A 288,358-nucleotide genomic window follows, 5' to 3' on the forward strand; every position below is an offset into this window, starting at 1 on the left:
GACAGCAACGCCTCAGGCAGGCATTAACACCGTCATCATCATCATCACCCTGCTGCTGACTACGTTGCAAGGGGGGATAAAGGCAAAGATTTAAATTAAAAAAATAAAATAAAAATAGCAACAACTGCAACTAAAAATTACTGTCAGAGCATTTAAAATTGCTTACATTTCATTTCATTTGTTTGAATAGAAGCAATCCAACCAACCAACCAACGACGATGACGACGGCGACAAATGGACAGACATTTAGACAGCCAAAAAGCACACCCTAAAAGACTGGTTTGTTTCTGTTGCTTTTTTGTACTTCGATTTACAATTTGCTTTGGGGAAACACCAGTATTTGTTGAATACCAAGTAACCACCAAAAACAAAAAACAAAAAAGTTAACAATAATTTCTTGTAAAACAGCAAATCACCAGCACCGATCTACCAACCGCCACCATCAGCATCAACATCACCAGCATTGCAATTTTTTTCTTAGTTCCTAGCCACGACATTTTTTTTTGTTGGTGTTGTTATTGCTGTTGAATCTTTTGGCACAACAAACAAAAACAGTTTGACATTTTATAAATCTTCTTTGGACAAGTTAAGCGTGCATGGTGTCGTTAAGAAGAAGCAACGAATATTTCATTCAGGTTTCAATTCTTTGCTGTTCTATGGAAGTTTCGTTTATTCCAGAGACTAATTGGTAATTCTTTGAGATGTTAAGAATATTAATGGAATGAAACGTTGTTCTTAGAAAAAAATAAAAATTAAGAAACAATAAAAAATATAAAATTGTGGGATGTTTTATACACATGTTTTGAAAGAGGAAGAATGCGATTAAATTCCGAGGTAATTAGACAACTAAATCACATAGCAAACATCCAATTTGATATCAAAATATAGGTATGTGATTCTTATTTTAAACAGAATATTTTTAATCAGATTTTTAAATTTCCTAAACAAAAAACTTAAGACACATACATTACATTGAGTTTACGACTCCAACCTTTACTATAGGAATACATTTAAATTGTTAGTCATTGTGTCATTGACCTTTTTGCCATTTTTCTCAGATTCATTTAAAATAGATTACTAAATAGTGCAAACAACACAACTCGATTTTTATAACTAATTGAAATTCAAAAGCCCTTTTCGTTAAATCTTTGATAATTCATTCCAGTTGTTTCCTTACAAAATATGTAAATATTTATTTTGCCTTTGCATAAAATCTTAAAGCAAATATCTTCTAGAATACCGGCTTCAATGCTTGCTGAATACATGTTTTGAAATACCGCAATTCTTTTAGAACTTGTTTAAATTTCTTTAAATTGATCTTGATTTTAGTTGTCACGTTATATCATAATTTAACCTTTTCTTTAATGGGTTGTGTGTTGGAATTCTCAGAAATAGTGTGAGCCGTGCGTCTTTTCCATTTATGTGAATCCATTTATAGTGTAATGAACGCTTGCTGAAATTGTTTACAAGATTCAGTTTGAATAATCTTTATAAATAAAAACCAAATATCGTTCGTTGGTAATGGCATCAGTTGAGAACGGCTGGACCGATTTGGATAATTCTTTTTTTGAAATGTTCGCCAAAACCCAACTTAGGTTTTTGTGCAAAGAAAATTTTACTAATCTTTTCTACAAAAACTACTGAACTGATTTTCCTGAAATTTTCATGAAATATACAGGGATGGACCCCGATGAAAATAGGCTAAAAATTTAGTTTCGGAGGGGCTGGGTTCTTCCCCTATAACATTTTTTTTAGAAATGCTTTATTTAAAATAATTACGAATGTATCGGTGTGGGAATTAATTTGCGAGACAATTGTGGTTGACCACGCCCATTTTTTGAAATATGTTACATCTTCAAAACTACTGAACCGACTTTCCGGAAATATTCAGGAAATGACAGGGACGGCCCCCGGTGAAAATAGGATGCATATTTCCTTGAATTTCGAAGAGGGCGAGATACTTCCCTTTGCCTTATTTAAAAATGACGCCATATCTTTATGAATAAAAATCAAATGCGTCATAACCCAACTTAGGTTTTTATGGAAAGAAAATTTTACCGTGCATACTTTTTTCAATTTTCATTTCAATTTAAAGTCTTTCTGCAAAAACTACTGAACCGATTTTACTAAAATTGTCAGGGAATGTACAGGCATGACCCCCGACAAAATGTGTACAAATGTTATTGTATTCCAGAGGGTGCGGTGTACCTCCCCTATGCGATATTAAAAAACGCTATATTTGCAAAAAATACGCATGTATAGGTTTAAAAATTTACGGATTCATATTACTTCTTAGGGGCCTAAAGACCCGACCACGCCTGGTTCTTTAAATACTGCTGAACAGATTTCCATCAATTTTACTTTTAAACGCTATTTGTATAAGCCAAACTTATGATTATATCGGTTTCGGCATACATTTTGGGATGCAATGGGGTTGTGCGTACCCTAGGTGCATAATTGGAGTCAAACAAGTAAAAAAGTATCAGTCGGCTTTGCCGACAGAGATATACCCTCAGCCTATTTCAATTGGAACTTTCATCTACGGACAGATCGAATGTATTTAGGGTCTTTTCAGAATTTTGTGGCACTTTTTGGGCATTTGAACTTGCCGACAAAAACGTGGATTAGGATTAAAGGGAATGAACCGACATAGTGCATTACGGAAGCGGATCTTATTTTGAGAGCCATATCTTTCCGATAGATTTCAGTAGTCATTTCAGTGGGTTATCGTACACCTGTTGGAGCAGTATGCCAGGAAGCATGGACTTGTCCACGGAAAACATAATATCTGTGGTTTTCCTACATAACGACATAAGTCGATTTATGTAAATTTTGAGTTATTAGCACCACGTAGTTGTACTTTCTGAGAGCTTTCCATATCACTACTCCGTATTTGAAAAAAATGTACCGTTTCTGATATATTTTTTGGCAAAACTACGTATGTGGGCCTTTTTACAAAATAATTGCCATAATAAACGTATTATATCGACATTTGCTGCAGTATATCGCAAACATATTCATAAAAAAGAACACAAGGTGACTTAGGTCGTTTTGTATGTAATAATAATTAAAATATTTGTAGATTCTCTTTCAAGAGAAAACCATGTAAAACTGAATGTGCTCTTTTGCATGCTCTTTGATCTTATTTTTCCGTTTTTTTATGTCGTTTACTCTCAAACATAAGTCCCGTTACGTAGATTTAATGAAAATCGAGATGCAAGCCTCACAGCAAGAAAGGCTGTTCATTCATTTACCTGTTAAAGTAAAAATCACATATAACACCGTTATGAATTACAACCCAGAGTAGAAAAATCATGAAGAAATTTCTATTTCGCCTGAAAAAAGGAAAGATTTGATGAATTTACTGCCACTTATCCTCCATGTATTCCATGATTTCTATAAAAGTCTTAAAGTATCACCAAACGCTAAAAGCGTGCTATATGTTGATAATTAATAACTTATAATAACGTTCCATTTCTAAAATATAAGGAATTTTTTGGTTTTATTTTAGCTTTTTTCCTGTCGCTTTGAAATAAAATTTTTTAATTAAAATTTTTATCAAATGTGTTATATTTGTAATGGGTAATAATTTGTAAAAAAATGTTCACAGAAAAACAACACAATTGTACATGTGTTATCAATTTTCCTCCGCTCTTTTTCATAGAATACAACATAAGTATAAATATGTCATTCTGTGAAAAAATGAGATGCACACGCAAAGATATGTTTTTAAAAAAAATTAATAAAAAGTACATTTATAAAAAAAAAATTAATTTTTTTTTATTCATAACGATTGTTTTTGGCATGCTCTATCCGTATGTAAGAAAAAACCAAAACAAAATCATCGGCATGTAGAAAATATTACAAAAAATTTTTGTTTTCGCTCTCCTGAAAATTTTGATTTTTAGACTTATGTCGTTATGTAGGAAAACCACAGATATGGCTGTACATCATCGGTATAAATTTCCAAAGGATCTCCGAACAGACCCTAAACTGCACTTGGACACTAATGTTGAACTTTTGTGGGGGAGGTATCCTAAGGAGAAGACCGATATGGGCCATTTTAGAAGTTAAACTAAGTTTGGACCAGGGCTTCGGAGTCGAGCCATTTTTGGTCAGACTCCGACTCCAGTCCAATTTTTTTCTCGACTCCGACTCCAACTCCAACTCCGGAGTCGACTCCGAAAATAGATAAAATAAAATTCACAACCTTAATTACAGTCATCTCAGTTTGAATTTTCAAGATATGTATATTACATTGGGAGGATACCAAAACATAGACCTATATTGTTCGTTTTTTCTCGCTGACAATATGGAATACAATGTAACAAGTACTTCAGCATACTTCACACTTCAGAACATGTAGCAAAACCCTTCAAAGCATCTGCAAACTGACGGTATCGTTACAAGGTGTCTCTACATAAACACCGACATACGAGTATATTTACAATTTTCCGAATTTGACTTATGTACCCAATGAGACTCGAAATACCAAATTACAATAATTACTGACCGGTAACACTCTTTGTAATTTGTTGATTAACGATATTTTAACACCGCAACGTGATAGAAAACCAAAATAGCGTATTGCCCCTTAACATACACTTTCGTGGTTAGGGTTACTTGAAACCTTTATGTCAAAAGGGATCATTTTCTTCAAACCGTTAAGAATTTTGATTTACACTTGTAGGCCTTTGCCTACATAACTCTTCATCTTCAAGGACAATATCTTGGATTCTTGTCCGTCCATAGTTATTTTTTACGTATTGCACCACGTAATGTAACAAAAGAAAACCTTCGAAATACATAAAATCGGGCCGTGCCGTTATACTAAAATCGGAAATAAATCGTAAACCTATACCGGCAATTTTACATCTTTATAGTTTATAAAGTTCCCGACGAATATTTCGGTGTGTTTCAAACGGAATGACCAGTTAGTATCTTATGGGAAAGTGTCTTTTGTCTACCACCTCAAAAAGAATACAAGTAAAACTAACGTTTAATACGGCTAAGCCCGACTGACCATCGGAAATGATTAAATAGTTCTAGAAATTTATATATCCACCATCCTATAGAGGTAATGCTCATAATTTAACATCAATTTGTTAAATATTTTTCATTCCTCAGCATATATATATTGACAAATTTATCCCAGATGCATGACTTAATCGAAAAATCATTTGATCCCTTCTCATCGAAGAACAACAGGATAGCATAGGAATATCCCCTTTAAATAGAGAGAGAAAAGGTTAAGTAGGTTTACTTATGTGTGGTTATCTACACACTATTCTATTATAAAAAAGCAGACTTCTTTATAAAAGACGCATCGTTCTTCAAAAGACCGAATATGTCGTTTGAAAAATAGTAGGAACATCGTCTTTAAGAAGATTCTAACTTTTCTCATACAAATTCAGCAAGAAGTCTAGTAGGCCTTTCGTATGATTTCCCTTAAAGTACTACAAGGTCTTTCATAGTCCAACAGGTTCTTTCACAGCAGACATAAATGACTTCTAATAAAAAACAACAAGAGAAGACCCGTGAGTCTTCTATAAAATGACCTGTAAAACTTTTCTAAAAGATCTTTTCTAAGAATTATTCCAATCAATTGACCCAAAAATGTTTCCGATATGCATTTTGTATTCAAAATAGAGATTGAGTTCTTTTAAATTATGATCATTTAAATAATTTAAATTGATTTGACCAATTTTGATAAATGTGGAACAGATTGTTGTCCGGAGTCGGAGTCGAGCTTTTTTTCACGACTCCGGCTCCGACTCCGACTTCAGCAAAATTTGCTAGACTCCGACTCCAGACTCCAACTCCGACTCCGAAGCCCTGGTTTGGACAAAATATGACGAAGCAGGGTTTCAGAGTCAAGGTATGTATTTTTGGGTCGACTCCGACTCCAGACCAATTTTTTCACGACTCGGATTCCGGGTCGACTCCGAGTGTAAATTCCTGTACTGCTAAAAATGAATAAAATGTGCACAAATTTTAACTTTTTTCGTATATTTGGGCCCATATAGGCTAATCTATTGGTTTTTCCTAACATATTCTTTAGAAAGGACATCCGTTCGAATATAATACTTAACTTCAGAAGATAACTTAAGAAGTAAAATACATATCTATATTATTTCTACTGAATCTTACATTGGAAAACAGCAACAAAATATAAGCACGCGAATATTCTGGGAGGAACTTTTCTTCGTGAGAAAATATCTCATGTGCCAGACATTGAAAATATAACTTGAAAATTTTTTAACTTTTTGGAGAGAGGGGAGATGAAGGTGATCCCTTTCTTCCTGGCACAAGACTATGTGAAAATGAAGGGACAATACAAATCAGAAGGTCTACATGCAGTAAAAATTATAAGCAATTCATGACCAGGTTTTAAAATGGATATTAGCCAACAATTTAGAATTCATCGAGAGCCTAAAGGTAAAAAATAATAATAAATAAAAACACTTTTTCGTGATTTTTCCCTTCATCTGAAAGAGCATAACTAAATCTGCTTTATGAAATTTTTGTGGAAAAATATTAAGAAGTTTTGTGAAAATGGCCGTCTACAAAACCCTGTTTTTATTAAAGCGTTTTGTGGTGCCTACTCTAGCTCGAAAACTAATAACTCGATTGTCATATATTTGCTGTGGGCTTAACAAGGACATCAAAATCTAGTCATTCATCAATCGATTTTGTAAACAATATTAGATTTTACGGAAATGGTGGACAGAAAATGACAACATTTAAATTTTTGATTTTAATAAAATTTCGTTTTTGGTCATAAAAAGGACAAAAAATATTTGAAAGTTAAGGGGTTATGGCAACTTATTGAGCACGAAAAATTACATTTTCTGATAGATCACACGATCAGCTACTTTTGGATTGATTTTTTTTTTTTTTTTGTTGAAAAATATTGCACAGTGTCCTGACAAATGGCCGCCTACGAGACACTGTTTTTAGTAAAGTAGTTTGCGGTACCCACTGTAGACTCATATTTTTTTGTGGGATCATTAAGAACCAATAAAGCGAAACGGAATTAAAAACTATCCACTTTCGAAAAAAATGTGAACTGTCAAAATCAACATATAGATTTTAACTGAAAAATTGATAGTTTTTACGGCTTTTTTAAAAAGTCTCTCGCTTAAGTCCAAACTTTTAATATGTATTATAATCCCACAAAAACATATGAAGATCGGATCATCCACTTTCGAGAAACAGTGGGCTCTACTTTCCAAAATGTAATTTTGAGAAAACCGCGTTTCAAACTTCGATGATACATACAAATCAGAATGAATTGTCTCTTTTTAACGCTCATATCTCAGCTAATTTTTGCCCGATCGACTCGAAATCTTTGAAACATATTCTATTCTACCTGTTCTTTAAAATAATCTAATAAAAATGTTCGATTTTGTAAAATTTGTAAGTGACCATAACCCCTTCAAATCGATCGATTTTGATGTCCTTACCAATATTTTCGGAGGAACATTTCTGTAGATTTTTTCATGAAGAAAATCTGATCTTGTGTTTATTTTTCAGTTCAAGAACAAGAAGGACATGGAAGGAACTAAGCTAAAAGCACAAAATATTCTACAAAGATTATTCAATCCATTTATCTGAAAATATTTCATCTCAAAATGATGAATCAGTATCGCCAAACAAAGATTAAAGCTTCTTACTCAAGCATTATTGGGGGTCAATAACAAATCTTTACGTCATTAGGCGCTTTCATTCCCAACATCAATTTTCTACCCCCAGACGTTGACTTCCATTTTATGTCAGTAAGATTTCCCATGGCGACCACATAGGAGTCCAACAGTCCAACAAAAGACAAGATGAGAAGATCAGTTGATTTTTGTGAGAAGACCAGTAGATCTTCTGATAGAAGACGTGTAGGGCTTATATAAAAGATGTTAAACGTCCAATAATAATTCCGAAATCGAACATTACTTTTGCTTGCAACAAAAATATAGGATCAACTGGATCAAAAATATGCTGGACATGCAATTTGTAATTAAAATAGAGATGAAAAGGCTAGACTTCAAAGGACAGTAAATATCATTATGAATCGTTCTCTAAATTTGTATAATATACCGTTTGCTTACATATATGTTTTTAGCTATCTTTTAAAATAAATAATGATTTAAACAAATTGTGTCACGAATTTAATGTTATATTTTTATATTGTAGAAAAAATTAGCCGGAGTCGGAGTCGAGTTATTTTTTTTTTTTTTTTTTTTTTTTTTTGACTCAGACTCCGACTCCAGCAAAATTGTTCGACTCCGACTCCGAAACCCTGTGACGAAGGCCAAATTTTGGACCAAATCGGTCTATCAGTTCGAGGGTTATTGTACTCTCCAAATACTACTTATGGTGCCATAGGGATTTTTTACAACTTTCGGAATGTTTCTCCAAGAAGTATGGACTTGACACTGAAAAAACTTTTACCGTTGTAATTGAGACAGCGATTGCAAGTTGCTTCAACAGAAATCAAAGTTAGTCAAGAGCAGGTCTTAAAGTGAATTTATCCGAGGAGGAGGTACTTTAAGGAGTGGACAAATATGGCTTATCTTCGAATTTAAACTATGTTTGGACAGAATATTACGAAGGCCAAATTTTGGACCGAATCGACAGATTCGTTCGAGAGTTATCTTGCGCTCCAACCACTACACAATGTGTCATAGGGGCTTTTTGCATCTTTCAGGCTATTTTCTCAGGAAGTATGGACTTGCCCCGGATGAAGCTTGTACCGTCGTATGGGCGGCAGTGAATACAAGTTGTTACAACAAAAATCAAAGCGATTGAACTGATTGAAACTGAACTTTTCCGAAGTTTTGTGTGGGAGGTACCCGAAGGAGTGGACCGATTGAGTTCATATTGAAACCTCATCTAAGTCTGGTAGAAATTTCACGATGTGCAAAGTATGGACCATCAAGAGTTATCGTGCGGACAAATTTTCCGAACATTTTCGACCTTTTGTGGGGTAGGTACCGGAAAGAGTGGATCGATATTAACCATCTTCGAACTTAAACTAAGTTTGGTCAAAATATTACGAAAGCCAAATTTTGGACCTAATCGGTTGATCCGTTCGAGAGTTATCGTGCGCTCCAGCCAGCCAGACAGACAGACGGACATGGCTAAATCAACTCCGAATTGTCTGAAACACATTTCGCCCAAACATACTTGGGGTCTAAAACCATTATTTCGATGAGGCACATTTTGCCCGTACGAAAGTGTATATATCCTCGTTAGCATAAATGCTGAGGGTATAATTACTTCCCAATGCTATTGAGAAATTCGCATGAAATATTCGAAATTCTCCTTTTTTGGAGGTGCCTTTATAAGTGGTATATCCTTAAATCATCGCTGATAAGTTTTTTTTACAATAATTGATAATGTTCCAGCAAAAAAGCATGCTAAAAAGCAAGCTCACTATCTAGGCAGAAGTTAAATATTGATCCCAAGGTGACACCATTGGATCGTATGTATTTACTTGAGACGAATGAGATAATAATGAGGAGGGGTATTAGTATTAGTGTTCAAAACTTGTATTTTTATTGAAACATTATACGAACTGAATCGTGTTAAAAATTCTATCAAGCGTTCATTACACTATAAATGGATTCTTGTAAAGGGGGGAAAAGCACGGCTCACACTATTTCTGAGAATACTTTAAACGAAAGGTTTAAATTATGACATAACGTGACAACTTAAATCCAGATCAATTTAAATAAATTTAAACAAGTTATTAAAGAATTGCGGTATTTCAAAAACAAACAAAAAATATTCTTCATGAATTTAAAGTGGTATTCAAAAAGATATTTGCTATAAAATTTTATGCAAATAAAAAAGAACTATTTTTATTTTTGTAAGGAAACAAGTGGAGAGGATCGGTCAGAAATTTAAAACACAAAACCAACAAAAAACCGAAAGTGCAAATAAACAAGTAAAAAAGTATCAGTCGGCTTTGCCGACAGAGATATACCCTCAGCCTGTGTATATTGGAACAATTTTTTTCCCAAAAAACGTATGTATTTAGGTACCTGAAGGAGTGGACCGATTGAATCCATATTGAAACCTTACCTAAGTCTAGTACACATTTCACGATGGGCAAAGTATGGATCAAATCGGTTACTCCCTTCAAGAGTTATCGTGCGCACAAATTTTCCGAACATTTTCTAACTTTTGTGGGGGTGGTACCGGAAGGAGTGGACCGTTATAGCCCATCTTCGAACTTAAACTAACTTTGGGCAAAATATTACGAAAGCCAAAATTTTAACCGAATCGGTTCATCCGTTCGAGAGTTATCGTGAGCTCCAGCCAGCCAGACAGCCAGACAGACGGACGGACATTGCTCAATCGACTCCAAATTGTCTGAAACACATTTCGTCCAAACATACTTGGGGTCTAATACCATTATTTCGATGAGGCACATTTTGCCCGTATGAAAGTGTATATACCCTCGTTAGCATAAATGCTGAGGGTATAAAAACATAACATTTTTATTTAATTAAAAATGCTAATAAAAGTAAATATATGTATATTTGGATGCTGGCTTCTAACTATACCCTACACCACACAGTGTCTTTGTGCATTTGTATGTAACATACAAAGAGAAACGAAATAGACCCACAGTTCCTTTTGGGGATATACATGTAATCACTTTCTGAGTCAATTTATGCATGTCAGTCCGTCTGTCCATGTATTTTTGTTCGCAACGTACAGGTCGCATTTTTTGTCCGATTCAGCTGAAAATTTCCAATTTCGATGAAATTTGGAATGTGTGACTGAATTCAGTCTAGAAATAAATGTGCCAAACTATATCGAAATCGGTTCAGATTTAGATATAGCAGCCATATATATTTTCGGCCGATTTCGCGTATTTGCTGCTCCAAACACGCTATATAAGTCCGATTTCAATGATATTTGGAATGTGTGACTGAATTCAGTCTGGAAATAAATCTGCCAAATTATATCAAAATCGGTTAAGATCTGGATATAGCTCCGATTTATATTTTACATATTCTCAGTGGTGTAGGGTATCATATAGTCGGCCCCGACCGGCGTTGATCTTTTTCTTACTGATTTTTAATTAAAACTATTTATGACACTAAAAAATATTTTACATGTTAATGTACAACTGTTTCTACTTTTAAACATTTTGTTACAATTTTTATTGATTTTTTATTTACCTCTTATGTTAATAGTAATTTATTAAAAAACTATTTTTCGTCCGCTTTGAACAAAAAACCACGACCAACTACCACGTGTTTTCTGAGTTTTGTCGTTCTTCTGCTTGAATAATACACACTTTTTGTTGTGTGAAAATGAATTTGCTATTGTTTGTGTTTAATTTCAAGCACTTTCTTTTGCAATTACAGTTTTTGCAACACTTTAAGTTTGAAATTAAGCAGTTTGTGTTTAATTTTACGCATATTCTGTTGAAACTAATGTATTTGCAATAATTTGTGTTTGAAATTACGCATTTCCATAAATTGCGCTATAATTTGTCCATTTTTACGCACCTCCTAAAAAATCAACAAAAAATTACAGTGATCATTGCACTTTTCAACAAGTAATTTAGAGTATAGTGGCTGGACAGCACGATAACTTTCGAACTGATCAACCTATTTGGTCCAAAATTTGGCCTTCGTCATATTTTGTCCAAACTTTGTTTCAGTTCGAAAATGGGCAATACCGGTCAACAACTCCCGGTACTTGTAAATAATATTTAAAAAATGCCACTGAAAAGATATGCACGATATCTCTTGAACGGGGCAACCAATAGGGTCCACACTTTGGATCTCTTAATATTTTGTCCAAATTTAGTTTAACTTCTAAAATGACCTATATCGGTCCACTCCTTAGGGTATCTCTCCCACAACAGTTCAACATTTGTGTTTAGGTGCAGTTTAGGGTCAGTTCAAAGATCCTTTGGAAATGTATACCGATGCTATTCGCTATGATCCAGTTTACAGAGATATCATGTTTTCCGTCAACAAGTCCATGCTTGCTGGCATACTGGTCCAAATGTTATACGATGACCCACTGAAATGACTTACTTACTCAGATGGCTTCTGTATTAAACAGAACGTCTTGTTCCATAAGCCGAACTAAGAATAGTTTTCCAAACGCACCGATCTTTTACTTTACTTCTCCAATTTTGGATGCCATGTTCTGTGATATCTTCTTCAACTTGGTCCTTCCATCGGAGTTTTGGCCTTCCCTTGGGGCGTATACCATCGAGTGACTCGTATTCAAATGCCTTTTTTGCGGGGGCATCTTTATCCATCATGCTGACATGGCCAAGCCAACGCAATCGTTGTAGTTTGATACGTTTTACTATATCGATGTCGGTCGGCTGGTATAGCTCGTGGTTCATACGACGTCGGTATTCACCGTCAACGCATATTAATCCATAAATCTTTCGAAGAATTTTTCTCTCAAACACACCAAGTTCTGCCTCATCTGCTTTCGTAGTATCAGTGTCTGGTAGAGTGTAATTTTTGTTTGACGAGAGGTGGTTTTACTTTTAAACTGTTTAGTTTTGTTTATGGCGGTGCCGAGATAAATAAAGTCATTTACTACCTCAAAATTGTAGTTCTGAACATCAACAGTTGGTCCGAGTCTACTGGACGTCTTCCGTGTTGATACCATAAACTTTGTCTTATCGCCGTTGACTGCCAGACCCACTTTGGCAGACTCTTTTTCACTTTTCGCAAAGGTGGCTGTTACGGATCGAGTTGATCGACCTATTATATCAATATCGTCTGCGTAGGCCAGTAACATTATATCCTTATTGTATATAGTGCTATTTTTATCTCTATCGGTATATACATTCGATTCTCGTATGACCTTTTCCAATAGAATGTTAAATAGGTCACACGATAGGCTGTCACCTTGCCTGAAACCTCGTTTCATTTCAAAAGGTTCCGAGAGGTTCTTTCCTACTTTAACAGCTGATCTTGTATTAGCCAATGTCATCCTGCATAACCGTATAAGTTTTGCAGGGATACCAAACTCAGACATGGCTTGAAACACCTTTGATCTAATTGGACTGTCGAAACGGCCTTATAGTCGAGGAACAGGTGGTATGTGTCGATCTGTCTTTCGTGGGTCTTCTCCAGTATTTGGCGCAGTGTGAAGATTTGGTCAATTGCCGATTTACCAGGTCTTAAATCGCATTGGTATGACCCGATTATGTTATTGTTCATGGGTTTTAAACGCTCACACAGTACACTCGACAGCACTTCGTATGCGATTGGGATCAGACGTATGCCTCTGTAGTTTTTACACACCGTCTTGTCTCCTTTCTTGTGAACGGGACATATGAGGCTGAGGTTCCAATCGTTGGGTATGCTCTCTTCGTGCCAAATTTCGGCAATTAACTGATTCATACTCCTTATCAGCATTTTGCCACCGGTCTTGAACAGTCCTGCTGATTTATTGTTGTTCAGCCGAATAATTGTTGTCATGACCTCGCTTTGTTTAGGTGGAAGACATTCAACGTCGTCGTTTGCGATTGGTTCTGGTGTATCTTCATCACCGCTTATTTTCGATGCTAAGAGCTTCATGAAATGCTCCTTCCAGATCCTCAGTACACTATCTGTATCAGTTACCAGATTCCCTTCATGCTCTTTGCAGGAGAATGTGCCTGCACCATACCCTTCAGTCTGGTGTTTTACACTCTGGTAAAATTTGCGCACTTCATTCTGACTCCTGAACATCTCGAGTTTCTCACGCTCACGTTTTTCTTGCTCTTTCTTTTTTCTTCTGAAAATACGCTTCTCTTTCGCTCTTTGTGTTGCTACTGAATGCAGGGTTGCTCTGTATGTCGCGTCCTTTTCTTCAGTAGCCTTACGGCACTCCTAATCGTACCATAGATTTTTAGGTGGTGGTTTTTGCTACCCAAGCACAGATTTTGCGGCAGTTTGAAGTGAGTGGGCTATTCTTTGCCACCGCGCTTCCACATTATCGGGACAAGCAGTTCCGTCTTCCAGCATGTGAGTCAGTTGAGCGGAATAGGCTTGTGCTATCTGTTGTGTTTGCAGTTTCTCGACATCCAGCTTCCGTCCTGTGTTAGATCGCACTTTTGCCGCAACATTAAGGCGAGTGCGTACCTTTGCTGCTACAAGGAAATGGTCCGAATCGATGTTCGCTCCTCGAATCGATCGGACATCTAACACACTGGACGAGTGCCTTCCGTCTATCACAAAATGATCAATCTGGTTTCTTGTTTTCCCATCTGTGGATATCCACGTGGCCTTGTGTATGTCGAGGTGTTGGAATCTGGTACTGCTCAATACCATGTTTTTTGCCGCTGCAAAATCGATCAGCCTCATTCCGTTGTCGGATGTTACCTCATGGAGGCTGAAATTTCCGATCGTGGGACCAAAGATATTTTCTCTCCCAATTTTAGCATTAAAATTTCCTAGAACAATCTTAATGTCATGGCCAGGGCAGCGGTCATATGCTCTCTCTAGGCGCTCGTAGAATATATCATTGGTCTGTTCATCTTTCTCTTCGGTCGGGGCATGGGCGCAGATGAGACTTATGTTAAAAAACGTTGCTTTTATTCGGATTGTGGCAATTCTCTCATCAACAGGAGTGAAGCTGGAGACGAGATTTCTAAGACTCCTATTTACCATAAATCCAACGCCTAGCTCATGTTTCGTTTCATGGCAGCTATAATACAGTGCGTAATCGTTTGTTATTTTTACGTCTGCCCGGTTCCATCGCACTTCCTGTAAGGCGATAATATCAGCATTGTACTTGTCAAGTACATCCGCCAGTGCGCAAATTGCACCTGCTCTGTAGAGAGTCCTGACGTTTGCGGGGTTCGTCAACTTTAGACGGGTTTGTTTTTCTTCTTTTTCTTTGTTTTTTCATAGTAGGCGGTGTTTTGACGGGGTGAGTTACTAGCCCAACGCCCAACCCAAGGTTTTAACGTTCTTATGGGTGAACGCGCGGCACATGTTAGCTCACTACCTTCAACGGATGTTAAAGGCAGCTCCCCAGGTGACACCACGGGGAGGTCAGTGTCCACTTGAAATGAAAGAGGGACCAAAATAAATCCTGGGCTTTGCCATGTTAAAGCCGGTCAAGACCGTTGCTTGGTATCATTCATAACCTACGTCACCCTGAAATGACTAGTGAGCGTAATATCTATCGAAAATATATGATTCCCTAAAATAATATCTACTTCCATAATAGACTATATCGGTTCAAAAGTGTTGTGGAGAAGATACTTGAAGTCGGTAAACTCAAATGTCCAAAAAGGGCCACAATATTCTGAAAAGACCCTAAATACATTCGATCTGTCCGTAGATGGAAGTTTAAATTCACATAGGCTGAGGGTATATGTCTGTCGGCAAAGCCGAGTGATAATTTGTTACTTTTTTATGGATTTTGCTAATAATCGATCATGTAAAACAAAAGACTTAAGACACAAACCTCGTTATGTATTTCTATAATTGTTGCAACAAAAATTTAACTTTGTTATTTACAATTTTAATAAACTTTTACTTTACAATTGTCAATTAAAGTGAATTTGCCTACCAATTAAAACTTCCCATCATATGCATTCCCTTTACCAAACTTCGTTTTTGGGTGCATCACACAAAAATATTCAAATGAAGCATGAAATGCATTTGACTAGCATTTCACTTTAATGGACAATTGTCTAAACGGCATGAATAACAAACAGACTATCAGACAGACAAATTAAGAAATAAACAGTGAACTTAAAACCCAACAAAATAATAAAACTTCGACATTTCGTTAAAAATCGCTGCAACAATAAATGCATTTCAATTTCGCTTGCCTCGAGGAAGCATTTTTGATTTAGACAAATGGAGATAACCAAAGAAATAGTTGCATGTGCGCTACTGTGCGTTGTGGTGGGAGGAAACATTTTTTTCTGCTACATCAAAGTTAATAAAGTAAAACAAACAAATAATTAATTTTAAAATCTCAACACACCACAAATTATAAAATTTCGAAAAAACAACAAATGAAATTATACACCTGAAATAATTTAACAAACAGACACCGTTTGTCCGTTTATTTGTTTGTTTTATTTGCAGTGCGGATTTGTTAATTGTTACCTGGTTAGCCGTTAAATTGGAGCAAAATTTTCATAAATAATCAATATTCAAGACATTAACAGAAAATAAAAAATATTGAAACACACGTTTTAATGGATGGATGGGTAGTTAATAAAACAAAAACAAAACAAAAGAAACTGAAGTCCGACTGCTGAAATTGTTTGCATGTGTGTATGTGTTGTGAATGAGTTTGTAGTTTTTCAGTTAAATTTTTATTTATTGTTTCAATTGAAGCCAGCGACTACTTTAACAGGGTTCATTGCCATTTGGGCTTTTTGTAATCTTCCCTAAAATAAGTACACTGTGTTCAGCAGTAAAAACAAGGTGCCTTCTGAAATTTTGTCCCTGACTTCTGGAATTAAAATCGTTTAAGGGAATAGCACATACATCTTTGAATAGACAAGGGAGACTTTTTTCATATAAATGAGTGCACCCCGCTCAATGATGTGGGTCCTACTTTTTATGGTGTGTCTTAAGGCACTATTTGTAGAGAAGTCCATTTAGAGGTACCTACTTTCTTTAAAGAGAAAAAAAAAACACAGTAAAATCAAATTGAATGGGGAATGTTTATTATCATTTGAAAGAAAATTCGATGACATTTTTTTGTTGCAGATTATGTCTAACAAATATTGGCCGAGGCTACGTCTCAGACGGCCCATCCGTTGAGTCCAATTTTCAATGACTCGTTCAAGCTTTTCGACTGGTAACTGGCGAATGGCACGTCTGATGTTTTCCCCCAAAGACCGGAATAGAAGCGACATACAATCCACATACAATTTTGACTTTACATATTCTCACAGAAAAAAGTCTAAGGGAGTGATATGAGACAATCTTGGTGGCCAATTGACTGGTCCAAAACGTGCTCACCGAGGTGTTCTTTCAATAAATCCATTGACTGATGCGATGTGTGGGAAGTGCCGCCGTTTTGTTGAAACCAAATGTCGCCGAGATTACGAGCTTCAATTTCAGACATCAAATAGTCAGTGATTAACAGTCGCCATTGACGATGAAGTCCTAATCGGCATCATTTTGAGGAAATGAGGTCCGACGATTTCACCGACCCACAAACCGTTATTTTTACACCCTCCACCATAGTATGAAGGGTATATTAAGTTTGCTTTTCTGTTTGTAACACATCGAACTAATCATTTGCGACCATATAAATTTATTTTATTCTTGATCAGGATAAAATTCTAAGACGATCTAGCCATGTCCGTCTGTTGTAATCACTCTAGCGTTCGCAATAATTGAGCTAGAGCGCTAAATTTTTGCACCCGAGTGTCTGTTTTCCATAGGCTGGTCAAGTTCGAAGATGGGCTACATCAGACCACTTTTTGGTATAGCCCCCATATAGCGGTACCTCCCGATGTTCGGTATTTTGAGAAATTTAGCAAAAATTTTAAACCGAACTGCCTGTAATTTGAAAGTTGAGGTTCCTAAGGGTCACAAAACATCTTCACCAAAAACTGTCAAGATAGGTCCAAGTTTTGGTATAGCCCCCATATAACGGTATCTTCCGATTTTCGGTATTTTGTGGATTTTAGCTACATTTTATGACCGAACTACCTGTAATTTCACGTTTGGGATTCCCAGTGGTCACAAAATATCTCCACTAAAAACCGTCAACATAGGCCCATGTTTTGGTATAGCCCCCATATAACGTACCTTCCGATTTTCGGTATTTTGAGGATTTTAGCTACAATTTTTTTTACCGAACTACCTGTAATTTGAGAGTTGAGGTTCCTAGTAATCACAAAACATCTCCACCTAAAATTGTCAACATTGGTCCATGTTTTGGTATAGTCCCCATATAGCGATACCTCCCGATTTTCGGTATTTTGAGGATTTTAGCAAACATTTTACACAGGACAGCCTGTAATTTGAGAGTTGAGGTTCCTAGTGGTACGTGCTTTTGTATAGCCACCCCACTTTTTTAAATTGTTAACGTAGGTCCATGTTTTGGTATAGCCCCCATATAACGGTGCCTCCCCATTTGCGGTATATTTGACCCAACTATCTGTAATTCGAAAAACTGTCCACATAGATACATGTTGGTAGAGCCTCCATATAACGGTATCTCCCGATTTTCGGTTTTTTTTTTTGGATTTAGCTACAATTTTTGATCCAAGTATCTGCAATTCGACATTTGAGCTTCCCAGTAGTCACACAATTTTTCCACCAAAAACATAGGTCCATACTTTGATTTAGCCCCATATAAGGTTCCCGACCGATTGAATGCATTTTTTATGATTTTTTACCTTATTTAGGTATAAGTGGTCACGGAATATCTTCTCCTAAAATTGTGGACAGGAAAGAAAATAATTATTCCGTTTTACTTCAGAATATTTTAGGGTGGAGGGTATCAAAAGTTTGGCCCGGCCGAGGTTAACACGTTTTTCCTCTCATGAATCTCTATAAGTTGCTCTTCCTCCCAAATGTGTTTCTTTACATACCTATAGGGTGACATAGGGGACGGAAGATACCAAGGAACGGTCCTGACTGGCTTTAACATAGCAAAGCCCAGGACTTATCTTGGTCCCTCTTTCATCTCAAGTGGACACTGGCATCCCCGTGGTGTCACCTGGGGAGCTGCCTTTAACACCCGTTAAAGGTAGGGAGCTAACATTTGCCGCGCGTTCACCCATAAGAACGTTAAAAATGTCGGGTTACTAACCCTCCCTTAGCCATGATCTACGAATCTGCACCTGGAATGTTCGCACTCTTTATAGAAAAGGTGCAGTCTTCGCATTGGCACACGTATTTGAAAAGTACAAGGCCGACATTACTGCCATATAGGAAATACGATGGAATGGGAAAGGCGTCACAACAACACCTAAAGGTGACGCACTGTATTATAGCTGCCATGACATAAAGCATGAGTTTGGTTGCGGATTTGTAGTTAGTCGGTGACTAAAACATCTGGTCTCCAACTTCACCCCAGCGAATGAAAGACTCGCTGCAATTCGATTAAAAGCAAAATTCTTCAACATCAGCTTTATTTGCGCTCATGCTCCCACTGAAGACAAGGACGAAAAGACCAAAGATATATTTTAGGAGAACTTAGAAGAAACTTATGAACGTTGCCCTGCCCATGACATTAAAATTATTCTAGGTGATTTTAATGCCAAATTTGGAAAGGAGAATATCTTTAGCCAAACAGTCGGGAAATTCAGTATCCACAATGAAACATCTGACAATGGTATGAGGCTAATAGACTTTGCAGCTGCAAAAAACATGGTAGTTCATAAGGGCACGTGGATGTCTCCAGATCAAAGAAAAAATAATCAAATTGATCATGTTGTGATAGATGGAAGACATTCATCGAGCGTGTTGGATGTACGATCGTTCCGAGGAGCAAACATAGTGTCCGACCACTACCTTGCGTTTGGCGTTGGCTAGGCCATATCATAAGAATGAGCTGTCATGAACCCGCTAAAAAGGCGTATAAATACGTGCCACATGGCGGTGCACGCAGAATTGGCAGGCCTAAGCTTAGATGGAGCAAACAAGTTGATGAAGAGATGAAAAGGCGCGGTATTCCAGAAAGCGAAGCAGTAAACAGAGAGAATTAGAGATCTTTTCTAAGTTCGGCTTATAGAACAAATGTTCTGTAATGGGCCAGCTAAGTAAATAAGTATGTAAGTACATACATATAAAGCAGTGATGGCCAAAAACACGCATTTGCAGACTATAACTTGCGCTAGTGTGAGTGGAATTGTAACCAATGCATTAACCGAACAAATGTGTCTACAGTGTACGTGTGTGTCGTATGCCCGCGAACATAAGAAAGTTGTTGTTGGTAGCCATCACTGCTATAAAGTCAGAAATGTGCCTCATCACTGAACAAAATTAGGCTCGAAACACATTCCACACACACATAGTTGAACCAAAACTACTCTTGTTTGTCTGGTTTGATGCTCTTCGAGGACTGCATTCACATGGTAGGTGTTTATGGCATCTGTGACTGCATCCGTGTGAATGCTATTTAAACCTCTTGGACCTCACTTTCTAAATAATGAAGATCCCATGACTATCTACCATATGATGATAAGGATGGCCCCAAACTAACACCCGATCAAGTGCTGCAAAGGGAGCACGCCATTGTGTTGTCGTACTGGAAGAATCTTTGGCTTCTTATCACATAGTTCATTGATGATGGTGGTTGAGGAGCCACCCTGTTTCAGTTCTCATGGCGGCGTTCTGACAGGTTTGAATATGGTTCCATCCCATTGCACTTATGATCGCGGACAACATTGGAGGTACTGGAGCCGCATAGCTTACCACAGCTTACCGATCTATTACGTTATATGTGGTCAATAAGTTTTCTTTCTCTACATCAAAAGTGCTGTCGCCTAGGGACTTGAGGACTTTGTTCCTAGATCTCAGCTTATCGTAGATAGCTGTGACAAACTGTCGAATGTTACCCCTACAATCTTGAAGTAATTGCTGGACCGAATTCTACTACCATCGACCATGACATTTATTTAAGTGCTCACCTCTACTGTCCATGTGGTGAACAGAGTGGCCGTCGGTTTAGTGACAGAAATTTGCATATTTCTCGCGTGGAAAAAGGTGGTAAGATCATTCAAATAGGAGTCCAGCCTTCACAAATGACATCAGGATCTAACGCCAATATCGTGCAATCATACGCATACGTTACAATCTCAATGACAATGAAAAGGGGTGGAATACAGAAGAGATAGAGGTTAAACAGTTCATCCGATCTTGAAGAACTCCCTTCTCCACTCTTGGGCTTGGAGTTCTTGTTCCTGAATTTCACGTACGACTGGCGTCCATACATACAGAGGGTAGTCAGCTCAACGTGCTCAAACAGCGTGGAGTGCTGGACAGCATCAAAGGCTTTTGATAAGTCGAGCGGCACTGTCACTGTCTTAGCGCACGGCCTGCTGTTGGCGTGCAAAGCAGTATTCATTTGCGACGCTGGGGAGGAGTTATGCCTCAGGAATCTTTGCTACGGGCGACAAAAGCCAAAATGGTATGTACGATTCACCTCTGCTGCCATTCTTATCTGGCTTCAGTAGCGGGGACCACTCTGCCCATTTTCCAGACTTCGGGAATGATGTGGGTGGCTAGCGGCAAGTTGAATACTTTGGTGAGATACTCGACTCCCGGCACATCCAGCTGTTTCAACATTACCATGGAGATTCCATCAGAAACCAACGCTTTGGATGATTTAGCGTTCCTGATGACATTCGCAACATCATTCATTGTAAATTGTGGTGGTACCTCCTCGTCAGGAAGAGACCTAATGCCACGTAGTCTCTCTGCCCCCTGACTCCTGGAGTGCACGACAAATTGTTCGATAGTGACTTCACCCTTGCCCATAATTCACTTATTTCGGCTCCAATGTTGCAACTCTTCAGATGACACGGCAAAGCTAATCTCGTCGCCTTTACTGGGTCTCACTTCGGGTATATCGAACAGCAGATATGGGGCTAGGGGCTGCAGCAGAGATGATGTTTCAGAACATCATGCCGCAGCTATGTACGTCAAGCTGAGATGTAGGAACAAAGTCCCTAGGCGACAGCACTTTTGATGTAGAGAATGAAACCTTGGTGTCCACATATAACGTGATAGGTCGGTAAGCTGTGGTAAGCTATGCGGCGCCAGTACCTCCAATGATGTCCGCGATCGTATGTGCAACGGGATGGAACCATATAAAAACTTGTCAGAACGCCGCCCTGAGAACTGGAACAGGGTGGTTCCTCATCACCACCTACATCTGTGGACTATGTGATAAGAAGTCAAAGATCGGGTGTTAGTGAGGAGCCATCCTAATCATCATATGGTAGATAGTCATGGGATCTTAATTATTTAGAAAGTGAGGCCCAAGAGGTTTTAATAACATTCACACGGATGCAGTCGCAGATGCCATAAACAACTACCATGTGAATGCAGTCCTCGAAGAGCATCAAACCAAACAAACCAGAGAAGTTTTGGCTCAACTACGTCCGGAATGGTGCCGCCGTCTAGATTCCTATCGGGCAAGGATTGATAGAACCGTTCAAAACTTCTGTCCAGCAGTACAGATCCGCAGGACACTCTCCACCTTTCTTTGGAAACTTCTCTGGGCTCAATTAAAAACTACCTGCGTATGTCCCTGACATATACACTATTTACACGTCGCCTCCGATCTTGAACTCCTCAGCTGTCAAACCAACTGCTCATGGGACCTTAATATTCTACAGCGATAAGTAAGTAAGGAATGTGTTTCGAGCCTAATTTTGTTCAGTGATGAGGAACATTTCCGACTTTATAAGTATGTACTTACTTACTTAGCTGGCCCATTACAGAACATTTGTTCTATAAGCCGAACTTAGAAAAGATCTCTAATTCTCTCTGTTTACTGCTTCGCTTTCTGGAACGTCATTTCTGCTACCCGACCATTAGAAAGGTTGAGCAGATCTCTGTGGTCTCGGTGATTAATGGACTTTCGGAAACTTGATCCATGATTGATGATAAAGCACCGTTCAGTGGCTATGAAGGCCTGGCGGTCTGCTGATGGAGACAATTATAGGGAGAAAAGCAAAACGACGGGTAGCCAAGTGACGTCATTTGTCAGACCTGGTGACACGAGGGTTATGTCTGTCGAACTATGGTACTCTCCGTGCAAAACGCAGAGCTATCAATGTGGAGGGAAGAAGGTGGCCGATAAAGTCAACCTTCGAACTCTTTTCAATTTCGCAGGAAAATTTAGAAAAATCAGTGAATTGCGTCACCTACGGGGGCTTGGCGAGTAAACAAAAAATGTCGTTTTAATTAGGACCACCGCCATACATATGTATGTACATACGCTTCACCATTTACCGGTGGCACCGACCAACTGCACTTATGCGAAAACTTTGGAATTTTGTGGGAGAGTTTTCCAACGAAGCTGTCTGAAAACCTTCTTGGAATCGGATGTACGTATGGAACAAACTTTACAGTTTTGAAAGCTTCGGTCAAATACGGATACTCAATTCATAACTCAGAAGGTATGGACATGTACAAGATAAAAATATCTTTGTATCAGGGCCACAAAGATTACCTTCGGTAAAAGTTGCAAGCGATTGTCGAATAGCTATTAAACTTGAACATTTGTAGTGGAAGTGGACCGATAAAGTACATCTCTAAACTTGATCTATAAAATATAAACCCAATCGGTTGCTCTCTTGAGACTTATCGGGTTAGGAGACGGATGGGTTATGCAGACGGATGGACGAACATGGTTAGATCAACTTCAAATTGTTTATAAACGGGTTTGGTCCTGTGGAACAATTACAAAATCAATTAAAAATTATATTTTGATCCATTTCAGACGCTATTGTCATCGTCACCAACAAGCTTATTCTCTAGCCGAAAATCGAAAATTATACAATACGCTCAATAGCATTTTGATGACATTGGAAGGTCATCCTGATCGAAATGGTTGGAGAGGATTTATGCATACATATAACTTATGACTTTTTGGATAGGCATGTCTTTCCACTTTTTTTTAACTAACACTCCTCTTTGTTGGTTAAAACAGAAGACGAAAGACAACCCCTCCCATGGCGCTCCATTGTCAATGCAAATATTAAACAATAAAAAAACTACAATAAATTAATAATAATTTTTGGAATTTAATATTCTAGAAAAGTGATAATCAAATTCAGGCATTAATTAAGTTTGGTATTTCTTTTTTAAGGTGGTGCAGTGACGTGCGATAGTGTATAGGTGTGTGTGTGTCGCTCTGTTAAACAAATTCACTAACCTTGAACTAGAAATTATCATTGACATATAAAAAAATCAAGATATTCAGATTGGAGTTTGCACAACATTCGACAATTTATAGGCGGCAGCTCACAGCCTGTCAGCAGCAGCCAGCAAATAGCAACAACTTTAACACCAAGCGGGCAGATGCAGCAGAGCAGTGACAAAAACAACAGTAACAAAAAAAGTAACACCATTAAATTTGTATTTTAATGACAAAAAAAAAAACATTTGAAACAACGGCAACCTAACATCCATCGATGGATTGGATGGATGGCTCGCTCAACCGCTAATCATAGAAAATAGTGATGCTGCTGAGGAGCATCATTAGTGGTTTTGAGGTTGGCGTTGTTGCGTTTTTTCGGGATGGTTTAACGTCAACAAAACTTTGGCGCATCTCATGGTAACTGCTGGCGGATACATCTTGTTTTGATCTTTTTTTTGGGAACATAAAACCCGTTTAAATGTGAGTTCAACACGAACAACAACATGAAGCTAAAGACAAAAGCATTAAAAATAATGCGATCTTCTAGTTTTGTTTTTAAACATATAAATGCAAAATATCCAGCTAATTAACATGGAACATCCATTTAGATTTTGTGATTGTTGCTGTTTTTGGAATTGGAATTGAAATAGTTGCAAGTGACCGATGAAACAAGTTGAAAACCAAAAAATAGCTAAACTAGATTTAGTTACTTACCTTGCGCCTGAAGTCCCCAAAAGGTTAAACTTGCTAATTTGCATTGCTGGAAGTTTTAAATTCCATTTGGAATTCAAATCACTTTAAGAGCTCAGGACATAAATGTTATTAAAAAAATGTTTTTATGTATGTAGGTGTTAAAAACGTACGTCTTCTTCTAATTGCTTTAATGAAATCAATCGATAATGTCAGCATCGATAAATGTTTTAACACCTACTGTGAATTTAATTTATGGACATCATTAGTAACAATAAAATGGCAAGTAAAAATGGTTTCTATAGATGACTGAGCCCAAGCCTTAGTACCTCATACTGCGAAAAGGAAATGCCAAAATAAGTAAATTATTAATCTATATATATAAAATAGCAGTGAGGTGAGGTATTCACTGACTGACTGACTGACTGATTCATCAGCGCCCAGACGAAACCGCTGAAGCTAGAAAGTTGAAATTTTGGGTGTAGGTTGCTGTTGGTGTGTAGGGGTGAGATAAGGCTGGGTTTTTGGAAATTCGACCTAGAAGTGTACGAAAAGTACTAAAATTTACGAAATTTAGTACCAATTGTATATTTTGAACGGATATAGCTAGAATCATGGAATTGGGTACGGAAATCAAGGTTGGGAAGGGGTGCTGATGTAATTAAATGGTTTTGGAAAATCGTACTAATGTGTACGAAAAGTACTAAATGGTACTAATTTAAGTACAACTTGGATTTGGGTGAACGGATAGAGTTGGAATCCTGAAATTTGGAATGAGGGCCACTGATGAAGAGTAACAATGAAAGGTTTTTGGAAATTCGAACCATAAGGGTACGAAAAGTACTAAATGGTACTAAATTTAGTACAATTAGAATTTGGATGAACGGATTGAGTTGGAATCCTGAAATTTGGAATGAGGGCCACTAATGGAAAGTAACAATGAAAGTAACAATGAAAAATTCGAACTTTTAGTGCACGAAAAATAATAAATGGTACTAAATTTAGTACAAATTGGATTTGGGTGAACAGATAGAGCTGGAATCCCGAAATTTGGAATAAGGGTCACTGATGAAGAGTAACTATGAAAGGTTTTTGGAAATTCGAACTGTAAGTGCACGAAAAGCACTAAATGGTACTAAATTTAGTACAATTTGAAATTTTGAATGAGGGCCACTGATGAAGAGTAACAATGAACGGTTTTTTGAAATTCAAACTATAAGGGTACGAAATGGTAATAAATTTAGTACAATTTGAAATTGGGTGAACGGATTGGGTTGGAATCATGAAATTTGGAAAGAGGGTCACTAATGGAAAGTAACAAAGAACAGTTTTTGGAAATTCGAACTATAAGTGCACGAAAACTAATACATGGTACTAAATTTAGTACAATTTGGATTTGGGTGAACAGATAGAGCTGGAATCCCGAAATTTGGAATGAGGGTTACTGATGAAAAGTAACAATGAAAGGATTCTGGAAATTCGAACTATAAGTGCATGAAAAGTACTAAATGGTGCTAAATTTAGTACAATTTGGATTTGGGTAAACGGATAGAGCTGGAATCCTGAAATTTTGAATGAGGGCCACTGATGAAGAATAACAATGAACGGTTTTTTGAAATTCGAACTATAAGGGTACGAAAAGTACGAAATGGTACTAAATTTAGTACAATTTGAATTTGGGTGAACGGATTGAGTTGGAATCCTGAAATTTGGAAAGAAGGTCACTAATGGAAAGTAACAAAGAAAAGTTTTCGGAAATTCGAACTATAAGTGCACGAAAAATAATAAATGGTACTAAATTTAGTACAATTTGGATTTGGGTGAACAGATAGAGCTGGAATCCCGAAATTTGAAATGAGGGTTGCTGATGAAAAGTAACAATGAAAGGTTTTTGGAAATTCGAACTATAAGGATACGAAAAGTACGAAATGGTACTAAATTTAGTACAATTTGAATTTGGGTAAACGGATTGAGTTGGAATCCTGAAATTTCTAACTATAAGCACACGAAACGTACTAAATTTAGTACACTTTGGATTTGGGTGAACGGATAGAGCTGGAATCCTGAAATTTAGAATTAAGATTACTGTTGGAATCTAGAATTGAGATATGGAGGTAGCTTTGGAAAATCGTATTAATGTGCACGAAGCAGTACTAAATGGTACTAAATTCGATACAATTTGTATTTGCGTGAACAGATTACTGTTGGAGTGTGGGATTGAGGTAGTTTTGGAAATGCGTACTTATAGAAAAGTGCTAAATGGAACTACATTGGCTATAATTTGGAGTTAGGTGAACTGATAGAGCAGATATTTGAAAGTAGTTATAGGAAAGTCGTGTACGAAAAGTGCTAAATGGCACAAAATTTGGTACAATTTGGTATATGCTATAGGGTACAGAGTTTTGTTTAATTTGTGATTTTGTAAAGGGGTAGAACTGGAATTTTGAAATTCGGTATTAGATTAGTAATTGGTGTTTAGAGAGGTGGTAGAAAGGAGGTTTTGAAAATGCTTACTTATTTATACAAAAAGTACTAAATAGTATTATATTTGGTTTCAGAGGAAGAGATAATGCTGGAAAAGTGAATTGCGGTTGGTATTTATGTTGAATATTAGGGAGTAATTTTTGAAACGTTTTCCTACATATGTGAACGAAAAGTTTGGTAACATGTTGGTACCAAAACCATTTTGGTATTGTGTAAACGGTTAAAGTGAGAAATACATACTATAGGGGAACGAAAAGTACTAAATGGTACTAAATTTGGCGTTGGGTGTAGGAACAAAGCTTGGATTACATAATTTGGACAAAAAACTACGAAATGGAAAAATATTTGCTAAGAAGATTATTCTGATATTTCAGATAAAGTTCGGAGTTTGAAAAATTGAAAAATTGAATTGAATATTGTTCTATTGATTTTATGTTAACGCGAAGGCGTTTCTAAATAATGTACTGGAAGTATATTTTCAAACATTTTTTTTTGTTTTTTTTTATGTTAATTTGAAAACGTTTGAAACGGTTTTTACCCCCTGATAATAAGAAGGCCTAAATTGAAATGTATCAAAAATATATACCGTTATATACGGTTAACATACCCGTGCACATTAAGTAAAATTTTTTGTAAAATTGTTTTTTTCTAACCTTTCATGTCACAAATTCCGAATTTCGGTCGGAAAATGTACATAAAATCTTCAAAATACTCTAAGTCTTCAAAATATCTCTTCTTATAAACGTGGGTTGAAGTGGACATTTTTTAAATTAAACTTTTATATCCTCTGAATATTCAAGGTCCAAATATAAAGAAAATTAGACAATATAGATTTGTTCTTCTAAGTCGAGAGGTACCGTTATATGGGGATATACGAAAACGTGGATTTTTATGGCCATTTTGAATGCCGAAAATTAGGTTCGTAGAATTTTCAGCATTCGTAGAATTTTCGGGTTCTTGGCGAAATCGCTGAAGCTAGAACTTTGAATTGTTGTGAAGGGGTGAGATAAAGTTTAGTGTTTGGAAGTTCGTACTGGGAGGGAATGCTGTGTTAGTGAAGGGGTAAAACCAGAAGTCAAGTCTGAAATTAGCAATATGAGTCGCTGTTGGTGTATGTATGTATGTGATATGAGGTCGTTGTTTTGGTAATTCGAAATAAAAAATATGGTAGGGGTAAATCGATTAAATGTTGGTATTAAAAATGGGGTTTAGTACAACAGTATCACCAGTGTTCACCACTTCCATATTAAATATTGTTCATATATATTTTATTCCCTTTCCGCATACGAAGTAGCGGGCATTTGCTAGTAACGTATAAAGAGCCAACTATGGAACCCAAAATCTTAAATTGCGTGCAAAATCGAACATGAAATGACAAAGTGACTTACGATCTAGAAAGATGTCTGAATGCACCTGCCTACTAAAATAGGGGGGTGGACATGATAACAATCCTTCAGGTATCACCTACAAAATGTTAATTTTCTATACACATGCCGACCTGAAGTGCAGTTAAGTCCAGCTTTTTACTGCAGGTTGTATTCGTGGCTATGTCCAAACATGCCAGAAGGGACAATGGAGACTTCTCTCATACCAATGAGTGCATTTCGATTCATATTAGCATAATGATATGGGACCCACTCCCAGCATAAAAATCCCTACTAAATAATGTTTTTATAGTAATTGTTTTGTAGTCATGACTACTTACAAAACCCCCTACTAACCCATTATTTTAAGAAGGAAATGTCGCCAACATTACACTGAGGGTTATTTTGCCACCGTTCAACATTTGATGTTGTTTGACCTGGGAATCAAACGGCGCAGACATTCTGAGTGATGGACATACCATTGTACCACGATGGCGCCACGGGTTTATGTTACAATGACATAAATATCCATACTTTCCGAAAATTCCAAAAACCATGCCCAAGCGATGTAGACTGTGTCGACTGAATCTACCTGTGGGTTACGCCCAATGTTTACGCTACCTACCCCAATTTTTGTATCACTTACGAAAATGCTAGTATTTAGCCGTCGGAAAAATCGAATGATTTTTCTAACATTCTCTCATTTTCAAATCCCTCGGCGGCGGGTTGTTCGATACCGGATTGAATAGGAACCACACAACACCTGTGTTCCGGCCTGGCAGCCACCGGCTGCATGTGCACATTTTTGTATACTTGTATCGGTATTCTGTGTTGGGAGCAGCATATCACGGAATGCCTGCTCCGGATTTTTTGTTGGTCCTTGCCGGGAAGTAGGAAAACCAAGGACATGGATGTGCTCAGTTTGTCACATCCACCACACTCAAACTTTGGTGAGACGCAATAGATGCCGAGAGTTGTCGCATCTCAGGGGTTGTTCTGGTGCTGCATGTTGCATGAACACAGTCAACAGTGAGTCATCGTCGTCATCAGAATACGAGACACCCCCGTAGTCCCCCAACAACAGCAGCACACGCAGCTCCCAGCTGTTATTGTTCCAATTCCTAGAATTGCATTTTTTTTGCAATTTAATTGCAATGGACTCCGAGCTAAGATCGAGGAAATATTGGATTTCACGAGTCTGAAGTGTATTATGTTTGCGGCGGTGAAGAAAACCAAGCTCAACAACAGTTTACAATCCCACGGCAGCGGGTTCTTTCGTACCGGATTGACCCGGAACAACACAAAACCAATGTTCCGGCCAGCGGCTGCCACCTCAGTGTGTACATGTTCGTATTTGTTTCGTTTTTCTGTGTTGGGAGCAGCATATCCCGGAATGCCTGCTCCGAATTCTATTGGTCCGAGCCGGGACGGAAGAAAACCCAGGGCCAATATATCTGTGCTCAGTTTGTCACATTCGCATCTTCACCCACATCCAATCTTCGGTGAGATGCAATAGATGTCAGGAGTGGGTGCATCTAAGGGGTTGCTCTGGACTCGTCCACGTGAGGGACTACGACAGGGACTATGTTGCTGCATGCTGTGTGAACACAGTTCCCAGTGAGTCGTCGTCGGATTACGAGACTCCCTCGTCGTCTGATTACGAAACTCCCCCGCAGTCCCCTCGACAACAACCACACACGCAGCCTTTAACACCAGCCGTTGTTGTCCCAATCCCCGAAAATGCAGCCTTTTTGCAATTGAATTGCAATGGACTCCGAGGTAAGATCGAGGAGATAGTAGATTTTATGAGTCGGAAGAACATCAAGGTCGCGGCGGTGCAGGAAACCAAGCTGAACAACAACCACAGCTTAGAGCATTGCGATGGTTACAATGTTCTGAGGAAAGATCGCACCAGAAGTGGAGGTGGGGGATTGGCTTTCCTATTGCACCAGTCTGTCCAATACAGACCTATCTCGCTTGAGCCTGTCTCTAATGACCCATACATGGAATGTATGGGGGTAGCAGTCAGGTGTGGAGCTGCCGAGATAGAGTTGCTGAATGTATACATCCCGCCGGGAAATAGCTGTATCCATGATTATAGGCCTGACATTAGCCCGCTCTTGCAAGGTCATAATCGTCTGGTCCTGGGGGATTTTAATGCGCATCATGAGATGTGGCATTCGGCCCTCGGGAACGACCAGAGAGGTACAGCGCTGGCTGAGCAGATTGATAGCTCTACGTTTTGCACGGTCAATGAGGACGCCCCTACCAGAATTAGAGGAGAGTGTCACAGTTCGCCTGACATAACCATCGTGTCACCTGGTCTGACAAATGACGTTACCTGGCAACCCGTCATTTCCCTTGGATCAGACCATCTCCCCATAATTGTCTCCATTAGCAGACCACCCGACTTCATCACCTCTGAACGCCGCACGTTCGTCAATCATAAAAAAGCTGATTGGCCGAGTTTCAGAGAGTTCACCAATCACCGCTTCAGAGAATTGCCCAATCCTTCTGATGTTCGGGTAGCGGAAAGGACGTTCCGGGACATCATCACTGCTGCAGCCGCTCGCCATATCCCTGCTGGTCGAATACCCGAAGTAAGACCAAATTTCCCAGCAGAGGCGACGGGATTAGCAAACGAGCGTGATGAGCTTCGTCGTATCAACCCCAATGACCCCAGAGTCAGGGAGCTGACACTGGAAGTTAAGAGGCTGGTCGGCGAGCATAAGCGGAACAAATGGTTAAATCATCTGAAGAGCTGCAACATTGGAGCCGGTATAGGTGAATTGTGGGCAACGGTTAAGTCACTCTCGAACCCTGGAAGAAGGGAAGATAGGACCTCAGTCACGTTTGGCGACGTTACGTTGACTGACCCGAAGAGGTGCGCAAGTAATTTCAATCGACAGTTTGTCGGGCATCCCGAGAGTGACAGGGCGAAGAGAAGAGTATTACGTCGCATCAGATCTCTTCCTGCCGAGGATGAACCACCACAATTTACAATGGATGATGTTGCCAATGCCATCAGGAACGCTAAATCATCCAAAGCGTTGGGCCCTGATGGAATCTCCATGGTAATGTTGAAGCAGCTGGATGAGCCGGGAGTCGAGTACCTCACCAAAGTCTACAACTTGTCGCTAGCCACCCTCGTTGTTCCCGAAGTCTGGAAAATGGGCAGGGTGGTCCCACTACGGAAGCCAGGCAAGGATGCCAGCAAAAGTGAATGGTACAGACCGATTTCGCTTTTGTCGCCCGTAGCAAAGACACTTGAGGCTTTGATCCTCCCCAGTATCAGAAATAGCTATCAAGTTGCCGATCATCAACATGGATTCCGTAAGCAGCACAGCACGACAACAGCGCTGCACGCCATTACCACATATATCTGTAAAGGACTCAACCAGAGACGGCCGTGCGATAGAACAGTGATGGTGGCTCTTGACTTATCAAAAGCCTTTGATACAGTCAGGCACTCCACGCTGTTTGAGGACATTGAGCAGACAACCCTCCGGCCAAGCTTGAAACGTTGGATAGTCAACTATATGTGTGGACGCCAGTCGTACGTGGAATTCAGGAATAAGAAGTCCAAACCCCGTAGAGTGAAACAGGGAGTTCCCCAAGGTGGGGTGATATCTCCGGAACTGTTTAACCTCTACCTCTCCTGTATTCCACCCCCTCCAGACGGCATTGAGATCGTGACGTATGCGGATGATTGCACGATCTTGGCGTCGGGTACCTATCCTGATGACATCTGTGAGAGACTGAACAACTATTTAACTGATCTTACCATCTTTTTCCATTCGAGGAATATGCAGATTTCCCCCACAAAATCTACAGCCACTCTGTTCACCACATGGACAGCGCAGTTTGGACGTGAGTTGAATGTCGTGGTCGACGGTAGCAGAATTCCGACCACAAACTGCCCTAAAATTTTAGGGGTCACATTCGACACTACATTCACGTCGTGCGCACACGCCACAGCTATCTGCGACAAGTTGAAAAGTAGGAACAAGGTCCTCAAGTCCCTGGCCGGCAGCACTTGGGGTGCAGATAAAGAAACCTTGTTGACCACATATAACGCGATAGGTCGGTCTGTGGTAAGCTATGCGGCTCCAGTCTGGTCCCCGAGATTGTGTGATTCGAACTGGAAAAAGATTCAAACTTGCCAAAATGCAGCCCTGAGAACAGCGACAGGGTGCCTCCTCAAATCTTCAGTGGACCATCTACATGAGGAGGCAAAAATTCTTCCTGTAAAGCAACACAATGAGATGCTTTCGTTGCAGTACCTGCTTGGATGTTATCGTGTGAGCCATCCCAATCACCATCTTGTGGGTAGGCCCGGCCCATTCAGGGAGATCAGGAAGGATATCCATGCTCTAGAGGGAGAGGTCCAACGATACAGGAGAGAACCCCTAGATCAACAAGCATATCAAGCAGGATTGAATAGCATTCACACGGACGCAGTTGCCAAGGCCTTAAGCAATTATAGTGTGAATAAAGTACTTGGAGTACATCCTCCATCTATCGCAGCTGAGGAGCGTCAGCTGCCACGACAAACTAGAGTAGTTTTGGCCCAACTACGCTCGGGATATTGCAGTCGCCTAAATTCTTATTGGGCGGTAATCGATCGCACCGTGCAAGACATCTGCCCAGTATGCGGCATGGGCCCGCACGACACACAACACCTTTTTAACTGCCCCGCCAAACCTACCCATCTAACTCCAGTGGATCTATGGCTACATCCCATCGAAGCAGCCACTTTTCTTGAACTGGAGATAGACCCAGAGCCAGATTGAACAGAGGAACGAACAAATAAACATAGCAAAAACACTGTTACAACAACAACAACAGTTTACATCGTCGGGATGGTTATAAACTACGGAGGAAGGATCGCACCATAGCGGAGGGGGGATTAACTTTCCTATTGCATTCATCTGTTCAATACAGACTTATCTCGCTTGAGCCTGGCTCTAATGACCCTAACATGAAATTACGGTGTGGAACTGCCGAGGTAGAGTTTCTCAACTTATACATATATAAATAACTGTACTCCAGGTTATAACCGTGTGGTCTTGGGCGGACTTTAATGTTCATCATGACCAGAGGGGTATGGTATTGATTAATAGCTCTACGTTTTGCACGGTTAATGAGGACGAAGAGTGCCACAATTCGCCAGACATAAACATCGTCTGAGAAATAACAACCCATCGTTTCTCTTGGGTCCAGATTCCACCAGATTTCGTCACCTCTGAACGCCGCACATTCATCAATCAAGAGAAATCTAATTGGCCAAGTTTCAGAGGGATTACTAATCACCGCTTCAGAGATCTGCTCAAACCTTCTGATGTTCGAGTAGCGAAAATTCTGCAGCCGCTCGCCATATATCTGCTAGTCGAATATCCGAAGTGGAGACAAATTTCCCAGCAGAAGCGACGGGATTCGCAAATAATAGTGGTGAGCTTCACCGTGTCAACCCCAGTGACTCCATAGTCAGCGAGCTGACACCGGTGGTTAATAGGTTGGTCGGTGAAGAGTTTCAACATTGGAGCGGGAATAAGTGAATTGTGGCTAAGGATGCCTTCTGTCGCCCTTGAGGTTTTTATCTACCCCTTAAGCAGCACAGCGCTGCACGCCATCTCCACACATATTAGTCAAGAACTCAACAAGAGCAAGCCGTGTGGTAGAACAGTGATGGTGACGCTCGATTTATTAAAAGCCTTACTGTCAAACACTCTACGCTGTTTGAGTACATCGATCAGACAGCCCTTCGATCAAGTTTGAAATGTTGCACAATCAATTATCAGTTTGATTATGAATGTAAACTCCCGGTGAGCTTCAGCTCTCTTGCTTTTCAACTTTAAAGAGAGAGAAATCTAACGTGGAATTGATTTTCATAATCGGACTTTATATGTGTGAAAGCCGGTAGTACCTGGAATCAGGAACAAGAAGCCCAAGCGCCGCAGAGTAAAACAGGTGTTTAACTTCTCCTGTATTTCGCCCCCTCCAGACACCATTGAGATCGTAACTTATGCGGATGATTGTACTATCTTGGCTTCAGATACCTTCCCTGATGTCATTTGTGAAAGGCTGAACTCCTATTTGATTGATCTTACCACTTTTTTCCACTAGAGGAATATTTCAATATCCTCCAGTAAATCTATTGCCACTCCGTTCACGACATGGTCATGTCATGGCCGATGGTAGAAGCATTGTCACGTTGTCCCTACATGTCACAGCTATCTGCGACAAGCTGAGATGTAGGAACAAAGTACTCAAGTTACTAGTCGGTAGCACTTGGGGTGTTGTTGACCACATATAACGCGATAGGTCTGTCTGTGGTAAGCTATGTGCCGCTAATGTGGTACGCAATTATAAGTGCAACGCGATGGAAAAATATACAAACACGTCAGAATGCCGCCCTGAGAACTGCAACAGGGTATATCCTCATGTCTTAAGTGAACCATCTACACGAGGAGACAAAAAATAATCCAGTACAGCAACACAATGGCATGCATTCGTAGCAGCACTTGTTCGGATGTTACCATGAGAGCCATCCTAATTACCATCCTATCCTAAATAGGATCCCCTACCTAAACATGTCAGGAGGGATCTTTATGATCTAGAAAGAAAGGTCCAATGTTACAAGAGAGAACCCCTAGATCGACAAGACTATCAAGCGAATTTAAATAGCATTTATGCAGATGGAGTCGCAAATGCCATAAACAACGATCGTATGAATGCAGTCCTCAGAGAACATCACTCATCTCTCGCAGCTGAGGAGCGTCTATTACCACGACAAACCAGAGTAGCTTTGGCTCAACTACGCTCGGGATGGTGCAGCCGTCTAAATTTCTATAGGACAAGGATTGATTACACCGTGCAAAACATCTACCCAGCAAGCGGCACAGGCCCACAGTGGGAAAAAATGCAGAACTAGCGTGCAGAAAAAAAAGTTGGTGTTTTATTGTATGTTTATCCATAATTATGATAAGAATAGCTTTAGATTGGTAATTTTACGTCATTTATTGATAGAAATTTGCCTATTTATATGTTTTTTTGATCTAACTCCCATAGGGCGGTACCTCCCGATTTATGTAATTTTGAAGATATTAGCCGCCTTATCCAACCGAAATGCCTGGCATTTGGCAATTGGTCTTCGTTGGGGGTATTAAATATTTCTACAGAGAATTGTTGGTACAGGCCCACTTTTTGGTAATTTTGAAGATTTTAGCCACGTTAGCTAAATGAAAGGGCTAAAATTTGGTATTTAGTCTTCGTTGGGGGTATAAAATATTCCAACAGAACAGATCCACTTTTTGATATAGCCTCCATAGAACGGTACCGCCCGATTTTCGGTATTTTTAAAATTTATGAAGTGAAACTTTCACCTACGGGCCTTTTTTGGCCTTTTTGGACATTTGAACTTGCCGACAAAAATTTGGATTAGGAATTAAATGCACTAAGACACAAATGTTGAACCTTTGTGGGGGAGGTACCCTTAGGGAGGACCGATATGGGCCATTTTAGAAGTTAAACTACATTTTGACAAAATATTAGGAGATCCAAAGTTTGGACCAAATTGGTTGCCCAATTCAACTGATATCGTCCTAGCATTTTAGTGAAAAATTTTAAATATTGGGGAGAAGTACCGGAAGTTGTGGACCGGTATTGCCGCCCCATGAAACTATGTTTGGATATAATATGACGAAGACCAAATCGGTAGAACAGTTCGAGAGTTATCGTGCTATTCGACAGCCACATAAACAAATCACCTTTCGGGCTGTTTTCCCAAGAAATATGGACTTACCCCTGAAAAAACTTTTACCGTCGTAATGGAGGTAGCAAATGCAAATCGCTTCAACAAAAATCAAAGTGATTCGAGAGCAGGTCTTAAAGTGAACTCATCCGAAATTTTGTGTGAGAGGTACCAGAGGAGTAGACAAATATAGTCCATATTCGAACGTGATCTATATCTGGTAGATATGTTAGGATGTGCAAAGTATAGATTACATCGGTCACTCCCTTTAAGATTTATCGTGCGCAAACATTTTCCGAACATTTTGAAGTTTTGTGGGGGAGGTACCTGAAGGAGTGGACCGATATAGCGAATCTTCAAATTTAAACTATGTTTTGATAAAATTTTACGAAGACCAAATTTTGGACCGAATCGACAGATCCGTTCGAGAGCTATATTGCTCTCCAACCACTACAAAAGGTGTCATAGGGCCTTTTTGCATCTTTCAGGCTATTTTCTCAGGAAGTATGGGTTTGCCCCTGGTGGAAAGTTTTATACCCCCAACGAAGACTAAGTACCAAATTTCAACCATTTTTGTGTGATAATGAGACTAAAACCTTCAATATACTGAAAATAGGGTGGTACCGTTCTATGGGGGCTATATCAAAACGTGGACCGATATAGGGGCGGTACCTTATGATACCACCATTTTAGAAGTTAAACTAAGTTTTCACCAAATTTGTTCCAGATATATCGAGTATACCCTTTAAGTGGAATTTTTTAAATAATCGGGGGAAGTACAGGAATTTGTGGACCGGTATTGTGACAAAGTCAAATTTTTGGACCAAATCAGTTGATTAGTTCGAGGGTTATCGTGCTCTCCAACCACTACATACAATTCCATAGCGGTTTTTAAAACTTTTACCGTCGTAATTGAAGCAGCGAATGCAGGTTGCTTCAACAAAAATCAAAGTGATTCGAGGGCAGGTCTTAAAGTGAACTTATCTGAAATTTTGTGTGAGACGTACCCGAATAATATTCGAACCTGATCTTTATCTGGTAGATATATTAGGATGGGTAAAGTATGGACCAAATCGGTCACTACCTTCAAGAGTTGTCGTGCGTGCCATTTTTCCGAACATTTTTGAACTTCTGGGGGGGGGGGGGGTGGGGGTAGATATCTGAAGAAGTTTACCGATATGGCTTATCTTCGAACTTAAACTCTGTTCGAGAGTTATCTTGCGCTCCCACCCGTACACAAGGTGTCATAGGGATTTTTTTCACCTTGCAGGCTATTTACTCAGCAGGTATGGACTTGCCCCAGATAGAACTTGTATCGTAGTATGGGTGGCAGTGAATACAGGTTTTTAAAACAAAAATCAAAGCGATTCGAGAGCAGGTCCTAAACTGAACTTTTCCAAACTTTGCGTGGGAGGTAAGCGAAAGAGTGCATCGATTCAGCCCATACTATAACCTCATCTAAGTCTGGTAGAAATTTAACGATGTGCAAAGTATGGACCAAATCGGTTACTCCCTTCAAGTGTTATCGTGCGCACAAATTTTCCGAACATTTTCGAACTTTTGTGGGGGAGTGGACCGTTATATCCCATCTTCGAACTTAAACTATGTTTGGACAAAATATTACGAAACCCAAATTTTGGACAAAATCGGTTCATCCGTTAAAGAGTTATCGTGCGCACCAGCCAGAAAGACAGACAGATGGACGGACATGGCTAAATCGACTCCAAATTGTCTGAAACGGATTTCGTCCAAAAATACTTGGGGTGTAAAACAATTATTTCGATGAGGCATACCCTCGTTAGTATAAATGCTGAGGGTATAAAAACTAAATAAACTTAAAAATAATAATTAAAACAAATTAACTAAAAATAATTCAAGACTAAGAAACTAAATTTTAAATAGTTTTAAATTATAATTTAAACTTAATTAATAATAAAATAATTATATATTTTTTATTATTAATAAAATTTATTTTTTTAATTATAGATATTTAAATAAGACTGTTTATTTTTAATGTTCTTCAATTCTTAACAATTGTTACTTACGTTTTAACACCATTTGAATTAAAACACTTTCAATTTCAATATTACCAAAATATTTATTGTTTGTTTTTTTTTTTTTTTGTCATGCAAAGATTATAAAATGTTTGTTGTTGTTTATTAATAAATGTAATTTTGATTTCGATATGATGATGAACACTATATCAGCAGTACAATTCCTTTTTATATGATTTTTAATATTTGATATGAAAATGTATTGATTTGAAGATATGATTTTATATGTATGTATGATGTATTTAGCTTGTAAGAATATTCTAAAAATACATATTATATTTTCGATTTGCGTAGTTGTTTTATAAAAATGCCAATTTTTTGCATGTTATAAAAATATGTTTTGAACAAATGTATATTTCTTTAAATATTATTTTTTAAACTAAAGTATTTACAAGGCACCTTCTAATAATGTCATTTATTAAATTTTTTTCATATTTTTATGAAGTCTTATTAAATTTTTGATTGTTATTGTTAAGTTGCTTTTTCTGGTTTATTGTTATTTCATGTAAGTAGAATAACATGGCCCTGGATTCTTGTTTTATGAAAATTCAAAATGAAAAATATTTTTTTTATAACATTTCATTTTCAAAGAACAAGAATCATAGAATCGAAAACCTCTGTAATTCGTAAAAAAATCTAGGCATTCAACTTCTTTTTCAATTTAATTTAACTAAAATCAAAAGCGTAGTGCCATTTAAAGGGATATTTACGTATTTAATTTTAATTATTTGAAAGGAATAATTTTGTTTTTATTTTTTTTAAACCATACTTTATTATTTAAATAAATTTTGTTAAGTGAACACATGTCATTATTATTTTCATAAAATTTTAATTATCTTCCGTTTTCTGAAGTATTTTTTTTTATTTCTTCCTTAACATTTTCCTTTTTTTTATAATTCTTATCTTCTTTGAAGTGACAACCCTTGGTTTGTTTGGCAATAAAATGAAGAGTGAACAATAATAACTTTTTCTACTCGTGTTAATAAAATTGTTACAAATTTGTTGTTGGGTTTTTTATAAAACTATTGCTAAGTTTTTGAAAAATATGTATATGATTGGCAGCCAATTGTTTTGTATACTGTGCGATATAATAACAAAATAATTTTTTTAATTCTATAAATGCTTTAAAATATTAAAGCTTTTGTGTTAGTCCTTTTGTTTTGTAATATATTTCGTCTATAATAATTTATTAATTAAACAAATAAAACAAAAACATATAGGAATGTAACTTAATCAACAAATTCGTTATTTTAAACAAATGTTTTTATATGTTTTTTTTTATATTTTTTAATAAATTGTTTAATCGCTTTTAATAAATTGAAATACTTGTATTTTATTAAAATTAATTTATTTCAAACTATTTAAATGGAAAGAGAGAGCGATTGGGTTATCATTTTTACTAGAAATTTATAAATAATGTAAAAAATATATAATAAATACATAATTATAATGCTTCCCACAAACATCCCAGAAGAGACAAGGGAGACTTTCTTATATTAATGAATGGATCCCGATTCATATTAGATCAGTGGTATGGGTCTTACTTGTTATCGCCTAGTCCGAATAGTTTTATGACACCACTTTCACTTTACCAAGTGAAGTTTTACATGGCCGAAACACTCAGGAAAAGTCGTCAATATTACGTTAAGAGATATTTTTGTCACCGTTGAAAATGTGTTGTTGTCTAGGCATACCCTTGTGATAAAAATAATAATAAAACAAGTAAAAAAAGTATCAGTCGGCTTGGCCGACAGAGATATACCCTCAGCCTGTGTATATTGAAACAATTTTTTCCCATAAAACGTAGGTATTTAGAGGGTTTTAAAAATTTTGAACGCATGAACCGACAAATATGTTGATTAGATTAAAGAGCAGAAGTTTTGCGGGGGAATTAATTAAAAGAATGGATCGACATTGACCATTATGGAAGTCGATCTCCAGCCACTACATACGTTGCCATAGGGGGGTTTTACTCCCTTTGGGCTGTCTGCTTAAGAAGTGTGGTTTTGCCCCTGAAAAAACTTTTACCATCATAATTGAGACAGCGAATGCAAGTTGCCGTACGCATAATTTTTCCGAACATTTTTGAAATTTTGTGGGGGAGGTACCTGAAGGAGTGGACCGATATGGCTTATCTTCGAACTTAAACTATGTTTGGACAAAATATTACTAAGGCTAAAATTTGGACCCAATCAGCAGATCCGTTGGAGAGTTATCTTGCGCACCAACCACCCCACACGGTGTCATAGGAGTTTTGTGAAACTTTCGAGCTATTTTCTCAGGAAGTTTGGACTTGCCCCTGCTGAAACTTGTACCGTCGTATGGGGGGCAGTGAATACAAGTCGCTAAAACAAAAACCAAAGCGATTCGAGAGCAGGTCCTAAACTGAACTTATCCGAAATTTTGTGTGGGAGGTACCCGAAGGAGTAGACCTATTGAGTCCATATTGGAACCTCATCTAAGTCTGGTACATATTTGACGATGAGCAAAGTATGAACCAAATCGGTTACCCCCTTAAAGAGTTATCGTGCGCACAAATTTTCCGAACTTTTGTGGGGGAGGTACCGGAAGGAGTGGACCGATATAGCCCATCTTCGAACTTAAACTAAGTTTGGACAAAATATTACGAAAGCCAAATTTTGGACCAAATCGGTTCATTCGTTCGAGAGTTATCGTGCGCACCAGCCAGGTAGACCGACAGACAGACGGACGGACGGACGGACATTGCTCAATCGACTCCAAATTGTCTGAAACACATTTCGTCCAAACATACTTGGAGTCTAAAACCATTATTTCGATGAGGCACATCGATTGGATTTAAGGTCACTTCAGAATTTTGTTGCCCTTTTTGGACATTGAACTTGCCGACAAAAAAGTGGATTAGGAATTAACTGCACTAAGACACAAATGTTGAACTTTTGTGTGGGAGGTACCCTTAGGGAGGACCGATATGGGCCATTTTAGAAGTTAAACTAAATTTTGACAAAATATTAAGAGATCCAAAGTTTGGACCAAATTGGTTGCCCCATTCAAGTGATATCGTCCTACCATATTAGTGACATTTTTTAAATATTGGGGGGAAGTACCGGAAGTTGTGGACCGGTATTGGCCCATGAAACTAAGTTTCGATATAATATGGCGAAGACCAAATCGGTTTAACAGTTCGAGACTTATCGTGCTCTCCGACTGCCACATATGGTGACATAGGGGTTTTTCCACCTTTCCGACTGTTTTCCCAAGAAATATGGACTTGCCCCTGAAAAAACGTTTACCGTCGTAATGGAGGTAGCGAATTTAAACAATGTTTTGATAAAATATTACGAAGGCCAAATTTTGGACCGAATCGACAGATCCGTTCGAGAGTTATCTTGCCCTCCAATCACTACTCAATGTGTCATAGGGGCTTTTTGCACCTTTCCGGCCATTTTCTCAGACGGACGGACATTGTTCAATCGACTCCAAATTGTCTGAAACACATTTCGTCCAAACATACTTGGGGTCTAAGACCATTATTTCGATGAAGCAAATTTTGCCCGTATGAAAGTGTATATACCCTCGTTAGCGTAAATGCTGAGGGTATAACAAGCTAAGCATCCTGCCATAGTCACAAATAAGTTAAAATTGGCAAAATTAACAAAAGAAATAGGACCAGAGGTCCGTGTGTGCCAACTCAATATGGAGGGAATAAGCAAATCAAAGTCTGACTATCTGTCCAGATTATTGACAGATGAAAAAGTTGACGTCGTCCTCATCCAGGAAACTCATACATGTTCACACCAAACATTACACAACAGAGGCAATATACCTGGCTATAAACTTCTAGCAGCTGTTAATCACAGCAAATACGGCATTGCTACGTAAATACACATGATATACCTTCTGCTGAGGTGATCTTACGTTCAGATACAGGAGACATATCAATAATCACAACTCTGATACAAGACCTGCAAATCGTAAACATCTATAAACCTCCCACAGTCTCCTGGCAGCTAAACGTCCTGCCTGTCTACCCCCACCCGGCTGTCTACTACGGCGACTTCAACAGCCACCACAGCCTCTAGAGATATGCCAACGAAGATGAAAACGGCGAGCGGCTCTACCAATGGTCGGCAAATCATGGTTTCCACCTACTGTTTGATGCCAAGGACCCCGGCAGCTTTCGCACTGCCAGGTGGCACCGTGATTACAATCCCGACCTATGCTTTGTTTCTGGTTCCAACGACAACCCCCTCACAGCCTCAAGACGCATACTGCCTCACTTTCCTCAAAGCCAACACCGTACGGCAATTGTAAACATTGGCATAACCGTTTCGATTATAAGATCTACCACCAAACCAAGGTGGAACTTTCGCAAAGCTGACTGGCCCAAATTCACCGCTAAACTCGACGGGGACGTTAGATTTATACCCCAAAGTCCAATAACTTCGAACGTTTCTCTGGACTTGTTATTGCCACAGCCAAAAAGTTCATTCCAACAGGCTTCCGTAAAGACTATATCACATGCTGGCATGAGGACAGTGAAAGACTTCTCGAAGAATTCCGTACAAACCAAAGCCCAGAGGTAGCAGATGAACTCATAAAAAGTCTGGACGATGGGAGAAAATCTGAGTGGGAAAAATCCATGTCCAACATGAGCTTCAAACACTCCAGTCATATAGCGTGACAACTTCTTGGGGCTGCAAGCCCCCCATCATCCACAAGTCCTTAGATGGATCCAAACATCATTGCTGTCAATTTATCCAAGGCAGAGGCTGACAAACCGTTCACACGAAACATTAACTCGGAATTAAAGGTCCTACGTAGTCACACCACCCCAAATGACTCCTTCTCCCACCCTTTCTCCGTGTCGGAAATTGACCAAGCACTGTCAAATATGAAAAATGGAACAGCAGCAGGGGTATATTGAATTTACCAAGAGTTCATAAAATGTAGTAGTCCCCGTACTAGGAAATGGGTTGCCTGATTCTACACCGATATCCTTCACTCAGGCCGTATCCCGGGTCTCTTTAAGAAGTCAAAATTTATTGCCCTTCTCAAACCAGGCAAAAATCCAGCTGAAGCTTCGAGCTACCGACCGATTGCCCTTCTCTTAGTGTGCCTAAAGTTATTTGAAAGGCTTATATTGAGCCGAATTGAGGAAGAAATAGAGAAGTTTAACCAACCTTAACAAGCTGGGTTTAGAAAAGGTAGGAACTGCACCGACCATGTACTAGCACTCACGAATTTCACGGTTTCGACCAGATGCAAAAAAAACGGCGGTGTCATTCATCGATTTGTCGGCTGCCTATGACACAGTATGGAAAAAAGGACTCCTGCTGAAACTAAATAAGTGCAATAGAATTTGCAACATTATATCAGCTCTGCTCAGCGACCGCCTCTTCACTGTTCATCTAAACAACAATTATAGCAGAACGAGAAAACTCAACAACGGCTTGCCACAGGGCTCAGTTCTAACTCCAACACCCTTCAATCTGTACATCCACGACCTTCCTGATACTGTTTCCCGCAAGTGCATCTACGCGGACGATATGACATTCGCAGTTCAAAACTCAAAGTTTCATATTTTAGAAAATTCTTTAGAGGATGATCTATCAATAATCGCATCCTATTGCCGAAGATGAAGACTAAAAGCCAGTCTATGTTGCTTCCACCTCACGCATATTGATGCAGGAAAAAACTTACAGTTCGTCTCAATGGGTCTGTTCTCTCCCATAACTTCAATCCAAAATACCTGGGAATAACCATTGACAGAACCCTTTCTTTTAAACAACACCTAGATAAAACAGCCCAAAAAATCAAATCTAGAAACATCATAATCCAGAAACTCGCAGGAATGAGTTGGGGTGCCTCAGCCAAATGTCTTCGAACATCTGCCTTGTCTCAACAGGTGAATACGGAGTTCCTGTGTGGCTCAACAGTCACCACGTAAAACGAATTGACACCCAACTAAACTCCACCATAAGATTGATAACAGGGACACTAAAATCAACACCGATAGAATGACTCCCAATGCTATCGAACATTCAACCTCCAAAAATAAGAATAAAACCGTCTTTATTACTAGCCAAACAGCTACATAGCGAAAATTTTAATACACAAACTGCTTGGCTATCGCTTTTCAACCCACAAAACAGAACAAATGAATTCGATCTACCATGACTTCTAGTTCCTGAATTCAACGTAAGACTGACGTCCACACATTTACTTGATTATCAAACGTTTAAAACTTGTCCGGAGGGTTAACATGATTGATAACCTCAAACTGTGGGGAGTGCTTGACATAGTCCAAGGCTTTTGATAAATCAAGTGCCACTAACACTGTCCTATCACATGTTTTGTTCTGATTGTGAATATAGTGTGAGCGCTGTGCTGCCTACGACACCGATGATGATGACCGGCAACTGGATAGCCTTTTCTGACGCTGGGGAGGAAAAAAGACTAAAGAGTCATTCTTGCCTGGCTTTAATGGTTGGATCATCCCTGGCTAGCGAAAGGTAGATAACTTTAGTGAAATGCTCAACACCCGGCTCATCCAGCTGTTTCAGTAGTGTTGCCAAGGAAATTCCTTTAGGACGCAAAGCTTTGGATGATGTAGCGCTGCAAATAGATTTTGCAACAGGATCCATTGTAAATTGTGGTGGTTTCTTCTAGACAGGAAAATACCTAATGCGATGTAGTGCGATGTAGTACAACTCTTCTCGACAAACTGTTGATTAAAATAACCTGCGCGCCTCTAAGAATTAATCATCGTAACGTCGCTAAACATGACATATGTCCTCGTGTCCTCCTCCTTCAAAAATTCGAATTTAACTTATCCGTTGCCCACAATTCACTAATTCCGTCTCCAATGCTGCAACTATTTAAGATGATATAGCCAATTATTCCGCTTGTGTTCACCAATCAACCTGTTAACTTCCAGTTTGCTGACTCTGCGGTCACTGCGGTTGGCTTGACGCTCACTCCCTAGACCCGTCGCTGCTGTTGGCAATCTGGTCTCATTTTGGGTATTTGACCAGCAGTTGTAGTGTGATGATGAAGAATTGGGCAGTTCGCTGAAGCGGTGATTGTTAGACTCTCTGAAAATAATTTGCTTTCCCTGATTGATGAAAGCGTGGCGTTCAGAGGTGGTGAAATCGGGATATCTGCTGATGGCAGTTATTGGAAGATGATCTGATCTAAAAAAACGACGGGTTGTTTGGTGACATCATTTGTCAGACCAAGTGACTCTCCGTTAATATTGGTTGGCGCGTCCTCATTGACCTCATTGACTGCTACCCCCATACATTCCATGTACGGGTCATTAGAGCCAGGCTCATGCGAGAGAGGTCTGTATTGAACAGACTGGTGCAATAAAAAGCTAATCCCCCACCTTCACTTCAGGTGCGATCTTTTAAAAGTACGTTATAACCATCACAACTTCTTCTTCTTCTTTATTTACTCATCCGTTATCCGGATATAAGTGATCGTACAATTCATTTTGTTTTTTAATATTTATCGCATTATATTTATGTTATAGTATAGTGGTTGTCAGCTCTCTGTGTCTTGCAGCATTCAGCAGATCAGTTTCGTCGGTATAACCTGTCCAGTCCATGATGTTTTTGAGCCAAGATGTTTCTTTTCTTCCTCTAGCACGCCTTCCATCAATTTTTCCTTTTAAAATTGCTTGTAAAATGTTGTATTTGTTGTTCCTTAATACGTGTCCAAGATATGCTATTTTGCGACTTTTTATTGTTGTTATTAACTGCCGGCTTACATTCATCCTTCTTAGTACTTCGTCATTAGAAATTTTCGCAGTCCATGGTATTTTCAGTACTCGCCGGTAAATCCACATTTCGAAGGCTTCCAATTTTCTTTCATCAGAGGATTTGAGCGTCCAAACTTCTGTTCCATATAGCAGCACCGACCAAATATAGCATTTTATAAAACGTACTTTCGTTGTTACGTTTATGTCATGGCTTTTCATAAGTTTGTTGTATTTACAGAAAGCATCTCGCGCCATCTCTATACGACTTTTAATCTCTTTCGAGGGATCCCATTGGTCGTTTATTAGTATCCCTAGATATTTAAAAGATCGCACTCTTTCAATTTCTGTACCTTGAACTTTTAAGGTCACATCTGCATGGGGATTTTTTCTGCTTATGACCATATATTTCGTCTTCTTCATGTTTATTTTAAGGCCATATTTCTCACTTACACGTGCAAGTTTCTCCACAAGTTTCTGGAGACCGGATATACTTCCAGCCAGTAACGTGGCATCGTCCGCATACCTTATGTTATTAATTATTTTCCCATGAATTTTTATTCCGACGTTTTCTCCTTCTAGCGTTTCTTGGAATATTTTCTCTGAATATACATTAAACAATAAGGGAGATAGAAGACAGCCCTGTCTAACACCCCTTGAGATGCCAATTTCTTTTGTTGGTTCTCCACTTACTTCAATTCTTGCCGACTGATTCCAATAGAGACTTTTTATGCACATAAGTTCATTGTCTTGCATTCCTATATCATGTAGTATTTCCATTAATTTATCGTGTTTGACGGTATCGAAAGCTTTTTCGTAGTCAATAAAACACATGAATACATCCTTCTGGGCATCCCTACATTTTTGTGTTATAATTTGGATGCAGTATAGTGCTTCTCTTGTACCCATTCCTTCTTTAAACCCAAATTGGGTATTTCCCATGTGTGCTTCACATATTTTGTATATTCTACTATGAATAATCTTTAGAAATATCTTCAAGGCATGACTCATTAAGCTAATGAGTCTGAAGTCACTGCATTGTTTTGCATTATTTTTCTTGGGTATTGCGATGAAGGTTGATTTTAGCCATTCTTGTGGATATTTTCCAGTGTTGTATATGTAATTAAAAAGGTTGACTAGTAGGTGTATATTGCTGGAATCAATAAGTTTCAGTAATTCTGATGGGATTTCGTCCGGTCCTGTAGCCTTTCTGTCTTTCAATGATTTTATAGCGCATTCTACTTCGCTCTGCGTTATAGGCGTCCCTCTTCTTGGAATTTCCGAATCATCCTCATAAGATGATCGTTCGCTATCAGTAAAAAGATTGGTAATATATTCCTCCCATATATGCTTCCTTCCCTCCAAGTCAAATACAGCTTCATTGTTTTTGTTAATTAGAACTGGATTGCTTATTTTCTTTCCATATACTCCGGCGGCTTCCTTTAGCTTCTTGTGGAGGTTAAAATCATCGTGTATACTTTGTAGAAATTCAATTTCCTGGCATTTGGCATTCAAATTCGCATTTTTGGCTGTTCGGGTCGCAGATCGTATCTCCTTATTTATCTCCCAGTATTTTTCATAGTTTTTATTTCTGTATTTGCTTCGCTCATTCCATAGTTCTCGAATCTCGTCGGTAATCCATTCTTCTGTTCTTGATGATGTTCGCTTTCCCAGAGTGTTCTTTGCAGTCGTGTTTATAACATCTTTCACCTTGTTCCACAATTCGTGCATATTTTCTTCATTCAACTGTTGTAGTTGTCCATTTATATTGTTTTGCAGCTCATGTTTAGTTGCCGAGTCTTTAAGTTTTTCAATATTCATTTTATTTTGGGGCTGTTTTCTCCGATTTGATGCGAGCTTAATTCGCATATTTGCCACGAGTAAGTTGTGATCCGATGGCACATCTGCTCCTGGGTAGGTCGAACATTTTGTAACACTGGAGAAATATCTTTTATTTATTATTATGTAGTCTATTTGGTTTCTCACAATTTGGTTTTCATTGTCCTGTGGGGATTTCCAGGTGTATAACCGTCTGGGATGTAGGGGAAAACACGTATTGGTCACTTTCATACAATATTCCTGACAAAATTGCACTAGTCTGTCTCCTCTATCATTTCGTTCGCCTAGGCCATTTTTTCCCGTAATATTTTCAACTTCTTGGTTTCCGACCTTGGCATTAAAGTCGCCTTGTATTATTGTTATTTCGTGTTTTTTTGTCATCTTTAGTAACTGCGCAATATCATTATAAAATTCTTCGACTTCATTCAAATCATCACAACGCTGTATGTTATTTTTTCGACTCATGAAGCCTACTATTTCTTTGATCTGACCTCGGATTCCATTGCAAAATGAAGGGGACTGCCGTGGAGTCTCATATACAGTTGACGACAACTCACAGGGAGCTGTGTTCAGGCAGCAGCATAGTTTCTGTCGTAGTCCCTCACATGAGCGAGTCCAGAACAACCCCTGAGATGCACCCATTCCCTGCATCAGTTGCATCCCACCGAAGTTTGAATGTAGAGGATGCGCATGTCGCAAACCGAGCATATTTATATTTGCCCTGTGTTTCCTTACGTCCCGTTATGGACGGAAAGAATCCTGAGCAGGCATTCGGTTACTGAGATGGCAGGGGCGGACTAGAACGATATTGTAAGGTTCCGGGTTGGGACAGATACATACATACATATGTATGTTCCCACAATATCCGAAAGGCGTGTCTTACAACACCACTTGTAGAGAAGTTATTTTTGGCTGAAATACTCAGGAAATCTAAGCCAGTATTGCACTGAGGGGACCTTCTACCGTCGAAAATGTTTATGTTCTGGTCAGGGATTGACCCGAGACCTTCGGAATGCAAGGCGGACGTGCTTACCACTGTAACACGGTGGCGAAGATACTCGAAGGAATTGTCCGATATAGTCCATCTCTGGTTTAAGTTTGAGAGGAATATTACGATGTGCAAAGACTGAGACAATGTCAGTGTGTCCTCCAATCATTTTAGTTGGTCACTGTAGGTTATTTAGATATTTTGAACCATTATATCAGTAAGTATAGATTTGTACACGGAATTATAAAATTATATCATTGTATTCAGGGCCACAAGGACTATTTCGGTAAAAATTGCATAAGGGTTCAGTTCTTAAATTGCTCTTAACATTTTAAACTTTTGTAGGGGAGATACTTGAAGGAGTCTGTCTTCAACTTTAATTAGGTTTGCGAGAAATATTACGATTACACAATGTATGTCTATTCACCTGGGTTGCGGTAGAAAAGAACCCTGGACCTTGTTGTTGTTGTAGCAGCATTTAATCCTACGTAGAAGCGTAAGTTTAATGCTGGGTTGGCAGCCGCTGGCCGAAACACTATGGTTCCGGGTCTATCCGGTACGAAAGAACCCGCTCCCCTGGACCTTGGATCTGTTCCGTTTGCAACAAAGTACTTTTTTAGGGGGTTCATTTATGAACTTTCTTAAGTTTTGGCCGCCTTTAAGATTACTGCCATAGGAGTTGTGCTGCTGCCTGCTGCTCCAGAAAAATCCCAGTGTCTCCAACGTCATCGTCGATCGATTCATTTTCGGAATACAGATAATTACAGCAATCCGCAACAAAGATATCGGGATTAAAGAATTTGTAAGCGGGATAAATATCATGTACCTTGTACAAATTTCGATGGTTACGGATATTGAATGTGAATGGATCGTACAAGAAGCGGAGGAAGGAACTTCTTATACACCTATCGTCCATTGCCTTTCTATTTCGCTTGATCTCGACTCTTGTGAACAATACATGGGATGTAGGGTGAAGCAGTAAATAGTGGAACTGCCGAGGTAGAAGTGGTCACTGACATAGTCAAGAGCGGTCCATAGATCCCTATCGACCGGACACTACCCAATATGAAAATTTGTTTGTTCACTTTTTTATATTATTACACCCTCCACCATATGGAGGGTATAATTAAATTTGTCATTCCGTTTGTAACACATCGAAATATTCGTCGGCATAAAATTCTATGTCGATTTGACCATGTCCGTCTGTCCGTCCGTCCGTCTGTTGAAATCAAGATACAGCTCGCAATTTTAAAGATAGAGAGTCAAAATTTGGAACAGAAGTTTTAATTACTTGCCGGATGGTTGGTATTGAAAATGGGATATATCGGTCCACGTTTTGATATAGCCCCCATAGAACGGTACCTCCCAATTTTCGGTATTTTTAAGGTTTTTGCTTCATTATCCTACCAAATGGCTGAAATTTGGTACGTAGTCTTCTTTAGGGGTATAAAACTTTCCCCCAGAATTTTGTCGGTATCGGTCCACACCTTCATATAGCCCCGGAATGGTACCTCCTGATTTTCGGTATTTTTAAGGTTTTTGCTTCATTATTCTACCAAAATGGCTGAAATTTGGTACGTAGTCTTCTTTAGGGGTATAAAACTTTCCCCCAGAATTTTGTCGGTATCGGTCCACACCTTCATATAGCCCCCATAGAACGGTACCTCCCGATTTTCGGTATTTTTAGGGTTTTTGCTTCATTATCCTACCAAAATGGCTGAAATTTGGTACTTAGTCTACGTTTGTGGTATAAAACTTTTCCACAGAACTTTGTCGGTATCGGTCCATGCCTTCATATAGCCCTCATAGAACGGTACCTCCCGTTTTTCGGTATTTTGAACGTTGTGGCCTCAATATTCCAGCGAAATGGCCGAAATTTGGTATTTAGACTTCGTCGGCGGTACTCAAACTTCCTCTTTAAATTTGTCGGTATAGGTCCACGCCTTCATATAGCCCCCTTGGAAAGGTACCTCCAGATTTTCAGTATTTTTAGGGTTTTTGCTTCATTATCCTACCAAAATGGCTGAAATTTGGTACTTAGTCTACGTTTGTGGTATAAAACTTTTCCACAGAACTTTGTCGGTATCGGTCCATGCCTTCATATAGCCCCCATAGAACGGTACCTCCCGTTTTTCGGTATTTTGAACGTTGTGGCCTCAATATTCCAACAAAATGGCTGAAATTTGGTATTTAGTCTTCATCGTGATATAAAACTGTTCGCCAGAAATATGTTTGTACAGGTCCACGCTTTCATATTGCCCATTTTCCGACTAAAATTCGTCGATATAGGTCCACGTTTCGATTTTCGTAATACTGAAGATTGTGACGTCAATATCCAACCGAAATGGCTGAAATTCGTTATTTCGTCTTCCAAGAGTTATAAAATATTCCAGAAGAGTATTATCAGTATAGGTCCACGTCTTCCTATATCCCCATAGAAGCGTACTTCTTGATTTTCGTACTACATTCTCTTACCGAAATATAGGAAATTTGGTATTTAGTCTTCTTTGAGCCTAAAAACTTTCCGCCAGAAATTTGTAGGTATAGATCGACGTTTTGAAATAGCCCCCATAGAATGGTGCCGCACATTGTTTTACCGAAATTACTGAAATTTAGTATTAAGTCTTCTTCATACACGAAAGGAAACTAATTACTCCATTTTACTTCAATACAACTTGTGGTGGAGGGTATAACAAGTTCGGCCCGGCCGAACTTAACGCCGTTCTTACTTGTTTCAATCTCAAAAGTTTAAATTTTGTCCACTGAAAAAATTGTGTTGCTGCAACCCACTTTTAAAGTAGGTTACAGTTTGAAGAGGGTTACAGTTTCTGAGGAATAGTAGTATAGTATTACCTATGTAATCTAAATACTGAAATTTACTTGCCGATACACGTGTCTTCTATTTTCGCCCCTCTTTCATTATGCGCCTGATTTTTCTTATAATTTTGGAAAAAGTATGTTTGTGGTACAGTTTAATTATTATATCAGCTCCGCAACACACTCTCTTTCCTCTTTTTCTTTATACTTAAAAATCTAAACTTAAATTCGTTGAATGATATAAATGTTGAGTACCATTTTTTGTTTGTTTGTATGTCGTTATTTTGTTTGTTTTATATTATAAATTTAATTACCTTTTAAATTAATTAGCTTAACTAAAAAAAGAAACACCTTCTTAATCATCGGTTCTTTTGGCCCTAAAACGTCGTATAAAACTGTTGAGCAAACGATTACTTAAACGCTGTGAAAACTGTGACGAGAATGATGACGAATATTGTGGAGTTTTACTAGGATTTCGGTGCAGACAATTGATGTTGTAGAATTTTCAAACGGCTGTAAGAAAAAACAAGTTTGGCATTTTTAAAAGAAATATTTAAAAAAATTTAAATAGGGTCGTTAAATTGTTTACTTTTTTTGTGGACAAAATAAAAACATGACAAAGCTTATTTGGGAATTTCAGCCATAGAGAAAAGCAATGATGGTTGATTGGAGGGTATTGAAAACGATTTCAGTCCAGCATAAAGATTCGATGTAAATTGGGAAGTATTTTTCATGATCTTAGTATACTACCAAATGATTAGATGTTTATAAAACTATATAAATAAAATGTTCCTGATGGGGCATAAGGAGACTTTATGGGGTCGATTACGCATTGCCACCACGGTGCGATTACAAAGTTGAAAAATTCGGTAAAATAAAATTTTGTTGCCCCGAAAAGGATTTTTGTGAACTTTTTAAAATATTTCGTTATATAGACTCAGTCATGAAAATACTTTCTTCTTTTTTTCTTTCATTCTTTTTTTGTTTCTTTCTATCTATCTATCTATCTATCTATCTATCTATCTATCTATCTATCTATCTATCTATCTATCTATCTTTCTTATTTTTTATAAAATTCTATGGACATATTTTAAGAATTTCATAAGCAGTGCATTCCACTGTATAATCTATAGACGATTAATTAATTAATATGAAATTAATTCATAAATTTTAATTTTACTGCTGGACTGAAAAATGAAAACTAAAAATGGGGGAACAAAAAAGCCAAATGATACGCCATGATTTAATGGTATTTTTTTTTCTTTTAATAAAATTTTATTTTGTAATATAAAATAAAATTACTTAAGCGTTTCTAAATTAAATCATTTAAAAAAAATTATACACATATTAAAAATAAATCGTTTAAATCTTTATTAAGAAAAATGTCAATAAGATAAAAAACTAAAATAATATTCAAAAACAAAATAAAAACATTGCAAAATGAAAAGTAGAAGAAAAATGACTTTAAAAAACATTACACACATTAAATAAAATAACTCTAAAAGATAAATAAATTAAGGCAAATAAAAATATACAAAGCTAAAGAAATAAAGAATATTAAAAATTAACAACACAAATTTAAAGTTTGTAAAATAGATAATTTAAATCAGAAATGGTTTTTAATTTGTTTTAATATCTAATATTTTGTTGTAAATTTTTTTCATAATACTTAGAATATTAAATTGAAAAATGTTTTTTTTTGTTTTGTAAAAAATAATAATTAGAATATCTATGGTGTAAACTTCACAACATTAAATATTTATACATATTTTTAAGCAATGGAATTATTAGTTGCATAATAGGTAGTGAATGTTTGTTTTTGTAAATGTTTTTGTTTTTAATATTTTTATTTAATTATAAAATAATACTAAATCGAGGGATATGTTTTTAAGTATTTTTTTGTTTAGTTTCAATAGTTTTTAAAAATGCAATTGCTTTAATAAGAAAATATTAACAGGAATTCGAATAACTTGTAGAATTGTTTTGTTTCTCAATATTATTATTGGTTTTTTTTTCAATACTCCTTTTTTAATATTCCTTGCTGTGGCAAAATCATCTGAAGAGTTGCAAAATTGAATCCGAAATAAGCAAATTGTGGGCAATGGTTTAGTCACTCTCTAACCCTGGAAAGAGGCACCACAATTACGTCGGTAAATGGTGCCCACAATAACTCTTGAAGGGAGAACCCGATTTGGTCCAAAGTTTTCACATAGATGAGCTTCGAATACGGAGGTCCACTCCTTTCAAAATTTCAAAACTTTTGAGACATGTGCAGTTTACGAACAGTTATCAGATGAGAGAGAACTATTAAGGTACATGTAAAAGCAATATGTCACAAAAAAGTTTTATAAGCATAAATAATTTTCTTAGAACTACTTCATTCCGAAATTATTATTCAATGTATTGTTCAACAAATTCCACAAATATTTACATTTTCGCATTCATAATTTTGTTTTTTTTTAGTTTTTGTTTTAAAATAAAAACATTTTTGGCGTCTACCTTCATTATGTTGCTTGAAGGACACAGCGGTTTCCATAGGTCGATTACCGGTTACTATCGAAAAAAATCGATAACATTGCTTGAACGTTTTCGATCGAGACTCGTCATGACAAATTCTTGATCGAATCGAATCACGTTATTAGGCCCCTGTTTCACAATGTTGAAACGAATATGTATGCGAAAGAAAAACACTAAAATTGTATTTTTAAGCGAGATACAAGGCATGAAAATAATGTTTCAATTTTCGTAACTTTGTTAAATTTTACAGTTTTTTAATTTACTTTTCAAAGTTAAATATATAAAAATTCATTGTTAATATTTTCTTATTAAACAAATGATTCAAAATTATAAATATTTAACTAAAACAGTAAATTCATTTTAATATATATTTTCAGATAAATAAGACACAATAATAAGTTGCCGAATGTAAAGGGGGAGTGTTAAAGGTAAAAATAAAATAATTATTTCAAATTTAATGGAATTTACAAAACTTAAAGTACATATTTTTTCAAATGGTTTTAATTAGATTTTGGGTTTTATATATTTTTTTTTAACTTAAATTTTTTTTATTCTTTTGTATATTGGCTCTCTTAGAAGAGTTTTGGCAATTGCTTAAAAAATTATTATGCATTTAATGATAGGCAGACATATTGTTTTTTTTTTCTCTTTCATATAAAAAAATATAAAATATAAATTTCTAAATAAAATTACAGTTTTTTTCCTTGCGATATTTAAGTTACACTCTAGTGCCTGGAAATAAATAGGATGGTATTGTGTTGAAAAAGAAAAAATGGGTGTAAATAAAGATAAAACAAAAAATGTTACAAACAAAAACATTTAATTTAAACACTAAATTAAAAATATGATTTTTTTATCATTTGTTAAAATCTTTTAAGTAAAAATTAGGAAGAAATGTTACAAAGCAACGGATATAAAATTTGGATTATTGACAAAAATATGTATGTATGTACATATATAGTCGTATTAATGTGTTCTTTAGTAATACAAAATTAATAAGTTAAGTTCGATATATGCTGTTTAGTGTTTTAAAGTACGTGATTTTAATTTAATAAATTATTTAATTGCTTAAATAATTAGTAAATTTTAGTAAACACATATACATACATAAACAAAATTATGAGAATTGGTGTAAGAGAAATTAAAGCAAAGTTATAATTTTCCCGTGTTTTGGATTATCTATGAAAAGAGTTAATATTTCAATTTTATAAATTCGTAATTTTGAATAATTCATTAGAACTCCATGAACCATGTGAAATGATTCGAGTTCTTCACTTTATTACATTTATTTCGATTATAATGAGTTAGACTGAAGAGGGCTAAATTCAAGCACATAAAGCAACAATATTAAAAGAACATTTATAAAACAAAATCTCAGTTCTGTTAAAAAAACTTATTCTGAAAAAGAGAATTATTAATCTATGATAATTGACGGTCAATGCAGATAAGCAGAATTAATTCCAATGTCTATGTGAGTATGAACAATTAAGGCCTCGTTACATAAGATGATTTCTGGCTGGCTGAAGTCATCGGCTGGCATATTTGGTAAATGAACGAAAGGAAAATGGTAAAATATGGTAACTATGTTATCATTTTCCTCTTGTTCATTTACGAATATGCCAGCCGATGATGCTGACTTAACAAGTCATGCCGCTTATGTGTCGAGGCCTTTAGTGCGAACGAAGCTTCACTTACACGCAGAGAAAAAATATGGTTGATCCAACAATATTCGAAGAGCAAAATATGTATGGTAGATATATTGTTAGATTCCGTATGTAGTATTGTGACTCAAACAATCTTTTTTGTTAATAACAACAATTGTTTTTGTCATATCCAACAATAGTTTTTTTTCAACTGGACAATATTGTTCTCTTTTCTTCGACAATTTTATTCTCTTCTCTCGGTATTCGATGCCGTGGTGAAAAAAAAAATGGTGAGCTTTGTTTATCGTTGTTTTTTTTTGTGTATGTACACCAGAGCCAGGGACGTACGCAGGGGGGGGGGGCACAGGGGGCCCGGGCCCCCCCCCCCGAAATGGTTTGGTCGAACAAAAATTGTTAAGCTGCTGTAACTAGTTATTATATTTTTTCTCATAAAAATGTTTGTATGTTTGCAGATTTCAAATTAAAGCTTATATTTTCTTAAGTTTCTGAACAGAAAATGTACATCATTAACAAGTTTTGTAAGAAAATTTTTAAAAAATTTTTGTTAGTATCCTGTTTTTGAGAGAAACTTCCAATGAAATCTGAATTACTTCTTCATGTCATATCTTTCCACTATCAAATGCAAATCCTTAATGAATGTACTCCAAGTTTATGCCATATTCGAACTATATAGAGGCTTAAAACTCATCCTGTAACAACAAAAATAACGAGTTCAGAGTTGTGGGAATGGAAGTATATGAAAAAATGTCTATAAGATACAATGTATGAATGGTCGGTCCTTCGTGGACTACATCTTGAAAACCAATTAGAAATTTGTTTTACTGCCATCGCCAACATTTTGTTATTCTATTTTAGACAAATTTGCTGCTAAACAGTATGAGAAAATAATGAAGACAAATGATTTTTTGTGCGTCACTTGATTTTTTTCCTTATTATCACCGAAGTATAATTGTAGCCTCAGACTTTAAGGTTACGAGATTATATACACTAGGATACGATACAAATATGTAGGTCTCATCAAAATAATGATTTTAGACTCCACATAAATATGTTTGGACAATATTCGTTTCAGACATGACCGTCATCACCGTCCATCCATCTGTATCTCTGTTTGTCTGGCAGGTTGCAACTCATGATAACTCTCGAACGGATCAACCGATTTGGTCCAAGTTATGGATCTCGTAATGTTTTGTCCAAATTAAATTGAAGTCATATCAGTACCTCCGCCATAAAAGTTCACAATTTTCACTAAAATGGTCGAAGGGACTGACCGATTCGGTCCAAAATCGAATCACTCGCAAAATTACTTCCAAAAGTACATCAAGTTCCAAGAGAATATGTTTGGACAACATCTTCAGGTCACTCATACAAGTCTAACATAACCGAAGTTTAAAGACTGTTTGAGGATCCTTTGGACATTTTGTAGTCTTGTTTACAGCGATATCCTATTTTTCGTGGACAAGTTCATGCTTCCTGACAAAGCTCTAAATGCTACGGTAATCAACTAAAATAGCTTATGGGCGCGGTAACTACCGAGAGGACCGTCTCTCAAAATAAGATCCATTTCTAAAATTATTTAGCTTATTATAACCGAATAATTAAGTGGGGTTCAATAAGGATCGATTGTTATTTGTCAAAACTATATAGAACTAAGTCCATCAAAGTGTTTGTCCAAAGTCCATCAAAGTGTTTGTCAAAGTGTCGAGTCCAAAAACTTCTAATCGTACAATTAAAAAAAAAAATATATAATGCTTCTTCTTTAACATTATAATAAAAGTAAAAAATAATCCTGAATCCGAGTCCATCTCTTTCGGTAAATAACACTGTGCAGCATCTTTAAGGTATTCTTGTGCAAAAAATTTGAAGTGAGGATTTTTGAAAGTACAGACGCAAAGTACAAAAGCCCTAGTTGCGTTTTGTTGAGTCAGATTTAGCTTGGATTTTATGGCCCCCTTTAAACATTGCTAATTATCGACTTTTTAAAGCAACTCGGGGCTATATCTCTGAAACCAATGCAAATCTTCTTCTGACCTCTGAAGCAAATTTGTAGATAAGGGTCAGAATAAAATATTTGGACAAATATTGAACTGGAAAAACTACATTTATTACCTCAAACTTTTTAATATATCTAAAAATTCCATAATTTGTATAGATTTCGCACCAGAACTGTATCTCCAAAACTGTTAAATTTTTCTTAATGTTTTCATTTGGAAACATATCAACGACAACGGCAGCCGATATTCTTAAAAATTAGGCTAAGATCATCGAAATAGTAAAAATCTTGCTATAGCAAAGACAACGGCAATTCTTTGTGGTTGAAAATTCTGCGATAAAATATAACTCGAGCCCGTATGATTAAAAACTTCAATATACTGAAAACGGGGCTTAAATTTTACATGGCGACTTTACCGAACCAGGCCACGTTCGTCTATTTTCAATTCTAAATATCCTACTCTGTAAATTTTAAAATTGTATCCAAAATATTATGAATTATTTCTATTGAATTTATATACTTGTACCAATATTTCATATAAAATTCGAAAAATCGAAATTTTTTTGGCTCATTTTAAAGTACATGTAGAATAGAATATGTGCCAAAATTTTCAGTCCATCGGACAAAAATTTACCGAGATATTAGCTATGTAGCATAGAATCTAAAAACGTCTTTTCCTCGAAATGGCACTTTTGAAAGCGGTGCCCACTGTAGCTCGAAAACGGATGCTCCGGTCTTTATATGTTTTTGTGGGACTATTATACACATAAATCATGTGCTTACCGAGAGAGTCTTTAAAAAACTGCTGACGGAGTCCGAAAAATATAAATTTTTTTCAGTGTGTTTTTTTAAATCGAAATTTTGATTTTAACTGTCCAAAATTTTTAAAATTTGATTTTTTAATTCCGTTTCGATAATGGACAAGATTATTAGGTTCGTAATGATCCCACAAAAATATATGCTGATCGGTTTATTCTTTTTTAAACATAGTGGGTACCGCAAACTGCTTTAGTAAAACAGTGCTTTATAGTCGGGCATTTGTCAGAAAGATTATTCAAAAGAAAAAAAAATAGATTTCTTATAAAAAATGCATAAAAATGGCTTTTCTGATACTTATAAGTGGCCATAACCCCTTAAAATAGGTTTACGTAACGCTACACAACATTTGAATTTTTCATGATTTTTGGTCAAGTTGGGCCCCCCCGAAATGAAATCCTGCGTACGTCCCTGACCAGAGCTGCTCTTTTTGCAAAGACAGTATACTCAGCGATCCCACTGAGTTGTCTTTGCATTTGCTTTTCTCCCTCACGTACACTATGCGTGAACAAAAACAAACAAAAAACATCATTTGGTTGTTGCTTTTTTCACTCATACATTCACACATGCATTCGTTTTGTTTGTATTCCTATGGTCGCCGCTGATGTACACCAACAATGAGACTCTTATTTTAATTTGTTTCTTCTTTGATGGTTGAGTTATACCGGAACAACCTAAGAAGTGTTTTTTTGGAATGAAACCTGCCTGGTCGTAATTTATGTTTTCGTTTCATATTTATGGTTTTTTATTCCTTATATTGGGGTGGGAGCTTGGATGAGTGCAATCATGGCCCAATTACAGGTCCTCCAGCTAGCGAATTCAAAGAAAATTCATAAACAGAGGCGAAAAAAACTTTGAGGCGAATTTATTTTCTGTCAACTCAGGTAGATACATACACACAGAAAAATATATGTTAGAAATATGTTTGGATCCAAACAAATATTTGTTTGGGACTGATTGCAAACAAATATATGTTTGGATCCAAACATAATTTGTTTGTGTCCAAACAAATAAATGTTTGCAAACTTTTGTAACATATCTCACTTTAATATGTTTGGGCACCAACATAGTTTTTATGTTAGAACATATTTTTTATGGGTGGAGAGGATTTTTGTCAAAGACAGTAACAACAGGGCTCTCGCAGCTGCGGAATGCTGGTTTATAATAAAAAGCTGTGTGCATGGTGTAATGCGTAAAACACTTGTGTTTCGTGCTTTGTTTTTGTTAACCAACCTAGCAAGCGAAGAGGAAAAGAAAAAAAAATGGTATTGATTATGTTGGTCTTTTCCATCAGCGTTCTAGAGAACATCGTGGAGTAAAGACAGTAAAGTGAGTGAAGAAATCAGTGTTTTGTCTTTTCTTAAAGAAATTGTGCTTTTTAGTAAATTAAATGCCCAATACATTTTATAATTGGATATTTTATAATTGAATCAAAAAGTTGAATGGAAGTATTTTTTTGGACAAGGAAGAAATCGCATTTTATATTGGTAATTACATCAATACATTTTTCATATACATACATACATATGTACAGTGGCGGCCATATAATTAAGAACGACATCGTATTAAAAAGTATTTGACTTGCTACGTTCCAAATATTTGAATATTTATATGGAACAAAATTTGTAAATAAAGTACACGGTAAGCACTTTCAAATAAAGCCAAAACATGTTATAATTCTCCCTCGTTTATACGAAAGAAACCACGATTTATTAAAATAGTCATAAATCGACCTGGCCACATAATTAAGAACGATATAAGTAAAGGTTACTTTAAGGTAATTTTCATACACAATATGTGAATATATCGTTATGTATTTTAGAAATCGGTTACTTTGATTAATTTTTAGTATCAAATGTCCTTCAATGGTACATATTATTGAGTCTAGGTTTGATAATTAGGGCATACCTAAGGTTTTCCAAAATTTGCACATAATTTGACGAATTTATTTTGTTTATGGGATCTAAAGCCACAGTTTTGGCTTCCTCTCATCCCCGCTACGACGCTCTGAAGGATACCCTGTGATTATCGTTCCATAATCGGTGCTTATTTACCCTTAAATTGGCTTTTATCCCACTTGTTTGAGTCCTTTACGAGGGAATTGCATGGGAAATAGTTTCGTAAGAGCCATTTCCACCTTATAAAGCGGTAGGATTTTTGTCTGCAGGTAATAGACAGGAAATGAAACAATAATATAAGGTATATACACGAATTGGAAGAATTCCACACCGAATATAACATTTATTAACTAATGTTTTGAATGCTCGAATTCCACAACAATTTTGTGTATGTACATCAGACATTAGTTTATACAAAAATTGTATTTTCATCCATAAAAATTATTGATTTGACGGGTTTTGATATTAATATGAGCTTCATTGATTAAAAAGTCTTACATAACTATGCCTACCACACCCACAAAGACATTGTGCAATGAAGGCTTTCAAAATATTAAACCTTTCATTTTTGTTCGGTGTACCGTTAGGCCAATTTTTTGTACAAAACGAAATTATTGTTTTATTTCCTGTCTACTACCTGTAGACAACAATCCTACCGATTTATAAGGTGGAAATGGCTAATACGAAACTATTTCCCAGACAATTCCCTCGTAAAGGACACAAAGAAGTGGGATAAAACCCAATTTAAGGGTAAATAAGCGCCGACTATGGAACGACAATCACAAGGTATCCTTCAAAGCGTCGTAGAGGGGATGTGAGGCCAAAGCCAAAAACTGTGGCTTTAGATCCCAAAAACAAAATAAATTCGTCAAATTATGGGCAAATTTTGGAAAACCTTAGGTATGCCCTAATTATCAAACCTAGACTCAATAATATGTACCATTGAAGGACATTTGATACTAAAAATTAATCAAAGTAACCGATTTCTAAAATACATAACGATATATTCACATATTGTGTAAGAAAATTACCTTAAAGTAACCATTACTTATATCGTTCTTAATTATGTGGCCAGGTCGATTTATGACTATTTTAATAAATCGTGGTTTCTTTCGTATAAACGATGGAGAATTAAAACATGTTTTGGCTTTATTTGAAAGTGCTTACCGTGTACTTTATTCACAAATTTTGTTCCATATAAATATTCAAATATTTGGAACGTAGCAAGTCAAATACTTTTTAATACGATGTCGTTCTTAATTATATGGCCGCCACTGTATGTATATTTGAAATATGGATGTACCTATTTATTACATTATATAATCATTTGATTTCAGATGCCGATTTCCCGCTGATGATTTCAACTTTGAGAAAAATGTGGTTTATTTCATAACTAAGAAGAAGCGTTCAACGATGTTTCTATATAATTTTTCTTTTTAAAAGTGCGACTTTTTATAAGTTATTTTTCATTTAGTTTTTCTTTTATTAAAGTGTGTTATGTATTTCTTTGGAATTTTGTATATACCTATGTGTCTTTGTTGCTTTTGTTCAAGAAAAAACACCCTTCGATTAGCCAGTCAGCGCTTGCTGAGAGCAAGTGAGCATACATTTCAATGTGTTTCACATTGACATTTACGCTCCCTTGCTCTCAGAAGGCGCCCACTGGTGCATGCGTTTTGGGTTTGTATTTGTTTTGCACCGAAACATAATTTGTTTGCACCCAAACATATATTTGTTTGCAGGACTCAAACATATGTTATGTTTGGGACTGCTTGCAAACAAATATATGTTTGCTGCAAAATATGTTTGGGACATATGTTAGAGAGGCCATTTTTTTCTGTGTGTACAAAACATTTTCTGAGAAAAAGTTGTTACCCTAGTTATTTTTGTTTGACGAAACAGAAAATACCAGCTTATCGAAATTGAACTGCTAAAATAAGTTATTGTAAATTAATAAAAGTTGACATTTTACATGTACAACATTAAGTTTATTTGTTTTCTTTTTCGAGATACATCTACCTGTTTCTGTACAGGTTGACATTTCTATACCTCACAGCGAATTCAAATGACAAATATGAATTTTGACAGCTCAAATCGAAATCATCTAATTTTGCTGGGGAAACTGTTATTGGGTCATGAGCGCAATGGAGTAGTTATGTTTCTCCATTCACTTTGTTGCCTTTTTAGTTAAACCTGGCAAAACGTGGACATGTGTTATGTTTGTCAATACTCGTAATATTATACCTGACATTTATATATATGAGAATTATATACCATCAAATCATAAATTTCAGTAACAGGTTTTCTTGACTGACAATAGTTTTTGTAAAAATTCTAGATTATGATATTTTCTACCATCGGTATTGTCAATGATGTTTACAATATTGCGGAATTTCGCAAGTTGTTTTTATTTTTATGTTCGGAGCAAAAGATTATCAGCCCAATCATGAATATTCTTGCGGAATACAACTCTCGCGGAATAGATTTTTCTCGAGAGAGCATTCCTCCTATCATGAATAATGTGAGAAAAATAATCTTTGAATTTGGCAGCACTGAAGGGTCTTTTTCATGCCTTGTGTGCCCTAATTGTTGTGAAAACAACAGGATCCTGATCTGGTATCCTGGTTTAGGGTATAACCAGTATGTGGAGAGGGTATTATAATTTGGCTTTGGCTGAAAAGTGTGTAGCACATCGATATTTAGGTCATAGACCCACCTTTGTATATTCCAAAGCAAGTAACAAAGTGCCAATCGGCTTTGCCGACAGAGATACACCCTCAGCCTGGGTGAATTGATAATTTCAACTGATATCGGCGAATATCGGTGAAGGAAATGTTCACTTACTTACCTTTTACAGCTTTTTTGACATGATATTTTTGGTAAAAACCGCGCTCTTTAAGTATCGAGTATTCTCATGAAATTTACAACTAATTCCGTTGAAAAACGTGACCGAAGCTGGGAGTTATACCAAAACGTGGACATATATGATCAATCATCGAATTTATACTAAGTTTGGAAGTAATGTTGGACGGAATCTGTTGATGCGTTCGAGAGTGGGAAATATTAACTTCTGTAAGAAAAAACATTATCTTGTAGTAGTAAAAACCTATTACGATGCGCAAAGTTTAGACCGAAGCAGATATTCCCTTCGAGAGTTATCATGCACACTAGTCATTTTAGTTGGTGTTCGTAGGTCTTTTACAGCTTTAGTGTAATTATCTTAATTACCTTTCAGACAATTTGGAGTTGATTTATCCATGTCCGTCCGTCTGTCTGTCGGGCTGGAGCGAACGACAACTCTCGAACGGATCAATCGATTCGATTTGGCTTTCGTAATATTTTGTCCAAACTTAGTTCAAGTTTGAAAATAAGCCATACAGGTCCACCTCCCCCACAGAAGTGCAAAAATGTTCGGAACAATTGTGAGCCCGATAACTCTTGAAGGGAGTGACCGATTTGGTCCATACTTTGAATATCATAAAATTTCTACCAGACTTAGATGAGGTTCCAATATGGACTCAATCGGTCCACTCCTTCGGGTACCTCCCACACAAAATTTCGGAGCAGTTCAGTTTAGGACTTGTATTCAGCCCTCAATACGACGGTATAACTTTCATCAGTGGCAAGTCCATACTTCCTGAGAAAATAACCTGAAAGGTGTAAAAAAAACCCTATGGCATCGTGTGTAGTGGTAGGAGCACAAGATAATTCTCGAACGGATCAACCGATTCGTTCCAAAATTTGGCTTATGTAATATTTTGTCCAAACTTAGTTCAAGTTCGAAAATAAGCCATATCGGTCCACCTCCCCCACAGAAGTGCTAAAATGTTCGGAACGATTGTGAGCCCGATAACTCTTGAAGGGAGTGACCGATTTGGTCCATATTTTGCATATCATAATATATCTACCAGATATAGATCGGGTTCGAATATGGACTATATTTGTCCACTACTTCGGGTACCTCCCACACAAAATAAGTTCACTTTAAGGCCTGTTCTCCAGTTCTATTAATGTGGCTGTTTCGACGGGATGTAACCACAGATCTACCGGAGTTGCTTATGGCATCTGCAACTACATACGTGTGAATGCTACTTAAACCTGCTTGATGGTCTTGTTGATCTAGGGGTTCTCTCTTGTAACGTTGGACCTCTCTTTGTAGATCATGAAGATCCCTTCTGACATGTCAGGGTGGGTGGTCCTATCCACCATATGGTGATTAGGATCGCTCTCACGGTAACAACCGAGCAAGTACTGCAACGAAAGCATTTCATTGTGTTGCGGTACGGGAAGAATCTTTGTCCTCTCCTGTAGATGGTCCACTGAAGCCATAAGGAGGTACCCTGTTGCACTTCTCAGGTCGACATTCTGACAGCTTTGAATATTTGTTCATCGCGTTGACCTATAGCGTTATATGTGGCCAACAAGGTTTCTTTATCTGCAGCCAAGTGCTGCCGTCGAGGGACTTGAGGACCTTGTTCCTACATCTCAGTTTGTCACAGATAGCTGTGACATGCGCGGACGACATGAACATGCTGTCGAATGTGACCCGTAGAAATTCGAGGTAGTTTCTGCTACCATCGACCATTACATTCAACTCTGTTACCACCTCTGTTGTCCATATGGTGAACAGAGTGGCCGTAGTTTAAGTGCCTTATATTTGAATATTCCTCGTGTGGAAAAAGTTGGTAAGATCAGTCAAATAGTTTAACCTTTCACAAATGACATCAGGGAAGGTACCTGTGGCCAAGATCGTGCAATCATCCGCATAGGATCTCAATTCCGTCTGGAAGGGGCGGAATACAGGAGAGGTAGAGGTCAAACAGTTCCAAAGATATCACCCAACTTTGGCGAACTCTGTGTTTCACTCTATGGGGCTTGGACTTCTTGTTCTTGATTTCCACGTGCGAATGGCGTCCACTAATATAATTGATTATTCCACGTTTCAAGCTTGAGTGCTTGACAGTATCAAAGGTTTTTGAAATGTTAAGCGCCACCATCACTGATCTATCACATGGTTTGTCTGGTTGAGTCCGCGACTAATACATATGTGTGGAGACGGCGTGTAGCGCTGTTGTCGTGCTGTACTGCTTACGGAACCCGTGCTGATGATCGGCAACTGGATAGCTATCTGACGCTGGGGAGGACTAAAGCCTCAAGTGTCTTTGCTACGGGCAACAAAAGCCAAATCGGTCTGCACGATTCACCTTTGCTGACATCCTTGCTGGCTTCAGTAACGTAATATTTCCCACATCGTAACACTTCTCTTAAGCGGAAATAAAGTCAGAATATGGACCATATCGGACAACTCCTTTTTGTAACTCCCTCCCAAAAGTTCCAAAATGGTCACTTCAGTGCAATTTAAGAGCTATTCGATGATCGTTTTGAAATTGTAGCCGAAGGTAGTCCTTGTGGTACTGATTATATTTGTATAGTGTTTTTCGTGGACACTTCTACATTTCCTACCATAATGGCCCGAAAGCTGTAAAACATCCTACTGTTACCAACTACTAAAATGGCTGGTGGGTTTTGGGCTTAAATCTATTTAAGGAAACTCGCCATTACTTTCCTAGATATGGTCCCCGAAAATTTCGAATATTTAAATTCACTCCCTCATTCGCCTCAGGAACAAAAATGCAGTTAAATTTAGGTTTTTATTATGGGTTCTGGAATTGTTTTCTCCATACTTTCCTACACTCTAACATGTACTCAGGAAACTAACAAAACTTTATTGGTAAGGAAAATGCTGTTCATAAGATATTAAAGTCCATCACTCCTGTAACTGTTCTTTTTTACAATCATAGCCTCGGCAAAACCGACTGATTCTTTTTTACTTGTTAAAATAATAGTAGCCGATAGGAACAAAATTGACTGATATATGGGCGTCAAGAAATGGAAGAATCCGCTGAGTTTTATATGTTAAATAAAGCTTCCTTTTTTTAAATGGAATTTATGAAATTGGTGTCCACTCTAACTCGAAAATCTTGTCTTTAAATAAGGGAATTTTTGTCAAAATTTATTACCGATCTATGTCCAAAGATTGATATTTTTTAAATTCTCTCGATCAAAGACAAGCTTATTATGTACTTAATAAGCCAACAAATATAATGGTCGGCCCATTTGCTTTCGAGTGGACACTGCAAACAGAGAAGTTATTGAAAATATTTAAAGATGCGTTACTTAAAGGTAAAATAATATATTAACAATTTTTAAAGAATATCCTTGAAAGAAAACAAAGCCTTTTCCTTGGTGATAATTTTTATAGCATGTGCACTATGAAGCTTCTAAAGATTGCAAAAATCTTAAAATTTTTTACTTGCTAAATTCCTAAATCTTATCATGATCCTTAAAAGAATGTTTCCAAAAACATTTTTTGCATGGATTTGGATGGGGTCATCGGACGGTATTGATGGGCAGCTGAGTTGGTAGTATAGGAAACACTTCTCCTGTAACTATAACTGTAAAATTTTCATTAGAATACATATTAAATTATCGATCAATATCGAGAGCCAAAGAGAACTAAATATGAATGCAAACAATACAAAAATGATGGCAGCAGACGGGACAGTAGAAAAAGTAAGAACAAAAAGAATTTGAAAAAAATTACCATGTGAAATGGCTTTCGCTCAGGAGAAAAGAATATTGAAATAATATTTAGTAAATGGAAATTTTTTGCAATTTCAAATCAAAGATTGTATTTACATTATGAAACTCCAAATGTCATATTGCCTAATTCAACTAGAGACAAGGGACACAAAAATGAGATTTTTTTCTAATGATATGAAATGCAGTATGGTTTTCTAATAACTACAAAGTTTAACCAGGTAACCATTATGATTTCGTTGAAGAAATGTAGATATATATTCAATAGGTAATGTAACTTACATTGTTGCGTTCCTTCTTTTTCTATGTGAAAAGCCGTACCCACAAAATATGAAGACGAAATTCATATTCTATTCACAGTTTGAATTTTTGTTGTTGAGATATTCGACTTTTGGCTCATGTAATATTCGGCATTTTATTTGATTTATATTCGCAGTGTAATAAAGATCAGTTACCAAATCCAAAAAGGTATGATATTTTTGCCACCGTTGAAAATGTGACGTTGTCTGGTCTGGGAACCGAACCTTGTCATTCATATATCATTGCACCATTGTGGCACCACAAGGAGTACCTTCGGTAATAAACAATCCTAGGACCGTTCTTAAACTGTTACTAGCAGTATGGGAATTTAAATCTTTCAAACTAATATTTTAGGAAGTACGAGGGCTACTATCAGGGTAATCGGGAATGTCAACTCACCGTGAGTTTTGTCTTTCTGCCGTTTCAATTTAAGGGGGAAGGTGAGAAAACTCACGGAGAGTTGATATTCATGATTGGGTTGTATATAAGATTCAGGCCTTGGCAACACTACGTTTTTCCAGGCGCCATTTGATATTTGTATTGGAAATTTTGACATTTTAGCATAAACGTATTCAGTACGGTTTGACGTACGACCAGGTGTTGCGCTGTTACTTGAAAAATTAATTTGCCAAAAATTTAATTTACTTGTGAACATTGTCGTCCGATCATTTTTCACTAGGGGTTCTGTCCTGTATCGTTCATGAAGATCCTTCCTGATGTGCTTGAGTGTGTCGGGCCCGTCCACCAGATACTGATTGGGATGGCACTCACGGTAACACCGAGCAAGTACTGCCACAAAAGCATGTCATTGTGTTGCTGTACTTTGTCTCCTCATGTAGATGGTCCTCTGAAGACATGAGAAGGCACGCTGTTGCTGTTCTCAGGGCGGCATTCTGAAAATTTTGAATATTTGTATACCCTCAGCCTTTAGGCTAGAAAGGGTAAAAATGTGCCTCATCGAAATAATGGTTTTAAACCCCAAGTATGTTTGGACGAAATGTGTTTCAGACAATTTGGAGTCGATTTAGCAATGTCCGTGCGTCAGTCTGTCTGTCTGACTGGTGCGTACGATAACTCCCAAACTTAGTTTAAGTTCAAAGATGGGCCATATCAGCCTACTCCTTCAGGTACCTCCCCCACAAAAGTTCAAAAATGTTCGGAAAATTTGTGCGCACGATAACTCTTGAAGGGAGTAACCAATTTGGTCCATTCTTTGCACATCGTGAAATGTACACCAGACTTAGATAAGATTTCAATATGGACTCAATCGGTCCACTCCTTCGGGTACCTCCACACTAAATTTCGGAAAAGTTCAATTTAGGGCCTGCTCTCGAATCGCTTTGATTTTTGTTGTAGCAACTTATATTCACTGCCCCCATACGACGGTACCTGTTTCATCAGGGGCAAGTCCATACTTCCTGAGAAAATAGCCTGAAAGGTGCAAAAAAAACCGATATGACACCGTGTGTAGTGGTTGGAGAGTAAGGTAACTCTCGAACGGATCTGCCGTTTCTTTAACGTTCGTTAGTTTAAGTTCGAAGATAAACCATATCGGTCCACTCCTTCAGGTACCTCCCCCACAAAAGTTCAAAAATGTTCGGAAAAATTGTGCGAACGATAACTTTTGATGGGAGTGACAGATTTGGTCCATACTTTACACATCCTAATATATCTACGAGGTATAGGTCAGGTTCGAATATGGACTACATTTGTCCACTCCGTCGGTTACCTCCTACACACATTTTTAGATAAATTCACTTAAAGCAACTTGCATTCGCTGCCTCAATTACGACAGTAAACGTTTTTTCAATGGCAAGTCCATACTTCTTGAGAAAAAAGGTCGAAAGTTGTAAAAACTCCCTATGGCACCATATGTAGTGACTGGAGCCCGAACCGAATACTGCGCTTTTCCACACTTTGGATATCGTAATATTTTTTCGAATATTAGATGAAATTCGAAAGTGGAAGGAATGGACCTTCCGATACCTCCCCCACAAAAGTTCAAAAATATTCGCTAAAATGGTACTCTAAATATTGTCGAAACTCAGTTGAAAAAAGTCCCTATCTATCGATATCCCCACAAATTTTTACGCTTTAATCCTATCCATATTGTTTTGAAAACCCCCCGAAATACGTAAGTTTTTTTTTTTTTTTTGAAAAAAGGTATTTCAATCCACTGAGGGTATATCTCTGTCGGCAATGTCGACTGATACTTTTTTACTTGTTCCATTGTGTTCCAATTACACTCGAGGACCAAACTAGCGACGCTTAGCTTAGAACAGACCGGCATAGCGCGTTATATGTGGTCAACAAGGTTTCTTTATCTGCACCCCAAGTGCTGTCGGCTGTTCATACATTTCAGTTTGTCGCAGATAACTGCCGCTGTCGAATATGACCCCCAGAATTTTAGGATAGTTTGTGATCGGAATTATATTACCATCGACCACAAAATTCAACTCTCTTCTCACCTGCACCGTCCATGTGGTGAGCAGAGTGTCCGTAGATATAGTGGCGGATATCTGCATATTCCTCACGTGGAAAAGGTGGTAAGATTGGTCAAATAGGAGGTCAGTCTTTCACAAATCAGGGAAGGTAGCTGACGCCATCATCCGCATACGTTACGATATCGATACCGAATGGAGGGGTTAGAATTCAAGAGAGGTAGAGGTTAAACAGTTCGGGTGTTGTCGTGCTGTGCTACTTACGGAATCCATGCTGACGATCGGCAACAGGATAACTATTTTTGACTCTGGGAAGGACTAAGGTCTTAAGGAGGACTAATGGCTACGGGCGACAAAAGCGAAATCGGTATGTACGATTCACCTTTGCCATCATCCGCATACGTTACGATATCGATACCGAATGGAGGGGTTAGAATTCAAGAGAGGTAGAGGTTAAACAGTTCGGGTGTTGTCGTGCTGTGCTACTTACGGAATCCATGCTGACGATCGGCAACAGGATAACTATTTTTGACTCTGGGAAGGACTAAGGTCTTAAGGAGGACTAATGGCTACGGGCGACAAAAGCGAAATCGGTATGTACGATTCACCTTTGCCTGGCTTCAGTAGCGAGACCAAACTGCCCTGCACTCAATTAGTCATTTCGGCCACTATGCGATGGTTCGTGGACTAACTGTGATATAAAGGGTTTACTTCCCCGTTTGCGCGGATTTTGATGGTGTCCTACCTAACCCATAATCGAACCAGAAATGAAGAGGATGATTAGTTGATAAACAGATTAACTAGTTTCCCAATACTACAGTGGTTTGCCCTCAGACATGGAGATTGTCCTGACGTTAATTTAAATGGTTCGATAATACCACATTGTTTATCCGTCAAATACTTAGGTATACATTTGGATAGAAAATTGTTATGGAAAGAGCATTTGAAAGCCAAGAAAAATCAGATAAATATGAAATTTAATAAAAAGATGTACTGGCTTCTTGGGTCGAAATCCGAGTTAAGTTTGGAGAATAAAGTTATGCTATATAAATCAATAATTAAGCCTATTTGGACCTACGGGATACACCTTTGGGGTACCTGTAGCAAATCGAATATAAAAATCATTCAAACGGTACAATCAAAAATCTTACGAAGCATTACGGGCGCTGAATGGTATGTTACCAATAAAACTATACACAATGATCTTGCACGGTGCTCTTGAAACAATTTTAAATGGAAGGTGCTTACACCTCGGAAGTTTTTGCGGATTCTGAAACTACAATGTTTATGGATGAGAAAAATCAAAAAACAAAAAAAATCGCCGGAGCGCTTTTTAAATAAATCGCGATTTAATTTGACATTTTTAGGGGTTGTTTAGGTTTTCCCGATTTTACTTAGATACCGCAAGTCCTATCAAAATGGGACTAAAGAAAATGTTGTAGCTATGAAAATTCTCTACAAGATTTACCATTCCAGTGGAAAGTTTTATACTAAGACTAAGTACCATCTTGCAGCCATTTCCGTGTTATAATGAGGCTAAAACTTTCAAAACACCGAAAATTGGGATATACCGTTCTATGGGGGTACCCCCAAAACATACACGTATACCGACAAATTTCTGGGGGAAGTTTTTGTAGCCCGGAAAAAGACTAAATACCAAATTTCAGCCACTTCGGTGACATAATGAGGCTAAAACCTTCAAAATACCGAAAATCGGGCGATGCCGTTCTATGGGAGTTATATGAAGACGTTGACCTATATCGACTAATTTCAGGTGGAAAGTTTTATACCCACAACAAAGACTATGTACCAAATGTTAGCCATTTCGGTGTTATAATGAGATATCGTCCTATGGGCACTATACGGGGGCGTGTGACATATACTGACAAATTTCATATGGAATGTTTTATACCCCAAGTGAAGACTAAATACCAAATTTCAGCCATTTCACTGCAATAATGAGGTTAAACCTTCAAAATACCGAAAATCGGGAGATATCGTCCTATGAGGTCTATATCAAAACCTTTACCTATATAAACATTTTATGGTAGAAATATTTCTTAGCCAGTGGAAACACAAAATACAAACTTACAACCGATTCTGTGGTCAAATGGGACTAATACACATATGGGGCGTTATATGGGGGCTCTACCAAAACGTAGACCTATATAAACAAATTTTGGTAGAAATGTTTTTTAGCCTCTGGAGACACAAAATACAAACAAATTACCACCAATTCGGTGCTCAAATGGGACTAATACAATCAAAATGTCTTAAAATGACGCGTACTATATATGGGGCCTTATATGGGGGCTATACCAAAACGTGGACCTACATACGTACACATTTTATGGTAGATATGTTTCATAGTGTCTTGAAATGCAAAATGCAAAGTTACAACCTATTCTGTGGTCAAATGATACTAATACATTCAAAATATCTTAAAATGACGCGTACTATATATGAGGCCTTAAATGGGGGCTATACCCATTTAGTAGACATACTTTTTAGCCTCTGGAGACACAAAATACCAACCAATTTGATGGTCAAATGGGACAAATATCCTAAAATTTCCTTAAAACGACGACGCGTCACTTTGTATGGGGGCTATACGAAAACATGGACCTACATAGCCCGCTTTCAATACCAAAAGTCCTACATATATATAATAGATTTTACCAAAATTTCATCCATCATCTACTTCTATTCCTTTCGGAAACTAGAGTTATTTCCACAGACGGACGGACATGGCTATATCGAAGTAGAATTGCAAGCTGATCAAGAATATATATAGTTTGTGCGGTCTACAATGATTATTTCGAGTATGGTGGAGGGTATAAAAAAGGTCTGACTCGCAAAGTTAGATCCAAATCCAAAATAGACTATGTCGGCTCTTCTCGGATCAATTTGAAATTTTATTTAATACACATTAAAATTTGTATACACATTTCAACCAAGCATCCGAAGTTCTCAATTTCTTTTGGCTATGCTTAGATTCAGAGAATTAACATTAAAAGGCCTCGGCATCTGGGTATTTCCACTCTTGAACTTCACATTTTCTCCATAACCACTATCGCCTACTGGTTTATTAAATGTAATCACCCTACATGTTTACAACAGTAAACCATTTTAGTACTATCCTTTTCGATTTTTATTTAAATTTTCAGACACCAAGATGAAAACTATGGACCAGAAGTCCTCTGCGTGAAGTAATTTGATCTTACTCATTTTATCACTCGGCGATGACGTGGTTTCATGGAATCTTTTGCATTGGTTCAAACGAAGTCGTGAAAGATCCGACCTTTTCATTAGCATTTGCACCAATGCAAAGGAAGTTGGTCCAATAGAGATGAATTTTGTGTTTTTATTTATACACATTTTTCTAAGTACATATATAAGATTAATTATTTAGAATAGGCTTCATGTTGTCGGAGACTCGAAATCGCAACCAACGTTGTTAAAACTCTCTTCGTAATGATGTCATTACAAAGGGTTGGTGAAAATGACATGTCAAAGCATTGGGTGAAAATCTCATGTCAAAGCATCGGTTTAAATGACATGCTTTGGATCCAATAATGAAAAGCATCTTTTGGGGTCCACGCTCATATAAAATTCATCGATGAAGATGCTAAAAAGACGACATGCCAGATCACATGCACCCATGATTGAATGACATCTTTGCCATCGAACATTTTGCTGGGTATATAAAGAAGTTCAAAAGAAATTGCTGTCAGCAGTTTGTAAAGAGTATGTACATATGTATGGACCTTATTTCTGCAAAGACTTCAAACTTCCGGTTATCAGATGTTATTAAATAGTTCTACCATTGGTAACCACTATTTAATTGTGTACTTTTAAGGTTATCTTCAAATTTCCTGTTCAATTTCAATTTTAGATTTAATTCGTGAACTTTCTCTTTTCATAGATAATTCCAAAAATATAGACATCCAACTGCCTTAAGTGACCAGCAAATTGGTCGGGTTAGTAAAAGCTATAACAAATTTGTACAGGGTACAGAATAAAACTATATGGAATTCATAATAGCTAATTTGATATGTGGTTAGATTAGGTCACAAAATTTTAAATGACAGTCAGTGATTGGCGTCACACATGCTAATGTATAGACGAGCATTAGCTTTAAGGCCAAAATCAACACCCCGTGAGCATGTTCTGCCCATCACTGTTTTAGAAAATCACATCCTCATCCTCAAGTAACTTTCATCAAAACGAAAAAATAGAGGAATTATTAACAAAGCATAAAAACAAGCAGCAAATAAAAATGCATACTTCTTCAAATAAAACAAAAGGACATTCTGTTAAAAATAAAGTGTTTATATTAACTAAAGAAAAAAATAAAATAAAAACAGAAATATTACAAAACAGCAGCGTTAGGTTTTAGTGAGTTTGGGAAAGATCATTTTTTCGTTTGTTTTTTTAATTAAATTATTTAAAAATTAACATTAAAATTAAATAATAAAATAAAAAGAAAAAATTACAGAGAAAAAAATTAAAAAATAAATGAAATTTAAAAAATAAAAATTTAAAAACACACACATACATATATATAATAATTATATTTATATTTAATTAATTAAAAAGAAATCACTGTTTTAATGATGAATTTGCTGGCAGCGTAGCTGATCTTTGTACATTAACTGCATATGGCTTATAATTGGAACGTGTTGATTGGCTGTCGGTTTTTTGGATGGTCGGTCGGATGGATGGATAGATGTTCGTTCGTTCGATCATTTTGGGATCAGCGTAGCGTTTGTAGTAGAGGATGGTGTTTGTTATATGTTTGTATTTTTTAAGGTTATGTTGTATAAATGTCGATGAATGTTTCGGTTTGGTAAGTTTATAATAAGGGCCGCGTTTGAATTTTCAAATTAAATAAAAACGCATGATTCAACAACACACAGTAGTAGTTATGTAGGTAGGGTGGTAGAGTTTGGTTGTGGTAGTAGTAGCGCAGCAACAGAAAAAGAAGAAAATTGATGGAGAAAAAATTATATATATTAAATGACAAGAAATAAATTACCAATTATGATGTTGTATTTTTTTATTTTTAAGAGAAACACAAATTTTCATTAATGTAAAACCCATGAAAATAGACGCAACACACATAAAAGCATCATGAATTGTTTTTGTTTTTTATATATAGAAGAAAAAAATAAGACACACACATTTGATTAATTTGTTTATTTGCAGATAGAGTTTTTGTATGATTTAGAAGCTTAGAGAATTAAACCACTTTGAGAATTAAAAAATTAACATCAACTTTTTAAAGAAATTTTCTTCAACAAAAAGACCACAAGAAACGTGGATTTTTTAAAGAAATTTTCTTCAACCCAAAGATCACAATAAACGTGGATTTTTTAAAGAAATTTTCTTCAACCCAAAGACCACAAGAAACGTTAAAGAAATTTTCTTCATCCCAAAGACCACAATAAACGTGGATTTTTTAAGAAATTTTCTTCAACACAAAGACCACAAGAAACGTGGATTTTTTTAAGAAATTTTCATCAACCCAAAGACCACAATAAACGTGGATTTTTCAAAGAAAATTTCTTCAAACCAAAGACCACAAGAAACGTGGATTTTTTAAAGAAATTTTCTTCAACCCACAGACCACAAGAAACGTGGATTTTTTAAAGAAATTTTCTTCAACCCACAGACCACAAGAAACGTGGATTTTTTAAAGCAAAGTTCTTCAACCCACAGACCACAAGAAACGTGGATTTTTTAAAGAAATTTTCTTCAACCCAAAGACCACAAGAAACGTGGATTTTTTAAAGAAATTTTCTTCAACCCAAAGACCACAATAAAAGGGAATTTCTAAAAGAAATTTTCTTCAACCCAAAGACCACCAGAAACGTGGATTTTTTAAAGAAATTTTCTTCAACCCACAGACCACAAGAAACGTGGATTTTTTAAAGAAATTTTCTTCAACCCAAAGACCACAAGAAACGTGGATTTTTTAAAGAAATTTTCTTCAACCCAAAGACCACAAGAAACGTGGATTTTTTAAAGAATTTTTCTGCAACCAAAAGGTCACAAAAAACGCGGATTTTTTTAAAGAAATTTTCTTCAACCCAAAGACCACAAGAAAAGTGGATTTTTTTAAAGAAATTTTCTTCAACCCAAAGACCACAAGAAACGTGGATTTTTTAAAGAAATTTTCTTCAACTCAAAGACCACAATAAACGTGGATTTTTTAAAGAAATTTTCTTCAACCCAAAGACCACAAGAAACGTGGATTTTTTAAAGAAATTTTCTTCAACCCAAAGACCGCAATAAACGTAGATTTTTTAAAGAAATTTTCTTCAACCCAAAGACCACAAGAAACGTGGATTTTTTTAAAGAAATTTTCTTCAACCCAAAGACCACAAGAAACGTGGATTTTTTTAAAGAAATTTTCTTCAACCCAAAGACCACAAGAAACGTGGATTTTTTAAAGAAATTTTCTTCAACCCAAAGACCACAATAAATGTGGATTTTTTAAAGAAATTTTCTTCAACCCAAAGACCACAATAAACGTGGATTTTTTAAAGAAATTTTCTTCAACCCAAAGACCACAAGAAACGTGGATTTTTTAAAGAAATTTTCTTCAACCCAAAGACCACAAGAAACGTGGATTTTTTAAAGAAATTTTCTTCAACCCAAAGACCACAAGAAACGTGGATTTTTTAAAGAAATTTTCTTCAACCCAAAGACCACAAGAAACGTGGATTTTTTAAAGAAATTTTCTTCAACCCAAAGACCACAAGAAACGTGGATTTTTTAAAGAAATTTTCTTCAACCCAAAGACCACAAGAAACGTGGATTTTTTAAAGAAATTTTCTTCAACCCAAAGACCACAAGAAACGTGGATTTTTTAAAGAAATTTTCTTCAACCCAAAGACCACAAGAAACGTGGATTTTTTAAAGAAATTTTCTTCAACCCAAAGACCACAAGAAACGTGGATTTTTTAAAGAAATTTTCTTCAACCCAAAGACCACAAGAAACGTGGATTTTTTAAAGAAATTTTCTTCAACCCAAAGACCACAAGAAACGTGGATTTTTTAAAGAAATTTTCTTCAACCCAAAGACCACAAGAAACGTGGATTTTTTAAAGAAATTTTCTTCAAACCAAAGACCACAAGAAACGTGGATTTTTTAAAGAAATTTTCTTCAACCCAAAGACCACAAGAAACGTGGATTTTTTAAAGAAATTTTCTTCAACCCAAAGACCACAAGAAACGTGGATTTTTTAAAGAAATTTTCTTCAACCCAAAGACCACAAGAAACGTGGATTTTTTAAAGAAATTTTCTTCAACCCAAAGACCACAAGAAACGTGGATTTTTTAAAGAAATTTTCTTCAACCCAAAGACCACAAGAAACGTGGATTTTTTAAAGAAATTTTCTTCAACCCAAAGACCACAAGAAACGTGGATTTTTTAAAGAAATTTTCTTCAACCCAAAGACCACAAGAAACGTGGATTTTTTAAAGAAATTTTCTTCAACCCAAAGACCACAAGAAACGTGGATTTTTTAAAGAAATTTTCTTCAACCCAAAGACCACAAGAAACGTGGATTTTTTAAAGAAATTTTCTTCAACCCAAAGACCACAAGAAACGTGGATTTTTTAAAGAAATTTTCTTCAACCCAAAGACCACAAGAAACGTGGATTTTTTAAAGAAATTTTCTTCAACCCAAAGACCACAAGAAACGTGGATTTTTTAAAGAAATTTTCTTCAACCCAAAGACCACAAGAAACGTGGATTTTTTAAAGAAATTTTCTTCAACCCAAAGACCACAAGAAACGTGGATTTTTTAAAGAAATTTTCTTCAACCCAAAGACCACAAGAAACGTGGATTTTTTAAAGAAATTTTCTTCAACCCAAAGACCACAAGAAACGTGGATTTTTTAAAGAAATTTTCTTCAACCCAAAGACCACAAGAAACGTGGATTTTTTAAAGAAATTTTCTTCAACCCAAAGACCACAAGAAACGTGGATTTTTTAAAGAAATTTTCTTCAACCCAAAGACCACAAGAAACGTGGATTTTTTAAAGAAATTTTCTTCAACCCAAAGACCACAAGAAACGTGGATTTTTTAAAGAAATTTTCTTCAACCCAAAGACCACAAGAAACGTGGATTTTTTAAAGAAATTTTCTTCAACCCAAAGACCACAAGAAACGTGGATTTTTTAAAGAAATTTTCTTCAACCCAAAGACCACAAGAAACGTGGATTTTTTAAAGAAATTTTCTTCAACCCAAAGACCACAAGAAACGTGGATTTTTTAAAGAAATTTTCTTCAACCCAAAGACCACAAGAAACGTGGATTTTTTAAAGAAATTTTCTTCAACCCAAAGACCACAAGAAACGTGGATTTTTTAAAGAAATTTTCTTCAACCCAAAGACCACAAGAAACGTGGATTTTTTAAAGAAATTTTCTTCAACCCAAAGACCACAAGAAACGTGGATTTTTTAAAGAAATTTTCTTCAACCCAAAGACCACAAGAAACGTGGATTTTTTAAAGAAATTTTCTTCAACCCAAAGACCACAAGAAACGTGGATTTTTTAAAGAAATTTTCTTCAACCCAAAGACCACAAGAAACGTGGATTTTTTAAAGAAATTTTCTTCAACCCAAAGACCACAAGAAACGTGGATTTTTTAAAGAAATTTTCTTCAACCCAAAGACCACAAGAAACGTGGATTTTTTAAAGAAATTTTTTTCAACCCAAAGACCACAAGAAACGTGGATTTTTTAAAGAAATTTTCTTCAACCCAAAGACCACAAGAAACGTGGATTTTTTAAAGAAATTTTCTTCAACCCAAAGACCACAAGAAACGTGGATTTTTTAAAGAAATTTTCTTCAACCCAAAGACCACAAGAAACGTGGATTTTTTAAAGAAATTTTCTTCAACCCAAAGACCACAAGAAACGTGGATTTTTTAAAGAAATTTTCTTCAACCCAAAGACCACAAGAAACGTGGATTTTTTAAAGAAATTTTCTTCAACCCAAAGACCACAAGAAACGTGGATTTTTTAAAGAAATTTTCTTCAACCCAAAGACCACAAGAAACGTGGATTTTTTAAAGAAATTTTCTTCAACCCAAAGACCACAAGAAACGTGGATTTTTTAAAGAAATTTTCTTCAACCCAAAGACCACAAGAAACGTGGATTTTTTAAAGAAATTTTCTTCAACCCAAAGACCACAAGAAACGTGGATTTTTTAAAGAAATTTTCTTCAACCCAAAGACCACAATAAACTTGGATTTTTTAAAGAAATTTTCTTCAACCCAAAGACCACAATAAACTTGGATTTTTTAAAGAAATTTTCTTCAACCCAAAGACCACAATAAACTTGGATTTTTTAAAGAAATTTTCTTCAACCCAAAGACCACAATAAACTTGGATTTTTTAAAGAAATTTTCTTCAACCCAAAGACCACAATAAACGTGGATTTTTTAAAGAAATTTTCTTCAACCCAAAGACCACAAGAAACGTGGATTTTTTAAAGAAATTTTCTTCAACCCAAAGACCACAAGAAACGTGGATTTTTTAAAGTAATTTTCTTCAACCCAAAGACCTCAAGAAACGTGGATTTTTTAAAGAAATTTTCTTCAACCCAAAGACCACAAGAAACGTGGATTTTTTAAAGAAATTTTCTTCAACCCAAAGACCTCAAGAAACGTGGATTTTGTAAAGAAATTTTCTTCAGCCCAAAGACCACAAGAAACGTGGATTTTTTAAAGAAATTTTCTTCAACCCAAAGACCACAAGAAACTTGGATTTTTTAAAGAAATTTTCTTCAACCCAAAGACCACAAGAAACGTGAATTTTTTAAAGAAATTTTCTTCAACCCAAAGACCACAAGAAACTTGGATTTTTTAAAGAAATTTTCTTCAACCCAAAGACCACAAGAAACGTGAATTTTTTAAAGAAATTTTCTTCAACCCAAAGACCACAAGAAACGTGGATTTTTTAAAGAAATTTTCTTCAACCCAAAGACCACAATAAACTTGGATTTTTTAAAGAAATTTTCTTCAACCCAAAGACCACAATAAACTTGGATTTTTTAAAGAAATGCTCTTCAACCCAAAGACCACAATAAACTTGGATTTTTTAAAGAAATTTTCTTCAACCCAAAGACCACAATAAACTTGGATTTTTTAAAGAAATTTTCTTCAACCCAAAGACCACAATAAACTTGGATTTTTTAAAGAAATTTTCTTCAACCCAAAGACCACAATAAACGTGGATTTTTTAAAGAAATTTTCTTCAACCCAAAGACCACAAGAAACGTGGATTTTTTAAAGAAATTTTCTTCAACCCAAAGACCACAAGAAACGTGGATTTTTTAAAGTAATTTTCTTCAGCCCAAAGACCACAACGTGGATTTTTTAAAGAAATTTTCTTCAACCCACAGACCCCAATAAATGTGGATTTTGAAAGAAATTTTCTTCAACCCACAGACCCCAATAAATGTGGATTTTGAAAGAAATTTTCTTCAACCCACAGACCCCAATAAATGTGGATTTTGAAAGAAATTTTCTTCAACCCACAGACCCCAATAAATGTGGATTTTGAAAGAAATTTTCTTCAACACAAAGAGGTTAAGTTAGAAGTTTTATCTAAAATTGTTTTTTACAAAAAAGTGGTTTAATTCTCTGTTGCATAGAAACAAAAACAAATAAAAAAGCAAAAGTAGAAATTCCCATGTAATTATTTACAAAACATTGACAAATACAAAAACAATGTTAACCCGCATTAATGAAATCCCAAAAAAAATATTTTTAATTTACAAATCTTTCCAAATAAAAGCTAAAAAAACAGCTGAGGCTCAACTTACCTTGGTGATATTTTACTACCATCTGAATTATTGCTATTATTATTTGATGAGGAATTTGCCTTATATCCACATTTTTGGATACGTTTAGAGAGACGTGATACCCATAGATTTTGTTCATCGGGTGTTGATGCCAACAAAAGCATTTCTCTGGCACTGTGAGGATCATGATGTAGCTTGCATGGTGCCAGGGGATCGTTGTTATCGACATGTTCCTTGTGGATTTTATTGCGGCATCTAAAACAAAGAGGATAAAAAATTAAATATTTTTACAACAAATAAAACAAAAAATACTTACCTTTTGCATTCGTACGCCGCCGGCGGCTTAAACATATGCCACAAGGGTTTAGGACATACTTCACAAGCTGTTGGCATATGATATGTTATATGCACAAACTCATGTCCTTTAGATTAAAAAAAGGATAGTTAATAGTGATTTTATATGTGCGATTTACTGACTGTTTCGTAATGCCGACAAGACAATTTAAACGAAAGATATTCTTCTTTGTTTCCATTTTCCACTCGACATTGTAAAACCGTCTGTTATAAGTTGTTTGAATATTACTAACCTTTATGTATTATGGATCCTGGTCTTTCATCACCTGCACCACCCCTTATCATACTCATATCCAATTGCTGCTGTTCATCGGGTCTTCGGGCCTCACCCTCGCCGGCGTATAATAATTGGAATATGCGCGGTATCTCTTTGGCATCGGCTCTAATAACATCACCCTGAGTTACTGAACGTACGTGAAATACTTTGCTGCAAATTTTTGAAAACAACAAAATGGAATTAGTCAAAAATTATAGTTGTTGTTTGTTTTAATTTGTCCTTAAAAAATGATTCTTTAAAAATCTTGATTCTATGTCATGTGACCAATATTGCATTTGAAAGAGGAAAAAAGTGAGATGAAAGCGAAACCGCCCCACAATCGATGTGTCTGAGGAGCCTTCCTAAACCTTTTTCAAAAGAGAAATTAATTAAAAAACTGTCCTTATAGGGACGAAGGTGCCTTCTAGATCGATCCTGGATTAATGAGGTCAGAAGATTTTCGGTGACTTACGCTGCTCATTTCATGGCGTTTGAATCATAGTGACCTCCATTTCGTCTTCATGTGAGGATGCTTAGTCCTTATTGGTGGTGTGAAAACGGCCCTGAATGAGTGGCAGAGCCACTGGCCTACGTCAGTCCAATATTATCATCATTTTGAATTGCCGAGTTGTCATTAATTAAATGAGTATTTTGCGTTATCCATGCTTTATTGGGCATAACCCTCCTTTGCCATGGCAAGAACTCGTTGAGACGCCCAAGTATAACACCCCGTCATTAGTGGATCACTCACTGATGCGTAGAATAACCTTTTGTTCGGTCACAGTTTCTATTCTATGGATTTCGGAATGTCGGATAAAGGAAATTATGGACTTAAGCCCCACTGCATCATAGCAAGATTTATATCCCTTATTTCAGAAAGTATAGACTTGCCCACGAAAACGATTATAGCGCTGTGAACAGCACCACAAGGAGTACTTTCTGTTGAGAACTTTGGTGAGATACTCCACTGCCAGGTCGACCAGCTGCTTCAGCATCACCATAGATACCGAAAGCGTCCTTCACTTTGAATGATTTAACGTTCCTGATGACATACGCCACATCATCAATTGTAAATTGTGGGGGTTCCTCCTCGACAGCAAGCGATCTATTGTATCGAGGTACTCTTGTCTTTGACCTCTCACTTCCGAGGTGCTCGACAAACTGCCCATTAAAATAACTTGAGCACCCCTTAGGATCAGGCTGTAAAACGTCGCCAAACGTGACTGGTCCTGTTTTCCTTCTTTCTAGGGTTCTAGAGTGACTTAACCGTTGTCTACAATTCCCTTTTTTCGGCTCCTATGGTGCAACTCTTTAGATGATCTAGCCCCCTGTAAAATAACTTGCACACCCCTTAGGACCAATCTGCAAAACGTCGCCAAACGTGACTGTGGTCCTGTCTTCCATTTTTCTAGGGTTCGAGAGTGACTTAACCGTTGTCTACAATTCCCTTTTTTCGGTTCCAATGGTGCAACTCTTCAGATGAACTAGCCACCTGTTGCTCTTGTGTTCACCGACAACCTGTTAACTTTGAGCGTCATCTCCTTGAATTTGGGTCACTGGGGTTGGCTTGACGAAGCTAATACGCTAATTTGCTAATCCCGTCGCCTCTGCTGGGAAGTTTGGCCGGATTTCGGTTATTCGACCAGCAGATGTATAGTAAGCAGCTGCAATTGTGATTATGTCCCGGAATATCATTCCTTCTTTCAGAAGGGTTGGGCAGTTCTCTGAGCGGTGATTGGAGAACTCTCTGAAACTAGATCAATTAGTTTTCCAAATATTGATGAAAGTGTGGTGGTTAAGTCAGGCTGACTGCTAATATAGAAGATTATAGGGGGGATGGTCTGACCCAAGAGAAAGGACGGGTTGCCAGGTGACGTCATTTACCAGAGCAGATGAAAAAAGGGTTATGTCTGACGAACTATGACAGTCTCAGCTAATTCTGGTAGGGATGCCCTCGTTGACCGTGCAAACCATAGGGCTATCAATATTGTTACGGAATTAGATTTAACTAATGTCCGTGTAGACGTTGTTTTATTCCCCGATACGATTTGTACCAAATAAAACAGGGTTCGTTTTAAATTACGTTTTTACAATGCTTTATTTACTTTATTACACTTATTCAGAACCGACTTTAATTACAAAGCACACAGCAAGTCTCTAGTTAGCACGCAGCTCTTATTTAACCGATCTGTTCAGTTCAACGCTTAAAACACAACTCACTCCGTCATTGCCATTTCCCCGGTATTTATACCCCAAAGTCTCCCTGTTCTAGAGTCCTCCAGAACACACATGGCAACATCTCGAATCTGTGCAGCGAACACACAGACGCACATTCGCACTAAGCGAACAACCATACATACATGGGGGAATACAATTGGACGACAAGCACAGTAATGACGTAACAACAACAAACACGTGCAAAGAAGTAACTAACTAAAGAATAATAACATGATTATGGCAAAACAAAATAAAAGCACATTAATGAAAGGTAAAGTAACATCTAGAATAATGAAGAGAGTTCTACATGGTAGTTGTTGTTGCTTAAATAAAGTAACTGCGTAATAAAAACTTTACGTTACAATTCAAATTTTTAAATTAACGGAAATTAAACTAAACTAACTTAAACCTATCAGTTACATTCGTAACAATATGCTCAGCCAGTACTAGGCCCCTCTGGTCGTTTCCGAGGACCGTAAGACACAACACATAATGACCACCAGACGGTTATGACCTTCCAAAAGCAGTCTACTGTTGGGCCTATAACCGGGTACAGCTTAAAACGGCAGGATGTATACATTAAGCAACTCTACCTCGGCAGTTCAACACATGACTGCTACGCCTCTACATTCCATGTACGGATCGTTAGAGCCAGGCTACAGCGAGATGAGTCGGTATTAAACAGACTGGTGCAACAGGAAAGCCCGCCAGTCGGTTATGACCTTTCAAAAGAGGGCTTAGGCTAGGCATATTATTGTTATTGTTAAGCCGGACAATATGTTGCTGGATATACATGGTCATTTGAAGTTGTCCGATATTGGTTAATGTATGCGTATGGGCCCAAATTATTTGGTGGTGTCCAGCAATGCTGTCGGCACAACGGATTATATTAGTCCGGAAGTGTTGCAAAGCCAGGGTGTGAATAATGAATATGGCCGAGAATGTGATTGGTGGTCTGTGGGTATTTTCCTCTACGAAATGTTGGTGGGTGATACACCGTTTTATGCTGACTCCTTGGTGGGAACCTATGGCAAAATTATGGATCACAAGAATTCCTTGAATTTTCCTGCCGAAGTGGAGATCAGTGAAAATGCCAAGAGCCTCATTAGGACGTTTCTCACCGATCGTACCCAGAGATTGGGCAGGCGGGGTATAGATGAAATTAAGGCCCATCCATTCTTTCAAAATGATACCTGGAGTTTTGATAACATACGCGAAAATGTGCCCCCGGTAATACCTGAGCTGTCTTCCGATGATGATACAAGTAACTTTGAAGATATTGAAAGGGATGAGACACCGGAGGAAGTGTTTCCGGTGCCCAAGAATTTTGATGGCAATCATTTGCCTTTTATTGGCTTTACCTATACCGGAGATTATCAATTGCTGTCGAACAATGACACCGTGGATGCCTAGGAGAATGACATGAATTCTGTTAATCACAATCATCGCCATGGACCCTCCAATTCCAATAGAATAAAACGTTTAGAGGCTTTACTGGAGAGGACCACGTGGAGACCTTGGAGAAACAAGACAAATCCCTTCGCCAACAATTGGAGCTGATTAGTCAAAGGGAATCGGAACTGCAGACTGCAGGCTTCGGAATATGAAAAGAATTTGGCCATAACCCAGCACAACTATAAAATGGCACTGCAAAAGTTTGTGCAGAAAATTGATTTGCGCAAGAAAACCGAAATCCTGTTGGCTGAGACACACAAAAATCTGGACAATGAACAATCACAATGAAAAAATACTCACGCTGGAGAAATAGCTCTAGGAGATGGAAGAGAATTTCAAAAATGAAACGGAGAATTCTCATAAACTCAAGAATTAGGTAGCCGAGTCGAGTTTGGCCAAACAGGAGTTGGAGGCCAAGATTTCCCAGTTACAGCTGATGATTACCAGTTTGCAGTGTAAAAAGCAAATGCTGCAGCAAGATGCGGTTGAGCTGCAGGCCCAATTGGCCCAGGAAAAGAAGACCGTGAGGTCCCAGCGGAAACAACAGGCCTATGAATGGGCTCATGCTGGGCTGGATTTCAAGCTCAAGGCAGCCCAGGGTCGTTATTAGCAGGAGGTAAAAGCCCACTAGGAGACGGAAAAATCATGTATGCTTATCCGTGAGGAGGCCAATTTGCAAGAAGTCAAGGCCATACAAACCAAACTGAATGAAGAAAAAATCGAATCAAAATTCCCAGGAAAAAGAAAGACACCTCTCTCCATGCTCTAAGTCGACTATCACTACGGAAGCCCGGCAAGGATGCCAGCAAAAGTGAATCGTACAGGCCGATTTCGCTTTTGTCGCCCGTAGCAAAGACCCTTGAGGCCTTAGTCCTCCCCAGTATCAGAAATAGCTATCAAGTTGCCGATCATCAGCATGGATTCCGTAAGCAGCACAGCACGACAACTGCGCTGCACGTCATTACCACACATATTTGTCAAGGACTCAACCAGACTTATCAAAAGCCATTATAATACAGTCAGACACTCCACTCTGTTTGAGGACATTGAGCAGACAACCCTCCGGCCAATCTTGCAACGTTTGATAGTCAATTATATGTGTGGACGCCAGTCGTACGTGGAAATCAGGAACAAGAAATCCAAACCACGTAGACTGAAACAGGGAGTTCCCAAAGGTGGGGTGATATCTCCGGAACTGTTTAACCTCTACCTCTCCTGTATTCAGCAAGGTCCTCAAGTCACTAGCCGGCAGCACTTGGTGTGAAGATAAAGAAACCTTGTTGACCACATATAACGCGATAGGTCGGTCTGTGGTCGAGATTATGTGATACGAATTGGAAAAAGATTCAAACTTGCCAGAATACCGCCCTGAGAACAGCAACATGGTGCCTCCTCAAATCTTCAGTGGACCATCTACATGAGGAGGCAAAGATTCTTCTAGTAAAGCAACACAATGAGATGCTTTCGTTGCAGTACCTGCTTGGATCTTGTGGGTAGGCCCGACACATTCAGGCAGATCAGGAAGGATATCCATGCTCTAGAGGGAGAGGTCCAACGATACAGGAGAGAACCCCTAGATCAACAAGCATATCAAGCAAGCAGGTTTAAATAGTATTCACACGGATGCAGTTGCCAAGGCCTTAAGCAATTATAGTGTGAATAAAGTCATATATTGCAGCTGAGGAGCGTCAGCTGCCACGACAAACCAGAGTAGTTTTGGCTCAACTACGTGCGGGATATTGCAGTCGCCCAAATTCTTGAAATCGACCGCGCCGTGCAAGACATCTGCCCAGTATGTGCATGGGCCCGCAAGACACAAAACACCTTTTCAACTGCCCAGCCAAACTTACTCATCTAACTCCAGTGGGTCTGTGGTTACATCCCATCGAAGCAGCCACTTTTCTGGAACTGGAGATAGACCCAGAGCCAGATTGAACAGAAGAACGAACATAGAAACATAATAATAAAACACTGTTATAACAACAACAACTATCACGAAATCCAACAACGTCTGCAAAAACTAGAGGGTGAATGCGATAAGAAGCCGTCCTATAATCCCAACTGGATCAGGAGTATAGCAAGAAAAAGAACCTACTATCTGATTTAGAGTTTAAAATCTTCCGAGGTGGCCCATCTTAAGTTGAGGGAAAATCAACTACAAAAAGAACTGAGCGTCTTGAAGGAAAACAAGTAAAAAAGTATCAGTCGGCTTTGCCGACAGAGATATACCCTCAGCTTGTATATATTGAAATAATTTTTTCCCAAATAACGTATGTATTTAGGGGTTTTTATAAATTTTGGGAATTTGAACCGACAAAAATGTTCATTGGAATTAGGGATCAAGAGTTTTGCGGAGGAGATACTAACATGAATGGATCTATATACATTGACCATTATGGAAGTGGATCTTTAGCCACTACATATGGTGCCATAGGGGGTTTTTACACTCTTCGGGCTGTTTGCTCAAGAAGTATGGACTTGCCCCTAAAAAACGTTTGCCGTCGTAATTGAGGCAGCGAATGTAAGTTGCTTCAATAAAAATCAAAGTGATTCGATATCAGGTCTTACAGTAAACTTATCCGAAATTTTGTGTGGGAGGTACCGGATAGAGTGGACAAATATAGTCCATATTTGAACCTGATCTATATCTGGTAGATATATCAGGATGTTTAAAGTATGGACCAATTCGGCCACTCACTTCAAGAGTTACTGTACAAACAATTTTTCCGAACATTTTTGAACTTTTGTGGGGGAGGTACCTGAAAGAGTGGATCGATATGGCTTATCTTCGAACTTAAACTATGTTTGGACAAAATATTACTAAGGCAAAATATTGGACCGAATCGGCAGATCCGTTCTAGAGTTATCTTGCGCTCCAACCACCTCACGCGGTGTCATAGGGGTTTTTTGAAACTTTCATGCTATTTGCTCAGGAAGTATGGACTTGCCCCTAATGAAACTTGTACCGTCGTATAGGGGGTAGTGAATACAACTTGCGTAAACAAAAATCAAAGCGATTCGAGACCAGGTCCTAAACTGAACTTTTACGAAATTTTGTGTGGGAGGTACTCGAAGGAGTTTACCGATTGAGTCCATATTGAAACCTCATCTAAGTCTGGTACACATATCACGATGGGCAAAGTATGGACCAAATCGGTTACTTCCTTCAAGAGTTATCGTGCGCACAAATTTTCCGAACATTTTCGAACTTTTGTGGGGGAGGTACCGGAAGAAGTGGACCGATATAGCCCATCTTCGAGCTTAAACTAAGTTTGGACAAAATATTACGATAGCCAAATTTTGGAACAAATCGGCTCATCCGTTTGAATGTTATCGTGCGCACCTGCCAGCCAGACAGACAGACGGACGGACATTGCTAAATCGACTCCAAATTGTCTGAAACACATTTCGTCCAAACATACTTGGGGTCTAAAACCATTATTTCGATGAGGCACATTTTGCCCGTATGAAAGTGTATATACCCTTTCTAGCCTAGAGGCTGAGGGTATAAAAAGAACTGAGCGTCTTGAAGGAAAACAAACGCAATTTGTTGCAAAGCCATTGAGTGGATAATAAATATCGACGTGAATATGAGTGGTGGTTTGTGGATATTTTCCTCTACGTCTATCTCTATAATTTTATGCCGACTGTTTGCTGGGAACCTATGGCAAGAGCCATAGAAAATCTGTGTGTTCTATTGTAAAATACATTGTCGCTAAGGCCAAGTTTTCAATGTTATTTTTTTATTGTGATGCTGATTGTGGTTGATTTCCCATGTCCTGATCTTCTGTTCAATGTATTTTGTATCTCAGCCAAGAAGATTTCTGTTTGCTACCACAACTCAATTTCCTGTTCGAACTTCTGCAGTGCCCTGTTATAGTTGTGCTGGGTGATGTCCAAATTCTTTTCATATTTCGAAGCCTTTCTCTGCCGTACGATTCCCTTTGGCTAATCAGCTCCAATTGTTGGCGAAGAGATTTGTCTTGTTTCTCCAAGGTCTCCACGTGGTGACGTTCCCTCTCCAGTAAAGCCTCTAAAAGTTTGATTTTATTGGGATTGGAGGGTCAATGGCAATGATTGTGGTTAAGAGGATTCATATTATTCTCCTTGGCACAGCGTCATTATTTTAAAACAATTGATAACACTGTGCGACAACAAAAAAAATGACAAGGAAAATCGAGTAGATTATGAAAGAAGAGCTAAAATATGAGACACGTGTATCGGCGTTTTTAAAGTTTACGTCGGAAGGTAACCAAAATAGGCGGGGCAAGTTCCGCCCATTTTAAAATTTTTCGAAATATTCGAGTTTAGATATCTTGGAATCCTGGCATTTCAGGTATATAGTGTCTTTGGCAACTTTACTAAGGAAGGTGTGGGAAATATTTGTGTTAAAAACTTTAACCCTCATGCGGTTCAACAAAGGGGTCTTTTTGTCCTTTTTTCGAAAATCTTTCAAAAACTCAAATACAAAATTGTTCGCCATAAAATTTCACTGTAGGTCTCAGAATACCCCAAATCTGTAACTCTTGTCTAATAGCCAGGAATCTCTAAAAATGAAAAACACGTTTTAGGGTTAAAGTCGGACTTCATCTGAATTTATTCAAAATTGTCCCACAAAACATAATTTTAGAGAGATGATGTCAGAGACAAAAGTATTCTTCGTCAAATTTCACCATAGGTCACCAAAGAAATGAAATGTCTATTTACATTCTATAGCATGAAAATATCAGTATCAATTTTGCTGAAAAAACATGAAAATATTTCCCAATTTTTTTGATGAAAATTTTTTCCTTCTTTTTTCTAGTTGATACATGGAAGTAATATAAAACTTGGTTATAGGTAAAAAGTGACAAAGGATGAAAAATTCTACACAAAATTTCACTATGAGTTTCAAAATAAATCATAAATCTATGTACACTATTTCCTGAAAAAATTTGATTACAAATATATACATATTAGGATGAAATTATATGTTTTAATTTTGGACTGTTAATTTTACATAATTCCATACTGGATCAAAATCTACCAAAATCCTTTACTTTTTGGAAATATTGTTAAAGAAAGAAATATTCCAAATGAAATTCCATTATGAGTCTCTGAATAAAAGAAATCTGTAACCATAACATATAACATTCTTAGCAGCACTTGTTTTTGATATTATATAGGTTTTAGGGCCATATTTTCCAATTCTCATACAGATTTTCGTTTTGATTGAAAAATATAAATATCTTATTAATGGTTTTTCGTTATAAATTCATACAGAAGATGTTGTACGTTCAATTTAAACAGCTTTAAAAACATTTGTGGTAAATATATATTTGAAAAATATAAAAAACCCAGATCGGAACTGCCAAAATTGCGTATTTTTAATACTTTCAACTTAAATTCCGTAGTTAGGATAAGCCATTGGTTACTTATATTGCATGCGAAAATACATTAGAGGTCTACGGCTATGGTCCAGTGAAAATATAGGTGTCATATGGGCTCTCACATGCACAATTTGGTGTGGTCCAAAAAGCTACAATGATGGGACTCACTCCTACTTTGGTGGCATTTACGGAATTAACCCTATATTTCGAAAAATTTAAAAATGGGCGGAGCTTGCCCCGCCTATTTTGGTTACTTTCCGACGTAAACTTTAAAAACGCCGATATACGTGTCTCATATTTTTAGCTGTATTTTCATCATGTACTCGGTTTTTTCCATCATTTTGAAAAAATTGAATTTTGTTGCACAGTGTAATTTGCGGTCTTCTATTGTAAATATAATGTCTGAACAATGTCCAATTCCGTAATAGTTGGTCTCAATGACCTCCTGTTATAGAGGACATGATCTCACTGACATTCTGATCTAGAATATATGTAGCCCAATCAGGAATATCAACTCCCCGTGAGTTTTCTCCCTTTCTCCTTTATGTTGAAAGACAGAACTCACGGGGAGTTCACATCCATAATCACCCCGATGGTTTCAATAACTTCCTATTCTAGAATAGAGTGTCCAAAATATATCCAATGTTTCAATGTCCTTCCATTCTAGAATATAATGTCCCAATAACCTACTAATCTAGAATATTATGGAGTCATGGGGTCAATAAGAGAAAAGTTTCCTTTTGTTTCAACAAAATAGATGTTATGTCAATATCTAAATGACGTTCATTTCCTAAGGAAGTCTTTCTTAATTAATGATGACATAAATTATTGAACTTACCTTAAATCTAATATTAGCACAGGATCAATGGTATTCTGTTTGTCGATTTCCGAATTATAGAATATAATTTTGCGCGATGATACCACAACAAATTGACGCTTCCAACCATGGCGTCTGATATTCTGTTTATTGGGCACACTCAGCCAGCCCTCAAATACCGAATCCTGTGTAAGTGAAAGCAGAGATGAATTCTAAGCGGCGAACAAAAACAAAGGTAAATGGTTTCATTGGCAGATGGATGATTGATTGAATGAGGAGGTAGGTGGAGAATTAAAATTTGAGAGATAGGCAGGCCAAATTTGTAATGATGCATGTTTGTTTGATGAAGCAGTTGTGAGTGTGTTTGTGTGGAAAAAGAGAAGAAGAAAAAGAAAAGTTGGGTTAATTTCAAATGTGATGTTGTTGTGAAAACAAAGTTTGTTAGTTCCAAAGGCATAAAGAATCGTAGCACTTACTTGATTATCTTCGGGATCATTGTCGGCTGATGACAATGAGGCGGTTTCATTAAGTTTCGATTGGAGTTTTTCAATTTCGGTTGCTTTGCAATCGATTTCCATTTGGAGTTTTTGTTTTATCTGCAAAGAGAGGGAGAGAGATTGAGGTTAGAAATTCTGAAAGTGGAATCTGGGTGTTTGGTTACTTACATGACTGTCTTCAATGGCTTGACTTTGCAAATCTTGATATTTAAGTAACAATTGATTGTATTTATCACGTTCTTGTTGCATTTCCTGTTGCAGGCGACGCATTTCCTTTTCTTTTTTACGCAATTCAGCCGATGAACGGGCTTTGCCTTTTTGTTCTGTGAGGAGAGAAGGAAGAAAAAGGATAAGACAATTAATGAGATGACAAACAAAAGTTAGGTTATGTAAAACTTTCATAACATCTCAGCAAAATGATTAAAATGACTAATGAGACAAACAAAAGTTAGATTATGTATGGTTATGGTGTTCTTATTTTCCCACTTACGTTTCAAATCGGTATCGCGGCGATTCATGACCTCGGCCAGCTTGTTAACGGCCACTTGTTTCAGCAGCATTTCCGTCTTCCATTTCTCCTTGAGTTTGGCAATCTCCTCCTCTTTCGTTGTCTTGACTTGGGCCACCTCTTCTTGGAGTTTCTTATTCTGCTGTTGCAGTTCATCATATTCGGAATTCTTTTGATTCAGCTTCTTAACATAATCACTTTCGGTCTCCTTGGCGGCGGAGAGTAAAGCATCCTTGGCGGCAATTTCATTGCGATGTTTGGTCATGAAATCTTTTAGCTCCAACTCCTTGATGGTCTTTTCTTTTTCCAAATCGGCCACTGTTTCCTCGGCGATAGAGCGGGCCAAGGCTTCCGAATCAGCTCGGGCCACAGCAACTTGTACCTGATGCTTCAACGAAACACGTTCCTCCTTGAGGTCTTGTATTTCACGACAACGCTCTTCAATTTCCTCACGATGTTCATTGGCTTGGGCTTTGTAGAGGCGGGAGAAAATCTGTTCAGCATCCAGTTGGTCCTGGAGCTCTTTCTTTTGTAAGATCTCTTTGTTGAGGGAGATTTTCAACTGGGCCATATCCTCTTCGTATTTGCGTTTGTTTTCCCTCAAGGCGCTCAGTTCCTTTTGCAGCTGATTTTCCCTCGACTTGAGATGGGCCACCTCGGAAGATTTCAGACTCAAATCAGAGAGTAGGGAATTTTTCTTGCTATACTCCTGATCCAGTTGGGATTGTAAGACGGATACCTTTTCGGCTTCTTGCCGACACTCACCCTCAAGTTTTTGCAGACGTTGTTGGATTTGCCGATAGTCGACAGAGAGCATGGAGAGTTGTCTTTCTTTTTCTTGGGAATTTTGATCGGATTTGATGCGTGCCGATTTCTCCTCGTTGAGCTTGGTTTGTAGGGCCTTGACCTCTTGCAGATTGGCCTCTTCACGGCTAAGCATGCGTGACTTTTCCGTTTCCTGGTGGGCCTTTACCTCTTGCTGATAACGACCCTGGGCTGCCTTGAGTTCAAAATCCAAACCAGCATGGGCTTTTTCCAAATCGGATATTTTCTCATTGAGTATGCGATTATCTTCGTACGCCTGTTGTTCCCGCGAAATGGCCCTTTCTAAGTCATTGACAATGGATTGCAGTTTATTTTCCGTTTCTTTTTGCAACTCCTTTAGTTGAGACCTTGAATTCTTCTCCTGGGCTAATTGGGCCTGCAGCTCAGCCACCTCTTGTTGCAGTGTTTCCTTTTGACCCTGCAGGCTGGTAATCATCAGCTGTAACTGGGCAATTTTGGCTTCCAACTCCTGTTTGGCCAAACTCCACTCCGCCACCTGCTTCTTGAGTTTCTGAGAATTTTCCGTTTCATTTTTGAAATTCTCTTCCATCTCCTTGAGCTGTTTCTCCAGCGCGAGTATTTTTTCATTGTGATGCTGATTGTTGTTCATTTCCCGTGTCCGGATCTTCTGTTCATTGTCGAGATTTTTTTGTGTCTCTGCCAAGAGGATTTCGGTTTTCTTGCGCAACTCAATTTCCTGCTCAAACTTTTGCAGGGCCATTTTATAGTTATGCTGGGTTATGGCCAAATTCTTTTCATATTCCGAAGCCATAGTCTGCAGTTCCGATTCCCTTTGGCTAATCAGCTCCAATTGTTGGCGTAGGGATTTGTCTTGTTTCTCCAAGGTCTCGACGTGGTTACGTTCCCTCTCCAGTAAAGCCTCTAAACGTTTGATTTCATTGGAATTGGAGGGCCGATGGCGATGATTGTGATTAACGGAATTCATGTTATTCTCCTTGGCATCCACGGTGTCATTGTTCGACAGCAATTGATAATCTCCGGTATAGGTGAAGCCAATAAAAGGCAAATGATTGCCATCAAAATTCTTGGGCACCGGAAACACTTCCTCCGGTGTCTCATCCCTTTCAATATCTTCAAAGTTACGTGTATCATCATCGGAAGACAGCTCAGGTATTACCGGGGGCACACTTTCTCGTATGTTATCAAAACTCCAGGTGTCATTTTGAAAGAATGGATGGGCCTTGATTTCATCTATACCCCGCCTGCCCAATCTCTGGGTACGATCCGTGAGGAATGCCCTTATAAGGCTCTTGGCATTTTCACTGATCTCCACTTCGGCAGGAAAATTCAAGGAATTCTTGTGATCCATAATTTTGCCATAGGTTCCCACCAAGGAGTCGGCATAGAAAGGTGTATCGCCCACCAACATTTCATAGAGGAAAATACCCACAGACCACCAATCACATTCACGGCCATATTCATTATCCACACCCTGGCTTTGCAACACTTCCGGACTAATATAATCCGGTGTGCCAACAGCATTGCTGGACACCACCAAACCATTTGGTCCCATACGCATACATGTACCAAAATCCGCCAACTTCAAATGGCCATGTCTATCCAGCAGCATATTATCGGGCTTTACATCACGATGCACAAAACCCATATTGTGTATGGTATCCAGAGCCAATACCACCTCCATTGTATAGAAAATGGCCCACTTTTCGGGTATCTCATACATTGACATTAGCGAGACGATGTCACCGCCCGGCATATAATCCATAACCATATATAAATATTTAGCATCTTGAAAGGCAAAATGCAGCTGTACAATCCACTCTGAATTGGCATGGGCCATTATATGTCGTTCCTCCCAAAAGAAGGCCGAGTCGGGACGTTTCATCATTTCAAATTTGGACAGGCGTTTCATGGCATACACTTGGCGGGAAGATTTATGTCGTACCAATTGCACTTCGCCAAAGGCACCGGCGCCAATAATTTTGATAAAATCAAAATCATCGACATTCATGCGCAATTGGCAGATCTGTTGTGCTAGGGGTTTGTCTGGAAAGAGAAGGGAACACAAAAAGAGGTTGATTTAATAAACATATATACAGGAAAATAAGAAGGTTTATTCTTCGGAAAAGAAAGAGATTTCTGAGTGGACATCTAATGTCCTTTACACTCTTTCCGAGATCTTTTGTGGTGTTCTTAACCTTTATAGAAACCTCCTACGGAGGTCTTCTATTCTATAGAAACCTCCTACGGAGGTCTTCTATTCTATAGAAACCTTCTACGGAGGTCTTCTATTCTATAGAAACCTCCTACGGAGGTCTTCTATTCTATAGAAACCTCCTACGGAGTTGTTTAATTACTAGACCGATATATTTAGAGATTCCGTACAGTGATCTGCTTTGAAATCCATGCTGATGCCTCTGTGGTATTTTACCTATGCAGGAGACCTCTATGGTTTGTTTTTCAAATAACAAAGTGTTGTAGGATCTCTTTACCTACGTAGAAGACCTGTGAGACTGTTTCAGGTATACAACAGTCCTTTAGGGTTTTCTTCGCCTATATAGAAGATCGCTGATATGATACAATCCTACACCGTGGCGGGTTTTCCGACGCAGTGTTGCGGCCACCTCAGTGTACATATGTTTGTATTTCGATCTTTTTCAGTGTTGGGAGCAATCTTAAAAACAACTGAAGCTTACAGCATTGTGCAAGGGTCGCACCAGAATTGGAGGTGGGGGACTAACTTTCCTTTTGCACCAGCCCGTTCAATACAGATCCATCTCCTGCATTTTTATGGTCTGGACTGGCGGGCTTTTATCTTGCACCAGTCTGTTCAATAGAGGCCTATATGGCTTGAACGAGGCTCTTATGACCCGTACAGTTAGGTGTGGTTCTACCGGGGTAGTATTGCTTAACGCATATGTCTCACTGATAAATAGCCGTACTTCAGTATATAAACCCAATATTAGGCCGCTTTTGGAAGGTCATAAGTGACTGGTCTCAGGGACTTAAAGGCAGGCACATGAGTTGTGGCATTTTATCCTAAGTACTGACCAGAGGGGTGCTGGCTGAGCAGATTGATAGCTCAACATTTTGCACGACCAATGAGGTCGCACCTACCCGAATTAGCAGAGAGTGTCATAGTTTGCCAGAGATAATAGTCATGTAACTGGTCTGACAAATGACGTCACCCGGCAACCCGTGGTTTTTCTTGAATCAGACCATCTCTCTATAACCGTCTACATCAATCTATGGAAACTCTGTTTACCTTCTGGACCTCTAGTAACAGAATTCCGATCACTAACTCCCCCCCCCCCCCACGATTCTAAGGATCAAATTTGATGGTATGTTCACGTCGACCGTGCATATGCTACAGCCATCTGCAATCCCACGGCGGCCGGTTCTATTCACCGGATTGACTCGGAGGATTCTTCGACCAGGATCCTCACTTAAATAATTATGTGTTTGTGTTCGCGTATTTTTTCATAATGGAAGCGGCAATTTATCTTTTGCTCCGTATCGGAATAGAGATGAAACCCGTGCCAGTATGTATCTGTTCCGTTTGCTAGATCCGCACCCACCACCTGTCTGTATCATAACCTCTAAAGGCCGTACTTTCTTGAACCACGGGAAAGCTGATGGGCAAACCAAACACCGCTTTTGAAAGCTGCCTATTCTCTCAGACCCTCGGGTAGCTGAGAGACCTTTCCGGGACATCATCACTGCAACATCACTACATACCTGCCGAAATAAGACCGAATTTCCCAGCATATGCGACTGGACTAGCAAATGAGCGTGATGAACTTAGTCAAACGAACCCTGGGGACCCAAGAAGCCCTGAAGACTGAAGCAAAAGTTAGAGAGCTTACTCTCGAAGTCAACAGACTAGTAGGTGATCACCTGAAGCAATGCAACATTAGTACATGATTAAGTAAATTGTGGGCAACGGGTTAATCACTCTCGAATCCGGGAAAGAAGCATGACAGAACGGCTGTTACTTTCAACGGCGTGACAGTAACTGAACCAAAGAGGTGCGAGTGTTATTTTAACCTGCAGTTCATGGAGCACCACGAGAGTGATAGAGCGAAGAGAAGTGTGGTGCGCCGTATAAGAAGAGCCCTCCAAGCCGAGGAGGTATCACCATCCGAAACGCGAAATCACCTAAAGCGTTGGGCCACACCGAATATCGATGGTAATGCTTAAGCAACTGGAGGAACCCGGAGTTGAGTATTTAACAAGTGTCCTCAACCTATCGTTAGCCACCCTTATTGTACCGGAAGCCTGAAAGTTGGCAGGGTGGTCCCGCGACTGAAGCCTGGCAAGGTGAATCGTACAGGCCGATTTAACTCCTGTCACCAGTAGCAAAGTTCTTAGAGGCACTACTCCTCCCACGATGAGAAACTGTTTTCCAGTTACCCAACATCAACACGAATTTCGGAAAATGCATATTACTACTACAGCATTGGACGCCATATCCACACATATCAGTAGAGGACTAAACCAGATCAGGCCGTGAAAGCGAACTGTCATGGTGGCTCTTGACCTATCGAAGGTCTTCCATACCGTCAACCATGCCAAGCTTTTCGAGAATATAGAGAATACTACTCTCCAGCCGTGTTGGAAGCGTTGGGTAATTAACTATCAAAGAGGGGTGATATCTCCGGAACTGTTTAACGTCTACCTTTTAGAAATTCCACACTCTCCAGACGGCATAGAGATCGTAATGTATGGGTTTCTATCAGGCAGGCTTGGATAGCATTCACACTGAGAGGGTTGAGCAGGCAGTACATATATACAGTGTGAATGCCGTACTTGGGAACCACCCACCATCCATCGCAGCAGAAAAAAGCCAGTTGCCAAGGCAAACACGAGTGGTTTTAGCCCAATTAAGATCCGAACGATGCAGCCTCCCAATTCGTATTGGGTCCGATTTAATGCCACGATACCCAACACATACCCGGCATGTAGATTGGGACCGCACGACACACTGCATTTGTTTAGCTGTCCAGCTAACCCCACTCACCTGTCTCCTGATTTTTTAAGGACGCAACCAGTCTAGGTTGCAGAATTTTTAAGTCTTCATACAGAGGAACCAGAACCTTATAATGAAATAGTACACGAACATATATGCGTTGCAACAACAGCTATCTGCTGAGACAAGCTGAGATGTAGGTACAAGGTCCAAAAGCCCCATAGCCGTCAATATTTGGGGTGAAGCCAAAGAAAATTTATTGACCTCTTCTAAGGCAATAGGACGGGCGGTCTGTGGAAATCAATGGGGCGCCAGTTTGATACGGGAACATCCGCGATGGTTTAAATACACCTGTCAGAATGCCTGTCATTTCATTTCACGAGGAGACGAAGATTCTTCATGTACGGCAACACAGTGGTACTTATCCTAATCACATTGCACCACTTAACCTAACCACCCCGAGCGTATTTGTCAGTTCTTCTACCGGGCGCGTCTCCACCGACGGATAACGTGAGGTGGATGGTCGTGCTACTCTATCTTACACGAGGGAAATCACTTGTGACATGACCTGTCTAAGGTGGAGTGGCACAACCACCTACCTTTGGAAACCTCTAAGTTTCCCGCGGACAAAAAACTGACTGAACACCCCCGTTGTTCCCCTAAAACAAAAAACAAATATGGAGCACAAAGAAGAGATAAAAGTTACGGTGCAGGGCCTAAATAACCCAGTACCGGCGGGGAACAGTGATCTGCCTGCGAGCCACACCTCGTCGTCATCAAGCGATCGTGAGCAAACAGCTCCCACAGATGTGGGTGCCTTGGCAACTGTGGTCGACGGTACTGTTACAAGCACGCAACCGGAAGGTAAAATGGAAGAGGAGAAGGGGAAGCGAAGGGAGAATTTAATCTTGACCCAACCATCCGAGACTGGGAGCTACCCTGACTCCGAATCCGATAGCAGCAGCAAAAACAACACCACCATTGTGGAGACGCCCTTTAATGAGGAGGTCCACAAGATGGTAGAGGAGGTAAGCGAAAGCATATCTAAACTCACGACAGAGAAAAAAGCGCGATGGACTGGAGCTCAGAGACGAAATTTCAAGAAGATCCAGTTGCGGCTAAATAAAGAACAGCGGGCCACACCAAAAGAGATCAACACTCTTTCCACTTCCTCGGAAGCAGCGAAGAGGATCTGATCTCTAGAGGAACAAAATACAACCAAGCCAAGTAAGAAGAAAAGTTTCCCATCCTCAAATGCCCCAAGCAAGCCTACTCAAAACCCACGCGAAGGAGACTGCCCAAAGAACCCCTCGACGGAGGGCGAGAAGGAATGCCCGGACACTAAGAATCTTCTCGAAGGACTCAGAAAAGAAGCCCAGGACCTTCCAGAAGAGAAAGTTGGCACCAGAGACTGGTACGGAGCCGGCATATACTTACGCCAAGGTAACTTGGAAAAACTACAGGGACAAGAGGTGCTATGCGGTGATCGATACCAGTAGAGGGTCCGGCAAAATACCCAAGGAACACCAGCAGGCCACCGAAAAAAGGTCAGGTGGACCAATAAAAATTTACAGCAGCGAGCTTATGGTTGATGAAACGGGTATAAAGATGGAAACAACCGAGGAAACTCTAAGCCTTCTGATGAGAACGCACTTCCCGTCGAGTACAACGGCACACACAGTGTCACCGATGGAAATAGCTTATACATCAGAAGAAGCACCAAAAATCGACAACTTGATGATTAAAGAAGCAATAATGACCTTCTCACCATACAAAGCAGCAGAACCAGACAAGATCTTCCCAGCCTTACTTCAAAGGGAAGTGGACTACATTTCGTCCAGACTTTCAACGCTTACTTAAAGTTTGCGTATACTCCAATAGCCTGCCAAGAGGCAATACCAAAAGCTTATCGCCCGATAAGTTTAACTTCAGTCTTACTCAAGACAATGGAACGGACGGTCAACACAATGATAAAGAGTAACATTTCCTACGATAAGCTCAAATTCAAACAACACGCATATGTAAAAGGTAGATCAGTAGAAACCGCATTACATGAGGTAGTACACCATATAGGGAGAACTTTCGAGAAGATGTTGTATACACTCGCAGTATGCATCGACATCGAAGGCGCTTTCAACAACGTCAGCACCGAAACACTAATCCACTCCTTAGACGAGTTTCAGGTAGACCGGGCCTTGAGGCACTGGATAAACCATATGCTAAGGAATAGATGCATAAGTTGCGCGCTACAAGACGTAACAAAAAGAAACAAAGTTGGCCAGGGGACGCCACAGGGGGGGATACTATCACCTCTCCTATGGGGTCACCACCATAAATAGTCTATTAAGGACCTTAACCGACGAGGGATTTGAACCCGTCTGCTATGCACGACGACGTTATAATACTTCTTAGGGGAAAGAATCCATATATGCTCTGTAGAAGGGCGGAAACGGCTCTAAAAATAGCTTACAACTGGGCTAGACCGAGAGGCTTAAATGTTAACCCGGAAAAAGAGAACTATGTCTTTTCACTAGGAAAACGAAAATAGAAGCTTACGAAGAACCCACTTTCCTAGATAAGAATATAAAAATTTCTCCAACAGTCAAGTACCTGGGAATAATTCTGGACAAGAAACTTAAATGGAAAGACCACATTCAGGAAGCCCATAGATGTTGGTCAAACTGTAGGAGGGCCATAGTCCCAAAATGGGGTTTCAATCCTAGGATGACACACTGGTTGTATAGAAGCGTAATTAGACCGATTCTAACTTATGCTTCTATGGTTTGGTAGACAGCTATGGACAAGAAATGCAACGTGAAAGTAATGCAAAAACTGCAACGAACGTGCTGCTTAAGTTAAGGTGTTGGGTCTCTATATTGAAGACCAAGAAACGAGGAAATCCCTTCGACTGCCGGATCATAATACGATCCTCCAGTCCGAAATCCGAGCGATTACAGAGTGTCTGAACTGGTTTAAAGCTAACACAAAGCCAATCACTGCCAACATCCTAACGGCCAGTAAAGCAACAATTAAAGCAAGACGGTGAAATCAAAAACTGTCTTGCAGTGTAAAAAGTCAATCAACGACTACACCCACCATGGTTCGGTTAACATTATGTATATGTGTACCAGGACATGCGGGGATTAGAGATAGCTAACTCCTTGGCAAGGCACGCCAAAGTATGATAAGCCTAGATACGGCTAAGCCTTTAAAAGCGGCACGTATAGAGTTAAAGGTATGGGCAAAAAATGCCCATATATCCCTCTGCTATACTGAATAGGAAGGAAAAAACACAAAAATCCTATAGGGGACGACGAGGCTAAAACAAAGTAACTACTTTTAATGAGTAAAACAGACATTAGTAGACAGACAGGCATCCTTACGGGACACCTAGGGCTACTACAAGCGCACCTGCACAAAATTGGTTGTGCAGTGAATACAGAGCATGCGGAGAGGACGACGAAACGTTGGAACACTGCCTCTGTCATTGCCCAGCCTTCGCGAAGCTAAGATATCAATTTCTGGAAAATAACACAATACAAGAACTCAGCCAAATTAGGGCAAGCGATTTCAAAAACTTAAGAGATTACGTCAATGGTACAGAATTTATAAACTGACAAATTTATTTTTAATAAATTAACCAAAAAAAAATCCTCCTTTAGACTTCCGAAATAGGAGCGCACAACAGGCTTACTCTGGCTTAAGTATATCACCCTGTTTTTCAACCTAAACTATCCTAACAACCATATGGTGGATTATCTTGAGAGAGGTCCAACGTTACAAGAGAGAAACCGTAGATCAGCAAGACTATCACATTCGAAAATATGCCGTCGCTAATTCCTTAAACAACTTTCGTGTTAATGCGAACTTGGAAATACACCCTCCATCTGTCGCAGCTGAAGAACGTTAGCTACGGCGACAAATCAGATCTAAGTTCGGGAATGGATATTCTTTAAGAAATTATTTTCTTTTTAATTAAAAAAAAACTTGTTACATTGTGTTACCTACTTTTAAAAGCTTATCTCACTACCGCCGACCAGGGGGGTAGTATAAACAATTTCTAGTTGACAGATAATTGTTTTCCGTTTTTTTGCCATTCTCAATTAAACTGATAAGACGAATTCCAAACGTCTGCCGTTTACTTACATTTTGCTGCATACTGTTCTATATTTTTCAGGCGTTTCAATGACTCATGATCGCAATCGTTCACCAAAGCCGTCACAGTGTCTAGCAGGCAGTCGACATTGCAAATACTATAGGGGTTACGCATCTCCTGTTCCAAGACATTGGTCCTAGAAAAATAAGAAGCAAGAGAAAAATATATATTAATAAAAATTGAAATAATTAAATAAAAATAAATAAGAATAAAATTAAACGTAAACAGGAATTTTGATATTAATTCCTGTTGCTCTAAGACGATTCGAAACCAAATTCGATCGAATTAGTTAACAAACTCCCGTTAATGTGAAAATTTTTGTTTGATTAAAAAATTAATTTTTCAAAAAACAGAAGTTTGGTTTCAAAAACTGACCTAAGGCCATGTTTATATTATAGCATTTTGCAGGGTTAACCTTCTTTATGAGGATTTATTTGAAATATATGCAATGGAATTGGCATTTGAAACCCAGTGGGTTTGTTAAATCCGGTTATATATAAACGTACTATAAGTCTCTCATTGATGTATTTCATCCTGAAATTATTATCCTCTAAAAGCATTCTAACTACTCTTATTATTAATTATCTTTTTAATTAATAAAAATTCACATCACATTTTCTTATCACACATGTTGTTGTAATGAGAGATAAGTTGTATGCCTGGGCTGGGGTAGACATTGGGATGCATAACCACCCATATACCACACACATTCTGCTCTCACCGCTACAACATGAACAATCCATGGAATTTTATCATTTTTATTGTACCAGCAAAACAAAAACAACAAGAACAACAATAATTGACAAAATAAAAATTACAAATACAACAACTTTATATAGAGAACCTCACGAAAAAAATCAAAATAAACAACATTGTTGTTGTTGCAATAATAATGAAAACCATAAAAAATTAAATTTATTTCAAATCGATTAAAAAAAATTAAAAAACTTCATTTCGATTATAAATTCATTGGTGGTACATCAATGAGGACAGACAGACAAACCAACAATGTTATTACGTTTGTAAAACTAACACTCAAAAACGTGCGAAAATCAACCAAAAATACAAATTAAAAAACAATCGTTAAACGTTTCATCATATTTATTCAACAAAAAATATTGAAATGACGTAATGGAATTTTTATTACACATCAAAAGGAAGGTAATAAAAAACTGTATAATTTTTTTTTTTAATTTCGAAGGAAATATTTGTAAAACTGAAGTCGTTTCAAAGGCATTTTTCAAAACAGCAATCGCGGACCGAAAAAGGTGGATTTTTTTAAGAATATTTTCATGGGGCATCATAGCAATATACGTGGATTTTTAAAGAATATTTTTTTAAATATACGTGTATTTTTTAAAGAATATTTTTTTAAATAAACGCAAATTTTGTTAAATTTTTTTTAATAAACCTGAATTTAAAATATATTTTTTCCAATAAACATGGACCTTTTAAAAATATTTTCTCAAATAAACGTGGATCACTTAAAAATATTTGTAAATAAATAAAAAAAATTAAATTAAAATTAAAAAAAATATATGTAGATGTAAAAGTAATAGTTATTTCAACAAACGTGGATTTTTAAAAAATTCGAAAATATGAATTAAAAAAATATTTTTTCATTAACGTGTATTTAAAAAATATTTATTTTGTTCAATAAACTTGGATTTAAAGAAATATTTTTTCCAATAAACATGGATCTTTTAAGCATATTTTCTCCAATAAACGTGGACCATTTTAAAATATTTTTTTAAATAAATAAAAAAATTTTTAAAAAATATTTAAAATATAGATTAAAAATAGTTATTTCAATAAACTTGGTTTTTAAAAAAAAAACCTTGGAAAATACGAATTGAAAGATTCAATAACGTTTATTTAAAACATATTTTGTTCAACAAATTTAAACAAATATTTTTTCTAAAATACGTGAAATTAAAATTTTTTTTCAATATTTTTATATTTTAATTTTTAAAATATAATTTTTTATTCTTTGAGTTTTGGTTTGAGGTCGTGCAAAACATAAAAACAACAATTTGTAGTTGGTTTTAGTGTATCACTTTATTTTACCGATATTTCGATCGTCCTCGAGAAAAAACAATAACATATTGTTACATAAAAAATTTTTAAATAACAAAAATATAAAAACATAATTTTTTTCAATAAGTTTGGATTAAAAAAATTCCAATAAGCTTCGATTAAAAAATTTTTCCAATAAACTTTGACTTTGGTTTATTTAAAAATATTCTTTAATAAACATGGATTTAAAAAAAAGATTTTTTAAGAAAAAAATTTTTCTTTAAAATAGTTTAAAAAAATCTATATTTTTCAATAAACGTTGATTTTAAAAAAATATTTTTTTGTCAATAAACATGGATTTTCAATAAACGGCAATTTTAATCTATTTTTTTAATAAGAGTGGATTTTTTTAAAAATGTTTCAAAAATATTTTTTTCATTAATGTGCATTTTATGAAAATCTTTTTTACCATTTTCGCGGATTTTTTAATTATTATAAAATTTTCTGAAAATATTTTTTTCATTAACGCGGATTTTTTAAAAATATTTCTTTTTCAATAATTTTTTAATATATTTTTTTATTAACGTAGATTTTTAAAAAATACGTGGATTTATTAATTTTTTATTAACGTGGGTTTCTTAAAAATATTTTTTCTTAGCGTGGACTTTGTAAAGAAATTTGTTTTCAATAACGTGGATTTTTTAAAAATAGTATTTTATTATTTATATTTTATTTTATTAACATGGATTTTTAAGAAATAATTTTTTTGTTCATTAACATGGATTTTTCAAAAACATTTTTTTCATTAACGTAGATTGCTTCAAAATATTACTTTCATTAACGTGGATTTTTAAAAAATATTTGTTTTCATAACCTGGATTTTTTAAAAATATTTATTTCATTAACGTGGATTTCTTAAAAATATTATTTTCATTTTTAGAAATATTTTTTTCATTAACGTGGATTTTTTTAAAAATATGTTTTTTTAATTAACGTGGATTTTTTCAAAAATATGTGTTTTTTATTAACGTGGTTATTTTAAAGATTTTTTTCAATAACGTGGATTTTTTTAAAATATGTTTTTTTAATTAACGTGGATTTTTTTAAAAATATGTTTTTTAAATAACGTGAATATTTTTAAAAATATGTTTTATTAATTAACGTGGATTTTTTTAAAGGGTGACGTAGGGGATGGAATATACCCAGCAACGGTCCTGACCGGCTTTAACATGGCAAAGTCCAGGATTTATCTTGGTCCCTCTTTCATCCCAAGTGGACACTGACCTCCTCGTGGTGTCACCTGGGGTAGTTGCCTTTAACACCCGTTAAAGGTAGTGAGCTAAAATGTGCCGCGCGTTCACCCATAAGAACGTTAAAAGTTTGGGTTTGGGCGCAGGGTTAGTAACTCTCCCCTAGAAAAAGCTGCCTACTATGAAAAAACCAATGAAAAGAAAAACAAATCCCTCAAAAGTTGACGACCCCCGCAAACGTTTTAAGGACCATGATCTGCGAATCTGCACCTGGAATGTTCGCAATCTTTATAGAGAAGGTGCAGTTCACGCATTGGCAGATGTACCTGAAAAGTACAAGGCCGATATTACTGCCATACAGGAAATACGTTGGATTGGGAAAGGTGTCACAACAATACCTAAAGGTGACGAACTGTATTATAGCTGCCACGACGTAAAGCATGGGTTTGGTTGCGGATTTGTAGTTAGTCGGAGACTAAAACACCTGGTATCCAGTTTCACCCCAGTGAATGAAAGACTTGCTGCAATTCGAATAAAAGCAAAATTCTTCAACATCAGCTTTATTTGCCCTCATGCTCCCACTGAAGAAAAGGACGAACAGACCAAAGATATATTTTACGAGCGCTTAGAAGAAACATATGACCGTTGCCCTGCCCATGACATTAAAATCATTCTAGGCGATTTTAATGCCAAAATTGGAAAGGAGAATATCTTTGGCCCAACAGTCGGGAAATTCAGTCTCCACAGTGAAACATCTGACAATGGTATGAGACTGATAGACTTTGCAGCTGCAAGAAACATGGTAGTTAGCAGTACCAGATTTAAGCATATCGATATTCATAAGGTCACCTGGCTGTCTCCAGATCAAAGAACAAGTAATCAAATTGATCATGTTGTGATAGATGGAAGACATTCATCGAGCGTGTTGGATGTACGATCGTTCCGAGGCGCAAACATTGATTCGGACCACTACCTTGTTGCAGCAAAGGTACGTAGCCGTCTAAACGTTGCAAATAAATCACGAACAGATAGAACGCGGAAGTTGGACATCGATAGGCTGCAAACACAACAGATAGCCACAGCATATTCCACTCAACTAGCCCAATTGCTTAATCAAAGCACTCCTCATCCCGATAACATATCAGCACAATGGTAAAATATTGCCCACTTCATGCAAACAGCCGCAAAATCCATACTTGGATACCAGAGACCTCCACAAAGGAATTCATGGTATGACCAGGAGTGTCGTGCTGCTACCGAAGAGAAAAATGTGGCATATAGAGCTACTTTACAATCAGTAGCAACGTGTAGGGCACGAGATATATCGGGAGAAAATGAGAGAAGAGAAACGTCTTTTCCTCAAGAAAAAGAGAGAAATGGAAAAGCGGGAGTGTGAAAAAATCGAGATGTATAGGAGCCAGAATGAAGTCCGAAAATTCTACCAAAGAGTGAAACACCAAACAGATGGCTTTGGTACAGGCACATCCTCCTGTAGAGACCAGCAAGGTAATCTGGTAACAGATACAGATAGCGTGCTCAGGATGTGGAAGTAACATTTCTCCAATCTGCTGGTATCCAATAGTAGCGAAGACGATGATACCACAGATCTAATCCCAGAAGATGGTATAGAATGTATACCGCCCGGCCAAGATGAGGTAAAAACAGCAATCAACCAGCTGAAGAATAATAAAGCAGCAGGAGCCGATGACTTACCAGCCGAGCTGTTTAAAACCGGAGGCGACGCGCTGATAAGGTGTATGCATCAGCTAGTTAGCACCATCTGGCAGGAAGAACGCGTACCCGACGATAGGAACCTGAGCATCCTGAGTCCCGTCCACAAGAAAGGGGATAATACTGTATGTTCCAACTATAGGGGCATAAGTCTTCTCCCTATTGCCTACAAGATCGTGTCAGGGATATTGTGCGAACGACTAAAGCCTATGGTCAACGAGATAATCGGACCATACCAATGTGGCTTTAGACCTGGCAAGTCCACCATTGACCAGATATTTACCCTGCGGAAAATCCTGGAGAAGACCCAAGAGATGCAGATCGACACATATCACCTTTTTGTCGATTATAAAGCAGCATTCGACAGTCCCCTCCGATCAAAGGTATTCCATGCAATGTCTGAATTTGGTATCCCCGCAAAGCTCATCCGGCTTCGTAAGATGACTTTAACTGATACTAGGTCCTCAGTTAAAATTGGAAAGAACCTCTCCGAAGAATTTTGTACCAAAAGAGGTTTCAGACAAGGAGACAGCCTTTCGTGTGATCTCTTTAACATCCTGCTGGAAAAGGTTATACGAGAGGCAAACGTCAAAAGAAGTGGCACTATCTACACCAATAGTCACATGTTACTTGCTTATGCTGATTATATAGACATCATGGGACGATCAGTAAAAAAAGTTACCGATACCTTTATGAAGGTCGAAGGAGAATCTGCTAAAGTGGGTCTGACGGTAAACGGTGAGAAGACCAAGTTGATGGTGTCGATGCCCAATGCGTCCATTGAGCTCGGACCACCTGTGGAAGTTGGTTCCTATAATATTGAGGTAGTAAAAGACTTCGTCTACCTCGGCACCTCCGTAAACACAACAAACGACATCAGTTGTGAAATAAAAAGAAGAATTGTATTGGCCAACAGATGCTACTTTGGTTTAAGTAAGCAGTTTAAAAACAAAGCCACATCTCGTCAAACAAAAATAACGCTCTACAAAACACTGATACCACCCGTGCTGATGTATGGTTCCGAAGCCTGGGTACTTGCACAAGCAGACAAGGCAGTGCTTGTTGTGTTTGTGAGAAAAATTCTTCGAAAGATCTACGGACCAATCTGCGTTGACGGTGAATATCGACGTCGCATGAACCACGAGCTGTATCTGCTATACAACGACATCAGTATAGATAAACGTATCGAGGTGCAGCGATTGCGTTGGCTAGGTCATATCATAAGAATGGGCGAAGATGCACCCGCTAAAAAGGCGTATAAATACGAACCGCTTGGCGGTGCACGCAGAATTGGCTGGCCAAGGAATAGATGGCACAAACAAGTGGATGAAGAGATGAAAAGGCGAGGTATTCCAGAGTGTGAAGCAACAAATAGAGAGAAGTGGAGATCTTTTCTTAGTTCGGCCTATAGAACAAATGTTCTGTAATGGGCCAGCTAAGTAAGTAAGATTTTTAAAAAAGATTGTTTCTTAACGTGTATTTTTAACAAGTAAAAAAGTATCAGTCGGCTTTGCCGACAGAGATATACCCTCAGCCTGTGTATATTGAAACAATTTTTTACCAAAATACGTATGTATTTAGGTAGTTTTAAAACTATTGTGCGTTTGAACCGACAAAAATGTTTATTAGGATTTAATATCAAAAGTTTTGCGGAGGAGATACTAAAAAGAATGGATCTCCAGCCACTACATATAGTACCATAGGGGTTTTTTAGAACTTCAGGGATGTTTGCTCAAGAAGTATGAACTTGCCCCTGAAACAACTTTTACCATCGCAATTGAGGCAGCAATGCAAGTTGCTTCAACAAAAATCAAAGTGATTCGAAAGCAGGTCTTAAAGTGAACATGTATCCGAAATTTTGAGTGGGAGGTACCGGATGGAGTGGACAAATTTAGTCCATATTTGAACTTGATCTATATCTGGTAGATATATTAGGATGTGTAAAGTATGGACCAATTCGGCCACTCTCTTCAAGAGTTATCGTACGCACAATTTTTCCGAACATTTTTGAACTTTTGTGGGGGAGGTACCTGATGGCGTGGACCGATATGGCTTATCTTCGAACTTAAACTATGTTTGGACAAAATATTACTAAGGCCAAACTTTGGACCGAATCGGCAGACCTGTTCGAGAGTTATTTTGCCCTCCAACCTCCTCACACGGTGTCATAGGGGTTTTTTGCAACTTTCAGGCTATTTTCTCAGGAAGTATGGACTTGCCCCTGATGAAACTTATACCGTCGTATGGAGGGCAGTGAATACAAGTTGCTAAATCAAAAATCAAAGCGATTCGAAAGATGTTCCTAAACTGAACTTTTCCAAAATTTTGTGTGGGAGGTACCCGACGGAGTGGACCGATTGAGTCCATATTAAAACCTGATCTAAGTCTGGTACACGCTCCACGATGGGCAAAGTATGGACCAAATCGGTTACACCCTTCAAGAGTTATCGTGCGTACAAATTTTCCGAACATTTTCGAACTTTTGTGGGGGAGGTACCGGAAGGAGTGGACCGATATAGCTCATCTTCGAACTTAAACTAAGTTTGGACAAAATATTACGAAAGCCAAAATTTGAACCGAATCGGTTCATCCCTTCGAGAGTTATCGTGCGCTCCAGCCAGCCAGACAGACAGACGGACGGACATTGCTCAATCGACTCCAAATTGTCTGAAACACATTTCGTCCAAATATACTTGGGGTCTAAAACCATTATTTCGATGAGGCACATTTTGCCCGTATGAAAGTGTATATACCCTTCATAGCCTAAAGGCTGAGGGTATAAAAAAGATTTTTTTCATTAACGTGGATTTTTAAAAAAGATTTTTTCATTAACGTGGATTTTTCAAAAATAATTTTTTCATTAACGTTGATTTTTAAAAAAAGATTTTTTCATTAACGTGAATTTTTCAAAAATATTTTTGTAATTAACGCGGATTTTTCAAAAATATTTTTTTTAATTAACGTGGTTTTTTAAAAATAGATTTTTTCATTAACTTGGATTTTTCAAAAATATTTTTTAATTAACCCGGATTTTTCAAAAAGATTTTTTTTAATTAACGTGGATTTTTCAAAAATATTTTTTTATTTAACGTGGATTTTTCAAAAATATTTTTGCTTTAACGTAGATTTTTCAAAAATATTTTTGCTTTTCATTAACGTAGATTTTTCAAAAATATTTTTTAATTAACTCGGATTTTTCAAAAAGAATTTTTTTAAAAAATATTTTTTTTTCGTTAACGTGGATTTTTAAAAAATATTTTTTTCATTAACGTGGATTTTTAAGAAATATTTTTTCATTAACGCCATTAACCTGGATTTTTTAAAAAATATTTGTTTCGTTAACGTGGATTTTTTAAAAATATTTTTTTCGTTAACGCCGATTTTTTAAAAATATTTTTTCGTTAACGTGGATTTTTTTAAAAATTGTTTTGTCATTAACGTGGATTTTTTAAAAAAAAAAATTTTGTCATTAACGTGGATTTTGCAAGAATACATTTTTTTCATAACGTGTATTTTTTAAAAATATTTGTTTCATTAACGTGAATTTTTGAAAAATATTCTTTTAATTAACGCGGATTTTTCAAAAATATTTTTTAATTAACGTGGATCATTTACATGGATTTTTTTTTTTAAATATTTGGTTCGTTAACGTGGATTTTTAAAAAAAATTTTTGTCATTAACGTGGATTTTTCAAAAATATTTTTTTCATAATCTGTATTTTTTAAAAATATTTTTTTTATAAACTGTATTTTTTAAAAATATTTGTTTCATTAACGTGGATATTTAAAAAATATTTTTCTAATTAACGTGGATTTAAAAAAAAAATCATTAACGTGAATTAAAAAAAAAAGATTTTTTAAAATAAATGTTTTAAAAATATTTTTAAATAAATGTTTTAAAAATATTTTTTAAATAATTGTTTTAAAAATATTTTTTAAATAAAACTAAATTTTTAAAAAAAGATTTTTTTAAATATATTCTATAAAAGTATTTGTTTAAATATATGTTCTAAAAGGATTTTTTAATGTTTTAAAAATATTTTTTTAATAAAACTAAATGTTTTAAAAATATTTTGTAATAAAACTAAATGTTTTAAAAATATTTTTTTAATAAAACTAAATGTTTTAAAAATATTTTTAAAATAAAACTAAATGTTTAAAAAATATTTTTTAAATAAAACTAATTGTTTTAAAAATATTTTTTAAATAAAACCAAATGTTTCAAAATACTTTTTTAAATAAAACTAAATGTTTTAAAAATATTTTTTAAATAAAACAGAAAGTTTCAAATTATTTTTTTTAAATAAAACTAAATTTTTTTTCAAATATTTTAATATTTAATATATTTTAAACGCTGATTAAAAACGGATTTTTTTAAATATTTGTTTAAATAAATGAGCCCAAGTTAAATTTTTATGGAAACAAGTATATCTCGGTTGACCCGAGTATATCTCGTGAACCAATCGTCATAAAATTTCATATATAAGGTTCTTCAGTATATACTTGATGGCGTCTAAAATGATTATTTATTTCAAGGAGTCAAACTTATTATACCCTGCATTATATGGTGGAGGGTATAGAGAAATGTATTTTTTAAAGAATTTTTTGGGTGACTAAGAGCATTTTTTGTCAATTAAGCCATTTTTTAGATAGCACTGTAAACCCTCCTCTAGCCAGAAGCATATTGTGTGACAAACTTCTACCTCATCTCCACTTTCCGGCAAATCAACAAACAGTTGGTTTATTTGATTAGCATTAGAATCGCGTTGGTGATTCATAGCCATGAACAATAAAAAAAAGAATTGCAATAAAAAACGGACCTCTTGCCCGAGTGATTAAAACAATATTTGTTTAAGTTTTTTTGCACTCCCTGAATTGTTTTGTTTATATTTGCATTTAGTGTTCTATTAACAATAACAGAATTTATCCAACTCACTGCCTGTCTGATGTTTGTTTTGGTTTAATTAACATATTCGAGAATAGTTGATCATGAACCGACCAACCGGACCATCAAAGATCACAAAGAACAATCAAAACAATTAAATTATTATAAAAAATCAACCACTGAATATTGTTTACAATTTGCAAAATAATTTGTTTATAAACAAAAAAAAGATTTCTGGTTTTCTTTTCTGGTGAAAAACAAGGAAATTCCATTTTTTGGGGAATTTAAAAAAATGTATATACACGTGTATATGTTTATATGTGTATATATAATGCTGAGCAAAAACCTTGAAATTCATGTCAATGCCAATGGAAATTTTGCAAAATCAAGGCCAAAAGGCAAATGAAATAAATTGGCGAAGGCACGTACAAACATTTATTATTCTCTTCTTTAGGGAATCCTCGTATTCATCTCGCGGATTTGTTAGGATTTTTTAGGAGCTCGTTATGATTTCGAATTCCTAAAAAAATCCACGAGACTGACTAAACAGAACTTTGTTATTGTTATAATTTAATTATAAATAAATTATGAATTTACATCCCATATCCTCCACCCCACCCTCATATACATAAGTGTGCCATTAAAAAAATAACTTATTAAATTGTGTAGTCGTGGAGTCTTTTCAATTTTATTACACTTTGAGTGTTGAAGATCGAAAACTGATATTCTCATATCAGTCAGTCAGCCAGCCAATAAGCTGGCCAACCAACCAGCCTGTCATTCATTCAACCGAACCACATCCCTTCCTCTTTTTGTTTTTTACTTCTTTAGATAATTCGCAGTTATTTTAATTTGCGGTTTTGTATCGGTTATAGTTGCAGTAATTATTATTTGCTTTTTTTTTGCTTTAAATAATATTCATGCTTTTGTCCGGCAGATCACCCTCACAAAACCCCATTGAACGCTGGCAACGACATTGGATATCAACAAAATGAAACATCTGTCAGGAGGGTATGAATGACAGACAGACATGCAGCTGATTTCAATGACTTGGTAAACAATGTCCTTTTTTCATACACTACCCAATCGATCAAACAAATGATCACAAAATTATTACTCGGAGCGAACAAATGCCAGGTATGGGGAAAAGGTGAACAGAGGTAATCCTTATTGAAAAAAATTATGTTTACGTCTTTTTATTCTTATTTCCTTTTTGAAAACAAAAAAATAATTTGGCGGTTGGTAGGTGAGAAGAAGCAGAGTGTGAAAAATATCACTTCCGCTAGCCAACGTCACAATGACAGCAATATGTCTCTTGGTCTTTATTTTAATGGAGAATTTTCTGGCAAATTCATGAAAAATATTCTTTAAAATATCCACGTTTAATGGTCTCATGGGCGATGGAAAAATATTCTTTAAAAAATCCACGTTTAATGGTCTGATGTTCTATGGAAAAAATATTCTTTAAAAATCAACGTTTATTGGTCTGATGTTCTACGGAAAAATATTCTTTAAAAAATCCACGTTTGGTGGTCGGATGGTCCATGAAAAAATATTCTTTAAAAAATCCACGTTTGGTGGTCGGATGGTCCATGAAAAAATATTCTTTAAAAAATCCACGTTTGGTGGTCGGATGGTCCATGAAAAAATATTCTTTAAAAAATCCACGTTTGGTGGTCGGATGGTCCATGAAAAAATATTCTTTAAAAAATCCAAGTTTGGTGGTCGGATGGTCCATGAAAAAATATTCTTTAAAAAATCCACGTTTGGTGGTCGGATGGTCCATGAAAAAATATTCTTTAAAAAATCCACGTTTGGTGGTCGGATGGTCCATGAAAAAATATTCTTTAAAAAATCCACGTTTGGTGGTCGGATGGTCCATGAAAAAATATTCTTTAAAAAATCCACGTTTGGTGGTCGGATGGTCCATGAAAAAATATTCTTTAAAAAATCCACGTTTGGTGGTCGGATGGTCTATGAAAAAATATTCTTTAAAAAATCCACGTTTGGTGGTCGGATGGTCCATGAAAAAATATTCTTTAAAAAATCCACGTTTGGTGGTCGGATGGTCCATGAAAAAATATTCTTTAAAAAATCCACGTTATTAATCATTAAAAATATATTAAAACCATCAGCTGGTCATTATTATGTAACACCAGAAAAAATTATTGTATAATAATCAGTGATCACACATTCATTACATTTAACCGCAATACTATTGTAAGAGTTTGAGCAAAAAAATACAGCAATAAAAAATATTGCCTGGTCGGTCATGTGGCTTGAAATTGAACCGGCATTTTTTACCGCAATGCCGCCGACCGCTCTTCTTATCAGCGGAATATCGCTGAAATGAAACGTGACTTGGATCAATAAAATAGGCCTAGGCTATGAGTGTAATTGTGTTTGCGAGGGAGGCGTGTGCGATTTAGGCCACTACTTGCCAATATTATTTTGTTTTGTTTGTCAAGCTAATTCTTAATTCTAAGAATTTGTTTAAAATATGTCATAGAACTATTTAAAAAATATTTTTTTAATATTTATGGCATGTTGACGTGTTAGAATTGTAGTTGGAAAAAAAATAATAAAATATTTCCCTAAACATTCTCGGGGGTTGGAGAGACGAAAAACACGATAAATGGTTATTATTTTTGCAATGTAGAAAAATATTTTTTAAAAGTGTTATACGTGACTGTTACTAAAAGTTATGGTCTGGAAATTTTGCAACATCGACACTGTTGATGGCAAGGTGTGAAATAAAGTTGGAACTTTCGGGAACTCTCTCTTTAGAAGAAAGGTTAAACTACACATAGATCATTTGTATTGTGCTATGTGGTATAGCGCCATCTATACCTCATCTTTATGATTGATACTGCTAGAATACGTGGCATACGTTTAGGCGGAATATATACATAGAAAAATATTGCGTAATAGACCGTTGCATTCTAATAATTGCATGCTCTGTTTATTTTAGGAAATTATCTTGACACATTTTGTTTCTAATTATTTCAAATATTTCAGGAATGCGGGAAAATGTCAACAGAAAACACCTGACTTAATTGCAATGCAAATTAATCATAGCCATGTCGTTATATTTATATGTATATTCAATTGTTTAATTTAAAATACACATTATAGGTGTGATGAACTGATGAATAGTTCAATCTAAGATCTGGAATACAGCAAACCTAATATAAGATCTACATATCAGAAGGCAGGAAAACAAGTGGATAAAGGAAATTACCACAACTCGGCAGATATCGCCCCCATGACACCCCTCTGATAAACGACTTGTCCTAACAACCCGTATTTTTCTTTATAGACCCGTTCTGAAAGAAATGGTGTTCCTATAGACTCTTGCTGAAAGAAAGGGTGTTTCTATAGACCCTTTCTGAAGGAAAGGGTGCTTCTATAGACCCATTCTGAAAGAAAGGGTGCTTCTTTAGACCCCTTCTGAAAGAAAGGGTGCTTCTTTAGATCCATTCTGAAAGAAAGGGTGCTTCTATAGACCCATTCTGAAAGAAAGGGTGCTTCTATAGACCCATTCTGAAAGAAAGGGTGCTTCTATAGACCCATTCTGAAAGAAAGGGTGCTTCTTTAGACCCCTTCTGAAAGAAAGGGTGCTTCTTTAGACCCCTTCTGAAAGAAAGGGTGCTTCTATAGACCCATTCTGAAAGAAAGGGTGCTTCTATAGACCCATTCTGAAAGAAAGGGTGCTTCTTTAGACCCCTTCTGAAAGAAAGGGTGCTTCTAAAGACCCATTCTGAAAGAAAGGGTGCTTCTAGAGACCCATTCTCAAAGAAAGGGTGTTTCGATAGACCCCTTCTGAAAGAAAGGGTGTTTCTATAGACCCATTCTGAAAGAAAGGGTGCTTCTTTAGACCCCTTCTGAAAGAAACGGTGCTTCTAAAGACCCATTCTGAAAGAAACGGTGCTTCTAAAGACCCATTCTGAAAGAAAGGGTGCATCTTAAGACCCCTTCTGAAAAAAAGGTGCTTCTTAAGACCCCTTCTGAAAGAAAGGGTGCTTCTTAAGACCCCTTCTGAAAGAAAGGGTACTTCTAAAGACCAATTCTGAAAGAAAGGGTACTTCTAAAGACCAATTCTGAAAGAAAGGGTGTTTCTAAAGACCCATTCTGAAGGAAAGGGTGCTTCTAAAGACCCATTCTGAAAGAAAGGGTGCTTCTAAAGACCCATTCTGAAAGAAAGGGTGCTTCTATAGACCCATTCTGAAAGAAAGGGTGCTTCTATAGACCCATTCTGAAAGAAAGGGTGCTTCTATAGACCCATTCTGAAAGAAAGGGTGCTTCTTTAGACCCCTTCTGAAAGAAAGGGTGCTTCTTTAGATCCATTCTGAAAGAAAGGGTGCTTCTTTAGACCCCTTCTGAAAGAAAGGGTGCTTCTATAGACCCATTCTGAAAGAAAGAGTGCTTCTATAGACCCATTCTGAAAGAAAGGGTGCTTCTATAGACCCATTCTGAAAGAAAGGGTGCTTCTAAAGACCCATTCTGAAAGAAAGGGTGCTTCTAGAGACCCATTCTGAAAGAAAGGGTGCTTCTAAAGACCCATTCTGAAAGAAAGGGTGCTTCTAAAGACCCCTTCTGAAAGAAAGGGTGCTTCTAAAGACCCATTCTGAAAGAAAGGGTGCTTCTAAAGACCCATTCTGAAAGAAAGGGTGCTTCTAAAGACCCATTCTGAAAGAAAGGGTGCTTCTAAAGACCCATTCTGAAAGAAAGGGTGCTTCTAAAGACCCATTCTGAAAGAAAGGGTGCTTCTAAAGACCCATTCTTAAAGAAAGGGTGCTTCTAAAGACCCATTCTTAAAGAAAGGGTGCTTCTAAAGACCCATTCTGAAAGAAAGGGTGCTTCTAAAGACCCATTCTGAAAGAAAGGGTGCTTCTAAAGACCCATTCTGAAAGAAAGGGTGCTTCTAAAGACCCATTCTGAAAGAAAGGGTGCTTCTAAAGACCCATTCTGAAAGAAAGGGTGCTTCTAAAGACCCATTCTGAAAGAAAGGGTGCTTCTAAAGACCCATTCTGAAAGAAAGGGTGCTTCTAAAGACCCATTCTGAAAGAAAGGATGCTTCTAAAGACCCTTTCTAAAAGAAAGGGTGCTTCTATAGACCCTTTCTAAAAGAAAGGGTGCTTCTATAGACCCTTTCTAAAAGAAAGGGTGCTTCTATAGACCCTTTCTAAAAGAAAGGGTGCTTCTATAGACTCTTTCGCTAGGCAAGGGTGCTTCTATAGACCGTTTCTGAAAGAAAGGGTGCTTCTATAGACCCATTTTGAAAGAAAGGATGCTTCTATAGACCCATTCTGAAAGAAAGGGTGCTTCTGTAGACCCATTCTGAAAGAAAGGGTGCTTCTATAGACCCATTTTGAAAGAAAGGGTGCTTCTATAGACCCATTCTGAAAGAAAGGGTGCTTCTATAGACCCATTCTGAAAGAAAGGGTGATTCTGAAAACCCATTCTGAAAGAAAGGGTGCTTCTATAGACCCATTCTGAAAGAAAGGGTGCTTCTATAGACCCATTCTGAAAGAAAGGGTGCTTCTATAGACCCATTCTGAAAGAAAGGGTGCTTCTGTAGACCCATTCTGAAAGAAAGGGTACTTCTATAGACCCATTCTGAAAGAAAGGGTGCTTCTATAGACCCATTCTGAAAGAAAGGGTGCTTCTATAGACCCATTCTGAAAGAAAGGGTGCTTCTATAGACCCATTCTGAAAGAAAGGGTGCTTCTATAGACCCATTCTGAAAGAAAGGGTGCTTCTATAGACTCTTTCGCTAGGCAAGGGTGCTTCTATAGACCGTTTCTGAAAGAAAGGGTGCTTCTATAGACCCATTTTGAAAGAAAGGGTGCTTCTATAGACTCATTCTGAAAGAAAGGGTGCTTCTATAGACTCATTCTGAAAGAAAGGGTGCTTCTATAGACCCATTCTGAAAGAAAGGGTGCTTCTATAGACCGTTTCTGAAAGAAAGGGTGCTTCTATAGACCCTTTATGAAAGAAAGGGTGCTTCTATAGACCCTTTCTGAAGGAAAGTGTGCTTCTATAGACCCTTTCTAAAAGAAAGGGTCTTTCTGTAGATCTGGAATACACTTAGCACACCTAATATAAGATATACATATCAAGACGTTGGAATAACAAGTGGATAAAGGAAATTACTACAACTCGGCCCTCTGATAAATGACTTGTCCTATCAACCCGTAATTTTCTTTATAGAAAGGGTGCTTCTATAGACCCTTTCTAAAAGAAAGGGTGCTTCTATAGACCCTTTCTAAAAGAAAGGGTGCTTCTATAGACCCTTTCTAAAAGAAAGGGTGCTGCTATAGACCCTTTCTAAAAGAAAGGGTGCTTCTATAGACCCTTTCTAAAAGAAAGGGTGCTTCTATAGACCCTTTCTAAAAGAAAGGGTGCTTCTATAGACCCTTTCTAAAAGAAAGGGTGCTTCTATAGACCCTTTCTAAAAGAAAGGGTGCTTCTATAGACCCTTTCTAAAAGAAAGGGTGCTTCTATAGACCCTTTCTAAAAGAAAGGGTGCTTCTATAGACCCTTTCTAAAAGAAAGGGCGCTTCTATAGACCCTTTCTAAAAGAAAGGGTGCTTCTATAGACCCTTTCTAAAAGAAAGGGTGCTTCTATAGACCCTTTCTAAAAGAAAGGGTGCTTCTATAGACCCTTTCTAAAAGAAAGGGTGCTTCTATAGACCCTTTCTAAAAGAAAGGGTGCTTCTATAGACCCTTTCTAAAAGAAAGGGTGCTTCTATAGACCCTTTCTAAAAGAAAGGGTGCTTCTATAGACCCTTTCTAAAAGAAAGGGTGCTTCTATAGACCCTTTCTAAAAGAAAGGGTGCTTCTATAGACCCTTTCTAAAAGAAAGGGTGCTTCTATAGACCCTTTCTAAAAGAAAGGGTGCTTCTATAGACCCTTTCTAAAAGAAAGGGTGCTTCTATAGACCCTTTCTAAATGAATGGGTGCTTCTATAGACCCTTTCTTAAAGAAAAGGTGCTTCTATAGACCCTTTCTAAAAGAAAGGGTGCTTCTATAGACCCTTTCTAAAAGAAAGGGTGCTTCTATAGACCCTTTCTAAAAGAAAGGGTGCTTCTATAGACCCTTTCTAAAAGAAAGGGTGCTTCTATAGACCCTTTCTAAAAGAAAGGGTGCTTCTATAGACTCTTTCTAAAAGAAAGGGTGCTTCTATAGACCCTTTCTAAAAGAAAGGGTGCTTCTATAGACCCTTTCTAAAAGAAAGGGTGCTTCTATAGACCCTTTCTAAAAGAAAGGGTGCTTCTATAGACCCTTTCTAAAAGAAAGGGTGCTTCTATAGACCCTTTCTAAAAGAAAGGGTGCTTCTATAGACCCTTTCTAAAAGAAAGGGTGCTTCTATAGACTCTTTCTAAAAGAAAGGGTGCTTCTATAGACCCTTTCTAAAAGAAAGGGTGCTTCTATAGACCCTTTCTAAAAGAAAGGGTGCTTCTATAGACCCTTTCTAAAAGAAAGGGTGCTTCTATAGACCCTTTCTAAAAGAAAGGGTGCTTCTATAGACCCTTTCTAAAAGAAAGGGTGCTTCTATAGACCCTTTCTAAAAGAAAGGGTGCTTCTATAGACCCTTTCTAAAAGAAAGGGTGCTTCTATAGACCCTTTCTAAATGAATGGGTGCTTCTATAGACCCTTTCTTAAAGAAAAGGTGCTTCTATAGACCCTTTCTAAAAGAAAGGGTGCTTCTATAGACCCTTTCTAAAAGAAAGGGTGCTTCTATAGACCCTTTCTAAAAGAAAGGGTGCTTCTATAGACCCTTTCTAAAAGAAAGGGTGCTTCTATAGACCCTTTCTAAAAGAAAGGGTGCTTCTATAGACCCTTTCTAAAAGAAAGGGTGCTTCTATAGACCCTTTCTAAAAGAAAGGGTGCTTCTATAGACCCTTTCTAAAAGAAAGGGTGCTTCTATAGACTCTTTCGCTAGGCAAGGGTGCTTCTATAGACCGTTTCTGAAAGAAAGGGTGCTTCTATAGACCCATTTTGAAAGAAAGGATGCTTCTATAGACCCATTCTGAAAGAAAGGGTGCTTCTGTAGACCCATTCTGAAAGAAAGGGTGCTTCTATAGACCCATTTTGAAAGAAAGGGTGCTTCTATAGACCCATTCTGAAAGAAAGGGTGCTTCTATAGACCCATTCTGAAAGAAAGGGTGATTCTGAAAACCCATTCTGAAAGAAAGGGTGCTTCTATAGACCCATTCTGAAAGAAAGGGTGCTTCTATAGACCCATTCTGAAAGAAAGGGTGCTTCTATAGACCCATTCTGAAAGAAAGGGTGCTTCTGTAGACCCATTCTGAAAGAAAGGGTACTTCTATAGACCCATTCTGAAAGAAAGGGTGCTTCTATAGACCCTTTCTAAAAGAAAGGGTGCTTCTATAGACCCTTTCTAAAAGAAAGGGTGCTTCTATAGACCCTTTCTAAAAGAAAGGGTGCTTCTATAGACCCTTTCTAAAAGAAAGGGTGCTTCTATAGACCCTTTCTAAAAGAAAGGGTGCTTCTATAGACCCTTTCTAAAAGAAAGGGTGCTTCTATAGACCCTTTCTAAAAGAAAGGGTGCTTCTATAGACCCTTTCTAAAAGAAAGGGTGCTTCTATAGACCCTTTCTAAAAGAAAGGGTGCTTCTATAGACCCTTTCTAAAAGAAAGGGTGCTTCTATAGACCCTTTCTAAAAGAAAGGGTGCTTCTATAGACCCTTTCTAAAAGAAAGGGTGCTTCTATAGACCCTTTCTAAATGAATGGGTGCTTCTATAGACCCTTTCTTAAAGAAAAGGTGCTTCTATAGACCCTTTCTAAAAGAAAGGGTGCTTCTATAGACCCTTTCTAAAAGAAAGGGTGCTTCTATAGACCCTTTCTAAAAGAAAGGGTGCTTCTATAGACCCTTTCTAAAAGAAAGGGTGCTTCTATAGACCCTTTCTAAAAGAAAGGGTGCTTCTATAGACTCTTTCTAAAAGAAAGGGTGCTTCTATAGACCCTTTCTAAAAGAAAGGGTGCTTCTATAGACCCTTTCTAAAAGAAAGGGTGCTTCTATAGACCCTTTCTAAAAGAAAGGGTGCTTCTATAGACCCTTTCTAAAAGAAAGGGTGCTTCTATAGACCCTTTCTAAAAGAAAGGGTGCTTCTATAGACCCTTTCTAAAAGAAAGGGTGCTTCTATAGACTCTTTCTAAAAGAAAGGGTGCTTCTATAGACCCTTTCTAAAAGAAAGGGTGCTTCTATAGACCCTTTCTAAAAGAAAGGGTGCTTCTATAGACCCTTTCTAAAAGAAAGGGTGCTTCTATAGACCCTTTCTAAAAGAAAGGGTGCTTCTATAGACCCTTTCTAAAAGAAAGGGTGCTTCTATAGACCCTTTCTAAAAGAAAGGGTGCTTCTATAGACCCTTTCTAAAAGAAAGGGTGCTTCTATAGACCCTTTCTAAATGAATGGGTGCTTCTATAGACCCTTTCTTAAAGAAAAGGTGCTTCTATAGACCCTTTCTAAAAGAAAGGGTGCTTCTATAGACCCTTTCTAAAAGAAAGGGTGCTTCTATAGACCCTTTCTAAAAGAAAGGGTGCTTCTATAGACCCTTTCTAAAAGAAAGGGTGCTTCTATAGACCCTTTCTAAAAGAAAGGGTGCTTCTATAGACCCTTTCTAAAAGAAAGGGTGCTTCTATAGACCCTTTCTAAAAGAAAGGGTGCTTCTATAGACCCTTTCTAAAAGAAAGGGTGCTTCTATAGACTCTTTCGCTAGGCAAGGGTGCTTCTATAGACCGTTTCTGAAAGAAAGGGTGCTTCTATAGACCCATTTTGAAAGAAAGGATGCTTCTATAGACCCATTCTGAAAGAAAGGGTGCTTCTGTAGACCCATTCTGAAAGAAAGGGTGCTTCTATAGACCCATTTTGAAAGAAAGGGTGCTTCTATAGACCCATTCTGAAAGAAAGGGTGCTTCTATAGACCCATTCTGAAAGAAAGGGTGATTCTGAAAACCCATTCTGAAAGAAAGGGTGCTTCTATAGACCCATTCTGAAAGAAAGGGTGCTTCTATAGACCCATTCTGAAAGAAAGGGTGCTTCTATAGACCCATTCTGAAAGAAAGGGTGCTTCTGTAGACCCATTCTGAAAGAAAGGGTACTTCTATAGACCCATTCTGAAAGAAAGGGTGCTTCTATAGACCCATTCTGAAAGAAAGGGTGCTTCTATAGACCCATTCTGAAAGAAAGGGTGCTTCTATAGACTCTTTCGCTAGGCAAGGGTGCTTCTATAGACCGTTTCTGAAAGAAAGGGTGCTTCTATAGACCCATTTTGAAAGAAAGGGTGCTTCTATAGACTCATTCTGAAAGAAAGGGTGCTTCTATAGACTCATTCTGAAAGAAAGGGTGCTTCTATAGACCCATTCTGAAAGAAAGGGTGCTTCTATAGACCGTTTCTGAAAGAAAGGGTGCTTCTATAGACCCTTTATGAAAGAAAGGGTGCTTCTATAGACCCTTTCTGAAGGAAAGTGTGCTTCTATAGACCCTTTCTAAAAGAAAGGGTCTTTCTGTAGATCTGGAATACACTTAGCACACCTAATATAAGATATACATATCAAGACGTTGGAATAACAAGTGGATAAAGGAAATTACTACAACTCGGCCCTCTGATAAATGACTTGTCCTATCAACCCGTAATTTTCTTTATAGAAAGGGTGCTTCTATAGACCCTTTCTAAAAGAAAGGGTGCTTCTATAGACCCTTTCTAAAAGAAAGGGTGCTTCTATAGACCCTTTCTAAAAGAAAGGGTGCTGCTATAGACCCTTTCTAAAAGAAAGGGTGCTTCTATAGACCCTTTCTAAAAGAAAGGGTGCCTCTATAGACCCTTTCTAAAAGAAAGGGTGCTTCTATAGACCCTTTCTAAAAGAAAGGGTGCTTCTATAGACCCTTTCTAAAAGAAAGGGTGCTTCTATAGACCCTTTCTAAAAGAAAGGGTGCTTCTATAGACCCTTTCTAAAAGAAAGGGTGCTTCTATAGACCCTTTCTAAAAGAAAGGGCGCTTCTATAGACCCTTTCTAAAAGAAAGGGTGCTTCTATAGACCCTTTCTAAAAGAAAGGGTGCTTCTATAGACCCTTTCTAAAAGAAAGGGTGCTTCTATAGACCCTTTCTAAAAGAAAGGGTGCTTCTATAGACCCTTTCTAAAAGAAAGGGTGCTTCTATAGACCCTTTCTAAAAGAAAGGGTGCTTCTATAGACCCTTTCTAAAAGAAAGGGTGCTTCTATAGACCCTTTCTAAAAGAAAGGGTGCTTCTATAGACCCTTTCTAAAAGAAAGGGTGCTTCTATAGACCCTTTCTAAAAGAAAGGGTGCTTCTATAGACCCTTTCTAAAAGAAAGGGTGCTTCTATAGACCCTTTCTAAAAGAAAGGGTGCTTCTATAGACCCTTTCTAAAAGAAAGGGTGCTTCTATAGACCCTTTCTAAAAGAAAGGGTGCTTCTATAGACCCTTTCTAAAAGAAAGGGTGCTTCTATAGACCCTTTCTAAAAGAAAGGGTGCTTCTATAGACCCTTTCTAAAAGAAAGGGTGCTTCTATAGACCCTTTCTAAAAGAAAGGGTGCTTCTATAGACCCTTTCTAAATGAATGGGTGCTTCTATAGACCCTTTCTTAAAGAAAAGGTGCTTCTATAGACCCTTTCTAAAAGAAAGGGTGCTTCTATAGACCCTTTCTAAAAGAAAGGGTGCTTCTATAGACCCTTTCTAAAAGAAAGGGTGCTTCTATAGACCCTTTCTAAAAGAAAGGGTGCTTCTATAGACCCTTTCTAAAAGAAAGGGTGCTTCTATAGACCCTTTCTAAAAGAAAGGGTGCTTCTATAGACCCTTTCTAAAAGAAAGGGTGCTTCTATAGACCCTTTCTAAAAGAAAGGGTGCTTCTATAGACCCTTTCTAAAAGAAAGGGTGCTTCTATAGACCCTTCCTAAAAGAAAGAGTGCTTATATAATCCCATTCTGAAAGAAGGGGTGCTTCTATAGACCCTTTCTGAAAAAATGTGTGTTTCTATAGACCCTTTTTGAAAGAAAGGGTGCTTCTATAGGCCCTTTCTGAAAGAAAGCGTACTTCTATAGACCCTTTCTGGAAGAAAGGGTGCATCTGTAGATCTATCTGAGAGAAAGGGTGCATCTATAGAACCTTTCTGAAAGAAGGGGTGCCTATAGACCCTTGAGACCCCTGAGAACATCCCTAACTTTTTATATAAGGACACTGAACAGCATTAAGAGCCAAAATTTCCCGCAGTTTAATGACTATTATTATTGAATTTTCCCAAAATCAAATCATTTTTCAAATAAAAGTGTCCAACACACTGCTGCTTCAAAGCGTCGACAATAACTTTCAATTGAAAATGTGACAATTTTTGGTTAATTAACATTTTTTCAATTGTACACATCGAAATGTCAGAATCATCGAGTGACAGACAGCAGGCTGTTTTAGCACCACGACCACCATCCCACCACACCAAACATATCCCAGTTTTATGGCATGCCATAAAAGTGGACATCTAAATGGTCTGCCGCTGACATCGCTCCATTCCCTCCCTCACCCACCATCAAACATTACAATTATCGTTCAACTTGAAACGATTGATCGATCCATCAATCCATCCGAACTATTCAATTGTTTACAAAACTGAGCGTGCGTGCTTGCGAACAACCCAGCATAACAAATGACAACGATGAGCAAGCAAGCACTTTCATGACAGGCAACAACAGCGAATAGACAGTTAGACGACACGGGGCAGCAATGGCGTACATTTTCCAATTTTCAAAAAAATTAACAATTAAGTAATTTCGTGATCTCAAGAATATAAAATAGTTGAACGTATGAAGAATAGTAGTAGGATTCAAAAACTACAAATACTAATGAGCCGCCACCGCTGCTGCCGTCCGTCATCATTGCGGCTAATGGAGAAAAATCAAAACGATTTGAAAACGGAAAATTCTTAAAATGCCAACGAGTACGACACAGAACGCATTTTAATTAAATCCAACGAAAATTGAAATGTTTTCATTTAGTCCGGTGCTGCTGCTGGCTTGCCGCACAATTCGATAACCCCACAAAACCATGTTGGTCGTGGTGTTTTTGTTGTTGTCGTTTGTTATTGTCATTGTAACGAAAAACGAGTGCCATTTTTATGGTGTTCGGATGGTGTTTAACGAGAATCAAATAAATTTCGATTTTTGAAATTTTTAATTAAAAAGTGTGACTAAAAACAGTCATCAAATCATTTTAATTATTATTTGTTGTTGTTTCTGTTATTTTTGTTGTTTGCTTCGTTTTGGGAGCGAGCTTCTATGTTCAGAAAAGTATGGCGCCTGCAAAAGCATTAGGATTTTTTTATGTGATTAAGTAAAATTCCAGATTTTGAAAGATATAATTTAGGAACAGCCTACGACTGTAAGAATTACAAAAAAAAAAAATGATGGACATAAAGGTCCTACGAAGAATACATTTAAGGCGACCAGTGATGAATCTAAGTTCATCGGTCTGAAGACCCAAGAACAAATATTCTATTTAAAAAATCCACGTTTATTGGTCTTATGGCCCATGAAACAATATTCTCTAAAAATCCACTTTTTTTGGTCCGATGGCCTATGAATAAAAAATTCTTTAAAAAAATGAAAACATTTTCTTTAAAAAATCCACGTTCATTGGTCTGATGGCCCATGAAAACATTTTCTTTAAAAAATCCACGTTCATTGGTCTGATGGCCCATGAAAACATTTTCTTTAAAAAATCCACGTTCATTGGTCTGATGGCCCATGAAAAAATATTCTCTAAAAAATCCATGTTCAGTGGTCTGATGGCCTATAAAAAAAAAATTCTCTAAAAAATCTACTTTTTTGGTCTGATGGCTCATGAAAAAATATTCTTTAAAAAATCCACTTTTAATGGTCTAATGGGCCATGAAAAAATATTCTTTAAAAAATCCACGTTTAATGGTCCAATGGGCCATGAAAAAATATTCTTTAAAAAATCCACGTTTAATGGTCTAATGGGCCATGAAAAAATATTCTTTAAAAAATCCACGTCTAATGGGCCATGAAAAAATATTCTTTAAAAAATCCACGTTTAATGTTCTAATGGGCCATAAAAAATATACTTTAAAAAATCCACGTTTAATGGTCTAATGGGCCATAAAAAATATTCTTTAAAAAATCCACGTTTAATGGTCTAATGGGCCATAAAAAATATACTTTAAAAAATCCACGTTTAATGGTCTAATGGGCCATGAAAAAATATACTTTAAAAAATCCACGTTTAATGGTCTAATGGGCCATAAAAAATATTCTTTAAAAAATCCACGTTTAATGTTCTAATGGGCCATAAAAAATATACTTTAAAAAATCCACGTTTAATGGTCTAATGGGCCATAAAAAATATTCTTTAAAAAATCCACGTTTAATGGTCTAATGGGCCATAAAAAATATACTTTAAAAAATCCACGTTTAATGGTCTAATGGGCCATGAAAAAATATACTTTAAAAAATCCACGTTTAATGGTCTAATGGGCCATAAAAAATATTCTTTAAAAAATCCACGTTTAATGGTCTAATGATCTATGGAAAAATATTCTTTAAACAATCCACGTTTAATTGTCTAATGGGCCATGAAAAAAAAATATTCTAAAAAATATACGTTTAATGGTCTAATGGGCAATGAAAAACACGGTGCTCTTGAATCAAATTTAAATGGAAGGTACTTACACCTGGGAAGTTTTTGCGGATTCTGAAACTACAATTTTCATAGATGAAAAAAATCAAAAAACAAAAAAAACGCCGGAGCGCTTTTTAAATAATTCGCGATTCATGTTGACATTTTTAGGGGTTGTTTAGGTTTTTGGGATTTTGCTTGGAAACTGTAAGTCCTATCAAAATGGGAATAAAGAAAATACTGTTGCTATCAAAATTCTCTACAAGATTGACCTTAATGATATTTTCGTAGGTTTTACAAGTTTCGAGATACAGAAGTTGAAATTGGGACAATTCAAATTCAATTCAATTCTGTATCGTCTCCTTATAAAACAATGTCATGACTGCAATTTCCCAACTTAAACTTATTTATCTAAAAAAATGGTACAACCTAGGAAAAATTACATAAGCTAATCTTGTAGAGAATTTTCACAGCTATAAGATTTTCTCAGGTCCCATGCCGATAAGACTTCCCGTATTCAAGCAAAATCGCGAAACCCCAACAAAAAAATTTAAAAATGTAAACTGAGCTTCTTTATCTCAAAAATGGTACAGCCTGAGAACATATCATAAACGTCACTCCTGTAGAGAATTTTCACAGCTACAACATTTTCTTTAGCTCCATTTCGATTGGACTTGCGGTTTCCAAGCAAAATCGTGAAAACCTAAAAAACGCCTAAAAATGTGAATTTTGACGGCGATTTATTTAAAAATCCCTACAGCGATTTTTTCTTGTTTTTGGATTTTTCTCATCTATGAACATTGCTGTTTCAGAATTCACAAAAACTTCGATTTTTTAGTTTTCTTTTGAAACTGTAAAACCGCCAAAACTGTACAACAGTCAAGCCAACAATCTATGGCCAAACTCGAAAATCGATCACAAGATAATCGATTATATGATTTTTCCTCCAGACAAAAGTCGACTACGATTTTTAGACTTTTGAATGCAAAAACTCGATTAATCGAAAGTCGACTTACCTTTCCCTAGATTGCACTATGCTCACACGGGTCTGGCATAAGGGCATTTATGTCCTTGTCAATGTGCCTTGAATGTCGCTTTTGCCGAGGAGGTGATTTCGCAACCATCGTCTTCTTGGGCGTGAGGTATGGGGACCTTCTGAAAATAAAACTTGTTTCACAATTTTATGCTGTGAAGCTTTGGTTTTGCATTTGGCCCAACCTTGAATTCTCTTCCGTCTATGGTGGTTCCTATACCCAATTTTTCCTTCCGTTCATTCTTCCGTTTCGAGTTTGAGTCGGTCTTAGGGGTATGCTCTACTGCCTTCTTCATTCCCTTCCGTGTTGGGTTCGGCTTTGGAGTATAGATTGTCTCCACCTTTTTGCCTGGGGCAGTAGGTTTCATCAAATCCACTTTAGCAATTATAAGAGCTGGAAGGAGTATCTCGTCCAGTCTCTCGAATTTCCTTATGTACCTCAGCTTGCTTCTGATGAAGAAGAAGAAGGACGATCTTGTCCATCTGTAGTTTGCGTCGGGGCAAGCGATGGTAAGTTCTCTCGAATTTCCACATGTACATACCTCCTTCTCAGTGTGCTATTGTGCATCTCGTCCCACGTAGATACATCACAGCACGTTTATTGTGTTTTGTATTTTTGACTCTCTCTGGAAGATCTGACTGTGGGATCAATGAATCGACTGTTGTTGGAGCATCCTTAAAGAGTATTGCCAGCATGACCTTGGCTTGCTGCCAGTTGAGCATCTGAGTCCAATTTCCCTTCCTCCATCTAAATCTTATCTTCCCTAGTAGAGCGGGCGGGCGTCTACAGCGATATCCTCAACTTACAGATCTCGTACACGCTAAACGAAAATTGTAGCGTCTTCCGAAATCTTTGGGGTCACGAAAGCAGCAGAGTTGATAAAAAAACATGGAAGGGGACATATCTGGGCCGGTGACTATCTATGTGGATAGTCAAGCGGCCCTAAAATCACTTAGATCCCACTCAATCAAGTCTGCTTTGGTCTTGCACTGCAGGCATTGTGCTGGATCACGGGGCACTGCGACATCGAGGGAAATGAAAAAGCGGATGAACTGGGGATCTGAGTCAAACGACATCGAAATCGATAACTCATTCAAGCCACCCTTGTGTTATTTCATGCGGCTCTTAGAACAAGTATACAGGCTGGTCAGATTTGGAACAACGAACGTGGCTATAAGGTATCAAAGGCAATCTGGCCCAACCTCTCCAAGCGGAAGACCACTTCTCTACTCTCTATGAGAAAACCCGACCAGAAACTAATGGTTGGAATAATCACGGGACATTGCAGAATAAGATCAATAACCTGCAAATGAGATATAGATGACTCCACGGACTACTGCAGATTATGCAAAGATGAAGAAGAAACAGAGACGATTGAGCACTTATTATGCCGTTGATAACGTTCTGTCAAGCCGAGCCGACAACACTGCTTCTTCTCGCCAAGTGTCTGAACCGTAATCAAATTAATTGGCATGTTGTCCTTGCTTGTTCTTTTCTGGAACAAGAATTTGCAATTGTCGAGGTGCTCCCTACTGTGTCTCTCTAAACTAGAATCCCATGTAAGTCGCCCCCGCCCAAAACTTCGGTCCGTCAGCCGTAGACGGGTTGTACCAATCCTTATCGGCTTTGTCGCTGTCCTTAGAGATCGCCGGTTCGTCATCTTTCTTAACATTAATGTTTTGTGCACATGTAGAAAGTATAGCTGTGGGTGCCAAGGCATTCGCACCTAAAACAGCCGGATCACAATCGCTTGATCTCGACGACAGACACATGGCTTATGGTCTCACAAACGTTTGCCGCCCGTACTAGATTATTTAGGCGCTGCACCGTAACTGACATACATAGGATAACCGTGGTATAGATCTCATTTTCAGACAGGACATGTCTTCCCATATGCTCACGGTGGAACATTGGAGGCTCGGACCGAGGGTTGCAATCTCCTTCAGGAAATCGAACAATCCCCTGGACTGAGTCAGGATTGTCGGAAAAAAATTCAGTCTGTCTTTACAATGAGTGCTACAATGTGAATGATGACAGGAACTTGAAAACTAAGGGCTCGATTATGCATTGCCACTAAACTTGAGTTGCGTTGTCAATCGTCAGCACAACTGAGATGAAATATTGTATTATTGATGTCAACCCAACTGGGTTGTCAATAAACGTGTTATCGATCAGTGTTTTTTCAAACTTGTGAACTCTATATTAATCCAAATGGCACAATTCGCCAAAACAACTAGTTTAAAATGATAAGTTCAGTGGAATTATTTTTTGATGATGAATAAAATGTACAGGACATGACATCTATTAAAAGAAATTTGAGGGACAAGTCGAATCCATTGGAATTGACATCTGCACTGTAAGTTGAAGCTCATGTTGGAAAGATCTGTATAATCAGTAAATTATTTTAGGTTTACGGCGTATTTTCGATTGAAAAGGATCACTTCAAAGAAAGTTACAGATCAACAGCAATACCCCCACTTTTAAAAGTATGAGATGCGTTGAGATTTTTTGCAGAGGGAAGTTTCCAAAAGCCCCATGACAATGATTACAACAATTGCATGGCTCAATCTATGTATATTGTCGAACGTATTGAAGGAAGTTGTCCACATGATAGAGGACAAATTGTGCCAAAATTGGATCGTTTCGAAACTGTCGAAGGAGGATAAAAGACAAAACAAAAATCATTTTTATTCAAAAACGAAATACCCTGATGTTGTCGGCCGTATAGATGGAACCCATATGCACATTGGATTTGCACTCAATTTATCAATTAATATTTCAATTGTTATTTTCACCATATTTTTGATACACAAAATTAAGTACTCATGCAAATAAACAACAATTGCTATGAAAATATTTTTTCCTTTCAATTTTACTTCTTGTTTCTTTGAAAATATTCACTGCAACTGAAAATAACTGGTTGCTGAAAAATAGCCGGGTCGTCAACTGAGATTCTAAACTTCAGTTGAAGGTTGGCATACATAAAGTAATTTTGACAACTGAAAACTCCACTCAACGATAATTGCTATCGATAATCGACCCCTTAGTTATTCATCAACTGATAGCAGTTGTACTCATTATTAGTCGACCTATTGTTCAAAAAATAATATTGAGGCATAAAACCGAAAATAGGATCTGCAACAAGTCGAAAAACAGCGAAAAAAGATTTTCACTGAAAGAGGCGAAAATTGTTTGCTTCGACAGGTGGTCGATAACCCGAAACTTAGTGCACCTAAACTCAGAAACCATTAGGAGAATTTTTCGTAAGCTTGGTTTTCATGGCAGAGTTGCACTGAAAAACCGCAAAATTCGATTGGAGTTCCTACAGGAACACGAAAAAAGGATTTTGAGTTTTGAAGAGTGTAATTTTTTTCGATGAAAGGAAATGTAACCATGTTTGCCAAGCTGTTGGTTTTCCCGCTACTTGTCGTGATTTTTTACTTACAAAAACCACTTTTTCGACGTTGTAGCGATTTTTTATTGTAAATCGCTACGGTAGCGATTTTGGCTGTTTAAGGTAGCGTTTTTAGCAGTTTTTATGCACCATTGTAGGTGTGTACGATAACTTTCCCAGCAATAATTACTCAGTCAGTTCCAGCAACCTCTCTCAGTGAATTTTACTCTCTCAAGCAAAAAAAAATTGCAGAAAGTTATCGAACAGCATTTTGCAAAAACTTGCAAGAAAGTCAGCTGTTTCCGAAAATGTAAGAAATTTGTTTTTGTTTCTTTTCATATTTTAAACCAAACGGGACAAAAACATAAATTTTAAAATTGCAGTTGCTTTAATCCTATCCACAACGCTTTAGAATCTAAAAAAATGTGCAATTGTGAATTTTCTTGGTCAAAAATGTTAAAATTTTGAGTTGTTTACATTGAACAGGTGATTAAAAGTCAGCTGATCAGACTTGCACATTTTTGCTGGACAAATTTTCCCAGAAGATCCGCCAAATTATTCGTAGGAATTTGTTTATTTGTATTTGCAGTTTCAGAATTTTTGAGTTTGACGTCAACCATATTTCGCTGCCATACAATAATGTTGTTTTGACGCAGACATTGAAAATACGTAACTTGATTTGGATGGATATTTGTGGAGATCTCCATATTTTAGGCAATCGTCCAAAGGCCGTTCTAGCTTTGTCCAGTTTAAAATTTACATCGTCCTCAACTCCTCCTTGGGCTGACATAATAAATCCTAGATAACAGAATTGTTCAACGTAGTCAATTTCTACATTATCTATATTAAATTTTGGGGTGATGTTGCCGTTTATCATGCATCACTTTAGTCTTGCGGATGTTGACTTCAAGGCCGATGCGTTTGCAGAGGACTGTTAAGTCATTGATTTTGCTTTGCATATAGCTATGTTTATGGGCAGGGTTTAAAAAGCTAACGCCATATTAGCAAAAGTATCGAATATCTGCAGCTTTGCCTGCTAAAATTTCTTCGAAATATGTTTAGCAACAATGAACAACGGCAACATGTAGCAACAAATTTCACAAAAATATTGCTAGCGATGCTGATGCTATTTGATATTGTTGGTTTAATAAAAAAGCATCGGAAACGCATACTCATATTTTGCAGCACACATGATCAACACATATCAGAAAAGAGCATAAGCAACAAAGTTTCAACGGCTTAGCAATGTTTTCAGCAAACAATTGTTTTTGAGATCAGGGTTACCAGTGTAATGCATTAAAAATCAAAGGACATGTGAATTTTTGGTGAAGCCTTTCAAAATATATTTTTTTCATTTTTAAACAATAATAATTAGTATTCTTTAGGTTCTACCATATAAGGGGAGCATTTTGACATTAAATGACATCTTTTTTATTACTGCGTTGGCAACTCTAATGACAAAAAACACCCTCTCTGGCTAATTCGCTGCAGGGTTTGCAGGGTTTAAAATGCTAACGCCATATTAGCAAAAGCACCGAATATTTACAGCTTTGCCTGCTAAAATTTCTTCGAAATATGTTTAGCAGCAATGAACAACGGCAACATGTAGCAACAAATTTCGATATTGTTGCTGTAATAAAAAAGCATCGGAGACGCATACTCATATTTTGCAGCACACATGATCAACACACATCAGAAAAGAGAACAAGCAACAAAGTTTCAACGGCTTAGCCATGTTTTCAGCAAACAATTGTTTTTGAGATCAGGGTTACCAGTGTAATGCATTCAAAATCACTATATAATTAATTCCACTTTTTCGTTCAAAGGACATGTGAATTTTTTGTGAAGCCGTTCAAAATACATTTTTTTTTATTTTTAAACAATAATAATTAGTATTCTTTAGGTTCTACCATATGATGGGAGTATTATGACATTAAATGACATCTTTTTTATTACTGCGTTGGCAACTCTAATCACAAAAAACACACTCTGTGGCTAATTCGCTGCGACGAATGGTCAGCCGACTGCTAAATGAAGCGTTCAGAGCACACTTCGACTAACTCCATAAAATAAAAAGTTGAGAAAAGCAATGATGAAATGTATATTGTTTTTTAAAATTCCCCTGATAATATGGATTCAAATATATAATGTAGAATGCATAATAGCAGGTATAGCTTTCATCTAACGGTATATAAAATAAAATAAAAACAATAGTCAACAAACAATCGTTAGTAATGTTGTGGTAATGGTGGAGTTAATCGAAGTGTGCACTGAAAAAAGTAATAAAGTTAGGTTTTGAATTTTTTTATTAACGAAAAACTTAGTTTTATACACATATATTACAGGTTTCACATAAAAATTAATGTTGGTAGTTCGGTTATAAAACAATAATTGTAATTAATTCATGTTAGCTTTATGTTAGCGTCATTCTTCATGGCTAGGTTTACGACGTTTTCGACGTATGTAATATACGTCAAAAATGTATGTTATATACGTCATAATTTTCTAAAGGCCATCTATGGTTTCAACAAAAGCCGAAAGAGTATTGCATGTGCACGTTGCGAGCAGAGCTACATTTGAATGTGGAGTTAATCGAAGTGTGCACTGAAAAAAAATTGCATATTATTCAGTGGTCAATAAAAACTTGTTATTTAAAGGTGCTCATATTTATAATTCAGGAAAGATATTATAATCATAAATAGATATGGCGATATCAAAGGCTTTGACACTAAAATCTCACATTTTTCAAAAAGTGGAGTTAGTCGAAGTGTGCACTGAGCGGCTCAAATATGTAGCGTGGTTGTCGATTATGCCTAACGAAAAAAAGATTAGTCGTAAAAAACGAAATAAGCAAAAATGTACAAAAATAAATATGCGTTCGGTTGCTTATTTAGCCGTGTGTGTGAATATTGTGTAGCAGTTGAAGTGTACAACTAATGCTAATGTTTTTAGATGCTGGCTTTTAAACCCTGAAAATATGCAGTTACATACATTACAAAAAAATCGTAAGGATAAAGCCTTTCATGGCCTTAAATCCCCATACAGTGTCAAACACTAGCGCAAACAATAGTGGGGATAGAGGGCAACCTTGTTTCACTCCGATGTTTGTGGTGAATGTATCGCTGTATATGTTGTTGTGTCGAACTTTGAGTGATACATTCTCATACATTGCTTTTATTATGTGGATTATTTTTTGTGGGACTCCATTATTTCGCAATGCATTCCATTTTGCGCTGCGTTTTATCGAATCGAATGTTTTCGTGAAGTCCATGAACACTAGGTATAATGACGAATGCCATTCAATGGATTGTTCGATAAGTATTCGGAGAGTATTCGATTGGTCGATACAATTACGATGGGGTCTGAATCCAGATTGTTCGTCGCGTAATGAGCGCTTGATCACCTGTAGCTTTTTGTTAATGATTATGGCTAATACTTTGTAAATCGTGTTAGGGAGGGTTATTGCATTGTTGCAGTCTGTTAAGTCGCCTCTTTTGGGGAGTTTTATGATTACATCTTTCTAGCTGCCAGACTTCCGTCCGTTTTTTGGTCTTAGTCTGTAGATATTTGTGGTGGTTTTTAACACAACTTTTTCTGTTGGCATCCCTGAATTTAACCTGTTTGGGTAGGATAGACCAAGTAAGGTATGGCGTAGGGTAAATACGACCTTGAACCCTAAACACACAATTCCGTAACCGTAAAGCACGATAAGGTATGTAGTTGTATGTGTTCTTCCAGTGTAGGAAGTGTAAAATCTTATCTTTATCGAAGGAATTATGGATAAGATGTGTTATTTAAATATTCTGAGGGATGATTTGAAATGGGGGACAACATTTCAATTTAATCAAAATCACACAAACAACACACATCGACAATGGATGCTATGTAACTGTCCAAAAGTGATTGAAACACCTTCCCAATCCTCGGAATTGAGTCCTATAGACGATTTAAGGAATATTTTGGAGACAAATATAAGAAGTCATAACATCTCAAGTATAGGAAATATGCCTTGCAAGAAGAATGGGGAAAAATTTAGATTTTGCGCACCGAAAATTTAGTTAAATCTATGCCAATACGGCTAAAAGCTGTAACGGATAACAAAGGATATCATACCAAGTACTAAGCATAAGATATCTGTTTTGTTAAATGAAACTTTTAGTGTGGATACTTTTCACTGTGAGGTAGAAATCGATGTTGTTTAACAATTTTTATTTTTTATCTAAATTTACCTGAATTTTGCTAATTTTATTTTATTAATTTTAAGTTAAGATACTAATGTATAAGTATAAAAAAGAATAAAATGATTTTTATTAATTTACTCTTAGCAATTGCATTTTTAATGAAAGAAACTGAAGTGGATACTTTTGATTGTGACTTACTGTATGTGGGGTCGGTCTAAACCCGTAATTTCATATAACCTCTTTAGCCATAGGGCAGAGAGTGTAAACACTTTAACGCTATCAACAAATATTATTTGATTTTCAAAATTACCTTAATATGTGATCCCACATGGGTGGAGGATCACTTGCTTTCCGTTGCCTTTGATAAGAAATATCACAAAAAAATTAACCACTTATTAAAAAAAAATATTTCAGAATGCGAGTAAATCATCTTCATTACCGCAAAATATGATCATTAATAGACAACATTTTTGTCATAGATAATTTTCATTTGCTTTCATTGATGCAAGAACAAGCAAGCACACTACGCGTTTCATTCATTCATTGATTTGCTTCTTTTTGTTATTATTTTGTTGTATTTCTTATTCACCACTCATTATTCTGTTATGATTTCACTCACAAAGAAGTTCTACAACGCGACGCCTTTTTCTACAAAGAACAAAAAGCCAAATGCTGCTGCATATAATTTCAACCTCAAGAGACCCGACGCTTGAGTTATACACGAGGGGAATGGGGAGGTGGTACGTACACCTTGATCTTGTGGTGTGAGATTGTAGAAAACAAAAAAAAAGAAGAAAAAACACAAGCATGAGCCGCCGCCGTCACAAGAGAAATGAGTACAAAATCGTGTCTCACCGACCGACCGATCGTGGAAGGAAGTTACAATGACCGCAAAAAAAGTAACGAAACGCGCAACGCACAATTTCATTCAAATTTGCATAAATATTTTTTTTTGTTTAGATATTTTTGTGTTTTATGTTTTTTATTTCACTTCATTTCTTATTCACACAAATCACGCAGAAAGAATAAAGAAACAAAAAGCAATTTACGTTTTTATTTTCTCATTTAAACAAAAACAAGCAAACGAAAACAAACAAACGAAACCGATGTTGGAAAGAACCCAAACGCTGTAGCTGTCATTGTACGTCTGAGGTATGAATCGGTGAGTGAGTCACAGTCAAGAGTCCAGTAGTTCTACTCTGCGCTTGAATCGGAGGTTTGTTTTTGCTGAACTTAGAATTTTTATTGCTGTTGTTGTTTCTGACACCAGACAACAAACACAAAGAACTAACGTCAGCATTTTGTTTTCATTTTGGCTTTAACGGCGTCTATGGTAATTATAACAGCGGCTGCGTTGACAATAGCGTCATAGCGTTGCGTCGTTCATTAGTGTTGAAGTGTCTAATGTTTACTGTTGTTTCTATTTGATACGATTTGATTGGAGGTTTCTATTACAAAGACAACAATTGTCAACTCAATTGGCATGAGAATTTTGGAAACTCATGATGCGAAAATGCTATGGGCCGGCAGTGATGTCAATATAATAAAAGTCTTAAAAAGGTTCTGGCGTTGAATGAGAAAATATTATTTTGTCGACTCTTCCGTTGATGCTTCAAACCGCTGCTATGCAGAAAGTTGACCAGTTGAAAAGCCCTTGAAGCTTGCAGAGTACCGAATGAACATTAACTCGGTAAACATTTTTTTTTTATTGGAAAACTGCGGAAATTAACATCGATAACAAATATTCAATGTGAACCGACCGACGGCTACAGAAAAATGGAATAAAACCAGGCACATACCTATTTATAAAATGCGCAAAATACACTCTGAGTCTTCTGACTAAAGGAAGACAAATATGGATGACGGAGGAAACATGGAACACCATTCAAAATCGAATGAAGCCACCCTGGGGAAAATATGAGTCCGCCAACATTAGACCAGTACGAGTTAGAATATCGATCCCTCCGTAAAGTAGTGCAGCTCTCAGTCAGAAGAGACAAACGCAACCATATTGACAAATTGGCAAATTAAGCTAAAAAGGCAACAAACATTGGTGACTCCCGTACAGTATTTAGGATCACCAAAGAAATGGTAAACCGCAACATCTTCAACATGAAGCAGGAAATCTTCTTAACACCGACGAAGAGGAAGTTTCTCGCTAGAGGCTACACTTTTTAAACCTTTTGAATGTGGAAATTAATTCTGAATATCTTATCGATTTTGATGCCACCATATATGATGTAAATACAAGGATACAAAAAACAATGTCTTCGCTGCCATCAAACAACAACCTAATGGAAAAGCCGCCGGTATTGATGTATACCCGCTGAATTATACAAACCTTTATAAATTTAGTTCTGAAATCCTCTTCCCTTTGATGTTTGATATCTGGGAGCAAGAGTCCTTTTCGAGAGAATGGAAAGATGGCATAAATGTAAAAATTGCCAAAAAAATGAGAAATTTGCGTTGTATTTGTATGCTACCGACAAAAGCAAAAATAATAGCCAAAATTATCCTCAACCGTATCAAAGATAACCTGGAGGATTTCATAAACTCATCTCAAGCCGGATTCCGAATCATATAAGTTGTTGTGCTGTTACTCCTCTTGGTAGCATAGGGCATCCACAGAGCATCACCATCTTACAAGGTTACTTGCCGTTGTTTTTGCATCTTCTCATATAAGGTTGTTTTGTCTTAGTTATTGGGTTAGTGTTCGCCGCCAGGTGTTTCTTGGTCGACCTCTATTTCGTGATCCTTCAAGCGATATCCTGGTTATGTTATGTTTCTTCCTCTACTGTTTTTGTCAGATCTTTTAGGAGCTTTCTTATGTTTCCTCTTGCAGCTCAGCTTCACTTGTTTTTGCTAGTTGTTGATACTGATCTCTTGTGATATTGTTGTTATACAGCTGCATCTTAAGTTCACCTCTTTCAAAAATTAAATTCCAAGTATCGTTACTTACTTACTTAGCTGGCCCATTACAGAACATTTGTTCCATACACCGAACTAAGAAAAGATCTCCAACTCTCTCTGTTTAGTGCTTTGCTTTCTGGAATACCACACCTTGTCATCTCTTCATCCACTTGTTTGAGGCATCTATTCTTTGGCCTGCCAATTATGCGTGCACCGCCAAGCGGTCCGTATTTATACGCCTTTTTAGCGGATTCATCATTGCTCATTCTTATTATATGGCCTAGCCAACGCAATCGCTGCATCTCGATACGTTTATCTATACTGATGTCGTTGTATAGCTGATACAGCTCGTGGTTCATGCGACGTCGATATTCACCGTTAACGCAGATTGGTCCGTAGATCTTTCGAAGAATTTTTCTCTCAAACACAACAAGCGCTGCCTCATCTGCTAGCGCAAGTACCCAGGCTTCAGAACCATACATCAGCACGGGTAGTATCAGTGTTTTGTAAAGCGTTTTTTTTTTTTGACGAGATGTGGCTTTGTTTTTAAACTGCTTACTTAAACCAAAGTAGCATCTCTTAGCCAATACAATTCTTCTTTTTATTTTACAACTGATGTCGGTAGTTGTGTTTACGGCGGTGCCGAGGTAGACGAATTCTTTTACTACCTCAATATTATAGGAACCAACATCCACAGTCGGTCCGAGCTCAATGGACGCATTGCGCGTCGACACCATCAGCTTGGTCTTCTCGCCGTTTACCGCCAGACCCACGTTAGCAGATTCTCCTTCGACCTTCATAAAGGTATCAGTTACTTATTTTACTGATCGGCCCATGATGTCTATATCATCAGCATAAGCAAGTAACATGTGACTATTGGTGTAGATTGTGCCACTTCTTTTGACGTTTGCCTCTCGTATAACCTTTTCTAGCAGGATGTTGAAAATATCACACGAAAGGCTGTCTCCTTGCCTGAAACCTCTTTTGGTACAAAACTCTTCGGAGAGGTTCTTTTCTATTTTAACTGAAGATCTTGTATCAGTTAGAGGCATTTTACAAAGCCGAATGAGCTTTGCGGAGATACCAAATTCAGACATTGCTTGGAATACCTTTGAACGTAGCGGGCTGTCGAAGGCTGCTTTATAATCGACAAAAAAGTGGTAGGTGTCGATCTGCATCTCTTGGGTCTCCTCCAGGATTTGCAGCAGGGTAAAAATCTGATCGATAATGGACTTGCTGACCATGGGCATTAGTCGTTCGCACAATATCCCTGACACTATCTTGTAGGCGATAGGGAGAAGACTTATGCCCCTATAGTTGGAGCATAAAGTTTTATCACCTTTCTTATGGACGGGACACAGGATGCTTAGGTTCCAATCGTCGGGTACGCCTTCTTCTTGCCAGATGGAGCTAATAAGCTAGTTAGCTCCATCTGGGCATGCGAGCATACACCTTATCGACGTGTCGCCTCCGGATTTAAACAGTTCGGCTGGTAGGCCATCAGCTCCTGCTGCCTTATTATTCTTCAGCCGGTTTATTGCTGCCATTACCTCATCTTGGTCGGGTGGTATACATTCAATACCATCTTCTGGGATTGGTTCTGTGGTATCTTCGTCGACTTCGCTACTATTGGATACCAACAGTTTGGAAAAATGTTCTTTCCATATCCTGAGCACACTATCTGTATCAGTTACCAGATTACCTTGCTGATCTCTACAGGAGGATGTGCCAGTTCCAAAGCCATCAGTTTGATGTTTCACTCTTTGGTAGAATTTTCGGAATTCATTCTGTCTCCAGTATATCTCGATTTGTTCACACTACCGCTTTTCCATCTCTCTCTTTTTCCTCCGATACCTCTCTCGTGCGCCACGCGTTTGCTACGGATTGTAAAGTAGCCCTATATGCCGCATTTTTCTCTTCGGTAGCAGCACGACACTCCTGTCCATACCATGGATTCCTTGGTGGAGATCTCTGGTATCCAAGTATGGATTTTGCGGCTGTTTGCATGGAGTGGGCAATGTTTTGCCATTGTCCTGATGTGTTATCGGGACGAGAAGTGCTTTGATTAAGCAATTGGGCTAGTTGAGTGGAATATGCTGTGGCTATCTGTTGTGATTGCAGCTTACCGATGTCTAACTTTCGTGTTGTGTCTGTTCGTACTTTCTTTGCTACGTTTAACCGGGTGCGTACCTTTGCTGCAACAAGGTAGTGGTCCTAGTCTATGTTTGCACCTCGGAACGATCGTACATCCAACACGCTTGATGCATGTCTTCCATCCATCACAACGTGATCAATTTGATTTCTTGTTTTCTGATTTGGAGACAGCCAGGTGCCCTTATGGATGTCGAGATGTTTAAATCTGGTGCTGCTAACTACCAGGTTTTTTGCTGCTGCGAAGTCTATCAGCCTCAAGAGAATCTTTCATTTACGGTACCGTAAAGACATGAGCACCAATGACGTATTCTGTTTGGACGTGCTTACTCATCATTTGTACTTTTTCGCTTTCGTGGGTCTCTCCAACGACTTTGCTCAGTGCAATTGTTTCTCTGTTTTTTTCGCAGCTGTTGGTATATTGCCACAGCCTGCATGCGATTATCTCAGAGGGATTTGTGAATGTTTTTCGCAGCGCTTACTATAGAGTTCATCGCGCTCCATTTTGGTCGCCCTTCTTGTTTCTTTTTAAAAAGAGGCTCGTTGTGGCGTTTACAACCCTGGGCGAGATGCGTTTTGTCAATTAAATATAAATATAAAGCTATGTGTCCAGTATGCCATAATTATGATCTTCCTGGTTTCGATCTTAATGCCCACAAGGGCATCTGTTCAATCCCTGTGACTAGTGAGTCTAGGACAGAGATGACCAAGAAGAGAACGACAAAAACATGGATCTACCTTAGAAAACGCAAGTAATAGCAAATTGGTAGGTAAAGCAAGCTCTTTATTACTCTCTTTCTTGACAATCGCGTCGTATGTGTGTAAATTGCCGAAAAAACTTCAGCACCACCGTGGTAAGATTGATCGCATATGGTCTAGAACATCGGCGCATATCATAACGAAGTTGACAGCCATTGCAACGAACCTGAGTTTAATGTGCCACAAGGAACAGATCGTGACCTCATTACAGCTGGCTTGATTTGCTCAACTGGTGGAATAATGGGATTGATACAGCTGTTGCTGAGTTGACGATCACTGGCCGAGAATTGCTCGAGTAGCTCCGGATTCACGTTTATCGGTTAACAGACAATACAAAATATTCTTTAAAATATGTATGCTTATTTTTTGTTGTATGAGAAATGAAATTTTAAATCATTTCATTTACTCCACGTTTATTGATCTAATGTTGAATTAAAAAAAAAAATATTTGTATATTTCAAGTTAGCATCACTGACGGAGAGTAGCCAAATACGCGTGGAGAGTATTCGTAATATTTATTTGCACACAACGCCACAATTTCTCATGTGTTTTTTTTCCAAGAGCTCTCTGACTTAAAAATGTAACTGATCATCAAAGCGTTTGAAGAGTGGAGCGCGCAAGCGCATAACCCATTAGTGTGTGATTATGGCCCAGCATGAAATTGAAATGACGATGAATGAATGAATAGCAATCACATTCGGTTACTTAGCAAGTAGCGTTAATTTTTGCCAATCTATGAAGAGATTCCACTTCAACACCCGCACCACCAGCATGGCGTCGTATAAGTGTTGCTACATCAAAGATTTTGACAGTCAAATACATACAAATATAAATGTTGAATGGGCAACCAAGTCAGTTCAATCGTTTCTCATTAATTATTAAAAATACAATGATGTAATATCATTATTGCTAACAATGCAGATATTCATCACATTCGTTCGTTCATGTGTCCAAGTTTAACTTTTGGGAGATTTATGGTGACAAAATTGATGAGTGTTTCGAATGAAAAGTGTTGAAGAGCATAGTGTAAAGGCACCATACTGTGACGCTGACAAGCGGTTTCTTTTTGTTATTAGAGAATCTTTTTCTAAGCTAATTAATCAAAAGATAAAGTGGAGAATAATAATTAATCTTCTTTGATTTGATAGGATATAGGATACTGTTCTTCTGTTCATCCGATTATTTGTAAGCACAATTGTATTTCCCCCCCTACAAAGCACAAACTGTCTTTTCAGATATCCAGGTACGCAAGCTGCGATATATCCCCTCACACTGGAATCGTCATGGCAGCATCGATTGGTTTGATGAAATCTCAGCAACAAAAAAACTCGCAATCCGGCTCGAAGGACCAAAATGAAAACGCCAATAGGCGGTTGAAGGACGTTTGGGTTCTTGCCGTGAGCCTCGAAAATATTTCAGTAGTGGAAATATTTTCCTCAACATTCATCCACCAAGGAATATAGAAATGGAAAAAAAGGAAAGAAAATGCAATGTATTAGGGTTTGGAGTAAGATTCAAGATTCATCCACCAAGTAATATAGAAATGAAAAAAAGGAAAAGAAAATGCAATGTTTAGAATCTTGAAATAAGAACAATAATAGTTCTTCTTTATTGAATGTGTGAAACAGGAACGACCGCTTACCAAGGACAACAGTACTGGTTGATGCTTAGGTAACAAGGGTTTTATTGAAAGAAAATAGAAAGGAAAGTATGTAAGTACAGAGAGCGAATGAGAGCATACAAGCCACAATTCTGAGGAGCAGTAGAGATGTCGAACCCAAGTATTTTAGAATATAGTATGATCTAAATTAGGGTTGCCGATTGGGGAAATTCGGCGTGAACAGATACAAAAAAATTAGAGAATTTGAAACGAATATTTATGCTTAGCTGAATCATATAAGACCTTATCTCCTCCAATAGCACTATGACTGAAGCCCTGACCGAGAATGTCTCAGTCTTAGGGATTTTTGGTCAAAAGTTCCTTGAACATATTCCTTAAAAAAATCAGTTTTATTGTCAATGGAAAAATATTCTTAAAACAAATCAATCATTCGACCTCTACAACCGCTGCAGCTAGACGTTAAGGACTGGTTGATGCTTAGGTAACAAGGGTTTTATTGAAAGAAAATAGAAAGGAAAGTATGTAAGTACAGAGAGCGAATGAGAGCATACAAGCCACAATTCTGAGGAGCAGTAGAGATGTCGAACCCAAGTATTTTAGAATATAGTATGATCTAAATTAGGGTTGCCGATTGGGGAAATTCGGCGTGAACAGATACAAAAAAATTAGAGAATTTGAAACGAATATTTATGCTTAGCTGAATCATATAAGACCTTATCTCCTCCAATAGCACTATGACTGAAGCCCTGACCGAGAATGTCTCAGTCTTAGGGATTTTTGGTCAAAAGTTCCTTGAACATATTCCTTAAAAAAATCAGTTTTATTGTCAATGGAAAAATATTCTTAAAACAAATCAATCATTCGACCTCTACAACCGCTGCAGCTAGACGTTAAGGACCCAATTTGTTTTATACTTGTTTACAGCTTTCTGGTCTGTCTGGGTATGAACAAGCTTCAGTGACCTTGACATTGGCAATCGAATCGTTCATTGTCCAATGGTATGACATCCAGATGTGCCGAGAGGATAGATCCTGAACCATTAAAAGGTGGTTGGAATGAGTGGACAGAGGGCATGCCAGCCAAAACTGTCGAGTGAGCAACACATTATTTTCAGAGCAATCAGGAATACTTGCCTCGGAATTTTCCGCACAAAAAAAATAATTTTAAAAAGTTAAATTCTTTTAAAATTAATATTTTTAAACGTTTGAAAAATACTAGAATCACCTAAATAAGGAATACTCTCGCTAAATTGACAAAAAGTTGTCACTTTTGGACAAAAACGTGGAAATGTGCAATTGGGGAGAGTGAACAAATTCCGCACAGAATTTTTATTCATAATTGCCCTGTTTATGTTGCCTACAACCCTCACCATTTCTTGTCACTAATGATGGAAGTCCATACCGGTACAACGTAATTAAGAACAGACCTACTTACTTACTTAGCTGGCCTTTTACAGAACATTTGTTCCATAAGCCGAACTAAGAAAAAATCTCCAATCCTCTCTGTCTGCTGCTGGTCTTCCAGATTTGCGAGAACCTCCATGCGGCCCGTATTTATACGCCTTTTTAGCGGGTTCATCATCATTCATTCTTATAACATAGCCTAGCCATCGCAATCGTTGTATCTCGATTCGTTCAACTACATTGATGTCATTGTATAGTTGATACAGCTCGTTGTTCATACGACGCCGATATTCGCCGTCAACACAGATTGGCCCGTAGATCTTTCGAAGAATTTTTCTCTCGAACACACCAAGCACTGCCTTATCTGCTTGAGCAAGTACCCATGCTTCGGAACCATACATTAGCACGGGTAGTATCAGTGTTTTGTAAAGTGTTACTTTTGTTTGACGAGAGGTGGCTTTATTCCTAAACTGCTTACTCAGCCCTAAGTAGCATCTGTTAGCCAACACTATTCTTCTTCGTATTTCACAACTGATGTTATTTGTTGTGTTTATGGCGGTGCCGAGGTAGACGAAGTCCTTTACTACCTCAAAATTGTAGGTACCAACATTCACAGATGGTGCGGGGTTTGTGGACATATTACGCGTCGATACCATCAACTTGGTTTCTTCGCCGTTTACTGCCAGACCAAATTTAGCAGATTCACTTTCGACTTTTGCAAAGGTGTCAGTTACTTCCTTTACCGATCGACCCATGATATCAATGTCGTCGGCATAAGCCAGTAACATATGGCTGTTCGTGTATATCGTTCCATTTTTTTTTACCTTCGCGTCTCGTATGACCTTTTCCAGCAGGTTGTTGAATAGATCACACGACACGCCGTCTCCTTGTCTGAAACATATTTTGGTAATAAACTCTTCGGAGAGGGTTTTTCCTATTTTAACTGAGGATCCCGTCTCAGTTAATGTCATTCTACAAAGCCGAATGAGCTTTGCAGGAATACCAAAATCAGACATGGCTTGGAACACCTTTGAGCGTATAGGGCAGTCGAATGCTGCTTTATAATCGACGAAAAGATGGAAGGTGTCGATCTGCATTTCTTGGGTATTTTCCAGGATTTGTCTCAAGGTAAATATCTGGTAAATGGTGGATTTGCCAGGTCTAAAGCCGCACTGATAGGGTCCAATAATTTCATTGACCATAGGCTTTAGACTCTCACACAATATGCCAGATACTATCTTATATGCAATAGGGAGCAGACTTAGGCCCTTATAGTTAGAGCATACAGTCTTATTCCCTTTCTTGTGGACTGGACATAGGATACTCACGTTCCAATCGTCGGGTACGCGTTCTTCCTGCCAGATGGTGCTAACTAGATGATGCATACACCTTATCAGCGTGTCGCCTCCGGTTTTGAACAGCTCGGCTGGTAGGCCATCTGCTCCTGCCGCCTTATTATTCTTCAGCCGGTTTATTGCTGTCCTTACCTCATCTTGGCTGGGCGGTATACATTCAATACCATCTTCTGGGATTAGGACTGTGGTATCTTCGCCGTCTTCACTGCTATCGGATACCAACAGTTTGGAAAAATGTTCTTTCCATATCCTGAGCAGACTATCTCTATCAGTTACCAAATTACCTTGTTGGTCTTTACAGGAGGATGTGTCTGTACCAAATCCATCAGTTTGATGCTTGCTCTTCGGTAGAATTTTCGGACTTCATTCTGGCTCCTATAAAACTCGATTTTTTCGAAGACATCACCCAAGCTTGAAGACAGACTATATCGGTCCAGGCGTCCAAGCAGGCATACGAAAAGTAAAGAACTGGGATTAGATCTGTGGTATCTTCGCAGTCTTCGCCACTATCGGATACCAACGTCGCCTTCGCTGGATACCAACTGGTCTGAAAAATGCTCTTTCCATATCCTGATCACACTATCTGTATCAGTTACCAAATTTCCTTGTTGGTCTCTACAGGAGGATATGCCTGTACCAAAGCCATCAGTTTGATGCTTCACTCGTTGGTAGAATTTTCGGACTTCGTTCTGTCTCCTGTACATCTCTATTTGATCACACTCCCTCTTATCCATCTCTCTCTCTCTTTCCTGCGGAAAAGACGTTTCTCCTCTCTCCTTTTCTCCCGATACCTCTCACGTGCGCTACGCGTTGCTACAGATTGTAAAGTAGCCCTATATGCCGCATTTTTTTCTTCGGTATCAGCACTGCACTCCTGGTCATACCATGGATTCTTTGCTGGAGGTCTCTGGTATCCAAGTACTGATATTGCGGTTGTTTGCATGGAGTGGGCAATATTTTGCCATTGTGCTAATATGTTATAGGGAAGAGAAGCGCTTTCATTAAGCAATTGGGTCAGTTGAGTGGAATATGCTGTGGCTATCTGTTGTGTTTGCAGCTTAGCGATGCCCAACTTTCGTGTTGTGTCTGTCGGTGCTTTATTTGCAACGTTTAGGCGGGTATGTACATTTGCTGCAACGAGGTAATGGTCCGAATCTATGTTTGCTCCTCGGAACGATCGTACATCCAACACGCTCGATGAATGTCTTCCATCTATCACAACGTGATCAATTTGATTTATTGTTCTTTGGTCTGGAGACAGCCAAGTGCCCTTATGAATATCGAGATGCTTAAATCTGGTACTGCTAACTACCACGTTTTTTGCCGCTGCGAAGTCTATCAGCCTCATTCCATTGTCTGATGTTTCACTATGTAGACTGAATTTCCCGACTGTTTGTCCAAAGATATTCTCCTTTCCAATTTTGGCATTAAAATCGCCTAGAACAATTTTAATGTCATGGGCAGGACAACGGTCATATGTTTCTTCTAGGCTCTCGTAGAATATATCTTTGGTCTGTTCGTCCTTGTCTTCGGTTGGAGCATGAGCGCAGATAAAGCTGATGTTGAAGAATTTTGCTTTTAATCGAATTGTAGCAAGTCTTTCATTCGCTGGGGTGAAGCTGGAGACCAGATGTTTTAACCTCTGAACAACTACAAAACCGCAACCAATCTCATGCTTTGTGTCATGGCAGCTATAATACAGTGCGTCGCCTTTAGGTGTTGTTGTGACATCTTTCCAAGTCCATCGTATTTCCTGTATGGCAGTAATATCGGCCTTGTACTTTTCAAGTACAACTGCCAGCGCGTAAACTGCACCTTCTCTATAAAGAGTGCGAACATTCTAGGTGCAGATTCGCAGATCATGGTCCTTAAATCGCCTTCCTCTATAACATTTAGTGCGAGCATATGATCTATTTCTTTGTAAACTAAATACTGTATGAAGGGCGATAAAGGATAGTGTTTGTCCTTAACATGATTTGCCAATTTAACCAATTTTATGCTATGTTTTTTCAAATGTGTGCCTCCCAACCCATTACTTTTTCAATTTTACGAATTTATTTTTTACTTTGTTCAGGTCACTGCAATCCCAAGTTTGTTTTTGTAGATGTAGATCCGATCGTCGTGGGAGAGAACGTTTATTGAAAAAATATTCTCTAAACAATTGCCCCTTATTGTCTGGACTGATGAGCCGCGTTTACTGGTCTGATCAACCACGAAAACTTTTCTTAAAAAAAATAAAGTTAAAAATTTTGGACTTTACAAAATATTTCTAAAGAATACAAAATCCACGGGGGAGAAGCACGACAACTAACAACATTTTAATGTTCCCCCTGTGAAAACATATGTTTTCTCACATTCGAGAAGCCCAGGGAGACTAATTGTGGCAAAAATTTGTTTTCAACTTGTGGCTGGCTGGCTGTTTCAGCTAAGTAGATAAAGCCAAAGACCGTTTAAACCACACATTCAAACACATTTGTTCGACTAGCAAAAAAAAATTGCAAACATATTTTCTAAACTGAAAACAACAATAAATAAAATTTAATTTCAAAAATTAATAGTTCTCTAAAAAAACAGCAACGCACACAACACACTCAGGGAGAGAATTAAAACAAAATCATCATCATCTACAACATTTTAATGAAAAAAATGGCAAATATTTAACAACGAAACGACGAGGCAAAGTCAGTGTCATTTATTTATTTCGGTTATTTTTTTTTTTGGTTTGAAATTCGTTTTGCCGCACCACCACATAGTAGACACCCAAAATGAAAACTAAGCGACAAAATTAATGGATAAAAATTGACAGACGTGGCATAACGAGAAATAAATGTTTGAATGCTTGGTTAGATGGACGGACGGCCAAAAAAAAAAAAAAAACATAAGAACAACTTTGTAGAAGCGTCAATACATTAGAAAGAAAATAAGGAGACGAGGCACAGACGGACAAACATATTGTCAAAATCACCAAATGACAGAAAAACACACAAACACAATAATTACACTTTATTTTGAGAATATGAAAGAAAAAAAAAACGATTTTATCGATGACCAAAGATAAAACAATTTTGCACTCAAAGAAAATTTTCAATTTTTTAATGAACCTTGATGAAGGAGTTATCCGAAGGAATGGAATGAGAAAAATACATAAATTCGAACTTTCGGACCAGGAAGTAAGGACTTGCCCACGAAAAGTATGACATCATTGTAAACGGGACCACAAAGACTACCATCTTCGGTAAAACAAAATCAAAAGAATCTTCGAATAAGCAGTAATTTCCACTAAAACAACAGTTTGTTAACTCTACCTTTTAGGGGAAGCTTTTTATGCCCTCGGCTGTTACATAATAAATCAAATACGGTGGCACAGAAAAGTATACATGCACCTTACAAAAATGCAGTTTAGGCTAAATCGTTGGGGTTTTTATAGAGACAGAAAATCGCTTTCATATGGGCTAGGGCGGGGAAATATGATTCCCCGCCAAGTGCAATTATTGTTATTTTGTCACCAAGGAGCCACATAGTAGACACGGCCCACACATAGTGGGCGCCACATAGTGGACTCCTTGGTAACAAAATAACAATAATTGCACTTGGCGGGGAATCATATTTCCCCGCCCAAGCCCATATGAAAGCGATTTTCTATGTTTCAAGGCTACTGACTATAGATCTTCAAGGAAGGTCATCTCAGTTATTTTCGTCATATATTATGCGGCTGGGGTGATACGAGTAAATCGTGTTAATTTATAGTTTGTAGACAAATTTTCTTCAAAAAATATCACTGTATACTAAAATACCTCACCTTGCTGCTAAGTCCATCCATTTCCGATGACCAGGTAAACAATAAATGCCTTCGGAATGTGGGAATTACATTGTCGGACCATTCTGCTCTTGAAATAAAACAAATATCCCACACTATATTACCCCCACAGGGTGACGTAGGGGATGAAAGATACCATGGAACGGTCCTGACCGGCTTTAACATGGCAAAGTCCAGGATTTAGGAGGGATCTTGGTCCCTCTTTCATCTCATGTGGACACTGATCTCCCCGTGGTGTTACCTGGGGTAGCTGCCTTTAACACCCGTTAAAGATAGTGAGCTAAAAGGTGCCGCGCGTTCACCCATAAGAACGTTAAAAACTTGGGTTTGGGCGCAGGGTTAGTAACCCTCCCCTAAAAAAAGCAGCCTTCTATGAAAAAAAAAAAACAAAAGAAAAGAAAAGAAATCCCTTTAAAGTTGAAGACCCCTGCAAACTTTTTAAGGACCATGATCTGCAAAACTGCACATGGAATGTTCGCACTCTTTATAGAGAAGGTGCAGTTTACGCATTGGCAGATGTACTGGAAAAGTACAAGGCCGACATTACTGCCATACAGGAAATACGATGGAATGGGAAAGGCGTCACAACAACACCTAAAGGTGACGCACTGTATTATAGATGCCATGACATAAAGCATGAGTTTGGTTGCGGATTTGTAGTTGGTCGGAGGTTAAAACACCTGATCTCCGGCTTCACACTAGTGAATGAAAGACTTGCTACAATTCGAATAAAAGCAAAATTCTTCAACATCAGCTTTTTTTGGGCTCATGCACACGTTGAGGACAAGGACGAAGTGACCAAAGATATATTTTATGAGCGCTTAGAAGAAACATATGACCGTTGTCCTGCCCATGACATTAAAATTATTCTAGGCGATTTTAATGACAAAATTGGAAAGGAAAATATCTTTGGCCCAACAGTCGGAAAATTCAGTCTCCACAGTGAAACATCTGACAATGGTATGAGTCTGATTGACTTCGCAGCGGCAAAAAACTTGGTAGTTAGCAGCACCCGATTTCAAAATCTCGACATCCATAAGGACACCTGGCTGTCTCCAGATCAGAAAACAAGAAATCAAATTGATCACGTTGTGATAGATGGAAGACATTCATCGAGCGTGTTGGATGTACGATCGTTCCGAGGAGCAAACATAGATTCGGACCATTACCTCGTTACAGCAAAGGTACGTACCCGTCTTAACGTTGCAAATAAAGCACGGACAGACACAACACGAAAGTTGGACATCGCTAAGCTGCAAACACAACAGATAGCCAGAGCATATTCGACTCAACTGACCCAATTGCTTAATGAAAGCGCTTCTCGTCCCGATAACATATCAGCACAATGGCAAAATATTGCCCACTCCATGCAAACTGCCGCAAAATCGGTACTTGGATACCAGAGACCTCCATGGTATGACCAGGAGTGCCGTGCTGCTACCGAAGAAAAAAATGCGGCATATAGGGCTACTTTACAATCAGTAGCAACGCGTAGCGCACGAGAGAGGTCCAGCCAGGATGAGATAAGGACAGCAACAAACCGGCTAAAGAATAATAAGGCGACAGGAGCAGATGGCCTACCAGCCGAGCTGTTCAAAACCGGAGGTGATAAGGTGTATGCATCAGCTAGTTAGCACCACCTGTCAGGAAGAACGCGTACCCGACGATTGGAACGTGAGCATCCTATGTCCAGTCCACAAGAAGGGTGATAAGACTGTGTGCTCCAATTACAGGGGCATAAGTCTGCTCCCTATTGCATATAAGATAGTATCTGGCATATTGTGTGAGAGCTAAAGCCTATGTTCAATGAAATTATTGGACCCTATCAGTGCGGCTTTAGACCTGGCAAATCCACCATTGACCAGATATCTACCTTGAGACAAATCCTGGAAAAGACCCAAGAAATGCAGATCGACACCTTCCATCTTTTCGTCGATTATAAAGCAGCATTCGACAGCCCTATACGTTCAAAGGTGTTCCAAGCCATGTCTGATTTTGGTATTCCTGCAAAGCTCATTCGGCTTTGTAGAATGACATTAACTGACAGGAGGTCCTCAGTTAAAATAGGAAATAACCTCTCCGAAGAGTTTTGTACCAAAAGTGGTTTCAGACAAGGAGACAGCCTTTCGGGTGATCTCTTCAACATCCTGCTGGAAAAGGTTATACGAGAGGCAAACGTCAAAAGAAGTGGCACAATTTACACCGATAGCCACATGTTACTTGCGTATGCTGATGATATAGACATCATGGGACAATCAGTAAAAGACGTAACTGATACCTTTATGAAGGTCGAAGGAGAATCGGCTAAAGTTGGTCTGGCGGTAAACGGTAAGAAGACCAAGTTAATGGTGTCGACGCGCAATGCGTCCATTGAGCTCGGACCGATGGTGGAAGTTGGTTCCTTTAATATTGAGGTAGTAAAAGACTTCGTCTACCTCGGCACCTCCGTAAACACAACAAACCACATCAGTTGTGAAATAAAAAGAAGAATTGTATTGGCCAACAGATGCTACTTTGGTTTAAGTAAGCAGTTTAAAAACAAAGCCACATCTCGCCAAACAAAAATAACGCTCTACAAAACACTGATACTACCCGTGCTGATGTATGGCTCCGAAGCCTGGGTACTTGCGCAAGCAGACATGGCAGTGTTTTGTGTGTTTGAGAGAAAAATTCTTCGAAAGATCTACGGACCAATCTGCGTTGACGGTGAATATCGACGTCGCATGAACCACGAGCTGTATCTGCTATACAACGACATCAATATATGTAGTTAAACGTATCGAGATGCAGCGATTGCGTTGGCTAGGCCATATCATAAGAATGAGCGAAGATGAACCCGCTAAAAAGGCGTATAAATACGGACCGCTTGGTGGTGCACGCAGAATTGGCAGGCCAAGGAATAGATGGCGCAAACAAGTGGTTGAAGAGATGAAAAGGCGCGGTATTCCAGAGTGCGAAGCAACAAATAGAGGGAAATGGAGATCTTTTCGTAGTTCGGCTTATGAAACAAATGTTCTGTAATGGGCCAGCTAAGTAAGTAAAGGACATGAACGACGAACTGATTATAGCTATATCATTGTAACTGGCACAGCCGTGATTTACGTGGGAAATGGGAACGTAAGCCCACCATCGTGGCTTATATCTCGATCCTTTCGAGCAATGCTATAGTTACCATGACTTGTTGAAGAGGGATTTGCCAGTAGATAGCCATTCTTGAGGTACAATTTGGAGATGTACTTCGTCTCTCTGATCCGATCACTAGCATCGTTGATTGTCGATAACACTGCCCAACAAAATTGAAAAAGTTGAATGTTGGCGATTTTTAGGTTATGGCCGAATCATGGGGCTGTGAACTTTATATTATACATTTGAATACTGGATTATATAGTAGACACCCTAAGCATATCCGGAGTACCATATGAAGATCCTATGACTTCTCCCGATGACGTAATCACAGCTTAAAGTACTCAAAATATGCAATTTTTACAAGGTTTGTCGTATATTTTCTATATTTTTGTCGATATATACTCACCATAGCTATTTGAAAAACGATTTGTATCGAGCGTACAACATCTCCTTAAAATATTAATGTCGAAAATAACGAAAGTCTGGGTTAAACTCGTAAAAACCGATTTTGAGCTATATCTCAAAAACAAGAGCTGATGGAGAAAAACAGGCACCGGATTTGAAAATAACTCGCCGATTTCATCTAGAAACAACTGCAACTTCGGTTGAAACAAAAGTCCTGTTGACCAGTGTAATCAATACACTTGTGCCAACCTCCATGGTCGTCTAGGTCAGTACGATCGGTAAACTATAGCGGCTATGTTATTGTTGTAGGATCGAACAATCTTGTACCAGAAGTTTATCCCCATCTTGGCCGAGTTGTCAAACATTTTCCTTTGTTGTCCTTGCCCCGAAATAAACAGAATTTTATAGGAGTCATCCGACATTTGCCAGCATAAGGTGTCACGAGTAGGACACCTTGTCCCTTTGGTCATATGAGAGGTGTGAGGCTTTTATAGTCTGGATTCATTCCTTTTCAATAATTCTTGCCCAACTTCATCCCTTTTCAATAATTTGAAGTCATCAATTAATTCCATCAGTTCGCCCAACGTTGTGAAATCATGATGCCTTACAGGTCGCAGGTCATCGTAAATGTGATTGAAGTTGTTCCTCTTTCGTAATTGAGGTTATCATCGATAACTTGCCAACATATAGTCTTTTGCTCTTACTTTATTGTGCTACCGCCGATTGTTAAAAGAATCCACTATTTGACTCATGTTTCGTTTGGACAGGAATAATTGCCCGTAGCTCAAGCCATGAATTGACTTAATTCCTTTTCAACAGATACCACCTCAATTTTTGAATTCACAAAGTAGAATCCGATTCAAATAATTTATTTCTTGTAATTGACGTTGTCGTCAGAAAAGCTGTCAACATTGCAAAAATTTAGTCGCTCACGTCACCGATTGTGAAACAAATGTTTCAAATGTTGTTTGGGCTATAAAAAATCACTCAGCCTCACCTCGTAACTCAGGCCATATTATGATGTCGTTTCTTTTAACCCGAGACAATTTTATTTCGCTAATTCTTCGAATCTCTTAATAAATTCGACGAGATTGATGTCTCCTTAATTTTTCACCGACCATCTGTGGATTATATTACTACCGCCTAAGTCTGACATACCCGTCTGCTGGTCTGGAATGATATGATGGTACTTCATTGATATTCTGGTACTTCATTGATATTCTGGTGCTAATTCTTGTCTACCGATGGTTCAGTTTCTGCAGGTACTCCGTTTATCCCTCTGTCCCACATTATCGCACTATTCCACCAACTAAGTCCTCAGTGAGTCGACCATACGTGAATCAACAAACATTTCATTCGAAGGTCCCGATAATTATTTCTGGGTGACGTTAGGTTAGGTTGAAAAGAGAGGCGTAAGCCAGAATAGGCCTGTAGTGCGCTCTAGACTAATTGAAGAAAGGGTCGTATTTGGTCTCATTATTATTTTAGGAATTCTGTGCCCTTAACTAAATCGCTTAACATCATTTACCGTTATCTGATTAAGTCCCGGTATAGTGTCGGTCCCTAAAGACTGAGACCTGATATTTGCGAAAGCTGGGCATTGGCAAAGAAAGAAAGTGTTCCAACGTTTCGTCGTCCTCTCCGCATGCCCTGCATAAGCTGTTATCTGCGCATTTAATTTTATGCAGATGAGCTTGTAGGCCCAAGTGACCAGTAAGGATACCTGTTAGCCTACTACTGTCTGCCTTACCTAATAATAGTAAGTTTTTAGTTTTATCCTCGTTTGGGTGGTTTTCCCAATCTCCTCTCTATTCTATAGGGATGTATGGGCCTGTTTTGCCAAATTTTTTAACTCTAGACGTGAAGCATTTAGAGGCTTTGCGCTGTCTAAGTTTACTGTTGCTAATTCCCTGCCATTTTTTGCCAGAGAATTTGCTCTTTCATTACCTTTAATCCCCGCATGGCCTGGTAACCCATATGATACGCACTATTCCTTGCGTATTTATGCAGCCCAGTACAGTTTTCGATGTTTCTGTCTTGGATGTTATTGCATTGATTGCCATTTTACTGTCCGTAAGGACGTTCAGGGTAGTTGGTCTCGAGTTAGCATTATACCAGTTGAGACACTCTGTGATCGCCCTGATCTCCGCTTGAAGGACCGTGTTGTGATCCGGCAACCGAAGAGAGATTTCGGTCTCTGGTTCTTCCGCTTGAAGGACCGTGTTGTGATCCGGCAACCGAAGAGAGATTTCGGTCTCTGGTTCTTCAATAAAAAGTCCCAGTCCCGTCCTCCCCCCCTAACATCGAGCCGTCTGTATAACAGCAGTTTCCAGGAGGCTTTTCAGCTAGGGTCCCACGAGTCTCTGTCAGGTATTAATGTTTCACACGAGACAACTACAATTGTTTTGCAGGTATACGGTCCGAATTAACGTTATCCATTGACTCTCTCGTTGTTACCTGTAAAATTTTTTGATGGTATGTTACGTTGTCCTTTTCGATCCACTCGTATGTCGCCTTCAGCCTTATGGCAGCGACGGAAGCTTCATACCTTATCTGAATTTCTATTGGGTGTATGTATAAAATAGTTTCTAGTGCCCTCGTTTGTGTTGTCCTCATAGCACCACTTACGCCTAAGCAGCACATTCTTTGGACTTTTTGTAAAATTTTTATATTAAATTTTTATCCATCCCAGTCTACCAGACTACTGATGCGTATGTTAGGATGGGTCTAACTACGCTTTTATATAGCCAGTGTGTCATCTTTGGATTGAGACCCCATTTAGAGCCTATGGCCCTTCTACAGGTTGACCAATATTTGTATGCTTTGTTGGCTCGTTCTTGGATATGATCCTTCCATTTAAGTTTCCTATCCAGGATTACTCCCAGATATTTGACCTTATTGGAAATCTTAATAGTCTTGTTAAGGAAAACAGGTTCCTCGATGTGACCCAGTTTTGTTTTCCTAGTGAAAAGACATATTTCTGTTTTTTTCCGGATTTATGTTTAGTCCTCTTGGTCTAGCCCAGTTATACGCAAGTTTTAGGGCCGATTCGGCCCTTCTGCATAACAAATTTGGGTTTGTTTCCCCTCAGAAGTATTATAACGTCGTCTGCATAACAGACTGGTTCAAATCCCTCTTTGGTTAAAGTCCTCAGTAGGCTATTTATGGTAGTAACCCACAGGAGTGGCGACAAAATCCCCCCTTGTGGCGTTCCCTGACCAACTTTATCCCGTTTCGTTACGTCGTATAGCCCGCAACTTATCCACCTATTCCTTAGGGTGACGTTGTTCGCTGCTTTATCATGCGCTACTCGGGCGCCTGGACGGATATTGTCTCACATTAGGGTTGAGGATATAAAATATGGGGTGCAATAATAATAGTACATTTAAAATGGATATACCAAAGGAATGACAAAATATCCCATATGTTCTAGTGGATGCGACAATTCTAAATATTTCCATGAATCTGTGGAGCATGTTATGAAAATCATCCAGCTGAAAATAATTTGTAGTAAAATTTAATTCCCATATGGTCTAGTGAATAGAATACAGTGGCACTCAAATATGGTAAGCATTAGCCTCACTGAGAGTGTCTTTCCTTTTCTAAACAACGCCAGATAAGAATGGATTGTTGTTGTTGTACATCCGATAACGTATATGGACGAGCATAACTGCTAGGATATCTAAATATCCAAGAACAAACTTACGAACTGACAACATTTTCATAGATTATTAAATATTTACTGTTACCCATATGATCAGTGTCTGCAAAATGTATATGTTTTACGTTCTTGATCATTTTCAATAGGAATTGTACACATACACCGTTAATTGGGTCTGGCCTGATGGGCGTGAAGATAAAATCGATTTTAACTAGCGGAGACAAAAACCACATTGGTGGTGGTATAACAGTATAACAGTTGTAAAAACGATTTTGAAAAACGATTTTCATTGATATATGTATGTTTTAGAAGATTACTCAGAATACAAAAAAAAAAAAAAAAATAAGCACATGCATAGCACTAAGTATTTTATTGTGGATATTTCGAGAAAATTAGAAATTTTTGGAGAAGATTAAACAAAATGGACCGATGATTAAATGCCTTCATGTATGGGATGGACCTATTGAGGGGCCCTCTAGGAAAAATTTATGAACCCTGCGGATATATGGAGGGCACCGTTAAATAGGGTATTGAGAGCACTATAAGACTATATTTATTTCAATACATGATGATTGTAGAAATTTTGAAATATTGACCGTTTATGAAAACACTCTATATTTGGGGGTGGACCTATTGAGGGGCCCTCTAGGAAAAATTTATGAACCCTGCGGATATATGGAGGGCACCGTTAAATAGGGTATTGAGAGCACTATAAGACTATATTTATTTCAATACATGATGATTGTAGAAATTTTGAAATATTGACCGTTTATGAAAACAATATTTCAAAATTTCTACAATCATCATGTATTGAAATAAATATATTCTTAAAGTGCTCTCAATACCCTATTTAACGGTGCCCTCCATATATCCGCAGGGTTCATAAATTTTTCCTAGAGGGCCCCTCAATAGGTCCACCCCCAAATATAGAGTGTTTTCATAAACGGTCAATATTTCAAAATTTCTACAATCATCATGTATTGAAATAAATATAGTCTTATAGTGCTTTCAATACCCTATTTAACGGTGCCCTCCATATATCCGCAGGGTTCATAAATTTTTCCTAGAGGGCCCCTCAATAGGTGAACCCCCAAATATAGAGTGTTTTCATAAACGGTCAATATTTCAAAATTTCTACAATCATCATGTATTGAAATAAATATAGTCTTATAGTGCTCTCAATACCCTATTTAACGGTGCCCTCCATATATCCGCAGGGTTCATAAATTTTTCCTAGAGGGCTCCTCAATAGGTGAACCCCCATATAGAGTGTTTTCATAAACGGTCAATATTTCAAAATTTCTACAATCATCATGTATTGAAATAAATATAGTCTTATAGTGCTCTCAATACCCTATTTAACGGTGGCCTCCATATATCCGCAGGGTTCATAAATTTTTCCTAGAGGGCCCCTCAATAGGTGAACCCCCAAATATAGAGTGTTTTCATAAACGGTCAATATTTCAAAATTTCTACAATCATCATGTATTGAAATAAATATAGTCTTATAGTGCTCTCAATACCCTATTTAACGGTGCCCTCCATATATCCGCAGGGTTCATAAATTTTTCCTAGAGGGCCCCTCAATAGGTGAACCCCCAAATATAGAGTGTTTTCATAAACGGTCAATATTTCAAAATTTCTACAATCATCATGTATTGAAATAAATATAGTCTTAAAGTGCTCTTAATACCCTATTTAACGGTGCCCTCCATATATCCGCAGGGTTCATAAATTTTTCCTAGAGGGCCCCTCAATAGGTCCACCCCCAAATATAGAGTGTTTTCATAAACGGTCAATATTTCAAAATTTCTACAATCATCATGTATTGAAATAAATATAGTCTTATAGTGCTCTCAATACCCTATTTAACGGTGCCCTCCATATATCCGCAGGGTTCATAAATTTTTCCTAGAGGGCCCCTCAATAGGTCCATCCCATACATGAAGGCATTTAATCATCGGTCCATTTTGTTTAATCTTCTCAAAATATTTACAATTTTCTCAAAATATCCACAATAAAATACTTAGTGCTATGCATGTGCTTATTTTTTTTATTCTGAGTAATCTTCTAAAACATACATATATCCATGAAATTCGTTTTTCAAAATCGTTTTTACAACTGTTATACGAATCTGTTATACAACTGTTATATTGTTATACCACCACCATTGTGGTTTTTGTCTCCGCTAGTTAAAATCGTTTTTATCTTCACACCCATTCTGGCCTGTTTAGGAATTTCACAATATACATATATCCCATGTATTTTTATGTCTATGACAATTCTAAAAATAAATCTGGAGTATGTTAAGTTCGGCCGGGCCGAACTTGTTTTACCCTCCACTACAAGTTGTATTGAAGTAAAATGGAATAATTTGTTTCTTTTCGTGTATGAAGAAGACTTAATACTACATTTCAGCAATTTCGGTAAAACAATGTGAGGCACCATTCTATGGGGGCTATTTCAAAACGTCGATCTATACCGACAAATTTCTTACGGAAAGTTTTTAGGCTCAAAGAAGACTAAATACCAAATTTCCTATATTTCGGTAAGAGAATGTGGCTAAAACTTAAAAAATACAGAAAAGTAAGAAGTACGATTCTATGGGGATATAGGAAGACGTGGACCTATACTGATAACACTCTTCTGGAATATTTTATACCTCTTGGAAGACGAAATAACGAATTTCAGCTATTTCGGTTGGATATTGACGTCGCAATCTTCAGTATTACGAAAATCGGGGGGTACCGTTCTATGGGGACTATATCGAAACATGGACCTATACCGACGAATTTTAGTCAGAAATGGGGCAATATGAAAGCGTGGACCTGTACAGACATATTTCTGGCGAACAGTTTTATATCACATTGAAGACTAAATACTAAATTTCAGGCATTTTGGTGAAATATTGAAGACACAACCTTCAAAATACGAAAAATCGGGAGGTACCTTTCCATGGGGGCTATATGAAGGCGAGAACCTATACCGACAAATTTAGAGGGGAAGTTTGAGTACCCCCAACGAAGTCTAAATACCAAATTTCACCCATTTCGGTGGAATATTATAGCCACAACGTTCAAAATACCGAAAATCGGGAGGTACCGTTCTATGGGGGCTATATGAAGGCATGGACCGATACCGACAAAGTTCTGGGGGAAAGTTTTATACCACCAACGTAGACTAAGTACCAAATTTCAGCCATTTCGATGTGATATTGAAGCGAAAACCTTCAAAATACCGAAAATCGGGAGGTACAGTTCTATGGGGGCTATATGAAGGTGTGGACCGATACCGACAAAATTCTGGGGGAAAGTTTTATACCACTAAGGAAGGCTACGTACCAAATTTCACCCATTTTGGTAGTATGATGAAGCTAAAACCTTATAAATATCGAAAATCGGGAGGTACCGTTCTATGGGGGTTTTATGAAGTTGTGGACCGATACCGACAAAATCCTGGGGGAAAGTTTTATACCCCTAAGGAAGACTACGTACCAAATTTCAGCCATTTTGGTAGGATGATGAAGCTAAAACCTTAGAAATATCGAAAATCGGGAGGTACCGTTCTATGGGGGCTATATGAAGGTGTGGACCGATACCGACAAAATTCTGGGGGAAAGTTTTATACCACTAAGGAAGGCTACGTACCAAATTTCAGCCATTTTGGTGAAGCTAAAACCTTAAAAATATCGAAAATCGGAAGGTGTGGACCGATACCGACAAAATTCTGGGGGAAAGTTTTATACCCCTAAAGAAGACTACGTACCAAATTTCAGCCATTTTGGTAGGATAATGAAGCTAAAACCTTCAAAATACGGAAAATCGGGAGGTACCGTTCTATGGGGGCTATATGAAGGTGTAGACCGATACCGACAAAATTCTGGGGGAAAGTTTTATACCCCTAAAGAAGATTACGTACCAAATTTCAGCCATTTTGGTAGGATAATGAAGCTAAAACCTTAAAAATATCGAAAATCGGGAGGTACCGTTCTATGGGGGCTATATCAAAACGTGGACCGATATATCCCATTTTCAATACCAACCATCCTGCAAGTAATAAAAACTTCTGTACCAAATTTTGACTCTCTATCTTTAAAATTGCGAGCTGTATCTTGATTTCAACAGACGGACTGACGGACGGACGGACATTGTCAAATCGACATAGACTTTTATGCTGATCAATAATATATATACTTTATAGGGTCTCCGACGAATATTTCGATGTGTTACAAACGGAATGACAAATTTAATTATACCCTCCATATGGTGGAGGGTATAATTATTTGGGGGTATTCTGAATAAGTACTCTCCTTGAGCTTTGTCTATACGCAGTTTCTTTTCCATTTAAATGTCTCCATAATTTTCCGATATTTCCCATATGGTCTAGTAGCAAGGATATGCGAATATCCTACGTTGAACATATTGACGTTACAGTGGATTATTTACTCCTATATATTGACATTTTCAATAGGAATAGTACACACATATCCCGTTCATTGGCTCAGATAGATTTAAGAGTTGTTTGTAGCTAGGACAATTCCAAAAATATTTCCAAAAATACTCTTGAAAATGTAGCAACTGAAAAGAACTTTTTAATACAACTTAGTTCAAATAGGGTTTTGTGGCTAGGTCATCTGAAAATCGAAGAAGACGAAACACTAAAATTTAAAACATTTTCCAATCATCATTTTCATTTTCACCGTGTAAATGTCTCCATAAATCTAATCGGTTTCAAATGTTTAAAACTGGAAAAATGCCGTTCCCTCGCCTGTCAAATCTGAAATCAATTCAACACTTAAAATTTATGGATACTTTTTAGAGAGGCATTACTTTTGTGTGCTGCAGTCGCATTAATAGAAAAACCAAATAAAAAAATTGGCAAGACCAACGATTTTCAGTTGATAAAATTGTTGCGGTGAAAAATCAAATGTTTTCATTCTATTTAAGTGAGTGAGTATGATCGTCATCTATATATAATGCTATATACAACAACAGCAGAGCATAGATCATAATATTTATTTAGATATGAACGTATGTTGTGATCGCAGATATTGCTATAATAAATTTGTTAACACAAACACCTTTTAACAAATTTAGTTGTGATGCTACTACTTTTTTGTGTTCTTGTTGTTTTGTCACCTTAACAACAACCAAATGGCGAGGCAGTCATGAGGTGCAAGCGGAAGGAAGAGATATGATTTCTATGTTGAATATAATGGAAACTTGTGGCATGGTTGGTTGGTATCCCATTCAAAAAGGAATGAAAATCAATCATTATTTGTTTGATATATTCGTTAGGCTTGTAATTAATTGCAGTTACGCTCAAAGTTTGTTTTGGCTTTTTTGTTTGTTTGATTTTTTTTTCATTTTCTAATTTTGCTATTTGGCCAATAACAACAATGCTATTGTTGCATTGTCTTGTTTATGATGGTAGCATATTTGCTTTTAATTGGCATTCTAACACCCATATGTTCAACACCTTGTATAGAGCGAGCAAGCCAGCATTAAGTGAATGGTCTGGTCTGGAAAATGATGACGTTCAAATGAACAAATCAAAACCAACCAAAAAATTGTGAATGCAACAAGTGCTACATCAACAATATGTAATATTTGTTGTATTTTGACACGAAATATTAAATGATTTCAATGAATTGTTGTTGTTGCCTGTCGCCTTTCTTGGCCCAAAGAATGAAGGGGAGGCTGGCTTTACTCTTTTTGGCAATAAACAAAAAATACATAACCAAAAAAAATATGTTAGCTCTTTCTTAGGACCACTGCTTGATGGCTGACGACTGGCTGGAACACAACAAGTTTATTATTGTTAAACTTTTGGTGACAAACGGTTGTTGTGATTTTTAAAACGCAAGAATTTCATTTTTGGTCGAAACTTAGAAAAATGACATGCTGTCATAATGTTGGGAATATATTTTTTGAAACTAAAATCAAAAAGAAAATGTGTTTATCTCCGGATCTCAAGAGAAAATGGAGTAAGTCGCATAATTGTCATATTTCCCCAAAATCTCAGAAAACTGTATTTTATGTATTTATAGACCATCAATGGGGGTGCCTTCTACTGGTTTTTCTATGGAGAAATGTAAGTAACAGATAATGTGGAAATTATGCAAATAATTTTAAATTTAAAATAATGGTGTCTTTCGCCTAAAAATATACCTTTCACCTTCTAATAGACTCATTTCAATCAAAAGACATTTCTTTTTAAATATCCTCGTTCACATTTAACAGTCAATGCGACAGAAAATGGAAAGATTGATGTGAAAATAATTTCAAAAGTTATATTGAAAATTTTTACCCAAGACACAATTTAGCGAGCGAAGGATCCTATAGTTAAGAGATATTTTTTTAAATTATCGAAAACCATTCAAGGGACCTGCATTGGACGATTTCAGATATCTATATTGTATATATCTCTAACCTGTAACCTAAAATCTTGAATCTTTATTTCTGCACTTATTCCTTCTATGTCGTCTTAATAATAACAAATTTCAGATTCACATTATTCTGGTAAATGTTGTAGGACTCGCTTACGTAGCCCGCAATTGTAATATGTTTAAATTCAGCATTAAAGTATGTATTATATCAGTTATTTGAGGTATACTCCAATCAGAGCATATTCTTGTTGCAATTAGCCAAGTTGGTCCGTTTTCAATGCAGTACGTTTTATAGACGGCAGAAAGGAAAGAATGTTATTGAGTAGTATCCACACACTAAGATCTCTCCCAATGTATAGAGTACTTACAGTGAGTGTCAAAAAATTCGGTTTTCAATTTTACCAAAAATAACCCCTCAGTATTTTAGAAACCCTTACCCAATAATCAAAATACCAAATACTTAAAAAAATTTGATCCTGTGGCAATTAAAAAATGTATATAACATGGATCCATGGCAACCCTATAAGCGAGAATAACAAAGAAAAGTTCGTTAACCCTGTTTTCTCTGCCTTAAAAATATTCGGTTTTTGTAACGAAGATCATTTTTAGAATTATTTATAATTAATTTCTCGTTGGAATCGAGATTGGTGATCAATAGACAGCGGAATTTTATGCAACCCCTATTTTTGGTCCGATTCATGTCAAATTTTGGGACTGGGCATATTTTTGGCTTCTGATTACATTGCAATCGAAACATATGAAATATGCAAAATGCATAAATTTTTGCATATGCAAAATTTATGCATTTTACTTATTTTCTTATGCAACAATTTTTTCAATAATAGGTTCAAAAATGTTTGTGTGTTCAATTTTTCTGTTTAAAATCCTCTTCAGACAAGTCAATAAATAAAATAGAGAAATGTATAACCACAGCCACAACCTCCAAAATACCGAAAATCGGAAGGTATCGTTCTTTGGGGGCTATATGAAGACCTGGACCTATAACGACAAATTTCAGATGGAAAGTTTTATACCCACAACGAAGACCAAATGCCAAATTTCAGTGATTTCGGTGGGATATTGAGGCCACAACCTTCAAAATACCGAAAATCGGGAGGTACCATTCTATGGGGGTTATATGAAGACTTGGACCTATGCCGACAAATTTCAGGTGGAATGTTTTATACCACCAAGTAAGACTAAATACCAATTTTCAGTCATTTCGGTGGGATATTGAGGCTACAACTTTCAAAATACTGAATATCGGGAGGTACCATTCTATGGAGACTATATGAAGACCTGGACCTATACCGATAAATTTCAGGTGGAAAGTTTTATACCCCCAACGAAGACTTAATACCAAAATTCAGCCTTTTCGGAGGGATATTGAGGGCACAACCTTCAAAATACCAGAAATCCGGAGGTACCGTTCTATGGGGGCTATATGAAGACGTGGACCTATAACAACAAATTTCAGGTGGGAAGTTTTATACCCACAACGATGACAAAATGCCAAATTTCAGTCATTTCGGTGGGATATTGAGGCCACAACCTTCAAAATACCGAAAATCGGGAGGTACCATTCTATGGGGACTTGGACCTATACCGACAAATTTCAGGTGGAATGTTTTATACCACCAAGTAAGACTAAATACCAATTTTCAGTAATTTCGGTGGGATATTGAGCCCACAACCTTCAAAATACCGAAAATCGGGAGGTACCATTCTATGGGGGCTTTATGAAGACTTGGACCTATGCAGACAAATTTCAGGTGGAATATTTTATACCCCCAACGAAGACTAAGTACCAATTTTCAGTCATTTCGTCATTTAGTAGAGGCTCCTCAGACATATCGGATGTGGGACGGTAACTTTTTAAGTATTTAGTGGTGAATTAAAATCCAGAGAATATTAGGCCCTGCTAAGGTTTTATTAGGGAATAAATAAAGATTACCAAAATAACCCAAAATGTAAAGCGTCAAAATAAAGTTGACACTTTTGCTAATCGTGAGATTTTTTTATTTATTTAACATAATGAAGGGGTTTTGGCTTTTGAACTTGTTATACCCTCAGCCTTTAGGCTAAAGAGGGTATTTACACTTTGATACGACCAAAAATGTACCTCATCGAAATAGTGGTTTTAGACCCCAAGCATGTTTGCACGATATCCGTTTCAGACAATTTTGAGTAGATCTAGCAATGTCCGTCCGTCTGTCTGTCTGTCTGGCAGGCTGGTGCGCACGATAACTCTCGAACGGATCAATCGATTATTTTGTCCAGATTCGATTTAAGTTCGAAGATGGGCCATATAGGTCCACTCCTTCAGGTACCTCCCCCACAAATCTTCAAAAATTGTCGCAAAACTTGTGAGCACGATAACTCTTGTAGGGAATAACCGATTTGGTCCACACTTTGCACATCGTGTAATTTCTACCAAACTTAGATGAGGTTCCAATATGGACTCAATCGGTCCACTGTCACTGTCCTCTATACGACGCTGTAAGTTTCATTAGGGGCAAGTCCATACTTTCTGAGATAATAGCCTGAAAGTTACAAAAACCCTATGACACCGTGTGTAGTGGTTGGAGTGCACGATAACTCTCGAACGGGTTAACCGATTCGGTCTAAAATTTGCCTTTCCTAATATTATGTCCAAACTTAGTTCAAGTTCAAAGATGGATTATATCGGTCCACTCCTTTCGGTACTTCCCCCACAAAAGTTCGAAAATGTTCGGAAAATTTGTGCGTACGATAACTCTTGAAGGGAGTAACCGATTTGGTCCATACTTTGCACATTATGAAATTTCTATCAGACTTAGATGAGGTTCCAATATGGACTCAATCAGTACCTCCCACACAAAATTTCGGAAAAGTTCAGTTTAGGACCTGGTCTCGAATCGCTTTGATTTTTGTTTACGCAAGTTGTATTCACTGTCCCCTATACGAAGGTACAAGTTTTCTCAGGGGCAAGTCCATACTTCCTGAAAAAATAGCCTGAAAGTTGAAAAACAAACCCTATGACACCATGTTTATGGCTGGAGGCGCAAGATAATTCTCCAACGGAAATGCCGATTCTGGCCAAAATTTGGCCTTCGTAATATTGTTTCCAAACTTACTTTAAGTTCGTAGATAAGCCATATCGGTCCACTCCTTCAGGTACCTACCCCACAAAAGTTCAAAAATATTCGGAAAAATTGTGCGCACGAAAACTCTTGATGGGAGTGACCCATTTGGTCCATACTTTACACATTCACATAATATCTACCAGATAGAGATCAGGTTCGAATATGGACTATATTTGTCCACTCCATCCCGTACCTCCCACACAAAATTTTGGATAAGTTCACTTTAAGACCTGCTATTGAATCACTTTGATTTTTGTTGAAGCAACTCACATTCGCTGCCTCAATTACGACAGTAAAAGTTTTTTTCAAGTCCATACTTCTTGAGAAAAAAGACCGAAAGTTGTAAAAACCCCCTATGCACCATATGTAGTGACTGGATATCTCGAACCGAATACTGCGTTCGTCCACACTTTGGATATCTTAATATTTCTCGGAATATTAGATGAAATTCGAAGGTGGAAGGAGTGGACCGTCCGATATTTCCCCCACAAAAGTTCGAAAATATTCGCTAAAATGGTACTCTAAATATTGTCGAAACTCAGTTTAGAAAAACGATAGATATATCCCCGCAAATTTCTGAGCTATAATCCTATCTATAATGTTTTGAAAATACGTAAGTTTTTTTGGAAAAAAGTATTTCATTCTATACAGGCTGAGGAATCTCTGTCGGCGATGTCGACTGATACTTGTTTTTGTACAGTTATATTATTTTTATTTTTTATTTGGCATTTATTTGCGACCCAATGTGTAAAAATGGCCGGGACTATTGAAAAACCTATTTTCCTACGCTATATATGCTAAAGAACTACAATGTCGAAAAATATCTACGAAGCTTTCAATGATGGAAAAGTGGTAAATATACTCAAAAATTATGAAGTCTGCCATATGTTCGGGGGTGTTTGGCAGTAACGGGGTTGGACTAAATCGCTTTTATGGATTCAGGGATATGAGAACAATATCTTCCACACGATATTAAAGAACCTAGTCTAGCGGAATTGGTCTAATACCAAAGTTTTACGTAACATATGGACAGGGATCTGAAGCATTCGCCCATATTTATGAATAACATGTTGCTTTATTTGACTCCTATGTATATCAAACCACTCATTGAAGTCTTTAGACTCCAAATCCATTGAGTACATACCGAAAATTTCGACAAAAAGTTAAATAGAGGCCTATTTTATGCCAAAATTACACGAAAAAGGTGTCAGGGGTCCAATGGGGGCAAATATCACTGGATTCTAGCAAAACACTCGTTGATTTATTGTTTGGAGGATCGAATCTAATAAAAATAAATTCGGAAGCCAAAATATCCCTTCATTTTATTAAAGAAATAAAAAATCTTGCGTTTGGCAAAAGTGTAAACTTTATTTTGACGAGTCAAATTTTGGGTTATTTTGGTAATCTTCATGCATTCCTTAATGAAACGTGGGAAGGTTTTAATATTTTCTGGATTTTAATTCACCACTAAATACTTAAAAAAGTTACATTTATATGTTATACGTATAATATCTCTATGTCGGTGTATTTTTATACCCTCGACCATATGGAGGGTATAATTAAATTTGTCATTCCATTTGTAACACATCGAAATATTCGTCGGAGACCCTATAAAGTATATATATTATTGATCAGCATAAAATTCTATGTTGATTTAACCTTGTCCGTCCCGATTTTCGGTATTTTGAAATCAAGATACAGCTCGCAATTTTAAAGATAGAGAGTAAATATTTGGTACAGAAGTTTTTGTTACTTGCAGGATGGTTGATATTGAAAATGGGATATATCGGTCCACGTTTTGATATAGCCCCCATAGAACGGTACCTCCCGATTTTCGGTATTTTTAAGTTTTTATCTTCATTACCCTACCCAAATGGCTGAAATTTGGTACGTAGTCTTCTTTAGGGGTATAAAACTTTCCCCCAGAATTTTGTCGGTATCGGTCCATGCCTTCATATAGCCCCCATAGAATGGTACCTCCCGATTTTCGGTATTTTGATGGTCTTAGCTTCATTATCACACCGAAATGGCTAATATTTGGTACTTAGTCTACGTTGGTGGTATAAAACTTTTCCCCAGAACGTTGTCGGTATAGGTTCATGCCTTCATATAGCCTCCATGAAAAGGTACCTCCCGATTTTCCGTATTTTTAAGGTTGTGGCTTCAATATTCCACTAAAATGGCTCAAAGTTGGTATTAGTCTTCAATGTGATACATAATTGTTCTCCAGAAATTTGTCAGTACAGGTCCACGTTTTCATATTGCCCCATTTCCGAATAAAATTCGTCGGTATAGGTCCACGTTTCAATATAGCCCCCTTAGAACGGTACCTCCCGATTTTCGTAATACTGAAGATTGTGACGTCAATATGCCACCGAAATGGCTGAAATTCGTTATTAAGTCTTCCAAGAGGTATAAAATATTCCAGAAGAGTGTTATCAGTATAGGTCCACGTCTTCCTATATCCCCATAGAAGCGTACTTCTTGATTTTCGGTATTTTTTAAGTTTTAGCCACATTCTCTTACCGAGATATAGAAAATATGGTACTTATCTTCTTTGAGTCTACAAACTTTCCGTCAGAAATTTGTCGGTATAGATCGACGTTTTGAAATAGCCCCCATAGAACGGTGCCTCACATTGTTTTACCGAAATTGCTGAAGTTTAGTATTAATATTAAGTCTTCTTCATACACGAAAGGAAACTAATTATTCCATTTTACTTCAATACAACTTGTGGTGGAGGGTATAACAAGTTCGGTCCGGCCGAACTTAACGCCGTTCCTACGTTATTTTATTATTTTGACGCTCACTGTATAATAATATTATTGTTCATATCCCATATGTTCTAGTGGCGAGGACATCCGATTTGTTCTTCATATGCCCACATGGTTGGTGGTTCGATATTTCCTGGTTTCATATTGTATTTATAATTATTTTATCATTGACCTAAATAAAATAAATATTTGTTGTACTCAAATGATCTAGAGATAAGGACATTTGATGCGTTCTTATACGATCTTGGTAAATAGTATGTAATGTATAGTATTATTTCAAATATCCCATATGATCTAGTGGCAAGGACATCTGATTGCGGTTTACGGTATGCTGGTATAGTTGATTTTTGATAGTTACAATTATTTAACGATTGTGTTTATATAAACCCATTATTTGTCATATCCCATATGATCTAGTGGCAAGGACATCTTAATCCCTTGTGGTTAATAGTAGAAAAATTCGATGTTAACAAATTGATTTTACATGGTTGTTGCAGTTATTCAATCAAAGACGCCTATGAGATAGAGTGTATATAATCATATTAATATAATAAGGGTATATGATTCCTCGTAGATAAGGGTACAGAATTTAGATATCTTGCAAACTGATTTCACATAGTCGTTCAACATTTTGTTGGATACGTGGATAAGGTAGAGTGGATATATAATCATATCATGTTTTCGTCATATCCCATATGTTCTAGTGGCTAGGACATCTGATTTGTTCTTCCTATGCCCACGTGGTTGGTGGTTAGATATTTCCTGATTTCATAGTGTGTTTATAATTATTTTATCATAGACCTATATAAAATAAGTATTTGTGGTACTCAAATGATCTAGAGGCAAGGACATTTAATGCGTTCTCATACGATCGTGGTAAATAGAATATAATGTATAGTATTATTTCAAATATCCCATATGATCTAGTGGCAAGGACATCTGATTGCGGTTTACGGTATGCTGATATAGTTGATTTCTGAAAGTTGCAATTATTTTAAGATTGTGTTTATATAAACCTATTATTTGTCATATCCCATATGATCTAGTGGCAAGGACATCTTAATCCCTCGTGATTAAAAGTAGAAAAATTCGATGTTAACAAATTGATTTTACATGGTTGTTATAGTCGAAGACGACTATAAGATAGAGTGTATATAATCATATTAATTTTTCCCATATGTTATAAGGGAAAGGATATATGATTCCTCTTATTCCTCGTAGAAAAGGGTACAGAATTTAGACATCTTGCAAACTGATTTCACATAGTCGTTCAACATTTTGTTGGATACGTAGATAAGGTAGAGTGGATATATAATCATATCTTGTTTTCGTCATATCCCATATGTTCTAGTGGCAAGGACATCTGATTTGTTTTTCATATGCCCACGTGGTTGGTGGTTCGATATTTCCTGATTTCATATTGTATTTATAATTATATTATCATAGACCTAAATAAAATAAATATTTGTTGTGCTCAAATGATCTTGAGACAAGGACATTTGATGCGTTCTTATACGATCGTGGTAAATAGAATGTAATGTATAGTATTATTTCAAATATCCCATGTGATCTAGTGGCAAGGACATCTGTTTTTGCTTTACGGTATGCTGGTATAGTTGATTTCTGATAGTTACAATTATTTTAAGATTGTGTTTATATAAACCTATTATTTGTCATATCCCATATGATCTAGTGGCAAGGACATCTTAATCTGTCGTGGTTAAAAGTAGAAAAATTCAATGTTAAGAAATTGATTTTACCTGGTTGTTGCAGTTATTTAATCGAAGACGCCTATAAGATAGTGTATATAATCATATTAATGTTTCCCATATGTTATAAGGGAAATGATATATATCTTTCCTCTTATTCCTCATAGATGAGGGTACAGAATTTAGTTATCTTGCAAACTGATTTCACATAGTCGTTCAACATTTTGTTGGATACGTGGATAAGGTAAAGTGGATATATAATCATATAATGTATTCGTCATATCCCATATGCTCTAGTGGCAAGGACATCTGATTTGTTCTTCGTATGCCCACGTGGTTGGTGGTTCGATATTTCCTGGTTTCATATTGTATTTATAATTATTTTTATCATAGACCTAAATAAAATAAATATTTGTTGTACTGAAATGATCAAGAGACAAGAACATTTGATGCATTCTTATACGATCGTGGTAAATAGTATGTAATGTATAGTATTACTTCAAATATCCCATATGATCTAACGGCAAGGACATCTGATTGCGGTTTACGGTATGCTGGTATAGTTGATTTCTGATAGTTACAATTATTTAAAGATTGTGTTTATATAAAGCCATTATTTGTCACATCCCATATGATCTAGTGGCAAGGACATCTTAATCCCTCGTGGTTAAAAGTAGAAAAATTCAATGTTAACAAATTGATTTTACATGGTTGTTGCAGTTATTTAATCGAAGATGCCTATGAGAGTGTATAAAATCATATTAATTTTTCCCATATTTTATAAGGGAAAGGATATATGATTCCTCTTATTCCTCGTAGATGAGGGTACAGAATTTAGATATCTTGCAAACTGATTTCACATAGTTGTTCAACATTTATACGTGGATAGGGTAGAGTGGATATATAATCATATCATGTTTTCGTCATATCCCATATGTTCTAGTGGCAAGGACATCTGATTTCTTCTTCATATGCCCACGTGGTTGGTGGTTAGATATTTCCTGGTTTCATAGTGTGTTTTTAATTATTTTATCATAGACCTAAATAAAATAAATATTTGTTGTACTCAAATGATCTAGAGACAAGGACATTAGGTGCGTTCTTATACGATCGTGGTAAATATTATTTCAAATATTCCATATGATCTAGTGGCAAGGACATCTGATTGCGGTTTACGGTATGCTGATATAGTTGATTTCTGATAGTTACAATTATTTTAAGATTACGTTTATATAAACCTATTTTTTGTCATATCCCATATGATCTAGTGGCAAGGACATCTTAATCCTCCGTGGTTAACAGTAGAAAAATTCGATGTTTACAATCTGATTTTATATATTTTTTGTAGTTATTTATGTCGAAGAGTGTATATAATCATAGTATTAATTCTATCCCATATGATTTAGTGGCAAGGACATCTGATTTGTTCATTATATACCCTAATTATAAAGTAGCCTGACTTCCGTATCGGCAGATTTTTTGTAGATTTTAAACACCCATTCATTGTTCCTCGAAAATGCAACTAAATGCATCGGAAATAAAAATGTTAACCGTTTGCTTTTTACCCGCGTTAAAATGTGATATTGAGACGTTTTGAAATAGTACATAGCTTTGCATTTGTTAAGTATGACGGCGTTATGAAACACAATACTTCAGACATTTGGAGTCATATGCCAAGCATCTGACGATACGGAAGTCAGCCGTACATACAAAAGTTCTAAACTTAAGGCCTAAAAAAACATAAAGTAAGAAAAAAAGTAACTTACCTCCGCCTTCGATCTTCATCTAAGACCTCCATTTTGTGGTGAAATTATTTTTCGATTCGTTGATGAATTTTGATTTTGTTGTTTTTAAAATAAAATGTTCGATTTTGTTGATGTTCGTTTTTTAAACTCGTTTAGCCGAGTATCCTCCTCCTTTCAGGTGGTAGTGATGCAACATCAAAGAAAAAAGGAAACCAACTTTGTTGGATATGGGAAAATAAATGTTTAAATGTAACACTTCTTCTTCTAATACTTTTTCAAAAGATTATTGGATTTGTTGGCTAATGATGAAAGTTTCCGAAACAGAAAATAAAAAAAAAAACAAAGATGTCACATTAATTTGAATGTTGCAGTTTTCCTAAATAAGGTTTTAAACCTTTTGTGCTTAACATTGGTTTTGTATGGAGGATCAACAACAAATGATGATGGTTGGTAATGTCAATATTATCACTGTTTGGGATGAGAGGGAGACACATGCAGCACAGCATCCAGCCAGGTCGCCCGCCACCAGTAACAATGACGACTATGGTGCCAAATGTGAGGTTATAAAACTGCTGCTAAACGTTGTTGTCAAACAAATCCAAGCAGTAACAAGAGGTTGTTTTGAAATGTTGTTGATGGAAGTCAAATAGTTGTACTCCCGCACACAAAGCAAACCTCCGCTCCAATGCCAATTAATGTTTTGGATTTTCCTACTACCGTTTTTTTCTTGGATATGTTTAGATTAAAGGCTCACAAAGATCAGTTGCTGCCTCAATTTCTTTGATGTGGATGTGGGGGAAGGTTTTTTCTTGTTTGTTGTTCCACAGATGTCGTTGTTGTAAAAATTGTCACTCATATATAGGTATGTGTGTATGTGGTGCTTAACCAAAAAAACAAATATTATTTCTAAAGGTTTTCTTGTTTTTTAGGGGGGATCGTGACAACTACTTTTTTATTACTGGGCCCTAGCTGGTTTTTATGAGTAGGGTAATGGGCAAATATGGGTTGCCTCCTTCTTCTACTTGTTTCCTTGTTCCCCTTTATTTCCAAAAAGTATGAAAAGTTGTTTCTTTGTTGCTTTCTCAGGTCTCTTCTATTGCTTAATATTGTGTTTTATTTGCGTTTTACTGCTTCGCTTTTCTGTGACTTGGTTTGTTATGCTTTTAAGTACTTTTTTTCTTGAATAGCAGGCTACTTTTTTGTTGCTTTTTCGTTTGGCGAAATGTTTTCTTGGTATGATTTTGAATTTGTTTTTCGCAAAAAAATATTTTAGCCCCCAAAAAAGTTAGTTTTGCTTCTTGTTTAATCAGTCATTCATTCACATTAGCATTGACTTCTTCGTTTTCTTTTTGTTATTCTTTTGATATTCACATTAAATGGTTTGTTTTGTGTGTGTTTGTCTGGGGATAATTCCAGGTGAATGTTGGTTTTTTAATTCCGGCTTGGGGATTACAGCAGTGATACCAGAATGATGGTTTTTTATGGAGCAATACTGCTAGGTAGTTGTTTGTTTGTGGCTGGGTGCACCCCAGGTTGCTTCCTTTTTAATTATCTATTTTTCACTGCTGGATAGTTTTTTTACTGTTGGGTTGATATAAAAATAAAGTTTGCGTTCTGTAAAGAAGTCTGCAAAGAAAGAATAAAAAAATAAGTTTAGCAATATTAAACTTTGGAATAAAGAGTAGTAAAATGTTTATATACTGAAGAATAAAAACCTAAAGAGACAACCTATCATCACAATTTTTGTCAAAATTGAATAGCAACATTTAAACACATTTAAACATTTTCTGCTCAATACGCGCAAAACTTCGAAATACCTTGGGTCTGAAATTAATTTACGACTAGTCAAACTTTTATAATATATAAATCAATATTTCTCTTCATATATTATTGGCATTGCCAGCCGAGGCGATATATATATGGACTTTTCAGAGTAGAAGGGTGACAAAGAAAGCCAAACGGCTAATGCAATCCACGACGCACAGTGATACCACTGAGTTGTTGTTGTTGTAACAGTGTTTATTATTATGTTTGTATATCCGTTCTTCTGTTCAATCTGGCTCTGAGTCTTTCTCCAGTTCCAGGAAAGTGGCTGCTCGATGGGATGTAACCACAGATCCACTGAAGTTAGGTGAGTAGGTTAGGCAGGGCAGTTGAATAGGTGCAGTGTGTCGTGCGGGCCCATGCTGCAAACTGGGCAGTTGTCTTGCACGGCGCGGTCGATTTCCGGCCAATAAGAATTTAGGCGACTGCAATATTGCGTAGTTGAGACAAAACTACTCTAGTTTGTCGTGGCAGCTGACGCTCCTCAGCTGCGATAGATGGGGGATGTATTTCGAGGACTTTATTCACACTATAGTTACTTAAGGCCTTGGCAACTGCATCCGTGTGAATACTATTTAAACCTGCTCGATACGCTTGTTGATCTAGGGGTTCTCTCCTATATTGTTGGACCTCCCTCTCTAGAGCATGAATATCCTTCCTGATGTGCCTGAATGTGTCGGGCTTAGCCAGCAGATGGTGATTGCGATGGCTCTCACGGTAACACCCAAGCAAGTACTGCAACGAAAGCATCATTGTGTTGCTTTACTGGAAGAATCTTTGCCTCCTCATGTAGATGGTCCACTAAAGACTTGAGGAGGCACCCTGTTTCTGTTCTCAGGGCGGCATTCCGGCAGGTTTGAATCTTTTTCCAGTTCGTATCACACAATTCCGAGGACCAAACTGGCGCCGCATAGCTTACCACAGACCGACTTATCGCGTTATATGTGGTCAACAAGGTTTCTTTATCTGCAACCCAAGTACTGCCGGCTAGGGACTTGAGGACCTTGTTCCTGCTTTTCAGTTTGACGCAGATAGCCCCTAAAATTTTGGGGCAGTTTGTGGGCGGAATTCTGCTACCGTCGACCACGACATTCAATTCTCTTCCAAACTGCGCTGTCCATGTGGTTGTTGTTGTAGCAGCTTCTACAAGTACATGTAAATCTTTATTTTATTGATTCGGCTCTGCCTCCAGATCCAAGCTCAGAAAGGACGCCACCTGAATTGGATTAGTCCAAAGAGAGAGAGAGAGGAGTTAAGTCAGTCGGGTTGGCTGGGCAGTTAAACAGGTGCTGCGTAGTATGCGGACCGGTGCCACATGCTGGGCAGATATTCCGCGTGCCATCAATCCTGGCCCAGTAAGAATTGAGGCGGCTGCACCAACCAGATCTATGTTGCGCCAACACGACTCTCGTTTGTCTTGGCAGCTGCTGTTCTTCCGCTGCCACGGGTGGTGGATGATCTTCGAGGACTATATTCACACTGTAGGCTGCCAGAGCCTCTGCAACCGCAACAGTATGAATGTCTCTTAAACCTGCCTGGTATGCACGTTGATCTAGAGGTTCTCTTTTATATCTTTGGACCTCTCTCTCTAGATCTCTATAATCCTCCCTAACTCGCCTGGGGGGTTCAGGCATATCCACCAGATGGTGATTTGGGTGGTCCTGCCTATAGCATCCAAGCAAGTACTGCATCGTCAACATCCTGTTGTGACGACTCACAGGAAGGATCTTTGTCTCCTCATGTAAATGGTCCACTGCAGACATAAGTTGACACCCTGTAGCTGTTCTCAGGGCAGCATTCTGACAGATTTGTAGTTTATCCCATTGCGTATCACTTACGTTAGCAAACCACGCTGGCGCCGCATAGCTTACCACAGACCGGCCTATCGCGTTGTATGTGGTTAACAAGGTTTCTTTATCCGCACCCCAAGTGCTGCCGGCTAGGGACTTGAGGACCTTGTTCCTGTTTCTCAGCTTATCGCAGATAACTGTAGTATGCTGGGACGACTTATACATGCTATCGAATGTGACCCCTAGGACTTTGGAGTAGTTTGAGGTCGGAATAGTTGCACCGTCGACCTGCACATTCAGTGGGAGCTTCATTTGCGCCGTCCATGTGGTGAACAGTGTGGCTGTTGACTTAGTGGTGTATATTTTCATATTCCTCGCGTGGAAAAACTCTACAAGATCAATGAGATAGGCATTTAGCCTTTCACAAACGTTACCTACACTGGGACCTGACTCAATGCCGTCGGGAGGGCGTGGAATTGCAGAGAGGTAGAGGTTAAACAGTTCCGGAGATATCACCCCCCCTTGGGGAACTCCCTGCTTCACTCTACGGGGTTTGGACTTCCTGTCTCTGAATTCCACGTATGACTGGCGACCACACAAATAGTTGATGACCCAGCGTTTCAGACAAGGCCGGAGGGTAGTATTCTCGATATTCTCGAACAGCCTAGCATGGCTGACGGCATCAAACGCTTTGGTCAGATCCAATGCTACCATCACTGTTCTGTGACATGGTTTGTCCTGGCTGAGCCCTCGTCCAATATATGTGGAAATGGCGTGCAGTGCTGTTGTGGTACTGTGCTGCTTCCGGAACCCGTGTTGATGATCTGCAACTGGATAACACGTTCTGATGCTGGGGAGGAGTAATGCCTCGAGTATCTTTGCTACTGGTGATAGAAGTGAAATCGGCCTGTACGACTCACCTTTACTGGCATCTTTGCCAGGTTTCAGCAGCGGGACCACCCTGCCCATCTTCCAGGCATCGGGAACTATTAGGGTGGCCAGCGATAAGTTGAGGACCTTACTTAAACACTCGACTCCTGGGCCATCCAGCTGTTTTAGCAACACCATAGAAATTCCGTAAGGTCCAAGCGCTTTGGATGACTTTGCGCCTCGGATAACATCTGCAACATCATCCATCGTAAATTGTGGCGGTTCTTCTTCGGCTGGAAGAGATCGCAAACGACGCAAAACACTTCTCTTCGCCCGGTCGCTATCGGGGTGCTCTATAAATTGTCGGCAGAAATAGCCAGCGCACCTCTTCGGATCTGTCACAGTCACGTCGTTAAACGTGACAGATGTCCGATCGTCTCTCCTACCAGGGTTCGATAGCGCCTTAACCGTTGTCCACAATTTATTACAGCCGGCTCCAATGTTGCAGCACTTCAGATGTTCTAGCCACTTTTTCCGCTTGTGTTCACTGACTAATCTACTGACTTCCATTGTCAGTTCCCTGACTCTGGGGTCGTTAGGGTTCGTACGGCGTGATGAGCTTACGCTCGTTAGCTAATCCCGTCGCCTCTGCTGGGAAATTGGGTCTTATTTCAGGTATTCGACCAGCAGGGATAAAGCGAGCGGCTGCAGCAGTGATGATGTCTCGGAACTTCCTCTCTGCTACCCGAACATCAGAGGGACTGGGAAATTCTCTGAAGCGTTGATTATTGAACTCTGTGAAACCTTGCCAATCCGCTTTTCCATGATTAATGAATGTGCGGCGTTCAGAGCTTATGAAGTCTGGTGGTCTGTTTATAGAGATGAGGATTGGGAGATGGTCCGACCCAAGGGAAATGACGGGTTGCCATGTACGTCATTCGTCAGACCAGGTGACACGATGGATATGTCAGGCGAACTGTGGCAGTCTCCTCTAATCCTGGTTGGTGCGTCCTCGTTCGCAGTGCAGAATGTGGAGCTATCTATTTGCTCAGCCAGATCTGTACCTCTCTGGTCATTCCCTAGAGCTGAATGCCAAAACTCGTGATGTGCATTGATATATACACATTCAGCAGTTCTATCTCGGCGGATCCACACCTTACCGCTACCCCCATACACTCCAAGTATGGGTCACTAGAGTCTAGCTCAGGCGAGATAGGTCTGTACTGGATAGACTGGTGCAATAGGAATGTAAGCCCTCCACCTCCACTTCTGGTACGATCCTGGCGAAGAACGTTGTATACATCACAACTCCGAAGACTGCAGTTGTTGCTCAGCTTCCTTTCCTGGATCGCCGCGACCATAATATTTCTCCGACTCATAAAGTCCACGATCTCATTGATCTTGGTTCGAGGACCATCGCAGTTAAACTGCAAGAATGTTACATCCTCAGGAACTGGGACAGCAATACGCGGTGTTAACGGCTGCTGCTGATACTGCTGTCTGGGAGATTGCGGGGGAGATTCATAATCCGATGATGTTGATGATGAAGACTCACTGGGGTCCATATTGGCGCAGCACGACGCAACATAAACCCTGTCGTAATACTCCCTCAGGTAGGTGAGACAGTTTCTGAAATGCACCCATCCTTGGCACTCGTTGCATCTCATTGACACCGACATATGGTGGATGAGACGTTGACAAACGGTGCAGAACCATGGCCCGGGGTTACTCTCAATCCCGGCACGGACCAAAAGAATCCGGAGCAGGCATTCCGGGACATGCCGCTCCCAAAATAAAAATAAGACGAACACGAACAAGTAGTTGCTGAGGTGACGGCCCCTGGCCGAGAAGATGGTTCCTCGGGTCAATCCGGTACATAGAACCGGCCGTCGTGGGATTGCCCTAAAAATGTGAACTTTGACAGCGATTTATTTAAAAAGTGCTCAGGCGATTTTTTTTCTCATCTATGAACATTGAAGTTTCAGAATCCACAAAAACTTCCAAGGTGTAAGCTGCTTTCATTTAATGTTGGTTCAATAGCACCGTGGTTGTTGGAACGAAGCAGTAATTTGACAACGTTTGATAAAATTTTCAGAGCTATAGGGATTCCAGGAAAAATCATAAAAACCTAAAAAAAACATAAAAATTTGAATTTTGACGGCAATTTAATTAAAAAGTGATCCGGCGATTTTTTATTTTTCTCATCTATGAAAATTGTAGTTCCAGAATCCGCAAAAACTTCCAAGGTGTAAGCTACTTTCATTTAAAGTTGGTTCAAGAGCACAGTGGTAGTTGGAACGAAGCAGTAATTTGACAACGTTTGGTAAAATTTTCAGAGCTATTCGATGATAATGCCCCTAAACTTAACACAACAGGTACATCTAGTAATTTTAACTCGCTCCTTTTCGGGATATAAGAAAATGGCAAATCGACTGATCGGTAAAAAAAGTAAGATCGCCTACCCCTTCACAAACACACTTTTCCTTTTACAATTCGCAAAAATAAATCTGTCCAATAAGAAAAACAAAAAACAAACCGCCAGCCAATGGGTTAATTGAAGAAGCAACAAATTGTTTTTTTTTATTCAACCCCAACCACTGACGGAAGATGTTTGTGTTTGTTGTTGTTTTTGTTATTGTTGACATTGTTGCGTTTGCTCCGGTTGTTGTTATTGTCTTTGAAGTAAAGCATAAAACCACAAGAAAACAACAACATAAGAAACCGAACGAATTCAAAATAAAAGCAAAAGAGAGGGAGAGAGCAATAAATGGAGAGCACAAAGTCAGCAAAATGTTTTGAGGTCGTCGGCGTTATGATAAAAAAATATTTATGATTTATTTAGGCGGCTAAAACGGTGTAAATGCAAAACAGAACGAAAATTATATAGACAGTCATTACTGGCAAACAGAAGGGAGTCATTAGGTCTGTACGATAACTCAAAAGTTTGTAAAAATTTGTACAAACTTTTACAAAATGCTGTTCGATAACAAACTTGTTCAGTGAAAGAGAAATGAGAAGTACTTGCAAATACTTTTTACTTGCGAAGCTATCGAACAGACCTATTATTATGGAATAAAGTAGCAACTAGCGTAAGGTATATTGATCAGAAAGGTGAGACGTCTTCATAAATTATTGGAAGTTAGTATTGGAATTAAGTCTTTAAAGACAACAAAAATCAGTGCCTATAGACGACAAGAAAGGAGTCATTTTAAAATAATGAAATTAAGTAGAGCTTATGAGTGGAACTGTTTATAGACGAATCGGACAAAGACAAAGTTTATAGTGGATAGATAGCGGAATCCTATGCAAATGCATATATGGTTAGGATGGTCGTAGAGAAAATCTGATTGGACAGGAACTCGTTTTATCACAAAATAAAACGAATTAGGCCCAGAAATTTTTGACATATTTGCATAAAATGAGCATTTGCAAAAATATATACAAGGGTTTGTGGTCTAAAAATCACACCGAAATGGCTGAAATGTGGTATTAAGTCTTCGTTAGGGGTATGAAACTTTACACCTGAAATTTGTCCGCATGGGTGCACATCTTCTTATAGCCCCCATAGAACGGTACCACCCGATTTCCGATATTTTGAAGGTTGTAGCCTCAACATTACACTTAAATGGCTGAACTTTCCACCCGATATTTGTCAGTACAGGAAGCATGGAATTGCTCTTTCCACTCATAGATTCACACATGTTTTCGTTTTGATTGTATTTTTTTGGTCTCCACTGATATAAACTTACAAATGATATTCGAACAGACCCTAAACTGCATTTAAACCAAAATGTAAGGGAGGTGCCCTAAGTTCATGTTTATATTATAGCCTTTTGCAGGGTTAACCTTATTAATGAGGATTTATTTGACGTATATGCAAAGGAATTGACATTTGAAACCCAGTGTGTTTGTTAAATCCGGTTATATATAAACGTACTATAAGGAGAAAATCGATATGAACCATTTTCGTAGTTAAACTAAATTTGAAACGTAAGTAACTTTTTCAAAAATTGAAAAAATGGAAGCACATCCAAACTTAGCTCGTGGAGTCAGGATTTTTGGCGAAACTAAGACCACTTTTAAAGAGGTATAGAAGGATGTTGTGGATCAATTAAATAGTTGTGGTCCACCAACCCATCCTGATGACATCTGTGAGAGACTGAACAACTATTTAACCGATCTTACCACCTTTTTCCATTCGAGGAATATGCAGATTTCCGCCACAAAATCAACAGCCACTCTGTTCACCACATGGACAGCGCAGTTTGGAAGAGAATTGAATGTCGTGGTCGACGATAGCAGAATTCCGACCACAAACTGCGCCAAAATCGTAGGTGTTACATGCGACACTACTTTCACGTCGTCGCGCACGCCACAGCTATCTGCGACAAACTGAAAAGTAGGAACAAGGTCCTCAAGTCCATAGCCGGCAGCACTTGGGGTGCAGATAAAGAAACCTTGTTGACCACATACAACGCGATAGGTCGGTCTGAGTAAGCTATGTGGCGCCAGTCTGATTCCCGAGATTATGTGATACGAATTGGAAAAATATTCAAACCTGCCAGAATGCCGCCCTGAGAACAGCAACAGGGTGCCTCCTCAAATCTTCAGTGGACCATCTACATGAGGAGGCAAAGATTGTTCTAGTAAGGCAACACAATGAGATGCTTTCGTTGCAATACCTGATTGGATGTTACCGTGTGAGCCATCCCAATCACCATATTGTGGGTAGGCCCGACAAATTCAGGCAGATCAGGAAGGATATCCATGCTCTAGAGCAGAGCTGAGCAAAATCGAGAGAGAGGCAAATTTAAGGGAGAATTAATATTTAATTTTTCTTGATGTTTCATTTCTTATTTCAACATTTTTTAAATACTAATGTTGTCTAAAATCGATCACCCCTGCTCTAGAGGGAGAGGTCCAACTAGATCAACAAGCATATCAAGCATGTTTGAATAGCATTCACACGGACGCAGTTGCCAAGGCCTAAACAATTATAGTGTGAATAAAGTACTCGGAGTACATCCCCCATCTATCGCAGCTGAGGAGCGTCAGCTGCCACGACAAACCAGAGTAGTTTTGGCTCAACTACGCTCGGGATATTGCAGCCGCCTAAATTCTTATTGGGCGGAAATCGATCGCGCCGTGGAAGACATCTGCCCAGTATGCCACATAGGCCCGCACGACACAAAACACCTTTTCAACTGACCAACCAAACCTACTCATCTAACTCCAGTGGATCTGTGGTTGCATCCCATCGAAGCAGCCACTTTTCTGGAACTGGAGATAGACCCAGAGCCAGATTGAACAAAAGAACGAACATACAAACATAATAACAAACACTGTTACAACAACAACATTACAGACAAACAAAAGGAAGTCATTACTGACAAATGGAAATAAGTAGTAACTAGCATAAGGAGGTATTCCTATATATTGATCAGAAATGTGAGACGTCTTCATTAAGGGCGTAGACAGGATCTAATTTAGTGGGTATGACAACTCATATGTAAACAAGTAAGAACGGCGTTAAATTCGGCCGGGCCGAACTTGTTATACCCTCCACCACAAGTTTTTATTGAAGTAAAATGGAATAATTAGTTTCCTTTCGTGTATGAAGAAGACTTAATACTAAATTTCAGCAATTTCGGTAAAACAATGTGAGGCACCATTCTATGGGGGCTATTTCAAAACGTCGATCTATACCGACAAATTTCTGACGGAAAGTTTTTAGGCTCAAAGAAGAAATAACGAATTTCAGCCATTTCGGTTGAATATTGACGTCACAATTTTCAGTATTACGAAAATCGGGAGGTACCGTTCTATGAGGCAATATGAAAGCGTGGACCTGTACAGACATATTTCTGGCGAACAGTTTTATATCACATTGAAGACTAAATACCTAATTTCAGCCATTTTGGTGGAATATTGAGGCCTCAACGTTCAAAATACCGAAGACATGGACCGATACCGAAAAAGTTCTGGGGGAAAGTTTTATACCACCAACGTAGACTAAGTTCCAAATTTCAGCCATTTCGGTGTGATAATGAATCTAAAACCTTCAAAATACTGAAAATCGGGAGGTACCGTTCTATGGGGGCTATATGAAGGTGTGGACCGATACCGACAAAATTCTGGGGGAAAGTTTTATACCCCTAAAGAAGACTACGTACTAAATTTCAGCCATTTTGGTAGGATAATGATGCTAAAACCTTAAAAATACCGAAAATCGGGATGTACCGTTCTATGGGGGCTATAGGAAGGTGTGGACCGATACCGACAAAATTCTGGGGGAAAGTTTAATACCCCTAAAGAAGACTACGTACCAAATTTCAGCCATTTTGGTAGGATAATGAAGCTAAAACCTTCAAAATACCGAAAATCGGGAGGTACCGTTCTATGGGGGCTATATGAAGGTGTGGACCGATACCGACAAAATTCTGGGGGAAAGTTTTATACCCCTAAAGAAGACTACGTACTAAATTTCAGCCATTTTGGTAGGATAATGATGCTAAAACCTTAAAAATACCGAAAATCGGGAGGTACCATTCTATGGGGGCTATATGAAGGTGTGGACCGATATATCCCATTTTCAATACCAACCATCCTGCAAGTAATAAAAACTTCGGCACCAAATGTTGACTCTCTATCTTTAAAATTGCGAGCTGTATCTTGATTTCAACAGACAGACATATGGACGGACTGACGGACATGGTCAAATCGACATAGAATTTTATGCTGATCAATAATATATATACTTTATAGGGTCTCCGATGTGTTACAAACGGAATGACAAATTTAATTATACCCTCCATATGGTGGAGGGTATAAAAACATATCGTGTAAAGTACCCATAAGTATATCGTAATATTTCTTCCATCGGATCACCCATTCGAGTAAATTTTAAGCTACATGTTCTGTATGCGGCCCTAGTTAAGACAGTACAATTTTTTTTGGGGCAAATCCATATTTTCTGAGAAATTGGCCTAAAGACTCAAAAAATCCTATAGAAGCCAGAAGTATTGTGTTTGCTTCTTTTCTTTAGTTCCGAGGCTGATGGTGCATCTCTGTCGGCACAGCTGACTTATGCTTTCTTACTTGTTTAACCTGGAAAATGAACCAGAGTCAGATTTAATAGGGCACGGTACCACCAAAGCTAGCTAACTCAAAACAAACATCATCTAAAAAAAATTCCTCACTATCCGGATGGTGTGCCTAAACTTGACATAAAACAGGGATCTAATAGAATGTTGGTCTCTCCAATCATTTAGTAGCTGTACTACGCTTAAGTCCATATCAGCACCCGGGCGCGAATCTTGTTTATATGTTTACCACAGATAGTCCTTAGAGTTCTGAGTACAATGATATAGGTATGTACATTTTTTGCTTGCAAAAGTCTATACTTTCTGAGATGTGAAGGGCCGACAAACTACAAAAACTTTTAATTTTTATAGGGTATTCCCTATAAGTGGGAAGTGTATATATTCGCAACAAAAAACTGAATAGTTTTTTTTAAATGATATTAGAAATCATGGCTTACCTCCTCTCGGTTCGGTATGAACTTTTTAACATAGGTAATCCTTGGCACCGTGGTGCAATGGTATGCACGCCCGCCTTTCACGCAGAAGGTCGAGGGTTCGATTCCCCGGCCAAGCAACACCAAAACATTTTTCAACGGTGGCAAAATACCCCTCAGTAATGTTGGCGACATTTCCTGAGTATTTCAGCCTTGAAAAACTTCTCCACAAGTGGTGTCTTAAGACACGCCGTTCGGACTCGGCGATAAACAGTAGGTCCCATATCATTGAGCTAAATATGAATCGGGGTGCACTCATTGATATGAGAGAAGTCTCCCTTGTCCCGTATGGGATGTTGTGGAACAATGTTTGTGTGTTGTTTAATCCTTGGCACCCTGATCACAACGATATATACATAGCTTTCCCGTCCATAAGTAAGTCCATACTTCCCGAGATTATGGTCTTGTTTTTTTACTTTTATGACAATTAATGATTAACATTTCACCCCGATCTGGGAGTAAGACATTTTCGAAATGTCAAGATCCATATATCGATAAGTATGGACCTTCCCCAGGAAAACTATATATCGTTGAGATCAGGATCCCAAGTTTCCCTACGCTAAAAATTTCAGCCCGATCCGAGAGGTGCCCATGACGAGACTTGTTCCGAAATTATCCCTATGAAGACTTTCCATTCCTCTAAAAAAGAATATTCTAATTATTAATGAATAATTATACATTTTGAATATAAGCTTACGCATACGGACGGAATCCTAACCCTTTTTCAATATCATCTTTCGCCAAGGATTACATTTCCCAGATCCTCTTGTTACAAGAAAATAAAATCCATTAGTGGCATTTTTATCCAATTTCATCTAATTTCTTATTAGAAATTTGGGAAACTGTCAATTCACTGTGGCGGCTTGAAATATTAAATTGAATTGAGATCAACGACGCCAACAAACACTTCCAAATGACTTTGCTGTTTTGTGCGAATTGCAAACAGTGGTTGGTGTTGTTGCTTCTGCCGATCAATGGCTGAGTGTTTCCGAATTTAACCAATTCCAATTAGCCTTTCTCTATAACTTGGAACTTTTATGTTTTTAGATAATTTCTTTGGGTTTTTGTTTTCCTCCCTTCTTTGTGGTGTACTCCAAAGTCCGCAATATTTTGTAACAATCACACATAGATTTTTTATTAAATGGGAGACATGATAGTGGTAGACGACACAACGAATGTATGGAGAGACAACGAACAAATAAATCTACGTACGTAAGTGAATGTTGGTTGACTTACAATTTGCTTTTGTACGTTTTTGCTACACGTTCAGGCGACAATATTCAACTCTTTTTTTATGGATTTTTATTTCCTCTTAACGAAAAAAAAAACACAGATCTAATGCTCTTCTCAAGACATTTTGCAAACTTTTCTCCTTAAATAATTTTTATCACTCCTTTTTTGTAAATGATTATTATTTTTCTTTCTTCCGATTTCAACAATCGCCACTTCACTTTTTTATGCTGCTCACTCTTTTTTTACATTACTTCCATACACCACAACCTTCTTTCAGTTCATTTCGTTTTTTTGTTAATTCCTCCACACACCATCATCATCAAGCAAAAAAAAAAGATCTGTTGCTTTGGTTGGTGTGTGCAATATTTCTTCACTTCACTCTTATGTTTTCTTCTTTTCGACGTTTTAACATCAATTTTTCACGGCAAACGTAAGCGTTTTGTTTTTATCTTTTAGTAAATATTACTTTTATGCAAACTGAACAAACGAATTGTATGCAGAATTTTGGCGTTTTTGTTTAATTTAAAGAAACAATAAATTAAATATTTTTTAATGAAAAATCACGACCAAGACTAAACGAATGAATAGAGAACGACACAAATTACAACACTCACACAAACGCAATACGCTAATCACTGAAAGATGATGGCACCGGTGCCTGTTAATCTCTGAAAAATAATAGCACAAAACCGCGACGGGCTTTTTGTGTTCTGTTATCATTTTTCAGCGATTTTTGTTTCTAATTTCCCGGTGTAAACACAACATTATTATAATTTTGCCATCTTGTAGTGCGTTTACATATTACCGCATTTAATAAACCAACTCGGTTTTAAAACGGCGTTTGCATAAGAGCATTTTGTCGGGTTAACCTTCTTTATGAGGATTTGTTTGAAATTTGCGCTATGGAACTAACATTTAAAACCCAGGGGATTTATTAAATCCGGCTAAATGCACACACATTATAAATGCCAATTTCATTACCTATAAGTCAAAAAAATCCTCGTAAAAAGAAGGTTAACACGACATATCCGAAATTTTTACCACAGGTATGTAATTTCATTATTTCACCTACATAGGGATATTGCACATACCATGAGTCACAGTCAAAATTATCCACTTCAGTTTCTTTCACTAAAACTGCCACTGCTAAGTCCCGGTCCACACTAGCGTGAATTTCATTTATATATAACGGAGTGCATTTTTCGTAACTCCGTGTGGACTGCATCGAAGGATCTAGTGAAATCATAACTCTACATTGCACCACTGGTTAAACGTAAACAGAAACATCAGCTGACAATTTATATCCTCGCAAAGGTAAATGTAAACAGCAAGCAAAGATATATAACATAACAAGATAGGACATTTTCATTGCTACTATACATCGGCAGATGGCGCTGGAGGTCTAACACACACTCCGGTTCATCTGAATAGAACCATCAATATTTGCCTACAAATACCCATGGTAGAATAAGAAAAGGTAGCAGCAATACACAGCTGACTGAACTGGGTTGTAACGTTAGTGTCAAATTTCATATGACATTTTATACATTTATTTCTATTTCGATGTACATTAGGGACATATATGTTTTGAGAAAAAAATATATATCATTCGGAAAAAAAACATTTCCCAGAAAGACTTCTTCATATCAATGATATGTAACCTCCTCCAAGTTCGAACGATAAGCCGCGCAGTAAATCCCCGCTTGTAGAGGCGATACAACGTTTGTTAATATGTGAGGTATTTTGTTAAAATTTAAAAAAAAAGAAAGCCCTAATAAACATGTGCTTCTTTGATTTCTAAAACAAAACATTGAAACAGCTTCTCCATTTTCTATGAATTTCCAGCGACCCCAAACTTTTCATCAAGAATTCTACTTTCTGCGAGAATTTATGCATTTAGTGAAATGATATGAAAGCATAAAAATTGAAAAAAATATTCAACCAAATGTGAAAAATTATTAGTTTTTTAAATTCCAATAATTTATAGACATTTCCTTGTTTTGTTTACAAATACAACTGGCAGTGACGTTAGAAACAAAAACAAATTCCTTCGTGGTTGTTGTTCGAGTTGTATTTGTTGTAGTATTAACTTTACCTTATATTTGTTCTACCATGACATCTGACTAACCCTGCGTTTACACATGACAGGACAGTTGACTTCATGTATTGATTGTCAAAATCCCACAACTTGCCTGTGTGACGTAGGCGTCCAGACAACTGCGAAAACAGTTATTAAATTATGAATGAAAATCACCGATTTCTTTTTGTTTTCCGTTCACATATTTTGTTTTGTACATATTGTTACGAATGTAACTGATAGGTTTAAGTTAGTTTAGTTTAATTTCCGTTAATTTAAAAATTTGAATTGTAACGTAAAGTTTTTATTACGCAGTTACTTTATTTAAGCAACAACAACTACCATGTAGAACTCTCTTCATCATTCTAGTCGTTACATTACCTTTTGTTAATGTTCTTTTGTTTGTTTTGTTTTGCAACAATAATGTAATTATCGTTTAGTTCCTACTTCTTGTATTTCGTGTAGTTGTTTGTTGTTGTAATTACGTCATTGATCATCCCCCATGTATGTATGTGGGTATGGTTGTTCGCTTAGTGCGAATGTGCGTCTGTGTGTTCGTTGTACAGATTCGAGGTGTTGCCATATGCTCTAGATATTTCTCGAACAGGGAGACTTTGGGATATAAATGCAGGGGAACTGGCAATGACGAGTTGAGTTGTGTTTTAAGCGTTGAACTGAACAGATCGGTTAAATAAGAGCTGCGCGCTAACTAGAGACTTGCTGTGTTTTTGTAATTAAAGTCGGTTCCGAATAAGTGTAATAAAGTAAATAAAGCATTGTAGAAACGTAATCTAAAACGAACCCTGTTTTATTTGGTACAAATCGTATCGGGGAATAAAACAACGTCTACACGGAGATTAGTTAAATCTAATTCCGTAACAATTGGTGTCAGCAGTGGGATTACGATCATCCTACAATGAAGTTTAAGGATCTACGAGTGGAAGACTTGAAGAAGGAGCTAAGTAAGTTGGAGTTGTGTTCTACTGGCAACAAGGCCGAACTACAAAAACGCTTGTTGGAAGAGTTCGAGCGCCGTGGAATGAACATCGATGAATATGAGTTCGACGGTAAGGAGGAAGTCGAGTTATCGGCAAAGGGCGAATCTAGCGTTGAGGAAGTTTCGTCGGTAGCTGCCAGGGGTGACGATTTGAAATCAATGCTGGCTATGATGATGCTGGAAATGAATAAGAAAAAATGAAGAAACTTCCAGACTTATGGCGGAAATGAAATCTGACAACTGTAAGATGTTGGAAGAGATGTCCAGAAAGAGCGAAGAAAATTCCAGAAAATTGGAGGAAAAGTTAGAAGAGAACTCTAGAAAAATCGCTAAGGGCATGGAAGAGAAATTAGAGGCAAATTCTAGAACTATTAACGAGAAACTCGAGAACATCACGATGGTGATTGAAAAGAGAGTAGAAAACGTGGAGGTACAAATTAAAGAGTTGGATAAAAAGATTTTGTCTCTTGACGAGAAATTTCTGGCTCAAGATGAGAAGATTCTGGGCATAGAAAAGAAAATGTCGGAACTGGAAATCAAAGGTGGCCCAGTGAGAGCTATTCATAACACGATAAAAATCAAGCCTCCAGTGTTCGACGGCTCAACCTCTTTAAATGTGTTCAAATTACAGTTCGAGACATTGGCTGCTAGAGATTCTTGGAACGACAACGACAAGGCGGTATCACTCCTTATGGCATTGAAGGGTGATGCTGCTGACGTATTACAGAGTATTCCCGCCGCTTCTAGGAACAACTATGGATATATAATGGCTGCTCTTGAACGTAAGTACGGTAGTGAACACAAGCAAGAGATCTACCGAATGGAACTGAGGGGAAGAGTCCGGAAGCCAAATGAGACCTTACAAGACTTTGCGGCTGATATAGAGCGGTTGGCGCAGTTGGCATATCCAGGAGAGACACATCCATTGGTGGACCGCATAAAGATTGAGACATTTGCAAGTGGTATTCGTGATCCAGAGATAAAATTTGCGACGTATGCGGCACCGATAGGAACATTTGCAGAAACCGTGTCATTTGCCCTGGCCCAAGAAACCGCGAGGATGCTGGTGAAACCTAAAGCCTACAACGTGAGGAGGCTGCAAGTTGAGGACAACAATTCCCAGACCATTGTCGATCCGCTAAAGGATGCACTAATGCGTGTGAAACGAGGGGCTGGTAAAACGAGAAAGACTTGCTACAACTGTCGTAAAGCTGGACACATTGCACGAGAATGCATATTGCAACGACCAAGGCTCAGATCCACCTCACCGCCTTCAAAAAGCGACGACCAACCGGTGGCCAAGAATCTGGAAAGGGTGACATCAGGTGAATCAAATAAAGGGAATTCCGTCAATCACGAGACGCTGCTGGCAGAGGATGAAAATGATGGTCCCACAATCTCTATAGCCATAGTCCAGCAGAAGAATCACAACTTAACGGTTAAAGGCTTCGTCAATGGTGTATTGCGTACCTTGACATTGGACACCGGTGCAACCAAGTCCATTATTAGACCGGATTTGGTAAAAGGGAAGGTATTGCCGTTAAATGGAGTCAAATTGCGGACGGCCACAGGCGAGAAGACCCCGGTGCATGGAAAGGCCTACTAAAGGCTAAGTATGGGTAGGAAATCGGTAAATTTCGATTTTATAGTGGCCGATATTGTGGACGAAGTTATACTTGGTGTAGACTTCATGATTGCCTTCGATATCAACCTGGACATAAAGCACCGCGTGATGACATGGTCCAATGTGGAAATACCGATAAGTGTGGGCTACAACGAGAAAAGCAAATACCGCCCGAAGGCAGAATCCGGCGAGATTGCTGTCGATGTCCGTACGCTGAAGGTGGAAGCCGCCGACAAATGGCCCGTAGGAAAGTGGAAAAATCTCGCAACGAGGTGGAAAAAGCGAAGATGTACGTCGAGGAAAGGTCCATGGAAAAGCGGCCGTACAGCAAGGAAGGACAAGTCTGATGAAGACCAGGTGGCACTTAGGAAGATGACCACAAAGAAAGAAGGTATAACGTTACGATTCCTGGAGAGAAGGCAACGTCGTCCAGAAGAGCAAAAGACCAAAGCTGACGCAGAAGATGGTACCTCTAACTCGGTTGCCAGCACTACGGAACGAGAATTGCGTCTAGTCAAGAGGAACAGGCTTAAGCGGGAGGCAGTGTTACCAATGCCCATACCACAGAGAGGGAACTGTGCCTATTCGGGACGAACAGGCTTAAGCGGGAGGCAATGTTACGAATGTAACTGATAGGTTTAAGTTAGTCCCAATTTACATTAAGCGAGTTTACTTGCGACAATTGTCAGTTTGTAGGTGAGAGAGGGTGCTGAGAGGCAAAGGGTTACCATATGCCTCACCTCTCTCTCCTACAAAATGACAATTGCCGCAAGTAAACTCGCCCAATGTAAATTGGGACTTAGTTTAGTTTAATTTCCGTTAATTTAAAAATTTGAATTGTAACGTAAAGTTTTTATTACGCAGTTACTTTATTTAAGCAACAACAACTACCATGTAGAACTCTCTTCATCATTCTAGTCGTTACATTACCTTTTGTTAATGTTCTTTTGTTTGTTTTGTTTTGCAACAATAATGTAATTATCGTTTAGTTCCTACTTCTTGTATTTCGTGTAGTTGTTTGTTGTTGTAATTACGTCATTGATCATCCCCCATGTATGTATGTGAGTATGGTTGTTCGCTTAGTGCGAATGTGCGTCTGTGTGTTCGTTGTACAGATTCGAGGTGTTGCCATATGCTCTAGATATTTCTCGAACAGGGAGACTTTGGGATATAAATGCAGGGGAACTGGCAATGACGAGTTGAGTTGTGTTTTAAGCGTTGAACTGAACAGATCGGTTAAATAAGAGCTGCGTGCTAACTAGAGACTTGCTGTGTTTTTGTAATTAAAGTCGGTTCTGAATAAGTGTAATAAAGTAAATAAAGCATTGTAGAAACGTAATCTAAAACGAACCCTGTTTTATTTGGTACAAATCGTATCGGGGAATAAAACAACGTCTACACGGAGATTAGTTAAATCTAATTCCGTAACAATTGGTGTCAGCAGTGGGATTACGATCATCCTACAATGAAGTTTAAGGATCTACGAGTGGAAGACTTGAAGAAGGAGCTAAGTAAGTTGGAGTTGTGTTCTACTGGCAACAAGGCCGAACTACAAAAACGCTTGTTGGAAGAGTTCGAGCGCCGTGGAATGAACATCGATGAATATGAGTTCGACGGTAAGGAAGAAGGCGAGTTATCGGCAAAGGGCGAATCTAGCGTTGAGGAAGTTTCGTCGGTAGCTGCCAGGGGTGACGATTTGAAATCAATGCTGGCTATGATGATGCTGGAAATGAATAAGAAAAATGAAGAAACTTCCAGACTTATGGCGGAAATGAAATCTGACAACTGTAAGATGTTGGAAGAGATGTCCAGAAAGAGCGAAGAAAATTCCAGAAAATTGGAGGAAAAGTTAGAAGAGAACTCTAGAAAAATCGCTAAGGGCATGGAAGAGAAATTAGAGGCAAATTCTAGAACTATTAACGAGAAACTCGAGAACATCACGATGGTGATTGAAAAGAGAGTAGAAAACGTGGAGGTACAAATTAAAGAGTTGGATAAAAAGATTTTGTCTGTTGACGAGAAATTTCTGGCTCAAGATGAGAAGATTCTGGGCATAGAAAAGAAAATGTCGGAACTGGAAATCAAAGGTGGCCCAGTGAGAGCTATTCATAACACGATAAAAATCAAGCCTCCAGTGTTCGACGGCTCAATCTCTTTAAATGTGTTCAAATTACAGTTCGAGACATTGGCTGCTAGAGATTCTTGGAACGACAACGACAAGGCGGTATCACTCCTTATGGCATTGAAGGGTGATGCTGCTGACGTATTACAGAGTATTCCCGCCGCTTCTAGGAACAACTATGGAGATATAATGGCTGCTCTTGAACGTAAGTACGGTAGTGAACACAAGCAAGAGATCTACCGAATGGAACTGAGGGGAAGAGTCCAGAAGCCAAATGAGACCTTACAAGACTTTGCGGCTGATATAGAGCGGTTGGCGCAGTTGGCATATCCAGGAGAGACACATCCATTGGTGGACCGCATAAAGATTGAGACATTTGCAAGTGGTATTCGTGATCCAGAGATAAAATTTGCGACGTATGCGGCACCGATAGGAACATTTGCAGAAACCGTGTCATTTGCCCTGGCCCAAGAAACCGCGAGGATGCTGGTGAAACCTAAAGCCTACAACGTGAGGAGGCTGCAAGTTGAGGACAACAATTCCCAGACCATTGTCGATCCGCTAAAGGATGCACTAATGCGTGTGAAACGAGGGGCTGGTAAAACGAGAAAGACTTGCTACAACTGTCGTAAAGCTGGACACATTGCACGAGAATGCATATTGCAACGACCAAGGCTCAGATCCACCTCACCGCCTTCAAAAAGCGACGACCAACCGGTGGCCAAGAATCTGGAAAGGGTGACATCAGGTGAATCAAATAAAGGGAATTCCGTCAATCACGAGACGCTGCTGGCAGAGGATGAAAATGATGGTCCCACAATCTCTATAGCCATAGTCCAGCAGAAGAATCACAACTTAACGGTTAAAGGCTTCGTCAATGGTGTATTGCGTACCTTGACATTGGACACCGGTGCAACCAAGTCCATTATTAGACCGGATTTGGTAAAAGGGAAGGTATTGCCGTTAAATGGAGTCAAATTGCGGACGGCCACAGGCGAGAAGACCCCGGTGCATGGAAAGGCCTACCAAAGGCTAAGTATGGGTAGGAAATCGGTAAATTTCGATTTTATAGTGGCCGATATTGTGGACGAAGTTATACTTGGTGTAGACTTCATGATTGCCTTCGATATCAACCTGGACATAAAGCACCGCGTGATGACATGGTCCAATGTGGAAATACCGATAAGTGTGGGCTACAACGAGAAAAGCAAATACCGCCCGAAGGCAGAATCCGGCGAGATTGCTGTCGATGTCCGTACGCTGAAGGTGGAAGCCGCCGACAAATGGCCCGTAGGAAAGTGGAAAAATCTCGCAACGAGGAGGAAAAAGCGAAGATGTACGTCGAGGAAAGGTCCATGGAAAAGCGGCCGTACAGCAAGGAAGGACAAGTCTGATGAAGACCAGGTGGCACTTAGGAAGGTGACCACAAAGAAAGAAGGTATAACGTTACGATTCCTGGAGAGAAGGCAACGTCGTCCAGAAGAGCAAAAGACCAAAGCTGACGCAGAAGAGGGTACCTCTAACTCGGTTGCCAGCACTACGGAACGAGAATTGCGTCTAGTCAAGAGGAACAGGCTTAAGCGGGAGGCAGTGTTACCAATGCCCATACCACAGAGAGGGAACTGTGCCTATTCGGGACGAACAGGCTTAAGCGGGAGGCAATGTTACGAATGTAACTGATAGGTTTAAGTTAGTTTAGTTTAATTTCCGTTAATTTAAAAATTTGAATTGTAACGTAAAGTTTTTATTACGCAGTTACTTTATTTAAGCAACAACAACTACCATGTAGAACTCTCTTCATCATTCTAGTCGTTACATTACCTTTTGTTAATGTTCTTTTGTTTGTTTTGTTTTGCAACAATAATGTAATTATCGTTTAGTTCCTACTTCTTGTATTTCGTGTAGTTGTTTGTTGTTGTAATTACGTCATTGATCATCCCCCATGTATGTATGTGGGTATGGTTGTTCGCTTAGTGCGAATGTGCGTCTGTGTGTTCGTTGTACAGATTCGAGGTGTTGCCATATGCTCTAGATATTTCTCGAACAGGGAGACTTTGGGATATAAATGCAGGGGAACTGGCAATGACGAGTTGAGTTGTGTTTTAAGCGTTGAACTGAACAGATCGGTTAAATAAGAGCTGCGCGCTAACTAGAGACTTGCTGTGTTTTTGTAATTAAAGTCGGTTCCGAATAAGTGTAATAAAGTAAATAAAGCATTGTAGAAACGTAATCTAAAACGAACCCTGTTTTATTTGGTACAAATCGTATCGGGGAATAAAACAACGTCTACACGGAGATTAGTTAAATCTAATTCCGTAACAATATTCTTTTGTTTTCAGCCCATTTGAATTATCATCTCACTTCTTTTTCACAAAAATGTCAAAAATTTGTCAACCCGGCTGTCTGTGAAAAACTGATGGACAGCTGAGAGACAAACGACAAATGTATGCATGTGTTAGTAAATCAGAGTTGTATTTGAAGACAAATTGTCTGGTGTAAACGCCTAGTAAGGATTTGTGTAAATTCTTACCCTGCGTTTACAAATGCCAGTATTGGCAAGACAATAGCAAAAATACAAACCTTTTTCACAAATACATTTATAAATTTTTAAATATGTGTAGAGAAAAGTATGAATGTATTGGTGAAAATGGTTTGTAACTTTGCTATTGTCTTGCCAATACTGTCTGTATGTAAACGCCTAGTAAGGGTGGTTCTATCCTGGTGAACCATTAAAACATGCTAATATTTTGACATTTTTTCATAAAGCGTGTAAAAGTACCGTTATAACGCATATATGAAACATGTTAGATATTGAAAATATCGGCTACTATATACTCTACATGTCTACAAATATATAATATACAGGCATGTCACAGAAACCAATTCCGATCGAAAGTGGAATTGATTCCGTATTTAACTTCTTCAGAAACCGAAAAACAAAAATTTTTTTCGGAATGAAACCACTTTTGGTTTCTCAAGTGGAATTGTATTTTTTTGGAAACATGTCACGGCAAAAATACTTCAAAATAATAAAAATATTGTTTTATTAAGAAATCACATTAATTTCATATTTTTTATCATTTTTATTTAAAAAATTCGCACATTTCTATTATTTCTCAATCAGCGAAATCATTTGTTAACAAAGTATTACCACATAAATTTTCATTGTAAATTTGTAAACTAAAATAATGATAAAAGAAAACAAAACAAGAAAAACAAAACAATATTTTTTGGCATTCAGCACTCACGGTCTTTATTTATAATTATAAATAGTTTTTTTGTAAAAGTTTAATACATCTGACTAAGGATTTGTGTAAATTCTTAGGGTGGTTCTATCCTGGTGAACCATTAAAACATGCTAATATTTTGAAATTTTTTCATAAAGCGAGTAAAAGTACCGTTATAACGCATATGTGAAACATGTTAGGTATTGAAAATATCGGCTACTATATACTTTACATGTCCATAGAAATATAATTTACAATTCCTCTCCTATCGTCAGATATGACGGTAATTGTAGACAAATATTGGTCGAAGTATAATGTTTGGTCTGTTCCTTTACTTTTGAAAATGGTAAAACCGGCAAAAATAGTAAAAGGTGTAAACTGCTCACATATTAATTGTATGGTGTCGGAAGTAAAGGAACGCTTTTCGAGCAAAAAGTGGTAAAATTTGAAGATTCTTGCACGTAAAGGAACAGAGCTGTTATGTTCCAATATGGTGACATGAATTTATGTTATACTTGTTTTTGTTGCCGTCGTGTTCTGTTAGTTGTCTGTCCACCATCTATGGTTTAACCCCCAGTTTTTGTAAAAGTTTTTTTAGATCGATTTACTCGCCTCAACGCAAATGTAGAGCTCTGATTTTTAAAAGAGGATTTCTTAACTATATATGGATCGCGTCTACGAAAAATTATGTCCGTATGTCATCTGGTGGCTGAGCTATGGATGACTAAATTATTACGAATATAGACGAACGAACAAAAAATAGTTACAAAAGCAGGGGGTAATACATGGTAGAATAAAGTAAAGGTAGGCCACAGCTCACAGCTGATTACAATTTTTTTCTTTTTATGGCCTAATCTGTCAAAAGCAGGGTTGACATTTTGTATCATTTTTTTGTAAAAATTCTGCTGACATTTATCTGCAAATCGGATGCCAGCAATCACGATGTCAGATTAGCCAAACTTGTCAAGTAGAATGACATGAATGACATTTTTTCACTGTCATAAGTTTGGGAAGAACATTTGCTTTTTTGGAACACTTTACCAACAAGAATATTCTGGAGCCTAGCCAAAGAAATGTTTTTACACTATATGGCACTTTTAACATATAAAAAAGTGAAGCTCTAAGTTCCATATGTTCTACCATTATTATTGTACCATGCCATTTGACGTTTTAAGCCATGGCTGCAGGGTAGCATTTCTCAGTGATTTTCATACCTGGCCTACCTCTCCTTTATTGTACCATGGTTTAATAGTAAAATTAAACTGCATTATGCACTATGTCCAATCTTTGCAGTTCTATGTCTTTACTAAAGAGAATTACATTGAAAAATTGATATCTAGCGAAGTCCTACACACATCAACCGCTATTCGACGATCGTTTCGTTAACTGGTTAGGTTAACATCCTCAGGCGTAACCAGTTAACGAAACGATCGTCGCATAGCGATTGATGTGTGCGTGGAGCCATTCAGCGCCATTTTTGTTCAAAGAGAAGTGAACATTTTGCAACTTTTTTGGTGTACGGGAACGCATTTCGGGGAAAAATGTTCAAAATGTGTAAAAACTTTTTAGTTCTGGGGCTGGATTCTTGTTCTATGGAAATTTGAAATGAAAAAATTTATAAAGGAAATAAATGTCAAATGAAAAATTTTATAAGGCAAATATTTTTCATTTAAAATTTTCATAGAACAAGAATCCAGGGTCTGGAACGAAGCTTTTTCGAGTATAACTGCTAAACCTAAATAATGACGGGACGTACAGATATATTTCACCTTTCTAGCACAACAACGCTCTCTGAGCGTCCGTATTACACAAATACGTTGAGTACAAAATCACATTTAAAACACCAATTCCGCGACCAAAACTTATTTAAATGCTTTCATTCGTAAAATAAATAATTTTCCTTTGCAAATAATTGGATTTCAGGTTTTGTTAGGCTTTTGTTTTCAAAATACAAAACACACACACACATACAAATAATAATGTTCTGTCATAGTTGAATTTGTTCAACTTACAAAAAGTATACGCTCGACGTATTTCGGTAGTTCTCATAAGAATACATGTGTTCTACTTTTTCTACCTTTTCATAGAAACAGAATTGAGCCCCAGGTAACTGCAGCGTAAACCAAGTGAATTATTCTTATTGGAAAGTAGCCAACCTAATATACATATTTACAATTTACATTACCTTACGTAGGCTACTAATTGTTTTTTAACAACTACGAGCGCTTACGTACCTTACGTTACGTACTTTATAACGGAATACCATACGAGATCCACTAATTTACGAACAACATTATGACATTTCCCTTCGACAGTCATTAAACGAAGTTCATGAGCATTGGAAGACAAAACGGCTACTCAGAGAAGGAGAATAATTAATTTGTAATTCGAGAAAGTTACTACAAAAAAACTGAAATAAAGTTAAAAAACATACCTACACATCTATTGATAAAAACGGTGACGAATATTTCGATTTAATTGTGAGAGTAGTAACGAAAACAAGTTGATTGGGAACAACAATTATTGGCATTCCCTCATCAGTCATTCTTGCTCTAATACTTGTGTTTACATTTGTTTTTGTGTGTTTTTTCTCGTCGTAAACATAAAAACACTTCATCATCAACCATCATCATCAGTTGGAGAAAAAATTCCATCAGAGTAGCAGAGTTTTATTAAAAACAAAAGATATTCAACAGGTAAGAAAAATTACAATTTTTAATGAAAATATTTTTACAATTGTTTTTCTTGTTTCATTTAATGTTATCAGCCAAATTGGGGTATGTAATGTGATGCGTGGCTTTTGCTTGCATTTGTTGAGACTTATGTGTGTTTCTTATGTGATATTGTTGTTTTTGGGGGCTCCAACCATAAACATACACTTGCCTGACCTACCAATGCCAGCCCACTTCCGCAATAACGGCGCATATACAAATTATTTTCGTATTTATGAGATACGGTTCCAATGAACTGTAATAATGATGATGTTTTTTTCAAACTTCATTTTAGTTTTATTCGATGACTACTATGACCCTGCACTTGTCCCTCTCTCAATATACACTTATTGGATGGCATGGTTCAATGTGTGCGGATATTGATTTTAAGCTGGGGCATAAAGGGGTGAAAGGAGTGTCTTGGTTGGTGTAATCATAAAACCGATGACGAGTTCTGCTCCCAATGAGTGTATTTTTTCTTATTGCATGCCCTCCTAGCAGAAACTTAGACTCAAAGTACATAAAAATGAAGTGAAGGTCACACTGTTCTACCCTAAGAGATAGTCATCGAGTTCAATCATAACAAGTCGATGCTCAATTTACCGGTATAGACCTCCCCATTTTTGTTGCATTCAAACTGTGCGATTTTGTTGTGGAATGTTTTGATGTTGTTTCCTAATTTTATCTCCCATTTTTTTCTTTTTAGGGGGTTGTCATAGTTTTCAGTTTGTTGTGTTTTTGCCATTCCGGTGTGTATATAAAAAAGTCCAACAACAGCTATAAAACATACACCGTTGTTTTGTGTGAGAATACGCACTAAATAATAAAATCACGAGATATACAAAAGAAACCGGTCGGAATTGTTTGTTGTATGAGAGACACGAGCGTTTTTTTGTTGTTGTGTATTTTAAGGTCAACCTCCAACCACCACTTATCAGAAACAATGTTTTTTTTTTTTGCTTTGCAAAAATTGTTGGAAATATTCTATACACCTTTGCACCATCCATGAGAAGTGAAATATATTTTCAGTAAAAAATTCCACTACCAGGACGCAGGTGAATGGGCTAACATACGGAAAGAATCATTGTCTATTCATGTAAATGGTCGCTGTAGGTATGAAGATACACCCTCTTGCAGTTCTTGGGGTACTTTTCCATTGCGATATACTGACCACACTGGAGCTGCATAGCTTACCATAGGCCGACCCATCGCATTATATAGTCAATAATATTTCTTTTTCTACACCTCGAGTGCTGCCGGCTAGCGACTTGAGGACCTTGTTTCTACATCTCAGCTTGTCGCAGATAGCTGTGGCATGCGCGAACGACTTGAAAATGCTGTCGAATGTGACCCCTAGAATTTTGGGGTTGTTGGTGGTCAGAATTCGCTATCATCGACCACCACATTCATCTCAGTGCTCCCCTCTGCAATCCATGTGATGAACAGAGTGACCGTAGATTTAGTGCCGGAAATTTACATTCTTCCCGCGTGAAAAATGATGGTAAGGCGTCTGGTGGAATGCGGGAAAAGTAACCTCTACTCTACAGTTCCTCGACAAAGGTGACTTCCTTCCCTCTTTCCAGTGACATAACGGTTGTCCACTATTCACTTATTCCAGCTCCAATGTTCCAACTTCCATTGTCAGCTCTCTGACTCTGGGGCCACTTGGGTTGGCACGACGAAGCTCATAACGTTCATTTGCTAATTCCCCCGTATTTGCTAGAAATTTGTCTCACTTCGTGTATTTGACCAACAGGTATATGGCGAGCTACTGCGACTGTGATTAGGTCTCGTAAAGTCCTTTCTATTACCCGAACATCAGAAGGATAGGGCAGATCTCAGAAGCGGTTGTTGGGAAACTCTTTGAAACACGGCCAATTAGCTTTCTCATGATTGATGAAAGTGCGCCGTTCAGAGGTAATGAAATCTGGCAGTCTGCTGATGGAGACAATTATGGGGAGATGGTTTGATCCAAGAGAAATGTTGGATGTCAGGTCGTTTGTCAGTCCAATCAGTAAAGTTCCGCAGACCAGTCGATTATGACCTTCCAAAGCGGGCTAATTTTGGGACTAAACCTGTATATATTGAGAAACTCTATCTCGGCAGTTCCACAACTGAATGCCATCCCCATATATTCCATGTACGGGTCATTAGAGCCAAGCTCAAGCAAGATAGGACGGTATTGAAGAAGCTTCTGCAATAGGAAAGCTTGTCCCTCACCTCCACTTCTGGTGCGATCCTTCCTCAGTACATTGTAACCATCAGAACGCTTTAAGTTGCAGTTGTTATTGCTGGTCTGTTCCTTTACTTTTGAAAATCGTAGAGCCGGCAAAAGTAGTAAAAGTTGTAAACTGCTCCCACATGAATTGTATGGTCTCAGAAGTAAAGGAACACTTTTCGAGTAAAAAGTTGTAAAACTTGAAGATTCTCGAAAGTAAAGGGACAGAGCTTGTATGTTGTTTCGATTTCGAGTTAATCCGTTACGAAAGAACCCGCTGCCTTGAGTTTGCTGCAGCTGTTGTTGAACTTGGCCGCTGTGGTATTCTCCCGACTCATAAAACAGACTTCTGGGATATGCTACTGCCAAGAATAACGATACAAATACGAACATAAGTACACTGTAAACCGCGGTTGCCGCCGCTTGCCAGAACACGGGTGTTGTGTGTTTCCGGATTCCGGATTCAGTGTGATTGACAACTCTCCTTTGTAATCTACACGCACAAAAGTGCAGACTTTGTTGTATCGATTACCAAACCTCCAAAAACACGCTGATGGCAAAGTCGACTGATAATTTTATCCCCTCAGACTTTAGGCTATCTTTGATACGACCACAAAAATGTGCCTCATCGAAATAATGGTTTTGGATCCCAAGTATGTTCGGACGAAATCTGTTTCAGACAATTCGCAGTCGATTTAGACATGTCCGTCCTTCTGTCCTGGTGCGCACGATAACTCTCAAACGGATGAGCCGATTTGGTCCAAAATTTGTCTTTCGTAATATTTTGTTCAAACTTAGTTTAAGTTCGAAGATGAATTATATCGGTCATTCCTTCCGGTACCTCCCCCACAAAAGTTCGAAAATGTTCGGAAAATTTGTGCGCACGATGACGCTTGAAGGTAGTAATCGATTTGGTCCATACTTTGTACATCGTGAAATTTCTACCAGACTTAGATGAGGTTCCAAAATGGACTAAATCGGCCCACTCCTTCGGGTACCTCCCACACAAAATTTCGAATAAGTTCAGTTTAGGACCTGCTCTCGAATTGTTTTGATTTCTGTTGCAACAACTTGTATTAACTTCCCCCATACGACGGTACAAGTTTCATCAGGGGCAAGTCCATACTTCCTGAGAAAATGACCGGAAAGGTGTAAAAAGCCAATATGACACCTTGTGCAGTGGTTGGAGGGCAAGATAACTCTCGAAAGGATCTGTCGATTCGGTCCAAAATTTGGCCTTCGTAATATTTTATCAAAACATTGTTTAGATTCGAAGATGGGCTATATCGGTCCACTCCTTCAGGTACCTCCCCCACAAAACTTCAAAAATGTTCGGAAAAATTGTGCGCACAATAACTCTTGAAGGGAGTAACCGATGTAATCTATACTTTGCACATCCTTATATATCTACCAGATATAGATCAGGTTCGACTATCGACTATATTTGTCTACTCCTTCTGGTACCTCTCATACAAAATTTCGGATAAGTTTACTTTAAGACCTGCTCTCGAATCACTTTGATTTTTGTTGAAGCGATTTGCATTTGCTACCTCCATTACGACGGTAAAAGTTTTTTCAGGGGCAAGTCCATATTTTTTGGGAAAACAGCCCGAAAGGTGTAAAAAAACCCCTATGTGGCGGTCGGAGAGCACGATAACTCTCGAAATGTTCAACTGATTTGGTCCAACATTTAGTCTTCGTCATATTATATCCAAACTTAGTTTCATTGGTCAATACCGGCCCACAACTTTCGGTACTTCTACTCAATATTTAAAAAATGTTACTAAAATGCTAGGACGATATCACTTGAATGGGGCAACCAGTTTGGTCCAAACTTTGGATCTCCTAATATTTTATCAAAATTTAGTTTTACTTCTAAAATGGCCCATATCGGTCCTCCCTAAGGGTACCTGCCCTACAAAAGTTCAACATTTGTGTCTTAGTGCAGTTAATTCCTAATCCACATTTTTGTCTGCAAGTTCAAATATCCAAAAAGGGCCACAAAATTCTGAAGAGACCTTAAATACATTCGATCGGTCCGTAGGTGAAAGTTTCACTTCACATTGGCTGAGGGTATACCTATGTCGGCAAAGCCGACTGACACCTTTTTACTTGTTAATGAGCAAGTCCATGTTTCTTGATATAATGGTAGAAAAGTTCTAAATTAGAGGTCCCCAACAGAAATGACAAAAGAGCATGGAAAGTAGTGTCTCCCAAAATAAGAGCCACTTCCAAAATGGACTACGTCGGTACATTTATTTCAGGTACATCCTCCGCAACACTGGAAATGCCCGAAATATAAACTTTATGGGGCTTTCGTTGTGTAGTCGGTATACAGATTAAAGTTTCACTTCACCCAGGCTGATACTTGTCTACTTGTGGGTGATTTACCAACCAACGACTACACTCTGTCATGGGTGAGTGATATTGGATGTTCAAGCGCCCAAGACTCGCTCCGTTTACCCAGTGTAAAGTACTAAAACTTTTATTATGAGGCTCTGCATAAATATTACAAGAAGTTTCCGCGTTTTATTATATCTACAGCTACCCAATATATACATATATGGGCTTTATGTGTAAGTTGTGGACCCGTCAAGTAGTACTCACCTATGTTTCTCCGCAGAACGGAAATCATATACAATTCTTCAATATATTTTAGTTCCTACAACAACTGCCTCCAATAAATATTCTAAAATGACCTGAACAGAGCCCCTAAACTTAGATTTTTATATCGTTATCTACTTGTTTTAACCCACTCAGAGCCGAGAACTTTTTTGCGAGAGAACTTAAATTTTTTTATGAAAATGATATTTTTGACACTTTTTAAGCTTTTTTTTAAATACTTAACCTTTTTCTTTAAAACATATACAGGGTTATCATGAATATTTCCCGCAGAATTTTCCGCATGGAAAATAATTTTGAAAAGTGAAATTCTTTTAAAATAGATATTTTAAAATGCTAAGAACTACTAGAATCAATTAATTATTCAATATTCTCACCAAATCGACATAAATATTCCCTTTTTGGACTTAAATATGGAAATAAAAAATTGTAAAATTGGGGAAAGGGAAAAAATCCGCACGGAATTTTTATTCATGATAACCCTGATAGTTTTCCTACAATCGGGCCTTCTTTTAAAAGTGCCGAAAACTTTGGGGGGTAATATAGGTGTATTCTTATATGTCAATCTCTTGATTTTTGATTGAGAAAATACTCTTACTACATTCCTAAACAATCCCTAACTTTATATGTTTCTAATATTTATGATTAAACTTATTTTAATATTCAAATTTTTCATCAAATTAGAAAATTACAAAAAAGTCGACTTTTTTGAATAGCTTGGGTTGTTGGTCAATTGCGGGAAATGCATAAGCCAATTGTAGCTCTATAAGCGAGAAATGACAGATAAAAGACAATACTATAACAAAATTAAAAAAAAAAAAACACAAAAATATTCGAAAAAAAACAGAGTTTTACGTCAATTTTTGTGACGTTTAAACGATCAGTGGTTTTATGTGGGTTAATACTACATATTTATATTTTATTTTGTTTTGATTCTCACAAATGTTAATATGAGTTCCCATTATTTATGGTAATTAAAAATCAAAGTCTAACTTATTTATGTACATTGCTTCCACGAACTGTGTGCGAAAGTTAGAATTTGCAAAATTACTTAAAAAAAATCTACGTAAAATTTTATTTTCAGAATTAATGGAGAATAAACTTCATTTGAATTCAGAGTCTATAAAATTTCAATTTCAGTTCTCATTAGACAAGGAAAACAAAAACTTTCCGTAACACGTTGAAGATGTGTGATGATGACATTGCTAATCGGCGGTGCGACGATCACACCATCAGCTGTTGCTTCATTCATTTGTACAAACATTCATTCATGACCTAGTCGATCGTTTCAATAGTTTAAACAAATACAAATACAACAATTATTTGTATGAAAAAAGCAGAAAAAAAAAACAATAAAATGATTGAAAGAAAAAAACGCTATAAAATTGAAGTTCTCATTGAAAGTAAACTTTTAATGGCACATTCCCAAATACATGTAAATATTTACTGAAGTATTTACAGGTTATGTGCGATCATTACCACCTTGTGTGTGAATTAACCAACCACATACCGGTTGAGAGTAAATCCCCCAAAATTTTATATTTAAATAGAACTGAGGGTAGGCATTCCAGTTTTCCATAGGGTGTTTGTGATTCATATATATAAATTATAATTATACCGTTTCTTCTTATCATTAGATTCTTTTCGAAGAGGTGAGAGATAGAAAAGACAAATACATATGTACTTGGTACATTGCGATATTAAAGTAAAACAGATCCATTACTTGGTATTCATTTAACCCACAGTTTTAAGGTTTTCATAGACAATCTTTATGTCCTCAGCCTTATGGCTACTCCATGCTTCTTTAAATAGTGTCTGAAAGCTCCAAAAAAATCCTCAACATTTTTGCTAAAATCCCCAATAATTAGGACAAAACTTTAAAATGGCCCAAAACCTCTAAAACTTACTAACGGCACCAGCTGAAACGACTGATAAATGGCACACCTCCCCACGATGAGTTTTCCAGTTGCATCAACATGGATTGCGGAAAATGCATAGTACTACAACAGCATTAGACGCCATATCCACACATATCAGTAGAGGACTGAACCAGAAAAGGCCGTGCGACCGAACAGTCATGGTGGCTCTTGACCTATCGAAGGCTTTCGATACCGTCAACCATGCCAAGGTGTTTGAAACGTTGGGTAATCAACTATATGTGCGGACGCCAGTCGTTTGTGGAATTCAGAAACAAGAAGTGCAAACCCCGTAGTCACTCTACAGGGAGTTCCCCAAGGATGGGTGATATCTCCGGAACTGTTTAACCTCTACCGAAATTCCACACCCTCCAGACGGTATAGAGATCGTGATGTATGGGGATGATTGTACGAGGTGTCGGGTCCTATCATCGATGACATATGTGATAGGTTAAATGTCTACATAGCTGACCTAGTGCAGTTCTTCCATCTGAGGAATATGAAAATATCCGCCGCTAAATCCACTGCCACACTGTTCACCACATGGACAGCTGAAATGAGGCTCCCACTGAACATATTGATGCACTGATTCCGACCACCAACTACCCCACCACAGTTTACAATGGATGATGTTGCGAATGCCATCAGGAACGCTAAATCATCCAAAGCGTTGTGCCCTGACGGAATTTCCATGGTAATGTTGAAACAGCTGGATGAGCCGGGAGTGGAGTATCTCACTAAAGTTCTCAACCTATCGCTAGCCACCCTTATTGTTCCCGAAGTCTGGAAAATGGGCAGGGTGGTCCCGCTACTGAACCCAGAAAAGGATGACCGCAAAGGTGAATCGTACAGGCCGATTTCGCTTTTATCACCTGTAGCGAAGACCCTTGAGTCCTTAGTCCTCCCCAGCATTAGAAATAGCTATCAAGTTGCCGATCATCAGCATGGATTCCGTAAGCAGCACAGCACGACAACTGCGCTGCACGCCATCTCCACACATATTTGTCGAGGACTCAACCAGGAGCGGCCGTGTGATAAAACAGTGGTGGTGGCGTTTGACTTATCAAAAGCCTTTGATACTGTCAAGCACTCCACGCTGTTCGAGGACATCGACCAGACAACCCTCCGGCCAAGTCTGAAATATTGGATAATCAACTATATGTGTGGACGCCAGTCGTATGTGGAATTCAGGAACATGAAATCCAAGCCCCGTAGAGTGAAACAGGGAGTTCCCCAAGGAGGGGTGATATCTCCGAAACTGTTTAACCCCTACCTTTCCTGTATTCCGTCCCCTCCAGACGTCATTGAGATCGTTACGTATGCGGATGATTGTACGATCCTGACGTCAGGTACCTACCCTGATGACATCTGTGAGGGACTGAACTCCTATTTAACCGATCTTACCACCTTTTTCCACGCGAGGAATATGCAGATATCCGCCACTAAATCGACGGCCACTCTGTTCACCACATGGACGGCGCATTATAGAAGAGAGTTGAATATCAGGGTCGATGGTAAAAGAATTCCGACCACAAACTGGCCCAAAATTTTAGGGGTCACATTCGACACCACTTTCACGTCGTCATCGCATGCCACAGCTATCTGCGATAAACTGAAATGTAGGAACAATGTGCTCAAGTCCCTAGCCGGCAGCACTTGGGGTGCAGATAAAGAAACCTTGTTGACCACGTATAAAGCGAAAGGTCGGTCTGTGGTAAGCTATGCGGCGCCAGTTTGGTCCCCGAATTTATGTGACACGCAGTGGGATAAGATCCAAATTTCTCAGAAAGCCGCCCTGAGAACAGCAACAGGGTACCTCCTCAAATCTACAGTGGAACATCTACATGTGGAGGCAAATATTCTTCCAGTACGACATAATGAGATGCTATCGTTGCAGTACTTGCTCGGGCGTTACCGTGAGAGCCATCCCAATCACCATCTGCTGGCCACCGATACACCGAGGCATATCAAGAAGGATATTCATGCTCTAGAGATGACGGTCCAACAATATAGGAGAGAACCTCTAGATCAACAGGCATATCAGGCAGGTTTGAACAGCATTCACACGGACACAGTTGCTAAGACTATACGCAATTATTGTGTGAATGCAGTCATTGGAGCACATCCTCCATCTATCGCAGCTGAAGAGCCTCAGCAGCCACGACAAACCAGAGTAGTTTTGGCTCAATTACGCTCAGGATATTGCAGTCGCCTAAATTCCTATTGGGCGGGAATCGATCGCATCGTGCAAGACATCTGCCCAGTATGCGGCATGGGCCCGCACGATACTAAGCACCTATTCAACTGCCCCGCCAACTTCCTGGAGCTGGAGATAGACCCAGAGCCAGATTGAACAGGAGAACGAACATACAAACATAATAATAAAACACTGTTACAACAACAACAACCAACTACCCCAAAATACTGGGTGTAACTTTCTATAGCATGTTTAAGTCGTCCGCGCGTGCCACAGCTATTTGCGATAAGATCAGAAGTAGGAACAAGGTGCTGAAGTCGCTGGGGAGCTGACAAACAAACCTTGTTGACCACCTACAATGCAATAGGCCGGTCTGTGGTAAGCTGTGCGGCGCCAGCGTGGTTTGCAAAGGTTAGCATTACGCAGTGGAAGAAGATTCAAACCTGCCAGAATGCTGCCCTGAGGACTGCAACAGGGTGCCTCCTCATGACAATAAGATGTTGTCGATGCAGTACCTGCTTGGGTGTTATCGCAGTGAGCATCCCCGTCACGATTTAATGGACAGGCTTCATCCACCCAGGCACGCCAGGAGAGATCTTTATGATCTAGAGAGAGAGGTTCAAAGGTATAAAAGATAACCTCTAGACCAACGAGCTTATCAGGCAGGCTTGGATAGCATTCGCACTGACATGTTTGCGCAGGCAGTACAGAGATACAGTGTGAATGCCGTACTTAGAGACCACCTCCCATCCATCGCAGCAGCCGGCTCAATTTGTATTGGGCCCGAATGGACGCCACGACATCCAACGCATTCCCAGCATGTGGATTGGGACACACTTGCATTTATTTCGCTGCCCAGCTAACCCCACTCACCTGTCTCCTGATTCCTTATTGACGCAACCAGTCCAAGTTGCAGAATTCTTGAATCGGGATACAGAGGAACCTGATAACTGAAATAATATACGAACGAACACATTTGCTTTGCTTTGCTACAACAACAACTGATAAATGACGCATCTTGGCAACCCGTCATTTCCCTTGGCTCAGACCACCTCCCTATCATCGTCTCCGTAAATTGACCACCCGGCTTCATAACCTCTGAATAACTTGCTTTTATCAATTCAACGGCAGCGGGTTCTTTCCGGGAACCATGCAACACGCGTGCTCCGGCCAGCGGCCTTATGGTATACATCCCACCCATAAATATCCATACTCCACGTTATAGGCCCAACATTAGTCCGCTTTTGGAAGGTGATAACCGTCCTGGTATTGGGGGAATTTAATGTTCATCGTGAGTTGTGGCATTCGGTCGTCGGAAATGACTAGAGGGTTATAGGCAGTACTATAACAGATTGATAGCTCTACGTTTTGCACGGTCAATGAAGCTAACAGGATAGTCGGTGAGCATAAGCAGAGCAGGCAAGGTTAAAATATCTGAAGAGTTGCAACATTGGAGCCGGAATAAGAGACTTGTGGGCAACGGTAAAGTTACTCTCAAACCCGGAAAAAAACAAAGGACCTCAGCCAAGTTTGGCAACGTTACGCTTACTGATCAGAAGATGTGCACAAATGATTTCAATTATCGACAGTTTGTCGAGCACCCCGGGTGAAAGCGAAGAGAAGATTACTACGTTGCATTAAATCTCTTCCTGCCGAGAATGATGTTTCGAATGTCATTAGGAACGCTAAATTATCCCATGAGCAAATGATTTCGCTGAAACCAGGCAATGATGCCAACAAAGGTGAATCGCACAGACCGATTTCGCTTTTGTCGCCCGTATCAAAGATAATTGACGTTTTACCTCACCCCAGCCTCAGAAATACCTATCCAGTTCCCGATCATCAGCATGGGTTCCGTAAGCAGCACATTACTACAACAGCGCTGAACGTTGGGTAATCAACGTTCGTCAGTCGTACGTGGAATTCTGGAACATGAATTCGAAGGCGCGTAGGTAGAGTGAAAGAGGGAGTTCTCGAATGTGGCGTTATATCTCCGGAACTGTTTTACCGGAACTTTTATCTCTCTTGTATTCCACCCCCTCCAGACGGCATTGAGATCGTAACGTATGCGGACGATTGTACGATCTTGACGTCAGGTACCTTCCCTGATGTCATTTGTGAAAGGCTGAACACCTATTTGACTGGTTTTACCATCTTTTTCACGCGTGAAATATGCAAATATTCGCCTTTCTGTTCACCACTGTGACTGCAGAGGTGAGCATTGAGTTGAATGTCATGGTCGATGGTAGCAGAAATCAGACCACAAACTACCCCAAAATTCTAGGGGTTACATTTGACAGCATGTTCATGTCGCCTGCCTATGCCACAGCTGTCTGCCACAAGCTGAGATGTAGGAACAAAGTCCTTAAGTCCCTAGCCGGCAGCACTTGGGGTGCAGATAAAGAAACCTATTCACCACATATAATAGGTTGGTAAACTATACGGAGACAGTTTGGTCCGCAAGTGTAAGTTCTACGAGATGGAAAAATATTCAAATCTGTCAGAATGCCACCCTGAACACTGCAACTTGGTGCCTCATCATGTCTTCAGTGGACAATCTGTATGAGGTGACAAAGATTCTTCCAAAACAACAACATAATGACACGCTTTCGTTGCAGTACTTCCTAATCGCCATATGGTGGATAGGAAAACACACGCCCCGTACTCTCTATTAAACGCTATCCATTTATTTTATTCCCTATACTTCGGTCGATAATGGCCGGAATGTTTCAAAAACTCCGGGATCTGTTCGTAGGATATTTAGGTCGACCACTTCTGATGTATTTTTATACAGTCATAGGCTGGGGTAAACCAGCAGCGATTATATCAAATCACTCTCCCTTTTTAAATTCCCTCAATTTGACACCCAATTTTCTCCTAATTATTTGTGATAATTGCAGTTGTTGCGTGTCACGTGTCAATGCACTTCAACAGGTTAACCAAAGAAATCATTTAAAATCGCTTAACTCTGCGATACAGCAATGGTGATTGAAGGAGTACCTGGTGAGGTTGACGATGATGATAATGGTGGTTGTGGTTGTGGTATCGTAAATACGCTGATCGATTATTCGGTGACAAAACGTCTTAGCTACCTCCTCTACCTAAGTTCACTTGTTGTTTCTATTTTTAGTTTCAAGGGTTATTGATGGTAATTGCAGGTTCACATTTGTTGTTTCGAGAACAATCCGGACAGTATCGAACATTAGACAGTAACAACAATAAAATGTTGAGATAACTGTATAACTTATTTTTTTGGTAATTGTTTTTTTTTCGTACTGTCCCAAACAAATAAATTGTTTAATGATAATGACATATTTATGATAAGATGGATTTTGGTAAAAAAATACCTTTTTGATTAATTTGATTTGTTGCTGCAATTAAAATTAAATTAGAATTTTATTAAATAAAAATAATAATAATTAGGTATTTTTTTGTAATTTTTTATTTAAATGTTATTAAATATGAATTACTTTGTTGATTTGCATAAATAAAAAGTGATTATTTGATATAACTGTCAATCATATCTAATACCAATATCTTACATAGGACAGTGACATTTCTATCCGACAGGATCATTGAACTTACAAACTTAATTATTATATTTTTTCAAAAGTGGATTTCATAAAAAAATATTTTCAATCGTGGATTCTTCAAAAATTATTTAAACGTGGATTTAAAAAAAATGCAAACGTTGACTTAAAAATTCTAACGTGGATTTTTTGAAACACAAATTTCAAACGCAGACTCTAAAAATTTTTTTAAGCGTGGATTTTTCAAAAAAAAAAAAATCAAACGTAGACTCTAAAAAAAAATTTTTAACGTGGATTATTTTCAAATTTTACTTAAAAAAATATATATTTGGCTTAACTCTAGTAAAAACTTTGCGATTTTTCTGAAAATTTTTTCCAGAGGTAGATATTGTCGCGCTGATCACGGAAATCTATAATTTTCTTGGGGGACGGACCCGGTTACCCGGTTATTGGACCCGAAAGTCCGGGTACAAAACCCGGGTTAGACCCGGCTCTGCCCCATCATATGATGGGGTTAGTTTCAGGTGGTCAGGTGATATAACCCAAAAACTGATTTTTGGACGCAGATTTTTCCATAAAACCCTCAAAAAGTCGAAAATGGCCCCATTATGGCTTCCCATTTAATGTAAGCCAGATTGTAGCTCACACTTTAACCTTTCCAAAATGGTGCTATATGTTGTAATACCTTCCCTGGATCCAGAGATGTAACTCTTAGAATCTTGACAACCCGGATTCTCTAAGTGGATATTTATAGAAAAAAAAAATTAAATTAAATTAAAATTAGTCTTAAATCCCGGGCCGAAGGCCGGCTATGTAGGGAAACATTTATAATTTAAAAGAAAAATGTGTTCTCGTTCCCTAGATTTGCACCTGTCCATAGGAGAAAGTCTTAAATCCCCGGCCGAAGGGGACCCATAATGGGTCCATTTTCGACTTTTTGAGGGTTTTCTGGAAAAATCCGGGTCCAAAAATCAGTTTTTGGGTTATATCAGCTGACCACCTGAAAATGACCACTTTTTGGATAGGTATTTCCATAAGTCTTCCAATGATACCCTTTTTGTAGCAATCAGTTCAGTAGAGCCGGGTCTAACCCGGGTTTTGTACCCGGACTTTCGGGTCCTATAACCATATACATTCCCGTGATCAGCGCAACAATATCTACCTCTGGAAAAAATTTCAAAAAAATGGGAGAGTTTTTACTAAACTAGAGTTGTTCCAAAAATATCGTTTGAATCGTCTGATTGGATTTGTGTGCCATCATTTTTTTATTTAACGTGGATTTTTTTTAAAAAAAAAAAAAAAAACATTTTCCAGATGTTAATTTTTTTAAAAAATATTTTTCAAACGTGATTTTTTTAAAAAATATTTTTGAAACGTCGATTTTTTAAAAAATATTTCTCGAAAGAGGTTTACTTAAAAAAACTCAAACAGGGATTGCTTAAAAATTCAAATGGGGATTACTTAAAAATATTTTTTCAAACGTGGTTTTTTTAAATAATACTTTTCCATACGTGATTTTTTTTAGATATTTTTTTCAAACGTGTTTTTTTTTTAAATAATATTTTGTCAAACTTGTTTTTTAAATATTATTTTTTCAGACCTGGTTTTTTTTAAATAACATTTTTTTCAAGCGTTTTTTTTAAATAATATTTTTTCAAAGTATTAAAAAAAATATTTTTTTTCAAACGTGGATTTTTTAAAAAAAATATTTTTTTCAAACGTTGATTTTTTAAATAATATTTTTTTCAAATGTGGATTTTTTAAAAAAATATTTTTTTCATACGAGGATTTTTTAAAAAAATATTTTTTTGTTAATTTTCTTGTTTAGAGTTAAGCTTGATGATCTGAAATTATTTGCAAGTAAAAAGGAAAGCCAAGGACTCGAACCCACATAGTCACCAAATTACGTTACCTGGTTTCATTGGTCGTAAAGCAAATCTTCGGACGTATCGACTATGTAATGGCTTCTCTGTCCTAGAACTTATCGTTTTTCAAATGCAAATGTTTTTTTTAAAAAAATATTTTTTTTTTTCAAACGTGAATATTTTTAAAAAAATATTTTTTTTTCAAACGTGGATTTTAAAAAAAAAATATTTTTTTCAAACATGGATTTAAAAAAAAAAAAAATTTTCCAAACATGGATTTTAAAAAAAAATATTTTTTTCAAACGTGGATTTTTTTAAAAAAAATATTTTTTTCAAACGTAGATTTTTTAAAAAAAATTATATATTTTTGTAATAATCGTGGATTGTAAAAAATATTTTTCAAACCTGAATTTTGTAAGAAATATTTTTTTCAATAAACGTAATTTGTAAGAAATTGGTATTTTTTCAAACGTGGATTTTTTAAGAATTTTTTCAAACGTGTATTTGTTTAAAAAATATTTTTCAAACGTGTATTGGTTTTTTTAAATAATATTTTTTTCATACGTGATTTTTTTTTTATTTTTTTTCAAACGTGTTTTTTTAAATAATATTTGTTCAAACGTGTTTTTTTAATTAATATTTTTTCAAACGTGTTTTTATTAAATAATATTTTTTCAAAGTGGAATTAAAAAATATTTTTTTTTCAAACGTGGATTTGTTTAAAAAATATTTTTTTTCAAACGTGATTTTTTTTAAAAACTTTTCTTCAAACGTAGATTTTTTAAAAAAATATTTTTTTTCAAACTTGGATTTTAAAAAAAAAAAAATTTTGTATCGTGGATTGTAAGAAATATTTTTCAAACCTGAATTTTGTAAGAAATATTTTTTTCAATAAACGTAATTTGTAAGAAATTGGTATTTTTCAAACGTGGATTTTTTAATATTTTTTTCAGACGTATATTTTTTAAAAAATATTGGATTATTTAAAAAAATAATGGATTATTTAAAACATATTTTTTAAACGTAGATTTTTGAAACAATTTTTTTAATAAACATGGATTTTAATAACAATATTTCAAACGTGCATTCTTTAAGAAACATTTTTTGCAATAAACTTAATTTGTTATGAAATACTTTTCAAACGTGGATTTTTTTAAAAAGAATATTTTTTCAAACGTTTTTTTTTTTCAAATATATTTTCTCAAACGTGATTTAAAAAGAAAAAAATAAACGTTGATTTTTTTAAATATTTATTCAAACGTGGATAATTTTAAAAAAATGTCAAAAGTGGATTTTTAAAAAATAATCTTTGAAGCATGGTTTGTAACAAAAAATCAATCTTGGCTTTTCTAAAAAATCATTTTTCAAACGTATTTTTTTTTAAATATTTTTTTCAAACTTTTTTTAAGTATTTTTTCAAGGGTGGTTTTTTAAAAAATATTTTTTGAAACGTAATTTTTTCAGAAAATATTTTTTCCAAAGTGGATTTTTTTCAGAAAATATTTTTTCAAACGTGGATTTTTTTAAAAAATATTTTTTCAAACTTGTTTTTTTAAATAGTATTTCTTAAATGTGAAGAAAAAATTAAACGTTGGTTTTTTTCTTTATTTTAAGTTTCTTTGACCTTTTTGAATCTTTTTGTATGATTTTTAAGACTTCGTCTTATCGGGCTATTAGGTCTACGTTTATCAATGAAAAATAAAGACTATTTATTCCATTTTTCTACCCGACGTTTCGTTGGGATTTTCCAACATCTTCAGGGGTAATTTTTTATTAATCTGGCAATTGTATGTATATTCGTTGTCGTTGCCAGATTAATAAAAAAATCCCAACGAAACGTCGGGTAGAAAAATGGAATAAATAGTCTTTATTTTTCATTGATAAACGTAGACCTAATAGCCCGATAAGACGAAGTCTTAAAAATCATACAAAAAGTTGATTTTTTTTTAAATATTTGTTCAAACTTGGACTTTTTAAAAATTATTTTTTTTCAAACATGGATTTTTAGGAAATATTTTTTCAAACGTGAATTTTTTAGGAAATATTGTTTTCAAACGTGGATTTTTTAAAAAATATTTTTTAAACGTTGTTTTCTTAAAAAACAATTTTTTCAAACGTGGATTTCTTAAAAAATATTTTTTCAAGGGTGGATTTCGGCATATCTTTCCTTTACCGACCCACCGCAGAAAATTATGAGAAAATTACCACAGATAGTGCTTTTTATGCCGATTCCAACGATGTATTTTTTTTTGTTGGGGAAATGTATACTTACAGAGATATAGGCCTCCGAAGTTCCGAAAATTCCCTTGTTTACTTGGGAAAAAATTTACGATTTAAAAAAAATTTGTTCGCGTAGCCGAAATTCGCTCCTGTCCATAGGAGAAAGTCATAAATCCCCGGCCGAAGGCCGGCTACTTAAGACAACTTGCGATTTAAAGGAAATTTTTGGATTTTTTTTTTCGAAGGGTCGGTAAAGGAAATTTGTTCCTGGATTTCTTAAAACATATTTTTTCAAACGTGGACTTCTTCGAAAATGTTTTAAATTAAATTAAAAAAAAAATCACTATAAGAAGACCTTATGGTATTCAAAAGCTTTAGTCCCTTAAAAGAAAACATGTTGTCTTCTATAAGAAGATCATTGGTATTTTCTATGAAGACCTTTTGATCTTCTCTGACAAGATCTTTTGTTCTTTCATAAGATGACCCCTTGATTTTCTCTAAGGGGACCTTTAATACTTTTATAGGACCTTTTGGTGTCCTCTAAGAATACTTATTTGTATTCTAGAAGAAGACATTAGACAATGAGTGTTAAAGAAATAAAATAAATAATAATCAGAGGGAGGCAACATTTCTGTAAATATTTGAAACTATAGGGCGACATAAATCATTAGTAATAAATTAAAAATATGCGATTCTGTCATTGTCGATAATGAATTACTATCAAAAATTCAATGCCACTCCATGACGACGATGATGATGAATTACCAAAGTAATAAAATTCCATGGAAAATTTGAACTGACCACTTTCTGATAAAATTGTTTTGGTGATTTTTTTCTTTTGATAAAAACACCTCACTTGAGTCAAACCAAGCAAGAAGTACATAGTCTAAGACCACGTCATTAATCACACTTTCTTTTGTTATCAAGATCTTACGTATTTTTTGCTGCAGTTAAGAACACTTAACATGAGTAAACCGTAAGTAGATAGGTATGTTATGTTACGCATGTTTCAGTAGTTAATCTACTCAGATAAGACCAAGGTAAACATGCTGCGGGCACGTAAACGCTCTTTAGGGGTGGTGTGCGAACACCCATCTTTATGCAAAATGAGGTGACAAGGTTCGAACGTTTTGGAATATTTACTCATGAACTTCATATGTCTTTCAAGTGTTGCAAAGAGTTCCAGGATAATATGCTTTTATTGATCTTCTAATATTGATCAATATTTTAAAACTATTAGTTTCAATACGTATGCAGGTTATATGTCTCCCTAACAGTCTAACTTTCTCTCGCAGCAACTTTAAAGAATAGAAAACAATGAATAATACGAAATGCCATCTACTATAAAAATGACAATACTAAAGTCAGCAAAGACAACCACCAGTATAATCAGACTTTCATGGCTTCGATAGGGCTATTGAAGCCATAATTTAACCAATTAGGTTATAACCTATTTTAAAAGGATATAGTCATGTCGAGGCCATATGTCGTGTTTGAATTCAAACTATATCCAATATCAAATATATGATGGTAATAACTTCTTTCTTCCGCAGCTTCCAAGAATATTTTTTTTTAACATTAAAATTTCCACAGTTCATAAGAAAAAAACTGTTTACAGATTGGCCATTACTTGTTTTTCACACACATCTTTTTTGTTTAACTTTCCGATGTTGGTACAAATATAACACACCCTTAACCCGAACACTTGAACACCAAAAGATAAGTTTGAACTGCAGATACCTGTTATGTTCTTATCACTCGCTACAACAAATATTCAACAAGCGATCAATTGTATATGGTATGATGCAATAAGATCCAAAGAGTCTTCTAGAAGACACATGAGAGTTAGGTGATACGCATTTTCAAACTGGGAAGAATGCAGCCCTGAGAATTGCAAAAATGTGTCTCCTTATGTCTTCGGTGGATCACATACATGAGGAGGCTAAGATCTTGACGGTGCGTCGTCACATCAAGATGTTGTCGATGCAGTATCTGCTTACGTACTATATATAAACCCATCCAGATCATCATCTAGTATAGGCATGTCAGGAAAAATTATTTCTTTAATAATCCAATTCTGAAAAAAATATTTCTTAAAAAATCCATGTTTGAAAAAAAAATATTTCATAAAAATTCACGTTTGGAACCAATATTTCTTTAAACATCCCCGTTTGAAAGAAATTTTCTTAAATTAGCCCGGTTGAAAAAATATTTTTTAAAAAATTCACGACTGAAAATATATTTTTTTAAGAAATTCACATTTAAAAAAAATAAAAAATTCACGTTTGAAAAAAAAGATATTTCATAAAAATCCACGTTAAAAAAATATTTCTTAAAAAATCCACGCTTGAAAAAAAATATTTCTTATAAAAATCAACGTTTATTGAAAAAAATTTTTTAAGTCGCCGATTAGTCAAAAAATATTTTTTAAAAAAATCACGTTCACATTTTATAAAAAAATAACGTTTATTGATAAAAATACATTTTAAAAAAATTCACGTTTATTGGTAAAAATACATTTTAAAAAAATTCACGTTTATTGGTAAAAATATTTAAAAAAAAGCGTGTTTATTTAAAACCAACTTTTTAAAAATTCCACGTTTATTGAAAAAATATTTTTTTTAAAAAAATTGCATTTATTGAAAAAATATTTCTTTTTAAAACCAACTTTTTTAAAAATTCCACGTTTATTGTTAAAAGTATTTTTTAAAAAATCCACGATGGCTGATAAAAATATTTTTTAAAAAATCCACGATGACTGATAAAAATATTTTTTAAAAAATCCACGATGATTGGTAAAAATATTTTTTAAAAAAATCAACGGTTATTGGTAAAAATATTTTTTTTAAAAATCCACGTTTAGGGAAACAACAAATCTAAGATTACTGAAAAAAAATCACGTTTATTCGCAAAAGCATTTTTTTTAAAAAAATCACGTTTATTGGCAAAAATACTTTTTTAAAAAAAATTCACGTTCATTGGTAAACTTGTTTTCAAAAAAATCATGTTTTTTGATTTTTTTAAAACCAACTTTTTTAAAAACTCCACGTTTATTGAAAACATATTTTTTAAAAAATTCGCGCTTATTGAAAAACTATTTTTTTAAAAATATTTTTTAAAAAATCCACGATGATTGCAAAAATATTTTTTAAAAAATCCACGATGATTGAAAAAATATTTCCTAAAAAATCCACGATTATTGAAAAAATATTTCTTAAAGAATCCACGATTATTGAAAAAATATTTCCTAAAAAATCCACGATTATTGAAAAATATTTCCTAAAAAATCCACGATTATTGAAAAAATATTTCCTAAAAAATCCACGATTATTGAAAAAATATTTCTTAAAAAATCCACGATTATTGAAAAAATATTTCTTATAGAATCCACGATTATTGAAAAAATATTTCTTAAAGAATCCACGATTATTGAAAAAATTTTTCTTAAAGAATCCACTATTATTGAAAAAATATTTCTTAAAAAAATCCACGATTATTGAAAAAATATTTTTTAAAAAATCCACGATTATTGAAAAAATATTTCTTAAAAAATCCACGATTATTGAAAAAATATTTCCTAAAAAATCCACGATTATTGAAAAAATATTTCCTAAAAAATCCACGATTATTGAAAAATATTTCATAACAAATCCACGATTATTGAAAAAATTTTTCTTAAAAAATCCACGATTATTAAAAAAATATTTCTTAAAAAATCCACGATTATTGAAAAAATATTTCTTAAAAAATCCACGATGATTGGTAAAAATATTTTTTAAAAAATCCACGATTATTGGTAAAAATTGTTTTTTTTTTTTTAAAAAATCCCCGATTATTGAAAAAGTATTTTTAAAAGAGTCTCGGATTATTGAAAAAGTATTTTTAAAAATCCACGATTATTGAAAAAATATTTCTTAAAAAATCCACGATTATTGAAATAATATTTCTTAAAAAATCCACGATTATTGAAAAAAATATTTCTTAAAAAATCCACGATAATTGAAAAAATATTTCTTAAAAAAATCCACGATTATTGAAAAAATATTTTTTAAAAAATCCACGATTATTGAAAAAAAATCATAAAAGAAACAACAACTATTGAAAAAAATCTTAAAAAATCCACGATTATTGAAAAAATATTTCTTAAAAAATCCACGATTATTGAAAAAATATTTCTTAAAAAATCCACGATTATTGAAAAAATATTTCTTAAAAAATCCACGATTATTGAAAAAATATTTCTTAAAAAATCCACGATTATTGAAAAAATATTTCTTAAAAAATCCACGATTATTGAAAAAATATTTCTTAAAAAATCCACGATTATTGAAAAAATATTTCTTAAAAAATCCACGATTATTGAAAAAATATTTCTTAAAAAATCCACGATTATTGAAAAAATATTTCTTAAAAAATCCACGATTATTGAAAAAATATTTCTTAAAAAATCCACGATTATTGAAAAAATATTTCTTAAAAAATCCACGATTATTGAAAAAATATTTCTTAAAAAATCCACGATTATTGAAAAAATATTTCTTAAAAAATCCACGATTATTGAAAAAATATTTCTTAAAAAATCCACGATTATTGAAAAAATATTTCTTAAAAAATCCACGATTATGGAAAAAATATTTCTTAAAAAATCCACGATTATTGAAAAAATATTTCTTAAAAAATCCACGATTATTGAAAAAATCGCGTTCAAAAAATATTTAAAAAAATCCTCCTTTGGAAAAAAATATGTTTTAAAAAATCCACAATTATTGAAAAAAATAATAATTTACGTTTAGAAATAAATATTTTTAAAAAATCCACGATTATTGAAAAAAATATTTTTAAAAAGTCCATGATTATTGAAAAAATATTTTTAATAAATCCACGATTATTGAAAAAAGTATTTTTAAAACGTCCATGATTATTAAAAAAATATTTTTAAAAAATCCACGATTATTGAAAAAAATATTTTTAAAAAATTCACGATTATTGAAAAAAATATTTTTAAAAAATTCACGATTATTGAAAAAAATATTTTTAAAAAATCCACGATTATTGAAAAAAATATTTTTTGAAAAATCCACTATTGAAAAAAAAAAAATATTTTTTAAAAATCCACGATTATTGAAAAAAATATTTTTTGAAAAATCCACTATTGAAAAAAAAAATATTTTTTAAAAATCCACGATTATTGAAAAAAGTATTTTTTAAAAAAATCCACATTTAAAAAATATTTAAAAAAATCCTCGTTTGAAAAAAAGATGTTTTAGAAAATTCACAATTATTGAAAATATATTTCTTAGAAAATCCACGTTTGAGAAAAAATTAATAAAAAATCCACGTTTGAAAAAAATTGAATAAATAATCCACGTTTCAAAAACCTTTCTTAAAAAATCCGCGTTTGAAAAATATTTTTTTATTTTAAATAATCTACCTTTTATGAAAATTTTAAATATATCCAATAAAAATCCACGTTTATGAAAAAATATTTTTTAAAAGAATTTAAATACGTATATTTTAAAAAATGAAAAAATTCGTTTTTTAACAAATATTTTATTATGAAAAAATATTTTTTTTAAAAACCCTGATTACAGGTTCATGAAAAATATTCCTCATTTTTGTTGCCTGGCGGTGGTGGAAAATATTTAAAAAAAAAAAAAAAAAACCTTTCACTGAATTTTCATGGTATTTTTAGGAATAGCTACTTCCTCTTTCTTCTTCCTCTTTTGTTCCGATATTAGAAGAAAACCTGTTGTTGTTCCAAAAATTAGGATTCTATATACATAAACCGAAGTCCAATAAATGATTACATAAATGGATAAGCATTGTTATGTTTTTTCAAATCAAATTCCTATACAATACTCTTTCCAATTGCAGCCAATTCTTGTCGCACGTGTATTCTGAACAAATGACTATCGAGTTGAGTTCAATTGACTTGTATGCAAATTAGTTTCAATCGATGTGTCACCTCCAGTGATTATGGGGCAGCGGACAATTATTGTTTGTCTATAAACATTTCTGACGTTTTACATTTGATTTGATTGAGTTGAGTTTAGAAAATGAAAATAAATTGTTGCGACAGTTGGGAACAATTCCGAATGGGTGGAAATGATGCACAATCGATTGGCGGCGGACCAACCTATTGTGAAATAAGTGAAATTGTTGAAATGCACAAAAATGTATCACATGTTTGCAATTGTTTTTTTCCGCTACGTGGGCGCTTACACTATGTCGCGGAGAGAATAAAATATTGGTGGGACCCAGGGGTTTTAGCAATAGACGTTAATGTTTGCGTCCGTTTGAACGAAGTTAGGCTATCGAACCTAATATCTTTTAAGAATACCCATTATTCTCCTATCGGAAACCCTATTGGTCTGTTCTGTAGCAGTTAGAAATGCATTTCTGTAGGGTACCTAATAATCAAATTCAAACAATTTTATTGTGGGGGGCAATCTTATAATTTCCCCTTACGACGTAACTGACAATTTGTCAATACTATTGCAAGGTGATGTAAGAGCATTGCATCCACCACAACCCACTCTCTCCATTGTTATGAATTAAGCGAGGGGGAGTTAGCTAGACATTGTCTGAAGTCATTCATTGTCTGACTTTAATGAGTGGACAGCAGAAATGTCGTTGTTGATTTTTGTTTTGTAACAATTATTTTATAGTTGGTGTTGTTGTTGTTGATGTATACAACAATATTTTACTATCTGTTGTAGAACTCACAAGTATTTTGTATATTTTTTTTAATTTTATTTGTATTTCTGTCGACATTTTACTCATCGTCATTTATCGTTGTCTAACTTCGCTCTCTTAAAAATTATTATTTGTGTTTTTTTTGTTATAGAATATTCTTTGCTTTTATCTTTTTACTACTTTTTTCTTCTACTCTGATCATGAAGATTAAACGCCAACGACAGCAATAACAGTAAATGACAAATATTTGTTCTAATTATGATTTTGTGTCTCCACCAACACCTCCTTCCTGCTTCCTCTTTCTCCAGTCTATTTATTATTATTTTTTAAAATTTTTTTTTATTGTCTTGACATGCGATCTATGGACTTAAATTTGATAATGAAATATTATTTTGTCTCTGTAGATATAACCGACGCTGGGGATATGTCAACAAACCACAAACATACACACACACACACTCCTTTTTCGCAATTGAAAAACAAAACGCAATTTCACTGAAAACTTGAGTAATATAAGATTTTTGGGGGGATATTAAATTTCTTATAGAATATTTTAAATTTTTCATTTCTTTTTCTCGTGTTATCCGTTCATAATCTACTTAATCTAAATAATAATAATAATTTATTTTCTTTTTTTCTTTTAGGTAAATTGAAGTAAATATTTGGTGAACAATTGGCCTGTTCTCGTACTTTATAAAGTGGTAAAAGTCGTAACAGTTGTAAAAGTCGTAAACGATTTTCATATAAATTTTGTGTACGGGAACGCAAAATGTGTAAAAGTGGTGAAAATTGTAAAAACTTTTTAGTTCTGGAACAGAGCTATTGTTTCAATTTTCATATTTGGTAAGACAATATATTGGTTGAATATCCAAGATAAAGTTAAATTAAATTTTAATTACATTTTTTCATTAAGTGCAGTTCAAGAGCTATTCGGGAATCGTGGTGGTCCTGATTACAATCATTTGATTTTTATCGTGAGCAAGTCATTACTTTCTAAGAAAAAGAACCACAAGCTATAAAAATCCCTACCGGAAACAACTAAAATAGCCGATGAGCATAATAGCTAACGGATTATGTACCCCATTTGGTAGGAACTTGGCAAATCGTAAAAAATCAATTGAGAATCAATATACATCAAGTTGCGCGAAGGTCTAAGTTGGACAAGTCCTTCGGGTGGTACCCCCTTGCAACATTTCAGCATTTTCGCTACAGCGCACTTTAAAGGGCTGTTCGCAGATCATCTTGAAATTTTAACTGAAAGTAGTTCTTGTGGTCCTGTTTACAATAAGCAAGCCCATACTTCCTGAAATAATGTTCACGGTGAGCCTTAAATATTTTAAATGGAAGGTGCTTACACCTCGGAAGTTTTTGCTGATTCTGAAACTACAATGCTCATAGATGAGAGATATCATGAAACAAAAAAAAAAAATCGCCGGAGGGATTTTAAAATAAATCGCGATTTAAGTTCACATTTTTAGGGGTTCTTTAGGTTTTCACGATTTTGCTTGGAAACCGCGAGTTCTATGTAAATTGCACTAAAGCAAATGTTGTAGCAGAGAAAATTCTCCACAAGATTGGCCTTTATGATATTTTCGCAGGTTTAACCGTTTTTGAGATATAGAAGTTCAAATTGAGGAAATTGAAATTGGGACAAGTCTTCCTTATAAAACATTGTAATGACTGCAATTTCCCAACTTAAACGTCTATATCTCAAAAATGGTAAACCTAAGAATGACTAAATCAGCCAATCTTATAGAGAATTTTCACAGCTACAAAATTGTCTTTAATCCCAATTTGGTATGACTTGCGATTTTCAAGCAAAATCTTGAAGACTTAAGATAAAAACCTAAAAATTTGAACTGAACTTCTATATCTCAAAAATGGTCAAATCTACGAAGAAACCTAAAGGTCAGTCTTGTAGAGAAATTTCACAGCTACAACATTTTCTTAAGACTCATTTCGATACGACTTGCGGTTTCCAAGCAAAATCGTGAAAACTTAAAAAACTCCTAAAATTGTGAATTTTGATCGCGATTTTTTTAAAAATCCCTCCGTCGATTTTTTCTGTTTCTTTATTTTTCTTATCTATGAACATTGCTGTTTTAGAATCCGCAAAAACATGCCATGTGTAAGCCGTTGTAATTAAAAGTTAGTTAAGGGGCGCTGTGCATGAAAAAAAATGTGAACTTAAATCGCGATTTATTTTAAAATCCCTCCGGCGATTTTTTTTGTTTCATGATATCTCTCATCTATGAGCATTGTAGTTTCAGAATCAGCAAAAACGTCCGAGATGTAAGCACCTTCCATTTAAAATATTTAAGGCTCACCGTGTGTTTATAAGCTCTAAAACCACATGTCGGCTCCAACTAAAATGACCGATGATCATCATAATTTTCGAATTGAGATTATAATTTAACCAAAACTTTGCAAATTGTAATATTTTTTTCCAAACCTTGCAAGAAGGTTGATTTCGGAACGCATCTTTGGGTATTTCCCCCCAAGTATGTTTGGACGAAATTCGTTTCAGACAATTTGGAGTCGATTTAGCCATGCCCGTTCGTCTGTCTTTTTGTTGTCTGTCCGGCTGGTGCGCACGATATCGAGAGTTATCGGATGAACCGATTCGAACCAATAATATTTTGTCCATACTTAGTTTAAGTTCGAAGATGGGTCATATCGATCCACACCTTCGGGTACCTCCCACACAAAAGTTCTCTCGAAGGAAGCAATCGATTTGGTCCAAACTTGGCACATTGTATTATTCCTTCCAGAAATAGATCAGATTCGAATATGGACTATATCGGTCCACTCCTTCGGTTGCCTCCCACACAAAATTCGTATAAAGTGAAGTTTAAGCGATCCTCTCGGATCGTTTTGAATTTTTTTTCAGTAGGTTGTCCTTGCAGCTTCCTTTACAACGATAGAATTTTTTCTTGCGCAAGTCCATACTTCTTGAGATATTGGCCTAAAAGCCCCAAAAAAACCCCTGACGAGACAAACCAAAATGTCAAACCCGCAAAATAATTCTCGCAGGGAGTTTTTGATTGCTGCAGACTTTGCAATCGTGGATTTTTTAAAAATATTTTTTAAGAAATATTCTTTCAATGACCGTGAACTTTTTAAGAAAAAATTTTCCAATAATCGTGGATTTTTTAAGAACATTTTTTCAATAGTTGTGGATTTTTTAAGAAATATGTTTTTCAATAATCGTGGATTTTTTAAGAAATATTTTTTCAATAATCGTGGATATTTTAAGAAATATTTTTTCAATAATCGTAGATTTTTTAAAAAATATTTTTTTCAAACGTAATTTTTTTAACAAATATTTTTTCAATAATCGTGGATTTTTTAGGAAATATTTTTTCAATAATCGTGGATTCTTTAATAATATTTTTTTTTTCAATAATCGTGGATTTTTTTAAGAAATATTTTTTCAATAATCGTGGATATTTTAAGAAATATTTTTTTCCATAATCGTGGATATTTTAAGAAATATTTTTCAATAATCGTGGATATTTTAAGAAATATTTTTTCAATAATCGTGGATTTTTTAAGAAATATTTTTTCAACAATCGTGGATTTTTTAAAAAATATTTTTTCAAACGTAAATTGTTTAAGAAAGATTTTTTTCAACAGTCGTGGATTTTTTTAAGAAAGATTCTTTCAATGACCTTGAATTTTTAAGATTTTTTTAATAATCGTGGATTTTTTAAGATTTTTTTCTTCAATAGTTGTGGATTTTTTAAGAAAAATTTTTTTTCTACAATAGTGGATATTTTATGAAATATTTTCTCAGAAGTGGATATTTTATTAATTTTTTTTCAAACGCGGATTTTTTAAGAGTAATTTTTTCAATAATTGTGGATTTTTAAAAAAAATATTTTTTTCAGTAATCGTGATTTTTCTAAGGAATATTTTTTCAATATTCGTTATTTTTTTAAGAAATATTTGTTCAATAATCGTGATTTTTTTAAGAAATATTTTTTCAATTTTATGAAATATTTTTTCAAACGTGGATTTTGAAAAATTTTTCTTAAATGGTTTTTTTTTTCAATAATCTTGCGTTTTTTAAGAAATATTTGCTCAATAATCGTGGATTTTTTAAGAAATATTTTGTCAATAATCGGTGGATATTTTATGAAATGTTTGTTCAATAATCGTGGATTTTTTAAGAAATATTTTTTCAATAATCTTGGATATTTTAAGAAATATTTTTTCAATAATTGTGGATATTTTAAGAAATATTTTTTCAATAATCGTGGATTTTTTAAAAAATATTTTTTCAAACATAATTTTTTAACAAATATTTTTTTCAATAATCGTGGATTTTTTAGGAAATATTTTTTCAATAATCGTGGATTTTTTAAGAAATATTTTTTCAATAATCGATTTAAAGTTATTTACTCGAAGACGTACAGAAGGTCTTCGAGTAAATAAGTGCATAAAAATGTAGGAATAACAAATCTGATCTCCTTGCTACTAGAACATATGGGATATAATAAATAATATGCTTATATACATTCTAGCTAATCGTAATCGTATCCGATTATATTATTGGTTCAATTTGATGCGGTTCTGGGGCAGATCTATGGTCCGGGGTTGTTCTATATTCCGAAACTTATGATTGAGGCTCGTAGATCGGCTGCCGTGGATGTACTAACCGTTTGTTGGCTCTCATTGTCAGCTTCATAAATTCGGATATTCCAATTGTCCCGATTCCTCACGGATAAATCGAGACGAGTGAACCAGTTTTAGATTTCCTGCTTATTTGTTACACCTTATCACCCAACCACGGATTGACCTATATCCAAGATTTTATGTACTATAAAGGGATTTTGGAAAATCGTCAGAAATAATATACCATTGCTCCGAATAAGCTATAAAAATATAAGACAATATATATTTCATAAAAACACAAAAGCAAAAAATAAATTCCATTAATAAGTACTCCCAACTAGATATTAGAAACAATCTCTTTACGCCCACCACCCCCCTTAATCCAAATATTCAAGATCCTCTCCATTACTTGTGCTAGCTACTGGCAACATCATATCCTCAGATTGTGATTGATTATGCTGTTGTTGTTGGCACAACAGGTCACATGCTTCGATGGGATTATATTGATTTAAATTCACAACTCTCGAGCCATTGAGATTTTGTACAGGTCGAGCGTTGTGAGTTATGCGAGATTTACCATTTGCACTTAGTAATTGACGAAATTCATGCAGCTGCCTTTCACCAATGGCCAATGCCTCGGGGAAAACAAACCATTCAACACCTTGATAACATGGTGGCGAAGTCAACGAACCAGCATAGCTATAGAAGCCACTGCGGAATTGATGACACAAATAGCTGAGGGGGAAGGGAGGAATTTCTATGCGAGTACCCGGCATCCGAATGCGGTGTAAATTTTGTACAATGGGTTCTAAATAGGGATTGTTGGAGGAGACCTACAAAGAAGTAATCATTGCTATTAAATTTGATAATTGTTTAAAATTTCAAATTCTTACATCGTAAAAATAAGCCACCATTAAGAGATCATAACTTGAGGTATATTCTGCTGCAGGTCCGGTACGATGCATAACTTGCAACTCCATGGGAAAATGACGATAATTCAGCATGTGTTCAGAACCTTCACCATTCGAGAGACTCCAACGAAAACATAACTCAACAAAGCTATAACTGGCCAGCAAATCAGCCCCGCTTAAGGTAGGGGTATTGCCCGTGAAATCAGCTCGTATTACAACTAAGAAGAGACAATCAGTAAGGATTTCAATAGTTTCAATAGAAGATAACGGATATCAGAAAGAGGGACATAAAGTAAAAAAAAAGAACCGGTTGACTTTTGCCTACAGCTAAATACCCTCTAAAAGTAAATAACAATATCAGGCCCCAATTTTTCTATGAACATATCCCGAATTTTGAAAAGAAATAGCATCTTTGTAGATAACAAATGTTTTGAAAGTTTGAAAATTTAAGAAGGGAATTTGTTGTTTTTGTAGTGGCATAGGCGATTGTGGTGTAGGTATTATAAACAAAGGGTCATTAGAACCTCAACTTACTCAACACAGTCTAACAGAATAAAATCCATAATCCTGTTTTTTTTTAACTTTTGGACCATTATCAAGGGAAGTATGGAAAAAATTATAGCGTTCTTATAGATACCACAAAGACTGTAGAAAATCCCTGAAATCGAATCATGATCACAAAAACAATCTGCTATTAAAATACAACACTATCCGAAAAGTGTCCCGCTATTAAAATTTCAACACGATTCGAGAAGTGGCTTTATACAAACTTGATTTAAGAGCGCATGAACTTTTGTGGAGAAGGTACCGGAAGGAATGTGAGTGTATATTACATCTTTGAAATTGATATATCTTTGGAAGAATTGATGTCCGCAGGGGGCGACCCAGAAGTCCCGGACCCTCGAATTGGAAAATTTTCAGACACATTTTTGACCATTTTGTTTCCAAAAGGTCATATTTGGTCTAGCGGAGGTATGGATTTGCCATTCGAAGTTCGTTATCAGACCAGGTCTGGCGTAAGGCTTCTGCGTCCTTGCCCATTTGCAAGTTAATTTTCCTGAGGAGGTACCGACCTTCTCAGTACTAGGCTTTTCCTCCTTGGCATTCTGATCTAGGACGCCTGAGTTGTTGTTGTAAGAGTGTTTTTGTTATGTTTATATGTTCGTTCCTCTGTTCAATCTGGCTCTGGGTCTATCTCCAGTTCCAGAAAAGTGGCTGCTTCGATGGGATGTAGCCATAGATCCACTGGAGTTAGATGGTTAGGTTTGGCGGGGCAGTTAAAAAGGTGTTGTGTGTCGTGCGGGCCCATGCCGCATACTGGGCATATGTCTTGCACGGCGCGATCGATTTCCGCCCAATACGAATTTAGGCGACTGCAATATCCCGAGCGTAGTTGAGCCAAAACTACTCTGGTTTGTCGTGGCCGCTGACGCTCCTTAGCTGCGATAGATGGAGGATGTACTCCGAGTACTTTATTTACACTACAATCGCTTAAGGCCTTGGCAACTGCGTCCGTGTGAATGCTATTCAATCCTGCTTGATATGCTTGTTGATCTAGGTGTTCTCTCCTGTATCGTTGGACCTCTCCCTCTAGAGCATGGATATCCTTCCTGATCTCCCTGAATGGGCCGGACCTACCCACAAGATGGTGATTGGGATGGCTCACACGATAACATCCAAGCAGGTACTGCAACGAAAGCATCTCATTGTGTTGCTTTACTGGAAGAATCTTTGCCTCCTCATGTAGATGGCCCACTGAAGATTTGAGGAGGCACCCTGTCGCTGTTCTCAGGGCGGCATTCTCGGGGACCAGACTGGAGCCGCATAGCTTACCACAGACCGACCTATCGCGTTATACGTGGCCAACAAGGTTTCTTTATCTGCACCCCAAGTGCTGGCGGCCAGGGACTTGAGGACCTTGTTCCTACTTTTCAACTTGTCGCAGATAGCTGTGGCGTGTGCGCACGACGTGAATGTAGTGTCGAATGTGACCCCTAAAATTTTAGGGCAGTTTGTGGTCGGAATTCTGCTACCGTCGACCACAACATTCAACTCACGTCCAAACTGCGCTGTCCATGTGGTGAACAGAGTGGCTGTAGATTTTGTGGCGGAAATCTGCATATTTCTCGAATGGAAAAAGGTGGTAAGATCGGTTAAATAGTTGTTCAGTCTCTCACAGATGTCATCAGGATAGGTACCCGACGCCAGGATCGTGCAATCATCCGCATACGTCACGATCTCAATGCCGTCTGGAGGGGGTGGAATACAGGAGAGGTAGAGGTTAAACAGTTCCGGAGATATCACCCCACCTTGGGGAACTCCCTGTTTCACTCTACGGGATTTGGACTTCTTATTCCTGAATTCCACGTACGACTGGCGTCCACACATATAGTTGACTATCCAACGTTTCAAGCTTGGCCGGAGGGTTGTCTGCTCAATGTTCTCAAACAGCGTGGAGTGCCTGACTGTATCAAAGGCTTTTGATAAGTTAAGCGCCACCATCACTGTTCTATCGCACGGCCGTCTCTGGTTGAGTCCTTTACAGATATATGTGGTAATGACGTGCAGCGCTGTTGTCGTGCTGTGTTGCTTACGGAATCCATGCTGATGATCGGCAACTTGATAGCTATTTCTGATACTGGGGAGGAGCTAGGCATCAAGTGTCTTTGCTACGGGCGCCCTGGCCATTTTCCAGACTTCGCGAAAAACGAGGGTGGCTAGCGACAAGTTGAAGACCTTGGTGAGATACTTGACTCCCGGCTCATCCAGCTGCTTCAACATTACCATGGAGATTCCATCAGGGCCCAACGCTTTGGATGATTTAGCGTTCCTGATGGCATTGGCAACATCATCCATTGTAAATTGTGGTGGTTCATCCTCGGCAGGAAGAGATCTGATGCGACGTAATACTCTTCTCTTCGCCCTGACACTCTCGGGATGCTCGACAAACTGTCGATTGAAATTACTTGCGCACCTCTTCGGGTCAGTCAACGTAACGTCGCCAAACGTGACTGAGGTCCTATCTTCCCTTCTTCCAGGGTTCGAGAGTGGCTTAGCCGTTGCCCACAATTCACCTATACCGGATCCACTGTTGCAGCTCTTCAGATGATTTAACCATTTGTTCCGCTTATGCTCGCCGACCAACCTGTTAACTTCCAGTGTCAGCTCCCTGACTCTGGGGACGCATGAGTAGGAGGTCGATGGCTTGACAGTCTGGTCTAATGAATGTAAAGATGTAAAGAAAATTGTTATCGGGCATCTAAGGCTTTTTGTGTCCTTGCCTTTGAACTTTGGAGGTAAATTTTCTTGAGAAGGTACCGGCTTTCTCGGTGCTGGGCTTTTTCTGTTTGGCTTTCTGGTCAAGAACGGCTGTGAAGGTGTTTATGGATTAATTGGCTGCCTTAGAAACCATCGTATTCTTGGCCGAATGTTGGGGCCATAGGAGGAGCGAACACCAATCAGTTTTTTTTTTTTGTGAGAAGATTAGTTCGACTTCTCAGCAGATGATTTTTTCTCTGTCGGCCCAACCACCGTCCTTTCAGTCGGAGAAACCATAGTCTTCTTGCAATAAGGGTGCGGGCCTTTGCTTTACTCTTGTTTTTCGGTCTTGAGTTTGCCTTAGCCCATCCCTAAAATATCACCTTTACGGATTTCGGTACCTTTCGAGTTTGGCTACGGCTTGAGGTAGCAAGCTTAATCTTCTTACCTTTGGTTTGAACAGGTACAGGTGTTGGGAGGAAGATAATATCTAGCTCGTCTAGGCACGTGAGGTTAAATTCATTCAAATTTCCTCATGAATTGACTGCCTGTGAAACCATAGTTTTCTTGGAAGAAGAATGTGGGCCTCCGGAGGTGTGAACACGCTTTACAGTTTTTTTTTTTTGCAGCGAAACTTGGTTCGCCTTCTCACAATACGATTTTTTTCCTAACAGCCTGTGGGCGTGTCTACAGAATGTCTGCTTTAACCCTGCCTTTCGGGTCTGAAATGGACTTAGGAGCAGATCCCATTGGCAGTTGATCACCTTTACGGAACTTGGTTGGCTTATGTGATGGGTTCTTTGGCCTTCTTCTTATCTTTAGGGTTCGGGTTCGGCTTTGAAACAGAACTATTGGAGTCTAGATGTTTGGGGCAGAAGGCTTCATCTTCTTTAATTTTTCATCTTCTTTAATTTTTCTCTCGACGTCACAGCTTCCTCGGAAGCTTTGGCTTGAGGAGCTACATGCTTTTGGAGAGAGATCCAATGGATACACGTAAAGTCACTTTTTTTTAATTTTCTCATGTACCTGATTATGCTTCCGAGGAAGAAGACTTTCTTTTTAGAATGCAAATACGGATGCCTGCCCACGAATTTGCCGAGATAGAGAAACAACTTTTACAGTGATTCGTATATCTGACGTCTTTGACAGTTCTGTCCATAGAGTCATTAATTGTATTTGGAGTCTCCTTGGATCCTCCACCACTAGTCTTTACTCATGAGTTCTTAGTTGGTATGTGTCAATATAGGACACCACGGGTGTCGTCGGCCAAGGTGAGATTGAGTAGCCCTTCTGTGAAGCAAGCCTTTCTACTTGTTTCCATCGTTCGCGTCAAAAAATTTAGAACGAAACTCGCATCGCGGCACGTGAGGGAAAATCTTTCAAAATTTCCTCACGTATCTGAGTTCACTTCTGATGATGAAAAACTCCTCGGATCTCTTCCTTTGCGAAGAGCACTCTAATTGTACAAGGTCAAGATCAGGTTGAGTAATATGTCCCCGGAAATATTTTTTCTGCTCTTTTGGAATAGGCCTTTCCTGTTAGTCGAGGAGTTCCATACTTTGTTTCTTCGGTCCTTTCTGTCATAGACTTGTTTGCATCGTTGACGGGAGACAACGTCGTGTCGTTAGTATCTTTAGTAGACTTGACCGGAATCACCGCGGTGCTCAGCTCGTTGCCGATAACATGTCCTCCGGGGATATGCCTTTGTTCTGCTCTTCTGGAACAAGTCTTTCCAGTTGGCCAGGGAGTTCCCCACTTTGTTTCTCTAAACTATCCTCAATAGTCTTTAGAGTCCCGTGTATATTGACCACGCCCATCATTCCGGACCTCTCTTCCATAGACTTGTTTGCACCAAACTTGGCACTATCGTTGTGCAAAGACATTGCCGGGTTGTTATCTATTTTGTCACTAATTTGTAATGCACTAAAGGATCCCCAGTATACAGGGGAAATTAGAGTAACCATCTCTTCGAGACTGCTTTCTTAATCGCAGCATGCAGAAGGATCCAAGAATCCCCAAAGTCCCCAAAGATATGTCGAATCAGCTCTGTCGGAGGTTGCTTCTTTCACAAGAATAATCTGCCGTTAATATTCCAAAACGATTCTCGAACAACAGTTAAACTGCTCGTAATGAAAACTGTTTGAAGTTTAGTTGGGGAGGGGTCATGTGTAGTCCACATACGAACACGATACAAGAGGTAGTTTACACTAGCCATATGACATTGGTATATGCGCTGAAATTCCATCCTTATACAATCGCTAATGTTTGCATTATTGGGGATTTTCCTTACGCCGTTTACTTTCTGCGTCCACAGAGAATGCCGAGAAATTACGTCTCCACATTGTCTGTGTGGGTAGATATGGAATGTTTTTATTTCGGTACATATGACATTGATGGCTTGTGTAAACTACCTCTAAGTTTCAAGGAAGTATTGCAAAGTACAAAGTTCAGATGAAATCGGTGGTTAGTTCTTTCGAGAGTTATCATGTTAACCAACCAGACAGACATGGATAATCGACTCCAAATTGTCTAAAAATGATTTTTGTCTTACCGGTTTGACCATTATTTTCCATTATTATGGCATTGGGCAAATCATCATAATGATTCCATGTTAGCATCTCTCGAATGGGGAATTTCTGAACATTTGCTTCAATTATATTTATGGGTGACTGGTTCTCACCCGAACATTGCCATGTATGGGGACCTCAACGGGAAACAACATTTAATATAAGGACCTTCAATTGTGTCTTGACTTACCTCTTTCGGCTCCATAATCGTAATGACTTAAAATTCTATTAGAAACTCCTGCACCATCACCGAAGAAAGATATACCGCCACAACTCCTCGATGCCATATTCCCCAATTCACAAAGAATTTTGGCTGTATGAATGTTGGAAATGAATAATACCGCTATCATAAGGCTTAGTATAAAGACCACCGCTGGATATTCCAAGGCTGTAATCAACAAATTGTAGATACTCCGAAATCCAAGGCCAATCAGGGAACATAGCGTGCATTCCACCATTTTTTGCAGGCAATTGCGAAGGCAAGGAAATCAAAAATATAAATTTTATTTTTTATTTTGTTTGATTGTTTTGAAGTTTCACTTGAAGTTTTTTTAGGGCAAAGCCTATAACCTTGCGTGTTGCGTGTGCGTTTAAAAAAAAACAAAATACATGTATTTCAATTTGAAACACGCAACACGCAAAGTTATAGATTTTGCCCTAATAGAGAAGTTAGAGAAATATTAGATTAGATCGAAAGTTTCTATAGAAGCACCCTTTAGAATCTACCGAAGCCCCCTTTAGAATCTACCGAAGCACCCTTTCTTGAAGAAAGGGTCTAACGAAGCACCCTTTCTTGAAGAAAGGGTCTAACGAAGCACCCTTTCTTGAAGAAAGGGTCTAACGAAGCACCCTTTCTTGAAGAAAGGGTCTAACGAAGCACCCTTTCTTGAAGAAAGGGTCTAACGAAGCACCCTTTCTTGAAGAAAGGGTCTAACGAAGCACCCTTTCTTGAAGAAAGGGTCTAACGAAGCACCCTTTCTTGAAGAAAGGGTCTAACGAAGCACCCTTTCTTGAAGAAAGGGTCTAACGAAGCACCCTTTCTTGAAGAAAGGGTCTAACGAAGCACCCTTTCTTGAAGAAAGGGTCTAACGAAGCACCCTTTCTTGAAGAAAGGGTCTAACGAAGCACCCTTTCTTGAAGAAAGGGTCTAACGAAGCACCCTTTCTTGAAGAAAGGGTCTAACGAAGCACCCTTTCTTGAAGAAAGGGTCTAACGAAGCACCCTTTCTTGAAGAAAGGGTCTAACGAAGCACCCTTTCTTGAAGAAAGGGTCTAACGAAGCACCCTTTCTTGAAGAAAGGGTCTAACGAAGCACCCTTTCTTGAAGAAAGGGTCTAACGAAGCACCCTTTCTTGAAGAAAGGGTCTAACGAAGCACCCTTTCTTGAAGAAAGGGTCTAACGAAGCACCCTTTCTTGAAGAAAGGGTCTAACGAAGCACCCTTTCTTGAAGAAAGGGTCTAACGAAGCACCCTTTCTTGAAGAAAGGGTCTAACGAAGCACCCTTTCTTGCAGAAAGGGTCTAACGAAGCACCCTTTCTTGCAGAAAGGGTCTAACGAAGCACCCTTTCTTTCCGAAAGGGTCTAACGAAGCACCCTTTCTTGAAGAAAGGGTCTAACGAAGCACCCTTTCTTGAAGAAAGGGTCTAACGAAGCACCCTTTCTTGAAGAAAGGGTCTAACGAAGCACCCTTTCTTGAAGAAAGGGTCTAACGAAGCACCCTTTCTTTCCGAAAGGGTCTAACGAAGCACCCTTTCTTTCCGAAAGGGTCTAACGAAGCACCCTTTCTTTCCGAAAGGGTCTAACGAAGCACCCTTTCTTTCCGAAAGGGTCTAACGAAGCACCCTTTCTTTCCGAAAGGGTCTAACGAAGCACCCTTTCTTTCCGAAAGGGTCTAACGGAGCACCCTTTCTTTCCGAAAGGGTCTAACGAAGTACCCTTTCTTTCCGAAAGGGTCTAACGAAGTACCCTTTCTTTCCGAAAGGGTCTAACGAAGCACCCTTTCTTTCCGAAAGGGTCTAACGAAGCACCCTTTCTTTCCGAAAGGGTCTAACGAAGCACCCTTTCTTTCCGAAAGGGTCTAACGAAGCACCCTTTCTTTCCGAAAGGGTCTAACGAAGCACCCTTTCTTTCCGAAAGGGTCTAACGAAGCACCCTTTCTTGAAGAAAGGGTCTAACGAAGCACCCTTTCTTGAAGAAAGGGTCTAACGAAGCACCCTTTCTTGAAGAAAGGGTCTAACGAAGCACCCTTTCTTGAAGAAAGGGTCTAACGAAGCACCCTTTCTTGAAGAAAGGGTCTAACGAAGCACCCTTTCTTGAAGAAAGGGTCTAACGAAGCACCCTTTCTTGAAGAAAGGGTCTAACGAAGCACCCTTTCTTGAAGAAAGGGTCTAACGAAGCACCCTTTCTTGAAGAAAGGGTCTAACGAAGCACCCTTTCTTGAAGAAAGGGTCAAACGAAGCACCCTTTCTTGAAGAAAGGGTCTAACGAAGCACCCTTTCTTGAAGAAAGGGTCTAACGAAGCACCCTTTCTTGAAGAAAGGGTCCATCGAAGCACCCGGGCTTTCAGAAAGGGTCCATCGAAGCACCCGGGCTTTCAGAAAGGGTCCATCGAAGCACCCGTGCTTTCAGAAAGGTTTCATCGAAGCACCCCTTCTTTTAGAAAAGGGTCTATCGAAGCACCCCTTCTTTTAGAAAGGGTCTTTCGAATCGCCCCTTTTTTCAGAAAGGGTCTATTGAAGCACACCTTCTTTCAGAAAGTGTCTATTGAAGCAACCCTTCTTTCAGAAAGCGTCTATCGAAGCACACCTTCTTTAAGAAAGGGTCTATAGAAGCATCCTTTCTTTCAGAAAGGTTGTATAGAAGCATCATTAAAGTTAGTGTAGGGTAATCTTATATTCGACATTGTACTATGTCCCGCCACTCGGCGATAAGAGGAAGATACCATATCACAGATATTCCCGCATGACTTCTGGGATGTTCGTTAGAGATTTATATTCGACTACTAAAGTACTTTATTTTTTATTCGAAGAGAGCAATAAGAAAAACAAATATTATCAGCCTTGTTTATCTGATTAACTGTCAATCAGCCTGGAGAGCACTTCTCAAGTATCGTATGTTGTTTTTGTTGTTTGTTGCGATATGATGGGACTAAGTGAAAAACTATGTTAATCCTAAATGCAATTTGTGTTTATTTGTGCTTTGCCCAGTTATTTGCGAGAGAGATAAGCGATTTTCGTTTTGCAAATATCACTTTATGACATACGTCATTTATAATCATTATTGCGATGATGATGATGATAATCATCATCACATTATCATTATTGGCGCTTTTATTTTTATCATCATCGCCACAATCATCATCTTCTCATTATAAAGCTATCGGTTGATTATTGCTAAGGTTATTGACTAAAACGAAACTGACGTCCATAAAACAAATATTCGATTATTTGAAATTTCTCTTTTAATCGGAGGTAAGTATTTTTAGAAATGCAAAACAGTAAAACAATGGAAAGTTACCTTAAAGATGGTAATTATTGGAAAGGCAATTGATATTTTTTTGAGCATTTTAATTATGGATTAAAAATTATAAAAACATAGAGGTACTTTAATGTGATAAAGCAGCAAGAACGACCTACAACAAAATTTAAAAATCGAGGGTCTTTAGAAGCGCCCTTTTCTTCAGAAGCAATCGTTCTTTCAGAAAGGATCTATAGAAACACACTTATTTTCGGAAAGAGTCGGTAGAAGACTGTTTCTTTTAGAAAGGGTTCATAGAAGCGCCCTGTCTTTCAGAAAGGATCGATAAAAGCGTCCTTTCTTTCAGAAAGGGCCCATAGAAGCATCCTTTCTTTCAGATATGGTCTGTTCCTTTACTTTTGAAAATTGTAAAACCAGCAAAAGTAGTAAAAGTTGTAAACTGCCCCCATATGAATTGTATGGTGTCTGAAGTAAAGGAGGAGTTCCAGTAAAAAGTGGTAAAACTTGAAGATTCTTGAACGTAAAGGAACGGAGCTATAGTGTCGATAGAAGCAACCAGTTTTTCAGAAGGGTCTACAGAAGCACCCTTTCTTTCAGAAAGGGTCGATAGATGTGCCTTTTCTTTAAGACAGGGTCGATAGAAGAACCCTGTCTTTAAGAATGGGTCCATAGAAGCACCCTTTCTTTAAGAAAGGGTCGATAAAAACACCCTTTCTTTCGATAGAAGCAAGCTTTCTTTAAGAATGGGTCGGTAGAATAACCCTTTCCTTCAGAATTGATCGTAGAAGCATCCTTTCTTTATGAAAGGGTCAATAGAAGCACCATTTCTTTTCCCCGTACAAACCAGTCTACGGCCGACAGGACCGAAAATATGGACGGGAAGGAATAAAACGAGACTCTAAAAATAGTTTAGGGAAACAAAGTAGAGAACTCCTCGACCTACTGGAAAGGCTTGATCCAGAAGAACATAACCGACGACGAGTTGGTTGCCACGGTGATTCCAACCATGTCTACTAAAAAGGAAGGAAAGTGGGCTCAATTGACATCAACCCCAGTTCCAACAGCGCCAGTTCGGTAGATATAGTCAAAAAACTTCAGAGACGGAATGCCACAGGGGCATTGACTGATGATCGAGACAACAAGAGCCAATGACTCTAAGGACCGATGTGTCAAATAATTTAAAGACACAAACCACTACAAGAATGCAGTGATGTAGTGATATCTTCACAAAATCGTGAGAAAAAAATCAGAATTTGCATTCTGAGAAGGAGGTCTTCTCCATCAAAAGTAAACTCCGGTACAGGCAACAATAAATTTGCAAGAAGTTGCCCTTACTTGCCTCGACGCGCCAGGTAACCTGTACCTGATGTTCCTGCCAGAATCGGGATCTGCTCAAGCTAAGGCCGAACCCAAGCTCGAAAGGTAGGAAAAAGGCCAAAGATCCTAACCCTAATCCGAACGAGATTCATAAAGGTGATCAATTGGCGTAGGGATCAAATTCTAAGACCAACTCGAACCCGAAAGAGAAGGGTAAATTAAAAGGACCATTTGTTTGTTGGACCGACTGAAAGAAAAAACCTTCTTCTGAGAAGACAGGCCACGTTCCGCAAAAAAAAACAAAGCTGTGACGCGTGCTAGCTCTTTGAAAGCTCGCACACTTCGCCCACGAAGACAATGGTTTCTCATAGAGTCAATCCTTGAGCAAATTAAAAAAAAACCTATCTCTTCTGAGAAAGCGAACCAAGTTCCGCACCAAACAAACTGTAAAGCGTTCTCGCTCCTACAAAGCTCCGCTCCATTCGCCCAAGTTGACAATGATTTCTCAGGGAGTCAATCCATGAAGAAATTTGAAAAAAAAAAACAAATAAAAAACTGTCAGTCGGCTTTGCCGACAGAGGTATACCCTCAGCCAATGTGAATTGAAACTTTCATCTACGGACAGATAGAATGTATTTAGCGTCTCTTCAGAATTTTGTGGCCCTTTTTCAACATTTGAACTTGCCGACAAAAATGTGGATTAGGGATTAACAGAAATGTTGAACTTTTGTGGGGGAGGTACCATTAGGGAGGACCGATATGGGCCATTTTAGAAGTTAAACTAAATTTTGACAAAATATTAGGAGATCCAATGTTGGTCCAAATTGGTTGCACCATTGAAGTTATATAGTCCTAACATTTTAGTTACATTTTTTAAATATTGGGGAGAAGTACCGGAAGTTGGGGACCGGTATTGCCCCATGAAACTATGTTTGGATTAAAAAATGACGAAGACCAAATGTTGCACCAAATCCGTAGAACAGTTCGAGAGCCACATATGGTGACATAGGGCTTTTTACGCCTTTCGGGATGTTTTCCCAAGAAATATGGACCTGCTTCCGAAAAAACGTTTACCGTCGTAATGGAGGTAGCGAATGCAAATCGCTTCAACAAAAATCAGAGAGCAGGTCTTAAAGTGAACTTATCCGAAATTTTGTGTGGGAGGTACCCAAAGGAGTGCACAAATATAGTCCATATTCAAACCTGATCTATATCTGGTAGATATATTAGGATGTGCAGAGTATGGATTACATCAGTCGCTACCTTCAAGATTTATCGTGCGCATATTTTTTCCGAAGATTTTTGAATTTTTGTGAGGGAGGTACCTGAAGGAGTGGACCGACATGGTTTATCTTCGAACTTAAACTATGTTTGGACAAAATATTACGAAGGCCAAATTTTGGACCGAATTGGCAGATCCGTTCGAGATTTATCTTGCGCTCCAACCACTACACACGGTGTCATAGGGTTTTGCACCTTTCAGGCTATTTTCTCAGGAAGTATGGACTGGCCCCTTATGAAACTTGTACCGTCGTATGGGGGACAGCGAATACAAGTTGCTACAACAAAAATCAAAGTATTCGATTTTTAAACTTCATCTAAGTCTGGTAGAACTTTCACGATGTACTAAGTGTGGCCAAATCGGTTACTCCCTTCAAGAGTTATCGTGCGCACAAATTTCCCGAACATTTTCGAACTTTTGTGGGGGAGGTACCGGAAGGAGTGGACCGATGTAACCCATCTTCGAACTTAAACTAAAGCCAAATTTGAACCGAATCGGTTGCTCCGTTCAAGAGTTATCGTGCGCAACAGCCAGCCAGACAGACGGACGGACATGGCTTGGGGTCTAAAACCATTATTTCGATGAGGCACATTTTGCCCGTATGGATATATGGATCTACTTCTAAGCGCAAATAAAACCCGAAAGGCAAGGGTAAAGCAGAATGTCAACCTCTAGGCACGTTCGCAGGCTGAAAGGACGATAAAGTGGTTGGGCCAAACGAAAAAATTATCTTCTGGGAAGACAAACCAAGTTCCGCTGTAAAAAAATGCGAAGCACGTTCCTTCTCCGATGGAAGACGATATTTTCTAAGGCAGTAAATTCACCTCAAATGAAACCGTATTTGGTCAGAAAGCCAAGAATGTAAGTACGCTTAGGCGATTGGGCCGACTGAGGAAAAATCAGCTTCTAAGCAGACGAACCAAGCTCCGCGAAAAAAAAAAAACTGTGAAGCATGTTGGCCCCTCCGAAGGTTGACACCTTCGTCTTAATATTTTCTAAGAAAGTCAAGGAGGAACAAGTAGGAAAAGCGTTAAGTTCGGTCGGGCCGAACTTTTTATACCCTCCACCACAAATTTCAGTCATTTCGGTGGAATAATGTGGCTACAACCTTCAAAATACCTAAAATCGGAAGGTACTGTTCTATGGGGGCTATATGATGGCGTGGACCTTTACCTACGAATTTCTGGGGGAAAGTTTTATACCCCAAACGAGGACTAAATACCAAATTTCAGCCATCTCGGTGTGATAATGAGGCCAAAACCTTAAAAATACCGATAATCGGCAGATATCGTCCTATGGGGGCTATATCAAAACGTGGACCTATATAAACATTTTATGGTAGAAATGTTTCTTAGCCTCTGGAAATGCAAAATACAAAGTTACAACCGATTTTGTTATCAAATGGGACTAATACATTCAAAATATATTAAAATGACGCGTACTTTATATGGGGCGTTATATGGGGGTAATACCAAAACGTGGACCTATATAAACCTACTTTGGTAGGAATGTTTTTTGGCCTCTAGAGACACAAAATACCAAATTACAACCAATTCGGTGGTAAAATGGGACAAATATCTTAAAAATTCCTTAAAACGACGACGCGTCATTTTGTATGGGGGCTATACGAAAGCGTGGACCTACGCTTTCAATATGATTCTTTCGAATTCTTTATGATCATGACGCGCTCAGATATTTTTCTGTGGGAAGTCGTGGTCTCTATAAAATGGATTTTATTCCAGTAGTTTGTGTTGACACCTGTTTATGTTACCTACCTCACAAACCCCTGCAAATTTAAGCTGGAAACGTTCAGAACATATTTTGTCTCTTACGAAAATGTAACTTCTTTTCAAAATTTAGGATCTGTTTATAGGACTTTTAGGTCAAACACCCATGTTTTTGGGTTTTATGCTGCCATAAGATTAGAGTATTTAGCTGTGAGCAAAGCTAAAGAGATTAGTGAAACAGGAAAGAAGCTTTAAGATACACTCTAAACTTTTTCTGTTGAATTTCACAATGATAATGATACGTAACAAGATGCGACACAAAAATGCGTAATTTTCAACAGTTTTGTTGTTGTAAGAATTTACGCATAATGTGTTTAAAACTTTACACATTTTTGTTGCGATTTTAGACACAATTTATTGTAATTTTACGCAGTTTTATGTGTAAATTTCAGCAAATGTATGCTTAATTTCTGAATGTATTTAATAAAACCGCATTTTTAATATGAAGGGAAAATTCATTTTTATTCCAACATATTTACATGTACTTACTGAACAAATATACATATACGAATACCATCTGACTTCTCGCTTTTAATTTTTTAGACGCTTTGTGAAAACGCAGTTTGTGTTTAATTTTAAGCATATTCTGTTGTAAATCCAATTTTTACAATAATTTATGTTTGAAATTACGCATTTCTGTAAATTGCACTACAATTTTTTAATTATTACGCACCTCTTAAAAAATCAACAAAAAATCACAGTGATTTCAATTGCGATTTTCAACAAATAATTTAGAGTGTATGTCCTGGACATCAGTATCGCTAATTTAGAACAGTAGTGTGTTTCATAGCCTACACTCCCCTTAACTTTCACCACAATGATCTTTAAAAAATAAAAAGTATACGACCTTCACACCCAATTTTACTACATTTGCGATTATTGAATATTTGCGACATCATTCATTTCACGCTTCAAAAAAAAAAGAAATTTATGATCCCCGGCCATAAACACAAGAATTGGCAGGAACAAATTCCTGCTTGCCCTCATATATTTCGTTTATGGGTTAATCGTCCGTCTGAGTATGCGGTGCTTGAAAATGTTTGTTCACCGACTTTAGAGGTTTTTAATCGCTGTCTAATCAGTCAAAATTGATAAGAACAATTCTAACGAGATTTGCTGCCGGTTATTATCTACGAGTACAACAAAAATTCGTTGTTGTTGTTCTCCTCGTGCTAGAGATAAGTCGTCGTTCCGCTCAGGTACTCGTGCATTTTTGTCACCTTTAGATATTTTTTTTTTATTTATTCAGAAAAAAAACACAGAAACCACGGATTATTTCATTTACAATTTAAACGGCAAAGCGTGTAGACGCGGCGAAACATCTGGTGGAGTGTGAGAGTGAGCGGCAACAACTACAAAGAAAGAATAACAAAAATTATACAAACCACCTATAAATTCACGTGATTCTTCTCTAACTGCGGGAATAAAAATAATAATAAAATAATATTTAAATTGTGTGTGTGTGCGTGTGTTGAGCATTTCGAGTGATCTGGAAAAAATAGTTAATTTTTGCGGAAAATAAAACAAAAATTAATTTTACATGGAAATAAAATGTAATTATCTATTTAAATTAAGTATTTAATTAACATTAAATATCTAAAGAAATAAAAACAATTATTAATAAAGTGCGCCAAAAGTGTATTCAATATAAAAAACTGAAATCTATTGCAACCACAAATCAATAATGAAAAACAAATAACAATTTTATGAATTTGCAATTTGTGTTACATTTTTTTACCCATCGGTCGTTCGACAGACATATTGCAGCTGACATTGTTCGTACCGGCAAATGACAAAGCACCAATTGAACTTAGTGCAGTGTAATTTTTTGCGGTTTTAGTTCAAAGTTTATTGCTCCAGTTTAATGTTAGTGCGGTTAAAGTGTTCACAAATAAAACAAAAATAATATTTGATATTTTTATATATTAAAACATTAATTTTTGTGAGTTTATCAACAATTCTTTACACCTTAAAATATTTGTTAAATACTTTTTTTCAATAAGCATCATGGTAGAACAATATAAGGTAACAGCAATACGCAGCTGACTGAACTGGGTTGTAATGTTAGTGTCAAATTTTCGTACGACATTCCATATATTTGTTTCTATTTTCCATGTATATTAGGGATAAATATATTTTGAGGAAAAAATATGTCATTCCGAAAAAAACTATTTCCCATAAATACTTCTTCATACCAAGGACATGTAACCCCATCCAAGTCCGAACAACGCGCCGCACACTAAAACACCACTTACAGAGGCGGTACAGCATTTGTTAATATGAGTGCTATTTTGTTAAATTAAAAAAAAATAATAAAGCCCTAATAAAAATGTGCCTTTTGATTTCAAAAAAAAAAAAAAAAAAAAAAAAAAAAAGACTTAAACAGCTTCACCTTTTTCAATGAATTTCCAGCGATCCCAAAGATTTTTGCAAGAATTCTACCTTCTGTACGAAATTATCCATTTAGTGGAATGATATGGAAATATTCAAATTTAAAATGAAAGGAATTTTCATTGACGTTTTCAAAATATTTTATGAAATGTGAAAAATATTAGTTTTTTAAATTCCAATAATTTATAAATATTTCCTTCTTTTGTTTACATTTACCGGTGACACTAACGTTACAAACAAAAACAATTTTCTATGTGGTTGTTGCTGAGTTGTATTTGTTGTAGTATTTGCTTTACCTTCTTTGTTCTACCATGAATAAGTGTGGATTTTTAACTATTTTTTCAATAAGCGTCGATTTTTTTTAATATTTTTTTTTTCAATAAACGTAGATTTTTAAAATATTTTTTAATAAAAGTAGATTTTTTAAATATTTTATTCTAAATATTTTTTTTCGATAAGCGTAACTTTTTCAAATATTTTTCAATAAACGTATTTTTTTTAATACGTTTTCAACGAACGTGGATTTTTTAAAATATTTTTTCAATGACCGTTGATTTGCTAATATTTTTTCAAAAAGCGTAAAAATATATTTTTTCAACAATCGTGGATTTTTTTCTTCTTAACCAATCGTGGATTTTTTAAAAATATATTTTTTCAGACTAAGTTTATAATATGTTGTACCTTTATAAACATGTCATAGTAAAAATAATATTTTTTCAGCAATCGTAGATTTTAAAAATATATTTTTTTCAAAAATCGTGGATTTATAAAAAGACATTCGTTCAAGATTCGTTATTTAAAAAAAATATTTTTTTCAACCATAGTAGATTAACAAAAATTTTAACAATCGTGGATTTTTAAAAAATATAGTTTTTTTCAACAATCGTGGATTTTTTAAAAATATATTTTTTTCAACAATTGTGGATTTTTTAAAAATATATTTTTTTCAACAATCGTGGATTTTTTAAAAATATATTTTTTTAACAATCGTGGATTTTTTAAAAATATATTTTCAACAATCGTTGATTTTTTAAAAATATATTTTCAACAATCGTGGATTTTTTAAAAATATATTTTTTTCAACAATCGTGGATTTATAAAAAAAAAACATTTGTTCAACAATCGTAGACTTGATTTTTGATTTGCTTTTTTAAATTTTTTTTTTTTTTTTTCAAAAATCGTAAATTTAAAATAAATTTCAACAATCGTGGATTTTTTAATTTTTTCAACTATCGTCGATTTAAAAAAAAATATTCTACAATCGTAAAAAAATCAACAATCATGGATTTTAAAAAAAATCAACAATCGTGAATTTTTTACAAAATATTTTTCCAACAATCGTGGATTTATAAAAAAAAAAATATTTGTTCAACAATCGTTATTTAAAAAAAATATTTTTTTCAACAATCAGATTTAAAAAATATTTTTTCAACAATAGTAGATTTAAACAAATTCAACAATAGCGTATTTTTGTAAATATATTTTTTCAACAATCGTAGATTTATAAAAAACAGTGGTTCAACAATTGTAGATTAAAAAAAAAATTGTTCAACAATCGTAGACCATAGCCGACCAAGAAGAGCGAGCGCTTAAATTGTTTATGTTTGGGTAAAATTACACTGACAGAACAGAACAGGGTGATGATTTTCATATTGAGTATGAAATGAAAAACAAAGGAAAAAAGTTGTCACGGCGTGTTAGCGTTCAGAGCCAAACATAGTGGTGGGTGTGTGGGTTCGAATCGTCGGCTTTCCTTTTTCATTTGCATTATAGATCATAAAAAAGCTCGATTAATAAATTAAAAAAAAAAAAAAACTAAATATGATCTTCGCCTAAAAAGGCAAAATTTTCAAATAGAAAAAATATATTGTTGGCGCGTTCGCTTTGTATGACTAAAATTAAAAATAATATACAGTGAATCACAGTCAAAAGTATCCACTTTAGTTTCTTTTATTAAATCTGCGATTGCTAAGAGTTAATTAATGATAGCGATTTCAACTTTAAAATTTCTTCAAATGCATTGAACAAATTGTTTACGGTTCTAATACAAATTAGCATTTGACTTGTGTCCCTTATATCAGTGCTTTCATCAAAGCAAACAGATACAGATACCGCATTTCAAATCCTCTCCTTTGTTTATATACATTTTTTATTGTTGCATTGTAGACGAGGCATTCTGCGTCATTAAAAATATTAATACAAAACAAAAAATCATTTTCAAATTCTTCCCTCCACATATTTGCTGTACAACTGCAAAATCTTTTCAGTGTACCCAAAAAAAAAAAAAAACGGCATCAACCTGCTTGCATGACATTCAGTACAAGACTGAAGTAAAAAAATCAAAACATTTGCTCTCTTACTTTGCGTTCGGGTCGCGTGTGTGTGATTTGCCGAAAAACTTCGTAACCATATCAATACCTACGAACGGGTTTGTCGTAGACTTGATTTCTGATTTGCTTTTTACATTTTTTTTTTCAAAAATCGTAGATTTGAAACAATTTTCAACAATCGTGGATTTTTTTAATTTTTTTTTTCAACAATCGTAGATTTAAAAAAAAAATATTCTCAATCATGGATTATTTAAAAAAAATCAACTATCTTGCATTTTTTACAAAATATTTTTTCAACAATCGCAAATTAAAGAAAAATTCAACAATCGTGGAAAAAAAATTTTAAAAAGAATTTACAACAAATGTATATTTAAAAAAAATTAACCAAATGTAGATTTTTTTAAAAATAATTCAACAATTCTGGATTTGAAAAAAAAACAAATGAATTTAAATTTAATTTAAAAAAATGATCAGTCGTAGGTTTTTTTTTAAAATCAACAATCGTTGATTTTTTAAAAAATATTTCTTAACTATCGTAAATTTTTTTGAAAATTGTTTAAAAACATTTTTCAACAAGCCTGGATTTAAAAAAAATCAACAATTAATTGTGTATTTAAAAAATTGTTCAACAATTGTGGATTTAAAAAAAAAACGTTCAACAATCGTGAGTTTTTTAAAAATATTATTTTTCCGAAAATCCTGGAATTTTTAACAAAAATTTTTTTCAACAAATATTTTCAAATATTTTTTCAAGATGATATTTAAGAATGTATTTTAGAATATTTTTCACAAATAAAAACATTTTTCTCAATAATTGTGGATTTTTTAAAAAAAAAAATTCTGAATATTTTGGGATTTTTCAAAAATTGTTTCTTTTTTCAAGAAAATTATCTCAATATTTTTTGATTTAAAAAAATCAACAATTGTCTTTTTTCAATATTTTTCTCAACAATTGTGGATTTTTTTAAATATTTTTTTTCAATAATTGTTAGTTTTTAAAAATAATTTTTCTCAATATTTTTTTTCAAAAATTGTAAATTTTTTAAAAATATTTTTCTCAATAATCGTGCATTTCTTTAAATATTTTTCGCAATAATTGTTGAGTTTTTAAAAATATTTTTCCTAAAAATTGTAAACTTTTTCAAAAATATTTTTTTTCAATGGTTGTGGATTTTCAAAAAAAAAAACACATTTTTCTCAATAGTTGAATTTTTCAGTATTTTTTCTTAATAATTGTGGATTTTTTAATATTTGTTTTATAAAGAACATGTTTCTTAATTATTTTTTTTAATTATTAGCACATTTTTCAAAAATGTTTTTACCAATAATTGTAATTTTTTTAATATTTGTTTTCGATACTTGCAGATTTTTAATTTTTTTTAATTTTGGGATCTTTCAAAAATATTTTTCTCAGTAATTGTGGATTTTTTTTAAATATCTTTCTCAATAATTGTTTATGTTTTTTAAAATTGTGGATTTTCGAAAATATTTTTCTCAATAATTGTTGGTTTTTAAAAAATATTTTTCTCAATAATTGTGGATTTTTTAAAAATTTCTCAACAATTATGGAATTCTCAACAATTGTGCATTTTTTAAAAAATATTTTTCTCGACCATTGTGGATTTTTTAAAACAAACATTTGTTCAACAATCGTAGACTTGATTTTTTATTTGCTTTTAAAATTTCAACAATCGTGGATTTTTTAATTTGTTCAACAATCGTAGATTTAAAGAAATTATTCTACATTCGTGGATGTAAATCAGCAATCATGGATTATTTAAAAAAATCAACAATCATGTATTTAAAAAAAATCAATAATCGTGCATATTTTACAAAATATTTTTTCAACAATCGTGGATTTAAAAAAAATCAATGAACGAATTTTTTTAAAAAAATATTTTTACAACAATTGGTTATTAAAATAAATTAATCAATTGTAGATTTTTTAAAAATTAATTAATTCTGGATTTGAAAAAAAAAATTCAACAATGAATTTAAATTTAATTTAAAAAAATGAACAATCGTAGTTTTTTTAAATTCAACAGTTGTTGATTTTTTAGAAAATATTAACAATCGTAGATCTTTTAAAAACATTTTTCAACAAGCCTGTATTGAAAAAAAAACAATTGTGTATTTACAAAAATGTTTCAACAATTGTGGATTTTTAAAAAATACGTTCAACAATCGTGCGTTTTTTAAAAGTATTGTTTTTTCGAAAATCCTGGAATTTTTAACAAATATTTTTTCAACAGTCGTGAATATTTTGAAGAAATTTTCAACAATGGTGGACTAACAAATAAGAAGTTTTTTGAGCTTGAGGTCATTATATTTGTTTTTTTATTTCTTCATTCTTTTCCCAATATTTCGCAATTATTTAATTGCATCATCAGGGGGTAATCTACAAAACAATATAAATATTCATATTTTATTATATTATCACAGCGTTATTATTATTTTTAGAAATAAACATCAAAATAATTTTTTTTTTATTTTAGATACACATATAAACATAATGAGGCTAGGTGGATTATTTGAACAATATTTTCAACAATTTTGGATTTTTAAAGATTTTTTAACAATGGTAGATCTTCTGTTCTGATTTTCTGGTTTGCTGCTGTGTACCAAATATTGCATCACGTAATATTTTGTCTATACTTTGATCAAGTCTGATACATTCCTAACAAATGTTTCTCGAAGTATGTAACAGTTTAGTCCATACCTTGTACTTTAAGACCAGCTCTCGGATAGTTTTTAATTTTTTTGCAACAGTTTGTCTTCGACGTTACAAATACTTTAGAAACTAAGTCCATATTTCCTGAGATAATAGTCCAAAAACTCCAAAAAACCCTGCCGGGGCCAACCGCAATGATAGATGAGCACGATAAACTTTGGCAATAACTCAATGTTAATGTTGGCAATTAACTAACCAGATTCTCATAAGCTCATATTTGTTAAAATTATTATCTCATTGTCTGATTTTTACTACCCCACATTTATCTTGAAAATTCTTTTTTAAATAATATTTATTTTAGCATTTTATTATCACTTTTTGTTTAAATTAGATAATTGTTGTATCACTTTATTATCGAATAGCATGCAATTTCCTGCCAATGCCTTTGTGTCTTCCTTCCTGGGCTTGTTGTTTGTCCACAAACACTCAAAGGAGCAAAGATATAAAGTGACGTGACCATTTGACTGAATGATAAATAAATTATTCAATTTCAATGGCATTGTTAATCAATTGCTGGGTTTGTTGCGTTTCACCGGCTAAATGCCTAAGTTCCGTGATAAGTGGGAATTACAGAACGAGATGTGGTTGTGGGTCGGTCATTTGGAGGCAGAGGTGTTAAAGTCGTCTTATTCATTTATTTGTGAAAGTGACAATGACATAAAGTGTTAAATGTCTAATGTTCTTTGCTCATATTATATGTATGTATGTTCATTCATGTTCATTTCACCTAGTAGTTCGACGAACTAGCAAGGTTCCACGAATCCTTGCCCTTGCCTTTGAATGTGAAATTTGATGAATGGCTTTATTGCCTGATGGATTTCTAACAGCATTTACTTTGAACAGTTTTCAAGAAAAGTTTGCAAACAATTATAAATATTAGTCCCGCAATTTACTTTCGTTTTGGCAGAAGGGTTAAACATTGTTCACTTTTCAACTCGACTGTTGTTCGACCATCCGTACAACTGTTTTGCCATTGTCATAGGACGTCTCTACTGACTGATAAATTTATTAATACTTTTTTCTTCTATTGACATTGAAATATTGAAAACAAATGAAACGCTTTTGCCATAAAATAAACACCATCCAGACCACCTCCACAACCTATTTATTTATTGCCGATATGAAGGTGGGGCGTAAAAGGGTTGCATTGAAAGGTATCAATGAAAGACGACAGACAGACATAACACAAACGACGTATAAGTCATCATCGGAATGAATTGAAAAGTCGTGAAATTTATTCTTTCTTTCATTCTTGATTATAATTGTTATTTATTCGGAACTGGCTGTTTGATGACATGTCCAGAACAAGCTCTGAACAGTTAAATTTTGAAATTCGAGCTGTTAACCGGTTAGTTGGGGTATTTTTCAAGGACCATTTGTCCAATGGACGTGAAATAAAAATAAATAATTTTTCAAGGACAATTTTGTCGAAAAAAAGGATATTTTTAAAGAATATTTGAAAAAAGAGCATTTTTGAAAAACAACATTTTTAACAAATGTGGATTTTTTAAAGAATATTTAAATAAAAGTGGAGTTCATAAAGAATATTTTTTAAAAATAAAAACATTTTTTCTCAATAACTGTGGATTTTTAAAAAAATTCTGAATATATGGAGATTTTTAAAAATTCTGAATATTTGGGGATTTTTCAAAAATATTTTTTTTCAAGAATTGTGGATTTTTCCAAGAAAATTATCTCAATATTTTTTGATTAAAAAAATCAACAATTGCGGATTCAAAAATATTTTCTTAATAACTGCAGATTTTTAAAAACATTCACATTAAGGATTTTTTAAGTTTTTTTTTTGAACTTTTCAAAAATATTTTGCTCGAAAAGGGTGGTTTTTTTCAATATTTTTCTCAAAAATTTTGGATTTTTTAAAATATTTTTTCAATAATTGTGGATTTTTTAAAATAATTTTTCTCAAAATTTTTTTCAAAAATTGTAATTTTTTAAAAATATTTTTCTCAATAATCGTGGATTTTTTAAAATATTTTTCGCAATAATTGTGGAATTTTTTAAAACATGTTTTTCCTAAAAATATTTTTAAGAATGTATTTTAGAATATTTTTTAAAAATAAAAACATTTTTCTCAATAATTGTGGATTTTTTAAAAATTTTGAATATTTGTGGATTTTTTTAACAAATTCTGAATGTTTGGTGATTTTTAGAAATATATATATATATATTTGTTAAGAATTATGGATATTTCTATAATTTTTTTCTCAATAATTGTTGATATAAGAAAAAAATCAACAATACAGGATTAAAAAAAATATTTTCTAACTAATTGGGGATTTTAAAAATTATTTTTCACATTGAGGATTTTTTAAAAGTTTTTTTTTTTTTGAACTTTTCAAAAATATTTTTCTCGACAATTGTGGTTTTTTTCAATATTTTTCTCAACAATTGTGGATTTTTTAAAATAGTTTTTTCACTAATTGTGGATTATTAAAAATAATTTTTCGGAATATTTTTTCAAAATTTTAAATTTTTTGATATTTCAAAATTTGGATATTTCAAAGTAATTTTTCTCAATAATTTTTGATTTAAAAAAATCGACAGTTGTGGAATTAAAAAACAAAATATTTTCTAAATAATTGTGGATTTTTAAATACAATTTTCAGATTGAGGATATTTTAACTTTTTCATTATTTTTCTCAACAAATGTGGATTTTTAAATAGTTTTTCCAATAATTGTGGATTTTTAAAAATAATTTTTCTCAATAATTTTTTCCAAAATTGTACATTTTTTGAAAATATTTTTTTCAATAATCGTGGATTTTTTTTAAATATTTTTTCTAAAAATTTTGGACTTTTTCAAAAATATTTTTCTCAATGATTGTGGATTTAAAAAAAAACACACACATTTTCCTTAATAGTTGAATTTTTCAGTATTTTTTCTTAATAATTGTGGATTTTTTAATATTTTTCTTAATAATTGTGGGTTTTATAAAGAACATGTTTCTTAAATATTTTTCTCATTATTTGCACATTTTTCAAAAATGTTTTTATCAATAATTGTAATTTTTTTTAAATATTTGTTTTCGATAATTGGAGATTTTTATTTTTTTTTTTTTTAATTTTGGATTTTTCAAAAATATTTTTCTCGGTAATTGTGGATTTTTTAAAAATATCTTTCTCAATAATTGTTTGTTTTTTTATTATTTTTTTCCCAAAAATTGTGGATTTTCGAAAATATTTTTCTCAATAATTGTTGATTTTAAAAAATATTTTTCTCAATAATTGTGGATTTTTTTAAAAATATTTTTCTCAATAATCGTGGATTTTTTTAAAATAATTTTCGCAATAATTGTGGAATTTTTTAAAAAATATTTTCCTAAAAATGTTGGACTTTTTAAAAACATTTTTCTCAATAATTGTGGATTTTTTAAAAATTGTGAATATTTGTGGATTTTTTAAAAAATTCTGAATATTAGGGGAATTTTCAAAAATAATTGTGGAATTTTTAAAAATATGTTTCCTAAAAATTGTGGACTTTTTTAAAAACATTTTTCTCAATAATTGTGTTTTTTTTTTAAATCTGAATATTTGGGGTCTTTTAAATATTCTGAATATTAGGGGATTTTTCAAAAATATTTTTTTTTTCAAGAATTTTGGATTTTCAAAGTAATTTTTCTCACTAATTGTTAATTTAAAAAATCAACATTTGTGGAATTAAAAAAAATATTTTCTAAATAATTGTGGGTTTTTAAAAACAATTTTCAGATTGAGGATTTTTTTAAACTTTTCAAAAATATTTTTCTCGATATTTGTGTTTTTTTTCGTTATTTTTCTCAACAATTGTGAATTTTTTTAAATATTTTGTCAATAATTCTGAATAATAATAAAAAATAATTTTTCTTAATACTTTTTCAAAAATTGTAAATTTTTAAAAAATATTTTTCTTAATAATCGTGGATTTTTTTTAGATTGGATTTTCCAAAAAATATTTTTCTCATAATTCCGGATTTTTTTAGAAATGATTTTCTCTATAATTGTGAACAATGCCAAACTTTCTCCACTAATAAATTAGTTGTTTAAATAATATTAAAACAACAACAATGGGACTAATCCAGACTATATTGAATAAACATAATTGTGTAGTTTTAAAAATATTTTTTCTCTATAATTTTGGATTTTTCAGAAATATTTTTCTCAATAAATGTGGGTTTTCAAAAATTTTTCTCATTAGTTGTGAATTAAAAAAATTCTGATTAATAGTGGATTTTTTAAATATTTTTCTCAATAATTTTACATTTTTCAGAAATATTTTTTTTTTTTTAAATAAAAAGGAACAATTAGTGAAATTTATTTTGTTTTTTGTTATTGTTTTAGGCAGCCATGTTTGTCTTTTTGGCAGTGTTTCAGATCTACTATTTTTCCGTTCCTTTACTTTTGGGAAAAACTTGTTCCGTGAGAGCAATTTTGACAGTTCTCTCTTTTGCTACTTTTACTACTAAAAAAGTAAAGGAACAAAGCAATACCACTCGCAACAATTTTAGATTTTTAAAAATTTTTCAAAGATATTTTTTTCAATAATTGTGTATTTTTCAAATATATATTTCTCAATAATTGTGGATTTTTCTAAAATATTTTTCAATTTTTTTAAACATTTTTTTCAATCGTGGATTTTTAAATATTTTTCATTTTTTTAAATATTTTTTTCAATCGTGGATTTAAAATATTTTTTCCAATCGTAGATTTTTTAAATATTTTTTCGTTGATTAGTCGTGCATTTGTTTAATCATTATTCTTTAACTATCGTGGATTTCTTAAATATTCGTGGAATTGTTTAAATATTTTTTTAATAATCGTTGATTTTTTAAAGTATTATTTCAATATTCGTGGATATGTTCAAATATTTTTCAAAATATCGTTGACTTTTTAAAATATTTTTTTAATAATTATGATTTTTTTAGAAAATATTTTTCAATAATTGTGGTTTTACAAAAATATTTTTTCAATAATTATGATTATTTAGAAAATATTTTTCAAAAATATTTTATTTCAATTATTGTGAATTTTCGAAAATATATTGATAAAATAATTGTGGATTTTTAAAAAATATTTATTCAATAATTGTGCATTTTCAAAAATATTTATTCAATATTTGTGGATTTTCAAAAATATTTTTCTAAAAAAGATTTTAGAAAAATGTCCTCTATATCGTGGATTTTAAAAAAATATTTTTTACCAACCGTGTTTTTTATTATTTTTCAATAAGTTTTTATAATCGATGATATAAAAAATATGTTTTTAATAAGCGTGAATTTTAAAAACATTTTTCCCATAAGCGTGAGTTTTAAAAATATTTTTTTTCATAAGCGTGAATTTTAAAAATATTTTTTTTTTTTTAATAAGCGTGAATTTTAAAAATATTTTTTGCCATAAGCGTGAATTTTAAAAATATTTTTTTTCCATAAACTTGAATTTTAAAAATATTTTTTTCTCCATAAGCGTGAATTTTAAAAATATTTTTTTTCATAAGCGTGAATTTAAAAAATATTTTTTTCCATAACCGTGAATTTAAATTTTTTCCATAAATTAAAAATATATTAAAATATTTTTTTTTAATTAGAGAGGTTAAAATAGAAAATAATAAATAGAATATTATTCCTATAATTATAAAATTTTGGATAACAAAATTGTATTTTTAAAAAATAGTTGCATAATTTTAGGCATTTGCTTTAGGCAGTGACAATAATTTTCTTTTCAGAACCATCGAGTCACCTATACATATATTAATCCTATTAGAGGTCTTCCTATGTATGGAATTCCCTTTAGAGACCTTTTAGACATTTCTGAAGTATTATATTTTTCGAAGAACCATTTAGAGTTTTTTATATGTATATTGGGGACATTTTCTAGGTCTTCTACACATGGAATAGCCTTTAGAGACCTTAAATGGATTCTGAGAGTACCCTCGAGCATAATCATAATATTGTTTTTAAAATCATACTCCATTATAAATAGCTTTTAACTCTTTTATCTATCTCTCTCATTTCAGTTTAAACATATCGCCTCCAAGTATTGAAGCTGCAGCAGCAAAGTTACCGATACCGGCAAACTGAAGCAGCATAAATTCATTTCTTGATCCTCAACGAGTTTAATAAAATTCGCCACCACGTCGCAGTTTACTTGGCTACATAAACCACAACACGTTTGTGTTTTTAAAGTTAAGAAAAAATCCTATCACGGCGTTAATATTACATAATTAGTGATCGCCAGTGTTTAGCAACAGCGTTGGAAAAAAAGCTTGGCTTTCAATTAAACTCTATAGCAACACACCGGCGGGTAGCATAACCAAAAAAGAAGCCTTAAACGCTTAAAGAACGACGCAACACAACACAACAAAAAATGCCCGTTCAATCACCAATCGAAATTAGCAATCGTGTCATTGAACATATCGATGATATTGATCCACTCGAATATCATGGCCATTGGGAACCGGTTGGTGTTGCACGCATACACAATACCGGTACATCGGCCATGGTAACATTTGCCAAACGCAAAGAACAACCCTACCTGCTGGGCGGTTGTCTGGGTGATGATAAATATATTTTCGAACAATTGCATTTTCATTGGGCCGACACCGATGAATCTGGCTGTGAACATACGCTGGAAGGTATGAAATATTCCATGGAAGCGCATGCGGTGCACTATAATTCAAAGTACAAAGATTTCTCAGAGGCAAAGAATAAACCCGATGGGTTGGCTGTTGTGGCATTCTTTATACAGGCATGTGGTGAAAAAGATTGTCCAGAATTTAAGAAAATTACCGAAGGTATACGAATTGTACAAAAAATCCATACCTCAGCATCTGTTGATTCGGGTAAGTATTTTAACGCATATAACGCATTTGGAAATGGTAAAATTATTATTTAATTATTTCAAATTTTAGATTGCCTTTCTTGGATTGGTTTGCAGGAGTTAAGTAAACATTATTATACTTATAAAGGATCTCTGACAACGGCGCCCTATTTTGAAAGTGTTACATGGATTATATACAGAACGCCCATATATGTTTCAAAAGGACAGGTAAGCACATGGTAGTGTTTTAACCAATATGTTTATGGGTTTGTATGGTGGGTGTATTAGGATGACACCTGTTCTTGTACTTTAATTTTCCCATGTGAAAATTGTTCCCTTCTCAATTGCTCTGTTCAGGTTGCTTATTTCAAATGCAAAGTTGTTGGGGGTTGTCATGAATGAAATTACCCGGCGAGTTTTGTTTTTCCGCCGTTGTAAGTTAAGGGAGAAAGTGAAAAAAATCACGGGGAATTGCCGTTCATGATAACCCCCGTTATAATTCTGACAATTACAGAACTCATGAAGGTTGTAAATATGTAATTGGCCAACAGGAGGTAGGCTCCTAAATGGTTTCTTAAAATCTTCCAAAGGTCTTTCAATTAAAAGATAAGGCAGAAGGGACTTTCATATATATACGCATATGTTCTATATACATAAGAATCTTAGATTCTTTAGACCTAAAAGAGGCTTTAGATACTTCGAAGGTCACCTACCACTTTGGAGGATTTGTATGAATAGAAAACCTCTAATGAATGAAGGTCTTCAAAAATCATTCAGAGGTTATATAAATAGAAATGGAAGAGCTGTTAGATTTAGTGGACATCTGAAGTACTTTAGAGTTCTTTCGTGAATATAAATAAATGACCACATGGAGGACTTAAATACCCAAAGGCCCTTTAGCGCCCTTCTATAAACAGAAGGTCCAAACTTATTACCTAACACAAGAAATCCGTTCATATATTCTGGAAATCCTTTAGATTTCTTCTATACAGGGATGGCCTTTTATTCATTTAGAATCCTTTAAAGACTTGAGAGGCATCGTCACCGTATAGAAAACCAGTTAGACCACTTAAGAGGCCTTCAAAAAAAAGTGTTGTTGTTGTAACAATGTTTTGTTATGGGGTTGATTCTGAACGAAAATTCCCCGTGAGTTTTTTCACTTTCTCCCTTAAGATGAAACGGCGGAAAGACAAAACTCACGGGGAATTTTCGTTCAGAATAAACCCCATATGTTTGTAAGTTCATTCTTCTGCTTAATCTGGCTCTGGGTCTATATCCAGTTCCAGGAATGTGGCTGTTTCGATGGGATGTAACCACAGAACCACGGGAGTTAGATGAGTAGGTTTGGCAGGGCAGATGAATAGGTGCAGTGTGTCGTGCGGGCCCATGCCGCATACTGGGCAGATGGCTTGCACGGCTTTGGTTTGTTGTGGCAGCTAACGCTCCTCAGCTGTGATAGATGGGGGATGTACTCCGAGAACTTTGTTCGCACTTTATTTGCTTATGGCCTTAGCAACTGCATCCGTGTGAAGACTATTTAAACCTGCTTGATATATCTGTTGATCTAGGGGTTCTCTCCTATATTGTTGGACCTCCCTCTCTAGAGCATGAATATCCTTCCTGATATGCTTGAATGTGTCGGGCCTAGCCAGCAGATGGTGATTGGGATGGCTCTCACGGTAACACCCGAGCAAGTACTGCAACGATAGCATCTCATTATGTTGTCGTACTGGAAGAATCTTTGCCTCCTCATGTAGATGGTCCACTGTAGATTTGAGGAGGCAGCCTGTTGCTGTTCTCAGGGCGGCGTTCTGACAAATTTGGATCTTATCCCACTGCGTGTCACATAAATTCGGGGACCAAACTGGCGCCGCATAACATACCACAGACCGACCTATCGCTTTATACGTGGTCAACAAGGTTTCTTTATCTGCACCCCAAGTGCTGCCGGCTAGGGACTTGAGGACCTTGTTCCTACATTTCAGGTTATCGCAGATAGATGTGGCATGCGAGGATGACGTGAAAGTGGTGTCGAATGTGACCCCTAGAATTTTGGGGCAGTTTGTGGTCGGAATTCTGCTACCATCGACCCTGATATTCAGCTCTCTTCTATACTGCGCCGTCCATGCGGTGAACAGAGTGGCCGTCGATTTAGTGGCGGATATCTGCATATTCCTCGCGTGGAAAAAGGTTGTAAGATCGGTTAAATAGGAGTTCAGTCTCTCACAGATGTCATCAGCGTAGGTACCTGACGCCAGGATCGTACAATCATCCGCATACGTTACGATCTCAATGCCGTCTGGAGGGGGCGGAATACAGGAAAGGTAGAGGTTAAACAGTTCCGGAGATATCACCCCTCCTTGGAGAACCCCCTGTTTCACTCTAAATGGCTTGGATTTCTTGTTCCTGAATTCCACATACGACTGGCGACCACACATATAGTTGATTATCCAACGTTTCAGACTTGGCCGGAGTGTTATCTGCATGATTTCCTCGAACAGCGTGGAGTGCCTGACTGTATCAAAGGCTTTTGATAAGTCAAGCGCCACCACCACTGTTCTATCACACGGCCGCTCCTGGTTGAGTCCTCGACAAATATGTGTGGAGATGGCGTGCAGCGCTGTTGTCATGCTGTGCTGCTTACGGAATCCATGTTGATGATCGGCAACTTGATAGCTGTTTCTAATGCTGGGGAGGACTAAGGCCTCAAGGGTCTTCGCTACAGGTGACAGAAGCGAAATCGGCCTGTACGATTCACCTTTGCAGGCATCCTTGCCTGGCTTCCGTAGTGAGACCACCCTGCCCATTTTCCAGACTTCGGGAACAACGAGGGTGGCTAGCGACAAGTTGAAGACTTTGGTGAGATACTCGACTCCCGGCTCATCCAGCTGCTTCAACATTACCATGGAGATTCCATCAGGGCCCAACACTTTGGATGATTTAGCGTTCCTGATGGCATTGGCAACATCATCCATTGTAAATTGTGGTGGTTCATCCTCGGCAGGAAGAGATCTGATGCGACGTAATACTCTTCTCTTCGCCCTGTCACTCTCGGGATGCTCGACAAACTGTCGATTGAAATTACTTGCGCACCTCTTCGGGTCAGTCAACGTAACGTCGCCAAACGTGACTGAGGTCCTATCTTCCCTTCTTCCAGGGTTCGAGAGTGACTTAACCGTTGCCCACAATTCACCTATACCGGCTCCAATGCTGCAACTCATCAGATGATTTAACCACTTGTTCCGCTTATGTTCGCCGACCAGCCTCTAAACCTCCAGTGTCAGTTCCCTGACTCTGGGGTCATTGGGGTTGGTTCGACGAAGCTCATCACGCTCATTTGCTAATCCCGTCACCTCTGTTGGGAAATTTGGTCTTACTTCGGGTATTCGACCAGCAGTGATATGACGTGCGGCTGCAGCAGTGATGATGTCTCGGATCGTCCTTTCCGCTACCCGAACATCAGAAGGATTGGGCAGTTCTCTGAAGCGGTGATTGGTGAACTCTCTGAAACTCGGCCAATCACCATTCGTATGATTGACGAATGTGCGGCGTTCAGAGGTGATAAAATCTGGTGCTCTGCTAATGGAGACAATTATGGGGAGATGGTCTGATCCAAGGGAAATGACGGGTTGCCAGGTAACCTCATTTGTCAGACCAGGTAACACGATGGTTATGTCTGGCGAACAGTGACACTCTCCTCTAATTCTGGTAGGTGCGTCCTCATTTACCGTGCAAAACGTAGAAATATCAATCTGCTCAGCCAGCGCTGTACCTCTCTGGTCGTCTCCGAGGGCCGAATGCCACCTCTCATGATGCGCATTAAAGTCCCCCAGGACCAGACGATTATGACCTTCCAAAAGCGGGCTAATGTTGGGCACGTAATCTGATGTACATCTATTTCTCGGCGGCATGTATACGTTCAACAACTCTATCTCGGCAGTTTTACGCCTAAATGCTACCCCAGACATTCCATGTGCGGGTTATTAGAGACAGGCTCAAGCGAGATAGGTCTGTATTGGACAGACTGGTGCAACAGGAAAGCTAATCCCCCACATCCACTTCTGGTGCGATATTTCCTTAGCACGTTGTAACCATCACAACGTTGTAAGCTACAGTTGTTGTTGAGCTTAGTTTCCTGCACCGCAGAGATCTTGATATTCCTCCGACTCATGAAATCTACTATTTTCTCGATCTTACCTCGGAGTTCATTGCAATTAAATTGCAAAAAGGATGCATTTTCGGGGATTGGGACAACAAGGGCTGGTGTTAAAGGCTGCATGTGCTGTTGTTGTCGTGGGGACTGCGGGGGAGTCTCATAATCAGACGATGAGGGAGTTTCGTAATCCGATGACGACTCACTGGGGACTGCATTCACGCAGCATGCAGCAACATAGTTCCTGTCGTAGTCCCTCACGTTGGCAAGTATAGAGCAACCCCTAAGATGCACCCACTCCTGACATCTATTGCATCTCACCGAAGGCTGGATGTGGGTGAAGATGGGGATGTGACAAACCGAGCACAAATATATTGGTCCTGGGTTTTCCTCTGTCCCGGCACGGACCAAAAGAATTCGGAGCAGGCATTCCGGGATCGGGATATGCTACTCCCTACACAGAAAAACGAAACAAATACAAACATATGCACACTGAGGTGGCATCCGCTGGCCGGAACTTTGATGTTGTGTGGTTCCGGGTCCATCCGGTACGAAAGAACCCGCTGTCGGGTGAGTTATTGAGTCCAAAGCGGAATAGATACGACCTAAAACACCCGTGCCCACTTAAGAATTGGGTTAATGGGGAGGTGGTCTGATTCAAGAGATATGACGTGTTTCACCTGGCAACCCGTCGTATCTCTTGTCAGACCAGGTGACACGATGTTTATGTCTTTCGAACTGTGACACTATCCGCTAAATCAGGTTGGGGCGTCCTCATTGACCGAACAAAATGTAGAGCTATCAATCTGCGCAGCCAGCACTATACCCCTCTAGTCGTTTCACAGGGACCAAATGCCTGCTAATGTAGGGTACATAACCTTGAGTACAGCTATTTATCTGCGGGAAGGGCAGTCGATTGAACAATGTCCGTCCGTCTGTCTGTCTGGCTGGATGGAGCGCACGATAACTCTCGAACGGATGAAACGATTCGATTTAAATTTTGGCTTTCGTAATATTTTGCCCAAACTTAGTTTAAGTTAGAAGATGAGCTATATCGGTCCACTCCTTCCGGTACCTCCCCCACAAAAGTTCGAAAATGTTCGGAAAATTTGTGCGCACGATAACTCTTGAACAGACTAACCGATTTGGTCCATACTTTGCCCATCGTAAAATGTGTACCAGAATTAGATAATGTTTCAATATAGACTCAATCGGTCCACTCCTTCGGGTACCTCCCGCACAAAATTTCGAATAAGTTCAGTTTAGGGCCATCTCTGGAATCGCTCTGATTTTTGTTTAGCAACTTTTATTCACTGCCCTCCATATGACGGTACAAGTTTCATCAGGGGCAAGTCCATACTTCCTGAGAAAATAGCCTGAAAGTTGCAAACAAAACCCCAATGCCACCGTGTGAGGTGGTTGGAGCGCAAGATAACTCTCGAACGGATCTGCCGATTCGGTCCAAAATTTGGCCTTAGTAATATGTTGTTCAAACATAGTTTAAGTTTGAATATAAGCCATATCGGTCCACTCCTTTAGGTACCTCCCCCACAAAAGTTAAAAAATGTTCGGAAACATTTTGCGAACCATAACTCTTGAAGGGAGTGACCGATGTAATCTATACTTTGGACATCCTAATATATCTACTAGATATAGATCAGGTTCAAATATGGACTATATTTGTCTACTCCTTCTGGTACCTCTCACACAAAATTTCGGATAAGTTCACTTTAAGACCTGCTCTCGAATCACTTTGATTTTTGTTGAAGCGATTTGCATTCGCTACCTCCATTACCTCCTCTCGAACTATTCAACCGATTTGGTCCGACATTTGGTCTTCGTCATATTATATCCAAACTTAGTATCATGGGCAATACTGGTCCACAACTATCGGTACATCTCCCTAATATTTAAAAAATGTCACTAAAATGCTAGGACGGTATCACTTGAATGGGGAAACCAATTTGCAACCTTTGGATCTCCTAATATTTTATCAAAATTTAGTTTTACTTCTAAAATGGCCCATATCGGTCCTCCCTAAGGGTGCCTCCCCCACAAAAGTTCAACATTTGTGTCTTAGTTCAGTTAATTCCTAATCCACATTTTTGTCGGCAAATTCAAATGTCCAAAAAGGGCCACAAAATTCTGAAGAGGCCTTAAATACATTCGATCTGTGAGTAGGTGAAAGTTTCACTTCACATTGGCTGAGGGTATATATCTGTCGGCAAAGCCGACTGACACTTTTTTACTTGTTTTCTATTTTAACTCAGGACTGCGCATAACTTAATGACATATTGCCCAGACTTACGAACTTTGCAGGTTTACAAAATTCAGACATGCCTCGGAACACATTTGGTCATATTAAACCATAGAAAGAGGCCGTGTAACAGACAAAGGTTATCTGTTTGTGGGACTTATTAACTTCTAATTCTTTTTTTTTTATTGAATTAATAACTAATAATTTCTTTTCTTCTTTCTTTTCAGGTTCAAGTTTTTCGCAATCTCCAATCATGTCCCAAGGATGAAACTAAAAAAATTGTCAACAATTATCGTGAAATACAAAAACCTCACAACAATCCCGAAATCATTTTCGCACGCAATGTTAAACCAAAATCAAAATTATGATCTAATCATTTTCAAGTAGTTGTAGTGGTAGTTGTAGTTAACCCGAAGCTAAGCATTCAAAACGTAAACAACATTTCAAAACAGATTCTGTTTTCGTTTTAAGATATTCTCTCTTTGCCCTAAGATGTTCTATATTAATACATATAAGAATAGTAAAAGAAGAAGCAGAAAAATACCTAAAGTATTTGTTTTTATAAATGTAATAATATTATGTAGTAGTGTGCGTTTTTAGTCAAGTCAAACCTCCCCCCACACTTTAACTCCTAGGATTTAATTAATTGATTTATGTTGATACTTTGGTTGTGTTAAGGCAATATCTTTATATGTTTTTTTTTTTTTTTTTTTTTTTGTAATTTATTTATATTGACTCTTGTTTATATAGGCTTGTTATATTGTTTCTACATTTTCTTTATTGCTTTTTTATAACAAATTTTTTCCTATCGTTTCTCCAATAACAGAAAAACAAAAAAGCATACAGCAACACTTGTTCTTTGTTAAGTTGATGATGAAAGAAAAAAAACTATTAATTATTTTTTATTATTGAAAATTACGAAAACAGTAGAAAGAAACACAAAAACAAATTATTAACAATTATTAAGTGCACTTTGAAAGAGGCAATCGAAAACAAACAAAAACTCATTCACTCAAATATGTTCACATTCCTTCTCCCCCCTTCTGTGTGTATTGTCGTATCCCCCCCTTGTAAGACGAAACGAGTTCACAATCATTATATTTCATAGAAATATGCTGAGCTCGTTTTCACCACTCGACCCCCCTTAATATTACTTATTATTACATGTATTTATAAACATTTAATTATTTAAATAATTTTTTATATATAAATTAATAAAAAGCGAATAAAAACTGAGGAATGAATGACAAAATGTTGTTTGGTTTATTTTTTTATATCCTCAGCCATAGGCTATCGAGGGATATACACGTTGATACGATTAAGCGCATAATGGAAACTGGATCAAATTAGCCCAACTGATTTGGTCCAAACTTTGTACTCTCAGCACCATCTCTCACCGACAAACTGACAATGGCCGCAAGGAAAATTGCCAAATATAAATATGGACTTAGATCAAGGTCGAAGATGGACTATATAGCTCCACTCCTTTGTGTACCTCTCACACAAAATATCAAAAATGTTAGCACAAGCCAAATTTCCGGACATTGTTTTGAAATTTGTTGCAGAGACTCATAGTTTTTTTGGTGAAAGTCCATACTTCCTGAGGTAATGACCCAAAGATAATATATGACACAACAGCTGATCCGATTCCGAGGGCTACAGCAAATTGACAGCTCCACATACGAATAGAAAAAATAGAAAAAAGAAGAAAAAGGATAGGAAAAGATTGCCACATCTCCCAGACATCACCATTGTGGCACCCGTTCTGATCAATGACATGTCCTGGCAACCCGTAATTTCCCTTGGCTTATGACCATCCTCCAATCATTGTCTCCATTAACAGACTACCCGAACTCATAACCTCCGTTGGCCGTACAATTCTATTACATTTCCGTATCAAGGGAAATCTAATTGGTAAGAGTTCAGAGAATATACCAATCATTACTTCAGAGGGCTGTCCAGTCCCTAAAATCCTCTGGTATCTAATAGAATTTTTGAGACGTCATCATAGCTGCAGCCGCTCGCTACATTACTACTGCTCGAATACCCAAAATTATACCAAATTTCCCGGCATAGTCAACGGTTCTAGGAATTGAGCGTGATGAGCTTCGTCGTAAAAATCCTGAAAACCCAAGAGTTAGAGAACTTCTCTCGCCAGAGGTAACAATCTTGATGCGATGCGAGGGCTTAAGGCAACAATCCCCCCGCCCAATCCTAAGGAAGCTCGGGCTGAGGAGATTGTGGCCGGTCAAAGGTTACCCACGTAGTGATCTCCTACGTAACAGAGATCCCCTAACGCCGGGGTGTCAGGCGAACGCGTGCCCATCGGTGTTCTAGGTTTACAGTTAGGAGCCTCATTGAAAACCTGGTCGTCTCAATGCAGTATAGACTTAGTTGTCAAGTCCTTGCAATGGTACAGGAAGGCTCTGCTATGGTTGACCTCCATTCCCCCATTAAATCGATGATGTATGGATCAGATTTTTTTAAAAAAACAAAAAAAAACCCAATAACCCAAACCGCAATGATGACAACAAATCCGTAACGCCCATGAACTATGACACTACCATGACCACATCTGACCCGACTCAACCTACGGTTGACAGGACAGTAGCTTCGGGAGGGGACGGACCAGACCTACAAATTATAGGCTTCATTGAGGACAGCCTTGCTGCACAGAGCCGGCAGCTCCTGGCTATGTTGGAGTGGATGGTTTCCCCTAGTCGGAGATGTGTTTCTGATGAGGACGAGGACAGTTTATCTGAAGACGAACTCAACAACACAGTTCTTCCAGCAACTGCAGTTTCAGATAAACTGTCCTCGGACTCAGCCGAAACTACAAAACCTGCGGACACGGGACCACTATTAAACCGGGGTATCGGTATATCTGCCGATGCCGTTAAGCAAACTCTAAAGAGACAAATTGCCACTGAGGAGGAAACCACGACCAAAGTTTTGGACGACAAAGTTCCCACCACCTCAAGCAAAGCAGTAAGTCGACTGACGAAGGACAAAGGGGCGTATCGAAGGCCCATGCACTACCTTAGGAAGTGCATCGGCAGGGAATCTTCGACTATCTGGGTGAGGGATTGCAAATTGATCAGGATCAATCTCAAGATGGTGGGCAAATTCGAGGAGAAGTACCCTCACCTATCCAAGAGAAATCCTGAGATCGATAGGCTCTTCCTCATCCAGATGGTCGACAATATATTGCTGTCGTCAACGCCATCATCTACTCCCACTACCTGCAAAGGTCGAACTAAGAGAGATGGTGACTTGACTCAGCCTCCCGAGAAACCTTCACCGCCGAAAAAGAAGCCCCAGAACCCAGAGGAGATGATGACTGGTAGACCTGACCCGGCAACGGACTCCGCACCTGGGGGGCGTGGAACCTTCCAATCCTTCCTCATCGAAAAATCCGGTGAAGAGGGTTAGATCCACGGAGGAACCACACCCTGGGGCCAAGAGACCCATTCCGAGATGGGACTCCAAGCCAGAGAAGTCCACCGCTACTAAGGCAACCTCCCAGGCCAACTTAAGTCCCAAGGTGACCCCTCGCTCTCCTCCCAAGAGTAGCGGGACGGGTAAGAGGAAGACGGGCAGACCTTTAGTGCCGGATGAACTGCGCATAGCGGTCATCGATAAATCTGATCCTGACGGTAGGATCAGTGAAAAACACTGGCAGCTGTTTGAGAATCAGCTGCGAGAGATAGTGTATGCAGGCGAAGGGGAACCTCCCAAGCACACACACTTCAGCAGCATAGCTCCCTTCAGAGGCATCAAGATCATCTGCTGTGAGAACAAGGAATCTCTAAACTTCCTGGTTAACACAATAGATGGCTTTGGTGAACTCTGGGAGGGCTGCCAACTGGCGGCTGTGGGTGTAAATTGTGGGCAACGGTTAAATAACTCTTCGGGAAAGAAGGATGATGGAACTGCAGCTACTTTCAACTGCGTGACAGTGACAGCTCCGTAGAGGTGCGCGTTTTATTTAAACCGGCAGTTTATAGAGTAGCTCGAAGAAGAGTGTCCTCTCAGCCTAAGAGGTACCACCACAATTTACAATAAGCGATGTTGCGGATGTCATCCCTAACGCGAAATTGTCCAAAGCGTTAGGCCCACACGGAATATTAATGGTAATGCTTAACAAGTGGACACATCTGGAGTTGAGTATTTGACAAGTGTCCCGAATTTACCGTTAGCCACCTATATTTTACCAGAGGCCTGGAAACTTGGCGGGGTGGTCACGCTACTGAAACCAGGTAAGGAAGTCAGCATATGCGAATCGTACAGGCCGATTTCCATCCTGTGACAAGTAGTGAAGATTTGGTGGAACTGTCCCTCCCCAAAATGAGAAGCTATTTCCCAGTCATACAGGCCGACTACCCTCCTATCGCCAGTAGCGAAAATTCTAGAGGTACTACACATCCCCAAAACGAGAAGTTATTTCCCAGTTGCCCAACATCAATATGGATTCCAAAAATACACAGTACCACAACAGCATTACACGCCGAGGACTAAACCCGAAAAAACCGAAGGCCTTCGATACCATCAACCATGCCAAGCAGTTCGAGAACATAGAGAATACTTTCCTGCTTATGTGGAAGAAGAAAGTAAGAAATCGAAGATCCGTATACCTTGAACAGTTTAAGCCTCCATATAGAGGTAGAAATGAATGTGCAACAAAATTCAATTTTTTTTTTCAAAATTTTGAAAAAAGCCGAGTTGATGATGAAAGTAGAGCTAAAAATATGAGACACATGTATCGGCGTCTTTAAAGTTTACGTCGGAAAGTAACCAAAGTAGGCGGGTCTAGTTCTGTCCATATCTAGTTTTTTCGAATTGTTCGTGTTAAGATATCTTGGAATCCTCGCATTTTAGGTATATAGTGTCTTTGGCAACTTTACTGAGGAGGATATGGGAAATATTTTTGTTAAAAGTTTTAACCCTCATGCGGTTCATCAAAAGGGTCTTTTGGGTCCTTTTTTCGAAAATCTTTCAAAAACTCCTTTAAAATGTGTTCAAATCAAATTCAAATATTCTGCAAAATTATTCGCCATAACATTTTACTATAGGTCCCAGAGCACACCAAATCTGTAAATCTTATCTAATCGCCAGGAATCTCAAAAAATGAAAAACACGTTTTAGGGTTAAAGTCGTACTTTATCTGAGATTGTTCAAAACTGTCCCACAAAACATAAATTTAGAGAGATGACATCAAAGACAAAAATATTCTTTGTCAGGTTTCACTATGGGTCACCAAAGAAATGAAATATCTATTTACAAGATATTGGGGGTAATGTTCGATAACATTTTCAAGTCGTCCGCACCATCCACTGCAATTTTCTACAATATCAGACAGCGGCGCAGCAGAAACAGTATTCCTGCCAACACCTCCATAAGACACACTCCAGCTAGGGTCCACGGTGCCCCAGATTTCTGGGTGTGGTCTGTCTGCCACGAAGTAATATACAGGAACATTGCAAATGTAATAGCTGCAGAAATTGGTGTCATTTGCGCAGATGTACCAATTTACGTTCTCACAGGCAGTGGAACAATGAATTCATGGCAACCTGTTCACTGGCAATGCAACACCTTCGTCACCACAGTCAAATTTGAGAACAACGCAACAGCCTTCCATCCAAACTGTCATAACTCCGTCGCATATGACCATAACTCAATCAACATCTAGCCCAATACCTGCACAGTCTCCAACTCATATACAACTAACCAACAATAACCCAACCACGCAATCACCTACATTTCACCCATCCTCACCTCCTACCAATAACACTTCAGTAAATTCCAGCAATAATACAACCATCAACTCATCCGCACAAGCGTGCACTTCTCCAATAGCCCCAATATCAGCCTTAACAACTCACACACTCACACACACTTATCAACTAATCCTAATACACCAATCCTTACAATCCAAACATCTTCACACATAGCCCCGCAGTCTTTCCAGACCCTCCAGCTAAATTGCAATGGGATCCGGAGGAAGATTGCGGAAATAACCAATTTTATGCACCTCAATAACAAACCAATCGCGGCAATACAGGAGACCAAACTAACAACTAACTGCAGGTTAGCGAGTCATAATGGTTATGTGATTGTCAGACGGTATAGAGAAAGGAGCTATGGTGGTGGTCTTGCGTTCATTATTCATCGTGACGTAAACTACAGGATCATAGATCTTCCCGACCCTAACTCATCTGACGACATAATCGAGACAATGGCCATCTCAGAATGAATGAATGTCTACATTGCGCCAGTGAACAGCCTTGGCCCAGGTTATAAACCCTCAATCTCACATCTCCTCGAGGGTGAAAACCGAATGATACTTGGCGATTTCAATGCTCATCATGAGCTATGGTTTTCTCAACTGCCTCCCGACTCGCGTGGCAACTTAATTGCGGATCAGATTGACTCCTCGGATTTCTCGCCCATAAATGATGACTTCCCCGCCAGGATCACGGCTCATTGCACCAGCTCCCCTGACATCTCGATCGTCAGTGCGTGGCTCCTGCCTCTAACAACTTGGCAAACCCGGATCACTATAGCATCGGATCATATCCCGATTATCATAACGGTGGAGAAGCCTAGCGACTTCGTGGAGCCGGAGAAACGCTCATTCATCAATTATAAGAAGGCCAATTGGCATGGCTTCATGAATGAGATCGACAATGCCATCAGTCTTTCACCGCCCCCCTCATGTTCCAGACAGGGAGAGAGAACATTAAGAGCTATAATTCTCCGGGCGGCAAAGCGTTTCATCCCAGCAGGCAGAATCCCACATTGGAGGCCCAGTTTTCCTACTCCAGCTGCACGTCTCGCAGAACAACGCGACGAGTTAAGACGGACGTGCCCAGATGACCCCACAATTCCCACTCTCACGGAGGAAATAAATAACTTGGTGAACCAGCACCGGAGAGATAAATGACTGAGTCATCTTGAAAGCTGTGAAGCTGATTCACATAAACTCTGGGCCACCATAAGAAATCTAACAGGTGCATCGGGGAATGTAGCTGTAAATTTCGGAGGTGCTGATGTAACAGATGCCAAGAAGTGTGCACTGAAGTTCTGCCAACAGTTTGTCGTACACTCCACTGTGCAGAACAAGGCTAAAAGTTCTGCCCTCAGGAGAGCAAAGAAGACCACCACTGAGGCTCCCCTCCTCTTTTCCTCGGAGGAAGTCAGTGCAGCGATAACCAGAGCAAAACCATCTAAGGCACTGGGTCCCGATGGCATCTCGATGCTCATGCTTAAAAACATTGGTCCTGCTGCAAAAGTGTTTTTAGCGCAAATCCTGACACTCTCCATCAACACGTCAGTGATACCAGAGATATGGAAAACGGCAAGAATTATTCCACTCCCAAAACCGGACAAATCTGCTAGGAGGGGAGATTCCTAGCGTCCGATCTCCCTACTTTTACCCCTAGCCAAGGTTTTGGAGTCTCTGCTGCTACCAAGCATGACGAAACATCTTCCAATCCCAAGCCACGAACATGGAGTCCGGAAAGCACCACAAGCGTCGTTAACAACATCGCGAATGGCCTAAACCAACGCAGACCTGCCCATAGGACAATTGTCGTGGCTCTGGATCTATCTGAGGCCTTCAATACTGTCGATCACGCCATTCTTCTAGACGACATTCTTAATTCCACTTTGCCTCACACAATCAAGCGTTGTTTATGTAATTATATAAACGGCAGGCAGGCTCATGTGGAATACAGAGGCACAAAATCTAAGAGCCGTAAGATTAAGATGGGTTTACCGCAGTGTGCGGTCATCTCCCCACTGCTCTTTAATCATTACGTTGGCAAATTTCCTGCACCTCCAGAAGGAGTAAAACTTGTTACTTATGCAAACGACTGCACAATAATGGCAACAGGTGTCAACATCCGCTCGCTGGAGGCCAAAATAAATTGCTACCTCAACACCATCTCGCAGTTTTTGCAAGATAGACATTTACAGCTTTCGCCGCCAAAATCAACTGCAACTCTCTTCACAACATGGACCAAGGAGGTGAGGAGGTCCCTGAACATCAAAGTCGGAGATCTGGAGATACCAACTGTCCGGAGCCCAAGAATTCTTGGTGTTGTCTTCGATAACCTCCTCACTTTCTCCAAACATGCAGCTGCCATAAAAACGGAAGTTCAGAAGAGGAACAAAGTGCTAAAAGCCATATCTGGTACCGTCCTGGGGTAAGGACAAGGAGGTCCTGCTGACTACATACAAAGAAGTCAGTCGCTCAGTTTTAAACTACACTGCCCCAGTCTGGACGCCGTTTTTAAGCAATACAAGGTGGAGAGCTCTGCAGACTACGCAGAACAACGCCATTCGCGCCGGCTACCGGATATGTCCAGATGTCGAGTGTGAACCATCTACATCAGGAGGCAACGATGCTATCAGTGAAGCAACATAATGTGTTACTCTCTCGACAGTTCCTGCTGGCATGTCATCAGCCAACGCATCCCAACCACCACATAGTGGTTCAGGATTCACCCCCTAGATGCATCCGGAAGGACATCCGACGATACAGCCCCGACACCCAGGATGTCATTCCATCGGACATCGACCGACTGTCACTGGCAGCATCGTTGAATACCATTCATACCCGCGCAGTCCAGCAAACAGTAGAAGGGTATGAACATAACTGTGTCCAACAACAACATCCTCCAGCGGTTGCAGAATCTGAGAAGTCCCTACCCAGATGCACAAGAACTATCCAGGCACAACTACGATCTGGCTGGTCTACCATCCTCAATACCTACCAAACCAGAATCATGCAAGGTGTTGAGGACCTGTGCCCGCATTGCAGACGGGGACCTCACAATACTAAGCACTTTTTCAGCTCGGCTCACAGACCTGCACCCTATTGACCTGTGGTGCCGACCAGTACAAGTTGCGGCATTCCTCCAACTTCCTATCCAACCAGCCTAAAATAGTTCCACAACCCACCAACCCCACACATCATCCTTACACAAACACAACCAATCCACATACACAACTCATCCATAACCCACATACAACACAAATAACACCTCACTCATCAACCAATTCCCACGCATACTAGTCACTACCAATATTATCATTCTTATGTTGTTTTAATCCATATCAACATCTCATGGATTTTCAGGGGAAACAAGACGGAAGATACAGTCCACCTGTTACACCAACAACAACATCAATATCAGTAGGAACTAGGTCCCCTCAAGTTGTTGGCCGGCAGCACTTGGGGTGCTGACAACGAAACCGTGTTGATGATCTCTTATAAAGCAATAGGCCAGTATGTGGTATGCTATGAGGTGCTAGTGTGGTATCCAACATGCCACAATGTCGCACTAATGACTGTAACAGAATGCCTCCTCATGACACCAGTGAATCTAATTTACGAGGACGATTTTACGGGTGCATCAGCAGAACAAGATATTGCTTTTATTGCTATGAACATTCCTGCCACAGTCTTGCGATTCCACCACTCAGTCGCATCTCTCCTGATGTATCCTGATGTACATGTCTCATGATCTAGTGAGAGATAGAGAGGGAGAAAGACAGATAAACGAGCCTAATAGGCAGGTTTGGAAAGCATATACACTGATGCAGTTGCGCAGGCAGTACAAAGGTACAGTGTGAATGCCGTACTACCACCCCCACTCATCGCAGCAGAAGCAGAAGAACAGCAGCAGCTTAAAATTATGCTCCTGTTCATTGGGCATTGTGGTCATTGTTCATTTGTACAGTCACAGGCCTGATTCTTATTTTTTCCTTGTTCCATAGGGCTCAATGGTATTGGCGATAATTTATTAAAATTTTTTTCAAAGCTCATCAATGGTCTTACCGTGAATTTTTAGGAAGTTGAAGTTTTTAAGAAAATTTGTTCATGGATCATAATCCGAGAACTTATTGTGAATTGTTTTAAGATTCCCTTCATTTAATCCTCAAAACAAAAAGACTATACGAATTTCCAATTATCGCAAAGCCAATTATGGAATACACAGCGACGTTGACATAACCCAACATAAGGAAGCTGCCCGTATTGTAGTACTGAATGGTGTGATATTTATGTTTGCATTTAACCGAATAGTTGGATGAAATGTAAAAATGTACCCATAGCAAGGAAACAATATAGGCTAGCCATAATAGGAGAGTTACAAAACAAATCTGAAAAATTGATTAATTTTAATTAATATAACCTCAAAAAGTGTAAAAATGTAATTGTTACCACAAAAGCAAACAGTTGACCACTTTTCCGTCTGGCTTTCAGGATTAGGCCAATAAGTACAAAGGCATAGAGCATGAATAATATTAATATTATTTTATAGGTTAGAATCTCCTTGGTATTTGGCAGTTTTACATTTGTTTGCATTAAGATAAATGTCAGCAATGAAAGGATCTGCAATTGTGAAATGTGTGATGAAGGCTCCACAAGATGTTCCATGCCATATACTTTAGCTTACCGAAGAGATTATATTTAATATAATCAAAATTATGTCCTTGGCTGACAACATTTTTATTGGAGAAAATTATTTATTTTTTTTTTTTTTTTTTTTGTTGGTGAACAAGGCACACAAGGTGTATTTAGTGAGGTGTAAGGTATAGTAGGAAGACCACCACTGCCTGCGTATATTCAATCTCCCCCACTTTGTAGAATTTCGCAGAAACCTCATGAATCAGCAACAACGTGCTATTATAGTGGTAAGACTATCACTGGGGTGACTAAAGTCTTCGGGCACATATATTTAAAGAAACACCAGCATGCCTATGTGTTGCTGCAGGTATCGAGGCTGTGACATTTGGTTTGGTTTGGTTTTAGGACGCGCAGCTACCGTTGTTGGCAGCTACTTCACTCGGAGACCTTGAGGACCATTGTGATCATCCTTAAATTTAGCTGTATGTTGTGGTTGTTTGTTTAAAGTTGAGTGTGGTGTTGATGAGTTGTGATGAAAAATAAACTGTGTCTGTGTTGATGTGCGGTGGTTGGTCTATTGCAGATTAGTTGATATGGAGTGGTGTGATGAGTAATGGATATGGGTGTGTGCCTGCTGGGGTTGTGGTAGATGCTGGACTGACGTTGTTTGATGTGAAGAAAAAGATGTACTGTGGATGTGTGGCTGATTAGGCCATGGTTCAGAGATGAGCCGGTTATTATCCCCTGTGTGAAGAAGAATAAAAACAAAAGATTAATTAGTTTTGTTTGCCAGCCATGCAAAACGACATATCTAAACAAACTGAACAGCGTCCAAAGAGCGGCATCACTTCTAATAACTGGTGCCATGAGGAGCACTCCACAAGCTGCCTTTAATGTGCTACTAGATCTACACCCACTGGACCTAGTAGTGCAGGTACTGGCAGCAATGAGTGCCCTTCGGCTGAAGGAGCTAGGTTCATGGCGCAGTTCCGGACGAACTGCAATCCTACGTCGATTCGGACTACCAACGGCCTTGGGGAACATTAGTGACTATCATAGCGATCATGAATACTCACGTAGGGAGCTTCTCACGAGTGAGTTGCAGCTCACTTCTCACGTCTCGACCTATCACAAATGACAAGGGAGGAGCGAAAAAAGTGAAGAGGGTTTCACAAGTTTGAAAATTGAAAATAGTGCCGCATTTTGTGAACCCTTGAAAATATAATTTGCGTTGCCATATCGTTATTTTATTTACAAATAATTTTGCAATAACTAAATTCGTAATTTTTTTTATAAAACATTAATTTATTTTAAATTAAATTAATATTTCTAAAACGAAAAATAATTTTTATCAACAATCCACTTTAAAAATACTTGGTAATTGATAAAAATATTAAATGTTTGATATGTGGCAACATCTGTAACAGCTGTTTTTGTTTTGTTTTGACAGATACATACATACATATGTAAAAATTGTTTATTTACGCCCGAAGAATTTCCGCAATTTGCGAAAAAGTGAACAAAAACCGTTTAAAGGTCATTATATGGCAAAAAGAAATGAAAATGTTTAATATTGCATTTTGAATGATGTGCGAAACGACAAACGCTGAGGAATACAAAATTTTGTGGAAGTCGTTCCATGCGATGCCAATATCTCACTGGATCTTTTGTATTAGTTCAAATTAAGTTGTGAAAAATCCTATTTTCAGCATTTGGAAGGAATTTCAAGAATTGTAAATAAATACAATACGTGAAACATCCGATCTCTTCTCCAGCAATAGGACCAATCATATGAATGCTAAGTACAATTCGTGAAATTCGGATCCTATTCAACATTTGAACCAATTTCATGGATTTTAAATACAATTTCTCAATTTTCAAGAAGGTTAACCCTGCAAAAGGCTATATAATATAAACATGCTCTTTTTTATTAATTTAATCCTTCCTATTGTGGCTTGTTCGTGGAATATGCCATGCCAAGGTGGTTGTTAAGATACCATTCCACTGGGTTATTGAAGATGCCATCCAAAATGATTTGGATCTTTTAGGGGTCACAGTCTTGTAAAAAGAATGGGCGAAGGTGGTAAAAAGGTGACATATAACTTGCACTCATGCTTGAATAGAATCTTTGGCATCGAATATTTTGCTGGGAACCTTAGCGAAGTACCTACAAAAAAATTTTTAGAAAGGTGTTGCTCCTGATAGGATCCTCTTCCATTCCTGTTTTCATCATATGATTCTGAACCGCTTCCCATATCTGAAAAATTTTGGCCAACTTCAACTCCACCACCAAATTACGCCAAACTCGATTGAGGTCTTCCTTGCTTCATTGATACACGGATAAACATGTATAGTTGCCAAAAGAATTTCTAATTGTTTTTTATTTGTTACCTTTAACGTAAAACACAAATAAATACAATTGATAATCATTGCAAAAGATTCGTTTCTTGTCGATTTTTTCTATAGTTACATTTTTTTGTTCAACTCACCTTGATTTCTGTGGTGAGAGAAAATTGCCTCACATTCTCACTTTTTTGACATTTATGATAGCTACTTTTCTCACGAACGTGAGTTTTGTTCTCCCTTATGCTGTTTATAATAAGGGAGGAGGCGAGAGTGAGAAAACTCACGGTGAGATGATGTTCATGATTGGGCTGTATATGTCACCAAAAATGTCGTTCGAGGCAGCGAAGGTGCATATACCCCATAGGGATGATTGGGCACTTAGTAGCCCACCTCTAGACGGTATAGAGATTTATACTGACGGCTCTAAGATGGAAACAGGCACAGGAGCAGGTGTCTATAGCAATTCCCTGGATCTACGTATTTCATACAAGCTGAACGAATATTGCAGTGTCTTCCAAGCCGAAATCTTTGCGATCAGGAAGGCCGCAGAACTGATTAACAACATGAGAAGGGATATATCTGGACCGGTGACTATCTTTGTTGATAGTCAAGCGGCCCTAAAATCTCTCAGGTCCCTATATATCAAGTCCGCGGCAGTTCTGGATTGCAAACACGCTTTGGAGCCACTAAAATCAATCGTCACCTTGTGTTGGGTCCCAGGGCGTTGCAACATCGAGGGAAACGAGGCAGCTGACGAACTGGCACGCTGCGGATCGGAGTCACAAAATATTGAAATCGACAACTCCATCAAGCCACCATTGTGCCACTTCAGGAGAGAGATAATACAAAAAGGTCGAGAAAAATGCTGCCAATACTGGCAGCTTGCCCAGCTGCAGCACATCAAGGGCAATCTGGCCAGTCCCGTCGAAGACAAGAACCGCCTTACTGCTCTCAATGAGGAAACCAGACCTGAAACTAGCATTGGGGATCATCACGGGTCATTGCAGAACGAGATCCATGACGAGTAAATGGGAAGAAGACTTGGCCGACTACTGTAGGCTTTGCGAGGATGAGGAAGAAATAGAGACGATTGAGCACCTTTTATGCCGCTGTCCTATGCTCATTTCCAGAAGACTGTGTACCATGGGGGTACATACCATCCAATCACTAACAGCATTTAGCCAAGCAGAGCCGTCCGTTCTACTTCACCTTGCTAAAGGCCTGAAATGGCTCCAACGTACTGGGATTGCGACAAACACCATCTCTACACAGTAGCATTGTCTAACGCATCCCAGCTACATTTCACCCAATTTCACCACCTCAATACCAACAACATTCACCACATATTTCCATATCTAGTCAACAACATCACCACAACTATAGTCTCAACAACCTCTTCTTACCTTTACAGACGTACCGCTAATTGCTTCTCATCCACAGGCAACACCTTCACACCACATCACCACACCTATGGTCTCATTTAAATCACGTCCATAACCATCAATCCATCAACAATCACCACCACTAACTAAGATGCCGAACAGTCATACACACACCAGCTCAGAACCCCCAGAACCTACATCCACAACCACATCACCTACAATCTTCATCTATACACAACCACAGTCACACATACGTATCCACATCACACCAGAATATCTTCAACCAGTTTTTTTCAATATCCAGGATGAACACAATGGACCTCAAGGTCTCCGAGTGGAGTGGCTGCCCATACAGCAGCTGCGCATCCTATAACCTAACCTATCCATGCAAGATTTTTGGCAAATTGGTATAAGTAGATGGGGTCTATGTCGGAGAAGAAAGTCAGAGTATTTATCTCATATCTACCGAAGAATCGATGTCTCCTCGTGAGTAACGAGGGGCATCTACATAGTAGATGTTCGACCGTCTCTGTTTCTTCCGGATCTTGACATAGCCTACAGTAGTCTACACTACTGTTGTCCCATCTAGAAGTTAGGGACCTGACCATCCTACCTACCAGTCCTACAGTGGTCATTATCCCTAACTTATTTAGTGAAAAGAGAGAATTTGTTCTATATTGAGAGTAGCTAGGCCAGATTGCCTTGGATACCTTACAGCCAGGTTCCCTTTGCCATCTTTGTCCTGCTTTCTCAAGAAAGAAGACGCGAAGTTTTCGGATGTAGTAGCAATTTGGTGGTCTGGTAGATGACTCAGCTGGTAAGTCAATCGACTGAGAGCCACCCCTTGCTAGTTCATCCGCCTCTTCGTTTCCCCCAATATCACTGTGTCCTGAAACCCAACAAAGACCAATGATATCACGTACTTCAAGCAGAGCGTTTTTGCAGTCGAGGATAGCTTTTGAATTTATGGTCCACGACTTGAGGGCCTTAAGGGCCGCCTCTTCGTTTCCCTCTATATCACTGTGTCCAGGACCCAGCAAAGACCAACAATATCACGTACTTCAAGCAGAGCGTTTTTGCAGTCGAGGATAGCTTTTGAATTTATGGTCCACGACTTGAGGGCCTTAAGGGCCGCTTGACTATCGACAAAAATAGTCACCGGTCCTATAAGGCTGCTCCCAAGTCCTTTGAAAATCTCCACTGCTTTCCTTATTGCAAAAATTTCTGCCTGAAAAACGCTGCAATTCTCATTGAGTTTGAAGGATTGCTTAATTGGTGGGTTTTCGCAGAAGACACCGGCACCTGTGCCACCCTCCATCTAGGAGCCGTCTGTGTAGATGGCCAGACCGCCAAGAGGAGGGCTACCACTAGACCAGGCATCCCTGCTTGGGATTGTGACGTTGATTTGGTTGAAGTTGAGTACAGTGGGTATAAATTTACTGATGTGATTGGATCCACTAAACTCAAGTAAATCGGTGAAGGCGGAGAGGACCTTTGCATGTCCAAATCGTGAACACTGCCACATACCTGCCTCTCTAAGCCTGAAAGCCGTCCTCGCCGCCTGAAAGTGGATAGTGATGTCCAGAGGTTGGAGATCAAGTATCACATTCAGGGCGGCTTGAGGTGTGCTTCTAATGGCACCAGAGATTAGCAGAGATGCGGCTCTTTGAACACTAGATAATTTGGACAGAAGTGCACTGTTCCCCAGTGCATGCCACCAGACAAGCCTACCATAGGTAAGAATGGGAAGAACCTCGGTATCATACAACCAGTGTATGATCTTTGATCTGAGATCACAGCTTTTACCAATGGAGTTCTTGCAGGAATAGAGTGCCATAAAACCTCTGTATTCCTCTGTATTCCTTTTCCAATTTAAACGTTGGTCCAGGATAACACTGAGAGGACGTCCGTAGGAGGCTTCTATAGAATAGAAGACGTCCGTAGGAGGCTTCTATAGAATAGAAGACGTCCGTAGGAGGCTTCTATAGAATAGAAGACGTCCGTAGGAGGCTTCTATAGAATAGAAGACGTCCGTAGGAGGCTTCTATAGAATAGAAGACGTCCGTAGGAGGCTTCTATAGAATAGAAGACGTCCGTAGGAGGCTTCTATAGAATAGAAGACGTCCGTAGGAGGCTTCTATATAATAGAAGACGTCCGTAGGTGGCTTCTATAGAATAGAAGACGTCCGTAGGAGGCTTCTATAGAATAGAAGACGTCCGTAGGAGGCTTCTATAGAATAGAAGACGTCCGTAGGAGGCTTCTATAGAATAGAAGACGTCCGTAGGAGGCTTCTATAGAATAGAAGACGTCCGTAGGAGGCTTCTATAGAATAGAAGACGTCCGTAGGAGGCTTCTATAGAATAGAAGACGTCCGTAGGAGGCTTCTATAGAATAGAAGACGTCCGTAGGAGGCTTCTATAGAATAGAAGACGTCCGTAGGAGGCTTCTATAGAATAGAAGACGTCCGTAGGAGGCTTCTATAGATTAGAAGACCTCCGTAGGAGGCTTCTATAGAATAGAAGACGTCTGTAGGAGGCTTCTATAGAATAGAAGACCTCTGTAGGAGGCTTCTATAGAATTGAAGACCTCCGGTGGAGGCTTCTAAAGAATTGAAGACCTCCGGTGGAGGCTTCTATAGAATAGAAGACCTCCGTAGGAGGCTTCTATAGAATTGAAGACCTTCGTCCAGCTTTGGTAGCGGGAAATCGGCAATTTTGCGCTTCTTCGTGTAGAGTACGAGCTCAGTCTTTGTTGGATTCACACCAAGTCCATTGGTGCGAGCCCAGCGAGACAGCTGCACTAAAGCACACAGCATAAGGTCTGATATGGTCGGCAAGAATTTGCCGCCTATGAGGATAACAACATCGTCAGCATAGGCTACCACCTTCTTCGTTAGTTGGTTGAATTTCACAAGAATTTCGTTTATTACAAGGAGCCAGAGGAGGGATGATAAAACTCCTCGTTGAGGCGTACCCCTGCAAACCTTTTTCCTTACGGAACTCTCTCCTAGATGGGAGTTGACGATTCTGCTCTTCAGCATTTCATCATCCCACCTAACAAGGATAGAGGAAACTCCTGCGTTAGTGAGCGAATTATGAATGGATTTTAGCTTCACATTGTTGAAGGCTCCCTCTATATCGAGGAAGGCTGCAAGTGTGAAGCACGAACCCTCCATATTCCTCTCAATATATCCAACCACCTCGTGTAAGGCTGTGTCCACCGACTTGCCTTTAATATAGGCGTGCTGCGAGTTGCTTATAATATTGGAATCTAGATGAGGCCGGTTGTCGTAGTCGGGTAGTCTTTTTAGAGTTTTAAGGAGGAAGGAAGAAAGACTAATAGGTCTATAGTCCTTTGGTAGTGTGTGACTAGGCTTCCCAGCTTTGGGAATGTAAGTCACCGTTACCTCCTTCCATGGGTTAGGTATGTACGACAGACGCAGGCAGGCCCTGTAAATTTCCTTTATGGTTGCCAGTACCGAATCAGATGCATTTTGCAACATAGCCGGTATAATGCCATCCGGTAGAGTTTTGGGAATGTAAGTCACCGTTACCTCCTTCCATGGGTTAGGTATGTACGACAGACGCAGGCAGGCCCTGTAAATTTCCTTTATGGTTGCCAGTACCGAATCAGCTGCATTTTGCAACATAGCCGGTATAATGCCATCCGGTCCAGGAGATTTACAAGGTTATGCTGTGACATAACTGCCAAATTAATCTCGGGACTTATGTCAGCATTTGATTCAGTACAGAAAGCCAAAATTTTTTGCACAAATAAAAAATCCGGCTACGTAAAGTAGGCGACTGGACAGAGCTAGGAACATTTTTTTCGATATTTTTTATTTTTGTCCACTACATGTTCGCGGGAGTTATGTCCGTGGGAGTTATATCCGGTGCACCGGAGGAGTTATCTGCAATGAAATCTAGAGATTTTATTGTAGTGCTTTGATTCACAGAAAATTATGTCAACTTCATTCTACCTACCTTGTCTCTGGCTTTTCCATTTTATTTTGCCCCACTTTGTCTTGGGCTCAGGATAAACAACATTAAAATTATGTACAAACTTCGAAATTTGGCACAAACCATGACCACGGATCCCTCCAAAATCAATGCATTTTCGGAGGACTCCCTGCTAACCATAAATCAATCGGTGAATATTGAAAATAATCGGCGTTTTGTCAATCAATTAATTGACAATATATTCGATGAACGGAGAGGCCTTTGTGACCAATCCTCGTCACAATGTTCAAGCTTGAAACTACAGCCCTCGGAATATAGTTACGATAAACGTTTGCAATATTGGAAAAATGTCCTGAAGGATCGCGAGAATCTCAAATCGCAAATTTATAAGAAAACTTCAAAAAGTCCTCGGAAGGATGATATACTCTATAGCAATCGTGCCACAACAATTGAGGAAAGGGATAAACAAACCATTAAGAAAATTTTAGACTATGCTGAACGTTTAAATCCTGAGCGGTTAAGTGCTAGGAAAGCCAATATTTTGCCTGAGAAAAGGGATGAGATGACGTGTCAAACTATAAAAGAGATTGAGGAAACTTTACCCAAAGCAGAGAGGGATAAGGAAGCAAAGGTGGAAATTTGTGGTTTACCGAAGTTGACAAAAAGGGAAATTATGGGTAAGCAAGTGGTGCGGGTGGCTGATGAAAAGCCCAATAAATGGCTTATGTCGCAACATTTGGAGCAAAGAATTGAGGAAAAACGAGAGGATATAGAAAGGGTTGTAGAATTTTATCCCGACATTGAAAATCTGCAAATTGTGGGTGAAGGCCTGATGAAAAAGGCTGAGCCACTGAAACACAATTCTAAAATTGAGTTACTCATACCGGAACAAAAGATTTGCGATATATCCTCAGAATCCAAAGAAGATGAAGACGGTAAGAAAACATGTCCTGATGAATGTCAAAAACAACAGGAGAGTGTTACAACCCCCGTGGAATACGGCTTCAAAATCAACGAACAAGTGTTTATACGGGACAAGTGTAAACCCAGCAAAACCTTTGAGGTGGAGGTAAATTTCAACAGCTACCCCTTTATGGAGGAGGTCAAAAAGGTATTAACCCTACAAAACATTGGTGGCAAGATTTTGAATTTTGAATGGTTGACTCGTAGCTATTACAAAAACAATTCAACCCTATTAAAATCTACGGATAATGAATTCGTTTTCAATAATCTACCGTTTCGCTTGAGCCCAGGGGAACGCAAAGAATTGCATGTTTTATATCAACCACGCAAGGTGGCAATGGTCAAAAGTAAATGGGTATTGAAAGTTGATCCTAAGTTTTTTAAACACAAAACAGAGGGTATAGTTTTGAGACTTAAAGGCCGTTGTGATCCCCATCCTGAATATGTTGCAAAACTTCAAAAACTTCAATCCGAGGTTATTGGGAAATCCAATATGAAAATGATGCACAAATTAAAGCATGGTCTGGGTAATTTAGTGCCACAAATTCAACCCATAGAATGTCCCTGTCCATTTCAACGTCCCCTCTCGGAATTGGAAATATTTGCCCATTTAAATCCTGGCTATAAATGTGAGAGGTATCACGATTTGGAGACACTAAAAGAACTTTATTGTCGTGTCAAGAAACCGCGGGATAAACAGTGGGATTTGAAATTGAAGACTCTCAAAGAAGCCGTAATGAAATTTGAAGATCCTGAAAAGCGCGCCATGTTTTTCAAGGAATTATGTGCACTTTTAAGAACAATAACCAGCAATGGAAACAATATTGAAATGTTACAAAACACAGATAAAACTCAAACATGTTTCCTACACGTCCGGGGCATGTTAGGGAAATGCATTGAAGAATGGCAAACTTTAAGAATCCAATTAGAAGAAGGTTTTATAAAATCATTTGAAAACCTCAACTCAAATGGTTCTGGAGACACATTCACAACCGATGCTAGATTAACTATTACCAATATCAATGAATCCAAATTTTTAAATTCTACAGATTTTCAAGATTCTTTATATATGCACACCTATTCCTTGCTGTCGAACTTTGTAGAAGACGCTGTAAATGTCATGGAGAGTAGTGAAATTTATTAACTTTGAATTCGATTACAATTTAATGCTATATAAAATTACTTGCTTATGTACTACATATCATTTGGTTTCTTTTTCCACAACCATCAGGAATTCGTTTTCCTCCAAACGGTTACACTGCACTCCTCTATTTCTTCTCTTTACTCAATAATGGTATAATATTTTCCAGAAACCATTTCTTATCGAACTGCAAATGATCACCTTCGGTTGCCAAAAAGACAAGTTTTTGATTGATGTCCATTTGTTTCAGGGCAAGCTGTAAAGAAGAGATATATAATAAAAGAAAAGCCAGTTAGGAAAGTATCAAAGTCGTTGGGGCGACTATATGGTACCCTACCCCCAATAAAAATAAAAATCAACTGTTGTTCTTTGGTTATTGCATCAGTTGAGAAGGGCTGGGCGGTTTTGGATAATTTTGTTTTTAATGTTCGTCATAGTTCAACTTTCACGGAAACAAAAAATTACCACACCTAATTTTTTCGAATGATCTATAATTGAAAACGGCTACACCAATTGGCTAAATGTTCGTAGTAATCCACTTTAAGTTTTTAAAACAGCTAAACCGAATTTTCGAAAGTTTTGAGGGAATGTTCAGAAATAACCCCCAGTGAAAATAGACTACATATTTTGTTGAAGGGGGCCAGGTAAGTCACCTATGCACAGTGGTTCCGCCCGTGAACAAACATCGAAAATTGATGGCGACATATTTGATTGCGATTGAAATAAATATTCTCTAAACATAAAAAAAAAAATTTTTAACATCCAGTATTATCTTTTTAAATTACAGTGGTTATATGCCAAGTTAAAGGAGAGGTGTGGTGGCCAATAAGACCTTTAAATGTCAAATTACAGCTAGTTCGGTTAAACATTTAAGGTAAAATCGTCAAAATTCCGAAAATCGGGATGTACGTTTATATGGGAGCTATACCTACCTAAACATGGACCTATACTGAACATTTTTTGCAGGGAGGTATTTTACTCACTCAGAACTCAAAATGCCAAATTACAGCCAAATCAGTTGGAAAATGTGGGTAAAAAGTCAAAATTTCGAAAATCGGGAGGAACGTTTATATGGGGGATATACCTAAACGTAGACCGACATTGGCCATTTTTTTGCATGGAGGTATTTGGTTCACTCAGAACTCAAAATGCCAAATTACAGTCAAATCAGTTGGAAAATGTGGGTAAAATTGTCAAAATTTCGAAAATCGGGAGGTACGTTTATATGGGGGCTATACCTAAACGTAGACCGACATTGGCCATTTTTTGCATGGAGGTATTTGGTTCACTCAGAACTCAAAATGCCAAATTACAGTCAAATCAGTTGGAAAATGTGGGTAAAATTGTCAAAATTTCGAAAATCGGGAGGTACGTTTATATGGGGGCTATACCTAAACGTAGACCGACATTGGCCATTTTTTGCATGGAGGTATTTGGTTCACTCAGAACTCAAAATGCCAAATTACAGCCAAATCAGTTGGAAAATGTGGGTAAAATCGTCAAAATTTCGAAAATCGGGAGGAACGTTTATATGGGCGCTATACCTAAACGTAGACCGACATTGGCCATTTTTTGCATGGAGGTATTTGGTTCACTCAGAACTCAAAATGCCAAATTACAGCCAAATCAGTTGGAAAATTTGGGTAAAATAGTCAAAATTTCGAAAATCGGGAGGAACGTTTATATGGGGGCTATACCTAAACGTAGACCGACATTGGCCATTTTTTGCATGGAGGTATTTGGTTCACTCAGAACTCAAAATGCCAAATTACAGCCAAATCATTTGGAAAATGTGGGTAAAATCGGCAAAATTTCGAAAATCGGGATGTACGTTTATATGGGAGCTATACCTACCTAAACATGGACCTATACTGAACATTTTTTGCAAGGAGGTATTTGGTTCACTCAGAACTCAAAATGCCAAATTACAGCCAAATCAGTTGTAAAATGTGGGTAAAATCGTCAAAATTTCGAAAATCGGGAGGTACGTTTATGTGGGGGCTATACCTAAACGTAGACCGACATTGGCCATTTTTTGCAAGGAGGTATTTTGCTCACTCAGAACTTAAAATGCCAATTTACAGCCAAATCAGTTGGAAAATTTCGCTAAAATTGTCAAAATACCTAAAATCTGAGGGTACATTTATATGGGGCCTATACCTAAACGTGGACCTATATTGAATATTTTTTGCAAGGAGGTAGTTTATTCACTCAGAACTCAAAATGCAAAATAATATCCAAATCGGTTGGTAAATTTGGCCAAAATCGTCAAAATACCCAAAAACGGAAGGTACCTTTCTATGGGAGCTATATCCAAATATAGACCTACATCCACTAAAAATGGTTTTCTATCTTTTTGGCTTGTTGTTAACCTACGTTTAAAATTTGGAGGCGGTTGCTCGATTAGAAGTATTTTTGGCACTCTTTTCCATACAAGTGGGACGGACCACTGTGCTATGGCCTGTTTTCTTTAAAAAAGGAACATTTGCAAAAATTATGCGTGTATCGGTTTGAAAATTAATTTTTGAGACAATGGTGACCGTATCGTCGCGTATTTGGCGCCAACGAATTTTCAATTTTTTATAAGAATTTTTTAAAAATATTTAATAAAATTGGAATTTTTAAAATATATGTATTTGTTTTTCAAGATTTTTAAAAAATAAATTTGGAATTTTTTAAAAATTCTTTTTGAGTAAACGTGGTCTTTTATAGCACCCCATACACTATCAAATTTTGATGTCAACATTTGTAGTAGTATGTGTAAATTTTTCAAAATATGAGAATGTGTGTGTGAATTTTATGGATTGAGGAAAATCAAAATAGTTTTGATTTTCAAAATGAAACCCAGTCAATCCGATAACATAAAGGAAAAAATGTTATCGTAGTAAAAAATAGTAGCTTCTTGCAGTTTCTGGAACAGAGCATTAATTATTCCAATAAACGGTAGTATCAATAAACGTAGATTTTTTTTTAATATTTTCTAGGAATTTTTAAAAAATTCTTTATAAATAAACGTGGATTTTTAAAATAATTTTTAAGCAATTTTCAAAAAATAATTTATAAATAAACGTGGATTTTTTAAAATAATTTTTTTAGGACCTTTTTAAAAATATTTTATAAATAAACATGGATATAAAAAAAAATCAGGGATTTAAAAAAAATATATTTTATAAACAAACGTAGATTTTTTTAAAATAATTTTGTAGGACCTTTTTAAAAATATTTTATAAATAAACATGGATTTAAAAAAAATTCAGGGATTTAAAAAAATATATTTTATAAACAAACGTGGATTTTTTTAAAATAATTTTTTCAGGCCTTTTTTTAAATATTTTATAAATAAACGTGGGTTTTTTAAATAATTTTGCTAAAGATTTTTTTAAATATTTTATAAGTAGATTTTTTAAAATAATTTTTTAGGACCTTTTTAAAAAATTTTATAAATAAATATGGATTTTTGAAAAATTGTTGTTTTTCAGGAATTTAAAAATATAATTTATAAAAAAACGTGGATTTTTTAAAATAATATTTTCAGGAATTTTTTTAAAATATTTTATAAATAAACGTGGGTTTTTTTAAATAATTTTTCTACAGAATTTTTTACAAATATTTTATAAATAGACGTGGATTTTTTAAATAACTTTTTTAGGAATAAAAAAATATTTTATAAAGAAACGTGGATTCTTTAAAATATTTTTTTCGGGAATCTAAAAAAAATATTTTATAAACAAATGTGGATTTTTTAAATAATTTTTCAGGATTTTTTTAAGAATATTTTATGAATAAAGTGGATTTTTTTAAATCATTTTTCAGGAAATTTTTAAAAATATTTTATAGAAGAACGTGGATTCTTTTAAAATATTTTTTCAGGAATTTAAAAAAAATATATATTTTATAAACAAACGTGGATTTTTTAAATAATTTTTTAGGCATTTTTTTAAAAATATTTTGTAAATAAACGTGTGTTTTTTTAAATAATTTTTCTAAGGAATTTTTTACAAATATTTTATAAATAGACATGGATTTTTTAAATAACATTTCCAGAATTAAAAAATATTTTATGAATAAATGTGGATTTTTAAAAATATTTTTTCAGAAGTTTTCGGGATTCTAAAAAATATTTTATAAATTTCTTTAAATATTTCTTTAAAATATTTTTTCAGGAACTTACAAAACTATTTTTTAAAGGAACGCGGATTTTTTAAATAATTTTTCAGGATTTTTTAAGAATATTTTATGAAAAAACGTGAATTTTTTAAATAATTGTTCACGAATTTTTTATAAATATTTTATAAATAAACGTGAATTTTTGTATAATAATTTTTTCAGGCATTTTTAAAAATATTTTTTCAGGCAATAAATTTTTTCAAGAATTCATTAAAAATTTTTTATAAATAACCGTGTATTCCTTAAAAATATTTTTTAAGGAAATTAAAAAAGTATTTTATCAGCAAACGTGGATTACAAATAATAAAATATTTTTTTAGGAATTTATTTTTTTAAATATTTTATAAATAAACGTGGGTATTTTAAATAATTTTTTCTCAGGGTTTTTTACAAATATTTTATAAATATTTTCTTCACGATTTTTTTAAAATAATTCATAAATAAGAGTGGATTTTTTAAAATAACTTTTTTCAGGAATTTTTAAAATTACTTTTTCAAAAATTTTTTAAAATATTTTTTTAGTATTTTTTTAAATGTTTTATAAATAAACGTCGATTTTTTAAAATAACGTTTTTCAGGAATTTTTAAAATTACTTTTTCAAAAATTTTTTAAAATTACTTTTTCAAATCTTTTTTAAAATAATTTTTTTAGAAATTTTTAAAATTACTTTTTCAAAAAAGATACTTTTTAAATACCTTTTTCTAATAAACTTTCTTCCAATGTTATGTGTGGAAGAAGGTTTGTTTTGTTTTGCAAACACTTTCGTGGAAGTTGCCAAAGAAAAACTTCTCATTGAAGTTTTTCTTGGTTCTCCTTTATACTTCGAGCTGACGATTGATGTTTGGGTACAAAAAGTTTTTTTGTCGAAGAAGTTATTGAAAAATAACTTTGGTGGAGAATCACAAAAAAAAAACAAGGGAACTGATAAGATCATGAGGCGAGGATCGAAACTAGTCTTCCCTGCCTTACCCCTTGGCGAACAATGCCAAACCTTATCCTCTAATAAATTAGTTGTTTTAAAATATTAAAACAACAACAATGGTATTATGCCAGACTATTTTGAAAAACGAAATTGTAACAATAAAAAAATTGTCACCACTGTTCTACTTTTTAAAATTATTTTTCAGTAAACGTGAAATTTTTTAAAATTCAAGGATTTTTAAAATTATTTTTCAACTATTTTTAAAAATATAATATAAAATATATTTTGGTGAATTTCGGGGGGCGTGTGATACCGACCCTGTGCTCCATTTTGCATCTCAGAATCTAGTAACTTCTTTTGGGTCTAAAGACCCGTCTAAATAAATTCTACTATTTATGTGCACTTACCTGTTCATAAACTTTGCTTTCTTTCAGCGGTAAAATTTCCTTATCCTGGCCGGGCTTATAAAATTCAAACCATTGAGATTCCTTGGGTTGGACGATGGTATCATTTAAGAATTTCACCATAACAAACTTATCCAAACGATTCAAGTGTTCCCCATATAAACCATTGACGAATACTTCATTATTGATATCAGCTAAAAAGGTACTATGGGCAATATAATCACGTTCCTTGAGTGGATCATGCCAATAGGTGGCTTGGACTAAATCCATTTGGGCCCATTCTTCATAGGCTGCTGTATTCAATATGCGTCGTATATATTCACATGTTTTCGACGACAACGAAGGACATTTGGGTAAACCAAAGACACCTTGATGTTGGCCACCCATTGATATGAGGACTTTCATGGGAGGCAAAGGGCAACGTTGGGCCAAGGCACGTCTGCAATGAAACAATTACATTTGGATATATTTCCGGTAGGAACAGCTGCTAACTTACAAAAATTGTCCACCCTGACTAAAACCAATGGCATTATAACCATCTTTCAGTTTTTCATCTTTGGCCAGTTCTTGACAAACATAATCCACCTGTTTATTCGGGTGTATAAAGAAACCACTTTCATAGTCCATTACAAGATTTTTTCCAATTTTCAGCGATTTAACATAGGTTTGATTGAGTTCTTGTTCCAACAACTTCTTAATTGAACCCAAGCTGAATGGAAAACAACAAGTGTCTCCTGAAAAATTGGAAAATTATTCAACGTTTCATAATTTAATTAGTTGCATTTTATTACTTACCCATTCCATGCCACATAACTACAGGATATTTTTCACCATTTGTTGTTGTAGTCCAGTTAACAATGACTATTATTAATGAGGAAATAAATATTTTCCACTGCATTGTGAATATTTTGTAATGTAATTTATAAATAAACCCCTATCACTAATCAAGAACAAAGGAAATATTCACTTGAACTGTTGACCGGCAATCAAAACCCCGTCAACACACAAACGGAAAATAAAGAATCAAAACATAAATATGTTTACGATGGAGGAAGAGGTGGAAGAAGGCAAGTAAACATTTTGCGCACTTTGACAGCTAAAATCGTGAATCAGCTGTTCTTGCTTTGGGAGCACAGTGGTCTGATGTTGGTTAAGAAAAAAGCATCAAAAAAACCCACGTTTATTAGAAAAAAATTTTAAAAAATCCACATTTATTAGAAAAATCTTTAAAAAATCCACGTTTATTAGAAAAAAATCTTTCAGAAATCCACGTTTATTAGAAAAATCTTTAAAAAATCCACGTTTATTAGAAAAAT

At 37.2% G+C, this 288,358-nt stretch overlaps 5 protein-coding genes and 1 long non-coding RNA gene across 42 annotated transcripts; 2 read left to right on the top strand and 4 right to left on the bottom strand.

The window, feature by feature from the left end:
- Window positions 1–47,747: 47,747 nt before the first annotated feature.
- Rok (Rho associated coiled-coil containing protein kinase) lies at window positions 47,748–186,067 on the bottom strand. 33 transcript variants are annotated; one of them, XM_073977381.1, is made up of 13 exons: window positions 185,433–186,066; window positions 173,085–173,762; window positions 172,531–173,016; window positions 172,158–172,435; window positions 102,016–102,161; window positions 92,079–94,946; window positions 91,757–91,911; window positions 91,568–91,687; window positions 91,113–91,303; window positions 81,211–81,404; window positions 80,940–81,045; window positions 80,645–80,878; window positions 74,288–74,490 (listed from the first exon to the last, which is right to left on the bottom strand). In XM_073977381.1, the coding sequence occupies exons 4-13, from the start codon at window positions 172,187–172,189 to the stop codon at window positions 74,403–74,405; spliced, it is 4,134 nt and encodes a 1,377-aa protein (XP_073833482.1). In that variant the 5' UTR covers window positions 172,190–172,435; window positions 172,531–173,016; window positions 173,085–173,762; window positions 185,433–186,066; the 3' UTR covers window positions 74,288–74,402. The 33 variants fall into 33 exon arrangements, with proteins under 33 accessions (XP_073833494.1, XP_073833496.1, XP_073833493.1 ...); XM_073977393.1 differs by lacking the exons at window positions 74,288–74,490; window positions 172,531–173,016 and adding an exon at window positions 47,748–52,084; XM_073977402.1 differs by lacking the exon at window positions 74,288–74,490 and adding an exon at window positions 48,085–52,084 and having other exon boundaries at window positions 91,113–91,276; window positions 172,531–173,762; window positions 185,433–186,067.
- Window positions 186,068–197,786: 11,719 nt separating this feature from the next.
- On the top strand, window positions 197,787–262,594 carry CAH3 (Carbonic anhydrase 3). Of its 4 annotated transcripts, none has more exons than XM_073977460.1 (4): window positions 197,787–198,172; window positions 254,130–254,954; window positions 255,024–255,160; window positions 261,570–262,594. In XM_073977460.1, the coding sequence occupies exons 2-4, from the start codon at window positions 254,480–254,482 to the stop codon at window positions 261,708–261,710; spliced, it is 753 nt and encodes a 250-aa protein (XP_073833561.1). In that variant the 5' UTR covers window positions 197,787–198,172; window positions 254,130–254,479; the 3' UTR covers window positions 261,711–262,594. The 4 variants fall into 4 exon arrangements, with proteins under 4 accessions (XP_073833561.1, XP_073833562.1, XP_073833565.1 ...); XM_073977461.1 differs by lacking the exon at window positions 197,787–198,172 and adding an exon at window positions 241,822–242,220; XM_073977464.1 differs by lacking the exon at window positions 197,787–198,172 and adding an exon at window positions 242,484–242,609 and having other exon boundaries at window positions 261,570–261,868.
- Window positions 225,756–233,389, bottom strand: LOC141399198 (putative carbonic anhydrase 3). 2 transcript variants are annotated; one of them, XM_073977458.1, is made up of 5 exons: window positions 232,995–233,342; window positions 232,789–232,941; window positions 226,962–227,197; window positions 226,400–226,901; window positions 225,756–226,328 (listed from the first exon to the last, which is right to left on the bottom strand). In XM_073977458.1, exons 1-4 carry the CDS (start codon window positions 233,260–233,262, stop codon window positions 226,446–226,448), a joined length of 1,113 nt encoding a protein of 370 aa, XP_073833559.1. In that variant the 5' UTR covers window positions 233,263–233,342; the 3' UTR covers window positions 225,756–226,328; window positions 226,400–226,445. The 2 variants fall into 2 exon arrangements, with proteins under 2 accessions (XP_073833559.1, XP_073833558.1); XM_073977457.1 differs by having other exon boundaries at window positions 226,319–226,901; window positions 232,995–233,389.
- Window positions 262,595–270,922: 8,328 nt separating the features above from the next.
- On the bottom strand, window positions 270,923–271,905 carry LOC141397271 (uncharacterized). Its single transcript, XR_012411346.1, has 3 exons — window positions 271,806–271,905; window positions 271,571–271,741; window positions 270,923–271,509 (listed from the first exon to the last, which is right to left on the bottom strand). It is a non-coding gene; the product is annotated as an uncharacterized lncRNA (long non-coding RNA).
- Window positions 271,906–279,473: 7,568 nt separating this feature from the next.
- LOC141399184 (uncharacterized) lies at window positions 279,474–281,770 on the top strand. Its single transcript, XM_073977412.1, has one exon. The coding sequence runs from the start codon at window positions 279,539–279,541 to the stop codon at window positions 281,549–281,551; it is 2,013 nt and encodes a 670-aa protein (XP_073833513.1). The 5' UTR covers window positions 279,474–279,538; the 3' UTR covers window positions 281,552–281,770.
- Ppt1 (Palmitoyl-protein thioesterase 1) lies at window positions 281,524–288,176 on the bottom strand. The gene is made up of 4 exons (XM_073977413.1): window positions 287,838–288,176; window positions 287,539–287,776; window positions 287,046–287,481; window positions 281,524–281,804 (listed from the first exon to the last, which is right to left on the bottom strand). Exons 1-4 carry the CDS (start codon window positions 287,938–287,940, stop codon window positions 281,676–281,678), a joined length of 906 nt encoding a protein of 301 aa, XP_073833514.1. The 5' UTR covers window positions 287,941–288,176; the 3' UTR covers window positions 281,524–281,675.
- Window positions 288,177–288,358: the final 182 nt, after the last annotated feature.

This window comes from Musca autumnalis, unplaced genomic scaffold (assembly GCF_047663935.1).
Source record: "Musca autumnalis isolate F117 unplaced genomic scaffold, ASM4766393v1 scaffold_3, whole genome shotgun sequence".
NCBI lineage: Eukaryota > Metazoa > Arthropoda > Insecta > Diptera > Muscidae > Musca > Musca autumnalis.

Excerpts from the sequence above, each read along its gene's own strand:
- LOC141399184 (XM_073977412.1), top strand. The coding sequence starts at position 279,539 with ATGTACAAACTTCGAAATTTGGCACAAACCATGACCACGGATCCCTCC.
- LOC141399198 (XM_073977458.1), bottom strand. The coding sequence starts at position 233,262 with ATGGTGGAATGCACGCTATGTTCCCTGATTGGCCTTGGATTTCGGAGT. Across the intron at positions 232,942-232,994 it reads CGATTATGGAGCCGAAAGAG|GTCCCCATACATGGCAATGT; the intron begins GTAAGTCAAGAC and ends TTTCCCGTTGAG. Across the intron at positions 227,198-232,788 it reads GGAAAATAATGGTCAAACCG|TTGTAATACGAGCTGATTTC; the intron begins GTAAGACAAAAA and ends GTCTCTTCTTAG.
- Rok (XM_073977377.1), bottom strand. The coding sequence starts at position 135,664 with ATGACAAAAATGTTGTCTATTAATGATCATATTTTGCG. Across the intron at positions 94,947-102,015 it reads AGAACAGTATGCAGCAAAAT|ACAAACCCCTAGCACAACAG; the intron begins GTAAGTAAACGG and ends TTCTCTTTCCAG. Across the intron at positions 91,912-92,078 it reads CCGCGATACCGATTTGAAAC|AACAAAAAGGCAAAGCCCGT; the intron begins GTAAGTGGGAAA and ends CTCTCCTCACAG.
- CAH3 (XM_073977460.1), top strand. The coding sequence starts at position 254,480 with ATGCCCGTTCAATCACCAATCGAAATTAGCAATCGTGTCATTGAACAT. Across the intron at positions 254,955-255,023 it reads CTCAGCATCTGTTGATTCGG|ATTGCCTTTCTTGGATTGGT; the intron begins GTAAGTATTTTA and ends TTCAAATTTTAG. Across the intron at positions 255,161-261,569 it reads TATATGTTTCAAAAGGACAG|GTTCAAGTTTTTCGCAATCT; the intron begins GTAAGCACATGG and ends CTTTCTTTTCAG.
- Ppt1 (XM_073977413.1), bottom strand. The coding sequence starts at position 287,940 with ATGCAGTGGAAAATATTTATTTCCTCATTAATAATAGTCATTGTTAAC. Across the intron at positions 287,777-287,837 it reads AGTTATGTGGCATGGAATGG|GAGACACTTGTTGTTTTCCA; the intron begins GTAAGTAATAAA and ends CCAATTTTTCAG. Across the intron at positions 287,482-287,538 it reads AGTCAGGGTGGACAATTTTT|ACGTGCCTTGGCCCAACGTT; the intron begins GTAAGTTAGCAG and ends GTTTCATTGCAG.